The following is a 272,769-nucleotide window of genomic DNA, read 5'->3' on the forward strand; positions in this document are numbered from 1 at the left end:
GAAGATCTTCCGTCCGATGGTTCACTCGCCAAGCAGCTGCAACGGCTGGAGCTGAGCCAATCCGAAACCAGGACCCAGGAGCTCTTCCTGGTCTCCCACACAGATGCAGGGTCCCAAGTCTTTGTGCCATCCTCAACTGCCTGCTCAGGCCACAGGTAGGGAGCTGGATGGTAATTGGGGCTGCCAGGATTAGTACTGGAGCCCATATGGGATCCCAGCACATGCAAGTCAAGGACCTTAACCACTACGCTATCACACTGGGCCCCAGAAATATTTTAAGATAGGTTTAATATAGTAAGCTAAAATACATGAAAATATCTAAAAATGGATAGTACTGGCAATGGATGTTTCTTCTTATGTGACTGACGGGCAGTAAATTGCAATCACTGAAACAGGGGCACAGAAAGATGACCAGGCTGGGGCAATGTGAGGGGTAGGGCAGAAACTGTGAATTGGGTTTTGGGCATGCTGAAAATAAGGTCCATTTGAGATTCAAAAATAAGGTAGTGGGCAGCAGTTGGAAACAAATGCTATAGGTGAGGTCTTGGTTGATGACACACATTTGTGACTCACCTGCAAATGCTAATTTTATGTCATGGTATATAAGTGTGTAATGATGAGAGGAGAGGCCCAAACTCAGACCCAAGGGTTGATAACAAATAGCCAGAAACAAGAGTAAGAACACTTAAAGGAGAAAGGGAAACAGCAGCACATGAGGGGTTAAAAGGAGGCCAGGGAAAGGGTGTGTACAGAAAACAAGCTGCCAAGTTGTTCTGATTGCTGCTTGAAGTTGTGTCAAATTGCAGCTACAATCAACCATCATGAGATTGAGCAACAGAGACATCATTAGTAACTTCAATAAAAGAAGTTTCTGTGTACTGGTGGAAGCAGAAGCCTACTTAGAGTAATCTGAGCAGTGAACAGGAGGTGAGAAAGGTGAGACCTTTCTCTTCATACAAGTACTGAAGGATATTGTGAGTGTCTTTCAATTACGTGATATGAGAATGCAAATGGCAGTGATATAATAGAGGGAGAAAGAAGAGGAAATAGTAAGAAAGGAGACCCCTGAGAAGGTCAGAGGTAATTAGATCTAAATTGAAGAACTGGCTGACCATAGGAGAAAGGACACTTCACCAGATGCAATAAGAGAAGAGTAGGTGATGAGAGTAGCCCTGGATGGATCTGTGATAAGATTACAAGGAAGTATCTGTCTGATTGGTTCTACTTTCTCAATTGAATTTGGAGAGAGAGTACCAGCTAAACATGACAGTGATGAGCATGGGAATGAAAGCATAGTGATTCTATGAAACAGAGATGGGAAACTGAGCTTACAAGAGCAACATGGTGTGATGGTTGGATAGTGTTGACAGCTCACTTTACTTGCCAAGTGGCACCATGACATTCAGTACTTCACATCCTGTGTTGTAAATCAATCCAAGTTGATCTCTGAAAGAAATTGATCCACATTAATCAGATAATGTTTTACATCCTGGACTTAGATTATAATTACTCCTGATCTCCTAAAAGTAGAGTCTGTAGCATGCGTGATTTTATTTTTATTAGAGATGATAACCCAAGGAAAAGCAGCCAGGACAAGGATAATGGAATAAAGGAGAGAAAACTAAAGTGAGGGTAATATGTTGGTTGCCATAATGTAAAACTGACTGCTAGATTCAAAAACTGTACTCTTTTTCAAAAAAACAAAATATTTATTTTCTTTTGAAAGGCAGATTTTATTGAAAGATAAGGAGAGATAGAAGGAGAAGGTCTTAGGTTACTCCCCAAATAGCCAAAACAGCCAGTGGTGTGTTGCTCCAAATCTTGGAGACAGGAGCTTTTTCTGGGTCTCTCACACATTTAATTCATAGGCTGTGATCTATTAGGATCAAAGGTTCATCCTTTGAACTCCAGCTTCGCGGTGCCTGGTGCCGGTCACCAGAAGGGTCCAGAAGGGTTGCCATAGAGATCCTGAGATAGGAGGAGATCAGTCTAAGGCAGAGCAAGAAAAGCGCATTCAATTTAGGCTTATGAAAACTTTGTCAGAGTCTCTGCAGGGTTGGTTGTCTATTTCATTTATGTACAGCAAATTTCTCTTATATACAGCACATTTAAAAATGATCAAATCATTGAAACTATAGGAATTTATCATTCTTAATAATTTGTTTCAGGCCTAGAGTAAAGGCTCAATTGACTAATCCTTCCCTTCAAATGCCAGAATCCCATACAGACATTGGTCCATGTCCTGGATGCTTCACTTCAATCCAGCTCCCTGCTTATGGCCTGGAAATTAAGAGGAGGATGGCCCCAGGCCTTGGAACCCTAATCCCATGTGGGAGACCTGTAGGAGCCTCCTGGCTCCTGATTTCAGATTGGCTCAGCTCAGCTGTTACAGACATTTTGGGCATGAGCTTACAGATGGAAGATTCTGTCTCTCATTCTATCTGTTCTAACTGAGGATCTGCCTTTCCAACAAAAATAAATAAATGTTTGAAAAACAAAACAAGAAGAATCAAAATGGTGGAATAGGGTAAGAACATGTATAAACAAATGGAGAATCATTAGCTAGGGAGAAGCAGACAGGGCACATTCCAAGAAATAAAAAAGGACAGACCGACAGCAGAAGGGTACCTGGAGATTGACAGACATGGGAAAGCAGTTGAGACAATGGTGTGATATTGCAGTGACAAGATACCCCAGTGACAGGATACTCAGCAGGCAGTGATCTGAGCTCCACCGGTGGCCAGAGCTATACCAGAACTCGGGTGGGAAGAGGAATTTACCAGGAGCTCAGCAGGTGAACCCAGGCAAAGAACTACCCATTCAGCTGATTTTTTTGATTTGACCAAGAGCAGAGAAAGCAGCAGTATGTCCTAAACAGGTGGTGCAGGAACAGGGTGGATTTCAAAGCCGAGAGCCCCAACAGAGCCAAATTGAGTGCCATTTTGTGTAGGCAGGCAAAGGCTATGGGGCAGGACTGTACCTGCACTAAGCAGGGAATGAACTCATTTGTGGCTCAGTGCATGGCACCAACGAGGAATCCTACAGGATTCACCTAAAATGCATCTGGGTAGGCCCCAGACCTAACAGCCAGCAGATCCAGTGCTTCACCAGTGGCACATTAGGTTCACAGTGTGGCAAAGACTGGAGGGACAATAGTGAGCTACAAATGCACTGAGCTGGGCACAAACATCCAGTAGGTTCCAGCAAAACAGCACCACCAACAACATAGCTATATAGTATACCTGGTGTTTCCCTAATCCTAAGAAATCTTCAAGCTGGGAGTGGGAGAAAAGTTGTACAGACAACAGTTCAGCCTCAGCACGGGATCACAGGAAGTGGAGAGTGTTGAGCCAGGAGCTGGGGCTACAGACACTTTGGTGGAAGTTTAACAGACAGGCAGTGTGAGAACAGGGTGGATTTCATTGCCCAGTCAGCCCCCTAGAGCTGAATTGGGCGCCATTTTGCGTAAGGAGGCAAAGGCAAGGGAAAGGACTGAGCATACGCTGAGCTGGGAGTGAACTCATTTCTGACTCAGTGAACTGCAGCAACGTGGCATTCTACAGGCTCCACCCAAGACAGGTCTGGGTAGCCCTCAGATCTGACAGCCAGCAGATCAAGAACTCTAGTAGTGGTACGTCAGGCGCCATTTTGCACACTGTGGCAATAACTTTAGGACAGCAGGGACAACAGTGAATTGCACATGTGCTGAGCTTACAAGAACTTGCTGAGTTCCATGGATTGCACTGGTCCCACAGGAAAATAATACTGACTGTGGCATTGTATGGGTCAAAATAGTTCCGTGTGGTACCCAGACCTAACGTCCAACAGGTTCCGACAAGATCAGCGCCACCAACAACCTAACTATATAGGACACCTGGTGTCTCTCTAATCCTGGGATCTGCTCCAACCAGAAGTGGGAGAAAGGTTGCAGAGACAATGGTGCAGCCTCAGCACGGTATCACAGGAGGTAGAGAGTGGTGAGCCAAGAGCTGGGGCTGTGGAGACGTTGAAAATCTGACATAAGAACCCAAACCAGGAATTCGCTGGAGGTTGTGGCACAAGTGACTATAAGCAAAAACTTGTGTACCAATTGCAATAAGTAAAATCACATTGTAGACCTGTGGGTGGCACAGCTTAGAAACCTGCCCCAAGGAGAATACTCTGCTAACCAGAAGTACAATGATCAAGAGCAAAAGAAGAGACAAAGGCACAATGAATAATACTGAAAACTCCCCTGCAAAGGAGCAAAACCCTATGTCAACCTCAGAGTTAACTGAGGAAGACATTGAGAAAATGGGGGACACAGAATCCATAAGACTCATTTTAAAGCTTCTGATCAAAAATGAGAAGCTCATGCAGGAGTTCAAAGATTTTAAGGAAGTAACAAAGCAAATCAAGGTTGACTTATCAGAAATTAAGAACACAGTAGAGCAAATTAAAAGTACAGTGGAGAGTCTGCAAAATAGAATGAAGCAAGCAGAAGAAACAATCTCAGAATTGGAAGGTATTTCCTCTCATCAGGGGAAAGGAAACAAAAAGCTGGATCAGGCCAAAAAAAGTATTCAAGAATTGAAAGACACTATTAAGACACCAAATTTAAGAGTTATGGGAGTCCCAGAAGGTGCAGAAAGAGAAGCTGAGTTTGTGAATGTATTTAATGAAACAATAAAGGAAAATTTCCCTAATCTAGAGAAAGAATTGGGAAACAAGATCCAGGAGGGGCACAGAACTCCCAACAGGCTTGATCAAAAGCGATCTTCACCAAGACACATGATTATCAAGCTCTCTTCAGTTGAACAGCAGGAAAAGATCCTTAAATGTGCACGTGAAAAAAAAAAACAACTGATGTATAAAGGAATGCCAATTAAACTCACAGGAGATTTCTCACAGGAAACTCTACAGGCAAGAAGAGAATGGAGTGACATATTCCAGATTCTAAAAGAATTACATATCCAGCAAAGCTTTCTTTTGTCTTTGAAAATGAAATAAAATTCTTCCACAGTAAAGAAAAGTTAAAAGAATTTGCTTCTTCTAAACCTGCCCTACAAATGATACTTCAAGATGTTCTCTTGACAGAGAAGAGGAATAGCACCAAACAAAACCAAAGGCAAACAGGAAGAACATCCCAGTAAAATGACAACAGAAGACTAAATCAATGAACAACCCATTCCTAAAAGGACAGGACCAAAGTACCATCCATACATATTAAACTCTGAATGTAAATGGCTTAAGCTCAACCAAACATCATAGATTAGTAGACTGGATTAAAAAACAAAACCCATTAGTTTATTGTCTGGAGGAGACACACTTCACCAACAAAGATCAGCGGAAACTATATCACATGGGTTTTGTTGTTTTCTGTTGGTTTCATCTCTTCAAAACATTTTCTTCTGATTAAATCGTTCAATGACTTGTAGATCATGCAGTGGCATCATTTTCTTCAAGAAGGTTCTTGATTTTCATTTCTTCAGTTACACGTTAGTCATTTAATAGCACGTTATTTAACTTCTTGGTGTTGTGAATTTCTTTTTTCTCCCTGATGTTGATTTTGTTTTGGGGCTCTTCATTTAAGGGGATGTATAGTAGCTCTCTAATGAAGACTGTCATATCTAGTAACATGTCATTTAACGTCATGGCATTGTAAATTTCTTCTTTCTATTGTTGATTTTGTATTATGATTTTTCATTTAAGGGGATGTATAGTAGCTATCTAGTGGAGACTGTCATATCTAGTAACATGTCATTTAACTTCATGGCATTGTAAATTTCTTCTTTTCTTTCTATTGTTGATTTTGTATTATAATTTTTCATTTAAGGGGATGTACAGTAGCTGTGAAATGGAGACTAACATCCAGATGTGAGAATGCAGTGTAGTATGTATTTCTGCTTGCAGACAAAGGTGGACTTACATTGAAATTGTTTACTTTATCTTGACAATATGATTCTGGACTCTCTGCCATTGTTCATGCACGCAATGATGGACATATGACTGTGTATGAAAAACTATATTTTATTAATGATATAGAGGAACTAGGTGGGGGGAGGGCTTTGGGGTGGGGATAAGGGAATATGGAACTGTATCATCAAGTGCTAATAATAATAATAAAATGTAAAAAAAAGAGCCCATCAGCAAAAAAAATTATTATCTTTAAAAGGTAGAAGCACCTCATGGGTAATGAGTGCTGGCTTTTTTTTAAAGGTAGAGTCACAGAGATAAGTAGAGACACAGAGAAAAATCTTTCATTTGCTGGTTCACTCCCTAAACGGCTGCAAAGCCGGGAGCTGGGAGCAATAGGGGCACAGGGCCCCCAAGTCCTTGAACAACCCTCTACTGCTTTCCCAGGTCCTAAGCAGGGAGCTGGATGTGAAGTGAAGCATCCATGACACAGACTGATGCCCATATTGGATGTAAGTAGTAGTACAGATGGAGAATTAATCAACTCCAGTGCCAGCCCTGTGCCTTTTGTTTGTTTCTTTGTTTTGTTTTTAATCATAAAGCATTTCTGTCCTTCCATCTAGAGCTCATTGCTTTCCAGAGGGGAATTTATTGGAAATTACCCTCTCTGATTTTATGTAGCAATGCAACCAACATGGTGCCGGAGGATGAGTTCAAGTTAGGAGAAATGGCATCATATATAGCTGGAATTTATGATTCTGCCCTCTGCTCCTCCATCTAGCTTGGCACCTTTCCTAAATAGGAGGAACTACCTACAATCAGCAAGAGGTATCAAGACACCTCCTCACATTTTCCAGTTAGCATGACAGCTCTCGCAGAATCAACCAGACAATGTCATGTTTCAGATAAATGCTGGAGTAGGCACTACATCAACCCAAACCCTTTTGTAAGGTCCCACTTTTTTCTGCAGACCATCATTAGGTGAGTTCAGAACTTTAATACATTTGTAATGTAATGCAGATTGTAGAAATGCTCTCCTTGCATAGCTTGATTTTATAAAGTGTGGCTCACTTATAAGGTCAACAGGGTAGCAAAGATAGATTGGATGATAGGTCAGAAGAAAGTACTACTAATCTACACTCCCACCAACAGTGAAGTAGGGTACCCTTCTCTTCACATCCGTGCCAGCAGGTGTTGTTAGTAGAGTCTAAATGTAAGCCAATCTCCTCGGAGTTAGGTGGACCTCAATGTGGTTTTTATTTGTATTTCCCTGTTAGCTAGGAAGCCTGAGTATTTTCCATGTCTGCTCGTCATTCGAATTTGTTATTTTGAAAAATACCTTTCAGGGTTGTTTGTTTTGCTGTTGTTGGGTTTCTGACACTTTTTGTAAATCCTGAATATTAGTGCCTTCTCTGTTATGAGGTGTGCAAAGATTTTTTTTCCCCATTTGGTTGGTTGCTTCTTTGTTGATCATTTCCTTTGCTGCATAGAAGCTTCTAAGTTTTATGTAGTTCCATTTATGTATTTTGGCTTCGACTGTTGGTGCTTTTGGAGACTTTCCTAAGGAGTGTAGGCTAGTACAGCCACTATGGAAGTCAGAATGGAAAGTGCTAAGACAACTGAAAAAATGATCTACCACATGAGGCTGCCTTCCCACTTCAGGGAATATATTCAAAGGAAATGAATTCTGCAAATGAGAAAGGGACCTATAACCCTATGTTTACAATACCACAATCTACGACAGTGAAGACATGGAAATAACCCAGATGCCCTTCAAAAGAGGAATGGATGAAGAAACTGTGGTATGTCTACTCTCTGGGATACTACTGAGCCACTAGAAAGAATGAAATTTTACCACTTGTAGCAAAATGGTCCCATCTAGACTACCATGCTCAATGCAATAAGTCAGTCCCAAAAAGTCAAATATATATTCTCTCTGAAATAAGGCAGCCTCCATGTAAAATATAAAATCAGTAGATATATGGGTAAACATGTAAGTACATTTATTCATTTAGAGGAACTGTATACAATGGAAACTAGCATACCGAGAAGTGATGATGCATTGCAGTATGCATCTTTACTCCCCAGTGAAAGATGGACTCCCAATGAAACTATTAAATGTATTTTGATAAGATGCTAGACAATAGCATGCTGGACTTTCTGCCATTGTGTATACCTACAATGTGATAATACACTTAAATAGCCAAATGATGGACTTGTGACTGTTACTGAAGGACTATGCTATTGTAATAATATAGGGGAAAATGAGGGGAGAGGACAAGAGGAAGGGGAAATCCCTGAGCCTATGCAACTGTATTATGAAAAGTAATTTTTTTTAAAAAAGAAAAGTAATAAGATGCAAAGATTATTAAAAGATTGAAAAAGATATCATAAGGGGAAAATTTAAGAAAATGAAGCTTACAGACTCTGGAAATTAAAATAGGGATTTTGTGATGGTTCTCTAGCATCTAAAGGGTTTTCACACAGAGAATGATTTGTATAAGTGATATCCTTACTAGTTTTATATGAACACAGCAGGAGAATATAGTGTCATGACTGAAAGCTTACCAAGAACTCTCAAATGCATTACCTTATTTAAATGTTTTGATACTGATTTTACATTTGTTTTAAAGATAAACTGAGAGAAAGAAAGAGAGAGAGAGAGAGAGAGAGAGAGAGAGAGAGAGAGAGAGAGAGAGAGATCTTCTACTTGTTGGTTCACTTCCCAAGTAGCTGTAAATAAGCCAGATTAAAACCAAGCATATGGAACTCCATCTGGCTCTTGAACCATCACTGAATGTCTCCCACATTACTTATTTATAAGTCCTGAGATCTGAACCGGGCACTCTGATATGAAAACATGTAAAAACACTAGGAAAAACAGAAATAGTAGTCATAGAAGTCAGAGAAAGGATTATTGAAAACAAATATTTCCAATGCTCTAGCTTTTAATCATCAAGGAAGATACAAGGTGATATGGGTCCATACCATCACCTGACATGTGGGTAACATGGCAAACTTCCCAATTTAGTGGAAAGTATTATGAAAGTTATTAGAATAAATTGGGGACATTTTCATCAAGAGCCTACAATCAGCATATCAGTAGGCAGAGTTGGGAGATTATGAAGCATAGACTTCAGGCATACATGCTTAATAACAAGAGATATCACAGCAGCTCACAAATCAAATCAAAATCTTACACGAAAATGTAGTTCTACAAAGCTGTCTATACAGTCTGATGTCTCAGCTTGTTATGGCATGTGTATGCCCATTCCAATGTTCTTTCCAAATAAATCTAATAAACTCTTTCACTGTATGCTTTTGAGTTGGCAGCACATGTTACAAGAATCTAGTGAATAATCAATGAGATATATATCAAAGTGAAGTTAAAATGGAAAATATGTATTTATGGCAACTGCAGATCATCAAAGAAAATAAACACAAAGTTTTTAAGAACACTGAAGTTAGGAACACTGAATACAGTATAGAGCATGAAGAAAATGCAAGAGAAAATGGATGACATGAAAAGAAACACTGGAGAACATAGAACTTGGAAGATTATTTAGAAGAACAGAGCTTTATTCAGACTATAATATTTTAAAAATTATTCATAAGGAAAGGCCATCAAATCTGTATGGCTTAGCTCACATAACCAGAAATGAACACTTGCTTAAGAAGTTAGAAAGACTGATTATGTAACGTGAATGAATATGTACTTTTATATTTATTTCTTTCCAATCAACTATTTTAAATTGTCTACTTCAGAAAGAGAAACAGAGAGGAAATTTCCTCATTCCTAAACAAGGCTAGGCTGGGCTGGGCCAAAGTTAGAAGGTAGAAACTCGAACTAGGTTTCTCATGTGGGTGGTAGGAATGTAATTCCTTGAGACATGACCACTGTTTCCAGGGGTCTGTACAGCAGTGCTCTCAGGAACCTGATCTAGGTGCAGGAGTGTTGCAGTACAGAAAGTGGGCAACCTTGTTTCTTTCTTTCTTTTTTTTTTAAAGATTTATTTATTTCTATTGGAAAGTCAGATATACAGAGAGTTGGAGAGACAGAGAGCAAGGTCTTCCATCAATGATGATCCACTCCCCAAGTGGCCAAAACGGCCGGTGCTGCACCGATCCAAAGCCAGGAGCCAGGAACTTCCTCCAGGTATCCCACGCGGGTGCAGGGTCCCAAGGCTTTGGACCATCCTCGACTGCTTTCCCAGGCAACAAGCAGGGAGCTGGATGGGAAGCGGGGCTGCCGGGATTAGAACCAGCGTCCATATGGGATCCCAGTGCATTTAGGGTGAGGACTTTAGCCACTAGACCACGCTGCCGGCCCGGCAGCCTTGTTTCTTGACAACTAGGGCAAATATTTTCCCCCTATCTACTTTGAAATTAAAGTATTATTATCTGTGCTGGTGCTATTAATCCCTTCCTCTTTGAGATTATCCATTCAGCTAGCAGAGCACTCGTTACGTGCCACTATCCTATATTAAAGGAAATATACATATATACACTGGAAATACAGGATATACAAAACAGAAATATTCTCTTCATAGCAGTTATTTCATTGTGTTTATAGCAGGTGGGAGGAGATAGATAAACAAAAGAAAGAAGCTAAAATGTAACAGTAAATGATAATATATTATTCAAGACTAAATACCTTATATCAGATAATAAGTAGTAAAGCAAGGAATAAAGATAAAACTGTGGCAGAATGAATGAAAAATAACATTTGTTGTTCAGAATAAAACATTGGGTTAAGGAAAACAAGATTGATTGCTTTAAAAATATATATTTAGTACAAAATGTATAGAAAAGAGAATTAAAGGAAATATACATATATAACTATTAAAGTGCTTATTTTTAACTAGTTATCTTTTTGGATCATGAAATTAGGAATTCTTTATATTTTGTTGTTTAGTTTTTCTGGGATTAGGAATAGCATGCATTACTTTTATAAATTAGAAATAAGATTTCAAGTTACTTTGCTAAATGTATGTATGCTTTCCATCTCTACTAAACAGAAGGGATTAGATGTAGAAAAGCACTAATTTCTAGAGAGATGAAACACAACCTACCTGAAATGCCCTATATCACTGGCTGTGGTATGGATGTTGTTTGTACTCCCATATTTCATCTGCTGAGTGGTTGGTGTTCAGTGTGGCAATGTTGGGAGGTAAAACCTTTTGGGGCAGTGCCTTGTGAAAGGCCCTTCAGTCCATTGGGTGTGTGCAGTCTAAAGAAAGCAAGGTATTTCTCATGGAACCGTGATTGGTTGTTTAAGAGCCTGAGTCTAGCCCAGGCTGCCTCTCTGGCTTTTTGAGTTCACAAGTTTTCCTTTCCACCCACAGATTCTCCTGTCATGTTCTGTGGAGACTTCATAGCAACTTACACCACAGTGTAAGTGTAAGACTTCCAACCTCTGAAATCATGGGCCAAAACAAATGTTACGTTGAGTAACATATTTTGTTATAGGAATACTAAACCTACTTCACTCTCTAATATCAGTACATTTTATTCTGTTAAGACACTGTCAATTTTTTAAAATGCTGTCAATTTTTGAGTTGTAGATCAAACCAAATTCCATTCATTTCTATTTACTTATTTATTTACTAATTGACCACTTGAAAAATGGTCATCTGTTTACTTGTTTGTATGTAGTAGCTGCCCTTAGAAATGCAGGCAGTGGATAAGAACACAGGTTCCAGACGCTGGTGAGGTTTGAATTCTACCTTGCCACTGCTCACTATTGATTAGCAAACTTGTCCAATTTTTCTGTGCCTCTGTCTTCATTCAGAAAATGAGGATGTATATCACTCAGCTCAAAAATGATTGTGAAGATAAAGGAGATCATCCATTTATAGAACTCCAAAGAGTGCTTGGTATGCTAATCATTACTAATCGAAGTTTGACACTGACAGAAGGCAGGCCACATTTTTCTGTTTCTTCATGTTCCCAGTTCTGCTCAGTGCAGTGCTAAGAATGTATCCTACCTACCCTCTTGATACCCCCTAGGACTTAACCTGTCCAGGGCAGTGAGATTAAGAGTGAGGGGACAAAATACCAAGCAGTTTTACATGTTATCTTTGTAATCTTTTCTGTCATTCTCTGAGATAGAGAGGAGATAGGGAAGACAAAGCTCTGAGAATTTAAACAACTTGCCCAATATTATCCAGCTGTTAAGTGTAAATTAAACCCATGTCTATACAGCTCTTTTCATCAGACTCTGTGTTGGAAACAAACATGCATAAAGGGCTGAGTGAATCTGAGAAGACTCTGGAGTTGTGTTTGGAGTTCCTCCTGTGTTTATTTATCATTGCATTCCCAGAACCTAGCACAATGCCTACTTCAGAGAAAGAGCTCCATAAATATTTATTATCAAATGAATGAATAAACAAAAAACAGTAGGACAAAGGACTACATCGTGGAATCTAAATGGGCAAAATGACCTCTCAAAAAAGCATTTTCAGCCTTGATAGTCTCATGAATTGTGTATATTAGATTTATTATAAATGATTCTATTCAGCATCTAGAGAAAGTGGAAGAAGTGTAATTCTTTACATATTTCCTGTAGGTGCAAATTCAGCCCAACTGGTTCACCATCACCTGTGGTTTTGTTTTTGTAAAATGAAGAAGCAATAAGTCTCCAGCTGTGCAACTGTGAGCTTCATCTGTTTGGCTGAGTGTTCACTTGGAAGAGGCAAAGGAATTCAAATCAATCTGTGTGGCGCATCCTAAGCATATTGTTTTCTTTTTCATTCAGGGCACTTTAGGAAAACATTTTTGGTTGTATTTTAGATGATTGAAACTCCTACCACCCTTATCCAGGCCTGAGCTGGGAAACCTCTACAAAGACTCCTGGTGGGACAATTACAGATGCTTCCTTTGATTCAAATCAGTCTCTAACTTCCTCTTTAAGATAAATGCAAAAAAAAAAAAAAAGACTATCTGCTTGCCATAAAATGGATTTGTTTGTAATAAAATGTCAACATGATAAAAACACATTATTACATCTGCAGGGAACAATGGAAAGCTGTTGCAAAAATCAGCTGTAAAAATAATTTTCATCTTGAAGACAAACAGCAGATAGTTGAGGAATGAGCCAACATGTATCTGTGTAAGGGAAGTTTATGTCCCACTGGTGCTTTTAAAACATTTCTGAATTTATAAACATGCTTTTGTGCATGATTTTAGAGTATAAAAAATATGTACACTACAGAGGCATAATGCCATTTTGGTTTATATGATTATGTTCACTCAAACATATATCTTTAATCTTATAATTAATTTTGAAATAGGAGTTTGATTTGGTATAGTCACATACCTGTAAAACTGTAAATACTGTGAAATGAGAATAGCAGAAATATTTATAGGATGAATGCTGGCCATGCCTGATTTTGACTTTTTTTTTAATCAGTTAATGCACAACAGTGAAACTGAAACCTTTCTCAGTGCTTGAATTTCAGCCTTTCCACAAATAAGGAAATTACTAATGTTTGATACTGTTATTCCTTTCATTGTGACACATGACTGAGGTGTGTATAACATCACATTCATCCAACATAATTTCTTTCCTTTGTTTCTTGTTGACAAGAGTGTAGAGAAGAATATGAAGCATTTAGTAAGCCTTAAGTTTTATTTTATTAAGATAAAAATCTTTTTTCTCATATACTTTCTTGGAATAAAGATGAGATTTTACTGTAAAAATGGCCTACCACCCTTTCAAATTTTATAGCATAAGGAGAATCATGACAAATTTTCAGCCACCAATACATAAACATACACTCACACAGACATGCATGCTGATGATTGCCTGGTCACTGCATGTTTGCATCCTGCGCAGACACTTTAAACAATGAAAAAACAGGTCATATTGAAAGTGATATAAATGAAGCACAATTCATAATCTGCATAGCATTCTTTTTTTTTTTTTTTTGTGGACAAAGTTCATTTAAATAGCCTGTTGATAGCTCTTCACCCAAGTCAGCTAAGAGTTGACTCCTCTGTCAGTACAGTTCTGCCGTCACAAACATTGAGTGCCTATATCCTAAATCCTGAGAAAGATTTATTTCATGTTCACAGGCCTGGGAGTTGACTGCAGCTCCGCTGTCCTCTCTGAGTTCTTTGTGTGGCTATTGAAGGAAAGCTGTTGTGCTAGTAGAAGTTAGAAGCACAGAATACACCCAAATCATACTGGTGCATCTGGAACCTCGGCAAGAATGTGATGTACATGACATCTGTTCACATTTCATGGATTAAAGAGAGTCATAGGACCAAGTCCCTTGCTAATGAGTAAAGTGAATTACTCCCATGGAATAAGGGAGGAAGAGATGGATGACTAAATAGTAGTTGAAAAATTGCATATCCATTGTGAATAACGGATTAAAAAGACAAACCGCCAAGTCAACAGGACTAAATACCATAATAGCATTATACACTCAAGTAGGATTTTAAAATTTCTTTGGAAAGTTACTTAGAAGAACTGATTGTGAATAAAAGCTTAGAGGAAAAATCTAATATATTAATTAAACCTGAGAAATTATAAAACAAAAGCAGATTCATTTCTCTTTAGGGACTTCATAGTAGGGGCTTACTACTGTAATTTGATTTTTCATTACACCTTCTAAGTGCCCATTTCTGAAGAACGGACATTATCATTTGCCTTTATATAAAATAGATAAGCCTAGCAAAAAAAATCATTGAATGACTAAGTGAATACATGCCTACGTAATGCAGAATATGCTCTTCATTTTGTTTCTTCCACAATGCTGAAAGTGTTTCTGTTCTCTATGATGAGAGAACTAACATAGCCAAGGATACTTCAAAATCTTTGTGGGAACATAGAATGAAAAGATTAACAGATTTATAATTTTGAAATTCATACAGTGTTTTCACAATACACATTTTCCATACCTCTTGAAGACGGTTCAAATGCAAAGATTTAAAAAATTTAGTGCCAAAATGAACATATTTTAGTTACCCTGTCCATGAACTTATTGAAGTATCTTTATATATATTTTCTTTTCTCCTCTCTGCTTTAAAAAAACCTGAAACTTTTTACTTTTTCTTCCCTCAAGCAGATAATTTAATTTTTTTCTCATTCTAAAATCATTTATTTATAATTCAAAATTATTATTTATCCAAGTACAAAAGTAATGTAATTTTAAATTAACAGAGTTGAATAGTCTTGGTTTAAGATGTAGTGAAGGTAAGTTATGAAGCTGTATATATGTGTGTTTATGTGTATGTGTGTGTGAGTGTGTGAGAGAGAGAGCGAGAGAGATCATTGGATATTCCCTATTTGTTTACTATATTACTGATGCAAATCAGTTCTTAAATTGAGTTCTTTCTACATTTATTTCTTTTGTGATTTGCTTACTGAGAAAACCTTCAGAGACGGACATTATGTAGTTATGAGACTGACAGGAGGACTATTACTATGCTGGCACAGTACAAAAGATTTCTAATAGGTTGTATAATGTAATGTCTTCAAAGAAGCAGCAGACAACAATCTAAAGAAATGTGAAAGCTGATTATAATTTAAACAAATGAAAATGGAAATAGTGGAATGAAAACTGGCATCTATTACCACTCAGTACATACAACAAACATTTCAGTTTCTATAAAATTATTGCTAGACTCACTTGGCTCAATTGCATATATTTTCATGATTTAAACTTCATTCTGAAGTCATGGAGCATTTTAAAATGAAGCTCATGCAAGCTCAAGAAGCTTATGTACTGTTGTAAGTCATCCAGAAATAACAGATATTATCTTTTCAATTCCCTTTACTTCCACAAACCATGCATTTTCAATTCTATAGCTGGTTTTAGATAAAATAAATATGTGACAGGAGTAGAAAATATCATTTTAATGTAGTTACACAAAAGGAAAACATAATTTGGTTGTGATTTTTACCAATGCAAATCATCTTACCACAGAAAATGTAGCTGTGCAAGACAAAGCTCTTGAGAACTTGGCTGTGTGTGACTTCTTAGTCAAGTATTTGTGGTCGTGATTTTGTTTTCTTTTTCCTTGAAATGTGATAGCAATGTAGAGACCGAATGAATTGTCCAAAAATCACACATCAAAGCCAGCTTGTCTTGTAAAATATCATGTTTGTGATCAACATTAAGACTATTTGTGATGAATTATCAGTAGATTATAATATGGGATAATAGAAACATTGTGAAAAAAATAAGAAAGTTATTAAAAACAGTTAACATTTGAAGCCTCAAAATTCTTTGCTTAATGCTTAGAAATATTTTGAAATGCAATAAAATGGAATTACTTGTGTTTGATAATTGACTCTATTCAAGTTTCATTAAATATAAATCCAGATAAGATTCATGATCCAAAGCTACAATGTAGAATTCCCAGCAGTGAAAAAGTGAGAACATTCAGATTCTTGAAGGGACTTATTTTTAATTTATATTTGAAAAATGTTCCTAACAGATGGGAAAAAGCAAGAGTCTATTCATAAAACATCTGGCTCATGTTCATGAAAATGTCCATTTATTGAACAAAAAATAAGGTATTGAATGTACTTTTAACCAAATGAGGAATTAATTTCTCCAGTTTGTAAAAGCTATTCATTCCCTTTACCAACATTCTAAACATCACTTTATGTGGCACCATGAAGCCAGCTTCATCTTTACACCAAGTGTTTATGGCACTCCCTTCTGTAAATAAGTCGTGATCTTTTTCAGAGTTGATAAATGGTAAATCCAGGCCATATTGGAGCTTATTTGTTGTGACGAAAAATTTGCCAGAGTGTGGCTTCCTGGAGTTTTCTAGGGTGAATTCAAATTTTGTAGAATTAATGTTTAACTGGCAGGGTTGAAAAATAGGTTGTTTAGCGCTTCAGACATTGGAGAGATCAAGAGCAGAAAATGGGAAAGTATTAAGAGTGAAGAACTCTGCTAGCTCTGTCTTCAGACCAGAGAGGGTATACCTAAGAAGCTGTGGAACTTGACTGGACAATAAGATGCTGGACTCTATGTTTGGTATACGCTTGCAATGGGGGAATCTCAACTGAACTTGAGCTGTGGTTATGCAACAAGGTGGAGGAATCCACCATGGTGGGAGGGTTTGGGGAGGGGTGGGAGAACCCAAGTATCTATGTAACTGTGTCACATAATACAATGTAATTAATGAAGTTAAATAATAAATAATTAAAAAAAAAGAGTGAAGAACAGATTTAATTGGTCAACTAAGAGGCATACAAAGGGGCAAGAAGTTTATGGCAGGAATCTCTATCAACATTACCAAGCATCTTTCTAGTGATAATTCAAAATTGAAAACTGAACTTGCTTTTAAGGAGCAGTGTGCAATGCTGTAACTTCAGTAGTGCTTGTTGAAAACCTTAATTCGAACTCAGAAACATCTTCCTTACCTTCCAGGTTCATTTTACTGAGAAAATATCACGTTTTAGGTTTCGTTTTGTGGGAATCAAAAAGATGCCATATGAATTTATAACGGGAAGATGAAGAGCACAAAAGTGTCTAACCACACTCTTTAATCAATGTTTCCAAAGATATATCATATTTATTGAAAATAGGCAGTAAAAATAAAAGTAACTTCTTTCCAATATAACTGAAGGGAGTTTGGTGAAAAGATTACAATGAGGTGTCATTTAGTACCTGAGTTAAAAAGTACATAACTTGTTTTTATATTTTATATTTAAAACTTATATGAACAAATGTTTGCCTATTTCACAATAAACATTTACAAAATAATTCCAGCATTGAATCCAATAATGCATCAGAAATATCATTCACTTGGACCAAGTGGGACTTATCCCTGGCATGCAGGGATGGTTCAACATACACAAATTGGCCCAGCATGATGGCCTAGCAGCTAAAGCCCTTGCCTTGAATGCACCAGGATCCCATATGGGCACTGGTTCTAATCCCGGCAGCTGCCCTTCCCATTCAGCTCCCAGCTTGTGGGCTGGGAAAGCAGTCAAGGACGGCCCAAAGCCTTGGGACCCTGCACCCCCTCATAGGATACCTGGAGGAAGTTCCTGGCTCCTGGCTTTGGATTGGCGTATCACTGGCCTGTTGCAGTCACTTAGGGAGTGAATCATTGGATGGAAGATCTTCTTCTCTGTCTCCCCTCCTCTCTGTGTATCTAACTTTGAAATAAAAATAAATAATTATTTTACAAAACATAAATCAATGAATGCATTACTTCACCTAGACAAGCTAAATAATAATAATAATAATAATAACAACAATCTACATGATAATCTTAATAGATGCACAGAAAGCATTTGGTAAAATGTGACATGCTTTTCATGCTCCATGTATATGACCTCCTGTTAAGAGATTGTCAGGATCACTCTTGATTCCCCCTATATGTCTTTGCAGTTTAACTATCATCTAATGCTGATTCGAGTCTGTTGCCTATGAGTTACCAGTTACGATCCTGGTAGGTTTTATTTCACGTCTTCCTCACTCATTCTAGGGAGATGGAAGATTTCTCTGCTCTCCCGCCCCATTCCGGAATAACATAGGGTATTAAAAGTATATTAGGTTTTACAGTTCTTTGATGTAGATGATAAGCAGTCTAACTCACATTGATTGTTGGTTCATTGGTTACTTCACAATATCTTATTGCATGTGAGATAGGCTGTTTGAGGTTGAGATAATATTACATTTTACAGGTACTATTTTTCATATTGACATCATTTCATCTTAAATTAAGGCAAACATGTGTTATCTAACCTTTTGGGATTGGCTCATTTCCCTTAGCATTATGGTTTCCAGCTGGGCCCATTTGGCCACAAAGAACTGCATTTTGTTTTTTTTAATAGCTGAGTAGTATTCAAAGGAGTAAATGAACCATAGTTTTCTTATCCAGTCTTCTGTTGATGGACATTTCGGTTGCTTCCACGTTTTTGCAATTACTGATTGTGCTGCTATGAACATAGGGGTGCATGTTGGTTTCTCATTAAACAGGTGTTTTTGGATATATTCCTAGGAGTGCTATTGCTGGATCATATGGTATGCAGATTTTGAGTTGTTTGAGTGTTCTCCATACTGATTTCCATAGAGGCTGTACCAGCCTGCAGCCCCACCAGCAGTGGAGTAGGGTTCCCTTTTCCCCGCATCCTCGCCAGCAAGTGTTGTTGGTGTTTTTTTGTATGTGGGCCAATCTTATTGGCATTAGGTGGTACCTCAATGATGTCTTAATTTGGATTTCCCTTATTGCCAGTAAATTTGAGCACTTTTTTATATGTTTATTTGCCATTTGGGTTTGCTCCTTTGTGAACTGTCTGCCTGTTTCCTGTGCCCATTTCTTGAGTGGCTTGTTTGTTTTGGTATTTTGGCTGTTTTGTAGTTCTTTGTATATTCTGGAGATTAGCCTTCTATCACCTACATAGTGCGCAAAGATCTTCTCCCATTCTGTGGGCTGCTTTTTTACTTTATTGACTGTTTCCCTTGCTGTACAGAACCTTGTTAGTTTGATGAAGACCCATTTGTTTATTTTAGTCTTGATTGCTATTGCTTTTGGTGTCCTTTTTAGGAAGTTAGGACCTACCCCTAGATCTTGCAGGGTATTTCCAACATTTTCTTCCAAAAGTTTGAAGGTTTCTGGATGTATATTTAGGTCTTTTATCCATTTAGATTTGATCTTAGTGTATGGTGAGAGATGTGGGTCTATCTTTTTGTTTCTGCAGGCTATCAACCAGTTGTCCCAACAGCATTTATTGAACAGACCTTCCCATTTGCCAGGATTGTCGTTTGTCCTTTTGTCAAAGATTATTTGGCTGTATCTGTTTGGGGTCCCTTCTGGTGTTTCTATTCTGCTCCATTGATCCTCCTCTCTATCTTTGTGCCAGTACCAGGCTGTTTTGATAACCACTGCCCTATAGTATGTCCAGAGGTCTGAAACTGTGATTCCCCCTGTTAACTTCCTGTTCTTCAGGATGGTTCTAGCTGTTCGTGGTTTTTTGTGTTTCCAGATGAACCTTTGTATCATTGTTTCCATTTCAATGAAGAATGTTTTGGGCAATTTGATTGGGATTATGTTGAATGTATATATTGTTTTTGGTAGTATAGACATTTTAATGATATTGATTTTACCTATCCAGGAGCATGGGATGTTACTCCATCTTTTGAGGTCTTGTCAATCTCTTTTTTAAGTAGTTTATAGTTTTCTTCAAAAAGGTCTCCTACATTTTTGGTTAGATTTATTCCTAGATACTTCATACTTTTCTCTGTTATTTTGAATGGTATCTTGCTGGCTAGATCTTTTTCCATCTTGGGGCTGTTTGCATATACTATGACTGTTGATTCTTGTTGTTCTCATTGTCTCTGACGAATTTTATCATTAATTTTTAAATTCCTTGTCTGGTAGAACTTCCATGTCTTCATCTCACATCTCCGAAATAGCTATTGGCTTTTAGTATTTTTTTGGTGGGGTGCTGAATCATTACTTTTTCTGATACCTCTACCCATTGTGTTATTGTTTCTTGTTGATTTGTGGGATTTATTCTCTGATTTGTTTATCCACAGTTTCTGGTGTCAGTGCATTCGTATGGAGTAGGTGTGAGTCTGCTACTGTTTTTTGATTTGCATACGGAAGAGAAGTTCTCTGAGTTCTATTGGGGACGTTTGATGAGGGTGGGGGGTAGGGTAGCTTTGTTAACCCCTGGATGTATATAACCCTTTTTAGCTGGGTTTCTCTAAGGTCTGTTGGCTATGGTGTCGTCCTGTGTGCGTCTTCAGGGGTAGGGCGTAGTAGCAGCACTTTGTAGCTTCAGGACTCCGTGTCTCTGGTCTGAGTGGATTTGGGAGATCCCCATGCGCCCCTCAGGCCTTTGAGGACGTATGTGTCAGGCTGCTAGAAGCTCTAGCTATGGGCATCGGCACCTCCGCCCTATAAGGCCTTCAGCCCCCCACTACAGTTTTTCTCTACAGCGTCTGCTGGGGATTCTTTTCCCTGGTGCCCCCACCATTGTGATAGATTAAGGCGCACTCAGCCCAGCTCCTGTGTTCACTGGGGCCCTTGGTGCCCGCACGTTTCTGATGTTAGCGCAGTTGCAATTTCAGGGAGCGCTCCGCCCAGCCCTTGTGATGGCCAGGGCCCTGGGCACCCACACGTTGTGTATGCCGGTGTCGCCAAGGGGTTTCCTGGAACAGTTCGCCTGTCCCCTATGCTGATGGGGACTTCAGGTGTCAGTACAACTTAGGAGCCTGCAGGTGTAGAACAGTGAGGCCCTGTCCTGACGCGAAATCCAGGCTACAGTGCGCTGAGGAGTCTCCAAGCGCTATCCTGTAGAGATTGTGGGCTAGCCTGCAGGTGTGGAGTAGCGGGGCACAAGAGTATTCAAGGCACTCTTGGTGTGTCCCCAGCGCACGGGACTGCAGGGCGTGGAGGATTCTAGGCACTCTCTCAGTGCGCCTCCTGCACGTGGGTCCGCAGGGCGCCACCTCCAAGGCCCAGAGGATTCAAGGCGCACTCTCAGTGTGTCCCCAATGGGCACGGGACTGCAGGGCATGGAGGATTCTAGGCACTCTCTCAGTGCGTCCCCTGCATGTGGGTCCACAGGGCACGGAGTGTTCAAGGCGCTCTCTCTATGTGTCCCCAGTGCACAGGACCTCTGTGCGCCCCCTCCAAGGCACAGCTTCAGCAGTTTCAAGGCAGTTTCAAGGCACTTGCCCTGTGGCCTCAGTCGCTGGAAACTCCGCTGGGAGGGGTGGGAAGAGGGACACCAAGGAGGCTTGGGCTTTGTGTGTGCCCCTTGGGGGTGAGCTCCAGGAGCTGCTGACCCACTGCCACCCCTACCAGGCTCACCCACACCTCAGGCTCTTCTGTAGTCTGCCTCTGCCACTGGTGAGGACCCTTGCCAGTTATGATCCCTCCAATCGTCTGTATCCTCTGGGTCGGCTATGTCTCCTGTAGGCTGCTTGGAAATGTGACTCACCAAGTCTGGAGCGGGTTGCTGTCTTCCCTGCCTTTTGTTTGTTTTTTTGTTGTTTTCTGGTTGCCCTTCCGAGTTGTGTGGATCTTTTTGTCTCCACACTGTCCAGGGAACGTCACACACCTCTCCCTGCAGTTCTTCGCTGCTCCAGTTACACTTCTGTTGCCGTCTATCCCTCTCTCACTGTGATCTGCCTCACATCCATCCTCCTATGTCGGCCATCTTGCCCTCTCTCCCCCTAACTTGTTTTTAAACTATTGCAAGAGTACAAGTTTTCTTAAGAAGTTAAAAACCTTGATGGCATTGCTTATGGGATAAAGGCTTTTGTATTCAGTATGTTAGGTATTAAACCATTCTTGAGACTTGATTTCCATTCTGAATAGTTAGCACTTATTTTATGAGGAAATATTCTCCTAATGATTTTCTTTCAGTAAAACAAATAATGGTTAACTAAACAAGTCATATTAAAAGATGCAGATTTTATTAAAGTGAATTCAAATTAGAACAATAAATGAATATGTCCAAGTTTATCTTACCATTGTTTCCAAAAAATATTTGAGAAATTCAACAGATTTAAAGATACATTAAAAAGAGAGGAAGGTACTTAAGGTGATTCTTTTCCACTCCTTGTGAGGAAATTTTAAAGCCCTTTTTTTGAGAATGTAGGTGAAGATAATTTGCCCATTATTTATCTTAGAAATCTCCCTGTGTGTTCAATTTCTTACTATATGCATAGCAATTGTTAGTGTTTCTCTAATCTATGCCAGTAGCCAAGTGTGCCTGAAATTCCACACAAGTAATCCATGTGGATCCCAAATATGGCAATACCATGGCATCCTCATGCCCTGGCAAAGGTGACCATCTGTCAAACTTGCAGGAAGGCTTTCAGTATATTGTGTACTCCTTATCTGGTATTCCTCAGAAGCAGGGTATACTTCCTGGTGAAGATGATGACTTAAAGAGGAAAATAAAAGTGTGTGTGTTGAAGGGAGGAAATTTCCTCCAATCTTTGGGAAATTGGAAGAACTTCGCTGATAAGGTAAGAGTTACCAAAATAATCCAAGAAAGAAGAAAGGTGTTCTAGAATAAGTCTCATGGTTCCTGAAGGGTAATGGCTCTTGAGAGCTTGTGGATGTTATCCCCTGATGATGCTCAGCCCAAAGGTTTTGAGTTCTACATTGTAAGGAACCATAAAAGAACAGAACAAGACTACCACTTATCCAGTTATCAGTAGGCGGAGAAAACCAAAACTCCTTGTTCTTAAAGTGTTGAGGTTCATAACAGCAGAGGGCGCCAACTGGGTAAGCCACACTGCGAGTTGGAACTGAGTATGGGCCACTGAGATTCTTCAGGGAATAGAAAAGGAAGAACATTGTAAAATCTGGAGGGAAAATTCAAATCCTGCAATCTCTATTTGTTTTCAAAATTAGCAAGACCAGAGGAAAGATGCAGCATTTTACAGTAAAGATTTTTACCTGATAATATTTTTGTTGATTAGATAGGTATTAGACGATGAACTAACCTTCCATTTAGGGGATATAAAATATATTGTCTTGATGTATTATCATTTTAAGTTTTGCCAGGCAAGACTTAACAACATTTTGTCAAGAATCTTTCTATCTTTATTTATGTGTTAAGCTGCTTTATAATTTTACTTTGTATGTTGCTTCTATCATTTTTGGTATTTGAGGTATAATAATAAAATATGTTAAATTAAAAAAAAAAGATTTTTACCTGATTTAGGATTTTGTTTTTGTAGGGAATATTATCTTTTTGTAGTCCATACACATAAATTACATCTGGCCAAAAATAGTAATAGAATAAGAGAGTGATTAGTTTCATGTAAAAGACGCGGTGTGATTTCCCATTGAACTTGACTGTGAAAACAATGTCCCTTCCTTCCTTTATTCATTCATCAAGTGTTTAAGAGAAAAGTTCCATATGGTCATTCTTAGTGGGGCAAGAAGTTGTTATAAAGTGTGACCAATAAGTGCATAAGCATAGAAGATTATTAATTACTTACATTTAGCAGGTCATATTAAATTAAGAGTGTTGGTCTTCTAGCTCTGCCAGTGGGGAAGAGTGAAATTATCTTGGGTTCTCCAAGAATCAGTCAAGGTATTTGCTACACATGTTTAGTAACACAAAATAAGAGGCGGTGAGAAACCCAACCATGGTCATTGAAGAATTAGTGTTTTCTTACTCTTAGGTTTTTTATAGTCACTCTAAATTAAGAACTTTCCTAGAAAGGGACAATTACACAAAAGAGATACAGCCACAGCTTAATGGAATGCCAAGTGAACAGTTAACTGTGAGCAGTCATGTCATTAGGAAATTCTTTACGAAATATGAAAGTGGAAAAATATGGACATAATTATAATGATGTATGATTTTAAAAGCTAAGATGGATTTTAATTATTAAATAGCATACTATTGAAACATTTATTGAGTACCAGTGTTTTGGGAATTAAAAAAAAACAGGATAAAAATCCATGCTTTTACACATTTATTCAAAAAATAAAGAAAAAAATGCCATGGGCCAAATACAAGGATAAGCACATAGCACATATAGTTCTAGAATAGGGGTAATTTAGGGGCTTGGGCAGTAATTAGGTAGAAGCCTTTTGTACTGTCTGTTATGCTAGAGGCTGGTGCAGTGGCCCAACAGGCTAATCTTCCTAGCAGTGCTAGCATCCCTTATGGGCACTGGTTTTAGTCAGGCTACTTCACTTCCAACCCAGCTCCCTGCTTATGGTCTGGGAAGGTATCAGAGGATGGCTAAGGACCTTGGGCCTGGGCACCTATGTGGGACATTCAAAAGAGGCCCTGGCTTCAGATGGGCTTAGCTCTGGCTTTTGCAGCTTTTTGGTGAGTGAGCCAGTAAATGGAAGACTTCTCTTTCTCTTCTCTGTGTAGATCTTCCTTTCAAATAAAATAAATCTTCATTCAAAGATTTGCCTGAGACTTTGTCCATTTATTATTCACTCATATAGTATTCACAAATATATTAAGTGCCTATTATATTAATAACAGCTGCCCTCTAGGAATTGATACTTAAATGGTAGACCAGGCACAAAAATAGTTGACTCCAGTGAAAGATCGAATTAAATACAGGGCAGGCAGAATTATATAACAGGGTGTTCGTGTGTGTGGCGGGATGGAGGAGTGGACTCATAGAGGTGAATTTTGAAAGATGTAGAGGAATCTGTTAGGCATATTGTGATCAGGACTACTGAGAATTGTCACAGACAATGACAATTGAAGTACTGAAGATGTGACACTTTTTAAATGTTCCTTGTACTATCAAAAACTTTCTCTGGTTCCTTTTCCTTGTATAGATCCCCAAATTTAGGATGACATTGTCAAGAAATTACTTCCATTTTTGGCCATCGACAATGATATACTAAGTGGGTTTTGTACAAAGGCATATATATTGATGATTGAAAAACCTATACTTTGATTCTGGACCTCTTCCTTGAAGTTCATGCTTTCATATTCAACCTCCTACTTAGTATGTCCTTTTGGTTTTTCTGTTAAGCACTTAAATTTTGTTTTCCATCCACAACTGATTTCATATGTTTTTTACGCTTCAGCGGATGGCACCTTCCTTCACCTAGTTGTATGAACTAAAAATCTAAGCCTTGGCTTATTCTTTTTTGGCTATTCTTATAGTTCTCATCCAATCATCAGCAGTTCCTCTGGGTGTACATGCCTCGGTTCAGAGTCGCCTGAGTATAAGTACTACTAGCACTGGTCTACTGCAATAGCCTCTGAATTAGCTACTTTGTTTTGATTATACCTTTTTTTTTTAAATAAAAGCTTTTTAAACATTTATTTGTTTTTACTGGAAAGTCAGATATACAGAGAGGAGGAGAGACAGATAGGAAGATCTTCCATTTACTGGTTTACACTCCAGGTGGCCGCAATGGCCAGAGGTATGCTGATCCAAAGCCAGGAGCCAGGAGCTTCTTCAAGGTGTCTACACCGGTGCAGGGTCCCAAGGCTTTGGGCTGTCCTTAATTGCTTTCCCAGGCCTCAATCAGGGAGCTGGATGGGAGGCGGGACTGCTGGGATTAGATCCTGGTGTGTGCAAGGCAAGGACTTTAGCCAGTAGGCTACCACGCCTGGCCCCGCAAAATCAAAGTTTTAAACAGCCAGTCCAGAATAATTTTGCTGCAGGAATTCTAATTGCAGATTTCTGTATTTCTCTTCTTGTACATACTGCACTGGGCATACTGAGCTTTTTCGCTATTTCCCCAGTAGGGCATTTGTACCGCGTCAGGACTATATTGCAGATATTTTAATGTGACTTCTTCCTTCAACTAATTCTCAAATGCTGCATCATCCTTAGAGAGATGCTCTGGCAACCTATGCAATATGTATAATACCCGTCCTACTTTCATCCCTGTGTCCATTGATTCTGTTTCACTTCACTTCATAGCTTTTACACTAACATTACATTGTATTATGTATTTGCTCAACTGTTTTCTTCCTAGCTCTTACACTGGAACATAACAAAGACTTTCCTTTATTTAATTCTAGTCAGGCTCCTCTGAACCCAATTACATCTCATTCTTGGGCATATCTTGAAAAGTCCAGTTTTAGCAGGAATTCAGCTAAGTCAGTTAGCCAGAATTCTCCACACTTGATATTTGATCACCTTGATATTTAATGAGATTTTTAATACTTCACCGTACTCTAGATAACATCTGATCATCTTGGCTTGCCTTTAGCAAGAATCCTGTTAGGTCAGTTTAACAACCACGTACTCCATCCTCTTAGTGGATTTATACCCCTTACACATCCCTCAGCTATTCATGCATATGAATCCCGGATTTTTTTCTGTATCTGGAGTGGAGTCCCTTCTCTGTCTCTCCTACTGCAAAACCCCATTCCAGTGGATGCTTTATCCATACCCATACCAGACATTAATGTTGTAACTGTTAAATAAGACCGATCCTATCATGCTTTTATTTTTTTTTCACTATTATCCTCCATTCCTAGAATAGTGTCATGCATGCACTCAGTAGGGATTCAATGTTTCTTTATTTTAAAAATAAATGCATTTAGAACAAAGAATCAAAAAGAATTTGGGAGCCTTTCATTGACCAGACAACTAGACACCTTTAAAAATTCCACAATAATTTAAAAACAGAGGACAGAAAGTCTGTTATGGATGTTTGAGAAAACTATTAACAAAACTTAATTCCTTAGAATCAGAATCTTGGAGTTACTATTCTTCAGAGAGCAGCTAGTCAAAGCGCAAATTCCAATTAAAAATAAATTGAGTTCTCCAAGCATTTAAAAGGCCTTTATTATTGGAAGGAGAACTATTTTACTGTTTATAGAACATTTGGAACTTTCAAAATTACCTAATTTATCTTGCTTGTATTAATTAATCATGTCAAGGCTTTGTAGTTACTGTTAACAGAATTGAGTCAACAGCTAACGCATTAACACCCACTTGAGGTCATTGAAAGTTTATGTTAAAAGGCTTCAAAAAACATGTATACGGTATAGTTTTGTCAAGGGCTGTTTTCATTCCAGGGGACAGCCATCACAGAGATGATAATCAATTCAAGGTGACATTGGTATCTCCTTACCCAAACCTTACAAGTTTAAAAGTATTCAACACAGACAGCCACTGAATCCATGCCAGAGGGAAAATAATTGATTTAAGTGATCAAAAAGTATTTTTTGAGCTTTCTCCAGGCAAGCTGTCAACACACACATGAAAGTAAGATTCTAAAAGTGCTGTCAGATTCATAATGTTTGTACAGCAAAGCAAACAACTTTTGTTATTCCAGTTAATATATCTGCTTACAAAGGAAGTCTGATCCAAAATGTTTTATTTTTTTTCTGATATGCTGAAAATTACAATGTTAACTAATGCTGAAGTAATCTACAAATTTACTTAACCACAAAATAAAAATGGATTATCTTAACACTTGTAACCAGAGTACCTACTAAAAATAACTTCTCAAAATTTATACATTTGGTTTTATATATTGTCACATGTATTATGTCTGGTTACAGATGGCAAATTAACTTATTGTGTCACAATGCCAGCCATCTGGATTGTTTTGTATTCTAAATATGATTTACATAGTACAGCATATATTTTATAGTATATAAATGTATTATATATAATCATGTATAATGATATAAATATATAATATACAATAATATATTTAAAATTCATATTTATATAAATAGATTTTACCAGTATCTCTTAGGACCACAAACAGTTATTGAACCAAGTTTGGTATATTCAATAGGTAAAATGACCAATATTTTCAACAAATGCCATCTTTAAAAAATGAGAAGAAATCAGTATAGATTAAGAGACAGAAGAGCTATAATATTTTAACAAAATGCAAAAGGAAAAGCGAGGCCATATTTTTGAGACCAGGGAAATTGTACAAGAAATGAGTATTTCATAATAATAAAGAATTGTTTATTTCTTAGAAATTATAGGAGTGTGCTTAATCTTAAAAAATGTCATTTTCTGTTCGATCTATGCACTGAATTCTTAGTGAAGCAATTTTCTGGTTATCAGCTTTAAAATATTCCTGCAGGTAACTTGAAATATGCAGAGATAAGATGATGCAAGGTGACAGTGCTGTTAATTATAGTGGCTAGGGTTATTTACAGAACTCTACTGTAGTGTATGTTTAAATTTTTCTACAAAAATTTAAAACAGTGAACTTTGTATTTCATGTAAGACACATAACATCAATTTTTATTTTGAGCTTGAGACCAATAACAGAAACTTATCTTATTATGTTCTGTAGTTTCTGGTTGTGTGTCTTCACTTGATTCCACTAAATAAGATGTACAATTATGATTTGTATTTGCTAATGTGAATGTTTACAGTGAAATTGTGTTATTCCCTGTATTCTTGTTGCTTGATTTTCTGAGCAAACTTTTCAAAACTTTCACAAGGAAATAGTTCTAGAATTATACACAGATTGCAGTATGCTGCATTGCAGTGTGCTCATTGCAATGCAGGTAGTATTTGAAAATCTGTTTTTGTGCATTTGTGTATGTGGATAATGCACAAATATAAATACAAATACAAATGTATGCATTTGTGACAACAGAGTTGATAAGTGTCATATAAACTATATAGAAAAGGCTCAGTGGGGACTTTAAAGAGAAACATGTAATCAAAAAGTTGATCTATCAAGGCAGCAGATTAAGCCATTGCCTGTGATGCCAGCTTAGAGCCCAGCTTAGAGTCCTGAGTTTGCCACTTTCAATTCAACTCTTTTCAAATGTGCCTGGAAAAGCAAAGGAAGATGACCCAAGTGCCTGGATCCCTGTCACCCATGTGGGAGACCTGGATGGAGTTCCAGGTGCACCTTACTTTGCCTTGGCATGGCTCTGGTTGTTGTGATTATTTGGGCAGTATATGAGTGAATAAAAAAACTTTCTCTGTCTCTCCCTCTCTCTCTGTAATTCTGTCTTTCAAATAAAAATAAAAAAATCAGTAAGTGCAAATGGGCACAGAATAACGCACTTCTTAAAAAAAAAAGAAAAAGAAACAGATTTACTTTCTTGAAAATCTGAATTACAGGAAAAGAGAGAGACATGGATTTGTTGTGGGGGAAAGAGAGAATGAGGGAGAGAGAGAGACACAGAGAGAGAGATCCACTGGATCACTCTCCAAATAGCTGTAATGGCCAACCCTGAGACAGGTCGAAGCACTTCATCTGGTTCTACTGCTTGGGTGTGCCCTTAAAGGATATTGGTGCTCAGGAGGTAGCTTTACCCACTGTGCCACAGCACTGAATCCAGGGAAGCATTTCTTAAAAAAGATTGATCATGTTAATGGAACATCAGAATACCATTTCTATTTGTTTCTATAAAAGTAATTACAAAAGGGCTGACACAGCTGAGTAGGATAAGCCTCTGCCTGCCAATAGGAGTGCTGGTTTGAGTCCCAACTGCTCCACTTCCAATCCAGCTCCTTGCTAATGGACTGGGAAAGCAGTGGAGGACGGCTCAATTGCTTTGGAAATTGCACACATGGGGAAGACTGCTTTGGACTGGCCCAGAAGCTTCTATTTTCCTGGTGGCCATGTAAGGAGTAAAGTAATGGATTGAAATTCTCGCTCTTTTTCTAGCCTTACCTTTCGAAGAAAGATAAATATATCTTTTAAAAAAAGATATGAGGAGTATATGGCCCAAAGTGTAGAAAGCAGTGGTTACAGATCAATAGTAAATTTATAGAAATATTATTTTCTGGGTTTAGAATGTTTGTAGTTAAAACTTTTGTTGATGGTTGTTTTTGCATTTCAAGTAAATTTCATTTGTAAAAATAATTTTGTATTTTCTTTTCCTAAGAATGTTTTCTACATTTTATAAATTTCAGATGAATCTACTCAAATTCCTATAATTTGTAGGTACTATTGTTGGAGCTTAGTGAAAAAAATAGAAAAAAAAATCCCTCTCTTTTTTGAAGCTTACATTCTCCTTGGGAGAGAGACAAAACAAAAGCATAACAGACAAGTAAATTAATACATATCTTAGAAGCTTAGTGGTGTGTGGATAAAATTAAGCAGAGCCAGGGAGGTAGACAGTGCTGGGCAGGGAGTATGAGTGAGAGAATATAGCAATCAAAACTGATTCTATTTGCAGGCCCTGTGCGGTGGCCTACCTGTTGATCCTCGCCTTGAGTGCTCCAGGATCCCATATAGGCACCGGTTCTAATCCCTGCAGCCCCGATTCCCATCCAGCTCCATGCTTGTGGCCTGGGAGGGCAGTCAGGAACGGCCCAAAGCCTGCAACTGCGTGGGTGACCCAGAAGAGCTCTTGGCTCCTGGCTTCAGATCAGCTCAGCTCCAGCCATTGCAGGCACTTGGGGAGTGAATCATCAGATGGAGGATCTTCTTCTCTGTCTTTCCTCTCTCTATATATCTGACTTTGCAATAAAAATAAATAAATCTTAAAAAAAAGATTCTATTTGAGAGACAAAGAGAACAGACAGAGGGGTCCCATGTAGCAGATCACTCCCCAGATGCTGAAGCCGAGCATTCACTCTGTCCACAGCTTTCCTGTGGCTGGAGCGGATCTGACTGCTTGAACCATCATCTGCATGTATAGGCAACTGGAATCAGAAGTGGACAAGGTGTGTGGTTACTCAGTTTTCATCCACCACACCAAATCCTCACCTGTAAAATACAGTTGTGAATAGCGTCATCAAGGCCAGTCTCACTGAGAATGTGACTAAGGATCAAGACCTAAAGGAACTGAGTATTGACAACACGGATGGGATTTAGTGCAGTACGCTAGTTTAATGTCGCCCTATATCAATCTCCTATTTAGGCCTCATATTTTTGTATTGTGCTGCCAAAGTGAACATTCAGACCTCATATTATAATATTTAAATTAAATAGTTCCAACAATCCAGTAGGAGGGGGCAGGAGCAACATTTGGGCTGCTGTAAAGGACTGAAGAGCTGCTGGCAGGACCCCAAACATCATCGCAAGACAATAAGGTAGGAACTGCCAGAACACCATTGGCACTCCCTCAGGGGACATCTCCCGTAAGGAGATCTAGCCTCACTGCCAGGCTTTGCAATGCTGAGTGAGGTGAGGCAGATGCTGAACCCTGCACAAGCGCACAAGCATCATCCTTTACTATTTTTCCTGCCACAGGGCTTTCAATATTTCTTCTAAATAAAATTGAAGAGAACAACAGCAAAAACAAAATTTAAAGTATATTACTATGTACTTTTCCAGAAATAATGAAAATATGAGAATGGAACTATGAATGTAAAAACTTAAAATATATGATAGCACTATTTGGGAGGGGAGGGTGATAAAGGGAGCCATGATACAGCAAAGAGAAAAAGACTAGTTAGCACTAGGTACAAATTCTGGTGCTGAAACTTAGCCTTTAGGCTTAGGAAAATCAGAAAGGAAAAACCAGGTTTAGCATCTATTAATGGGGATAATAAGTTTCTTTTATAACAAGTAAATGACATAATTGTGTTTAAATGAACTTTTAAAATAAAAAACAATCTATTTGTTTTTATTGGAAAGGGAGATGTACATAGAGAAGGAGATACAGAGAGAAAGCTCTTCATGCACTGTTCACTCCCCAAGTGGCCACAATGTTCAGAGCTGATCTGATCCAGGGCCAGGAGCCAGGAGCTTCTCATGGGTCTCCCACATGGGTTCAGGGTACCAAGGCTTTGGGCCATCCTTTGCTGCTTTTCCAGGCCACAATCAGGGAACTGGACAAGAAGTGGAGCAGCCAAGACATGAACCAGAGCTCATATGGGATCCCCAGGCATGCAAGGTGAGGATTTACCCACTGGGCCACTGTGCCAGGCCTTAAATGAACTTTTTAACCAGCAAACTATTATATACATTTGGAATAAAGTTACAAGGAAATCTATTTAAAAATCATCATTATGAAGTGAATAATAATTCAACTTGTAATTATTAATGAATAGTTAAGATAGTGTAAAAAAAAAGACTTTAATTATCTCAGTGTATGGTCACTTTTTACATAGCTTCAAGAAACCAATTGGCTTAACCAGAGACTATTCAATATCTTTTAAAGGGATGTTAGAATAAGAAAGAGAAATAGCTCAGGAATTTTGTATCCACCTGAAGAACACTGAAGGTCAGCAGTGACCCTTAACCACAAAGTTCATCACTAAAAACAACTGGTGGGCCCAGGGTGATAGCCTAGTAGCTAAAGTCCTCACCTTGCATGTGCCAGGATCCCATATGGACGCTGGCAGCCCCACTTCCCATCCAGCTCTCTGCATGTGGCCTGGGAAGGCAGCCGGGGATGGGCCAAAGTCTTGGGACCCTGCACCCCCACATGGGAGACCTGGAAGAAGCTTCTGGTTTCTAGCTTTGGATTGGCTCAGCTCTGGCCATTGCGGCCGCTTGCAAAGTGAATCAATGGAGGGATCTTCCTCTCTGTCTCTCCTCCTGTTTGTATATCTGACTTGCCAATAAAAATAAATAGACCTTCAAAGAAAAACTGGCTATCTTCTCCATATTGACAGCCAGATAGTGTGATTCTTAAATGGCACTTCTTGTCAGCAAGAAAGACGAGCCGAAGAATGAACAAAAATAGCCTCTGTTTAACAGGTGTGATATCTAAAATTTATAAGCTGTGCTCATCTCTCATCAGATTGTCTTGGTGTCTAACCAAGAATGAACATATGATAGTTGTGTATTTATTACTTCTCAGAAAGGAAAACATCTTTTACAGCCTATTTGTTCTGTTCAATACTTCTTTTTTTTTTTTTTAATTTAAGTGGGTAAGACCATTGTCTGTCCTGCCAGACAGGCCCCCAGCCATATCTTTTGTGTGGATTGGTGTGTGGCATTTTTCCCCCTGTATCTGGGGCCAGGGGAGAAACAAAAGGAGAAGCCCCACCAAGCCTCCCAGCCGTCCCAGGTCCCTGATGTGAGGCATGCTCCGAGGGTCCTGCTCAAGCAGTTTTGATAGTTCAACAGTTCTGAATTGCTGCCAATCTCGCCGTTCTAGTCGCAATGAAATCTATTCAGAATCCACTGGCTGACATAGTCTCTTCATGGTTGGGGTTCTGAGATCAGCAGTTCAGATGGAAGGATCTCCAAAGAAACTTTGTTGGAGGTGATGCCAGACCTGATTCTTGTGTGTGCATGCCAGTACAGGGTCTGGCACAGTCTGTCACCTCAATCAGCTTATGCACAGGCTGGGTCAGTTCTGTTTCCAGTCCTGTATTCTAGGTGAACCAATGGTTGTTGCAGTCCAGCCTGATCCTACCCAATTTATACTCGGCCTTCACATAAATCCGCAAACCAGGGAAAGCTGCATCCTGGCTGGGGGGACTCCCCATAACTGCTATCAGGCCTGCCCTCTACCCTAGTTCCCATGCTTGCCACCATGTACTTTAGACTTGTTCAGTCTGTCCCACATCCCATTTAGCTCTCAAACATGTTAATGGGCATTGAAGCCTAGTTCAACCCAACCAACTCTACTATCCAGGCCACACAAATACTGGCGGGTGCCTTTCTGTCTAGCCCCCCCTGCCCCTGTCCTGGTTTTCGTGCTATCCAGTGGGAGTGATAACCCAAGAGGGAGGTGTCCACTATTTCTCTACTAGGCTACTCTCACTCTCAGATTATGCACTCTCCAGGTGGTTTGGGAGTTTTACTGACATATTTAGCCCCCAGTGCCAGCCTCTGCCAGCTGATGCTGTGGCAAAGCCCAATCAACCCTCACCCACGCTAATTTTTGCTTGCACCATGTGGCAGCAGTGGCCATGGCCTGAGTCCCAAGCAATTGGGGTCTGGCCTGGCTCTGGCACATCCCCACAGCAGCCACACTGCAGGGGGCTCCTTTCGCCCCCAACCCCACAGCTAAACAATGCCCAGACTCTTCCTGCAGCAAGAAGTTAGCAGCAGGGCAGAGCCAGGGCCTTAATCCAGTTCCTAAGCTTCCCTCATGGTGTACTTACCCTGAGGGAAGAGATCTCTCGGGCCTGGAGAAAGCCTAGGACTTGGTCACTGCCTGTGGACAGTGACTTTGGCCTAAGTCCCTAGTATTTGATCCGGCCTGGCTGGGGCACCCCCCACAGCCGCCACACTGCAGGGAGCAGCCTTTGCCCCAATCCCACGGCAGAACCTCACTACTTTTCTTGATACATAAACGTTGCAACAGACTTCAAGTTTGAGGAATGTGACTTGCAACTCCACTGGTCTGTACAGTGGTGAAAATATTTTGCTAATTCTTACTAATTATCCTCAAATAGCGAATAATCTTAAACTAATCTTTAAAATTCTATACCATTGAGAAATAAAAACGTTACACAACCAGATATAATGTGTTATTTTGAAATGTATATATATTAGAATGGCTACGTTTATCCAATAATAGGCAAAAAATACACCTTAGCCTACATTTATTTATTATTTGTGATGAGAAGGAAAAAAAATTAAGACCTGAAAGATAGGACAACATTAAAGAAAGGGATAATATAAAATGAAGAAAAGGGAAGAGGGAATAGAGAATCACTTTACCAAGTTCTGTCTTTAATACTGTGCCTAGTGGGTTGTGCTTCTCATTTCCTCTTACCATTTTTTAAGTTAGCACTGTCTTTAATTGGTGTCCTTATACTGTCTTGGCTCTTCACAATTCCTTTGTTACTCCTGAGCAAAGGTATTTTAAATATCTATGGAACAGTGGAATTAAAAAGCAATTTTATTTTGATGTCCAAAATGTTGAAATCCATGAATGGATTTTGTAATATGTCTTTTCAGGGGCTTTATGAAGAGCTCTTGTGCACACGGATTTCACAATAAACATCTTTTAATTCTATTTTCAGAAAGAGAGAGAGAGAGGGACCCAATCTGCTGATTCATTCCCCAAATTTCCACAATGGCCAGAGCTGGGCCAGGGCCAAGAGAGGAGCTGGGAACACAGTCCACGTCTCCGTGTGAGTGGCAGGGACCCAAGAGCCTGAGGCCCGAAGATACGTCCCAGGGCCTGCAACGGGGGAGTGGGGCGTGGCTGCTAGGCTATGGCGCATCTGTCCCTCTAGGCACATTTTGGCGCACCTTGTTTTTGACTTCCTGTACACGCTAAATGTCCCCTTCTATTTTACTATTTCCCCCTGTGCAGCTCTGTCACACACCATTTCCTCGCGATCTGTCTATGGGCATGTATTGGATACTGTGGGCAGACGCTGATTGACAGAAACTGCTTATCATTACAAGGAGAGCACTGAACTAGAGAAATAGGCAGAGGACAAAAGAGCACCAGCGTGGATCTGGGCACTTCAAGAACTGGCTCTGGGATAGCCATGACCCCAGGAGCCGGCCCCAGGGCGCTTTTCCCACTGCCCTTTGATCCAGGCCAGAGTTCTGCCTTCCAGCCCACACCCAGGTTTTGAGTTCTGGGGCCTGTTTCTCTCAAATTCGACCTCCACCTCTTTCCATACCCTCAGATCCGGCCCGGGTCTCACTCCCAGCACTCCCACACCCTATAGCGTTCCCTTAGAGAGCGCCACTCCCCCGCCTCCCATCCTCACCCACGGGTGCCCTGCACCTTGCCACCCTCGAGGGACTCGCAGCACCTGGCTGGGCCCCGCCCTCTCTCCCGTCAGCGCTTCAAGCCCCCGGCCCGGCCGCTGCCGCCTCCGTGTCGGGCTCCAGCACAGGCGTCTGTCAGGCCTCTCCCGCCCGCCGCGCCCCCGCCCGGGACCCCCGGCCGCCCGCGCCAGCACCCCTCGGCGCCTGCGGCCCGCCCCCCGCGGGTCCCGCTGCACTGTGGGTAGGCGGCGGCGGCAGCGTCCGGGCTGAGGGGCCGCGGCGGAGCGAGGCCGCGCGCGCGCCGAAGATGGCTGAGAAGCAGAAGCACGACGGGCGGGTGAAGATCGGCCACTACGTCCTCGGGGACACGCTGGGCGTCGGCACCTTCGGCAAAGTGAAGAGTTGAGTAGGCGCCGCCGCCGCGCAGGGCTGCGGGGTGGCTGGGCCGAGCCGAGCGGGCGCAGGGCCCCGCGGCAGGTGGCTCGGCTCCGGGGCGCTGGCAGCCTGGGCCCCCCGAGAGCGGCGGGGTCGCGGCCTCCAGGCGGGGCGTGGGCCGAACACACGGGCGTCCTGGGCGCCAGGTCCAGCGCCCATCGTGAGGGCGGGTTTCGGGGCTAGGCGCTTTCCTGCTAGGGTCCCTTTCTGCACAACCGCGAGGTTGGACCAGATCCCTCAAGTGCCCTTCGGCTGGGACACCGTATGGGGAGGGCTGGGCAGTAATGCGGGTTGCTCATAGATACTGAGTTGTCGTTTGGTGCCAGGTGCCCTTTTAGAGGCGTTACCTGAGATCTTGTTTAATCCTTACAGCGACCTGGGCCAGCTGTTATCCTCACCGTACAGGCGAACAAACTGGAACCCCTAAGGCTCCATCCAGTAAGGTCACCCTGGAATTGGCAGACCGGGATGAAAACTAAGATGTCCTCTCTTCTGGTCTTGCCAGAGGTGCCTGCCTGCCTTCCTCAGATTCTGTGATGTTCCAGGACTCCGGGTTGGCTGAATCCACAGCTCAGTGGACGCCCAGTGGGTGGGCGTGGGTGGGCGTGGGGAATGCCGGAATGTGGCTGGATTAGACCTAGAGGGGCTGGAGGTTGCTTGCTAGTGAGTGCCCTGCTCCAGGAAGGCGCCTGGATATGAGGGGGAGGAAAAGGGTACTTGTCAGAGGAGGGCTGAGGTCAGAACTATGACCACATTTTTTGCTGAGATCTACTTTTTTGGAGGTGGATTTCTACTTTAGGTATACAAAACCAAGCCGCTTTAGGAATTGTATGCTTCTTATTACTAAAGTAATTGTGAACTAGTAAGGAGAACTAGTTAGGCATTGCACTTGTTTTTTTGGGGGGCAGTGGTAGGTGGAAACACACACACATAGTTTTTCTATCTGCTATTTCATTTCCTCACTGTCTGCCACAGCCAGGCCTGGGCCAGGCCAAATTTTGGGTTTCCCAAGTGGGTGGATGAGGCCCAAGTACTTGAGCCATCTTGCTCATTAGCAGGACGCTGGATCTGAAGTCCAGGGACTGGGACTGTGATCCCACTCAGTCCCAAGTGGTGGATTAACCAGCTAAGCCCTCTTTGTTTTCTATTTTGTTAATAAGAGTTACCTGGGGTTCAGTCAACATAACTTTTCTCCAGAACTAGAGCCAATTTATTAAACGTACTTTGTTTTTGCAAATCCAAAATTGTAAATGCAGTGTTAGTTTTTTTTCTTTGCTGTGTTTCCTTTTTTCCTTCTTTGCTGAAGAACGCTGAGTCGGTTGGAGATTATACTCTGGCATCTCTATTTCATTGTGAAATTTTTGTAACCATGAATAGAAGAGATCTTGTAGCAAGATCAGCCTGAAATTTCCTCTGCATATTTGACCTGATCGCCATTCACTTGTTCAGAGGATACTGAGAATATGGAGCAGTAGGCACAGAGGAAGGTTGTGGGGGTTCAGGTAGGACAAAATCAGATCTTTTATGGGGCTTCCATTCTAATGGGGGAAGAGAACGATCGAGAATATAAGCAAGAGTACTTCAAACAGTTCATGAAAAATGCAATTAGGAGATGTTTTGCTGCAAAACAATTTTGAAATGCTGGCAGAGCCTTTTCTTTTCATGAATGTCTTAAAAACCTCTGTGCGCATTATTTAGAAAAAATTTGTACCAAATTAAACTTGTCAGATTACTTTCTTTTGTACATAATGTGAGTTTATTGCTGTTGGGAAAAATGAATGAGGGAAGAAAGGGAGTTTTAAGAGACTTAGAGTTTTCAATAAAGGTATTCAGACGAGGCGTCATGGATATTTGTTTAAAGATTTAAAAACTTGTAAAAGTCTTTGTAAAAGGCTATGAAGTCTTAGATTAATTTTGAAAGGTCAGTAGAATGAGGGAAGCTTTAGAAATCTGGGAAGACCCTGGGATTGGATTAATGCCTGCAATGTAGCTTAATATTTAGTATTATTGCTGGGGACCATTGTGTTACGACACTGTGTAGTTAACTAAAGCGAACGTGCCTTTGCTAGTCCGACATGTAAACTCTCGGAGTTATATAACCCAACACTAGATCCTTTCAAGTTGGGCTGCAAGTTTTTGTTCCTGTAAATTCTTTCAGTGTAATTTTAGTGTAGGGTAGAATACCCATCAGATCAATCAGCCCTTTGTCAAAGGACGATTTCATTCTCTTTTGTCTCTACTTTTGAGCTGCTTCCAGGCCCTGGCTTCTTAAAATATAAACAGAAGGAGCTTAGAATTATGAAAGGGTTTTTCCTGGAGAGATCTTTTCCAATGAGCAACCAGTAGGACATGTTTCCTGACACAGATTCTCCCTGAAGTGACAGTTTTTTTTTTTAATCTAAGCTGAGAGTATAATTGTTGATCTAATAATAACTACAAAAATTGCTACAATCTAAAGCTACTCATTTAATTTTCAAAGGACAGGTGAGACAAAAACATACATTGGAAAAAAAATTTATTGAGGCATGTTTTGGTTACCAAAATTCTGCCTATTGGTGCAACAGGGTATGCGCCCACTGAGACACCCTCATCCCATGTCAGAAAACAGCTGCTCTGTTTCCCATCCAGATCTCTGCTAATGCTCCTGGGAAAGCAGCTGAGGATGGCCCAAGGCATGAGGCTCAGCCATGTACGGGCGAGACCTGGATGGAGCGCTGGCTTTGGTTGGACTCAGCACTGGCTATTGTGGACATCCTAAATGTGACCTAGAAGATGGAAGATCTCTGTCTCTCCCATCATTCCGCCTTTCAAATAAATAAAATCTTTAGAGAGAAGTATCCATTCTCAGTATAGGATACAACCTTCTTGTAGGTTTACCAAATGCTGCAGCAGCACCTGGAGATCCTTTTTTGATCATTTTGGAATACACTGTAGGATCCCTCCTACTGTTTACAGTTGCTCCCATCTTCAATCTTAGCCCAGAAAAGCAGTGATTAGTTTGCCTTGGACACTTTTGTCAGTGTGGAATCTGTCTGTCATGACTGACAGATGACATAAATTTCATGTAATGGTGCTTTTAGATTTTACCTAATCTAGTGTGTGTCATTAATTTTTTCTTCTTATTGTTGAATAATACCCTGTTTTATAAATATGCCACATTTTGCCAGTGCATTCCCAGTTGGACACTATTTTATGTTCAGACTCTCATAAATAAGGCCATGGCTAATATTTACATATGAGTTTGTGTGATCTTGGGTAGACACCTAGGAGTGGAATTATTGGGTTATATCAGTCTTAGATTTACTTTTTTTGCAAAACTACTGAGCTGTTTTTCAAAATGTTTGTATTATTTTATAGTTTCTTATCTCCATATGTTCACCAATATTTTTATTGATTGTATGACTTACTATAATTATCAGATTGAATGTGAGATGATATTACATTGAGATTTAATTTTGCAACTCCCTAATGGCAAATGATACAGAATATCTTTTCATGTGCTTGTTAGACAGCCATATATTGGAGTACTTCAAAGAAGTTTGTGTAAAATAGAATTAAAAGATAAGTTTATGTTGGTGCAAAGAACCTTGAAAATCATGTATGTTTCTTTGAGGAAATGTCTATTTCTATCTTTTGCTCATTTTTTGATTGGGTTGTATGATGATCTGAAATGGTCTCCTCTGAGACATGCTGGAATTTGATTCATAGTTTAACAACATTGAGAGTTGGTGGGCCTTAAAAAGGTAATTAGGACACTTTGCTTGGCGAGTAGGTTAGTTACTGCAGCATGTGGTTATAAGGTGAGGCGGACTAAGGCTATTTTGTCTCTTTGGCACTCCATCTTCTACCTTCTTCCAAGAGAACAAGCTGCATGAGGCCGTCAGCAGAAGCCCAGTAGGTGCTGCGGCATGCTGTGGGTCTCTCTAGCCTCCACAACCCAGCCACAAAGCAAACTTCTTTTCTGTATATATTACACAGGCTTAGGCATTCTGTTACAGTAACAGGAAACAGATTAAGCTTAGCTGGCTGTTTGCCATCTTATTAGTTGAATCATTGGTTGAATCGCTGTCCTGCAGTGATGGACTTGGTGCACAGAGCCTGATTAAAGACACATGTGGACTACCGCCTTGGTGAGATAGCCAAAGTTAATTAACAGAGTCGGGTTTTTAAAAGGAGGTCGTCAGGTAGGCACCCAGGAAAGGGGGGGTTTAAGCCATTTACATCCTCAACAGCAAGATACAGTTCCCAAAATGCAGCTTGTTCCTCAAGCAGTTTCTTTATCTCAACCTGTGAACCAGGAAGTTTCCTGTTCATTCATCTGCTTCTCAATCGCTCCTGGTGCCTTCAGTAGGGGGATTCAACTGGCTGTTGCCTCCCACAATAGCAAAGATTCTGAATATCCTTCTACAAAAGGGCTTTTTTTAAATGCTAAATGCAAGTTCTTTATGCTATCATTGAAGCATGAGATTTTTAAATTTTCACGAGTTTTAATTTATCATGTTTTTTCTTCCTATGAACTGTGCCTTTGATGTTGCAAGAAATCTTTGCCTGGACCAATTTTTTGTGTACTTATTTACTTATTTCTGTTTTGGCTACCACTTAAGTTAATGGCACATTGTGAGTTAATTCTTAGATTCTTATATGTGAGTTGTGGATTCCAAGTTGTATCAGCATCATTTGTATCAGAAGCACATGCATTTTTTTTTTAAAAAAGATTTTATTTATTTTTTAAAACAAAAAGTCAGATATACAGAGAGAGGAGGAGAGACAGAAGAAAAGATCTTCCATCTGCTGATTCACTCCCCAAGCAGCTGCAATGGCTAGAGCTGAGCTAATCCAAAGCCAGGAGTCAGGAGGGTCCTAAGGTTTGGGGTCCTCTTTGACTGCTTTTCCAGGCCATAGGCAGAGAGCTGGATGGGAAGCTGGGACACCAGAATTAGACCTGGCACCCAAATGAGATCCAGGTGCACACAGATGAAGACTTTAGCTGCTGGGCTACTACCCTGGGCCCAAGCATATTGCATTTTTAAAAAGATTTATTTTCACTGGAAAGGCAGGTTTGCAGAGAGGAGAGGCAGATCTTTCATCCACTAGTTCACTCCCCAGTTAGCCGAAATGCCTGGAGCTGAGCTGATCTGAAGCTGGGAGCCAGAAGCTTCTTCTGGGTCTGCCACGTGGGTGCAGGGTCCCAGACTTTGGGCCGTACTCTGCTGCTTTCCCAAGCCACAGGCAGGGAGCTGGATGGGAAGTGGAGCAGCCAGGTCACCAACCAGCACCTGTATGGGATTCCTAGTGGAAGCAAGGTGAGGATTTGGTCGCTGAACCATCTCCCCAGGTCCAGCACATGCATTTTTAATTGTGAAAGATTTAGACTTTTGAAAATTAATTTCTGCTAAGAAATTTGATGAGTGATTTAATTTTATATGGCTGTAAAAGCATGGAAATGAAGATGAGACATTTTAGGTGCTTTCTCTATTGGGCGTTAGGCTAATTGAAAATTTAACTTCAGTTGTTAATGTATCAATTTATGGATCAGAGTTAGGCATAATAAGTAGAGATTGAAAATGTCATCAAATTGGCTGTCAAAGCTCTATATGAGAATCTTCGTATTTGCTACTAAGTAATTAAAGCCTCATTGAAAAGGTTTGAACTTGTATTTTCTCCTTCATTGAAGCATAGTATTGTATTGCCTGGATAGTACTTATGCAAACAGATTACAGGGGCTGATGAAGTCTAAAGGTGATGCTTACATCCTCTTACATTTTTACAAAATATATTGACTGTTTTAGGTTCTTACTCTTTCTGCATATTGTAGAACTGTTAGTTGAAACCTTTTGTAATTAGACTTGTCTCTTCAAACTTATTTCAAAGTGATAGAAATTCTAGAAACAAATATCTGTTATTTGTGTTATGCCAAGCCTGGTTGAAAAAGAATATAATGGAAAATCTTTTATTTAAAACCCTGCATTTTCAGGATAAGAACTAGTAAAAACAGCTTATGAAATACTGTTTCTTTGGATGAATTGTACAACAAGGACTCTGTGTATCTACATTAGTTTGTTTCCAGCCAGCAAAGTCTGTTAAGCGAAATCAGAATTTTCATGTTTGATAGTTATTTGGCTCACAGAATTATATTTCAAGAAATTAAGTAAAAATTTTACTTGTTCGTATTTTTTTAGGTTATAGGGAGGAAAGCAAATGGAAGATATTTTTTAATATCTTTGTTGTTTAACAAGAATTGTGAGCAGTTTTTTGAAATGCAAATACTGAGTCTTAAATCATGAATTTCATGGACCTGTCTGGTCAGTGGATTGTGCCTTTGGTTCTTCTTTTTGATTGCTTATTGAGATGCATTTCTCTAGGACAGTGTGGAGGCCCTGGGCAATGTAACCACTCTGGGTGGTTTTCTTCTTCTCCTATAGGAGAATGCTAGAACATACAATCTGTAGGATCACTTACGACTTTATCATTAAAATGACAGGTTTTAATATTAATTTCAAGAAGAGCAGATGTATTTCATTGCTCATCTTGATATAGTAAAAAATTGAATTACTGAATCCAGAGGTGAAATGAAAACTCACTGGAACATTTTAGTGATAAAAGCTGCAAGTTGTTTAATTATATTGTAATCAGTATTTTATATGTGCACCTAATGATTTACTCTCCAGAGTAACCGTTTCGGGTTGGTACTGTCTACAACTAGCCAACTAAAACTTGAGAAGCTTGGCCTAGCATTGTGGCATAGAGGGCAACGCAGCTTCCTGGGACACTGACATCTCATGTGGTTGCCAGTTCGAGTCTCAGCTTTTCCGCCTCTGATCTAGTTCCCAGCTAACTCACCTGGGAATACAGCAGAAGAGGAGGGCCCAAGAGGCGCCCCAGTCAGTACTCAATGGAAAGTAACAGCAGACGTATCCCCTGGCCCCTGGATTTGGCCTGGCATAGTCCTGGTCATTGGGGCCGTTTTGCGGAGTGAACCAGTTGATGGTAGTACACGCTCTCTCTCTCTCTCTCATCATCTCTGTCTCTCTCTGTTTCCCAAAGTGGCAAACAAATGATTACATTCAAGATCATCCTACCCCTTGCCTGTGCTATATCATATTAAGTCAGAATGCCTGGTATGCTGTCATGTGAGTTTTAAGCTAGCAAGAATATAATTTTCTTGTTTTCAGATAACTTATTAAGAATTGAGAAAATATGATTTATATGTTTTTGTCCCTCATTTGAAGATGACACATTCATTTGAATCTCCATATATGAAGTATTAAAATTTACATTGTATGTTTCCGATGTATGCCTCCAGGCACCTCATTTCTTACATTACAGGTGAACTGAATTTTAGCAGTCTAAATGCAGTTTTTTCTTCTTTTTTTTTTTTTTTTTAGAAATTTCAGATATTTCTGATTATGTTTATATGGAAATAGCCTTGACCATAGATTAAAAGTAACTTTAATAATCAGACAAAAAAGAGAGAATCTGTAAACTCTTTCAATGTCCTGAAAGAACATTGGTTTGTGAAGGCATTATGTCTAGATTTTAATAATATCTCCTTTCTAGTTATATGATCTGTGGGAGGAGCATTAAACTTCTCAGAGTCTCTGTTTCCCTCTTTGTAAAATGGCAGTGATAACACTTGTTCCATCTATTTTCTAGAATATGAGTTAAATATTTGTATATACTTACATTTAGACATAGTTATAATTTAAATATTTCTGAACTAAAATGAAGAAAAGACAGACTGGTTTTGAAAGATAAAGTGCAGTGCAGGTAGATGGCAGGGTTGTGGAGATAAGAAAATGTGTGGAACTTCTGGGTGAAATTTCGTGACTGTATGACAGAGTGCTTGCTGTGTTTCAAAATGACTTCATTTCTGACACCAACTTGAGGCAGAGCCAGAGCTGTAATAATTTGTTCCTTCTTTGCTTGCCTGAGTTGAAGAAGGTTTTAATGATGGCTTTGTTTGTACTATATTATAATTATTATTTATATTGCAATATTCTTTTGGCTAAGTCATTACAGTTGCTCATTAGTATCCGTACAGTTCCAGAACCCTCCAAGGATACCAAAGTCTGCAAATGCTCTAATTTCTTATATAAAATGAGATGATATTTGAATATAATCTACACACATCCTTTTGTATGCAATATGTATGCAGTATTCTTTAGGGGAAAATGACAAGGAAAATTGTATGTGTTTGGACACAAATCATTTTGTTGGAATATTGTAATCTGAGGTTGTTTAAATCCTTAGATACAAACTTGTGGATATGAAGGGCCAAGTCTGCTGGATTAGTGATTGAATAAAAACAATTCAATTGTGCCTCTCAGATAATCAGTTAAACCAAGATATAGTATTTAATTTTTTTCTGATTTCTACATCACTTATACAATTTTTGACTTGAATAATTTAGTATTTAATTCCTGAATGGACTTTGTTCAGTCTTCATTGACACTCAAAGTCTTTTCCAACAGGAAAAAATGTAATAAATAAAGGTAATAAATAGGCAACATGATCTACAGGTACTCTCTGGCAAGAACACTGGATCTGAAAGATCTCAGTCTTGGCTCTGTTTGAGGTCATCTGTGTGATCCTATGGCAGATGCACTTGATCTGTGAAAAGTGAATCACACTGTATGTTTTCTTACACTGCTGTGAGAAGTGCATGTGTAAGTGCATGTACTTCTGAGAAAAGATAGTCAAGAGTATTTCTGTACTTTCGTGTACTTATGTACAAGGGTTCCCTGCACCGTTTGGGTGACACGTGGAATTAAAAGAGAAATTTATTTTGTAGCAGAATGTTTTTCATAATATGCATTTTCCATGAATGTTTTTGAAGATCTTTTGCATAAACTTATTAGCTGAACCTAAGACTGACTGACTAGTGTCCTGGTTCTAAAAGCAGAAATTTATTTGATGAGGGAGAGTTGACTATCTTTTTTAATCTATTTTTCTCAGGTCTTTTTCTTTTGTCAGTGAGTGTTTAGAATTCTCTCATTCTGTAGACACTGCTTTTTTTTTTTTACACAGTATTATACGCTTTTCCAAGGCATCCATTCAAACCCATAATCTAAGCAATTAGCATATATTCCAAATCTTGTGATAGTGATCACAAGAGCATGGTATAATGAGTACATCTTCCATGCATTTGCATTTCAATGCTCTGTAATTCAGTTAGGTGATGTAACAGTTGTACTGTGAAAAGTCTTCAAAAAGCCTGGGAGAGTGAAGGGGCAGCAGCAGGTGGTTTATATGTCTAGTTCACATTAAAGGTATATTCTACTTACAGTAGAACTAAGATTAATGAAGTTAAGTGCTTTTAAGGATGGAGAACACACTCTTGAACTAAAAAAAAAAAAAAGAATAAATTAGAAAAGAAGCCTTTCTAGCATGCTGTCCCTTAACATCTCTGGATAGGTTAGAAATGCTTTTCGTTTGTTCAGGTGTTTGTAGTTTGTGCAGCAGTGACCTCAGTTCCCTGGACTTTCTCCCTGTCCCTGCTGACACAGCACTGCTTGAACTGGTGTATGTGTTTTGGGTAGAAATGTGCCCAAATCTTTGCACTTCTTGTGTTTGGTTCTGTTAGCTTTCCTGATGACATCTAGTGATGATAGTATCAATCAACTTGTTCTTTTGAGGTTTCTGTGCTTTCCTTGACATAGAGACAATAATTAAGAAATTATTTAATTTTCTATGTAAGAAATATAATTTAAGAGAAAATGTGTAACTGTGTAATGGGTGGCACAAGACCCTTAAACGTATTGTGTTATAAAAATGAGACCAGATCTGTCTGGTATATTTATTTGATGGAAAGGCCAGAGAAGGTACTTTGAATCAGGTTTAAATTTTTATCTGTTATTTAAGTGAGTGAAACGCATATGCAAAGCAATGTGTTGATTTTGGAAAGTGGTGAACTGTTTTATTTTTAGTATGGTGTTATTAAGGAAAGAATTTCAGGCTTTTCTTATCTCTGCTAATAATAGAAACCTTCTTCACCTCTTCAAGGGAAGAGGATTCTTAAGTGTTGTTTTATGTTTGGTGGTGTTTGCCTCTGCTTCAGTTTATGGTATTTGTTTTGGTGGTGTCGTGGTTTTTACAGCATGAGTAATTTTTTAAATATATTCTTTGATTTTTCCAAACTTTTTATGAGATTAACAATAATTATAATACGAAAGATGCAAGTTTACCTCTTGCTGTAAATGTTAATGTATTAATTAGCTTTTTCAAAGTATTTTTCTTGATACTTTATGTTAAATACTGTTAAAAATGGTGAGCAGTATATCTTGCTAAACATCTCTGTCAGTTATAAATTATTTAAACATAAAGCAGTTAAATTTGGCTGTCATTGTAAATGAAATTTAAAAAATTATCTTTTTAAAATTCATGCTTGGAAGATACTGCATAAATAAATTTCATTTTCTTTTAAAATGTGACAGGGTAGAGATTAGTGCTATGTGGCATTTCATAACTGCTTCCATTTCTTCTAATTTTGATGAAATAATATAACTTGAGTGTATCAGGTACTTGTTATATTTATTCATGTTTGATTTTTAGCAAAAATATTTTTTACTAGTGTTAATGTGGCAGTAGATCCTACAACAGCGGATTTGCCAATTTAAAATGAGGTAGCAAGTACTTGTCATAAAATTTGCTGAAATGATTCTTGTTTCACATTTGAAACAAAGCTTCTCATGGATTTGCATTTCAGTGCTCTATAATTCTGTTAGGTCATGTAACAATTGTACTGTGAGAAGTCTTCAAAAGTTAATAGAAAGTGTGTGTCATGAAAACATTGGGCATAGTCTTGTCATTTTGGTGCCACCAAAGGCAAAGAAGGAAGCTCCTACTGCTCCCAAAGCCAAGGCCTGAGTCAAAGCAAGGTTTTCAAGGCCAAGAAGACAGTGCTGACAGCTGTGCACAGCCACAGAAAAAAAGATCTGCACATCACTCTCATTGGGCAGCTCAAGCCACTGCTCAAAGGCAGCTCAGATATCCTCTGAGAAGTGCCTTTAGGAGAACGAGGCTTGACCCTATACCATCACCAGCTTCCTCCTGACTGCTGAGTCAGTCATGAGGCAGATAGATGACATCACATTCGTGTTCATTTATGGATATGGAGGCTAACAAGCAGCAGACCAAACATGCCCTGAAGGAATTCTGTGACATTGATGGGGCCAAAGTCAGTAACCTGATCGGATCTGATGGAGAAAATAAAAAATATGTTGGACTGGCTCCTGATTATGATGCTTTGGATGAATGACAAAATTGTTTTCATCTAAACAGGCCAGCAGGCTAATTCTGAGTATTTCTTCCACCATTAACAAACAAATAAAAATATGTGCATAGGTTTCAATGATTTTTGCAGTAAAATAAACTTAGTTTTTGCTTGAACTTTTTGAAGTCCCTTTGTATACTGTAAAAGAACTTTTACTTCAATATTATGTTTTGTATTTGCTTTGTGGATAAGATGAAGAAATATGCTGCCAAACAAATGTTGCCAAAGAAGTTGGCTATCATCAGAAAGGGAATACTGCACTCTTGAATATATTTAGACTTCCATTAATTATTTCTTTTTTAAAAAGATTTATTTATTTTTATTGGAAAGTCAGATATGCATAGAGGAGGAGAGACAGAGAGGAAGATCTTCCGATGATTTACTCCCCAAATGAGCACAGCGGCTGGTGCTGCGCCGATCCAAAGCCAGGAGCCAGGAACTTCCTCCAGGTCTCCCACACGGGTGCAGGATCCCAAAGCATTGGGCCGTCCTCAACTGCTTTCCCAGGCCACAGGCAGGGAGCTGGATGGGAAGTGGAGCTGCCGGGATTAGAACCGGTGCCCATATGGGATCCCAGTGCATTCAGGGTGAGGACTTTAGCTGCTAGGCCACGGCTGCCGGGCCCTATTAATTATTTCTTGTGAATGCAGATAATTCACAAGAATTCTTATTTGCGATAATTCTTATTTGGGATGACCCAAAACTAGATAATTAATAGATACATCACAGATTTAGAATTTAAAATTATGCTGATTGTTTGGATTGCTATGTGAAAGCCAAGAAGGTAAAATTCAATAGGGAAAAATGACAAATGTAGTTCCTAGGTTAAAATCAAAGCTGAAAGAGGTGCATAAAGGAGTACAATAGTTGACAGTAACCTGTGAAATGTTGGATTTTAGGGGATCACAAGCTTAACAAGTCTGTTTTATGAATGCTTGAATATAAAGACTTCTCCTATGTGGAAAACAGTAGTACAGAGGCCATATTAGTTGGTAGCTTTAGATGTAGTGCAGTTTTGCTATATGTTAGATTAGGCCAAACTTTTAATGCTATGTTCATTTTTTGGTACCACAATTTGGTAAAATGGTAACCAATTATAACTTACTCATAGAATTACCTTTATAATGAGGGAAACAAAAAATTCACGTGTGAATTTTGGCAGAGGAAATCTTTATTCTTTATTCTTTACAGTATGAAAAGCAGTTTTAGATGTGTTAGCTGCTTATAAATAAAGCGTCATCTCAAAAAGGTATTACCGTAATAAATTGTACTTTGGACAATAGAATTCTGTTGATGAATACCTCAAAAAGAAACCATAATCTAGAATAATAACACTTTTTATTAAAAAAGCTAACTTAGCAGTGGTACAATTATGGTCCTGTGCTAAATTAATGGTATTTATTATTAACACATTTAATTAGATAGCGATTATTTCATTATTGATCAGTATTTTTGACTGCTGCTGGTTTGCAGTTAGATTGAATGATTGGTATAGATAATCTATAAAGTTTTTTAGATTTACTTATTCTTTTTTCGTTTAATTAAAAGGCAGAGTTAGAGAGAGAGAGTGTGTGTGTCATGAGTACAAAAAGCTAAGCAGGCAGTAAGTGGCTAAGAGAGAGGAGAATTAAGTAGAATCCTGTGGGGAACAATGGTTGAAGTTTATAGCTTATTAGGGGGAGATTTTGGTAAACAGTTGACTTTTTAATTGCAACCCTCTAAACATTAAAATCCTTCTTAGAATTGGCTTAATTGCAGACTGATTAAGGTTATCTGCTTCTTATCTTCCTTATGTTATTAGAACTTTTAAAAAAATATGTTCATGATTGAACAGTTTGACATACAACTAAAATATATAAAGTAAGAAAATTCCAGAACTAAAAAATGTAGAAATTGAATTCAAACTTCTTAGATTGTTTTATAACAGTTTAGATTCCATTGAAGAGAAGATGAGAGAATGGGAAGGTAGGTCAGAGGAAAATATCTAGATTGAGGCATAGAGATGCAAAATCAAAGTATAAAGAAAATATCAGACTTTCTACTTGTCCCTGCTGTGGGAGGAAAAAATCTATATTTTTTAAAAGAGATTTATTTATTTGAAAGGCCGGGTATGCAGAGAGAGGAAGGGAAGGGGAAAGGTGAGATAAAGAGTGAGAGAACTCTTCCATCTTCTGGTTTACTCATCAGTGATTGTTACTGACAGTGTTGGACCTGACAAAAGCCAGAAGCCAGGAATTCCATTTACATCCCCCATGTGGATGGAAGGGGCCCAAGCATTTGAGCCATCCTCTACTACTGTCCCAGAGACAGTAGTAAGAAGTTGAATTAGAAGCACAGTAGCTGGGACACAAACCAGGCAATCAAATATGAGGGTTGGGCATCCCAAGTGGTGGATTAACCTGGTGTACCATACTGGTTCCCTCTGCCTTCTTTTAATACAGTTTTCCTGGATATATATAAAAATAAGCCTAATTTCTTAGTTCCTGTACCAAAGAACCTTATTTACTGTGAAATGACTTATGGCATCTGTAATTAGGGCCCCAAATGTGCATATACTCCAAGACATTATATTATTATTGTTTCAAAATTTCCTTCTTTCTTTCCTCTTTCCCTCCCTCTTTTTCTCTCCTGTCTCTCTTCCTTCTTCCCTTTCCATCCCTCCCCTCCCCTCCTTTCTTTTCCCTTCCCTCCCCTCCCTTCCCCTCCCTTCCTCTATTCTCCCCTCCTCTCCCTTCTTCTTCGGTCCTCATTTTAAACCAACGAGTAACTTGTAGGGAACAATCAGTTTTTATGGAGAGCTTCCTTGAAGTAATCTCTTTAAATTCTAGCATTCCTGGTAGGTGGCTTAGATGCTTCGGGACATAGTTGCCATATAATAGGGTTCCTGTTTGAGGTTTACGTGTGTCAGAATACACTGTGACCATTCTTGTGGACATCACATGGAGTGCTATCCTGTGATGAGGGGCCTATGTAGTAGCAGTTCAATGTTTTCAAGGACTGACACTGAACATTTATTAATGCCAGACTGAGTTTCTGAGTTAAGGTTAAGTACAACTAATTTTAGTTTATTACTGTTTGTGTCAGTGAATATGAACATTCTTTTGAATCCAAGACTACTGATAGTCATTCAGACAAGGTGTTACAGAGAGGGGGAGTGGTTTAAAAGTGAAATGTAAAGAGAGGTAATGCCAGAGGAGTTTCCAAAGCTGATCTAACATTTCAAGCCACAGACTGAGAAGCTTAAGCTTTATTTATTTTAGACACGAGAAGGGCTGGCACCATGGTTCCACAGGCTAATACTCTACCTCAAGGTGCCAGCATCCATTTATGGGTGCCTATTCATGTCCTGGCTGTTCCACTTCCCACTTCCACTACCTGCTTGTGGCTTGGGAAGGCAGCAAACGCTGGCCCAAGACTTGGGGACCCTGCACCCTGGTGGGAAACCCAGAGAAGATTCCTGGCTCCTGGCTTCAGATCAGCTCAGCTCTGGCTTTTGTGGCCACTTGGGCAGTCAACCAGCAGATGGAGGATTTTTCTTTTGTCTCTCATTCTCTGTGACCAATTCCAATAAGAAGCAATAAATCCTTAAAAAATAAAAATAGAAAAATAAGCAAAAGCAAACTATTTCTAGGTCCATAATTATAAAACTGTTAAAAAGCAGTTTGTTTTGCCTGAGACTTGTCTGTACTCCATAGAGTAATCATGTGAAGATGGGGAAAATTGCTAAGAGAGAAATAGCTAGAGGAAAACAAGTCTGTTACCTTCAAAGGAACAGTGAGTGAACTTCTCAATGGAAACAGTGAAAACAAGTAAACCATGTGTTGATAAGTTCAGACAGGAGAGAGCATCAGGCTGCTAGCTTGCAGTGTTATGTGCAGCAGAGAATACTTCTAAAATAACATAAAATACATTTTAACATACCTTGGGAGAATTTGTCACCAATGGGCTCACAAAAAAGGGAACAGCGAGAATAATTCTTCAGGAAGGAGATCCCAGATGGAAGGAGGACATGCCAAAAGACATAAACATCAGAAATGATAAATACAAATGTAAAGATACAGACTATACAAAATAATCCCATTGTAGGAAGTTTTAAATACATGTAGAAATGAAATTAATAAATAACAGAAAATGTATGAGTGAAGAAAAACAGCTGGGGTTTTGATATTCCTTTTCTAGAAAATGTAAAGGCATGAACTTATTAGACCATAGTAATTCAAGAATGCATGCTGTAATTCCTGGGGTGCCCATTAAAAGGAAACTAGAGATAAAAATCATTCAATGTTTCTTGACTTGATTCGGGAAGAACTCTAAATTACTTCACAACTCCGAGAGATTATGAAACATACAGTTGTATTCATTGAATATATTTAAAAGCTTAGTTCGAAGTAATTAATGGGAAAGAAAGGGAGGCATTTGAAAATAGCAAAGACAGGAAGGTGAACAAGGAGATGGGAGAATCATGTGGAATAAGAGAAACACAGAAATAAATAGAACCAGAGGCCCTAGCTGGACAGACAGGAGAGATGCCACAATTGAGAACTGTGAGTTGAGTGCTTTGTCTGTCCTGCAGAAGGCTCCATAGTTTATCCATGAAGAGACAGAAAACATTAAGAGAAAAAGAAAGTGTTTGTAAGAACAAAGAGATCCCATCTGCTGGCTCATATCTACAGCAGTTGAGGGTGGGGCAGGTTGAAGCCAGGAGCTGGGAATTCACGCCAGCTCTTGCATGTTAGTGGCAGGGACCAAAGTGCCCAAGTCATCACTACTGCCTCCCAGGATGCATGTTAGCAAGTAGCTGGAATGTGAGTGCAGCTAGGGGTCAGAGCCAGGCCTGTATGAGATATTAACCCCTACACTCAATATCTGTCCTGGTACTTTCTGAATGTTCTTTCGTGTACTTCAGTGTATTTTTGCAAACTGACCGTACCCTTGTCAACACTATTTTAAAGACACATAAAACTGTCAGTTTCTCAGAAACTGTCTGTGTCTCTCATCACTTACTGTTTTTGCTCCTTGCCTCCACCCAGAGTAACCACTATCCATGAGTAGTTCCAGCTGTTTTTAAACTTTTTATGGAAACAGAATCATATTTATCTGGTATCTTTTACTTGCAGTTTTGCTCATAAAATGGATCTATGCCATTGCATGTAATTATAATTTGTTTATTTTCATTATTACATAGTACATTGTCTATCATTGTTATTAATTTTATTGGTTGCATTTTGATACTTTTTATATTTTAAAAACTATGAATGTCACTTTAAATTCTTGCACACTTAATGCTATTTATATCATTTTACTGTTTCATAAAATATTTAAAATCACATGTAAATGTTTTCTAGATATTGCTTTTTCTACTTTCACATTTCACTTTGTCATTAGTCGAACTGCATTTTTAATCATTTTCCCTGGTTTTCCAGGGTACCATGTTCATTTTCATGTAAGCTGTTTAAAATCAAATTTTTTGAAGTCTATGAATGATGGTATAACATGGATCCCATAGTAGTACATTATAGACACAAATTCATTTCCTTTGTATTCTAAAGTTATGAACTTCATAATATAGTAATGTAATGTACTCATTTTAAAGTGATCTGTAAAAGCTTTATTTGAGATGAAACTATGTAAAAATTAAATCATTCTTTCAAAATAATTACCATATCACCATATCGTTGCTAAATTTTCCAGATTATATCAAACATATCTAGGCATATGTGTTGTATGTTTGTAGTTTATTTTAATAGGAAAGACATGATAACTCGAATTTAAAAAGAATCCCTTTTTTTTCTGATTTGGAACTTTTGAGTTAAAAAAAGCCATCAGATTATGCTTGGGACTGTGCATTACTTTAACAACAGAACTTTATTGTTTTGCTCTTTTTAGGCCAGTTATTGTTTCAAGTGTGTTTTCTAGGCGCTATAGGGCTCCTCAAACTCTTTAAGAATTGACAAGAGAGCCATTTTCCCCCTCTGAAAGTTGCTTTGGTAATACCAAGGCACAGCTTTGAGTCAAAGCTCTAATATTAATGTCATGTATGAATTTTAGGTAAGCTTGTTAAACTATGTGACCCTCAGTTTCATCCTCTATGAGAGTTCTTTGAGGGTTTAAATAGAAAATTTTATGTAAAGGTATTAATGTATATGTACACACAGATGAAAATGGTATGTGTTATTCATGGCTGTGTACATGTAGATCATCCACATGCATCCTAAGGCACCCCAAGGTCATGGGAAGTAGGTTTTGCAATAATCCCTTGTGTAAAATGTTTAACATGCATACATGAAAAGGTTCCCAAAAATTCATGAAAAATGCATATTATGAAAAGCTGTGCATTGATTTCAACCCCTTTTACATCAAAATACACATTTAAAGATTTGTTCTGTTGTAAGAGTTATAGAGAAGAGACTAGAGAGGGAGAGAGGGGGAGAAAGAAAGAGAGGGAGAGATGGAGAGATGAATACAAGGAGAGAGGGAGGGAGGAAAGGAGACAGAGAATCTTCCATTTGCTGGTTCACTTTTTCAAGCAGCCACAACAGCCTAGGCTGGGCCAGGCAAAAAGCCAGGAGCCTGGGTTTCCATCCTGTCTGTCACATGGGTGTACAGGCCCAAGTCATCTGCTGCTTTCCGGGTGCATTGACAGAGAGGTGGGTTGCAAGTGCACCAGCTGGGACTGGAACCTTTTCCAATATGGGCTACTTGCATTGTTGGCACTGGTTGAACCTGGTTTGCTGCGATACTAACCTCAAAATAAGGATCTTTTAATTCCGTTTTCCATGAACTTTTGAAGTACCCTTGCATGTACATAGTGTCTGGTATAAAATGGATGCTCATTGTTATTACCACTATCTGTCTTTCCAAACTATCTTTATTTCTGCTGATATCATCACTACCTTTTCTGAAATTACTTTGGCTCCTATTCCCAAGAACCTTTCGCGCCTTTCATCATGCCTTTAGGAGTACTCTCACAGTCCACTGTTTTTGACTTCCCATTTATTAGATCTTTACTGCTTAAGATTTATATCCACGAAACAGTCACATTGAGAACTTACAAGTATCTCTAGCACCTGACAACCTTTTGTTATGCCTTTCTGTTAGTTACATATAAATGAGTGGAATAGCCAGGTCATGTAGTATATGTATATGTTCAGTTATAGTGATTACTATACGTTGTATTCCTATTTATTTTATTCCTAAGGATTTTGAATGTTTGCCTCCATACTAGCATTATTGTAAATGTCTATATAGTCTCATCAATACCTTATATTGTCTTTTTATTGTAGTTATTCAAGTTAGGTATGTTGTATTATATTGCATTATGCTTTTTATGTACACTTCTCTGGTACTAATAAAGTCAAGTATCTTTTAATGTTTATTGACTGTCTAGATCTCCTTTTGTTCCAGATTTGTTATGTGAGATATATGGTTTCTTCTGTAATACCTGTACTTTAAATAAATAGTTTGTAATTCTGGTATGGGCGGTGGTTCTTCTCTGAATCAATACTTTCGTATTTTTGTAAGCTCCTGGAATGCAATACTCCATACGATTCCTGGGACTTCAAAGTTATAGATAATGTTTCTCCTTTGATAGATAATTGTTGATTTGGCTTAGGCATAGAGTAATAGCATGCCCAATTTGCTTATTCTTAGATTTATAGATTCTAAGGAAGCAGCACGAGGTACAATATGTAGCCTTCACTGTATCCCAAGTATTGTTAGGTTTGCATGTCATTTGTTTAGTAAATATCAGTTCCTGAACGGTAGTTAAATGTCAGGCACATTTAGTTTTAGAAGCTGAGAATCAAAAATAAATGAGACACCAACTCTTCTCTGAATGATCTGATCTGTGTAAGGCAGAGAAACTGAGAGTACATTTGAGGGTCATTTAATTTAGGTAGTTGAGTTGCTGGAATGAGTTGGGAATAGGGTTAGGAAATGCTTAGCGAAAGAAGTGGTATTTAGGTGAATTTTGAAGGACAAGTGAGAACTACACAGTGAAGCATTGTGAATTTGGGGTATGGGTGCTTCATTTACTTAAAAACAATCATTTATTCTATTGAATAAAACTTCAGTGAGGTAGACTGAATACTCACCAAAAGTATACATGTGTTGGCTCTGGAAATGAGAGAAAGCGTAATCCTTATGGGGAATTCTATGTATCTTTAAATGACTTGAGTATAACATATTAGAAATATTGAAGGATGAAATAATGAAAGGTGATTCTGGAAGATAGGCTGTGTCCTGCCTATGTAATTCATAAGTGTTACATGTGCACCTGTAAAATTCTATGAAGTATCCCAGTATTTCATAAATCATTCTAACTACCTTCATATCAGTTTTCTAAGTACATAAGAATCTGGGAACAAATGGTGGTTTCCAGTTTCTCAATGTCAATGACACATAGTTCTGTGTGGTATAATTTGTTTTGACTATGAAAATTTCTAGCCAACAGCATCCTAGGATATTATTGAATATTCCTTTGACTTTTGTTTAAATCTTACTGCTGTAATATTTGGTGAGTTATGGACACTGACCAAAAGCAATTTGCAGTGGAAAAAAAGTGTTTCCCGTCCTTGGGTCTACTGAAAAGGTGATCATGGAGCTGACTGTAGACAGATAACTATTCTGTCTCAGACACTACAGCTTCATCTTTGCTCATTCTTCATCCTTCCTTTTCCCAGAATTATTCCTTATTCCTTAAACCTAGGACCAGTTTCAGGGCCCTGCCTTAAGACTATTGGAACCTTGTAACTAGAACAGCCAGGAATTCCACTGTTAATTAGAAGGTTATGTCATTAAACTTGGAATTCTATGTGTCGTTACTCCCAGGTCCCTTGGGTAATTATCATTGCCTGTGGTATTTAAATTCTGTAAAATCTTTAATAGAAAAGTAGTGTTTTAGATATTATGAGCTAAATCTTTTGGGTAGCAATGAAATGCAATGTATTAAAATTACCAAGTATCTGAGCTTTAGAATCAAACTTGGATTTAAGTACTCCATTGCTAGTCATTTAAATTTTACTAATTTATTTGAAATGCCGAGAGAGGGGGAGAGAGAGAGAGAGAGAGCGCGCGAGAACTTAGTCCTCAGATGCCTGCAACAGTTGGGCCAAGCCAAAGCCAGGCCAAAGCCAGGACCCAGGGATTTAGTCCAGACGTCCTGTGTAGGTAGCATGGATGCAAATACTTGACCCTTTACCTGCCGCCACACAAGATGTGCATTAGCAGGAAACTGGAATTGGGATCAGGCTGGAGCTCAGGCCCAGGTGCTCCAATGTGGGGTGTGGGTTTTCCACATGGCATTATAGCAATTAGTACAAATACTCATCTTTGCTAACCATTCTTGTGTTGTCTAAGCTTCAGTTTCTTGTCAATACAATTTCTTGGGGTTTATTATAAAGTTAAAACAATGTACATAAAATGTTGAGCATGTATTCATAAGGATAGATGTGTTCCTACAGTTGTCCTTCACTTACTGATGTTAGTGTCTTGAACATTTTAAAATAATCCTCATTTCCTGAAATTTGTCACTGATTCTGGGAGAGGTCTGAATTATTCTTGTAGACACATTGTAAAATGACAATATCTCTTTCTTTGTTATCTCTCTTATGCCTGCATTGGGAGACATTCCTGAAGGATTTAGTGTCCATTTTTGCAGCTTATGTTTTCTTTTTTTGTTTTTTTAAGGTTTGTTTATATTTGTTGCAAAGTCAGATATACAGAGAGGAAGAGAGACAGAGAGGAAGATCTTGTGTTCAGATGATTCACTTCCCAAGTGGCTGCAATGGCCGGAGCTGAGCCGATCCGAAGCCAGGAGCCAGTAGCTTCTTCTGGGTCTCCCACTTGGGTGCCGAGTCCCAAGGCTTTGGGCTGTCCTCAACTGCTTTCCCAGGCCATCAGCAGGGAGCTGGATGGGAAGTGGGACTGCTCGGATCAGAACCGGTGCCCATACGGGATCCCGGTGCATTCAAGGTGAGGACTTTAGCTGCTAGGCTACCATGCAGGGGCCACAGCCTGTTTTAAGCCAAATTATTTCAAATGTACTCTAAAGAAACTTTCCTCAGCTATGTTCAGTTATATATTGCTATGTAGGAATTGTGTAGGTTAATAAATTCCTGAGAGCATAACACTATAATGCCTCAATTCCAATGAGAAAGAATCTCTTCCAGCATCAGGAAAGTTGCTTGCAAGCATGTTTTTGTTTTTTTTTTAATTTTATTTTATTTTTAATTAATTACATTGCATTATGTGACACAGTTTTATAGGTACTGGGATTCCCTCCACCCCTCCCCAAACCTTCCCCTCATGGTGGATTCCTCCACCTTGTTGCATTACCACAGTTCAAGATCAGTTGAGATTCTTTCATTGTGAGCATATACCAAGCATAGAGTCCAGCATCTTATTTTTCAGACAAATTCAACGGCTTGTTGGGGAGACCATCTCTGGTCTGAAGGTAGAGCTGGCAGAGTATCATCCCTATCAATTAAAAGCCCTGACATAACATCAGCAACAATTTATAATGTTATGGAATTAATTGACATAGTATTGAATAACCAACATGTTAAAAAAAATGCGAGTTCTTTACTACATCCTGTGACTCCTTGGTTGACATTTCAATTTTACTCTATACATGACCGGGTTCTACACACCTTAAAATGGCTATAGATTACTTACTATTCAGCTGTCTCGTGTCTATTTTCATTATAGTATTTAGCATTATATAGCGTTAAAGCATAATTTTGCTGAACTTGGCTTTTTTTTTTTTCGGGTAGTCTAGACTGGCTTATAACTCTAACAGGACATATGTCAACAGTTTAGGTGCAGAACAGTTTTAGGAGGGGTGTGCAGACAAATCTTCAGTACCCTAGTGAGGAGTAACCAATCTTTGTGTCCCACCTGGTAGGGTAAGTGTATCCACGCTGACCGTTTCCTGTCTGATTCCAAGCATGTTTTTGTAAAGGCTGAGGACTAAAGCTTAGGAAACACCACATTCATGCAGATTCAGTGAAGTCTAGTAAGTATGTGTTAAGCCTCCTTAATCTAAAAGAATCCAAAGTCTAAAATGCTCAGAAATTCAAACATTTTGAGGATTATACAGTGTATTTTGGCTTTTGGATTTTTTTGGTTAGTGATGTTTGACTAGTGAAGTCTACAGGGATATCCCCAAATTGAAAAAAAAAAAAAATGAAAACCTCTGAAATCTGAAATGCTGTTGATCCTGATCAAACATTTTGGATAAGGCATATTCAACCTGTAGGTATGTTCTTCTTGTGGCCTAAAGTGCTCCTCTCTGACAATTCAAATCATTCGGCAAAATTTTTGCAGCATTTTGTAGCATTTTGGCATTTTGGCAACTCTTTGTTTAAGTCTATCACGTAATGGATTATAATTTGAACCTATAGTATTGGTTCATTTTTAAAATATTCTAAATTATGTGATATATTGAAATTGAAGGAGTATGATGGGAGTTAATATGCAATAATAAGTAATGTATGCCTAGACAGAAGTTTCAGACTAGGCTTTATTAGGTGAAAGGGTCTGCTTGTGGTGGAAAAACCTGCATGTCATTTGGGAATGATGTTCAGCTGGTTTTTTAATGTTGGACATCTGAAAAATTATGTTCTTTGTGTAGATTGATGGTGTATTGACAGTATGTGACATAACTGAAGTTCTGCATTTTGTTTAATCAAGAAAATGTGTCAGACCTGGAAAATATATCCAGAAAATGACAGCCCAGCTCATCTAGAGGCAGAACTAGCTTACACGATTTATTCCCCTTGCTGTGGCATTTTTCTTGGGGATGTAATCAAACAGTCTTAGAGTTGGAAGGGGAGTTAGGTTTAATCTAGTCCAGCATTTTACTCAGTGCAGGAATTTGTGTTACGTTGGAGAATTTGTCTTATCGACGTCCTGGTAAATTCCTGAGCTCCCTGTTTGAGTCTTCCTTCTGCAGTTCAGGTCCCTGACTCTGGAGACAGCCTGCCTGATTTTAATCCCTGACCCTGACACTCATTAACTGAAGGATGTGGAAAAATTCTTTTTTTTTAATTTTAATTTTTAAATTCTATGATACAATTCCATAGGCTCTGAGATTTCCCTTGATGTGGACAAATTGTTCATTTTTCCATGCGTCCTTTTGCTTAGTCTTACTAGCAGCTGTGTCCCTGACAATAAACCACAAGGGACCAGACCACCTGACTCATCTTGTAATGAGGGAAGAAATGAGAACCAAGTAAATGCCAGTGTTATATACTCTAAAAGTACATTTAGAGTATAGTAACTCTTAAAAAAAACCACCTTCTTCCTTGGCCAGAGTGGTGCAAAAGGCAGTAGAGAGAAGAGGCTTCATAGAAGCCTCTGAAAGTGTTGTGCCATAATGTGGGATCCTCAATTTTTTTAGAAAAGAATTTAGATGTATTCCAAAAAAAGAAAGACAGTAGAAGCCCTCCCCCCACCGAATTGTAACTATCTGAGGTGGTGTGGATATTGAATCACTTGATTATGCAAACGTGCTAATCATTTCACACTGCATAATGCATGTCCAAACATCACGTTGCTTTAATACCCATTGACGGGTACCAGAGCCAAATGGGATGGGGGACAGACGGGTCTTCTGCTACACATACTGGCAAACCAGGGAAGGGGGTGGGCCTGATGGGGGTTAATGTGGGTCGCCCCGACTAGGCTGCAGCTCCCACTGGTTGATGTAAGGGCCGAACCAGACTGGACTGCAACACCCATTGGTTCCAGTGCAACTCGGGACTGAAAACAGAACCAACCCAGCAGTTGCAACCACCAGCTGATCGGGGTGATGGACTGTGCCGGGCCCTGTGCTTGCTAGAACATACAAAAAACTAATCTGGGAATACCTCAAAGTATCTTTGGAGATCTCCCCAATCGAACTGCTGGACTCAGAACTCTAACCAAGGAAAGACAGAAGACAGAACGGGACAGTCATTCATCTCAGCTATATGTTGGCAGCAAATTATGGGGCAAACGGAGACTTTATGATGGACCATATCAATCAGTGGACGACCTCATCGAGCGAAACTGGCAGCAATTCATAACTAGAGAACTATTAACACCACTTGGGCACATATCTCGGAGCATGCCCCATATCCGGGACTTGGGGTTGGCGGGAAACCGTGTGGAGCTTCTCCCTCAATGTCCTCCTTTACCTCAGATGCAGGATGGAAACAATATGGGCATAATGGCATTGCCCACTTTCCTATCCCCCTGAACCTTTTTTTTCCTTTTTTCTTTTTTTTTTCTTTTTCCTTTAACTGTAATTAACTATGTAAAGATTGTCAACAACAATACAATAATAAAAAAAATTTAAAAAAAAATACACATATTTTTAAAGGAAAAATAAATATGTAGTTTTTAGTTGTCAACTATAAAAAGTTGAAAACATAAAAATAAAATAAAATTTAAAAATTATGAGAATTTGTTTACAATGAGGAAATAGATATTCAGCTATTAGGAACAGATTTTGCGGGGCTGGCACCATGGTGTATCAGGCTAGGCCTCCACCGGGTCACTGGTATCCTGTGTGGGCACCAGGTCGTGTCTTGGTTGCTTTACTTCTGATCCAGCTCCCTGCTTGTGGTCTAGGAGAGCAGTGGTGAAGGCTGAACTCCTCGGGACCCTGAACCCCTACGGGAAGCCTGGTGGAAGCTCTTGCCTCCTGACTTGAGACCAACTCAGTTCTAGCTGCTGTGGCCGTTTGGGCAGTGAGTCAGCAGATGGAGGGTCTCTGTCTCTCCTCCTCTCTGTGTAACACTGGCTTTCAAATAATAATACAATTGTTCTTTTTAAAAAAAAACCCAGATTTTGTGCTCTATAATTAATATCCCATAAACAAGCTTCACGATAGATCAGAATCTGAACATATTAATGTAAATTTCATAATGTAAATATAGCTGTGTTTTTTGATAAGGGACGGCTGTGAATTGGGAAATGAGGTGGTCAGGGTAGGTGCTGATAATTCAGATGACTGACTCTAAGTTCAGGAACAACTAAACAACTGCAATTTGGTGTCTGAATTTTTGACTTTGGATTTGTATGCAGCCTGAAAATGCTGTTCATGAGAACAGAAGTTCCAGGGAGTCTCTCCTGGTCCATGGTGAATGCGCTTGTCCCCTAGAGGATAAAGCCTGTCTCCTGAAGTGGTCCCAGAGACCCCAAAGGAATGTCAGAGATATCAGTTTGACTATATTGTAAGTTAAGGTATAGCAGCCAAATGCTGAAGAATCAGTGATCAATCATCCAGTCATTATTACATGATACTTGGGCCAAATAGAAGTGGGGCAGAAAGTAAATTTTAATATAAAGCACCCAATGGATTCTGCTGCTTCCTCAGCTGAAGAAGCCTGCGGTGAGACCATTGCACATATAAGATATAACTTTAGCCAAAAAGTGATATTACTGAAATATGAAGAGAAAACAATGAACTGTTTTTTGATAGCATTTTAATGAATAAAATTAGGGGAAGGTCTTCGATGCAGAGGGAAAGGTGCTGCTTGGCAGCACTGTGTCCTGTACTGAAGTGCCTGGGTTTGAGTTATTTCCAGCTTCCTGCTAGCACACACCTGGAGATGGAGCAGCTGATGGCTCAAGTACCTAGCTCCCTACTACCCATGGCAAATCCAGGCTGAGTTCTGGGTTCCTGGTTTTGGCCTGGCCCAACCTGCTGTGCTGGTATTTGGAGAATGAACCACTGTCAGATAAGAGATCTTTCTTTTCTTTTGAACAAAATGAAAAGAAATAAGTTTTTTTAAAAATGATTTTTATCAGTAATTTCTAATTTGCTTCTAGTACAATGTAAATAAATCAGTCCTGTTCCTTCTGTAATTTATTTCCACCAACTTATACATGCTTTTCCAGCAGAATAGGAAATTCGAAGTAAATTCCAAGTAGTTTGAATTCTGAAGAATTCTAAACAGTGTGTTACTTAGACCCAACTGCCAGTGACAAGAGGAATGGCTTAAACAAGACAGTACCATTTTGTGCTTGTGTAAAATCTGAGCAGGTAATACAGAGTATTGACATTCTTGATGGTGTGAACAACTGTACAGCTCTCTGCGGCTATTTCTTACTGCCTAAGCATGACCTAGGGCTTCAAAATGATGGTTTTGAAATGGAGGAGAGGATGAAGGAAATGCTGCCAAGACATTTCTGCTTACGTGCATTTAGCCAAAACCTTTGTACACCGAGATGTCTGCTTACAAGAGAAGGATGTAAGTGAACTATACCCTGGGTAACCTTACAATAGATGTTGTTTGAGAGTCATGCCTGAGAAAGAAAGATGTAGTAGAAAACAATAAATAACCAGCAGTATGACAATTGACAACTACTTTGTTCACCACCTATTTCTCAAGAATAAGGTGTGTGTAATTAGCACAGAACTTAACTATGATAGGCATTCATTAAGTAGTTGTTCAACAAGTGAATTTCCTTATGGCTGCTGGAAAGATTGGTATTGACATTGTAAATCATGGCAAGTTTGTCCAGTCTCAGTGGTTTTGTGGTGGTCTTTCTCATCTACTCTTTGTAGATGAGATAAAGTTTCCCGGACAGTCTTCAGACAGATAGAATACAGTACAAAATTTAAATTAGCCCTTTTATTGCTGCTGGTTTTTTTTTTTTTTTTTGGCCCCCACTAAGACTTAGAAGCCTGTTAAGAATCTCTGCTTCTTGTGTGTTTGACCAACACAGTCCTGGCACATTCACTTAGCAAGTATTTTTATATTGACTCTTTGGGAATAAAACTGATGACATTTAAGCTTTTCTGGTCATTTTCCTTCATTTTCTTATAGGAAGTTTTATGTTAACACACATAACAAAAATTATTGGTCTTAAGATGTTTTATTACCAGAACTTTAGGAACATTCATTAGCTTTCAGGTAGAATATGATTATGACAAATGCTTCAGATTTCATTAATTATGGTTAAGGACTTACACACTTCCATGCAGAAGAAGCTAGTATGCTTCAACAAAAGTAAGGGGAAATTATTTAAAAAGTAAGGGAATTATGAATACATTTGACTGCTTGGATATCAAATAGCTTAATAACATGCTTAATCCTTCCAAGGGAAAATATCATCTTTTCCATTGTTTCAGAGAAAGTTTTCTTCATATGTAAAGATAACTGAGCTAGTTATTGGATCACATTTTATAGACTAATACTTTGTATTGTTTTCTGAGTGAATTCACTCACATTTTTATTTCCTTGTTTTCCAGATTAACCACGGGACATTAAAAACCAAACACCTTTTGTTTGGCTGATAGATTCCAGGGTGTTCTTTGGTCTGGAATGATCATATGTGTTCTAAATAGGCAGCAATGTTGCTATTAAATGGGAAAAGAGGAATTTAATTCTTCCTCCTCATTAAATTGAACAGAGAATCCCAGTGCTAGTTACTGTCACTGAGGTTGACAGGGAAATGGGGAGAGTTCAAATGTATTACTCATCTAAGCAAGGACTTGGGCATTCCCCATTCTCTAAAGGGAAGTCATGTAAGAAACAAGGAACCATTTAGATCCTTTACATTGAATAGGAAATTTCTGAAATCAGTAGTGGTTGTTTTGTTTTGTCTTTGAGCTGAGAAAGCAAACTTTGCAATCTTACTGGTGACTTTGCTTTTTCCCAAAGAAATAAAAAGGGAGTTTGCTAAAAAGAATCAAAAGAAAAAGTCGTTCTTGAGGAAATAAGGGAGAGGGGACTGAGAAATGTGTTCAGTAATGGAGGGATTTTTAATCTGAGTAGTATTAAAGGGTATCTCTTAAATCCACACCGTGTACTCTAATCCATATTGTAAATCTGTGTATATGAACAAAAGAAAAATCTTCATCTCATTTCATGTGGCATGTACATATTAAGTGTATCTGCATGTGAAATATTGCTCATATACTTCCAGGGAGCTACTGATGAATACAACAGTCTTGTTCTCAAAGTCCTACAAGCTTAGGGCTTCTATGACTAAAATATAGTTTCTGGCTTCAAGGACTACTTCTAGTAGAAAAGGAGATGGTGAAAAGGAAAAACTTTAGTTCTATGTACTAAATGATAGAAAAGTGGTACATGTGACTAAGGATTAGGGTATAATGGAAAAAATACAAATAAATTATTATTTTGATATGACAACATTGTTTTCCTTTTTTTTCTTTAGTTGGAGAACATCAATTGACAGGCCATAAAGTGGCAGTTAAAATCTTAAATAGACAGAAGATTCGCAGTTTAGATGTTGTTGGAAAAATAAAGCGAGAAATTCAAAACTTAAAACTCTTTCGCCATCCTCATATTATCAAACTGTAAGTATTTGGATATTATAATATAAAAGAGAGCCACTTTAAAATATTTTAAGAGTTTTGTGAATAATTATATTTAATTTATCATTTATGAAATGTATTTTTAAATATATTCAGTAAGTGCCGATATACTAAGCCATCCTACTATTCTTTCTAGCTCCTCTTGGTTTAGAATTAAAAGACATTGTTTGAAATTTGGTAGTGTTTTTGGGTGATGAATGCAACCTTCAAAATGGAATTTTTAGTATTTAATGTGATGTTGTTAAGCTCATTCTTGTAAATTTTCTGTAGTTACTTTTTCATGAATATATCAGGTTTTCTTTTATAAAATGTAAAGAATAATTGCTGAAGGTTTCTTTCAGGTGGTACATTGCTTGTAGAAGTGCAGGTGACACTATAATTACCAACAGTGGGATTTCTGGGAAAACATGAAAAAAATTTAACTTATAACTTAAAAAGATAACTAAATACTAAAAGGTAAATATTAAAAGGTATACTAACGATAACTAAATACTAAAAGGTAAATGATTTCAATTCATTTAATTCTATGACAAATAAAATTGACTGGACACAGAAAATTTAGACAGTAAGTATTGAGTAACATTTATCTATCATATAGTTATTGCAGTTTAACATTTATTATGACAATGTAATGTGCTAGACATTGAAAATTGTGTTTCTAATCTTCAGACTTGGACACAGCTTTGTAAAATAAATATTAATCTTATTATTGAATAGTTTAATAGCATTACTTAGTGTCCGAAATTTTACTGAATATTTTACATAAATAATTTTGTATTATCCTCATGATAGGCATTTAAAATAGTCTTATTTTATAAACCGCATAGTTCAAAGTCACAGACTTGGCAATTAAATTCACATGTGAGTCCAAATGCCAAAACTCCAGTATTTCTCAAAACTTTCAGTTATATAAAATATAAAAACATATTTGCTGATCCTTCAATTGTGTTTAATAAAATGATTCATTAAAATCAGACCGTAAGCCAAAACATTGCCAGCAAGCCATCTTTGAGTTTCACAGTTAGTGTGGAACAGCTTGATAACCCCGTGAAATCTTATTATTTGACAACATCTAGCTGCGGTAGGCAGAATAATTGACCCCACTTCTCCACACGTCTATTTCCTAATGTCAGAACTTGAGACTATGTTAAATTTCTTTTTTTAAAAGATTTATTATTATTGGAAAGCCGGATATACAGAGAGGAGGAGAGACAGAGAGGAAGATCTTCCATCCAATGATTCACTCGTCAAGTGAGCCGCAACGGGCCGGTGCACGCCAGTCCGAAGCCGGGAACCAGGAACCTCTTCCAGGTCTCCCACACGGGTGCAGGGTCCCAAAGCTTTGGGCTGTCCTCAACTGCTTTCCCAGGCCACAAGCAGGGAGCTGGATGGGAAGTGGAGCTGCCGGGATTAGAACTGGCACCCATATGGGATCCCAGTGCGTTCAAGGCAAGGACTTTAGCTGCTAGGCCATGCCGCCGGGCCCGAGACTATGTTAAATTTCACAGCAAAGGGGAATTAAAATTGTAGATGAAATTAAGGCTGCTGATCAACTGTCTTTAAAAAAAAAAAAAGATTGATTATCCTAGATTTTCTGGGTGTGCCCACTGCAAACAGTGAATCTTAAAAATTATGAATTTGTGTTTCCAGATGAACCTTTGGATCATTGTTTCCAGTTCCATGAAGAATGTTTTTGGCAATTTGATTGGAATTGCGTTGAATGTATATATTGCCTTTGGCAATATAGACATTTTAATGATATTGATTTTACCTATCCAGGAGCATGGGATGTTACTCCATCTTTCGAGGTCTTGTTCAATTTCTTTTTTAAGTGGTTTGTAGTTTTCCTCAAATAGGTCTCTTACATTTTTGGTTAGGTTAATTCCCAGATACTTCATACTTTTCTCTGTTATTTTGAATGGTATTTTGCTGGTTAGATCATTTTCCAACTTGGGGCTGTTTGCATACACTATAGCTGTTGATTTTTGTTCATTAATTTTGTACCCTGCCACTCTACCAAACTCTCGTACAAGTTCTAGCAGTCTCTGTATTGAGTCTCTTGGCTCTTCTACATAAAGAATCATATCATCTGCGTATAGTGAGAGCTTGACTTCTTCATTTCCCATTTGGATTCCTTTGATTTCTTTTTCTTGTCTTATGGCCTCAGCAAGTACCTCTAGGACTATGTTGAATAGCAGTGGAGAAAGTGGACATCCCTGTCTTGTTCCAGATCTCAGTGGGAAGGGTTCCAGTTTTTCTCCATTCAGTATGATGCTGGCATTGGGTTTTTCATATATTGCTTTGATTGTGTTGTGGATTTTTTCATCTATGCCTACCTTGGTTAGGGTTACCATCCTGAAGAACAGGAAGTTAACAGGGGGAATCACAGTTCCAGACCTCTGGACATACTATAGGGCAGTGGTTATCAAAACAGCCTGGTACTGGCACAAAGATAGAGAGGAAGATCAATGGAGCAGAATAGAAACACCAGACGGGAACCCACACAGATACAGCCAAATAATCTTTGACAAAAGGACAAACGATAATCCTGGCAAATGGGAAGGTCTGTTCAATAAATGCTGTTGGGACAACTGGTTGATAGCCTGTAGAAACAAAAAGATAGACCCACATCTCTCACCATACACCAAGATCAAATCTAAATGGATAACAGATCTAAACCTACATCCAGAAACCTTCAAACTTTTGGAAGAAAATGTTGGAAATACCCTGCAAGATCTAGGGGTAGGTCCCTACTTCCTAAAAAGGACTCCAAAAGCAATAGAAATCAAGACCAGAATAAACAAATGGGACCTCATCAAACTAAGAAGCTTCTGTACAGCAAAGGAAACAATCAGTAAAGTAAAAAAGCAGCCCACAGAATGGGAGAAGATCTTTGCACACTACATAGGTGATAGAAGGCTAATCTCCAGAATATACAAAGAACTACAAAACAGCCAAAATACCAAAACAAACAAGCCACTCAAGAAATGGGCACGGGAAATGGGCAGACACTTCACAAAGGAACAAACCCAAATGGCAAATAAACATATGAAAAAATGCTCAAGTTCCCTGGCAATAAGGGAAATCCAAATTAAAACATCAATGAGGTACCACCTAACGCCAGTAAGACTGGCCCACATGAATAAAAGCACCAACAACACTTGTTGGCAAGGTTGCGGGGAAAAGGGAACCCTCCTCCACTGCTGGTGGGGCTGCAGGCCGGTATAGCCTCTATGGAAATCAATATGGAGAACATTCAAACAACTCAAAATCTGTATACCATATGATCCAGCAATAGCACTTCTAGGAATATATCCAGAACACTTGTTTTATGAGAAACCAACATGCACCCCTATGTTCATAGCAGCACAATCAGTAATTGCAAAAAGATGGAAGCAGCCAAAATGCCCATCAGCAGAGGATTGGATAAGAAAGCTATGGTTCATCTACTCCATGGAATACTACTCAGCTATTAAAAAAAAACAAAATGCAGTTCTTTGTGGCCAGATGGGCCAGCTGGAAACCATAATGCTAAGGGAAATGAGCCAATCCCAAAAGGTTAAATACCACATGTTTGCTTTAATTTAAGATGATATGATGTTATGTATAACATGTTATGTATGTTATATGTTGTGTATAAACTAAAATTGAAATGTCAATGAGGTGGTCACAGAAGGTGGTTAAGAACTCGCATTTACTTTTAACATATTGGTTACTCATTACTATGTCAATTAATTCCATAATGATGTAAATTTTTGCTGATGGTATGTTGGAGCTTTTAATTGATCGGGATGATACTCTGCTGGCTCTGTCTTCAGACCAGAGAGGGTATACCTAAGAAGCCGTTGAACTTGACTGGACAATAAGATGTTGGACTCTATGTTTGGTATATGCTTGCAATGGGGGAATCTCAACTGAACTTGAACTGTGGTTATGCAACAAGGTGGAGGAATCCACCATGGGGGGAGGGCTTGGGGAGGGGAGGGGAGAATCCAAGTACCTATGAAACTGTGTCACATAATACAATGTAATTAATGAATTAAAAATAATAGATAAAAAAAATTATGAATTGTCTGATATGTGAATTGTACCACCTGTGAGCTCAGTGACTCCTATTTCCCCCTCTTTCTTTAAAACGCCTTACAGTGCTTTGAGGATGAGCTGTGTCAGCACTGTTACAATGCATAGTGCTTCCCTGAAAACTGGTTGCAGCTTTCCTGAGAGCTCCAGTTAATGGAAACACCTTATGTCTGATGTTGATTCTATGCTCAAAATGATTTCATTTCATCACCCAGTGACTTTTATTTTGTACCGATGTTATTACCTAGTCTTTATTTAATTTATTTTTTAGGGAGATTTGTTTATGTTTTTGTTGTTATTTTGTTTTTTAAAGTATTTTATGATTCAGTTCCATAGGCGCTGGGATTTCCCTATCTCCCTCCTCAAATCCCTTCCCCCACAATGATTTCTCTCTGTATTATTACAGTAGTATAGTCCTTCACAAACAGTTCTGTCATTCTGCTATATAAGTGTATCCTGACCTTGTAGGTATGGACAATGGTAGAAATCCATCATCCTAGTGTCAAGATGTGTTTGTCAGTTTCATTGAGAGTCTGTCTTTGATTTGGAGAGAGATGCATACTGCATTGTATCTTCACATCTGGATATGATAGTCTCTAGTACACAGTTACTATACATCCTATTAAATGTAGAGCCATAAAACAAAATCAACAACAGGAGGAAATATAGGAAATTTACAACAACACAAATTTAAGCAGCATGCTACTGAATGACGAATGTGTCACAAAACAATGAAAAAGAAAATAAAAAATCTTCTTGAAGAAAACAACGCACCCAGTGACTTCTAAGGGAAATCGCTGCCTGTCCCCTGACTCAGTGGCCATTTACACGGGAAATGGGATAGCTGAATGGCCAACCTGCACATATCATAAACCAAAGTGAGAAATACGAAACAGGTCTCCATGTTTGCCTTATTCTTGACCTGTTGGCTTTAGAATGGTCACTGTAATGGAAATGTTGCCCTTTTTGGATATGAGTCCTAGAATCTCTTTGGTTCTTAAAAACTGATCAGTTTTGTAATCAAACAGTTGCAAGTGTCACAAAGATTTAAAGTATTAATTTTAAAGGTACATTTATCAATCTCTTCTTGATTCAAAGTCTATATTTAAAATATTTAATTTTTGTTTGGCTAATTTTCTCATTCTGACTCACAATTATTTAATTTTTTCCTATTTTACTTTTGTGAAGGAGTTAAAGAACACTCACAGAATTGGTCAGAAGTGATTTGTTAGGTGAATTTAGTGTTCAAAGTCCCCATCTTCCAGCTTTGAATGTAGTAATCCATTCAGCCACATCGCCTCTTAACCTGTGGCTGTAACTTTGGAAATGATTACCTATTCTTGTTACAAACAAAACTTTTTGCTTCTACTAGTGACCTAAGCATTAGTAACTTAAAAAGAAAAGAGACCTGATCTTTTGTATGGCTCTCTTTTATGCAGTATTAGAATAACTGCCAAGAATAACTTCCTTCTTGCAAAATGTGCCTCTGGAATTAACAAAAAATCTTGAACCCTACTAAATAACACTAAATCTAGAACACTAAAATGAAAAAATAGGTTTTCAAGGAAAATTCCAAATTTCCAGGTGTCTCTCCGACATTTGTCTGTCCTTTCCTATTTCCCAGGATTGTACCCTCTCTGCTTCAATTTGGCAAATACTTCTCCACCTCTTTAAACCTGTCCTTACCCTGTTTGGCCATCTTGAGACTCCTCACATACTGTAACTTCTTCCTGAATGCCTCCTGAATCATCCTGTTTTTCCTCTGCTCTTACTTACTGGTCACCATCTTTTCTTGTTTACAGTTTAACTATTGCCTTGCTTGGAAAGCTTTCCTCACTTCTTCCCCTCTTTAGCATGTCCATTACAATTGACCTTTTTGTTGTTGACCCTTAGATGGGAGTACCTCTGGGAAACTACCTCACTGTCTCATAATGGATTATATCCAGCCTCTGTGCTCTCAGAACACCTTGTCTTCACTTTTTCCAGAACGCGTAAGAGTTTGTTATAATTACCCAATTTCTTCATGGTAACCTCTATATGATTGGATTTCTTAGAAACAGGAGCTGTGTATTTTGTTTCTTTATTAACTTTGCCAAATTGTTGGAAACCCACTCTCAGACATGTACTGTTCTACACATTGGGTTGCAGTAGTGAAAAATTGGCAGATTCTCTATGGTGTTGATGTTCAGGAATATAGAGAGTTAGTAAATGATTGAGATTATTTACATAGTAATAAGGACTGTGAGGAGATGAGACATGGTGCTGTCATAGAGTGTGACTATAAAGCAAGAAGTTTTAGTGTGGATTCAGTTGTGATGAAAGCCTCACTGAGAATGTAGATTTTGAACCAAGATCCAAAGGATGATAAAAGTAACAGCCATGTGTTTGAAGAACTGGAAGTAGTGTTTTCTTTCTTTCTTTTTTAAATATTTAGTATTGTTGACAAAGTTGAGAGGGATGCAAACTCATGTGGGTTTCCGAGTAGGGTTGAAGGAGAGTCAAAATATGGAGAAAAGGAGGTGGGACAAAAGTTTCTTCTTGTGTCCACATGGTGTGGTAAGGGTAGGGAATCATTCATTGCTGTCAAGCTACATCAGCACTGGGGATAGAGGACAGTCATTTGATGATGCCTTAGAGATCTTGATATGGTAAAGAGTGTTGCCAGGTTGTTACTTGAGTGTTTTTGATAGTTCTGAGACGTCAATACTTTCATTGCACTAGGGTTGAGAAAATTTTTCCAAGGTCTGTAGGCTAACCAGGTTCACCTCAGTGCATCACAGCTCAGGAACATATTGCAAAGGTTGGCCAGGAAAGTGGTCCAACCTGTTCTGATTTCTGTCCTCTGACAAGGCACTCAACATCCTCTGCTGGCCTAGATAAGCTGGCTGTCATGTCCACTGTGTGTGTCTGGGCATTCTGTCCACTGTGCAAGCATCAGCAGCTAAGCAGATCCCATCCCAAAACATGCATCCCAAGGATGGATCACATAGTCTGCATTTTCCCTATGGCTGGAGTTTAAGTCCAGCAGTATAATTGGGAATTTCCCCAAGAAACCTTGTCTAGTGTGACTCCAGACCGAAGTGTTGAGTGCATCAGCCACTGCAGGTTTAGGTTCAGTTTTTCACCTGAACCAGCCAACACACATACCAGTTGATGCAGCTGCTCTGGTCAGTTTTGCCTACAGCCCCATAGCTCACATTGACTTGATGTGTGCTGTGGCCTAGCCCAGCCTGCCACAGGCCTGGTCCTCATGCACATGAGCGGGTTCCACAGCCTAGTTGGGGTTGCCATTAGTAAGCCCTGCCAAGCTTGGCACTAGCCCTGGCTTTTGCATGTCCTGTGGCCAAGCCCCATCAGTTCCAAATCCGATCTGCCTCTCGTGCATAGGTGCTGCAGCTTAGCTCAGCTAGACTTGCCCCCAGACCTGGTCCACACATATTTGTGTGTGTGTTGTTGCCTTGACCAGCCTTGCCTGCTCTCAGTCCTGACTGTTATGCTCACCAGTAGGAGCTGCAGTCCAGCAGAGGAGTGCCCATAGTTCCTCTACCAGGCTCACCCTCAGCCCCAGATCTTGCTCTTGCTAGGGTGTACTGCGGTTTACCCTGACATGACTCACATTTAGTCCTGGCACTTGCCAGTGGGTGTTGTGGCCTTACTCATCTGGCCTGCACCCATTCTGGTTCCTATGCATTACAGTGGGTGTAGCAGTGTATCCTAGCATGACCTGCCCCCAGGGTAGCCCAACACCAGTCTCAGCCCTCATGGTCACCCATGGATGCAACATCTCAGCAAGGGAATCCCTGAAGTTTCCTTAATAAGCTTGCTCCCTGGACCATGCCTTGCACCTGACAGCAGGTTTTGTGGCTCAGTCTGCAATGAACCGCTCCCAGTCTCATTATTTACTGGTGGATGCTGTAGCACAGCTCAGCCTTGCCCATTCCCAGCTCTCATGTGAATTGTTGGGTAATGTTGTCCCACCTGGACACATACTGACTCTTTCTCATGCCAGTGTGTTCTGTGGACTGGTGTAGCCTGACCTGCCCCCCAGACCTGGCTTGTACATATGCTGATGGATGCTATAGCCCACTATGGCCTGGCCTGCCCCCACCTCTGACTCTCATGTTCATGAGTGGGAACTGAAGTCTAGCAGGTCAGTTCTTCCAATTCTCCAACTAGGCTTGATCCCAGCTGTGGATCTTGCTTGTGCAGACTGGTGCTGCAGCCCAGCCTAACGTGATCATCCCTTGTCCTGACACTTGCTAGTGCATACCGCAGCCCTCATGACTGGTCTACACCCATTCTTTTTTCACCCATGTGTGCTAAAGCCTACCCCAGCCTGGCTTTTTGCCAGATTCAGCTCTCATGTGAACTAGTGGGTGCTGCATCCTAACCACAGCTGTCCCACACCCATTCTAACTCTTATAAGCATCTATGGGTGCTGGAGCCTAGTCCATTCTGGCTGTCCTAAGTCTCAGCTCTCGTGTTCATCAATGGGAGCTGCAGCCTAGCAGGATATTCCCCAAAGTTCTGCTATGATGCCCATTTACAGCCCCAGATCTTGCACATACTGCTTCAACCCAACCTGGCATGGCCTACTCACCGTCTCACCAGGCACTTTTGATCATGGGTGTTGCAGCTGACCTGACCCCAGACCTAGCCCACACACATGCAGATGAATGCTGCAACCTTGTCTGGCCTGGCACACTCCCCGCCTGTGTGTTCCTCAGTGGCAGCTGTGGCCTTGCAGGGGAGTTCCTCAAGTACCCCTACCAGGTCCACTTTCAGCTCTGAATCTCAAACATGTTGGCAGGTACTATTGCCCTGCTTGGAATAATCTGCCCTCATCCTGGCCGTTACATGTGCCTATGAGTTCTGCAACCTGGCACGGCTTTCCACTTCCCACCCCCCAACTCCAGCTCCCGTGAGTTCTGTGGTCTAGCTTGGCTTAGCCTGTCAACATCCTCAGCTCTCCTTGCAAACTGGTGCATGCTGCTGTTCCACAGAGGCAAACCCACAAATTCCCTACAGAATCTGTTCCCAGATCTGGTTTTGTCTTGTTTTTGTGGGTGCTGTAGCCCAGCCTGATCTGGACTACCATGCACTCCAGCAAGCATGCACTTGCAGGTGGGTACTGCAGCCTAGTGCAGCCAGCTAAGTCCCATAACTACAGCTTTTGTATGTGCCAGTGGGTATTGGGCAATGCTATTTACCCAGATCCAAATCTCCCATGTGGATAGGTTCCGGGGCCTGACTCAGATTTGCCCTTTAGTTTATCCCCTCTAAACCATTCTCTTTCTCTCTCTCTCTCTCTCAGCTCCTTCACTTATCCATGAGTGCAGTGACTCTGTCTGAGCAAGACCCCAGAAGCTATTCCCCTCCTGTCAAACTTGCCCTCCGCTGCTTACACTCCCAACACATCCCCAGAGCTCCAGTCCCTGGCAATCCGCAGCCCCCCCTGCCAGGGAGCTGGGGTGGTGTGTCCTGGACTCACATATCATCACCACATATCTTAAACAAAATGGGCAATGATACTGGCACACTTGCATAGTTAATACAGATTTGACATTAACCAGGCTCAGAATGCCTGCCGGATATTGACTGCTTTTTTTCCAGCTTTGTAACACTTGCCTAGGTACAAGGGTACCTAAAACAGTTTCCTACAGCTGGGAGTGGAAGCAATGTTTTCAAAGCAGGCTGAAGAACAACCCCAAAGTGAAGGCTTTGCTGAAACATTTGTATTTTGTTCTTTTTTTAAGTAACATTTAAAAAATTTATCTACTTATTTTATTATTCCATGATACAGTTCCCTAGGCTTCAGGATTTCCCTTCCCTCCTACCCAAATCCCCCCCAACTAATTTCCCCATGTCACTACAATAGTATAGTTCTTCACAATCAATAAGTTCATCACTCTGTAAAGCAACATTTTTAAAACATTTTATTGCAATGCAGTATTATACCAAGAAATGCAAGTAAATATTTCAATGAATTTTTCATTCTTTGTTCACATTTATAACAATTTTCAAATTAAGAACAACAAAATACTAGTATCCACTGTGTTCTCAGTATTCCCTCCCTTTCTTTTTTTTCTTTTTTCTTTTCTTTTCTTTTTTTTTTTTTTTTTTTTTGATTTATTTATTGGAAAGGCAGATATACAGAGAGAAAGAGAGACAGAGAGGAAGCTGTTCCATCCAAAGATTCACTTCCCAAGTGGCCACAATGGCCAGAGCTGCACTGATCTGAAGCCAGGAGCCAGGAGCTTCCTCTGGGTCTCCCACATGGGTGCAGGGTCCCAAGGCTTCGGGCCATCATCAACTGCTTTTCCAGGCCACAAGCAGGGAGCTGGATGGGAAGCTGGCCTGCTGGGATTATAACTGGCTCCCATATGGGATCCTGGCATGTTCAAGGTGAGGACTTTAGCTATTAGGCTATCACACCAGGCCTTCTTTTTCATTTTTTAGAAAAATATGGGAAATAATATTCTATTGTCAGTTACATAGTATAATTCAAGGAACTGGTATCTATATACTGCATAGTAAATGATCTATAATTACAAACAAATGCTATGACATACACTGAGTTTTTACATTCTCTCTTTATATCTGTTAACTACCTCAGTTAAGATAACATGTGTTATTTGTGTTTAAGTGTCTGACTTCTTTCACTTAGCATAATCATATCCATTTGCATCCATTTTGTGTGTGTGTGTGGCCAGTGTCACAGTTTCCTCCTTTTCAATGGCTGAATAATATTCTACAATGTATGTATTCTGTATTTCTTCTTTTAGTGATTAGGTGATGGATATCCAGGTTGATTCCATCTTAACTGTTCTGAATTGAGCTGTTGTTATATGGAAATGTACAAAGCTCTTTCTTCTACTTCCTTTATTTCTTTTGGAGATATTCCCAGAGGACAGCTGGGTCACAGCTCAAGTTTTATTTTTTGGGGGAATCTCCATAGTTTCTTCTATAATGATTGTACCACTTTACATTCCCACTCATAGTTTATCAGGCTAACTGTATATCCTCACCAGCATTTGTTATTTTTTAAATTTTTGCATGATAGCCGTTTTTAACTGAAGTAATACCTCATTGTGGCTTTTGTTTGCATGTTCCTATGGCTAGAGATTTTGAGCATTTGCGTGTGTGTGTGTGTGTGTGTGTGTGTGTGTGTGTGTGTGTTTGTTGACCATTTGTACTACATATTATAAAAAATGCCTGTTCACGTCTTTTGCCCATTTCTTAATTGAATTGTGTGTATTATTATTGTTGACTTTCTCGAACTTCTAAAATTCTGGCAGTTCTCTTTTATCACATGCATGGTTCTTCCAATCCTGTCAGATGTCTCTTCTAGATCTTGGAAGAATGTCCTTGATATTTTGAATGGGCTCACACTAAAACTATAAATTACTTTAATTTTATGGGTATCTTACTGATAGTACTTCTTCTACACCATGAGCCAGGAAGTATTTTTCCCATTTTTATTGTGCATTCTAATTTATCTTTCATGTTTTGTTGTAGAAATTTTTATTGTAGAAATCTTTTGCATCTTTGGTGAATTTTTTTTCAAGATATTTACATTTTTGTTAAGTTATTGTGAAAGGAACTCATAATTTGTTTCTTAGCCAGAATATCGTTGTTGTATAAGTATGATGCTGGTATGATGATTAATTAGTCCATTGATAAAAGTGTGATGTTGAAGTCCTACATTATTATTTTATTTCTCCCTTTATGTCCATTCATATTTGTTTTATATTACTGGGTGCCCTAACATTGAGTGCATATTCATTTACTGTAGTTACATTTCTTGTTGAATTGACCCCTCAATCATATGGTGACCATTTTTATGTCTTGTTACAGTCATCTTAAAGTCTGCTTTTTTCTGATACAAGTATAGTGTAACTGCTCACTTTACGTTTACATTTATGTGGAACTTTTTTTTATTCTTTTACTTTCATGAAATGTGTTTCTTAATATACAGCATTGTAGTTGGTCCTTTTTTCATTCAGCCGATTTGTATCTTTTAATTGGAATATTTACAATTTATTATGTTGCATTCAAGTTTATTATTGGTAAATAATGATTTGGTCCTGCCATTTTCCCACAAATATTCTTATTGTTTCTTTTGAGTCTTTTTTTTTTAAAACTAGGGGATCTTCTACCTTCGCAATCTTCCGTGGTGCTGATTGGTTCTATTTCTGTGGTTAGTACATCCTTAATTTTCATTGAAAAAGATAGGTGGATGGTGGCAAATTCAGTTGTTACTTGCTGTGTAAGGTCTTTATTTCACCTTTGTTTATGAATGAAAGCTTCACTGGATGAAGTGTACTGGGTTGACAGATTTTTGTTTTGTTCTGTTTTTTTTGGGAGGGGGTGGGGGGACTTTGACTGTATCTCTGTTCTTTTATGGCCTGTAGAGTGTCTGTTAGAAACCTGTCAGTCTGATCAGGTTCCTTTAAGAGTGGTTTGGTGTTTTTCTCTCTTGTAGATCTTAGGATATATTATCTTTTTGTTTTACTTTTGAAAATATGACTATAACGTGGCTTGGTGAGGAGAAACTTTTGTTTTTGTTTGGGGTTCTGTGTACCATATTTGAATCTTCATGTTTCTCCAAATAGGGGAAATTTTTATTTATTTTTTTTTTTGCCCAAATTAGTTTCTTAAGCCACTTTTACATACCTTTAGTTACTCCTAAGACTTATTTGTTGGTTATTTGATGCTGTTGCATATCCCAAACACTGTTCTTATCTTTAATTTTTTCCATTTATCAAAAGATCTGTCTTACAGGTGGAATGATTTTTCTTCTGCCTCGCTAAGCTTGTTATTAAAGTTTTTGCTATATATCTTCTTTTTTTTTTTTAAGATTTTATTATTATTGGAAAGCCGGATATACAGGGAGGAGGAGAGATAGAGAGGAAGATCTTCCGTCCGATGATTCACTCCCCAAGTGAGCCGCAACGGGCCGGTACTACGCCGATCCGATGCCGGGAACCAGGAACCTCCTCCAGGTCTCCCACGTGGGTGCAGGGTCCCAAGGCTTTGGGCCATCCTCGACTGCTTTCCCAGGCCACAAGCAGGGAGCTGGATGGGAAGTGGAGCTGCCAGGATTAGAACCGACGCCCATTTGGGATCCCGGGGCGTTCAAGGCGAGGAATTTAGCCGCTAGGCCACGCCACCGGGCCCGCTATATATCTTCTTAATTTCATTTACTGAATGCTTCATATCTAATATTTGATTTTCCCTCAATATCTCTCTTTACAGAATTTCTTATCCATGATTACATATTTCATTTGTTTCTCTGTGTTTTTGAGTGATATTACAATTATTCTTTTGAGTTCTGTTTCAGGCATTTCATCTGTCTTCCCTTCTTAGCCATCTAATATTAATGTATCATTCTTGTTCTTTGTTGTGTCATACCACCTTCCTTGTTCATTTGTCTTGTGTTTCTGATGTTGAGTTTTGCACATTTTTGGAATCTTTTGTTTCTGTGTCCTCTACAAGATATTTTGTTTTTGAATAAAGGCTGTATTCTTGGATATGTACCTCTGGGGATTGGTGCAGTGCCTAATATTTGTTGTTGAGCTCCAGGACAGTGTGATAGGTAGGGTCAGGGATCTTTGGCAGAAGTTTATGAGTCGAACAAGAGTCCAAAGTGCATCCCAAGACAGGTGTGCTTTTGCTACTTTGGATATAGTCAGTGAAGAAAAGGATATGTTGGAAGTGGCCGGTGAGTTCAGTATCCCAGCTTCTCTGTACGACTGTGAATCAGCATTCACAGCCCAGAGTGAGTTCCCAGTGCCAGTGCACCTTAGTCACCCAGGCACGGGCAGTATCCAGAGCATCAGTCCACCATGCGGTGCTTGCCCTGATCCCTCCACAAGGTTGGCCTCAGGAAGCCCTGAATCTCTGCAGTCAGACCCGGCGGGTAAACAGGAATCAAGCTGTAATGCAAGACCCTCTTAGCCCTGGGGTCTATTCCCAGAGCTGCTACCGTCATGGGGTTCATGGAGTCTACTGTTTGGAATTCAAGTTTTCTTTCTGCAGTCCCAGTAGCAGCAGTACAGGAGCTGCCCACTATTTCCTAGCTCTGTCTGCACTATGACAATTTGAGTCTGGTGCTTTGGTGGGGAGAGGGAAGGAAGGAAATACGGCTTTCCTTTATGGAACAAAGTAGTTACCCGGAACCATGCCACTTCACAAGCTGAGTTCAGTGCCAGTGAAAACCATGGAATACTCTCTCAAATCTTCCAGTGATGTGGGTCACAGCAGCCTCCTATCGGCTAACTCTAGCTGGATGATGTTTCCAAACCAGCAGCTAGCCATGTAGACACAGGACTTGCTGGCAGAGTGGCAACCAGTGGTGTTACCTCTCTCCTAGTTGCTTCACAGTCTCTTATTTTTTGTCTGTTTACACTGGAGACTTTCTCAATCAGTCCCTGGGAAATGTGGTCCTGCCTTTCCTTTTCTGGTATTTGTTTTTGACTGTTCAGCCATCTTGAGTCTTAATTGGCTGGTTTCAAAAGTGTGCTTTGTTCTAAATGGGAAGCTTATGGAGAATTGGAGGAGTGACACAATAGGACCTTAGTGTAAAGTGGGTAGAGAGGCCAAAGTGGAAGAAGAGATGCCATTTAGGGAGATATTCTATCACCTAGCTGAAAGATCATGATGGAAGAACCAAAGTGATTCTGTATTTGTGTTAATATGGTAGTCAGTAAACACATGTGACTAAATTTACATTATTGGGTCTGAGTATGGCAAAGAAGGTTAAGTAGGCTAGTGCTGGCATCCCATATTAGAGTAAGGTTTGAGCCCCTCTTCGCTTCTGATCCAGTTCCCAATATTACATTTGGCAAGGCAGTGGAAGACTGCCTGTTGCTGGGGCCTCTGCCATCCATGTGGAAACCAAATGGAGTTTACAGGCTTCTGATCTTGGTTTGACCCAGCCCTGCTTTTTCTTATGTGTACTGGTGAACTACTGGCTGGAAAATATCTTAGTAATGTCTCTCTGTCACCTTCTTCCATTCATTTCTCATTCTCTATCACTCTGCTTTGCAAATAAATAAAACTAAATAAACATTATCCTCTACCTGTAGCTCTGGCATGCAATATACATGCGGGTTTTAGTCCTGCTGCTTCACTTCCCATCCAGCTCTCTGCTTATGAGCTAGGAAAGCAGCAGAGGATGGCGCAAGCCCTTGGGCATTGCACCCACATGTGACACCTGGAAGAAGCTCCTGGCTGCCAGCTTTGGATGAGTTAAACTCTGGCTATTGTAACTATTTGGGGAGTGAAACAGCAGCTGGAAAATCTCTATGTCTCCCTTGTTGTGTGTCGCCAACTCTCCCTGTAACTTGGACTTTCAAGTAAAATAAATATTCTTTGAAAAATATTAAAAACTTAGTTCTTTGATCAAACTAGCCATATTTCAAATGTGTAATCACTCATGTGATGAATGACGACTATATTGGACAGAGTAGTCATGAAGCATTTCTATCGTTGAAAGTTCTGTTTGACAGAGGTAGTTCACAGAGAAAGAAATTGAAGGATTTGTTAGTATTTTGGAAGTATAAGTAATGAAATTCTGATGAACCAGGCAGGAAAAAGAAAAGAAGTGAGAAATCTTTTTTTTTCTGCTTGAGCAATTGCAATTTTGGGTTTCAGTGTGAACACTTAGATGGCGATTTGTTGCCATTTTTTGAAATGAAACCAATGGAGGAGAAACATGAGGCATATATGATTGTTAGAATACTGTTGCAGTTTTTAAAGTGAGAATCCAACTAGACATCTAAATGGAGGTACCATATGTCATCTTTTCTCTCCAACATCTGATGTAATAGTCAGTGTGTGATAATTTCTTTTAGCATAAATAAAGAGGTGGAACTTGAAGCAAGAGAGCGAGAATGAATGTATGAGAAGTACGGGAAATTGGGAGTAGTGCAGTTTATCTGATGTTCAGTGTATGTGTAGGGAATAAAGGAGGACAGGACCAGAAAAGTAGATTGTTGATCCGTTCCTTTAAGCATTGGGAACATATTAATATAAAAAAGACAGCAACAACAAAGTACTTCTTATTGTGAAGTTTCCACCTGTGAGTGTGTGTGTGTAGGCAGTGGAAGGGGGCAGTGGGGAAATAAACACTCAACCTCATGTTAGTTAAATGTATATTAAATAGTGAAGAAGTGAGGAATATGCCAATGTGATATCTACAGGAGGAATGTTGTATCTAGATGAAAGAGTAAAGGTTCTGAATTGGAATTTCCTGCATTCTGGAGACCAAGAAGTAGAGTGATCTGGCAGGCCTGGATTAAGAGATGAGCTCTTTCATGATCTAGAGTCATATTGTGCAGGGTATGTAGACCATTGCAAGGGCTTTGACTTTTACCCATGAAGGTTTTCATTAAGAGTACGGTATATCTTGACTTACATTTAGATTGTAGCTGAGGAAGTGTTGAAATATGGAAACTAGTTAGAAGTCAGCTAATATAATTTGAATGAAAGATGGTGAGCAGAACATAGTGTGGAAACTTTGAGAAGTGATCATATTCTGTATACATTGTCAAGGTAGAGGCAGCAACATTTGCGAACATGTTTAGATAGTGGGAGAAGTCACAGATGAATCCATTGTATCTGGTCTGGGCAAATAAAAAGACAGAATTGCCAGTTACTGAAGTGGGCAAGATTGTAGGAACAGATTGGAGGTAGGATGCTGACAGGTGGTATCAAGAATATTATTTTGGTTTTATGAAATTGAGATGCATGTTAGCCATCCAAATGGAGTTGTAAGTTGAATGTTGACTGTCTAAGTGTGAAGTTCAGGGAAGAGGTATAAGATAGAGAGATAAATTTGGAAGTCATTACCATGTGAACTTTATTTAAAATATTTAAAGCACTGTGGCTGGATGATGTCACAAAGGAAGTTAGTATAAACTAAAAGAAATCCAAGGCTTGAGCTTTAGGGAATTATGGTTTTGATGTCTGAGGGGTGGGGGAATTCAGCAAAGAAGAATTAGGAAAACTAGGAGATTCTGGTATCCGGAAGAATCAAACAAAGAAAGTATTTTAAGAAAAAATGATTATCAACTATTTCTTTTACTGTTTAGCAGTGAGTAAGGTGAGAGCAGAAATTATTAGTAGATTTGGCGGTGTGGAGGTTGCTGTTGTCTTTGGAAAGAACAAGTTCATTGAAATGGTGAGGATAAAATCTGATAGGAGGAGCTGAAGAGAGAATATGAGATTAAGAAAAGGAGAAGGTACTGTTCATAAAAGGAAAAACGTAGGAGTGGTATCTAGAAAGCAATGTGGGTTTTATGGGTTTATTTAAGATGTATCTTGAAGGCAGTGAGGAGGAAGTTGATGTAGGAGAAAGAGGGGTTGATTTAGGAGCCTAGACCTTCAGTAGACATGGATGGGAAGCCAGTGGAAAATGGGAAGACTTAGTCCCTGTAAGTGTGAGATCATGGTGAAATTGGTTGTGTGTGGTTATAGAAAAGATGGTTGGAAATGAGAATGTCTGCAATTTAGAATCCATGTAATAAACAGATTATCTTTGGATATTATTTATACCCAAAATGATGACAAGGATAACCAGTGGGACAAACAGTATTAAGTGAGAAAGAGGGCTAGATGGCAAGGAGATTGGTGATCTCATGTTGGTATTGCTGTCTAATGGACTACGCTTAAGAGATGGTGGGATTTTTGAGGGAAGAGGTTTCATGTAAGAATTGCTTTGAGATCATAGTTATAACTAGAGTATGTAAATTAGCCAGAATTTAAACATTCATTAAATGTGAATTAATAAATCTATGCTATAGTTAGAAGTGGCTGCTATCTTAGGCTACTAGTAAACCAGACAGAGGTGCATTCAAATGTATGTCCTTGGCTGGATAAACACAACATCCTATAAGTCTTCCAACTGAAAAAAAAAGTAGTGTATTATTTTCCTAAAAGGATGGATTGGAAAAATTAAGGCTATTGTAAGTGTGATAAGAGAAACCAACTGACTTTGTAAACAAAATAATGCAAGGAAAAATTCTCTATAGGTTATCTGTTGCTACAAAACATTTAGCTTATTTCTGCAATATTGCTATTATTGCTTGCTGTGAACATTGTGTATGTGCGTGTGGGTGTGTGTGTGCGCATGTAGATGTAGCAAGATTTTCTTTTTGGCATAGACCACTGATGGAACTGCTGAGTCACAGTATATGTGAGTGTGCAGTTTTAGGAGATAATGTTGTGTTTCAAAGAGGGATTAACTGAGGGTTTATATATTCTTTGTCATTTGCAGAACACCATATTCATTCCTTTTTAATGAAATCTCGCTTATTAATTGCCCATTTTTATTGAGTTGATGCTTTTCTTGATATATAGAAAAGAGGTCAATATTTTCAATAGTATCTTGACAAGAGTGTGCAGGATCGTCAATATGTTCATGGAAAATGTGTGCCACTAAAAAGCTACCTATATATTTCATAACTCTTGAACCAAAGTAAATTTATCTTTTAATTCTATTTTCAGTGAACTTTTTGAATTTTTTATGTTTGAAAAGAAAATGCTACCCACACAATATATGTATGAATGTAATTAAAATTGTGTAAAAGAAACACCAGGAAGTGATGAACAGGGCATTCAGCACCATGGCTGCCATGCAGAGGGAGAAGCAGCGGGACTGTAGGGGCTGATACACTATCTCTGCGGGGAAATTGAAGATTTTGTCAAGGTCACAGCATGTGGTCTGGGTTATGGATTCATAGGTGTCTATTCTACCATTGAAAACTGTATTTAACTAAAGAAAAGACCATTCATGACCAGTGAGGCCATGGATCATCAGCCAATGGTAATGAGTACTATATTTTTATGTGAGTTCTAAATAAAGAAAAATGTTATTACATGTATGTAGCTATATTAGTAATATTTTAACACCCCAAAAGATATGAGCACCAAAAGGGGTATTTGTGAATGTCGTTTTTTTTCTTTTTCTTTCTTTTTTTGCTACTGACATTAGAGCTATTTCTTTTTCCTAGCTTTTTATGCTGTTTATATGGATAGTACCTGAAAGTGCATGGCAATTTAACAACTGGGGAACACTTGGAATTTGTCTGTGTAGTAAAATTCTTTTCTTAATTAGAAATAATGATTCTCAAAATTTTCTAAACCTTGTTAGTTTACGTTGTTGCTGTATCCAGAGAATAATGCTGACAAATGTGAGTGATTGTGATTGAATACTTCGTAATACTTCAATGCAGTTATTTTAGAGGGCACAAGAGGTTTGACTTTCTCTGATCAGGTTTAAAAAATAGTCCTAGAATTTGTCTTTCCATTAAATTCCTAATATGAGCTGTTTTCCTAAGACTTCTAAAAGTCATTTGCCTTTGTCCTCATGCTGTTAAAAGTTTATTGCTGGGCCCGGCATCATGGCCTAGCGGCTGAGTCCTTGCCTTGAGCGCACCAGGATACCATATGGGCGTCGGTTCTAATCCCGGCAGATCCACTTCCCATCCAGCTCCCTGCCTGTGGCCTGGGAAAGCAGTCCAGGACAGCCCAAAGCCTGGGGACCCTGCACCCGCATGGGAGACCTGGAAGAGGTTCCTGGCTCCTGGCTTCGGATCGGTGCAGAACCGGCCGTTGCGGCTCACTTGGGGAGTGAATCATTGGACAGAAGATCTTCCTCTCTGTCTCTCCTCCTCTATGTATATCTGATTTTGTAATAATAAATAAATAAATCTTTATAAAAAAGTTTATTGCTTTAAGTTAAACTGTAATTTTGCTACATTTTTTCAGTTTCAGATTAATGTGATTTCACTCCAAGCTGGTTGCATTATTTAAAAGCGCTAATTCATACATTTATTTAACTACCATGTTCCTGGCTCTTTGCTCATTGCATAATTATTAACAGGATTGTCAAAATAGTGAAACATATAATTAAAAACTGAGGTGTGAGCTCTTAAGTTCAGTGAAGAACACTCTGAGGCTCACAGTGATCTGTGGACACAAAGGGGGCATCTGATCTTGGAAGTGGCTGTTAAGCTGAAATCTATAACATGATTAATGACCAGTGGAGGGTTGAGTACAGGTCTAGATTAGGATTCAGGTCAGTAGAAACAAGTTATACAAAGAACTTCAACAGAAGGAAGTACAGCAATACGAAAAGCTCAAAAAAGTAAAGGTACTTTAGTGGTGGAAATCAAAGCAGGACAGAACTGCAGGGCCATCAATAGAAACCCCTGAAGAGGCCTCTGAAGGTCATGTTGGATCTTAAGAGGGAATGTTTAGTGTTCCTATTTCTGTTTAGACTAGAAAATTCACAGAAGAATGACTCAACATTGAACTCATGAAGTACACTAGAAATTGGTACTAAGTAAATACTAAGTATCTTCAGTGTCTCGAATAGTGTGACTACCTAGCCAGATAGGCCTTTAGTGTGGGTTAGTGGCTGCTGTGGTATAGATACTGTCTCTTGAAGATACATGTCATACTTGGGAGAATCAGCAGATAAACTTATTAGAATGTCATCAGTTTGTGGTTCATCTACTCTATAGAATAATAGCTATGAAAAAGAATGAAATTTCTATTGTTTGCATCCAAATGGGCCCACCTCGAGACCATTATGCTAAGGGAAATGAGTTAATCCTAAAAGGACAGATACCATGTTTGCTCTAATACAACTTCCATCAAAAATACACAACAACAACAAAGGAGAACACACACACACACGTAACCCCACATGGAAGGATGTATGGATAGAGGGGATATCAATGGGTGGGGAGGAGTTCGGGAGGGAGATGGGAAATCCCAGAGCCTATGGAACTCTATCATAAAACAACAATTAAAAATATTTTATAAAGAATCTCATCAGTTTTTTTTTTGTTTTATACTCCATCTAGGATGTAGGAAGCACAAAAGTGATTGAGAATTTTTAGCACGTCGGATCAACCTGTAGTGAGATAACCATGGGAGCTTTGCCTTACACTATTCCATCTCCAGTTTTATACCTAAGGCAGCTTTTATGAAATTAGTTCTAGCTTTCTCAAATAAAATTACCCTTTTCTACACATTTATTTTATGTAAAGTAGAATATCATTTGACTCATTTGCCTTCCTTTCAAAAATTAAAGATTACTTTTAGAAATAGTTCTTTGAAAATCTATAGTCATTTTCATTACTATGGCATAAAGTTTTATTTTTTCAAGTATTTAACATATATAATATATTCTCTCTTAAAATGTATAGTGGATAATGATGTCACCAACTTCCTGTCCAATTTTCCTTTCCATTTATTTGCTTATATGAAAGAGAGCGAGATCAAGCGAGTGAGCCAGACAGAGAAAGAGATGAACAGATCTTTCACCTGCTGATTTACTCTATAGACGCTCACGGCATGTTGAGGCAGGGCTAGGCCAAAGCCAGGATGAGGAGCTCCGTCTGGGTTTCCCGCAGAGCTATTAGGGACTCTGGTACTTCGAGGAATATCAAGAACTGAGTCGTAAGTGCAGTAGTTGGGGCTTGTAAGCAGCACTCAGATCATGGGTGTTGAGTATTCCAAGCATTAGCTTATCTCACTGCATCACAAATCATGCCCCTCTACTCCATCTTCATTGGGAAAAGTAACCCAGCCTGCTGGCTGTCATCACTTTCCTTTTGTGCACTGAAATAGGTGGACAAGTTTCCAAAAGATTGCTGTATTTCTGACACACCCTATGGCAAGATGAATTGTCTGGAGAGTGATAGCAGCACCTAATTATGCCTCTGACTTGGCATTTTTAAACTATGAAAAATTGTATGGTTCATCTAGCGGACCCAAATAGTGGCTTAGTAGTTATTCCTTGTACTCAATCTGATGATAGGTAATCTATTTTAAAAAGTGGAGCAGTTGGGTTGGCATTGTGGTGCAGTGGGCTAAGCAACCATCTGAGACATCAAAAGTGCAGCAATTATTCTAGTATATGAATGTTAGATGCAACTTGCAAGTAGACATTTATATTTCATTCACCTTCAAAGTTGTAAAAATTGATTTGATAAACATGCATAAATGGAAAGAAGTTGTTAGAGATTTTTGGGAAAATTTATTTTGTCAAATAAAATTATAGTTGTTTCTGATTTTTCAGTATGACCAGGTTTGTGGCACTAGAAATATACACACACACCCTTTAACACAAGAACACTTGTTTTATCTTTTATTAAAAATGTTTCTAATGTGTGCAAAGTGTCCCATTGACAAGAGTCAATGTATGCTTTTATCTGCCTCTCCAAGTAAATTCCAAACACTGTATTTTTAATCATGAACTGTTCACATTGAATGAGGAAAAGCTGAAAGCATTTCTTGTCTAGTCTGGAACAAGACAGGATGTCCACTCTCAGCACTCTTATTCAATATAGTACTGGAAATATTAGCAAAAGCAGTTAGACAAAGTAAATAAAGATCATCAAAATTGGAAAGTAGGAAGACAGGATATGTATGATGTTGAACATGAAAAACCCTATAAATATTTACAAAAAAGCTGTGAGGATTGATAAATCATTTCAGTAAAGTTTTAGGGGCCAAAATCAATATTTGAAAAGATTAATATTCTTATCACTAGCAATGATCTCTATGAAAGACAAATCAGAAAATAAATGACATTCACAATAGCTGCAAAATCAAATGATTATGAATAAATATAAACATAGTAATCAGAGATCTCTACAATGAAAATGAAATGATTAGAGACATCATCAAAAAATTGAAATATATTCTTGCTAATGGACTTGAAGGCTTAACATCCTTAAATGCTTATATTACCTAAAAAAAATCTATAGATTCAGTATAATCACTGTCAAAAAATGTCAATGGAATTTTTTATACCTTTAGTAAAAGGGATCCCCAAATTTATGTGCAATCTCAAATTAACATAGAGGGGAAATAAATCAGGCTGAAAGCATTATAAAAACGTGATTGTGGAGCACATTACAAAGCTGTAGTAATTAAAACTGCATAAATTTGCATGAAAACCAACATACAGGTCAGAACAGAATATTGAGCCTAGAAGATCATCCATGTACATGACTGATTTTTGACAGATGTGTGAAGAACAGACATTGAAGAAAAAATAATCTTTTCAATAAGTGATGCTGACAAACTGGTTATGTGTATGTGGAATGAAGTTAGAAACCTGTCTCTCATATATGCAAAGATGAACTCAAGATAGATCAAAGATGAAAAGGTAACACCCAAAAGCATGCGATTACTAGAAGAGGAAACACTTAAAGGCATTGGTATAGGTGGTGATTTCTTAGACGAGAACCCAAAAGCACAGGCGAGAAAGGCAAATTAGACAAATAGTATTCTGTCAGCCTTAAAGGCTTCTGCACATCAAAAGATCAAATCAGCAGAGTGAAGAAACATTGAAGAGAATAGGAGAAAATATTTACAACCTTCTTATCTGACAAATGATTGAAGTATGTCAGTAACTGAAAAAACTCAACAATAAAAATGTGATCAATCCAGTTAATAATTAAGCAAAATAGGAGAGATAGAAAAAGATGGCCGACTGCAGAGAGCTGGTGTAGGGTGGAGTAGGGAAGGAGGGGAGCCGATCCAGCAGAGAAACAGGCCAGGAGGCGCGAAACTGTAGGGAGAAGAGCGAGAAGGTCACTGGAGTTCACTAAAGCAAGAAGATCTACACAGCGTGAAGGAACAGCCGCAAAAAGTAGGAAAGAAAATACAGCACTCCGCGAGAAACCTGGTGAGTCACGATCCCAGGCAGGGGGAAGGCGGCAGAGGCTCAACCGCCCCAGGGAAAACAGAGGCGGCTGGAAGGATAGGCGCCCACACCGACAGGGGCACCAGTCCCCTGGAAGGCAGGAGCCCCCAGAGGAGGCTACTGGACTGATCATTGGGTGCATTATCCCTGCAGAAGTGGAGGAAAAGCTGGGGAGATTTCCCAGAGGCTTGCCTACCCGCTGCTCAGCGGCTCTGGGAGAGTGCAGAGGGAACAGGAGCAGCACTGTGGGACTGGGGCTCAGAGATCCCCATATCGGCTCCGAGCTGTGGACTGGCTGCGGGAGAGTCAGTGGATCCTGTTGCTGGACTCGCCCTGAGCCCCAGAGGCTGGGCAACGCTCGACAGGGCCTCACGTCCTGGGCAGAGGAGCAGACTAGTGGGGGCACGTTTCACCTAAAGGGCTCTGTGCCTCTCAGAGATCCGCTTCCATCCTTGAGAGAGTGCAGCTGAGGAAGTGGCTTCTTCAGGGCGGAGTCCCCAGCTGGGCTCAGCTAGAGAGGCCAGACCTTAGCGGGCTCAGCTGAACTGGCCGGACAGGTTTTCCCAGCAGGAGCCCGCTCGGAAAGACCTGCCTGTGGTGTTGCAGCCCTCAGCGGAGCAGCGCTTCCGAGTTTGGCACTGGGGCCGCGGAGATCTCCAGCCCAGCACAGGCCGGGGTTGGGGATTTTAGGCTCCGAGCAGCAGGAGCCCTTGCTGTGCTAACCTCAAGCCCTGAAGGAGAGTCTCGGCTCAGCACTGAGGCAGAGACCCCCGCTGTATTAGCCTTGTGACCCAAAGCCCAGGCGCGGCTCGGCAGAGTGAATCTGTAGGGAACTGCCTTTGAGAGGGAGCCACAGGGGAAGGGGCCTGGCACTAGGGCTGGCCCACAAAGCCTCCTGACCCAACTCGGGGCTGTGATCTACAGACCCTGAAAGCAGCTGGTGACTCAGGCAGTAAGCCCTGCGGGGCTCAGCCGGAGACCCCAAACCAGAGCCGGCTCAGCTGAATCACCGCTAAAATCTCAAAACAACAAGAAGTAAAAACACAATGAGGAGAAGTATCAGAAAAAGCAATGACCCAGAGGAAAGATCAAGCACTCCCTCCCAATACAACCAAAAACTAATCCCAATATCTGAGATGCAAGATGAAGACATAGAGGAACTATCAGATAAGGACTTTAAGAAGCTAATGATGAAATTCGTCAGAGAGAGTGAAAAGCGCTGGGAAGAGTCTAAGGCATTCGAAAACCATATCACTGCAGAAATAAATCAAGTCAAAAAGGGAATCCTTGATATAGAGAACAAAATTGAAAGCCTAACCAACAGAATGAACACAGCAGAAGACAGAATATCAGAATTGGAAGACAATCAGAATGAAAGGCAGCAGCTCATCAAACAGTTGGAGACAAATCTAGAGAAAGCCAATAGGTCCATACAGGAAATGAAAGACAACCTCAAAAAATCAAATATTAGAATAATAGGCCTTCCCGAAGGAGTGGAAAAGGAGACAGGCTTGCAACGAGTGCTCAATGAGATAATACAGGAGAACTTCCAGAATACTGGAAATATAAATCTAGCACAAATCCAGGAAGGACAAAGAACCCCCAGTAGATACGACCCAAACAAATCGTCTCCCAGACATGTGGTCCTCAAGCTACCTTCAAGTGAATACAAGGAAACCATTCTAAGACAAGTAAGAAAAAAGGATAAGATTACTTTCAGGGGAAGGGAAATCAGGATCACAGCCGACCTATCAGAAGAAACGCTCCAAGCAAGGAGAGAATGGGGTAAAACCTATCAAATCCTGAAACAAAACAACTGCCAACCAAGAATAATGTACCCAGCAAAGCTCTCATTTATATTTGAGAATGAAATCAAATACTTCAACAGTAAAGAGAAACTCGAAGAATACATCAACACGAAACCAGCTCTGGAAAATCTCCTCAGGAAGGTGCTAAACCCAGAAAGAAAAAATACAAACCAAAATCAAAGATGGCAAATGGGAAGACCTCCCCACTAAAATCCATACAAGAAAAGTCAACCAATCAAAAACTCTAATAGTCGCAAATACACACTTGCACACTTACACTCATGGCAGCCCAAAACCAATTCCTCTCAATATTATCTCTAAACACAAATGGCTTAAACTCACCAATCATAAGGCATAGATTAACGGAATGGATCATCAAACAGCACCCAACTATATGTTGCCTACAAGAGACACATCTAACCAGAAAATCCTGTAAGAAATTTAAAGTGAAAGGATGGAAAAAGACATTTCATGCCAATGGACGAGAAAAAAAGGCTGGTGTAGCTGTTCTAATCTCAGATGACCTAGACTTCAAGCTGACAGACATCAAAAAGGACAGAGAAGGACATTATATATTGGTGAAGGGACTGATCCATCAAGAAGTAATTACAATCGTGAACATATATGCACCTAATTCCAATGCGCCTAGCTACGTGAAGCAACTACTTACAGACTTAAGGGGAGACATAGATACACACACAATAATAGTGGGCGATCTTAACACCCCGCTAACAACTATAGACAGATCAACAAAACAAAAACTCAACAAAGAAACAACAGAGCTCGTACAAACATTAGAACAACTGGACTTGGTAGACATTTATAGAATTTTTTATCCTAAGACCACAGATTATACATTTTTTTCAGCAGTACATGGCACCTTCTCCAGGATCGACCACATGATAGGTCACAAAGCAAATCTAAATAACTTCAAAAAGATAGAAATCATACCATGTACCCTCTCAGACCACCACGGAATGAAACTGGAAATCAGCAATTCAAAATGCCCAAGGAAATATAGAAACTCTTGGAGGTTGAACAATATGCTATTGAACGAACAATGGGTCAGGGAAGAAATTAAAGATGAGATCAAAAAATTTATGGAAACCAATGAAAACTCTGATACAACATTCCAAAACTTGTGGGACACTGCCAAAGCAGTGCTACGGGGTAAACTCATCGCAATTGGAGCTCATGTCAAGGCCCAAGAGAGGCGCCAAATACAGGAACTAACCACACACCTCCAGGAATTGGAAAAGCAGCAGCAGATGAGCCCCACACACAACAGGAAACAAGAAATCATCAAAACAAGGGAGGAAATCAACCAGATAGAAATAAAAAAAACCATACACAAAATCAACAAATCAAAAAGCTGGTTTTTTGAAAAGATAAACAAAATAGACACCCCGCTGGCCCGACTGACAAAGAATAAACAAGAGAAAGCAAGAATTAACAGCATCAAAGATGAAAAAGGCAACATAACAACAGACATTACAACCATTAAGAACATAATCAGAAATTACTACAAAGCATTGTACTCCAACAAATCAGAAGACCACCAAGAAATGGAAAAGTTCTTAGACTCACACAACCTGCCAAAACTTAGCCCAGAGGCAACAATCAACCTGAACAAACCCATAACTGAAGCAGAGATTGAATCAGTGATTAAAGACTTCCCAACAAAGAAAAGCCCAGGCCCAGACGGCTTCACTCCAGAATTCTACAAAACATTCCGAACAGAACTAACCCCAATCCTCTACAAACTCTTCAAAACTATAGAAAAGGAAGCAACCCTTCCAAACTCATTCTATGAAGCCAACATTACCTTAATCCCAAAACCGGGCAGAGATCCTACAGAGAAGGAAAACTACAGACCTATCTCTTTGATGAACATTGATGCTAAGATTCTCAACAAAATCCTAGCCAACAGAATTCAAAAACACATCAGACAGATCATTCATCCAGATCAAGTAGGATTCATCCCTGGAATGCAGGGATGGTTCAACATTCGGAAATCCATAAATGTGATACACCACATCCAAAAACTGAAAAACAAGAATCACATGATAGTATCAATAGATGCAGAAAAAGCTTTCGACAAAATCCAGCACAACTTCCTGCTAAAGACCCTAACCAAGGTAGGCATAGATGGAAAAATCCACAACATAATCAAAGCAATATATGCAAAACCCAATGCCAGCATCATACTGAATGGAGAAAAACTGGAACCCTTCCCACTGAGATCTGGAACAAGACAGGGATGTCCGCTTTCTCCGCTGCTATTCAACATAGTTCTAGAGGTACTCGCTGAGGCCATAAGACAAGAAAAAGAAATCAAAGGAATCCAAATGGGAAATGAAGAAGTCAAGCTTTCACTATATGCAGATGACATGATTCTTTATATGGAAGAGCCAAAAGGCTCAACACAGAGACTACTAGAACTTATACGAGAGTTCGGTAGAGTGGCAGGGTACAAAATTAATGAACAAAAATCAACAGCCATAGTGTATGCTAACAGCCCCAAGTTGGAAAAAGATCTAACCAGCAAGATACCATTCAAAGTAACAAAGGAAAGCATGAAGTATCTGGGAATTAACCTAACCAAAAATGTAAGAGACCTATTTGAGGAAAACTACAAACTACTTAAAAAAGAAATTGAACAAGATCTAGAAAGATGGAGTAACATCCCATGCTCCTGGATAGGTAAAATCAATATCATTAAAATGTCTATACTGCCAAAGGCAATATATACATTCAACGCAATCCCAATCAAATTGCCCAAAACATTCTTCACAGATCTGGAAACAATGATTCAAAGGTTCATCTGGAAACACAAAAAACCACGAATAGCTAGAACCATTCTCAAGAACAGGAAGTTAGCAGGGGGAATCACAGTCCCAGACCTCTGGACATACTATAGGGCAGTGGTTATCAAAACAGCCTGGTACTGGCAAAAAAATAGAGAGGAAGATCAATGGAGCAGAATAGAAACACCAGATGGGAACCCACACAAATACAGCCAAATAATCTTTGACAAAAAGACAACGACAACCCAGGCAAATGGGAAGGTCTGTTCAATAAATGCTGTTGGGACAACTGGTTGATAGCCTGCAGAAACAAAAAGATAGACCCACATCTCTCACCATATACTAAGATCAAATCCAAATGGATAAAAGATTTAAACCTACATCCAGAAACCTTCAAACTTTTGGAAGAAAATGTTGGAAACACACTGGAACACTTAGGGGTAGGCCCTCACTTCCTAAAAAAGACTCCAAATGCAGTAGAAATCAAGACCAAAATAAACAAGTGGGACCTCATCAAACTAAGAAGCTTCTGTACAGCTAGAGAAACAATCAACAAAGTAAAAAGGCAACCCACAGAATGGGAGAAGATCTTCGCACACGACTTAGGTGATAGAGGGCTGATCTCCAGAATATACAAAGAGCTACAAAACAACCAAAATGTCAAAACAAACAAGCCACTCAAGAAATGGGCACGGGAAATGGGCAAACACTTCACAAAGGAACAAACCCAAATGGCAAATAAACATATGAAAAAATGCTCAAGTTCCCTGGCAATAAGGGAAATCCAAATTAAAACATCAATGAGGTACCACCTAACGCCAGTAAGACTGGCCCACATGAATAAAAGCACCAACAACACTTGTTGGCGAGGTTGCGGGGAAAAGGGAACCCTACTCCACTGCTGGTGGGGCTGCAAGTTGGTACAGCCTCTATGGAAATCAGTATGGAGAACATTCAAACAACTCAAATACAACATACCGTATGACCCAGCAATAGCACTCCTAAGAATATATCCAGAACACTTGTTCTATGAGAAACCAACATGCACTCCTATGTTCATAGCAGCACAATCAGTAATTGCAAAAACATGGAAGCAGCCAAAATGCCCATCAACAGAGGATTGGATAAGAAAGCTATGGTTCATCTACTCCATGGAATACTACTCAGCTATTAAAAAAAACAAAATGCAGTTCTTTGTGGCCAAATGGGCCAAACTGGAAACCATAATGCTAAGGGAAATGAACCAATCCCAAAAGGTTAAATACCACATGTTTGCCTTAATTTGATATGATGTTATGTATAACAAGTTATGTTATGAATGTTATATGTTGTGTATAAACCAAAATTGAAATGTCAATGAGGTGGTCACAGAAGGTGGATAAGAAATCGCATTTACTTTTACCATATTGGTTACTCATTACTATGTCAATTAATTCCATAATGATGTAAATTTTTGCTGATGGTATGTTGGAACTTTTAATTGATCGGGATGATACTCTGCTGGCTCTGTCTTCAGACCAGAGAGGGTATACCTAAGAAGCCGTTGAACTTGACTAGACAATAAGATGCTGGACTCTATGTTTGGTATATGCTTGCAATGGGGGAATCTCAACTGAACTTGAACTGTGGTTATGCAACAAGGTGGAGGAATCCACCATGGTGGGAGGGTTTGGGGAGGGGTGGGGAGAATCCCAGTACCTATGAAACTGTGTCACATAATACAATGTAATTAATGAATTTAAAATAAAATTAAAAAAAAAATAGGTAAAACTTAAAAAAAAAAATAATTAAGCAAAATATTTGAATAGACAGTTGTGAAAAAGACAGATGGCCATCAAATATATGAAAAAAATGCTCAAGTCTCTAGAAATCAGCAAATTGCAATTCAAAACCACAATGAGACATCCCCTTTAATTAGAATCATTGTTGCCCAAAAGTGGAATAAGAAGTGCCAGTGAAAATGTGGGGAAAAGGGGTTCTTGTGTGCTGTTGGTAGCAATGAAAGTTAGTGCAGCCACTGCGCAAGACAGTATGGCAGCTTCCTGATAAGCCAGAAATTGAGCTGCTGTGTGATCCAGCAATCCCACTACTAGTGCACCCTAAAAACATGAAATCATTGTATGAAAGAGATGTCTGCATTGCTATGTTTACAACACTGTTTAGAGTCGCCAAAAACATGACATCAGCTAGTATGTTCATTATCAAATAATTGCTCTCACAAAATATGGTGTGTACAGAAGGGAATATCATTCAGCTATGGAAAAGAATTAAATCCTGTCATTTACAACAAAATGGAATAAGCTGGAGGAAATCACCTTGAGTGAAAGATGCCAGATACAGAAAGACAATGGATTTTCCATTGCATGTATGCTAAATATGTAAGAAATAATTCAACCTGAACACAGAATATTGAATATCTACAGGATAAGCAAAATGAAGCATTTTTTGATAAGAAGATAAGGGAAGCTGGGTATGATTCATTAATTGTTACTAATAAGAAATATTCATGAGGGAAATGGAGAGTCTGTAATATTACTTTAGAAGTTTTGTTTTGTAAATTTAAAAATATTTTGAAATGTCAAAGAAAAACATCTGTAGTATAATTGGTCAATATGTCTAATTAATTACTTTTAACATATATCTTCTACTTTTCCATCTTTTCTTATATTTTATCTGCTGAACAAAATGGTCATTTATCTACTTTCTGAATTTTGTTGATTGCATTTCTGTGATAACACTTTACATACCCAAGAACATTTTTTGTGTTTAAATATGTGATAATTCATCTTCAACTAAAAACAAATTGTTTAAATGGAAATATTAATGTTTAACACAGTTGATGAATGAAAGATTTTAAAAATTATATAAACATGAACAAAATCATCCGAAGGAAAGCCCACACACTCCTGGAAACAGATAACTTGTAATGCTCTATGTTATTACTCTGTGGTTAATGTGAAATATTATGTAATTTGCTTCTGCTTTAAAACATTGTAAAGCTCTAGCATAATATTACACGAGAACAGATATACTGGGTTAATTTTGACTAAAATAGCATTCCAAATTCACCTTTCTTTCATTTCCACAAAAGCTATCAGGTAATCAGCACTCCAACGGATTTCTTTATGGTAATGGAATATGTGTCTGGAGGTGAATTATTTGATTACATCTGTAAGCATGGACGAGTAAGTAGTACTGTCTTGCTACTTAAACATTAATCCTTTAAGCTAAAAAGGAGAAAGGAAGATAGCAAACCCACAAAAATTATCTTGAGTCTCCACTGCCTTTGTAATAATGCCCAGTTAAACATACAGAATTTTGAGTATATCTTTGGGGGCCCAATAAAGCCACTGCCGGTGACACTGGCATCCTGTATGAGTGACAGCTCATGTCCTGGCTGCTTCACCTCCAGCCAAGCGTTCTGCAGAAGATGTGAGAAAAGCAGTACAAGGTGGCTGATGAAAAAGAGATGCAGACACAGCTCCTGGCTCCTGGTTTCAGTCTGGTCCAGCGATGGCCAGTGACGCCATAGGGGTGGATGAGCCAGTGGATGGGAAATCTCAATCCCTCTGTCTCTACCTCCTTTGTGACTCTTTCAAATAAATAATTTTTTGAAGTATGCGTTTTGAAATATAGATTTTAGGAAATACTAAAATTGCCTGCATGCTTAGACTTTTCAGAATCTGTTCCCTAAAATCAGATGAAGCTCACAGTATTTCCTTTACTTAGTGTTTTCACAATAACTTGCATTTTAGTTTTATTTTACTGTTGAATTACTGTACATATTTAATAACATTCACTGAAATATAATCATTATTGCCAAGAGGCAAAGAAAAGCTCTGTTGATAGGCACATTGAGCTTTGGCAAGTTTTTCTCTGGTTGATTTTGTCTGATTTGTTGTGAATTTACAACATGATTTTATTTAGCTTATTTATATTAGACTGATTGTGACACTGAAACTCTTGCTAGGCAGTTCCAGAGATTTCTAATGGCGCTGCATTCCACTTGGTAGGTTGAAGAGCTGGAAGCCAGGCGGCTCTTCCAGCAGATCCTGTCTGCTGTGGATTACTGTCACAGGCATATGGTTGTCCATCGAGACCTGAAACCAGAGAACGTGCTTTTGGATGCACACATGAATGCCAAGATAGCTGATTTTGGTATGTATCTCAAAATTTGTCAAAAAATATGTTGACTGCTTTTAAACTGTGTCAGTTATGAATGCTAAAAAGCTAGGTAGTTTAATTTCAACCTTGGAAATTCTGTGCCATAAAAATGGATTGGTTACAGTCTCCATGCTAGTCTGTTCTGTTTATTTAAATTGCAGCCTTTTACTAATGCGTGTTCAGGGAGGCAGCAGGTTGAGTACTAGCATCCCTGCTACTCTCGCGGGAGATCAAGACCAAGCTGGCAGCCCCTGGCCTGGGCTTGGCTCAGTCCAACAGTTGCTGGTATTTGAAGAGTGAACTGAGATGAGAGCTCTGTTTCTCTCTTTTTCTGTGTTTGATTTTCAAATAAGTTTAAAAAAATAGATTTATTTTGGGAAAGGTAGAGAATAGGACTTTACATCAAGGATACATTAAGATAGGAAATATTACATTAATACCTCACACTTTCTTGGGTAAACATAGCTAGAGAGAGTGGTGAGTACTTGGTACCCTGGCCTAAGCCCAGGCTTGATGTCCTCCTGCCTGTCAGAGTGCCGGGCTACTCTGCTTCCAATCTAGTTTCCTGTAGTGGTATTACTGCAGCTTCGTCTTTGTTTCCATAGATGACTTGAATTGAGCTTTCCAAAATCAGAACTTTTTGAAAAATAAACATGATCTGGAGTTGTCAGCTTTCTTGTGAAAGATTGTAAAAAACACTTTTGAATCTATAGTACAGGAAAATAAGTCTGCTTTAACTATAGGTATAAGTAAAATTATGATGATTTTGTTTTTGAAAATTGACATGATTTATTACAGCTGTGAGGTTTTTTTTTTTAGAAAAGGAGTGTTTTCGATAATACTTGTGATATGCTTCAGGATTTTGTGTTGTATTTTGTGTGGGTTTTTTTTTTTTTTTGGTTTGCTTTTGTGGTAGTGTGAGCACTCTGAGAACAGTCTCTTTTTAGTCTAGCAATACTTTGTTTTTCTTTTTTTTTTTTTAAAGATTTATTCATTTTATTACAGCCAGATATACACAGAGGAGAGACAGAGAGGAAGATCTTCCGTCCGATGATTCACTCCCCAAGTGAGCCGCAATGGGCCGATGCACGCCGATCCGAAGCTGGGAACCTGGAACCTCTTCCGGGTCTCCCACGCGGGTGCAGTGTCCCAATGCATTGGGCCGTCCTCGACTGCTTTCCCAGGCCACAAGCAGGGAGCTGGATGGGAAGTGGAGCTGCCGGGATTAGAACCGGCGCCCATATGGGATCCCGGGGCTTTCAAGGCGAGGACTTTAGCCGCTAGGCCACGCCGCCGGGCCCTGTTTTTCTTTTTTTTCCAAAATATATTATATGGAACGTTTTAGGACTTAAGTATTTTCTTCACATATTTATCTCCATTTGCTTCTAAAAATATCTAACACCAGATAAACATTACTTGTATTTTTAGGATTGTCAAACATGATGTCAGATGGGGAATTTCTTCGGACTAGTTGTGGATCTCCAAATTACGCTGCACCTGAAGTCATCTCAGGCAGGTAATCACATCTTAATACAGTGTAAGTTGTTTTGTAAATTTTGTGTCCATTCTGATAGCATTGATTTGTAACATATTCACCTTGGTCTTTGAGATTTTTTTAACATGACATAAGCAAGTTTTTCATTTATTTTTTGATTGTTTAAAAGGCAGTGGCATGTTAAAAATTTTAAGTGTCTCACTTTAGATGTAATGGATGTGTTACTGAACTTTTTCCATTAAGACGACTAAAATGGATCTGTATTTCACATGGTTCTTTCATTTTAAAAAAGCATAGGTTAAGAGTAAACAAGTTCTCAGCTTAAGCAAATACCATCAGCCTTTTTATACTGTTTTATTTGTGCAGAATATGAAGTTATTTTATAGTTTGACTTTGGAAGAATATTATTTTGGAGGGACAATATTATTGTTTTTTGAAATCGAAGTGCGCAAGTGGAGATTACCTGTGTAACTTGCTCACTGGTACGTTAGAAACCGTTTTTGACCCTCTAGGGGTGGAGTGAAGTCTTGCTGGAGTGACCAGATTCTCATTAAAAAGCCAATGGGGTCGTCTCGCACTGTGGCACAGTGGGTTAAGCCACCACTTACAACATTTGCTTCCCCTGTGGGCGCTGGTCCAAGTCCCAGCTGTTCCACCTGCTCTTCAGTAACCTGCTGTGTGCCTGACCTCGGTGCTTGGTCCCTGTTGGCCACACGGGAGATCTGGGTGGAGTTCTGCGCTCCTAGTGTTGGTCTGGTCCTGTGCTTCCTACTGGGGACGGTTGTAGAATGAACCAGCAGACATAAGCTCTCTACCTACTGTCTGTGTATGTGTTGGCCTGTTAGTCTATGCTTTGTTTTCTGCCTTTCAAATAAAATGAAAATGATTTTTAAAGTTAATACTGTGTGAATAACTATCACTAGTGGCAATTGAAGGAGTGTCTTATTTCATTCAGGTCCACTCAGTCATCAGATTTATGGGATTTTGTTATAGCAGTCCAAATGAACTAAGACATTCCTGCAGAGTCCGGTGAGGTAGTCTAGTGGCTAAAGTCCTCGCCTTGCACGCACTGGGATTCCATATGGGCACTGGTTCTAATCCCAGCTGACCTGCTTCCCACCCGGCTCCCTGACTGTGGCCCTTGGAAAGCAGTAGAGGATAGCCCAAAGCCTTGGAACCCTGTACCTGCATGGGAGAGCCGGAAGAGGCTACGGGTTCCTGGCTTCAGATTGGCATAGCTCCAGCTATTGTGGCCACTTGGGAAGTAAATCATCAAACGAAAGATCTCCCCGTCTGTTTCTCCTCCTCTCTGTATATCTGACTTTCCAATAATAATTACAATAAAAAAACAACATTCCTGGTTCGGGCCTTGGGATTCGGGGGCAAGTGCCGCTCCTCACGGTGTGGCGGCTGTGGGGGGTGCCCCTGCCGGGTCGGACCCAATGCTAGGGGCTCACGCCAAAGACACTGCCTTGCGGCAGTGAACGAGTCCTTGGCCTCCCCCAGGGCGGCCAGTGCACCATGTGGTGCCAGACTTTGGCTGCTGGCCGCACGGCCAGGGAGCTCTGGGGTATTGGTTGTGTGAATCGCTGCTTAGGTAGCTACTTGAGTCAAGGACGCTAAGTCACACTGTCTAAGGCAGAGGCCAGGACAAGTGAGGGACTGAGATAAGCTGAGTCAGAGCAACCACTGGCAGGCGCATGATCTACGGCTAGGAACAGGCCCAGTTGGGAGGCATGGGGACACCTTAACTGGGTTGAGGTTCCCACCAAGGGGTGCGTGTGCTGGAATGGGGGCTGCATTCATCTAGGAAATAGTTGTAGTCACCCGAGGCACTAGTGTGGGCTTGGATTGGATGCACCAGGCCAGTTCAGATCCTAACACCATCTGGTGTCATGAAGAACCAGAGGATAGATGTGGGACTGATTAGGCTGGGTCTCAATCCCCTCTTGAGCCATGCGTGAGCTGTATGTGGGTATGGACGAGCCATGGCCGGGCTGAAACATCCAACAACAAGAACCAGAATGGGGTGAAAGCCAGCCAGGACTGGGTAGGGTTGGCTCAAGGACCCCCTGGCATGCGCAAAATCTGCCATTGGGAGGGGTTCTGATGGAGGAGCCTGGGCAACTCCTCTGGCAGGACACAGTCCCTGCAGGTTAGCGCAAGAAGCATGATAGGAAACAGCCCAGAATAGGCCATGGAAAGTTTCCCACTGGCACACATTCAGCATGGGTCAGGAGCAGACCAGGCTGAATCAGTTCATGTCACCCACTGGCAAATCCGATCACCAGAACAGAGTGTGGGATGAGCCGGGTTTGGTCGCGACAAAACAAGTACACATTATGGAATGCCAGGGCGTGGTTGCCTGTACTGGATATGAATGCAGCATCCAACCAGCACACGTGAGATCCAGGAAGGGAGGGGCAGAACCGGCAGGGGGATTAAGAGGCTGGTCCCCTCGCTGGACAGCTACTCCCACTGGAGAGCGTGGGCTGGGATAGAGACAGACCAGACTAAGCAAGGCTACATCACCTGTGCGCTGCATGTGGATTAGACCAGGGAAAAGCCAGGCTGGGCTGATTATTCCTGCTGGCGCAAGCATAAATTAGAGTGGGTGAGGGATGTATGGGCATAGCCGCAGAAGCTGGCACTGGGGACTAATTCTGTCAAGTCAAATCACAGAACCACATAAAGAGTGCATAAACCGGGACAGAGAGACCTGGGAGGGACAAAGTGGGTTCCCCCTTCTTGGGTCACTATTCCCGTGGGAGGGCATGAAAACTAGGATGGGAGCTGGGATGGCTAGATAGAGAGGCACTCAACAACACCCTTGAGGGCTGGATGGTTGAGTTGGTTAGATAGAACTAAGCTTTAATACCCATTGACAAGTACAAGAGCCAAATGGGATGGGGGACAGACTGGTCTTCTGCTACACATACTGGCAAACCAGGGTAGGGGGCGGGCCTGGTGGGGGTTATTGTGGGTCACCCCAACTAGGCTGCAGCTCCCACTGGTTGATGTAAGGGCTGAACCAGACTGGACTGCAACACCCATTGGTTCCAGTGCAACTCGGGACCGAAAACAGAACCAACCCAGCAATTGCAACCACCAGCTGATCGGGGTGATGGACTTTGCCGGGCCCTGTGCTTGCTAGAACATACAAGAAACTAGTCTGAGAATACCTCAAAGTTTCTTTGGAGATCTCCCCAATCGAACTGCTGGACACAGAACTCTAACCAAGAAAAGACAGAGGACAGAGCAGATCAATCATTCATCTCAGCTATATGTTGGCAGCGAAATATGGGGCAAACGGAGACTTTATAATGGACCATATCAATCAGTGGACTACCTCATCGAGCGAAACTGGCAGCAATTCATAACCGGAGAACTATTAACACCACTCGAGCACATATCTCAGAGCATGCCCCACATCCGGGACTCGGGGTGGGCGGGAAACCGGGTGGGGCTTCTCCCTCAATATCCCCCTTTACCTCAGATACATAATGGAAACAATATGGACATAATAGTATTACCCACTTCCCTATCCCCCTGAACCTTCTTTTTTCTTTTTCTTTCTTTAACTGTAATTAATTATGTAAAGATTGTCAACAACAATACAATAAAATAGATTAAAAAAAAACATTCCTGCAGATACTACTTATGGAACTTTTCCAATTTTTTTTTCTCCTATACAATTTTGTCAACTTTCCTCTCAAAGACCAAGCATAGAAAAAGTTACATTTATTCATTAGCAAGTTACAGTTAAATGACTATGAGAAATCAAAATCGATATTCTCTTGGAAAAATCTGATTATCAGGTAGTCAAGCCAATAGACTGGCTAGTTTCTGTGTAGGAACAGCCATTGTGGGGATGGCAGACTTCATCCCAGTTCTGCTGAGTAAGTGTGAGCTTATACTGAATCTGCACTACACCCAGAGATGCTTGCCTTGCAGGTTCATGTTGCCTTTTGTCTTTGTAGATTGTATGCGGGTCCCGAGGTGGACATCTGGAGCTGCGGTGTGATCTTGTATGCCCTCCTTTGTGGCACTCTCCCATTTGATGATGAGCATGTTCCTACATTGTTTAAGAAGATTCGAGGAGGTGTTTTTTATATCCCAGAATATCTCAACCGCTCTGTTGCCACTCTTCTGATGCATATGCTGCAGGTAGACCCCCTGAAACGAGCAACTATCAAAGACATAAGGTGATTGATTATCCTTTTAGCACCTGTTGTAGTAGTAATAGCGACGGTAGTTGAATGTTTGCTGTATAATCTCACTGGCACATCCATTTCCGTGCTCTAGCCACAGTGAACTTGTCTTTTTTTTGCTCAAACCTGACATAGTCTTTATGCCCGTCTCTGTTGATGATATTTTGGGTATTAGGGCCTTTGTCCACTCAGGCCTTTGAAGTTCTGCTCACATGCCATGTCCCTAGCAAAGTCAATTCTGATTCCTCAGGCAACGTGACGCGCTTCTGCTTTTGTGTTGTCAACATCCAATCCCTGCTTTTTAAATTGCATTTCTTAGTGTATCCTCATACTTTCTCTAATTCTGACTTCATTGGGTTATAGTGAATGGCTTGTATATGTGTAGTGTTCTAAGACCTAGGAATACAGTGTACACTCATAGAGTATTTGAAGAAATTGCAGAAGAAAAGTAGTTTGAGGTTTATACGTTTTACATATAGTGAATACAAAATTGAGGAAGTTTGCTAAGATGTTGAAGACAGCAGCTGCTAGTGGGTTTAGAGTGAAGGGTTTCTTGTCCTTTGAGCTTTGCAAAGTGCGGTTGCTGGTGCTGCGGTGAATGTGGCCTTTGCGAAACACACCCTTAGCAGAATGATTCATTGCCTTCCAGTAATGACTTAGCATGGCATGTTTCTTAGAGATTTTCTGCTCTTAGCTATGATTTTTTCCCACTTTTTTTTTAAACCCTTCCCTTTGTGTTCATAAGCCAGCCTAACTGTTTCTGAGACATCTAGCTCTGGGATACGCGCTTGCTAGCTGTGACAACTTCACCTGACTGCCGCAGATCTCTTGAAAGCAAGGGCTGGCTATTCTTTCTGCGTGTTTGTATCATTTTCTTCCCCAAGTCTTCCTTCAGTATTCCAGGCCTCATGCATATAAATGTAAAAGTGTAAATTAGTCACCAGATTCACTATGTAAATGAGTTTAGCAGGAAAAGAATCACACAAAGTTCACAGTTATTTAATATAGATAGTTACTTTAATTAGTTTCTTTCTTGGAGAGAAAATTAGACATGCTTATATGCTTATACCGGCTTGATAATATATAAATTTGTAATAATTCTTCTTCAATAATTCTTCTGTTACTTTAAAATAGATGTTTGTGTATTTCTGTGTTATGACAGGAAAAGGTAAATGGGCCTACTAGGGTAATTTCTTTTATAAGAAGTAAACCAATGGGTTTCAGAAAATACATCATCATGTTTACTTGTCAATTTAATCATTTTAGTTTACTCATTCCTCAAAAAAGTTGATTGAGCGTCTATGTGATGTTCTGTGTTAACTGTTGGGGATGTAGGGATAAAAACGACTGACACTGGGGCTAGCATTGTAGCACTGCAAGGTAAGCCTCCCTTTGCAATGCCAGCACTCTACAGGTTCCGTTCATGTCCCAGCTGTTCCACTGCCAATCCAGCTCCCTGCTAATGCACCTGGGAAATGGAGGAAGATGCTCCACGTCCTTGGGTCTCATCCCACACAAGACTCCCAAATGGAGTTCCCGCATGCTGTTTTTGGCCTGGCCTGGTTCAGCTCTTGCCAATGGTTGTCTGAGAAATGAACCAGTGGATGGAAGATTGCCCTCTCTATCTGCATCTCCCTCTCTGACTCTGCTCTTCAAATCAAATCTTCAAAAACAAACAATAAGACATTGTCCTCATAGAAATCCGATCTTTGTATTTTCCCACGTCTCTTCAAATTAGTAATAGTACTAATGCTATTGTGGCTAATGTAGGCATCAACTTTCTGAGTATAAATTCTGATTTTCTTCTCTATTCACTATGAGTTTATTACTTAATATGTGTTTTGTTTCGTAAAATGGACTTGTTGGGAAGTTTATACAAGATTAGAAACAAATCTGTAACAGAAATTATGAATATTCAGCTTTATATAATTAAACCATATATTAATCATTTGGAAAACAGTGTCTTATTGAATTTGAAGACTTTCCAAATAGTGACATATTTCACTATATGGTAGTATCAAGAATCATACTGTTATCTATATTACCATGTCAGAAAGTATTTAATGATTAGAAAGCTGTCAGATTGGTGGAGACACATGCACTTTGCTATGAAAATAGCAATTTTTGCTTGAATTGCTGAAAGTTATTGTTAGCAACAAGTATTGCTACTTGTTTTCCTTAAAGTGTTAGAGTAACTTTGTTTTGAGGAAAGGTCAGCCAGATATCCAGTTCTGAACAAGGATAGTTTTCTAGGGTAGAGTGTGTTTATTTGTTTTCATTTTTAAATAATATTTTTAATACTAGTTACACAGTTGAGAGGGATGCACACCCATGTGGTTCCCCAGTTAGGGTGGGATGGGCCAAGGAATGGAGAAAGGTGAGTGGGACAAATGTTTCATTTTTCTTCTCCTGTGTCTGCAGCTGGGGGAAGGGGAGGGGATCACTCCTTGCTGTCAATCTACTTCAGCACCTGGGGATGGGCACAGCCATTTGGTGATGCCTTAGAGACCCCAGTGTGGGGAAGAAGGTCCAAGGGTGTTACTTGAGTGGCTTTGATGGTTCTGAGACATCATTTGCTTCATCACACCAGGGTTAAGATAATCTTTTCAAGGTCAGTTGGCTGAGCAAGTCCACCTCAGTTCATCTACCTCAGCAACATGTTGCAAAGCTTGACCAAGAAAGTGATCCAACTTGTTCTGCTTTCCAACCTCTGCCAAGGCACTCGGTGTCCTCTGCTGGCCTAGAAGACCTGGCTGTCTTGTCCCCTGTGTGGATCTGGGTATTCTGTCCACTATGCAAATATCAGCAACTAAGGAGGCCCTATCCCTACACATGTAATCCATGTATTGGACATGTATTGGACCACATATTAGTGTGATTTTCCCCATAGCCAGGGTTTGAATCCAGCCATCTAGTTGAGGAGTCCCACAAGAAACTTCACCATGCTGACCTTAGTCACAGCCTTTGCATGTGCCTGTGGGTCTTGCAGCCTGGCCTATCTCGGGCCGCCCCTGGTCTTGCCAGTTCTGGCTCATGCCAGTGTCAGGTGGATTCCACAGTCCTGCCTACCTCACTCTGCACCACCCCCAGTTCTCCCCACAAACAAAACTGTGGGTGCTGAAGTCCCACAGAGGTATGCCCATAGAATCTTCCCCCTAGATGTGGTTCTCTTGCCTTGTGTTGGGTGCTGCAGCCCAGCCTGATGTGACCCATATCCTGCCCCAACACTCGTGGGCAGGTACTATGGCCACGCCCAATCAGGCATACCGCTAGCTCCAGCTTTTACATGTGCCAGGGGGTGTCAACTGATGCTTTTTAGCCCACCCATGTCACCCAGGTGAGCAGTGCCTTGGCCTGACCAAGATAGGCCCTCTGGTTTCCCCTTTCTTTTTTTTTTATGTTCTTTTAACATTTTACTTATTATTATTACCATTTTATGATACAGCTTTTTCTTTTTAAATTTTACTTCTTATTATTATGATTATTATCATTTTATGATGCAGCTCCACAGTCCCTGGGATTTCCCTTACCCACTATAGTAATAACAAAGGGGAACTCAGTGAGGGGAGAGTGGTTTTCCCTTTCTAAGCCACTTTGTCTCCGCTCCCTCTCCTGCCTGTGAGTGCAGTGGCCTGATCCATAGGAGATGCCAGAAGTCATCCTTCCCTTGTGAAACATGCCCTCAGCTGCTCCCACTCCAATACATCCCCAGACCTCTTTCCCTGGACAATCTGAAGTCCCCTACCTGGAGGCCTCTGGGGACTGTCCCAGCCCAGCATTTCCTGCCCTCCTCACATATATTTGAAAATTATAGAATATGCAACTATGCTGGCACACTGGTATCTTTAACAGAAATTTGGCATTAACCAGGTCCAGAATTCTTGCCAGCTATTGGCTGTTTTTCTCCCAGCAGTGTAGCACTTGCCTAGTTGCCTACAACTGGGACAGGGTAGGATTTAATTAACTTGCTTAAGATCATGTAGCCAGTGAGTGGCAGACCTAGGATTAGAGACCAGGTCTCTTCTGATTCTATTAGGTTGTATTGTTTCATGTTTGACATTTTTGGAACTTGCGAAATCATGTTCTTATTGTGGTGTTTTTCCTTAGAGAACATGAGTGGTTTAAGCAAGACTTGCCCACTTACTTATTTCCTGAAGACCCCTCCTATGATGCTAATGTCATTGATGATGAGGCTGTGAAGGAAGTATGTGAAAAGTTCGAGTGTACAGAATCTGAAGTTATGAACAGTTTATATAGCGGGGACCCTCAAGACCAGCTTGTGGTGGCTTACCATCTTATCATTGACAATCGGAGAATAATGAACCAAGCCAGTGAATTCTACCTCGCCTCCAGTCCTCCAGCCGGTTCTTTTATGGATGACAATGCCATGCATATCCCCCCAGGACTGAAACCTCATCCAGAAAGGATGCCCCCTCTCATAGCAGACAGCCCCAAGGCGAAGTGTCCGCTGGATGCACTAAATACAACGAAGCCCAAATCGTTAGCTGTGAAAAAAGCCAAATGGCATCTTGGAATCCGTAGTCAGAGCAAGCCATATGACATCATGGCCGAAGTGTACCGAGCAATGAAGCAGCTGGACTTCGAATGGAAGGTAGGAAATTGTAGTGTGTTAGGTCAGTTGGAATCCATTTTCCTATATAATAAGCTGTTCTGAGCCACGGAATATAGAGATTAAGGGATTTTGATTTAAATACAGGTTTAATGGTCTTGATACTTTTTGATAGATCTTATTCTTTCCAGTAACATACCATATTCATTCCAAACACTCCACACAAAACAAACCCCTATCAAGTGCTTTTGATGTTGGAAACTTACATATTTTTTTTTTTTTTTTTTTTGGACAGTGAATCTTCTTATTTTATTTGTCCTTGAACTTTTCTTTTTTTTTTTTTTTAAATATTCATTTATTCATTAATTACATTGCATTACATGACACAATTTCATAGGTACTGGGATTCCCCCCCCTTCACCCCAAACCCTTCCCCCATCATGAATTCCTTCACCTTGATGCATAACCACAGCTCAAGTTCCGTTGAGATTCCCTAATTAAAAGTTTACACCATACAGAGTCCAGCATCCCACTTGTCCAGTTCAAGTTCAACCGCCTCTTAGGGAGGCCCTCTCAGGTTTGTAGGCAGAGCCAGCAGAGCGTCACCTCGATCAATTAGAAGCACCAACATATCATCAGCAACAGTCCAGGTATGATGAGGCTGGTGCAGAGTCCACTGATTGACATAGTCCGTCTTAGGGTTTCCCCTTGTCCAGTTTTCCGCTGCAAGCATAAAGCTGAGGTGGTTGATTCATCTACTCCGTTTTCCATCTTTTTTTGATTAATGCTTTGATTCCTCCATTTTGTTCAGGGGAATCCCCCTAAAAAAAACTTTGAGGCATTCCCAGTCCAGGCTCCTACATGTACTACTAGTAAGCACAGTGCCCGCCACCGTCCATCACTCCGATCAGCTGATGGTTACATATTTTGAATTAAGATACAGCATTCTCATCCAAGAAACAGAGAATAGTTAATTTGAACTAATCTGTGAGAACAGCTCACCTGTCCGAGCAGCAGTGCAAGTGAAACCTTCCATAACAGTCTGGTTTTGCTTTTGATGGGCCTGGTTGTGGAGCCTTTTCTTTTTTCCTTCCTTTTTGGGGGGGAGGTGAGTGGAGGGAGATTATGACAAATAAAATATATATTCAGTTAGCAAGAAGTATTTTCCAAGTTAAGAAATTCTTATTTGTCTGATGCTTTTAAATCCTTAGTTATGACACATTTCCTTACTTTTAGACCACATTTTTTAAAATATAAAAATGTGTGTTTAACTTACATTCAGTTCTTGAATATATTCAAAGGAAGGCAGTTTAGGACCACAGACCTTTATTTTTTTGTTTTTTTAAGGGTTGATTTATTTTTAGTAGAAGCTCAGTTTTACAGAGAGAAGGAGATACAGAAAGAAAAATCTTCTATCTGCTGGTTTACTCCCTAAGTGGCCAGGTCTCCCATGCAGGTGCAGGGTCCCAAGGCTTTGGGCCGTCCTCTACTGGCTTCCCAAGCCACAAGCAGGGAGCTGGAAGGGAGGTAGAATAGCAGGGATATAAACTGATGCCCAAATGGGATCCTGGCACAGGCAAGGCAAGAACTTTAGGCACTAGGCTACCCCACCAGGCTCTTAACCTTTAATTTTAAAGGAAGAAGAAAAACATTCAGATTTATCATGTAAATATTTATTTGTCAGGCTTGAATAAATCAAGTATTTTCCTTTCATTATTTGTGCATGACATAAATACATGAGACAATCTTTTCTTAACACCATTTAATAACAGATCTCCCCTTTCTGAAGTAGTTTTGTCTAAAGAGATGTTAACAACTTTAAATTCCTTAATGAAGAGCTAATTTGATAGATATTTTTAAAGCCTGCAATCTTTACCTTTGAGTTATAGTTTTATTATTTTTAAAAGACAAATAATGTCTTCCTCGTAGGATGATTGTGATACTTGACTTTTATGTTAGTACTTTGTATTCCTTTTAGATCATGTTTATATCATTTAATCTTTGGAGTCCATTCTGAATTTTAATTTCCGTACATAACCAGTCCTGTTAGTGGAGATGAAATAATACCTGCAGAGGCCAAGAAGTAATTCATAAATTTTTTCCTGACTCATCTTCTCAACTGTTTGTAACATTTGCAGTAAGAAAGGAGACAAGTTCCAGTTTGCTTATTGTTTTCCCGCTTTAGGTAGTGAACGCATACCATCTTCGTGTAAGAAGGAAAAATCCGGTGACTGGTAATTATGTGAAAATGAGCTTACAGCTTTATCTGGTTGACAACAGAAGCTATCTTTTGGACTTTAAAAGTATCGATGGTAATGTATCTATGTATGTTTTTCATTTTTATTTTCCACGTTACAGTTTTTACATATAGGCGTTTCTCCCTCCCTGTTTCCTCCTCCCACCATTTCCCCCCAAATTATGACAGTAGCATTGTCCCTTAGTAACGGTGGTTACAAGTTCCACTTTCTGCTACTGAAGTGTAACATGGCATTGTAAGTATAGGCAAAGGTAGAAAAGCTGGAATCATGCTGTGAAGGTGTGTTTAAATGTTTCACCGGAAGTCCTGCTTTTATTTGAGAGTGGAGATATGTACTATAATGTGTCTTTACTTCCTGGTTTGCTAGGCTACAGACACAAACTATTAAGCAGGTAAAACTTGGTACTGCTTGAGATATTCAAGTCATCTCAAAGACGTGGTGGGTAGATCTTTACTGTGTTGAAGTAGTTTAGACTCATCCAAAATTTCATTCAAACAGTACTAGTTTACTGATATGGTAGAACACGGTAAGTTGCCAAGGATATGCTTTCTTCAAATGTGGGGAAATTAGTTTGATTTTAGTATGAATACCAAATATCTCATCTAGAAGGATTTAGGGTACATATTTTGAGTGGAAATATTTGGACTGATTAATGATAAATTAGCAGGAAAGAGCTGTTGTCATCTCATTTCCTAAAACACTGCACATGACATTTATGAGTAGGCTGCTTTTGTTGTATGTTTATGCGATCTGAATGTGCAGTCAGAGGGGGTGTGGACAAATAGAACTTTCATATGAGCTGTTGTTTTGTGCTTTTCAGATGAGGTAGTAGAGCAGAGGTCTGGTTCCTCGACACCGCAGCGTTCCGGCTCTGCCGCCGGCTTGCACAGGCCAAGGTCAAGTTTTGATTCCACCACCACAGAGAGTCATTCACTTTCTGGCTCCCTCACTGGCTCTCTGACGGGGAGCACTTTGTCTTCAGTTTCACCTCGCCTGGGCAGTCACACCATGGATTTTTTTGAAATGTGTGCCAGTCTGATTACTACGTTAGCCCGTTGATGATCTGTTTCTATCTGCACTGTGAAAAATCATATGTAGTTTTTAAATTATTATCTTGCTTCTGGATGTCACATATCTGCGATACTGATTGAGAGAAATGAATATTTCCAGGGATACTCATCCGAGTTACAGGAAAAAAAAGTCTGACATCTTATTTACCTATCTCTGTAATTCTAATGTTTTTACTGTGATAAATTCACATTGGCAGTGTCTTTAATTGTTGGACATCAATGAAGATCACTATTTTACAGTTGTGGATTCACTGCAGATATACACACCTCTCTGAGGAACTCTCTCACCACAAGAGTGGTTTGAAATACCTCCCTGCTTCACTGTTTAATGTAGGTTAATCACATTTGATTCCTAAAATTCAGTAGGCTGTAAACAGTGTGTATGTAATCCAAGCTTTCCTGTACAAGGTTTCAAAAATTAAAGAGCCACTAGTTAGATGTGATTTAAATGCTGAATTGTTAAATGTCTGCTACCTTTCCTCCCAAGCCCCTAATTTCAGAAGCCAAGTTCTGACAGTTTTTGCAAATGCTGCCTGCTGCTCACCAGAAGGGCTGTGGTCCTGTAACAGGTAAACCACGGTTTCCAGGTCCCTTACAATGAGCCGTACGCTTCGGGACTTTATCTTGTGATTTCCTTGAACAGTATGTTTTTCCTAAGGGCGTTCAGGGTTTGAGTTGGTATTGGAACAGAACATCTGGAAGTGCAACAATGTCTGTCTTTTCCATAAAATGCGATTTTAAAATATGCCTCCTAAACCTATCCTTCTCAAATTATTTTTTGGCTTCATTTGTCTTTGTACATGATAAAGAATAAAACAGCAGTGGACAATTACATGAAACAAAGCAACATATCAAGGATCCCTTAAAAGGAAAGTCTTACTTTTAATCTTTTGTGTGGAGGAGGTAGAGAGTAAAGGGAGAGGGAGCTGAGTTGAGTGTCTTATATTTCCCATGCAAATTCTTGATTTGAAATTTAAGTTTTATATTAAGGTCACCTCCTTTACCTACCTAAGTAACTGCCATTTTTTTTGTTTGTTTTGTTTTTTAGCCTCGGTGGCCCATTGACTTAACTTTTAAATGTTTTTTCAGTACCTTTGTGGTTGCTAACCATTCAATTTGAAAACACCTTTCCGAACCCAAGGGCTTTTATGTACTTCTAAAGCCTCTAGTCCATGACCTTCACTGTTGAACCTGATATGGCAGAGAAGCCTTAAACATTAAGAAAAACTTCTCTCTTGAATAAATATATGTATTGTTTACATATGTAAATATATATATCCACATACTAGTGCTTTTAAGAAAAAATAACCAAACCTTTTTATTTTGGTGATTTGATTTGTGCAGGTAGTTTTAAAATGAAAACTATATATGGCAGAATAGATAGTAACTCATTTATTATATTTTATTTTAGAAGATATTTAATTTTAAATTATGCATAATTTATCTAAATTATATTTATTCATTTATTGTATTTAATATGTTGTAATTTGTAATTCCTTTCACCTGACTTACCCTAGACTATATGAAGCTCTTGAAAACAAAGAAAGCAAGAAACAACACTGCCTTGACAAATTTCTCTTTGCCAAAAATAGGTTATTTTCTACCAAAAGAACCAAATGTTAGAAAACATTTTTCCTATGCTTTTGGGAGAAAAGAATGTCTATCTTGAAATGTTTTTTAAGTCCAGGTTTGCATTGTATCACATACTATTCTTAGATATTTTAAACAATGTTATTAAAAAACCTTTGAGTTGGACTTGTTAATGTCAAAATAAAAGGGATCCTTGTTCACCAATCTGGGAAATGGGGTGGACTGAAGCTTTAATTCTGAAGTTTAACCTTTGAAAGATCGCCATCTGGTGGTAGCAGCAGGTGGTTGCTTTACCTCGTCTTTTTAGGAGATAGGTAATCCTGCATTGGTCTGATATGCAGCCTGCAGATGGCGTCATTTCGGCTTCTTCAAATGTGTGCAGACCTCTGTTGCGAGAAATGGAGCCATTCAGTCCTGGCCTGATTATGGCTGGCATGACCAGACAGACACAAGGAACCAGAATCTTTATCTCCAGTAGCAAAATTCACAATTTAGAAGGCAGAGAATGGTTGCTAAATAATCCAGTGGCTTTTTAGATTTCTTCGTCTAATAAGCCTGAAAATACAAACTTGTTCATATAAAATTTATTTGGATATTTATTACCAAGTATGTTTTGAAAGTTTAAAATTTACTATTTTCGCCTCTTTTTTTTGCCAGAATTTGCGAACATCTGCAGATTGGTAGTTGTTCAGTTTTAGGAGAACCAAAGGTTGCAGGAATTTTTTCATTTGTAAATGAAAACAAAGTTCTGTGACTCTAGGTGGTCTAATGACAAGTTTGTGGAGCAGGAGCCCATCAGAGTTTCCTGCAGAGAAGACTGTGCTGGAGAGGTTTGCCATTGGGCTCTAGAGAGGGCTTTAGCAATGTCATAAGAATGGACTCCAAGTGGTTCTAGAATAGCATGTCTCAAAGTACATTCTCTGCTGAAGAAAAAGATCTTATGGAGCACGTTTGGAAAGTATTACATGTTACTGTCCTCCCTTGAGGTGACAGTGGATAGGCTAAAGACTGATGAGTCCTTCCATGAAAAGGAAGCCATGCAACTTTAATACTGCCTAGCTCTTTAAAAAAAAAAAAAGATATCCCTTTTGAAAGTCAGATTTACAGAGAGGAGAGACAGAGAGAAAGATCTTCCATCTGCTGGTTCACTCCCCCAGTGGCCACAATGGCCAGAGCTGAGGCAATCCAAAGCCAGGAGCTTCTAGGTTTCCCTCGCGGATGCAGTGTCCCAAAGCTTTGGGCCATCCTTTACTGCTTTCCCAGGCCACTACAGGGAGCTGGAAGGGAAGTGAACAGCAGGGACATGAATCAGCACCCATAAAGGTTCCCGGCGCACGCAAGGCTACTACTGTGCCAGGGCCAGATTGGCTATTTCAAGCAAGTTATCCCATGATTTAAAAAGGGAGAAGAAGAAGAAATTTAGAGAATACTTTAAGGAAAAAAATCATTCTAGCTTAGAATTTGGGTAATTCAGTCATAAATTAAGATAACATTTCTTTTCCTCTTTTCATGCTTGGGGAAAAGCTAATTCAAAATCAATCAATTTTACTTGCAGAAATGTTATTCTTGGGTCAGTGCTGGACTAAATAGAATGTTTCTGTGTCTGCAACTTGTTTTATGGAGCCTTGGCATTCTTAATAAGGTTGTAGCATTTCTTGGGTACAACAGTCATTCTTTTTGTACTTATGGGTGACCGAAAACCTTTAAACAAGATTTCTTCTTAAAAAAGACGAGTGACTCATTCTGATGGCTCTACGCATAGACTTGCCATCATTAATCCTACTTGGAAAATGTGGAGTCTGGCCCGACATGGTAGCTTAGCAGATAAAGTCCTCCCTTTGCACACCACGGAATCCCATATAGGCACCAGTGTCCCGGCAGCCCTGCTTCCCATCCAGCTCCCTGCTTGTGGCCTGGGAAAGCAGTCAAGGACTGCCCAAAGGCTTGGGACCCTGCACTCATGTAGGAGACCCGGAAGAGACTCCAAGATCCTGGCTTCGGATCATCACAGCTCCGGCTATTGCAACTGCTTGCAGAGTGAATCAACAGATAGAAGATCTTCCTCTTTCTCTCCTCTCTGTATATCTGACTTTCCAATAAGCATAAAATAAATCTTGAAAGAAAATGTGGAGTCATTTTCTGAGTGCTTTTGTATGACACTATATTTAGATGTAAGTCCATTATATTTAGATCTTTAAGTGTAAGAACAGACACTGTCTGAAACATGCAGATAGCCAACCATTTAAAATTGAGTTTGTGTTTTGATTAACAAACCTAGTGTTTTCATTCCTTACTACCAGTCAGCTATAAAGAGAATCCAGGAACCAAAATTAATCAGGAATAATATTTCGATGTCACATAATTTGCTATACATAGCACACAATTATCTTTTTTTTTTCTGCAAATAGATTTGCTTTCTGTTATTCCCTAAACAGTTTGTATGCAGGGAATATAAGTTGGTTGTTTGGATTAAATGAAATATAATTTAAAAAATTATAAATAGCTGCTACAGACTTTTGGACTCTTGATTGTAGCATTGACTGTAGTATTTACTAATGTGCAGCATACTGAGTTCATGTAGGCATTGCCTCTTCCATTTCTAAAATGTGAAAGCCCATCACAAACATCAGATCCTTGTCTCTTTACTGGTTGATAATTTAAATCCCATTAAAGACTGTGAAAACTCAATATCGAAATGCTAGACATACTCATAGATTTGTCTTTGTTTTCAAGACTCAGACCTTTTCGGCCTCACCTTTCCACACCTGGTCCTCGTGTTTACTCTGACCTTTAAAGTCGAAATGTAATTTATTCTAATCCTCCCTCAGAGGCTTTGATACAACTCCAAGGGAGGAGGATGCGCAGGCAGCAGGTGAGTGGCATCAGTTTGGCAGGCCTCATTGTTGTAACTCCTAAAATGGGAGGAATATCAAAAGATCCCTAAGGTAACTTTGAGCTTTTAAGTTCTGTCTTTTCTGCGTTTTTATATGATTTGTGTTAGTATTCTCTTTTTTATATACTTAGAGTTTTTATACGAAGATGGTGAGCTATTTCAGTCCGGTGAGGCATTTTAAAGATGTATACTTGAATATTTTTATAGAGATGCCCCCTCAAATACAAAATGCAAAATCATACCATCCTGGTATAAAGCAAAGTATTAACTAATGTAGTGATAGAAGTGTTCCAGGCACTTTATACCTTCAAATCCGCAGTCCTCTGTATGCTCTGCTGACTTACTTCTACAGAAACCTCATGAGGTAGCCAGAAAGATTATTCTTTACCATTTTCTATATGAGACAAAAAAAGGACCAGTACGATTTAAAGCCATGCTAGAAATCCGGCAGTAGTCTCTTTTCCTTGAATACACTTTTCTTCTAGGGAAGAATGGTTTAAATTACCAAGAGTGGAATAGTTGAAAACCAAATGCAAATCTATTGCTCCCAAGTCCAACAGCAACATAAAATGACATTAATTAATTCAATATTTTGTAGTTTAATTATTGAAACCAATTATATGACTAGCTGGGTATGATTGTTAAAAATTGTGACTTACTATTTTACAACTGCTTCTGAGTATTGAGGGTGCTTAAAAATGCTGAAAAAATGATAGGATGTGATTTTATAATTTTGTTATGTGGGGTTTTTTTTGAGCACAAACCTTTTTTCAAAAAGGAAACTACCCTCAGCCTCTATCTGTGACCTGAATCAGGCTTATCTAAATGCCATGTAGATTGGTCACCTTTCTGGATGTAGGCGTATTCGATGACACAACACTGTTTTCATGGTATTTCTAGACACAGTCTACGGTTATGGTGCATTTGATGTCATTGCACGGAAATAGCATGAAAACCAGGATAGACAGTCTAGACTGAATTGAGTTTTAACTAAACTTCTTCAGCCATAAACTGATAAAAATCAGGCCAGGTCCAGAAGTTAACAGACTTAGGCCTGTATTAATAATTTTGCCAGCCAATGTTAACGTTTGCTGCCAGCCTTGCATAGCAATGCCAGTTTGCAATCATGAATGTGTGTGAGACTTTTGGTAACTATGGTTTATACTTAAAGCTTAGATTTTATGGAATTAGCTCATGATTGGACAAGCAGGGTAGGTAAATTTCAATTTAAAGTGCAATTAATGAAACATTAGAGCACTCTACCCAGGAAATGTAGGATATCATAGCATGAAAAAATTTTGAACACACATAGAATTTTGACAAGGTTTGTACTGTATTTTTGTTTGTTTTTAAGATTCAAGGTGTGCTACTTTGTGTTAATCTAAAATTTCAAGGAGGAACAGAAACATTCTCAGCAAGCACAATTGCATGGTTAACTTTTCCTTTGCTATTTCCAGCATGCGTTTTTCTTAGTTAAAATTGCATTTTAGGTACGTTTTATTATCAAGAAAAAAAGGCCATTTTTCTATGTAAACAACATTTTCCTAAAGTGAAAAAGGGAAATAGATCAACCCTTCTATAGAAAGAAACCCTTCTGTAGAAACCTTTTATAGAAACAAAAGCAAAAAGCACAAAAATTTGTGCCTTCTGTTGTAAATTATAGCAACAGCAGTAAAATCATCTCTCATCTCTGAACTCTGTTACCTTTCTAATTTTTAGCTCTGCCTTCCATAAGTGATGTTGTTTGCTTCTTTCAGTTTGTTTCTAAGTTCCTTTGGCCTAACCACGTGCTATCATTGCCTTTTTATTCATTAAATGTACTTTTTATTCCTTTCTGTTGGTTCACTTTAGTCACTTTGATAAACGCTTGGCTATACTCTCATGTTTTAAAAATGATTGTCCCAGATAGCAGTCTTTATATTTCAACACTTTATATTTCAACACAAACTAGGAAGTTTGTGAAGGCAAGAATGCAGAAGTACAGACAAAATCTAATTTGAATCTGATTCTCCATTTGGCTACTGTAGCAGTGCGAGTCATGTCCCTCGTTTAGTTTTCTCGTCTGCAACATGTGGATTGTAACCTACCTCACAGCTCTGTGGGAGAAACTGACAGAAGGCCCTTGTCTAAATGGAGGATTATATAACCCCATATTTAATGTAAACTCATTGTGTTTTTAAAAATAGGAATCTTTTATGACAACGGGAAGAGGATCTCGATGGTGGGTAACTTTTATGTGGTAGTAACAGAGGGTGAGCATGTGTCTGATCACTGTTTTGCAAATCATGGTGTTCTTCAATGACTATTTAAATTTCTTGAAACAATAAATATTTAATAGAAATTGTTTTTTCTTGCAACAAATATTCAAAACTTCTTAAAAGTTGGCTGAAGCTGCCTTACTGTATCAAAACACAGCTTTCTCTCAAGACTTTTCACAAACATCTATGATCGTACGATGTTGAGTGTTTGTTGTGAAATTGTTATGGAACTGTGAACTCTAAGGATAGTATCTTGATGTTTTAGGAAGAATGGTTGTGTTCTTTACAATGTATATTTAAATATTACATGATGGATTTAAAGTGCCAACAAATAAAACTGAAAATTGAGTCATTTAGTTACATTTGTAAGAATAAAATAATACAGGTTTGGATAGTAATGATTCAGATCTTCTCAAGAAATCCTGCATTCATTCCTAGCCAGTCTTATAAACATCAACACTCTATTGGCTGACACATTAACTTATTGGAGCACTTGATTACGTTTCTGTTTAAAAATGTTTAAAAACTTTTGAAATTTGGACCACTTTCTATAATTGGTTTTGGGGGTAAGGGGAACCTTATAGAGTTCCAGTACATTTCTGCTTTAAGAACTTTAGATTCAAATTTCAGTTTTGTTTGTTAAGCATCTCTTGTGTTAAGTGATAAGTGGGAAGGATTTGTCTTCCATTCATCATATGAAGATGTCTTCTTGAATTACATGGCATTTCATAGTTGTAGATTTTCCCTCAATTAAGGTTTGCACTGTATGAAACTCAAAGGCAACAAATACCCACACACACAAAAACCAGTGTGTCAGACAATGTACTTTTTCACAAAATCAAATTAAAAACAATGATTGATTTGAAAGCTATTCTTGTTTGTTTAGTCATTTAACTAGTATTCTGCATGTCAATTAACAGTTACAGAGCAAGATATAGAAAAAGATTGCTTATGACTCATTGGAGATGTGACATTATCTTTGTTTTGTCTTTGTTGAATACAGTTTTAACTTTAACCGTTGTACTAGTTTCCTATTATTGCCCTAACAAATTACTACAGATTTAAAAGCATATTTGTTATCTTACAATTCAAAAATCCAGTAGTTTTAGCTAGTTCTACTTAAATAGCAGCACAAACTTCTCTTAAAGTTTTTATTAATGTTTAATAATTATACATTTTATGGAGTACAATGTGATATTTCAAACATAGAGCATGTACAGTTCCAATCAGGGTGGTTAGAACTTCCTTTTCTTTATCATTATTTTCTGTCAGGAGTCTTTCAATGTACCTTCTGCCTCTTCAGATGTGTTTCTGTAAATTATACACATGCAGTTGTAATGTGGGACACTACAAGTGACTCTTCCCATCTGTGCTTCAGTCCTGGTTACCCAGCCTCTCTCTCTGGATAGTTTCAGTCACCCTTCTGAGCCTCTAGTTATCACTATTCAATATTCAAATAGACTTGTTTATCCCTCACATATGCCAGAGAGAGAGGCATTTGTCTTTGTTTCTCACTTATTTCATTGAACAAATGTCTTCTGTTTCTATCCATTTTGCTGTGGGTAACATCATTTCATTATTTTTAAAAAGTTTTGTTCATTGCTACTTGAAAGTCAGAGCTACCTGAGGAAGAGAAAGACCTTCCATATCCTGGTTCGCCCCCCACAAATGACTGTAATGGCCAGAACTAAGCCAGTCCAAAACTGGGAGCCAGGAGCTTCTTATGCATCTCCCACCTGGGCACATCTGCTGCTTCCCCAGGCTATAAGCAAGGAGCTGGATCCGAAGTGGAACAGCCAGGACATGCACCAGTGACCCTACCATGTAAGATGCCAGTGCTGCAGGTTCAAGATTAGCTTGCTACACTGCTGTGCCAGCCCGTATTATTTTTTTATGGCTGAGTATTCCATTTTGTATATATAGGACTTTTTATTTACTCATTTGTTGATGACACCTGGGCTTATTCCCAATCTTGGCTATCATAAATAGTGTTGTGGTAAACGTGAGAGTGTAGGTAGTTCTTTGCTATAATGAATTTATTATGGATATATACTCAGTGGTGATATCTGAGTGGTGAGTACTTTGACACTTCCATTAGAAAATAATGTCACAATCTAAAGAATGAGACTCCACACTTGAAGGGCCAACTTACCCTGCTTAAAGAACTGGTCAACATTCTCAATTTTTTAAGAATTTAAAAATATTGAATGCACATGTAGAATGTATGCAGTCTAGATCATTTGAAACGTTATTTACAGCTCAGATTTTTAATTATATTCTTATATACATGAAAATATAACTTGAATTATATTTGAATAAATATTCAGGCATAGATGAAATAATGACAATTTTGTTTTTCTTTTTTTGGCAAAGGATGTTTTGAAGTGATACAGTGCATGCATGTGTTATTTTGATGATTAAATACACTTAGGCACTTCTTACAGTATAGTGTGAAAACAGGAAAAAATGGTTCTTAACCAGCTGTTCCCAAACGAAGCTGACATTGCAAGTAGCATCCATCTGATTTTATTTTGTGATTAAATCAAGATGGTGCTTGTCCCTTGATTTATAAAAAGGCTGCCATAGATATTTTAAGGTTATATCTTTAGTTTGAGCACTTGAAATTCTAGCTATAATATTGATTGTTCAGAATTCAAATATGCCATACTTAAATGCATATCTAAAAATTCCAAACACTTTTGTACTAATATTAGAAACAAGCTAATCATTGCACAATTGATGTGCCATAAGGTGTGGTTTCTAACTTTGGATGTGGCTCCTTCGGCAAGAGTTTCATTGCTAACACACACCCAGTTTCACTTTCTGAACTGGCTTGAAACAGATACTGAAAAAGACACTAAAACCTGTATCAAAATATGAAGAGTTTGTCCTGCTTTCTTCTAAGTTCTGAAGCAGAGTTTCCACAGATGTATCTCATTTTCATGCCTAAGCTAAAACCCATGTGTGGCAGGACAGATTTGAGGGCAAATACAGCCCCTACCATTTGATCTTGATCTTCCTAAGGTGACCAATCTGGAGTCCTGAGAAGAAGGATAAATATAAGAAAAAAATTTTGAAATTTAGTCCAATGAACACTGAGTATAATTCTGAAGAATTTCTTAACAAATTTAGTAATTTTATGTTCTTTATATTTTAAAAAATATTAATATTCATTTATTTTCATAGTAAAGTCAGATTTACAGAGAGGAGATACAGAAAGAAAGATCCTCCATCTGCTGGCTCACTGCCCATGTGGCCACAAGGGCCGGAGCTGATCCGATCTGAAGCCAGGAGCCAGGAGCTTTTTCCAGGTCTCAAGATCTTGTGCCATCCTCTGCTGGGAAGTGGAGCAGCCAGGATATAAACTGGCGCCAGTATGGGATCCCAGCACATACAAGGTGAGGACTTTAGCCACTAGGCTAAATACACTCTGTACAGAAGCTAAGGTACAGAGGTGATCCAATGATAGACGCTTCTATATAATTCTTATAGACTAGGCCGTGCATGACTACTTCTGTATAAATTAAGTAGCCTTCCCTTGAGACTAATAAATGTAATAATAAATATTTAGAACCCATAATTTAAAGATAAAACTACTCACTTGAAATCTAGGTGTTCAGTGAGCACATATCCATCTGTACAAATAAAAACAGTTACTGATTTTAGAATTACAGAGACAGAGCTTTAAGTTTTTTTAAAATAATGATTTAAAATTTATGACCATTGAGTTAATAAACTTACATCTGCCTTTAGAATTGCGACATATCACTAGATTCTGTTCAGTGATATCTATGACCTCCAGTTCTTCCCCGTGAGTTACTGGCAAATCAAATACTCCATTTCTTGAGTTACTGGAACACACTCTTGCTTTGTTGATGACAATAATCTCTTTGTCATACTGAAATTAGAAATTACTAATCGGATCATGCTTACGGAGTTGCTATCTTCAGTGTAATAAAACTAACAGGATGTAATGTAGTAACTTCAAACTAAACTCAAATGGTAGATGTTAAAAAGTTAGAAAATCTTCAATAAGTAGAAAATGGGGAAGCCATTTAAGAAAATAATGTTAAAATTCCACAAGCTCACATTTGTTTAGTATGATTAGATTTTCATAGCATCTTCACATCTATCATCGAATTGTATAGGAATGGATCCTGTGGGATGAGAAGTCTCCAGTATGAGTATAAATTTCAGTATGGTGGATTGTGTATTAACTACTACAATACTACTTGCATTTCTAAACCCAGGAAAGGAGGAAAAAAAATGAAACTCTTTTTTTCTTTGTAGTGCCTTAAATATTCTTCCATACCTATAATTTCTAGATGCACACCTTTCCACTCGTCATCTCTATAGAGTAAATATATATATTCACGTGTATATAAAATTATATGTGTTTTAAAGTAGCAGAAATTGAATATGTAGGGAAAATTTTTACCTTTTTGTATTCAAAGGTAGGCATTTGTGGGGGAAAGAAATGAGAAATTTTATTTCTGACCTCATCAGAGCTTCTGTGTGTGATAAACTAGCCAGCCTGTGCATACACAGGTAGCATCATGTTTAATGTATCGAATGACATCTGTTTGACAAGAACAAAACCAATTCCAATATATGCACCTTGAATTACAGGTATTTATCTCACCAGATTAAGATGACAAAAAAAAATCTATCCCCAGACTAGTGTGTTTATGATTGCTGTCCCTATTTACAAATTTTATAAGAAGAGTACCTCTTTTTGCTCTCAGAATTTGAATGATAAATGTGGGTGATCGCACTATTCCAAAATGAGATCTCATCGATAAGAGATTTTCTTTTACCCAAAAAGGGAATAGTTTACTAAGTGGTTGTCTTCCCCTTCCTAGGCCAGTTTATTGTGAAACCAACATAATGTCTTAAAATACAAATATGATTGAGTCACAATTCCATTTAAAGAGTTTTCACTGCTTTCAAGGTAAGATCTGTACTTCTTAGCTTTGTGTTCATGATTTCTTGTATACTATTGTTCCCTTTCTTGAAGTCTCATCCAGCTATATAGTACCCTTGAATACATCACAAGTCTTTCATATTTCCATGGCACAGAAATTAAACATCTCACAGAAATATTTTTATCATGGCTATGTATAATTTACTGTTTTACCTATTTTTAAAAGTTTCTAAAAGATTTATATTATTTTTATTTGACAGGCAGATTTTACAGACAGAGAAGGGGGATAGAAACAGAGGCATTGCATCCAATAGTTCACTCTCTAAATGGTTCCAATGGCTGAACGTGGGTCCACCTGAAGCCAGGAACCTGGAGCTTCTTTCAGTTCTCTCGTGTAGGTACAAGGGTCCAAAGACTTGAGCCATCATCCACTGTTTTCCCATGGCATCAGCAGCGAGCTGGATTGGAAGTATAGTTGGGACACAAACTGGCACCCTTATGGGAAACCAGAGGCTGAGTCTATTATGCCATGGTGCTTACCCCATCAAATTTTTATATAATTTAAAAGGAGTAAGTTCTTGGTTTGTCAATTATAAATTCAGAAAGGATCATTTGAACTTTAAAATAATGGAAAAAATGATCTGTGGAACCTGAACTATAGAATAACATGTCATAAAGAGTTTCCTGTGCTGCTTGATTCATTCTTTGCTTTATTGAGCCCATCATTCATTCACTGAAAACTATGAGTCTGTTTTAGTGTCAGGACCTAAGGGGTAAAATAGAATGAGATACGGTTTTACTCTGCTGGAGAACATAATAGTTTAGCTTAGGATACAAACATGTGCTGTAATACAGATGATCAGTGTTACCCAAAGTACAGGGATCACAGATACATAAAATGTGCTAAGGGAGTCACTTCAACTGGAGCAGGTGGGAAAGACTAGTGCTATATAAACGAAATCTTAAAAACATTTTCTTAGGTAGAGGAAATAGCATACACATTGGCATGTTAGTATAGAAATGCATCAGGAAAAGCCAAAATACATTCTCAGCTTTTCATTGAAACATCATAAAAGATCTAAGCAATATAATACAGACTTTTTAAACATGGAGGTTCCCAGCTGTTAACATTGTAAATTTTTACATTAAGAACAGAACATACCTCAAATTTTTCTCGAAAAAGTTTCTCTTCTCTTTCTATTCTGTTCTTTTCTAAATTTTGCTTCTTGATTCTGAAGAAATTTCTTGGAAAAAAACTAAAAAAAAATATGCAGGTAGGGATAAGTATACTCTAGCAAAATTTTAAGTTTCCAAGTCCGCAAAATCATTTCATTTCAAAATGTATGTAATTTTATATAAGATCATGCATTTATGATTATATCTATATGCATACACATGTAAGTATATATATATATACCATACACATACATAGATCTCCACTACAGTATATTGCATAATCAACTGAACAAATCAAGAAATATCCATTACTTTTCCCCATAATTTTAAAGTACTATTGATAGCAACATAACTTAGGAATGAATGGTAGAGATTACGCATGGGATTCAGGAAATGCAGTAGTGTAGGATGCATAACTTCTAATATTTTAGAGCCTAGCAGGGGAAGTGGCTAGTAACAATTAGAGATATAATAATTACATTTACATTTCAAATTGTTAGGATTTTGAATGTTTCTAACACAAAGAAATAATGTAAATGCTGTCAGGAACCCTGATCTGATCATTACAGCTTGTACACATGTATTGAAATATCACGCTGAGCCCCATGAAAATGTGCACTTATTATGTGTCAATTACTATAAATGTGTATTAATCAGATGGGTTAAACAATCTAAGATAAATAGGCAGCTTCTGTAAATCAGCAAAATTAACATTTTTTGTGAAACCAGAGGGGGACCCAAAGACTTGGGCTACCTTCCACTGCTTCCCCAGACACATGAACAGTGGAATAGACAGGACTTGAACTGGTGCCCGTGCACCAGCTCCAAGTCCTGTCAGTTTTATTCTGAAGGGTCTCCTGCATGTTTCTTTCTTTCCATGATTATAGCTGCTGTTATACTTCTAGACTACTGCAACTTCTTGCCTGAAACACCACCTTCCTCTTGGCTCTCCTTGCTTGAATCTATTCCATGCCTGTCTCCAGGGTCATCTTCCTAAAGCTTAAAATTGCTACTGTCTTGCTTAAAACATTGCCATCTTCCTTCTGCCTTCAGGAAAAGCCTAAATTCCTAGCAGTGCACAAGTGATATTTTATAATCGTGCCCTGATCTCCCCTTCTAGCCTGTATACATATGTTTCCCAAGACATGTGACTTTATTACACATAAATCTGCTTCGGTCATTATACAGAATGGGCTATCCTTCCCCAATCTCTCTGAAACAACCATCATCTCTGATTAATGGACAAAATTCTGTCTTTCCCTCTCTCTCTAAATATACTTTTCAAATGAAAACAAATCTTTTTTTAAAAAAGTAATACTACTCTATGAATTTGTTGTAAGAAATTTTAAAAAGCAATAAAGGATTGTCTCCCCTCTCTACCATCGTTCATTCCTGCAATGTCAGGATACACTTAAACAGCAGAAAGATGAACCTATGACTGTTTGTGGGGGGAATCAGTGGGAGGGACCTTTGCAGATTTCAAGAGCAGTATTCACAAAGTGTTCACAGACCAGTGACTGCTTAGAAGAGGGTTTTTCCTATTCATGAACTAAACAAAGCACCTCAGATTCTGAGCCATAGCTTAGCAGTTATGCAGACCAAAGCAGAGAGTATTATGTGACACCTGAGTGGGTAAACACATCATCTGCCCAAATAGCCAACTGAGAACTTCAACAACAGGAAGGGTGAGAATCCACACAACATGTTTTGTAAACTTTGAAACTAGTTATAGTCAAGTTTATATTGCACAACAGGAGAATTATTCTCACTATTATGACAACAAGTTTCTCTTAAAGTTTCATTAAACTTAAAATTGGTGCCTTAGGCTCCAATTTACGATACAAAAAAAAAATCAAAATAAGACTGTTTTCCATTGAATGATAAAGGCTAGCTTGAAGTCTTTTCTCATTGCCCACTTACCAAGAGCAAGGAGAATGATGAAGAAAGTAACCGTTGTAGTGTTCAACATTTTATTCTCTCTTTTAAATAATGGCCTACTTATTTGAAAAACAAAGTGACATGGAGAGACAAGGAGAAGGAGGGAAGCAAAATGGAGAGAAGGAGATTTGATCTGTCTGGTGGGTCACTCCCCAAATGATCACAACATCCAGCAATAGATTAGGCCACATCCAGGAGCCAGGAATTCCATCCTGGTTTCTGATATGAGAGGTAGGAACTTAAGCTCTTAGCCATCATCTCCTGGTGTTCCAAGTGCATTAGCAAGGAGCTGAATCAGAAGCAGAGAAGGGACTCAAACTGGCAGTTCACCATGGGCGGCAGGTGTACCAAGAAGCATCTTAACCCAGGACACTGCAAATCTAGCGCTATTGTCTCATTTGATCGTCACACCTGCACTAAGACAAAGATTATCATTTTGTAGATGAAGAACCAAACAATGAGATTTGATGATCTGACAAAGGTATAAATTGTACCAGATAAACTGTATTGTAAATACACCCGTGTTCCTACCTTTCTGACTCTCCAGCACTGTTTTTCCCTTTTTTCCCCTTTGATATAAAAAATTGGGGCTTCCACGTTTTATGTTTATCTTCATCTCTGTGGGAAAAAATATTTTGATCAGGTTAATTAAGTACCAACTTTTAAACAATTAGAGCATATTCATTTGTTTCTGGGTAGTTACGTTTTTATCAAAAGCGTATTTAAGGTCTTCTAGAATATATTTTGATAATCCTTGGCAAGGCTATATGGTAAATATTTTAATATTTGCCAGCTAATCATCTCTTTGGTGAATATTCAACTCAACCATTGCAACTTGATTTACAAGGGCAGGCAGCAGGCAACATTAGAAATGCATGCCACAGGTTGCTGACCCTGATCTATTGGAATTCAAATTTGAAATCAGAAGCTTGAGATCAACCTATTACAAGCAAACTTCATCTCTTTCTGAATCTTCCTGTTTTTCCCTCTAATGCTCCAATAATAACACTAAACTTCACCTTGAAACAAACTAAGCCAACCAAACTGGCATTACTGATTCTGGCACCAAAGGATGCAGGGAAGGAAAAGGCTATTGCAGAAAGAACCCATACTTTCAGAGTTCCTGTATGTCAGGTCTTCTGCTAGTCATTTTACATAAGTTAATTGATCCGGTTTTCATAAGTACAACAACACTTCTTTAGTCATTTGTAAAATTTTTACAAAGAAGGAACTGGATGATCAGAAGCCAGATAAGTTATCATGGTTACAGAAATAGTAACATTGAGTACATGTGTGTCTGAATCCAAATCTATGATCTCTCACCTTCCCTGCTGCTTGAAAACATCTTTAATGGCAAGGCAAAGACATTGAGTTGTCCACCATTAATATGAGGGGAAAAAAGGCCTTCCTCTGGAATCAGCTGGATGTCTGTGCTGTATGTTTGTCTCTATACCTTACCAGTTCTTCACAGGACAAACATGGATATATGTCTGAAGAGCTATCATGTGGTCACAAACAGACCATGAAATGTTAAGGAATCAGCATTGAATTACTACTAAAGATTAAATTAGTGAGGAGTTTTAAAGAAGTCTTATAGGAATTGTCTAAAGATCTCTAATTCATCTCTTCTCAACTTCTGTTGCCTTGGAAGCCTAGCATGAGGAGCTTGGCAATTACTTCCTTTCTAGCTATTCCACAGCCACAAGTTTACGCTTTCCACTTCAAGTTCCTAGAAGGTGGATCCAGATTTATATTGCACATGTATCAGTCACAAGTGTAACCCAGGGCTAGGTGTATAGTGAGTTCAGGAGTGACATATACATGAACTAATTTGAAAGGAGCTATGGTTGTTAAGGGAAGAAATTGGGCAAATTCTTGCTTGAAAGTTTGTCTTCACCAATTATAAATCAGTACATCCTGAGTATTTAAATAACTTTAAAGAGACAGAGAGGAAACAAAAACAGAAAAGATACAAAATGGCATAATTTAACCTTTATAAAAAGTTTCCAGGTTCCCTTCTAAGCATTTTTCCAAGGACTTTAAAAAATGAGTTATGATCATACTATACACATAATTTTGTATTCTGCTATTTTTTTCATTTATTATCATGTAAACATTTTTCTGTTACTGATAACTGCTGACTATATATTTAATATATGAGGGTACTTAAGAAAGTTTATGGAAAATGTGATTATTTTCCTACAAATCCTCTGAAATGCATGCATAACATTTTCTGGTATGCATTTTCTATGAAATGTTTGAACACTCGTCATATGTACAGACTTCAAAATCATTTTATAGCAAAATAAACCAATATATTTAATTCCATTTTTTTCTGTGAACATTTTAAAGTATCTGTGTATATTTAACTGGTGATATTGAGTAACACATTTAAATAATCACTGTATATTTGGATATTTAGATTATTTTGAATATCTTTTTCTAAAAAAATTCTAATGAGATAGATATTTTTGTTTATACATTTCCAGTATCTTTTAATGTTTTCATTAGAGCTAATTACTTGAAGCAGAATTACTAAGAAAAGCATTTTTATATATATTATCAACTTTATGAAAGTTCATATGAATTTATACCTATGTAAGCCATGTGAACATCATGGCCAATTCTTGGCTTCTCTGTCTGTTCTAGCCTTTCTAGGGATCTAAACAGAGTTCTAGCATGATGGGTATGTGTCACTGCCGTGTGGTTCAAAGATGACATATGATAGATTCCATGGGTACATTCTGCTAGAGACTGAAGCTATTACTGTATCCTTCTTGGAATTCTTATTTTTCCTTTTCTTTCTGGATAAGATAAAATGAAAAACATAGGACGGACTCATCTTGAGATAATTTAATCCAGAGTTTTTTAGACAATTGCTCAACCTGATATTCAATAAAATATAATAAGCAAACTAGCCACACCACATTGTCTCAAATATTGTCTTTTCCCTCTGATTCTGGCTTCTGCTACTTTCTGTCAATATTCCAAATGCCTTTCATAATTTATTGCTCTGAAGACAAAGTCTAGAAATTTTTCACTATCCCATGAAAAAGAAACGTGTTAGACTTTTATGGGGCTATGTGATTTGGAAGGTACAATATTTTCACAAAATACTCATAAAATATTCCTTACAAGTCTGCCATGCCTTAAATAACGTATTAGCAGCAAGGTAATAGAGATGATGAGGGTATGATTCCTATCAGAGAATATCTCACAATTTAACAAAAACCCCTGAAGTTCTTCATTTGTTGCATTACACTAGAATACATTTTCATCATTTCTCACCTGATTGATTGTAACACTGTTTTAACAGATGACTAGTACCTGTATGAAGATTCATACTGTGCTATGTCTTAACACATTTCTACAGTGAGAGTAAGAGCTGTCTGTAGTACTGGGACAGCTCTTCCATATCAACTGAAATCAGAACACTGAGCAGTAGGCAATTATGAGCAGTATACAAGTGTGCCTTGAGGGAAAATGCTATGATCAGCACCCAGTCATCTGCAAGATTGAACCAAGGTTAAGTACAAGGCAGGAGTTTAGGCAGACTGTCACACTGGATTTCTTAAAAACATCATAGACATAAATAAGTAAATTTTAAAAACAATTTAAAAATTATGCATAAAAGTATATATACTTATATGTAAATATATTAAAATTATATATATATGCACATCTATATATAGGTGTAAAAATACAATTTTCACCTTATAGGCTGCCTAAACAAGACCTGATGAATGAGAATGAATAGAAAAGTTGAAGGCTTAAAAATTTATACAGGAGACATATTAACTAAAGGAAAGGTGCAGAAGGTACATCAATATCAGGAAAGTTTGACTTTAATACAGATAATATCACTAGGAGATACAGTGTGTAGTAAACAGAATGAACTGTAAGTCCAGTCCCTTGGATTCGAATACAAATTCTACCATTTCCTAGCAGTGTGAATTTCAATAAGTAACTTAACTTCTATGTCTTAATCTGTTGCCTATAAAATTGTATAATTCTGATAGTATCTATCTTGCAAAATTGGTGTGAAGATTTAATGAATACAAATTGAAAGAGTAAGATACTGACCAACCCACAGTAAAAGCTATTATTATTGCTCTATTTTATTGATAGTAATAGGGTTAGAGATAGCTACAGCATTCCTACATCTAGAGAAGTTAGTTTTAATTTTCTTTGCAATTAATAAAAGAACATCAGCATAAAAAGCAAAAGAAAAATAGAACCTCTGATCTGCCATTTTTACGTGAGACTTCCACTCATTTTAGTTATTGATGGAGAAAGTATCTAAAATTTATAAATATAGATAATGTTTGAACAAGAGAATTAACAATATTCTATTTAAAAGACATATACTGATCCTTGTATTACACAAATAAATACATCCATCACTTCTCAGATGTGTAGAGGTACTGTTATCAGCTACTCTCTTAGACCATAAGAGAGAAGTTAAGGCAGAAGTTACTATTGGTTAGAGCAGAGATCCTGAAAATAGACCTTCATATGTATGGAAACATGATAATACAACGATCGTACTACAGATCAATGGGAACAGTAAGGGACTACTCATAAATCACACAAGGACATTTATCCATGTGGGAGAAAATGTAGCTGTATCTCTACTTCTCTATAAATATTAGTCACCAGATAGATCTAAGGATTAAACATAAAAGGCAAAGATTTAAAGTTTTTAGATTGAAATATCAATGAGGTGGTCACAGAAGGTGGTTAAGAACTCGCATTTACTTTTACCATATTGGTTACTCATTACTATGTCAATTAATTCCATAATGATGTAAATTTTTGCTGATAGTATGTTGGAGCTTTTAATTGATCAGGATGATACTCTGCTGGCTCTGTCTTCAGACCAGAGAGGGTATACCTAAGAAGCCGTTGAACTTGACTGGACAATAAGATGCTGGACCCTATGTTTGGTATATGCTTGCAATGGGGGAATCTCAACTGAACTTGAACTGTGGTTATGCAACAAGGTGGAGGAATCCACCATGGTGGGAGGGTTTGGGGAGGGTTGGGGAGAATCCAAGTACCTATGAAAGTGTGTCACATAATACAATGTAATTAATGAATTAAGAATAATAAATAAAAAAATTAAGAAAAATGGAAGTGACTCTAGTAGATTCGGATGTGCCTAATTATAGCAATGCTAGAAAATTAATATAATATCTTTCTAATTTCACACAATATATTTATACACCTATTTGAAAATAAAATATTTAAGCTGTAAAAACAAAAAAACATAAGTCACACAACCAGAGCCCCCAAAATGCCAGTGTCTTTTGGGATGCCTACCGTGGTTAAGTCATCTGTGCTATTCCTTCTCGCTTTTGAGTGAAGGAGACAGCTCAAATTCATTTTTCATTCCTTCTCCAAGCATGCAGAGACACAGCTTTCTATTTTGTTTGTGTTTTAGAAAGTTTATAAAGGGAAAAATTTCCTGTATTACATACATACAATTTTAAGAGCAAAGAATGGCTTTCTGACTATGTTTTACAAAGCATCAGGAAAAGATTGGGTTACCAGCAGAGGGAATTAGCAGGGTAAATTGACTTACTTTGTCTCTTTTTCACTCACGTCCACGTCATCATAGATAATAACTTCCTGAGATCTAAACTCTAGAGTCAAAATAGGATCAAAACAGTTTATTACCAGGTACGTTTTATAGTGTTTTTAGTTTTCAAATTATACATAATTATCTAATTTTCCAGATGCATCCTCAAGCTTATTAAAATTTGGTTACAGAATACAGATACAGTGGATAGCTCAAAGAGGAAAAATTCAACACTTGGGGAAGAAATTTAACAAAGAAACTTAAAAAAAAATAGGTGTACTTGTATCTCAGAAATGTATTTGTATTTGTATCAATTTGACTTTCAATTTGATTTCATGAAGAGTATCAGAAAAATACGATGCTAGAACTGTTTTTAGATTAGGCTCCCACCATTCTAGATCTGGTAAAAGATGTTATACTGCTAGAATAGAAATAAGTCATTTCATAAATCCCAGGGGAAAAAATCCATCTGATAAAACATTGATGCTGAATTTTTTTCTATAATCTTTTATTGTAAACTGTTGGTAACTGCTCTTTAGTAATACTGCATAATATTTAATCTTGCTTATTATGGTAATATTAATTAGATATTTTCATGTAAGGATATATTTATTCTTTAACAGTCTACAGAAAATTCCTTTTCATTTAAACAAGTTTGAGAGCTTCTGAAATAATTATTCCTAATTATTATTCAAATAGCTGTAATTATCCATTATTTTATTTAATATGTTAAATATAGGAGAAACTACATGTTCAGTTTCCATTTACCTGAAATGCTTGACATAGTTGTTGATACATAATGAGGTATCTTAGGGACAGAACCCAAGTCTGGATCAGAATTTATTTAGATTTCACATGTACCTTAAACACTGTCTGAAGGTAATATTTTACAATTATTTTTAGTGTACCTATGTTTAAACTCCAATCATGATGTAAGATTAGGAGTGCAGCAATATATTTTTTTTTTTGGTTATTTGTCAAGCTGAAAAATATGTTACTATTCTAGGTGATTTCTTTTTAAACACAGACCAAAGATATGTTGGGAGATCTGTCATTTTACCATACGTATGTATGTATGTGTGTATATATATACAATCTTTAATGAGTTCAGCAATTCATGTTTTGAATCTACATTTGAATTGTCAAGCAGAATGAAACCAAAGTCATCATGTCACTAGAATCCAAGCAAAAACCAACAAACCACATGTCCCTCCTTTCTGAAAAATTCAACTTTCTAAGCATGTGTTAAAAGCATACTATGGTCAGGTTCGTGCCAACTTCTGCACTACCATCTTATTGACAAAGCAAACAATATTATGATGACCTATCGTTGACTTAAGTAGTATAGTCTGTGCAATATGATCATGTTCAACTTATGATTTAATTAGGGTGATAGGGGAATCAAAGTTTTATATACATACGAGGGATTGTACAAAAATGTACAAGTTGCATGGTCAGATTTAAGCACAAATTCGAATCAGTTGTGAATGAATGTAAGTACTGGAGCAACCTTAAAAGGGGTGACATCTTTTTCTCCAAAATTTTTAGAGGCAAACATCTACCTCATGGCCTGCTATATTGTAGGTGCTTCAGAAATGTCTCACATCTTTCCTAAGTCAGAAGTACTGTTGTGTACAATATCATCTTTGCTTTCGATGCTCCACTTGTCACTAAATGTAGACGTGAAGCAAGCATTATCACTCCCTTTCCCTGCTCTTGAATGTACCATTGTTGATTACTTTTGGTCAACAATAAGTATCACTTACCTAAATTAGGCAGCGAAATGGAAAATGCACTGCTGATTGATAAAACACACACAAAAAAGGTCAGCCATGTTGAGAAAAGGGAGCTGATACATCTCAAATAACATATTGATGAAGTGGTGTTCTAATGCAGGTGCTTCTAGGCAAAGAGGTAGTGCAAACTTCTGCAGCTTCATCCTGATTAGAAAGCCCAAGCCTTCTAAATTCATCCTCACTAACTTCCTGTACCCCACTTCCTAACTGTACAACCTCACAGTGCCGGTGCAGTGTGGTCCTCACGCATAGAATCCTGCCTGCTAAGCTTCCAAGACGTCATCTGAATGGATGTGACTGGCAAGAGAGAACAACCTAATGATATCTTAATGACAACTCTCCACAGACACTGCTCTCTGCCTTGATTACGTAAGCCAAAGTTTGGCTTAAAGGGAGAATTCTGTCAGACAGAAATGCAAGGCAGCAGGCTGCCAAGAGTGATAAGACATTTGATTTAGCAAGATTGTTTGGTCCCTTTCAAATTTCACAGTTAAAGAGATCACACAGAAGGATCAGATGTATCAGGAGAACACCCATGCATTTTAAGCATTTAAATTGATTGAAGAATTTATTCTCAATTCTGCCCTACATGTATTCTGAAGTCCTCACCATGGACCAGGCCCATGTGCCAATTTATGAAATGTCCTACATTTTTTGTCCGGCAGTAGTTTGAAGTTCAGTGAGGGAGATCAACACTAAAGCATGCCAGTGAAAGGAGCATAATAAAGGAATGCACACAGGAACAGCACTGGGGGGGACAATCTGAACACTTAGGTAGCCATAGTTTCTTCTTCAAACGAACATCCGTGCCTATCTTACTGCAAGGACTGGATAAGCTGACCTCAGTGGATGTGCCTGGGACAGGCATGCAGCATAAAGATCCCTACTGATTCTGTCTGTAGGACCATACTAGATGCTGCCAGCAGCATGGCATGGAGGTGGCAAAGAGGAAACATAGGTCATTGCATTCAGACACAGCTGACTCTGACCCTCGGTGTTGCTGTTTGGCTGTTATGTGACTTTGGAAGTCATATACATTTTCAAGGCATAACTTTTGTTTTCACCCGTGAAATGGAGAAACAAATTTATAACTCAGTGGATTGTTGTAAGGATCACAACAATTTAAGTACTGAACATAAATACTGGGAGTTCCTTAACAGAATGCCTGGTTAGCATGTAAACATAGCTGCTGTAGGAGCTCTGATTTGGGGAAGGCTTTCTTAATACTAGTTCCTTTGCTCTCATTATCCTTGGGTCCAGGTAGTGGTAGCTCCAGTTTAAATATTTAAATGGAGGCCACAAACAACATCTGACATAATCTCCTTCTGCTAGATGACTATCCATTCAACAGATCTTAATTGAGTGTTAATTATGTCTCAAAATCCTGCTCTCACAAAATGTTGACCTGTTGCTGCATATCAAAGAGAGAATTCTAAAGGAGACTGGAAGTTCTATTTCATTGTATGCAGGAAGAAAGTAGGACCTTTGCGTGCAAAAAAGTAAACAATTTATTCACAATTCCACTCCGAATAATATGAGAACTTAAATTGCAATTCAGAACCTGGGAGCCTGGCATCTTCAAACTGCTGGCAAATTTGGAGCTGCCCAGACTGGAAGATAACCTAGATTATCTGTATGGAGGGTCATGTCCAAATCCAAGACTTTGAGATATAAGAAATCTCTGGCAGTGTAACTTATCTCCCTTCCCTGCACATCACTGCTTTTCTAGGAGATAACAATGGACTTGAAGGAATAAGAAAGCACTCAGGGAAATAATCGATCATGCCATGTTTAGTTATGTAAACAGATGTCATTGATGCCAAGGATGAAGAGAACAGTCTCTGCTCTGGACTTTGGTGAAAACATTCCTTTTAACCTTTATTTACAGCTTTTTCCTTATTATTATTTTGCAAAAGCTATGTGCTACTTTCTCAATAGTATCTTTGAATGTGATTCATTCAGAAATTTGCAAGGAAGAGGTAGGCAATAATCAAAGGCTTGGGTTTCAATTCTAGTACCCTCTTCACTGTTTCTGAGAGTTGGATAAAGAATACCAAACTGTGTGTCTACTGGGTTGGCTTTGTTACTTCCCTGCTAGCAAAAGAGCAAAGAGACTTTTTACCTTATGTTTTCCTTTGTCTTGACTTTCTTCACCTTAAATCTTTTCTTTTCTTTCTGAAAGAAGTGCTGCAGTCTTTTAAGTGTTTCTTTTCCATCTAAACTAAGAGGAATCACAAACTATGAATCATGTGGTACTGGGTAGTACCTATATCCTATAGCTAGAAAGCTGCTGTGTTAACGTGCCAACAGCTAGAGTTTTCTTCTTTAGGGCATGCTACAAGGTCTCACATAGCAGTCATCTCTAATGCCAGTAACTGTCAGTACAAACTTTCATCCACCCAAGTTATTCTCTACTTTTGCAGACTTGATGGAACAAAGTCCTTTAGAGAAGATAATCCAGGGAAACAGAGTTTACAAACGTTTAGACATATAGTATAGGAATTCCTGGCTCATGAAATTCAGCATACTGCATTTCAACTTACTGACTGATAGAGCAATGGTCATTACATTTGCTTCCCAGATGACAATTAAGATGCTTCTAGATTTCATTTTAGAGGAAGCAAGAGGCAGTGACGTATGATCCCACCTAGCATGTCCTGTCCGGGATGTCCCTTTCCCTTTATCCTTTAAATATCCTGCTTTTGACCTTTGCCTTCTTCCTTTTCATCTTGTATTCTTAGTAATTAAACTTACAAATATAGCCATTAGAACAAATATTATCCTTTAAATAATGAATTGCTAGACATTAATGTCCAGCTCTCAGTCATGCAAAGGCATAGCTAAGTAATAGCCATTGATTTGCTCTTGGAAAAGCAACTGCAGAATTGAAACAAGTTTTATTGGCACTTACTTCTCTTTTCTCATTATGTCCTAACACAATATCAAAGTCCTCTTTCCCGGGAAATGGCTATTTTTGCAAATGAGAAAGCAGTGTAATTTAAAATTTATAGCTTATGATTGTACATAATCCCAAGCATCCTATATATCACCAGATAGTATTGCAATAGCTTATCACCACTGTTATGTAAGTCTTCCCTAAGGGATGGTAAATGGGGTAAGAGAGTCAGTCATTCTCAAAGCTTGATTTTATGGACTAACAAGAAACACCATAAGCTGGAAATTCAAGGAAGAAACTCACTCTATAGTTGAGCTGTTGTCATTTGTTTTGTAGATATCTTCATATATTTTATTATTTTCTTCTGAAATAAAAATGATTTTAATTATTAAAATACAACAGATAAGCCTGATATTTAACAACACTATTTACCTACTAGGCACTAGCATCTTGACTTTTTATTCTTTGAAGTCATTTTTACTGAAATTTATGCACATTTCCACAAGAGTACAATAAAAATAATTAAACCATTATAAAGCGATATACATCTGAAAATTAACTATCACTTCTAACTCGTAGCATCAAAACTGATGATTTAGTCAAAAAAAGTTGATTTATCAATACAGTGTTTTCCCCATCCTTTCTTTTTGCTATATTTAGTACATATCAGCCAGGATCTATGAAACATTAGACCTTGTTCTGAATGCTGAAAACAATGGAAAACCAGCTGCATCTCAAATAATCCTTCCTGTTACAGTCAGCTCTGTTCAGCCCAGCACATGAGCTTAACACACAGAGCTATGCTTTCATTTCACCCTGGTGACAGAATCTAATGAAAGTAACTTTGGATTAAACTTGATCTAACAACATAAAAATATTAGAACATTCACTTAATTTCTGTGCCTTAAAATATTGGTTAATTATCTCCAAGGTATTCCTCTATATTAAATTCTGGGATTTTAAAAAATATTTGTTTATGTTTATCAGAAAGACATATTTACAGAGAGAAGAGAGACAGAGAAAAAGATCTTCGGTTCAATGGTTCACTTTCCAAGTGGCTTCAATGACTGGAGCTGAGCCGATCCAGTGCCAGAAACCAGGAGTCTCTTCCAGGTCTTCCATGTGGGCACAGGGTCCCAAGGCTTAGGCCATCCTTTACTGTATTCCCAGGCCACAAGCAGGGAGCTGAATGGGAAGTGGAACATCTGGGATATGAACCAGTGCTTATATGGAATTCTGGTATGTGCAAGGTGAGGATTTATAGGAGGGACAAAACTAATCTGAACAATATTTGATAGCCCCTTTTCATTACTTTGTCTTTTTTTTAAAAGATGTTTTGTTATTAATTGACAAAATTATATATATATTTATAATGTATTACATGAAGCTTTGACAATTATACCTAATTGTGAATGACTCAACATGTTATTGCAAACATGTTATCACAAATGGTGTTTTTTTTTTTTTAGAAGAACCTTCAAGATAGGGGTATGTATTTGACACAGTGGTTAAAATCATACTTGAGATGCTCGCTCCCAATATCAGTACAATAATTCAAGTACTGGCTCCACTTCTAGTTACAGCTTCCTGGGCAGTATCAGAATATGGCTCAAGTCATTGAGTCCTACCAACCACATGAGAGATCCAGATTGAGTGATTGAGTTTTTGACCTGTGGCTAAACTCTAGTTACTGAGACTCTCAGCGAGTGAACCAGCAGGTATCTCTTCCTCTTTCTCTTTTCCCTCTTCCTCCTTTCAAATAAAAATGAATTGTTATTTAAAAGGTGATAAAATCATTACAGAAAATTTCTTCTAAACCATCTAGGTACCCATACTATGGCATAGTGAGTTTAGCTGCTGCCTGCAGCATCAATATCCTCTAGGGGCACCAGCCGAAGTAATAGACCTGCAAAAGCAGAAGATGACCCAAGTGCTTGGGACCTGTTACCCACATGGGAGACCCGTAGGAAGCTCTTGTTCTCCTTGTTTCCCCATGGCCCAGCCAGGTGCCATTTTGCCATTTGGGGAGGTGAACCAGCACATGGAAGATCTCTGTTTTTCCTTCTCTGTAACTAGGACCTTCAAATAAATTAAAAATCTGTTATATAAAAGTCTACTGTCTCAGCAATTTTCATGTGTACAACTCATTGTTACCAACTGTAATCACACGTTTTATAATAGATCCCCTCAACTTATTCCTCTTGTGTAACTGAAATTGTGTTATCTTTTTACCAGTGTCTCCCTGTCATACATTGTATATAGTGTCTTTTATTCATACATTAAATATTTTTAATGTTTCACATGTGCCTGGCATTATGTTAATGACTGGAGAGAAAAGGTGGTAACAGTTTAGAGCGACTAGAGACACATGCATGCATAAAGGAGCTAACAGTGTGGATGGGCGATAGATATTCATTGAAGAATCACATCAACGAGAGCTGTGAAATACAAGTCCATGCACCATGAGATTGTATTCCCTGATGCGATAATAATCAAGCTGATATCAAGACAAAGAGTAACCATGCCAGTTGGCAAGGGGCCTGGGGGAGGAAAGAACATTCCAGGAATTTCTACATGGAGGTACCTGCACAGGAGCCTGGCAGATTGCAGAAGCTGGAAGGTCAGCAGAACTGACTCTCCAAGATGAAGACTGAGGGCAGTGCGATTCAGGCCCTCAATGTGAAGGTCAAGCAGTATTTTATATATACTTTAAATTATTTTTATTTACTTTAAGGCTTTTATTTATATGCTTTTCACTATTTTTACTTATACGAATATAGTTATTTTTATTTATTTAAAGTCAGAGACCAAGAGATACATACAGAGAGGTTGCCCATTCTTGCAATTGCCAGAAACCCAAATCTCAATTCCTGTCTCCCAAAGTACCAGGGACTTGACCACTTCGGTTATTGTCTGCTGCCATCCAGGGTGTGCAGTGGTAGAAAGCCGGCTGTGAGGGGGAGTGGAGACTAGAGCCCAGGCATTCTCACATGGGACTCAGGCTTTCCAAGAGGCATGTAGTGCATTATGCCAAACACCCATCCAAAATCAAGCAGTTTGAGAACAGTCCTGTCATCAGACTTGCACTATGAAGAGATTGCCAAGGAAGTGCTTGACCAGGAAAGTGTTCCTTACCATGTGAATGTCCTTGTCTTCAGATTCTAAGAGTTTTGTTTGCACATATCATGGTACCACTTTTTCATCTCACCATCATGCCAACCATACATTCCAGCATCAAACATATGTATAATAAATGACATCACTCCTCAGCCACACACCCACTCTGTAATTCCTGCTGACATGCTCAGAAATGTATTCATGTACTTACCCATATCTGAACTGAAGGATTTAGAAAAGCCTGATTTTGGTCTATGGGAAAGAAGATACACAGACCCATTATTAACCTGGTAGACCTCCTGGACATGAACATGTTCATCTTGCAGCAAGGGCCTTACCGTTCTCCTCTGGAGCACTCGACATCATCATACGTGTCCTCTGCAATGGGACTTGTCAAAAAGACCCCTGGCTCTGGAGGTTCCGTAGCCAGCTCCACAGCATGCACATAGCCACCTGGAAGGAAAGCACAGACCCTCCCTGGAGATCATCTGTCAGCTTCTGTATAAACGCATTTTACACACATCTGTGGCATGGACGTGGAAACAGGAAAAGGCAGATGACATGAGCAAAAACTAAAATATCATCCTGCTGCTGGTAATCCTCACGCAACCTGCAGTATTTTTCAGAGCCTTAGTTGTGAAGCCTGAAGGATTTGGGGACAAAGACAATAACATGTACTCTGGGGTGGCTGTTAGGCCAGTCGTTATGCTGCTACTTCGAAGACTTTCCAGAGTGCCTGATTTTGCTCTTACTTCCATCTTCAGTCCAACCTTCTGCTAATGTATGCCCTGGGAAGCAGCTCCATCCTCGATGGAGACCTAGACTGAGTTCCAGGCTTGTGGCTTTGCCTTATTTCAGCCCTGGATGTTGAGGGTCCATTCGGGGAGTACACCTTGCAGATAAAAGATCAATATTTTATTCTCTCTCCCTTTCAAATAAAAAGAAAAAATATACAGAATTAAAAATTTTAAGATCGCATACATTATTATGTTATTGTGAAAAAGATTAAATACATTTATACAATCTGTGCCGTTTCCCTGATAAAGCAGTAACTGTTTGATGGCTCCGCTTTTAATCTCTGACCTCAAATTTTGACGCTGTCTAAGGTCCACGCTTAGGGCTTCTTTCTAGATGACCTTACCTAGTTATATGGCATTTTTTGCTTAAAGCTAACATTCTTGGATAGGTTGAGCACATGTTAATATGTATTATCAGATAATGTTGGAATTAGACAGAAGATCATGTACTAGGCTTAAAATGCATAAGGCTTCTCTGCACAGGTAGTTAGGCTACTAAATGCAAGTGTTGGCTTATTTCATAAACTCATCATAACTATAAAGCTGTTTCTTCTTTATCAGTTGGCATTGTTAATATTTTTAGGACACAGATGAAAACTGCTTTCCAACAAGAATTATTGATTACAACTAAGAGGTAATATACCAGAGAAGTAAACAATAAGCAATTATATGGTACTAGTAGGTGAGTGAAAAATAGTGTTGTATCCTTTAACAAGAAATCACTTAAGATGTAGGTTTGAAACTCTCTCCCTGAATGTCTGTTCCCAGAGGTATAAGGCCTTGCACTCTCTAGAGAAATTGAGAGTAAATTTCTCCAGCATAAAATGGACATGCTAAACAAACAGTTGTTTAAGTCTTAGTTTGAAGCATTTGAAAAAACAAAACAATTTTTAATCTTTCTTTTTGGCTGAAGCAAATGTAAATTTACAGCTTCATTTTGATCACAGATGACTCTCAAATTTACATCTCGCTGTAGACATTACTCATGAATTACAGATACCCTGTCAACCTTCACACCATTTCCATTTGGATGTCTAAACATGTTGTGTTCCATAACAAACTCTTGCTTTCTCATTGCAAGTTTGCTGTTCCTCAAGTTTGTCCTCTCTCAGGCCCCAAACTTTGGACACATCCTTGTTTCTCTTTCCTCTCAAATTTCCCCTCCAATCCACAGCCATCTGTTAGCACTACTGAAACATTATCTGGAGTCTAAACATATCTCTCAGCTGCTCTGTGATGTGTCCTTCCTCCAAGCTACTACTGTCTTTTGCCCAAATGATTACAGTAATCTCCCAAAAAACCTGCTTGATTTACCCTACTTTCTATTTTCAAATCAGTCATCAGATCAATCTATTAAGTGCAATCAAACCAAGCCTTTTTGGTGCTGAGAATTTTAGATGGTCATTAAAAATCAATTTTCAAGAAATGCCCAAATTTCTGAAGCGGACTCTATAGCCCCTTGCAGTCTCTGGGCCCTATCTTTCAGTCACTTTACCACACTGGCCTCCTTGCTGCTCCACTCACACCACAGGCTCCTGCCTCAGGGCTTCTGCCCTTCATTTTGCCTCTCCTTGCAACAGTCTAGCCAAGATACACAGATACCTCTTTTCTTCATCTACATTAGGTCTGCAAGGTCATCCATGTGCATCTTTAAAGTACAGCTCTAGCTACCAATCAAATCTAATTTTCTTATTTTAAAATAGCATTTATCACTGCTTTTTAATAATATGCAGCCACATAGTAATATTTTATTGTTCATGTATTTGTTGTATTTCTCTGCAGATTGGAATATAATTTACACAGGGATAGGGATTCTTGTGCATTTTGTTTATTACCTGAAACTAAAAGCATGGAAATATTTTTTGAATACAGAATGAATATATTATGTTTGTATTTTAGCCAGTATATTTAGTGTTTACCAATATGTTAAATTTTTTATACTTACCATCTACTATTTTATGGCACATTTTATTTCACTTTATCCTTCCTGTTACATATTTAAGAGTTCTACTTTTTATTCTATTTTTCTCCTTCCTATTTTTTTTTGGAAGGAAAATATGTTCTATCTTTTGAGTTACTGAATTGTTTTAAAATTTAACCTATTTTATGTAGGAAGAGTATACATTTTGAAAATAAACAGCACATTTTTCCAAATTAAACAATTTCATGAACATGGAACAAAACATAGCATAGCCAGTGTCTGGGATCCCCCATTTTGAACTCTCTAGTCACCATCTGCCCCTTCCCCAACACTACAGGGTAGCCACCGTTTGACTTCCATTACTAGAGGTAAAGTCTGATCTTTGTGACCCTTATCCTTAACTGAGTTATTTACTGTGTATTTTTTGACGTTGCTTACTTTAGCATTGTGTTTGTGAGACCGATTCATATTTTTGCATATATTTATAATTAATTCATTCATATGACAACCTCTTTCTCTGTGTGAATAAGCTACAATTTATTTATCCATTGTACTTCTGATAGGCATTTTGAGCAGTTTCAGTTTCAGGCTATTACAAAGCAATTTTGCCATGAACATCTTGTGTATGTTTTTGGTAAACTGAAGAATGCATTTATATTAGTTTTATACATAGACATGGAGCTTTAGGTTGTAGGATATGTATATATCTGATTTTAATATTACAATTTTCCAAAATGATTATTGTAATTATAATCCCACAAAATGTGAGTTGCTCCATATCTTCACAAATATCTGATATTTTCAGAATTTTGTGTTTTTGCTATTTTCATGGTCAGTTGGAGATACTGCTTGAAGGTATCACTTGTATTTCTCTAATAGTTCATAACATTGACCCTTTGTCATATCTTTGCCTTTTAGGCATCTTGCTGTTGCATTGCCTGTTCAAATATTTTCTCCATTTCACAATATATTTTCATTTTTATGACTGGTTTCTAGTTCACATTTTCCTATTACAAAACAGATTTTGAAGGATGGATAGAACACCAGGGAGTAGAGAGTGGAAGTAAAGGCATTCCAGTTTGAGGAACAAGACTGAGGAACACCACACAGCATGTAAGTACATGAACTGTCAACGGCTGAAGTGACATCAGGGAGTCGTGTAGCACCAGGCAAGACCAACTAGGTTGAAGATTTTAAGGGGCCTTGAGTCCATCTTGGGATTCGTAAGGGTCACACAGTACTAGACTGCACTGGATATCCACTTTGTCTATGTCTAGCCACATTTTTTCCATCTAACAGCTGTTCTTTTTCCTTGGAATTTTCCAATCTGATGACATGTAGTTTAGACACAATTTATTCTAATCCCAGTTTCAGAGGTAAATTTATGGCAGGGATTGAGCCAGTAAGAACATTATATTCGTTATCTTTAATGATTGGTTTAGGGATAGCATATGACCCATTTAAAGCCATTAAGACTCAGATCTTAGTCTTACACCTTTTTTTTTAATATAAGATAAAAAGTGGTAGTCCTCCCTTAGGGTTTTTGTTTTGTTTATTTATTTATTTATTTTTTTCAAATTTATTTATGGGGATAGGTTGTAAGCCTGTCACTGCTTAGTCCCCTACCACCTCCACAAGGAAAGAATTTGTTTTCAGATGGAAGCAGAATTAGAGACAGAAAAATGAGGTTTTGTGAAAATGTGTCTTTGAATGTTGTCATGACTAATCTGTGTGCTAGCCGATCTTTTCCTTTGCTGAACATCTTATGATTCATTTAGTGTTGCCTACAATCAAGAGCTTTGATCAATAGGTAAGTAAAATGCAATCTACAAGATATCTTCAAAGGATATCTTACTATGCTGTTTCATTAGTGTGTCAAAGATGACACAAAGTGTTTCAAAGTGTTACAAAGATGACAGGAACCAGTAGGAATTTAAAATTATTTTTAAAAAGCTGTGTGCCCCTCTCATACACTGTCTTTCAGATTTGGTCCTTAAAACCACTGTGGGATCTGTAGTATGTTTCATTTTTATAAAGGAAAAAATTGAGTTGGAGGAATATGAAGCTACTTATTACAGAGCCTAGATCTGAATTCAAGTTTTCTGCTTCAGGCCCGGCGCCATGGCCTAGCGGCTAAAGTCCTCACCTTGAACGCGCTAGGATCCCATATGGGCGCCGGTTCTAATCCAGGCAGCTCCACTTCCTATCCAGTTCCCTGCTTGTGGCCTGGGAATGCAGTTGAGGATGGCCCAAAGCCTTGGGAACCTGCACCCACGTGGGAGACCCAGAAAGAGCTCCTGGATCCTGGCTTTGGATCGGCACAGCATGGGCCGTTGTGCTCACTTGGGGAGAGAATCATTGGATGGAAGATCTTCCTCTCCTCTCTTTCTCTCTGTATATCTGGCTTTGTAATAAAAATAAATAAATCTTTAAAAAAAAGTTTTCTGCTTCTAATTCCAAAACCTTAAACTATTGCATAACTGTCTCACTTTGACAAATTACTTGGTACATAATAAATATTCAATAAATGCAAGAGTTCTTAAAATGGATTAAAATCATGACCACACTTAGTTTTAAAACAGTTTGGTAATGTTAGAGAGTATGAGGAAGAATTAAACTTACCTTGTCCTAGTGAATACGCGGGCAGCTTTGGGGCCTGAGAGAAGGCCCTTATGTGGTTGACCTCAGCCTCAGCTTCCTGCTGCCCGGCCAGCATGCTGCTTCTGTCTTCATGGACTCTGATCATCTGGATTTTTCCAGATGCATCTACCTAAACATACATGACAAAGCATGTAGCATGGTGCTTTGACATGTCCGGTTCTTTGCGCATCCTGTGATCTTCATTCATTCATTTCTCATGGATAACAATTCTTTATTTCTCACTTAAACCTGTTCTATTAGATTCTGTTTTCTGCGGGCATGAACCATATCCTTCATTTACCTCTGAACTGGTGGTTTTACCTGGCACATAGGCTTTCCTGTGAGGGACAGGCGGGCTACTGTGCAGTGCCAACCACAGGGGGCACTTTATATATCCTGTCTCCCTTAATCATTACAACACTTTGTGAAAAAAGTATCATCGTATCGTCAGTCCTCTTGATAAAGAGCTTATTGAGGTAAATAGCTTGCCTCTGTTGCTACTTGTAGTTCTCCATCAAGGCAGGGCTCGATCCCAGAGCCCTGTGGTTTTAGTCACTGAGGGATGGATGTGGATATTCCTTTCTCCTTGCCTTCCTGTGGCCTGACGTTTCATCTTTCTGCCCAGCGTTTTTTGGTTCCTTTTTCATCCACCACTACTCAAGGCAAGACAGTCTGAATTCTCAAAGTAAAGACAGGTGATGTACAGGGTGATCATGAAGATGAAATACACATTTTGATTAGGATAGCAAGTGATTAGTGGTATTCACAGCAGTAATGCTGATACTATCTTAAGAGGAAAAAAATAGATAGTTTAGTACTCTTGCCTACAACAAAGCTAAGGAAAAATCTTAAAAAAACATGTTTTATAAAACTATTTTATAGCGGAATAGACATAGATGGATGAGATATCAGAACATGAAAGCAAAGGAATAGGATTGTTGAAGTGTTAGAAATCTTTTAACGTGGCATGAAGGCTACTGCAGAGGGAGGAGCTTAAGCAAAATGGGAAGAAAGATTAGACATGAACCTAACAAGATAGAGCAGAGCTGCATTATAAGGGGGTTCTGGAGGCAAAGCAGAGTTTGGGCTTTGTTTCTTAGTTTTGGGAAACCTGTCATGGGAGAAAACATCCATATTTACATTTCAGGAAGATGTAGACAATTTGACAGAAAGAGACATGTGGAAAGAGAAGAATTAGAAGCATTTGGGCCATCAAATGTTTTCTAATCATCAAAAGAACCAGAGATATTGCCATTTCTCCTACTAAACCAAGTGGACAGAAGACTGACACTATCTAATACATGCAAAGGTACCTGGGAAAAGCTAATGCAATAAGCAGATATAAAGCATGCAATAGCCTCACTTTTTGGTAAGATCTTGGACAAACTATGTGGAGAAAAAGAAGAGGGGACACTGCTTAACTCACATGGCCAAGAATGACATTTTTAAATAGGGAGAGATAAGACAGCAATGAAATTAACATTTTACACAAAAACAGTGACTGCCATGCTTGGACATTGTCCTCTAATGAAGCAGTAGCCTGATTCTCTTAGAACTGTCTTTTAGGGTATTCAATCACAATGCGTTAACTATCTACAGATTTGTTTCTATTCTCAAACGGCACTATGTGGCTAAACCACTCCCATCACTCACCTAAAATATGCCAAGCAACTTGTAACAGTCTCAAAATCTCAAGCAAGCTTACTCCATAGAAATGAAAAGGACTTCATGGCGCATCCTGACCCTCTGCTTGGCTCCTGTTATATAGGTAGGACTGGAGCAATGCAGATGCCTGCTTCTTCCTGTCCGGTACCTTTCATCCTGGTCTTCTGTTCCTTTTCTCAGATATTCCGATCAACCCCTCCTGATCACCATCCTTAGCACTCACTAAGGGCATTGCTCTCATCTTCTGGACTTGACACTGATGCTGCTTGATTCTGCTGCCCTGGCACTGCACCCTTCTTTTCCTCTGTTCTTTGACTTATGCTACTCCATGATACTGTGGAAACACTCATGTTGGTTTAGCTGGCCCACCCAACAGTTCAGGACTACAGTGCCAACATTGCTGCTTGTTTTAAGCAGCTCTGTATATGGCACTGGTACACTTTGATACCAAAATACAGACACATCCTAAACAAATACCTAGGATATTTTGAACCTCGTAGGAACCCTGGTGGTTACTATTGCTTATGTCTGCCACCATACTACTTAAAGAAAATAGTGTCCATTGGAGACAAACAAGTAACACTCACAGTGTTTAATATTAATTACAGTAGCAACAGCACTTTTTGTTTTTATGGTAGCTGATGGTTATTGAAGCTTTTATGCAAACTATTTCCTCTTTTCCAAAACAAGACAGAATGGGGATGAAGTCATATAGATGTTGTTTATTCTAGTTTTACAGAAGAGGTGGTGGAGTTCAGAGATGGAGTCACTCTTTTAAGTGGGGCTTTGAGGCACAAGACATAAGGAAATCCTCACTCCATGACTTGCAAGTGCGGGAACAAATTTTTGGATTTATTGGATCCGCCTAATTTCGTATAAGGGTAATCTCCAAATTCATGTTAATTGAGAGATAGCACCTCTGGGAGGTAATTTGGGTCATATTGGATCTGTCTTCAGGAATGGACTCTTCATGAATTAATGATCAGCAAGGGAGTAGCTTTGATATAGAAACCAGCTCTCTTGCTTTACTAGGCGAGTCTCACCACATGCTGCCTTCTGCTATGCTGTGAAGCAGTGAGAAAACCTTTAACAGATGCTATCCTCCAGAACCATAAGCCAAGTATACTTCCGTTCCTTTTAGGTATTCTGTTTTAGAAGAAGAGAAAAGGAAGTAACACAGATGGCACTTGACCAGTGAGTGCTTCTTTTGTGCTTGTATCCTGGGTTCCCTGTTGACCTGCTCTAGACCCTGTCCTGTTTCCATGCTGTCATTCTGGGATAATAAACGGAAATTCAGCCTGGAGCTTAGGGTTTTGTCTTGTCCATTGAGGATACCTGACACCCTCCATAACTTCTGACTCTGTGCCCGTGTAACTCAGCAGGTCTTAAACTCTAGGAATCACCCTGAGGAACTGATTCTGTTCTAGGTTTGAACTGTATGTTTCTCCAGCAGCCTGGAACTCAACTACCTTTAAAGGATGGGTTGAAGGCAGATCTTTCTCAGATTTGGGAGGTTCCAATTTGTATGGCTCTTTTTCCTTCATGTTTTTGTCTTCGTATTCATGTTCAAGGCTGAAATGTAAAGAGAAATTGGGGGAAAATATATCAGAACATTTATATTGCAGTGTTCAATTCTAAATAGAATGAATGAGAAAAATGAGTTTAAACTATATGTATGTAAATAGTTTAAACATATATATATATATATATATATATGTGTGTGTGTTTTTAAGATAAAGGGACTAGAATTAGATCAATCATATAGACAGCTTTCCTAGGTTCTGCCTAATCCAACTAATTCCAGATATCAATTCTTGCTTAAACTCTCCTAACTCCCCATTGTCTGTTGGGATAAAGCTTAAGGCTCTTGTAACATGGATCCTAGCTTTTATTCTAATTCCATCTTGTTCTTTGTTCTTTTCCTCTGCGTATGTTCACGTAACACCAGCATTAATACAGTTGCTGGCATTACAATAAGCTTGATAGTCCTAAAATCTTTCAATTACCACATTCATAGAGAAGGTTGAAAAAGATGACCCTCCAAGAAAACATAAGTAGGTGATGTGAACATTTCATATGAGTTTCCTGTTTGAGTCCTAGCTGCTTCACTTCCAATCCATTTCTCTGCTAATGCCCTGGGAAAAGCAGTGGAAGATGGCCTAATTGTGTATTTTTTCTGCTGCTAACCCATGTGGGAGAGCTGACTGACGCTCTTGGTTCCTGGCTTTGCCCTGTTCCAGCCCTAGCTACTGCAGACAACTGGGGAATGAGCCAGCAGATAGAAGACTTTTTTTGTCTCTCCTTCTGTGGGTGTGTGTGAGTGTGCATGTCTAGTTCCCTATCTCTGTGTATCTTTCAAAATAAATAAATCTCAAAGAAATAAAATGTCATCTATGTAGATCTAAATGGACCATGCAGATTCTTCTCCAGACAATGCAATGTAAGAATGATTCACATAGCACTTACACTGAATAACCTATAGATAATTTAAGTAAAAAGGGAAGATTTATGGAGGTTACATGCAAAAAAAATGACACCATTTCATAAAATACATGGGGCTTGAGCATCCATTGGATTTCGGTATTTCTGGGGAGGCCTTTCTTTGAGGATACTAAAGGGTAACTGTTGGGGTAAGTAAAATACAATATTAAGGGTAATTTCACCTGTTTTTTTAAGGTATGGCTACTAGAAATGTTTTAAATCACATACACACTTTGCATCCTATTTCCATCAGAAAGAGCTGGTCTAAATATTAATTAAGGAGCTCAGGCCCTTGTGGATCCAGCTCTGCATACTTCTCTACCTTATTTCTACTGAAAACACTGTACACTTTGAGCTCAAGCAATAGACAGCTTGCTTGAGATTGTTGCTTCCTGGGCCTTTCTAGTTAACATTCCGTTTGCTCCCACTTTTTCCTGTGCCAGGAACACATATTCTGCCATTTTTACTGACCAAACCCATACTTCAGGGAAGCATTCTTGAAATCTCAAGACTAACTTTTGTTTGTTTTTAAGCCTCACCTCTGTGTTTTCACACAATGCATAGCAGGAATTGTATTAGATTATAATTTCCCATTGAGTTGACCATTTCCCCTACAAATCACCTTCCCTACTCCCAGCAATCAAATCCCATATCCATCTGTGATCAATGACAGAATTCTGTTCATTTTCATGCTCCTGAATCCAGCAATATTTGAATAGGACAAAGGCTCAATGAATACTGAACTAGTTTTTCTTTTCACATGTACACAGCATGATGCTTGGTACTACAGAACAAATTATTAGGATCATGAATTTAGCACTGATGGGAACACAAGGAGCCACAGATAATCTGCACAGCTGAAGCAAATTATTACTCTGCAATTCAGAATTTCCTGGTTTTCAAATTCAACCAGACATCCTGATAGTTGCTTCTCTAGTACCCACTGACCTTGTTTCTTCAAATGCATTAGAAAGAACTTAAGAGATAAAGGAGAGTCAGAAGAAGCTAGTAGGAGCTTGCTGTGTTCCAGGGCCCTGCTCTGGATCCAGGAAGAACAGAGCTCTGGAAAACACTGTGAACAGTAAAATATTACACCCCCTCCCCAAAAGGCGCTCTAGGCATTGGAGGCATAAAAGAAAATGGCATGTTAGCAAGCAAGCTTTGTATTGTGATATCAATGCATACATGTGTGTACTACACAGCAGAGCCACAGGCAATGAACTGGCTACTTTTCTGGAAGTAGGAGAATCAAGCCAAGTTTCTTACAAGAGGGTTTTTGTTTTTTTTTTTTTGTTGTTGTTGTTGGATCAGAGCTTGCTAGGCTGTTAAGTTGGAGTGAATTGATAAATTACACATGCAAAGGCAAAGACATTTGAAATAGCCTGGAGAGTGGATTCCTGGTATGTATTGGATACACAGGGCCTGCTGCATTAGTGAAGTGTGGACTAGAGTGAAACCAGGTCAGGTGGAAAAGCCGGGCACCATCACCAAGCACTTTCCATGCACCAGCCACCCTGTATGGTGATGGGGAAACTGAACCAAATCAGTCACTGGAGACTTAGCTGTCCATTCAGGAAACCAGTTTCGCTGTTGAAGGGCTCATGGTTGGAATTTTTTTTTTTTAAGATGAAACTTACCTGCAACTTTCATGGAGAAAACTCTTCCTAGGCTGAAAGAAAAGAGAAAAGCCACAGTTTTTTTTTTATAAATAATCATAATCAAACTGTGTGGTTTGACTATATATCATGGGGGACTACACTAAAAGTTGAGGAGGGTCATATTTCAATACGGAGTTAAGGCCAACACTGACAGCAGGAAAATCTAAGAGTCATTGCCCATGAAGCTAGACATCATTCTCCAAACAAACATTTCTGAAATAGTGGTGCTTGTCTCAGGAAATGCATTTTTTGACTCAGAAAAGATATTTTTTCTCTGCACACCTTTCTAGAAATGTATTCATAGAATAAAAAACTTCTGAATCATATGAGGAAATATGAATTTGTGACATGTAAAAAATGTCAGAGGAGACAACACCTACAGGCAAGTATGCAACTAAATCTGGAAATTTTCCCTTGCCCACTCTTCATGAATGTATTCTCTGATGAAAACCCAGCTCTTCCATGATTTGGCTTCCCTACAGATAGGTGCTAGCGATTACAATATAATCTCATATTTATCCAGTCAACATGTTTCTGATGTCATCAATTAGCTGGAATCTAGCCACAAACCCTAAATGAAATACAAGTTTACTAAGCATCTAAAATCCATCCATATTTTTCAGGCGTAAAAGTTTATATACTCTTCTGTGGGAAGAGTTCTGTCCTACATCACTTAAACATGCAGTAAATGAGATGTTGTACCAGCATCATTATAAGTAACATGGACCTTTTTTTTTACATGTTTACAGGTTATATGATCTCAGCTGTGATGTTGTCATTTATAAGATGGGAATAGTGACAGCAGCTCACAGGCAGCTCTGGGCAATAAGGGATATCACGTATTCACAAGTGTCTGGTATGCAATAGGTTCTAGGTATATGCTTGAGCACAAGAAAGATTCATTGCTAGATACAAAGAGGTTGACATTAGGAAGAAATAATCATCAGAAAGGAGAAGACTGACAGAAAAGAGATTTGTAGTGTGGCTTTCTGTGAAGACAAGTTCTTTCACATGAGCCCAACAGGAACTATGTCCACCCAGTTCTTTATAATCAAGAATGTATCCAAGTCATCAGGAAATGATAAGAGAGATGCTATTCACTTCGCCTAAAAAAATATAGATATGACTACAAAACATCTGATTAAAAGTTGTAAAATTGAAAATACTTTGCTGTTATTTTATTTGAATGGAATAAATTTCAGCCATCTGGAGAGTTCCTTTTTTGTCAAACACTTTTTTGTCAAACACTGCATAAAGCAGACAGAAATGAGTTTATTGCATTAGAAAAATCAAAGAAAAAACCAGAGAGCACTTCCATAGCAGGTACTGTTACTAGCCTAAATTTTAGGGTAAAAACAAATTTCATGTACAAGCTTTATTGCTAGGAAGTAGTGATGGTTTCATCCCTTCTCCTTCCCTGTCCTTCTTAACCAATGGAACTCTATGGAGATGTCCACTCTGATGAAAGAACATGATTCAATTTCTAATTTGTATGCCTGGTAAGTCCATGTGGAGTTAGCTGGCCACAAGAAGCAAGCTGCTGAGGTTCTGGAAAAGACAGAGAAGTGTGAGGAAGGGGCCAGGAGAGACCCTAACCTGAGCATGGGCTCCCACAGTAAGTGGTAGTGGGACCTGCATGCAAAGAGGCAAGGGGAGCTTGCCTTCCTGCTCTCAGGTTCCTCCAGCTTCCCACAAACTCTAGGCATTAATACATATTCTGCTGGTCATGAATGGAAGCTGTTCAGGGACCAGAGCCACTGAAATTCTCTCAGCAGACCCATTCAGGCTAACTTGTCAGAATAGCACTGAGTCTGAAGGTGACTTCAAGGTGGAGCACATTAGTGGAGACTGGTGATGCGACAGGGATTGGAAAAAGCCCAGTGCCCTGTGGAGATAGATGAGAACTCAGGGCAGAGAAGTCTTTGGCAGGATGTTGGATGACAGAGCGGCAGGGAAAGGAAGGACTTGATCGCTTAAACCACTTTTCTGTCCTCTCAGCAAAAAACCTCGGAATGCTACCTTCTAGGGACCAAAACCTGCTTCTAGGTCCAATCTTAAACAACAATGTCTGTCTGTTCTCACTCTATTTTATCATGGCCATGCATTTGAGGAATTTATGTACCTTGTGAAAAATTAAAATTGCTCACTTTATTGCCCTCCAACCTTAAAGTTCTAAAATGTCACTTGACATTGTGACTGGTCTTGCTCTCAGTCAGGTACCAGGCACCTCTAAGGCAGAAGAGCATCTGTCCCTGTAGCTGAGCCCATGAGGTCATCTGATATGACTATTGCAAAGACGGCAGGGGATGGGGACAGAGATGGACAGCAGCCTTTCTGAAAGGCACGAAACCACCCAAATCTGACAAGTGACATGGAGCCAGGGCAGGAGGGGAATGAGAATGCCTAGGGAGGAGACTCAGGCTCCCTTAGTCTCTTTGCCACATTTCCTTGAAGTCCAACTTAGGGAAGGTTCGTGCAACAAAAGGGAATATAAAATCCTCTTTAAGGAGATGTATAGTAACTACATAATGGAGGCTATCACATCCAAATGTGAGGATACAATACAGTATGCGTCTCTACTTCCAGACCAAAGATGGACTCCCAATGAAACTGTTAAATATATCTTGACAATAGGATCCTGGACTCTGCCATTGTCCATGCCCGCAATGATGGACATATGACTGTTTATGAAGAACTATATTATGGTCATAATATAGGGGGAACTCAGTGTGGGGGAGGGACTTGGGAAAGGGTAAGGGAATCCCAGGACCTATGGAACTGTATCATAAAATAATAATAATAATAAAGAAGTAAAATAAATAAATAAATAAATCTTAAAAAAAATAACAGATCAGAAACCTAACAGATTGTTCCATATCAACTCCCAGCAGCAAGTCATTAGGAAAATGTCCAGTCATGGCTTCTTAAAGCAGGAATGCCAATAGCAAATATGTATGCCCTCAGAACATATTTAACCTAGGATAGCATTTCAAGTGGAAGCAACTCCAAATTTTCTTGCCATTTGATTGTGCATCACTGATTCCTTCTGTATCAGAGATAATTTTCTAAAGGTTTGTGCCTAGAGATTGCATGTTGGTCTGGGTGTGTAGTTATACAAACTGAAAGTAAACTGAGTCATGATTTGCAGGTACAAGGCCTGGTCTCTGCTGTCACAGCCTAGACCTTTGACTGCCATTCCAGATCAGCCATGCTAATGAAAGTGTGTGTACAAATTAATACTTCTTAGTAACATGCATAAGAAAATCCAAGTAGAGAGAAGAACATTCTACACTAAATGTACCTGGTAAAAAAAAAAGAGTAGCACCTTAACTGACACTGAAAAAAGAAATAACATGAGATGAGACCCCCTCCACAGTATGGTAGGCACTATACGTGGTGCTTATGGGCTTTGATATAATTTTTGAAGAAATTCAACATCACAAGAATTGGTTCTCTAATGTAATGTGCTTCTATTCTCACATCTGCAGTAACCACAGAAATAGACTTCCTATTTTCTTGTAGAACACTGTATTTTAAGTAAGACACATGTAAGGCTCAAAAGAGGGCAGTGGCTGTTCCCAGCTCTTCCTAACAATCTGTCCATCAGTATTTATCTTCATTCTCAGAAGATGTGGATGTTGCATTATTCCTAGTTTTTTAGGTGAGGAAACAGATACAAGATTACATATTCCATGGCTGTGATTAGGCCAGAAGTGATTCACTATGGGTCGTAATCTAATTACTACTTCATTGCTTTCAAAGTTGTATCTTGTACTAAAGAAGCTCAGAAAGCATGCCTTGGAGGATAGGGTTGTTTCTTTCAACAAACAGCATATACAAATTTGTCTTCTGCCAAATACCTCTTGTTTAGGAAAGGGTCAGTTACTAAAAGTCCGTTGGCACTGGCTGCCCCAAGTAGGGGTTGGAAATAGCATAGAGTCATCTCCTCCCATCATACCACACATTATCTTTCTTTAATAAGAACCATGCTGGAGTCTGGAAAAGCCTCAGAAATAGAAGAAAAGCAAAAAGGAAAAAAATCCCTTTCTTTCCTCATGAAAGGAGCTAGAATTATTGTACCAGAATTATCTTGTACACTTGAGTGACTCAGGTTTACCATGTTGGTGTAGAGATAGGAAACAATACCTGTTGCAATTCTTCAAGTGTAACTTCATATGTTTCTAAAAAACAAATAAACACATAAAACAATTATTTTAAGGTGGCTTATCTATCCATTTCTTAGTACCTGGCATTATGAAACACCATGAATTCAGTTTTCTTAGCTTTGGCAACATCAGCTCACCCAAGGCTCATGGAATTAGGAAGTTTTGGGGTTACTCATTATGGTTTTAATTCCTGTGGGGATTTCTTGAATGGAATTTATAGTCAATGAAAATGCATTAAAACATTTTTAATTTCCTGTTTTAATAATACTACACAGTTCTTGTGTAAGAGACAGGAGTGAGATTTTCTTAGGAGCAATGAGAATGCAAACCGGAATGGACAGGATAGGCAAGGGGACTGACAAAAGCCTAAATCTCACTGAGATAAATGGCCCTCCCCTTGTACCAAAGTGTTTCGCTTCATCAGAATTTCACTTAAATCCCACCTGAAAAGAGCAGCCCATCAACTGAGGCATCATTTATCCTCTGATGGTTTATGGATTTTTTTTTTTTTATGACATGAGGCTAACCTAAGTGATTAACAAATTTGAGGAATGGTGAAAATGCAATTCAAGTTCAAATGTTACCACTTAATTCTCAAGCATTTCAGAGCAACATGTGATTGTTGACACCCATAACTAAAATTTAGCATGGATGTTCATAAAACTTGGGTAATCCCACACTTTGTTTTTTGAACAAAATCTTTTTATTCTGTTATTTCTTCCTTTAAGCTTTGCCTAGCTATTTCTATTTTATAAATGTGTTTGTGACATAATTAGCTTCCTATCCATTAATGATATGGGCTTGTGTTTCAACTCTAAAAATGATAATCTCCTTCATTCCACATTTATTTATCTGTCTTAATCTTCCTAAGAACTAACAAATCATCATCTCATTTACTTCAGGCAAGCTTGGGGGTAAAAAGTAGGAGTATCTATTCTCTTAGAGAAGATGACATCACAACTCAGAAATGTTTACTGTCATTGATACGAAACACATACATATCTAATTAATGTAGCATTCATAATATTGATAATGCCAGTGATAAAATGGAGGCTCTTCAAGGGTAAGTTTTGCCATTTAAACTTATTCAGCAGGGGGCAGACATTTGGGTTAATGGTTAAGCCACAAGTTGGCATGCTCTTGGAAAGCTCTCCTCCTCTTCTGGGTGCTAAGGTTCACATTCCATTTCCAGGTTCCTGCTAATGTGGAGCCTGGGAAGCAGCAGGAGATGACTCAAGTACCAGAGTTGCTGCTACACACGTTACAGACCTGAACTGAGTTCCCAGCTCCAAACTTCACTGAATCCACTCATGGTCACTGTGGGTATTCGAGGGGAGTAAACCAGTGGATTGGAGGTCTCTGTGTGACTCTTGCTTTATATCAAGTGAATTAACAATAACAATAAAATAATTATAATAATTTACCCCAGTGTAAAAATACCAAAGTGTAGAACATACCAGTATAGAAATACCAGTGTAGAAGTGCCAAAGGTCACTTCCCAAGATGTCACAAAGTTAGGACTGATAACAGGAGGCTGTGACCCACATCTGCACGCATTTTGTACATAGCTGTGTAACTTTGTCTCCTATGAATAGCTTTAACATGGCACAAAAAGGACACGTATTAGAGGTGGTGCTCAGTCATTCTCTAGCTACTGGATTCACAGCAATGGCCATAGCTTGGAGAGCCTCTTTTATCTGAAAAATATCGACTCACTGTGTGTCTTTGGAAAAATTACATTTTTTACACCAGGAGATGAGGTGATTGCTACACATAGTATAAAAATCACACACACACACACACACACACACACACACACACACACAAACTGAGTTACAGGCATGATGGCTTAGTTGACTAATTCTCCACCTGCAAGTGTTAGCATGGATGCCAGTTCATGTCCTGGCTGCTCTACTCCCCACCCAGCTCCCTGTTTATGGCTTGGGAAGAGTAGGATGGCCCAAAGCCTTGGGACAGTATACCCGTGTGGGAGACATGGAAAAAGCTCCCAGGCCCTGGCTTTAAATTGGCTAAACTTCAGCCATTGTGGCCACTTAGGGACTGAACCAGTGGATGAAAGATCTTTCACTCTGTCTCTACTTCTCTCTGTAAATCTGCTTTTCCAATAAAAATAGGTAAGTCATTTAGAAAACACATTGCTTCATGCAATCTTCATGATGATCTCTACTAATATTCCAATTTCACTGCTGAGCAAATAGAAACCCAAAGAAGTGAAGTAACTTGTTCAAAGTCACTCAGGTGCAAAATGGTTTCCAAACTTCCTCCTATGAATCATCTTTTAAGCAAAATATCAAGTAGGGTAAAACAGAAAAACAGAGGGGTTCTAAGAATTGTTTTAGAAACCTTCACAAAATCTCAGGGTTTATGGAAGTCTGAAAGCACGGGTGCTTCTGAACAGAAGTTGGCAGAGCTCTGGGCACATCTGAATATGCCTACGAAGCATCACGTTCTATACGTTCTATACTACAAACCTCACAAAGGCTCCCAGGGGATGGTCTTCCCTGCTTCCTTGGCATTCACTGCTGCGCTGAATCTAAGGACGAAATAAAGTGCTGGCGACATCAGAAGATAACCTCCCTTCTTGCCGCCCTTACAAAGGTGCCATTTAGATTCCTCACTCTTAGGGGGCAAAGTACACAGCGGAGAGCCACACTGAATTAGCATTTGTTCAAGGTGTGAGGCAGATGATTTATTATTATAATTTTTACCTAGGGACATCCAACTGTTCCAACCGCATTTTATGAAAAGGCCATCTATCCTCTGCTAAATTGCTCTTGCATCTCTACAACATTAAAAAAATCAGTTGGCTGTATTTTGTACAACTCCACTCTGAGCTCTGTCAGGTTTCACTGTTCTAAGTTTCTCTGATAGCACCCCACAGTCTTGACCACTATGATGTGAGACTGATAATTGAATAAATATACCTTTATTTTTTTCAAGTTTGTTTTTAGCTAATCATATTTCCTTGGTGTTTCCATATGCATTTTGTGATAATTATGTCTGTACTTAGAGTGATCTATGAAAGGCTTTGCTCGGATTTTTACAGGAATTAAGTCTGTATACCACTGGGGGAGAACTGACATTTTTTTCTGTTAATTCTTTTGGAAAATAAACATAGTATATCCACTCATTTACATTTTCTTTATGTAATCATCTTCAGCGTGAAGACTTACATAAATGCTCCATTACACTCAAGTCGAAGTCTACTGTAAAAGTTACTCTGTGTGTGTGTTTACTGTCAATGTGCTAATTGATAGTACATAAAGTAGTCATCTTTCTTTGTTTTGGATATGTATTTATTTTGCATTCTACAATGTTGCAGGATCCATTTATTCATTTATTGGTTTTGGCAGAAGTGTTTTTCATTTTTCTTCCTGTGTATTAGTATTATTTTGGTAAATTCCTGGAAATGTCTACCTAGACAATCATGTTACTGTGAACAGGTTTTTTTTTTTCCAGCTGTTGAAACTTTTGTATCTTTTGCTTGCCTTATTTACTGACTAGAATATCTAGCACAATGTTCAATGAAAGTGCTAATGATGGGGGAGGAGGGAGGAAAGCATTCAGTGTTTCCCCATCATTATCATGTTTTATTGCATGTGGTGTGAAAAGGTTATCAAGTTGAGGTAGTTCTTCCAGGAGTTCTTATTGTTGGGGATTGAATTTTCTCAAATGCTTTTTCTGCATTGATTGCACAATTGTCTCTCTTTAGCCTGTCGGTATGTTGATTTGCATTGATTTTTGAACACTCAACCAGATTTCCAGTTCTGGAATTAACCATACTTGTCATGGCATAAAATCTTTTTATCTTGCTGAATCTACTTGCCACTATTTTGCCAAGGATTTTATGATTATAAAGGATATTGATCTCATTTTTTCTCTTGTACTGACTTGGGTTTCAATATCAGGAAAATGTAAGATTCATAAAATAAATTAAAAAGTGTTCAAACGTCTTTCATTGTTCTGGAAGAGATAATATAATTGCTAATTCTTTTCATGTTTTATGAAATTTTCTAAGAAAATAACCCGGACTGAAAAATTATTGGGAAGGGGTAGGATTTTTTAACTAGACAGTTAATTTTTCCTGAGTCACAGAGCTTTTCAAACTAATTTCAGTATATGATGTAGTTCATGCTTTCTGGCAAAGTATCTACTTTTATGTTAATTTGAAGTACACAGTGCATTGCTGTTAGTTATAGTGATCACACTGCAGTGAATTTTTGAACTTATTTCTCCTAACTGAAGTTGTGTGTCTCCTGACCAGCATCTTCCCTGCTCCCCCAGCCACTAGTTCTGGTAACTCCTATTTTACTCTCAGTTTCCATGATTTTGGCTTTTTAGATTCTAATATAAATGAGAATAAGATAGAATTTATTTTTCTGTGCTTGGTCTGATTTACTTAATATTCTCAACAATTGCTTTCACAAATGACAGGACTGTCTTCTTTTTAAAGATAAATAGTATTTGTGACTATGTATCACTTTCTGTATTCATTCATCCACTGATGGACTCTTAGGTTGACTTATTTATTGGCCCTCGAAAATAATGTTTGCAACAAACTTGGGGAAATGGACAACTCTTGAGCACACTGATTTCATATTCTTTACATATTATAGTAGTGAAATTACTGGATCATATAGCAGTTCTAATTTTAATTTCTTTCATGGAATTTGCCTACAGTTTTAAGTTATGGTCAAGTGCACATACACTCATACATATACACAACCCTAGGCTTTTTCCCCACATACTTCAATTTTTTTAAATTTCAAAAGTTATATATTTTATATTGAATACTGTATGTCATCGTTGTGCAGGGGCCATGCTAATCTACTCTATAGTGTTCCAGTTTTAGTATACATGCTGCTGAAGCAAGCACTATATTGGATAATGCAACAATTTTTATTTCAAATAGTTTTACCCTTTAACCTTAATGTGAAAGATGCAAATAGTTTAGAAAACATCATTATAATATTTGGATATTCTAAATCTGACAGTGTATTTACTTTTACTACTAAAATTTAACTAAAGAGTTCTATACTTTCATATTACTGATACCCTAGCCTTTCATCGTGAAAAACTCCCTTCAGAACTTCTTATAAGGCAGGCATGTGATGATGAGCCTCCTCATCAGAGACACACAGCTTCCTTCAGGAAAGTTCTCTTGATTGGTACCTTGTCCCTTGGTAATTTTCATTTCATTCCCTGTTCTCCTAGTCTAAGATGTTTCTGTTGAGGAATCCATTGTTTACCTTAATGTGCCTCCCTTACAAGTGATTTGCATTTTCTTTTGCTGTTTTAAAAATTCCATTTTTGACAACTTAATTTTGACAACTTGATTTTTGATATTTTGATAGTCTTGCTGTTCTCTTGCTTGGATTGAATCTGGTTGGAGACCTCTGGCCTTCTTTCACCTTACCTTTCCCCAGATATGCAATGGAGAACACCAGAGAGCTGACTGTCTTATTCTGTTTTGAGCCCTGATGTCCTTGCTTAGTCAAGCATTTGCTTTAGCATCTATTTATCATCTTACAGAGATTTTATTCGTACATATCAGGAGAAAAATAAAAAAGTGTGTATCTTTCCATCTTTCCAGAAGCATAGTTAAACTTGACTTTTGTTTAAAAGTTTATTTCCATCTACTTGACAGGAAGAGAGAAACAGCTAGTGAGTGGGATCTTCACCCACTAGCTAAGGGCTGGGCCAAATTGTAGCAAGGAGCCTAAATATGCTGCCTTTCAGGCTGCACAGTATCAGGAAGTTGTACCAGAAATAGAATACCTGGAACTGAACCAGGTTTTCTGACATGAGATCTAGTATGCCAGTGGCACTTTAACCCATTACACCATCATGCCTGCTCCCATGATGCCAGTTTGTCTTTTTGCCTTTTGAATGCATATAGACATAGTCAAAACTTAAACTCAAAGTTGTGGCCCAGAAAGGACAAATGCAGGCCATGGTCCCACTTTCTATTTTAAACCCTCAATCTCACTCTATGCTGGGAGAGACCTTGTAAATGTTGAAATCTGAACCATGCCACAACCTGCATAGTTCTCCCTAAGCTCCCCTTGTTCTAGGAAGAAGAGAAGAGACCTAAAAAGGATCTCAAGGTGCTAAATACAAGGGTTTGGATCCTGGGGGACTCATGTGGTCCAAAGAGAAAAGGTCAAGGCTCTGACTGGAGCTTGACCCTGTGATCCCCTAACCTCCCACAGCCAGGTAGCTGGAATTTGAATGAAGTGAGATCCACAGCCTTTCTCTTCAAACAGTGGTCTGTAGATTACAGCATCAGCGTAATATTTTGGAAACACAGAATCTCAGACCTCACATGAAGTTACTGAACCAGCACCTACATTTTTAAAAAAGCCTTATGAAATATTTCATTTCTAATTTTAAAGATCATTATTCATTTATTTGAAAGTCATCATTACATACAGAGCAAGAGAAAGATCAATCATTCATTTGCTAGTTCACTTCCCAAATGGATACAATAGCTTAGTCTGGGCGGGGCAGAAGCCAGGAGCTCAGATCTCAACCCTGGCCTCTCACATTGATGTCAGGATTGCACGTACTTCAGGAGCACCTGATGCCTCCTAGGATGGATACTGACAGGAAGCCAGAATCAGAAGCAGAGCCAAGACTTAAGCCCACATACTCCTGCAGGCATCTAAATGGAGTCTTAACTGCTACACTTGCTCAGAATCTGCACTTTCAAGAGATTCTCAGGTGATGAGTATGAACTGTGGGTTCTGAGAAGCCTTGCTCTACAGAGGTTCAAAGACCATGATCACAGGGCAGCATCACTTTCTGGACACACGGGGGCAGGAGCTGCTTTCCTAATGGGTGATGTTTGATAAACCAGTTGGACTTTGCCCAATCTAAGGACAGGTAGAGTTTCTTATAGTTTTCCAACCCCTATTTCCAGGAAGAGAGGAGGAAAATTTCAATAGGTTCTAATGGTTAGCTCATGAACTTCCTAAATGTGTATTCCCATACAACGATGCTCCTTCGCAGAACCTTGAGCCTTTTGTCTTTACAGTAAAGAATGTTGACCAAAAGACCTCTTTTTAAATCTTCTTCCAGGAAATTCAAACTCCTTCAAATGGGCAGCAGTATAAAACTGTGGGAAGAGCATAGATTTTGAGGCTAACTGAACCCATGTCATGTTATACAGCTCCACCCAGAGTTACTTGCATGGTCCTAAGCATACAGCTCAGTCTCTGATCTTCAGCTTTCTGTAGTTAACAGTGGGATAATGAAACCACTCTATCACCACGGATATACACAGAGGATCTAACGCAGACCTACAGCCTGTAACACAGGCTCAATTCATCTTAATGCTCGCTTCAACACTAGTATTTATGCCTTTTATATGGAACTGGATGATTTTAGAGGCAGAACAAAGACTTTATGATCTTGAAAAAAAAGTTTCATTAGTCCCTGCTTCTTCATCTTTTTATTTGAGAGATCTAACCCTTCACTCCCAAAGAAAGGTCTGCGCATTGTCAGCAAAACCAGAGGCAGGAAAGAGGAAGACTTAGCCCTGCACTAGTGATAGTACCTATTAAATAAATTCTTTTATTCTATTCAGACCTAACATAGGGTCCTATTTCTTCTGGTCTGTTATCACCTTCTACATATAACCATACAACCTGGGGATTTTATGAAAGACCTCACAAGACAAGAGATGAAGTTTCTACGCAGAGAGAAAGAAGAAAAATGAATCACCATATCCTGATTTTTGCTGCCACTTATCTACAATTGGCAAAGCTACTAAGTCAATTGGTGAAGGAGAGAGACCAGTTAGAGAGAAGGCAGTAATAGGACTCATGAAATAAGACTGATGCCAGACTGAAACTATTTCTATTTTAAAGAGATTAGAGAAGGAAAAAAAGAAATGAGTTGGTACAGCAGAGGGGCTCTGAATTTTTAAACTTACAGCTAGCCAGAGGGAAAATACCACTTTTGACACATTTTCATTCCACACAGGGTTACACTATTAATTGGCTTAGCAGACTTACCATCAGCAATTTCTTCTGCAGTGCACAGGTTAATGGAGTTGCTAGAGTGTCTCAGATATGAAATTGTCCCCTCATAACTATGTGGTTCTTCAAAGTCAGCACTGAGTAGCATAGAGGAAAAAAAAAGGTTACTGCAAACACTTATTTAAACATAATTTAAAGCTTTTTGTATTGTACCCTTGTGAGAGAAGTCATCTAAGCATGTCTAGCCAATTTGGTGACCTAAGTAGATATAGAAACTATCAAGGGACTGAGTATATAATGAAGCAAAGAATTAGACAAAGATTGCATAGCTCACAAAAAAATAAATACTGTCAAATCTCCAGATGCCAAACATAAGAGAAGAAACTCACAGTGAAAGACACAAATGAGAGCTGTAATCAAGGGACTCAAAGGGAAATTGAGAACACATAAAGAGAAATGTTAATGACTGGACAGCAGGGAATTTAATGTATGAGTGAGAAGGTAAATCTATGGCACTTGCCTCACTGTAATGGGCAGCTAGAAGTAAGCCATTGGCAGAAAGTTCAGAACCATAAAAGGCAGCCTTATCTGGAAAACAAGCCCTCAGCCATTTCTGTCTGATGTCCCATGGGATGCACATAGAAGCTTACTATCCAAATTCTCTTCATAAGGGGAAATCTGAAATCACTTATAAACATGATACCACAACCTATGGCACAGTTGGCTTCCAGAGGAAATAACTTCCACTCAAAACAAGCTGATGATAAAAAAAAAAAAAAAAAACTGGAAATTACACGAAGAGATGTGATATCACGAGACAGAAGATGTAATGAATGGGATAATTACGTAATGAATCAACAATAAAAGTGAATTGAGTGTGTGGCGGCTGTGGGGGGTGCCCCTGCCGGGTCGGGCCCAATGCTGGGGGCTCACGCCAAAGACACTGCCACAAGGCAGTGAACGAGTCCTCGGCCTCCCCCAGGACCCAAGAGAGCTCTTTCCTCAGGGTAAGTGTGCCATGAGGGAACTTGGCAACTGGGTTAAAATTCCTAGCTCCGCCCAGCTGCTAATATCTTGCGGCTAGGTGAGTTTGGGAGGGGTGCGGGCCTTGGAGACAGGGGCAAGTGACGCTCCTCACAGTGTGGCCAGGGAGCTCTGGGGTATTGGTTGTCTGAATCACTTTTTAGGTAGCTCCAGGTTGATCCCACTGTGCTTCAGGGATCTCAGTCAATCCTTAACATTCCCAATGGCGGTAACTCTTCCTTTGAAGAAATTTGTAATGGAACAGAATGTACTGGGCAGGACTGAGCAAACCTTAGCCTACAAGCAAAACTAAAAACCAGCATGGAGCACAGTTCATGTGGAGCCATGCTCTGGCACCTATTGGGCTATTTGAATAAAGGACACTAAGCCACACAGTCTAAGGCAGAGGCCAGGACAAGTGAGGGACTGAGACAAGCTGAGTCAGAGCAACCACTGGCAGGCGCATGATCTACGGCTAGGAACAGGCCCAGTTGGGGAGGTAAGGGGACACCTTAACTGGGTTGAGGTTCCCACCAAGGGGCGCGTGTGCTGGAATCGGGTTGCGTTCTATCTAGGAAACAGTTGCAAACTCCCGAGGCACTAGTGTGGACTAGGATTGGATGCACCAGGCCAGGCCAGACCTCAACATCATCTGGTGTCATGGAGAACCAGGGTGGATGTGGGACTGGCTAGGATGGGTCTCAACCCCTTACTGAGCCATGTGTGAGCTGTACGTGGGTATGGACAAGCCATGGCTGGGCTGAAACATCCAACAACAAGAACCAGAATGGGGTGAAAGCAAGCCAGGAAAAGCCACTGTTCCTGCTAGGACAGGAGGTGAACTGAATAGGGCTGGCTCAATGACCCACTGGTATGTGCAAAATCTGGCATTGGGAGAGGTTCTGATGGAGGAGCCTGGGCAACTCCTCTGGCAGGACACAGTCCCTGCAGGTAAGCACAAGAAGCATGATAGGAAACAGCCCAGAATAGGCCATGGAAAGTTTCCCCCTGGCATACATCTGGCATAGGTCAGGGGCAGACCAGGCTGAGTCGGTTCATGTCATACACTGGTAAATCCGAACACCAGAACAGAGTGTGGGTCGAGCCGGGACTGGTCGCGAACAAAACCAGTGTACTCTATGGAACACTATGGTGAGGTTGCCTGTACTGGATTTGACTGCAGCACCCAACCAGCACACATGAGATCCAGAAAGGGAGGGGCAGAGCCGGCGTGGGGATTAAGGGGCTGGTCCCCTCGCCAGACAGCTACTCCCACTGGAGAGCGTGGGCTGGGAAGGGGGTCAGACCAGACTAAGCAAGGCGGCAACACCTGTGCGCAGCACGTGGACTAGATCGGGGAAAAGCCAGGCTGGGCAGATTATTCCTGCTGATGCAAGCGTAAATTAGAGTGGGTGAGGGATGTTTGGGCCTAGCCACAGCATCAACTGGCGGAAGTTGGCACTGGGGACTAATTCTGTCAAGTCAAATCACAGAACCACCTAAAGAGTGCATAAACCGGGACTGAGAGAGACCTGGGAGGGAAATAGTGGGTTCCCCCCTCTTGGGTCACTACTCTCGCGGTAGGGCATGAAAACTAAGACGGGGGCTGGGGTGGCTAGACAGAGAGGCACTCAACAACATCCGTGAGGGCTGGAGAGTTGAGTTGGTTAGATGGAACTAAGCTTTAATACTCACTGACAAGTACAAGAGCCAAATAGGATGTGGGACAGACTGGACTAGTCTGCTATACATACTGGCAAACCAGGGTAGGGGGCGGGCCTGGTGGGGGTTATTGTGGGTCGCCCCGACTAGGCTGTAGCTCTCAGTGGTTGATGCGGGGGCCGAGTGTGTGCTGGGCAGAACCAGGCTGGACTGCAACACCCATTGGTTCCAGTGGAAATCAGGACTGAAAACAGAACCAACCCAGCAATTGCAACCACCAGCTGATTGGGGTGATGGACTGTGCCGGGCCCTGTGCTTGCTAGAACATACAAGAATTTGGTCTGGGAATACCTCAAAGTTTCTTTGGAGATCTCCCCAATCGAACTGCTGGACTCAGAACCCTAGCCAAGAAAGACAGAGGACAGAGCAAGTCAATCAACCATCTCAGCTATATGTTGGCAGCGAAATACTGGGCAAATGAAGACTCTATGATGGACTGTGTCAATCAGTGGACGACCTCACTGAGTGAAACTGGCAGCGATTCATAACTGGAGAACTATTAAAACCATTTGAACAAGGATCTCAGAGCATACCCCACATCCGGGACTTGGGGTGGGTGGGAAACTGGGTGGGGCTTCTCCATCAATACCCCCCTTTACCTCAGATACATGATGGAAACAATATGGACATAATACTATTACCCACTTCCCTATACCCCCTGAACCTTTTTTTTTTTTTTACCGTAATTAACTATGTAAATATTGTCAACAAAAATACAATAAAAAAATTTTAAAAAAAGTGAATTGAAAATAAGGATGTGTTAAAAGTGAATAAAAAATACTGTTGTTGTTGATGATGTGGCTGTTCTAACTCATACCAGTTGTTGACCTCATTTCAAGGCTTCTCACTTATGGTAATGTATAGTGATGGAGGACTGGCGTCTATCATATACAGACGTGGGGGTACAATGGAACATGCATCCCTGCATCCAGTCGAAAGATGGATCTCCAATGAAACTGTTGTACATGTGTAGAACCAATAATTGAAAAAACTTAGAAGCAACCAGAATGTCCACCAGCAGAAGACTGGATAAGAAAGCTATGGTTCATTTACTCCATGGAATACTACTCAGCTATTAAAAAAAATGCAATGCAGTTCTGGGCCCGGCGGCGTGGCCTAGCGGCTAAAGTCCTCGCCTTGAAAGCCCCGGGATCCCATATGGGCGCCGGTTCTAATCCCGGCAGCTCCACTTCCCATCCAGCTCCCTGCTTGTAGCCTGGGAAAGCAGTTGAGGACGGCCCAATGCATTGAGACACTGCACCCGCGTGGGAGACCCGGAAGAGATTCCTGGTTCCCGGCTTCGGATCGGCGCGCACCGGCCCGTTGCGGCTCACTTGGGGAGTGAATCATCGGACGGAAGATCTTCCTCTCTGTCTCTCCTCCTCTGTGTATATCTGGCTGTAATAAAATGAATAAAATCTTAAAAAAAAAAATGCAATGCAGTTCTTTGTGGCCAAATGCGCCCAAATGGAAACCATTATCTTAAGGGAAATGAGCCAATCCCAAAAGATTAGGTAATACATGTTTGCCTTAATTTAAGATGAAATGATGTCAATCTGAAAAACAGTACCTGTAAACTATAATATTATTTCAACACCAAACAGCCTGTATCTCATGCAATAAGATATTGTGAAGTAATCAATGAAACAACAATCAATGTGAGTCAGACTGCTTATGATCCACATCAAAGAATTGTAAAACCTAATATACTTTTAATATCCTATGCTACTTGGAAATGGGGCGGGAGAGCAGAGAGATCTTCCATTTCCTTAGAATGTGTGAGGAAGGTGTGAAGTATAACCTATCAGGAATATAACAGATAACTTATAGACAACAGACTCAAATCAGCATTAGACAATAGTAAAACTATAAAGACATACAGGAGGAATCAAAAGCAATCCTGACAACCTCTTAACAGGAGGTCATATGCACAAAGTAGGGGGGGACCCCAGAGTGGAGCAGGTGGACAGGAGGAGGCTTGTATCCCAACCCTGGAGACTCCTGGATACTCACCAAATACTATCAGTATGGGCACCAAGGACTACATCCCAGCTGCCAAGGAGACCACGGGGAATTGGAGTGCCTTCAGAGGCCAAGAACTCAGAAGTCATCCACCCCCCATTTGGATCTACCACATGGGATGGAAGAAGCCCAAATACTTCCTGGTAGGATCCAAGGTCATTGGAATGACAGCCTGGAGCCCTGAGCAGTCCTCAGAAACAGGACAGTAAGCTTCCTTAGGGACTAGGGAGAGGAGCTTTCTCTGGTGCTTACTAGTTCCAACTTTGGATCCCCACCCTCTCTTGCAATGACCAACAGGGTCACTCCGGAGCCCCCCACCCCAAAACACACACACACACACACACACACACGAATAGATAGAGAACAACAAGGAAAGCTTAGAACCAGACAGGAAATGGTCAGCGTGGACTCACAGATACTTTACTAGGTAGGACACGAAGATTAGTTACTCCTCACTAAGGTATTGAAGATTTTTCTGCACACCCCTCCTAAAACTGTTCTGCACCTAAACTGTTGACATATGCCTTGTAAGAGTTATAAACCAGTTTAGACTATCCTAAAATCTGCCAAGTTCAACAAAATTATGCGTCAACATAAACTGCTAAATACTATAACGAAAATAGACATGAGACAGCTGAATAGTACCCTATAGCCATTTTAAGGTGTGTAGTAGCCGGTTCTGTGTATAAACTAAAATTGAAATATTAATGAAGTAGTCACAGGATGTGGTTAAGAAGTTGCATTTTTTATATTTGTTACTCAATACATGTCAATTAATTCCATAATGTTGTAAATCGTTGTTGATGTTAAAAAAAAGTCAATAAAAAATACATTGGTAAAGAAGCAAGAGGCTGCAAAAAAGAAGCTAAACACAGAAATCATAAACGATTGTCTTTTTAAGCTTTTTTTTTAATTATTGGAAAGGCAGGTATACACAGAGAAGGAGATACAGAGAGAAAGGTCTGCTGTCCAATCCCGAATGGCAGCAACCTGCTGCAGCTGAACCAATCTGAAGCCAGGAGCTTCCTCTGGGTCTTCCCCACAGATGCAGGGTCCCAAGGCCTTGGGCTAGATTCTACTGCTTTCCCAGGCCACAAGGTAGGAGCTGGATAGGAAGTGAAGCAGCCAGGGCCAAGCACAGTGGCCTAGCAGCTAAAGTCCTTGCCTTGAACGCACCAGGATACCATATGGGCGTCGGTTCTAATCCCGGCAGCTCCACTTCACATCCAGCTCCCTGCCTGTGGCCTGAGAAAGCAGTCGAGGACGGCCCAAAGCTTTGGGACCCTGTACCCGCGTGGGAGACCCGGAAGAGGTTCCTGGTTCCCGGCTTTGGATTGGAACAGCACCGGCCATTGCGGTCACTTGGGGAGTGAATCATCGGACGGAAGTTCTTCCCTCTGTCTCTCCTCTCTGTATATCTGACTTTGTAATAAAAATAAATAAATCTTTAAAAAAAAAGAATAACAGGGGCCCGGCGGCGTGGCCTAGCGGCTAAAGTCCTCACCTTGAACACGCCGGGATCCCATATGGGCGCCGGTTCTGGTCCCAGCGGCTCTACTTCCCATCCAGCTCCCTGCTTGTGGCCTGGGAGGGCAGTTGAGGACGGCCCAATGCATTGGGACACTGCACCCGCGTGGGAGACCTGGAAGAGGTTCCAGGTTCCTGGCTTCGGATCAGCGTGCACCGGCCCATTGCGGCTCACTTGGGGAGTGAGTCGTCTGACGGAGGATCTTCCTCTCTGTCTCTCCTCCTCTGTGTATATCTGGCTGTAATAAAATGAATAAATCTTTAAAAAAAAGAATAACAGGAGATTAAGTTATGAAATAATATAGGAGACAGAGGAAGATGACAATGGGAATTATTCTTAGGGTTTTGTAATAGGTATAGAATAATTTTTTTAATAAGTAAAGAGTGTGTGAGAGAGAGTGCTCAGCTGTTGGTTCAAGTGTCTGCAACATATGTGGTTAGGCCAGTTGGAAGCCAGAGGCTGGGAATCCTATATAATTTGCATGTGGATGGTGGAGTCCAATCACTTGGACAGCATTAGCTGCCTCCCAGCAACTGCCGCAGCAGGAAGCCAGAGTTAAAATCTGGAGGCACATATCAATCCCACACATGGGTTTCTTATCTGCTAGGCTAACGCACCTGTCTTAGGATAGAGATTTCTTATTTTATTTCTTTCTTATCCTTTTTAATTTTCATTAAAATTTGTTTAACATCATACCCTTGTAGATGTAAAAAGTTAACTGTAATCACCAAAATAATAAAAATAGAGTATTAATTCCTCAACTGATAGAAAGGGAATACGCAGTGAGGAAGCCGAAATAGTTTTTTAAAAAAAGGGATTAAAGTAAGGAAAACACAAATAAACAGATCATGTAGTAAATATAAATGGGAAAGGTCCAAATAGAGCATGAGTTGCAGTATACATTGATTAATATACTCTTAAACAATGAAAAATATCTAAGTAGTTTTTTTAGTCCTAAGTCTCTTTCAGTCAAGACTTCTTTATTTATTTTAAAGGCAGAGTGAGAAAGAGCAAAAGATTGAAATTCTACCCACTGGTTCATTCTCCAAATGGCTGCAGTGGCCAGAGCTGAGCTGGTCCAAAGCCAGAAGTCAAGAATTTCTTCCAGGTCTCCTGTAAGACATCAAAGACCACCTTCTGTTGCTTTCCCGGTGTGTTAGCAGGGAGCTGGGCTCAGAAGTGGAGCAGCAGGGACTCAGCAAACATATGTGATACTGGTATCATTGGTGGTGGTTTTATCTGCTATTCCACGGAACCTGTCCTAGAGTGGATATTTCTAAATACAGTGAATATTAATAAAATGCAATGGACAAATAAAAAAATTCCAGATACATGGATGGAAACAGGAATGCAGAGTAAGAGAAATGCAAACCACATATTGCCAAAAGATGACTGATATGAATATATTAACACTAGATAATATATTGAGATTATGATAAAGAAAACAAGAAGAAGCGTGCACACACACACACACACACACAGATAAAGATAAGAAAGGAGGCATGAGTTTGGTATTTGGTCAACTGATAAGTCACTGGTTGTGACACTCACATCACATATCATAACACCTGGGTTCAGTCCCAGCTTTGCTACCAATTCCAGTTTTCTGCTTAATGAAGACCCTGGGATATAGCAGATAATGTCCCGAGTAATTGGGTCCCACGTGGGAAATATGTATTGAGTTCTGAGCTCCCAGCTGTGGCCTGGTCTGATCCCAGCTGTATGGGGGAGTGGGCTGGCAAATATAAAATCCTAACCTCATAGTAAACAGGGAGATAGAAATTAAAATCATAAAAATCTATTACAGATGAACAACAATCCCAGTTTATTTCATTCAGGTTAACAACAATCCTGGTATAAAAATAACACCTCACTTGGCAGGGCAATAGAGAAACAGGAAATGTGTATATTTGTTTGAATATTTGAATTGGCACAACCATTCTAGGGGATAATTTCTCAGTATCTAGTCACTCTGATTTTAATTGATATTAAATTTGCCTCTAAGAGAATAGTCTTGAAAACCTTGCTTATATCCACATGGAAGCACAGGCTAATTGTTGCAGTATATTTGAAATGATGGAAATAAGACAACTTGCATGTTCTTAAGCAAGAAAACCTGAGAATACTTCCAAAATTTTGAGGAAATCGATTTAAAAAACGAGTTTATTTTGGTACAAAAGCATTTATATCAATATATAGTTCTACCATAATAAAAATTTTTGTGATCTTTCTGAATACGTCCCTTATGCAAGAATTTCTAAATTTTTTTCATCAAAATAAATTTATTTTTAAATTTCATTTTCTGGGCCCAGCACCATAATGTAGTGGCAAAAGTCCTTGCCTTGTGTGCACCAGGACCCCATATGCTCACCAGTTCATATCCCGGTTACTTCACTTCCCATTGAGCTCCCTGCCTGTGGCCTGGGAGGGCAGTGGAGGATGGCCCAGGGCCTTGGAACCCTGCACCTGTGTGGAGGGCCTGAAAGAGTCACCTGACTCCTGGCTTCAGATCAGCTCAGCTCTGGTCATTGCAGTCACTTGGGGGAGTGAATCAGTGGATGGATGATCTTTCTCTTTGTCTCTCCTTCCTCTGCCTTTCCAATTAAAAAGAAATAAATCTTTATAAAAAAATCTCGTTTTCCACAAACTTTTGAAGTGACATCCAACACAAAAAAAGATGAGCTACATAATTGTAATGAACATATATTAACATAAATAAAGTAGGAAAACATCTTGGTAAAGAGAAAAACAAGCAGAAGATGTAAAATGTCATTTAAACGCAAATTTAAAACACCGTATATAGAATACACTGAATGCATACACTCCTAAATTCATAATAGGAGTTACCTGAGGGATGGGAGAAAGGGAAATGAAGCCATTGAGTAAAACAAAGGGACTTCAACAGTATCCATCGTAAATGGGAATGAACAAGTATAGAGCAATAAATACAGAGAAACAATCTCCCACAATCCTCCTACCATAGCACAACCAGAATTCAGCCTTCTGGTGTTTTTCTGATTTTTCCCATTTATGTGTACATTTATATTGTGACTAAAACTTTTGGATTTCTCTCTTTTCTTCCCACCCAACTATTATTATTTCCTAACTATATGCCACTATATCGTTTTCCCTCCTTTCACAATTTAGGATATTTTTTAGTTTTCATTTTGCATATTCTTCATACTATTTTTGAAGATCTCTAAATAGCTCATTTGTCTGAAAGGGGGAATTTATAAATTCTAATGCATCCATGGCTTCCCTTCCTATTTTTCTGCTCCCCCAACACGAAGTAATCAAGAGAAACCTTCATAAATTATAGGCTATGCCATGTATCTCATGCTCCGATGGCCTAACAATCTCATCTTGTCCATGGTAAATTAACTTTATTAATAAGAAACAATCTGTGGAAAAGCTGCAAGAATATGTCTAATCAATTTCTTGGATTGCTTTGCTCAAAAATGAGTAAGTATTTTACTTTAGAAGACTTTAAAGAAAGAATTTCAACCAAGTTTTTTTTAATGCATCTTCCAGATCAATTTTCTTTACAGAGAGGCAGTTCCAGCATTAATGTTAAAAGGAAAAATCGAGATTGTAGTTGTGTTTAATCATTTCTTTGCTGCCAGAAAAATGTCTTATCTTTTTTCTTGGTCCATTTAAGCTGGATCTGAGCTCCACCTTGATTTTATACTGTATGGATCAATAAAAAGATCTTGAATTGCAGGAAGGAAATGACTGTGAAACATATCTACGCTTCAGTTTCTTTATTTCCACATTTATGAAAAAAAATGTCTCTTTCCAGGACAATAAGTGGTATTGATGGCAAACCGATAATATCCAGACCCAGAATGTAGGGTCATGCATTGAAGGAACTGATAAATGGCATTGGGTTAGGGTAAAATAACGTTTTTTTCCTCTAACAACCTGTTAGAACTTCTGTATTCTACATGGTAGACAGTAATTGAAGATGAACAATCAAAAGGACAGTATATCAGAAAGGCCAGTGGGAGACTAGCTTTAGAAAAACAGATGTGGGGTTGAGTCTCAGCTCCTCCTTCACTATGACCTTGAACAGGTAACTTGTCCCAATTCCCTTTATCCTTTCACACTCTTCTATGAGGATGAGAGATGCACTGTGTTTAACATTAGGTATCACTACTTACACTACAATTGCTACTGTTACAATATCTGTAACTATTTCCACACTCCTAACAAGTGCTTACTTGTAGAATTTACACTTCAATTTCTAATGCCGTGTGTGATTTTAGTTCCTTTTACATTTGAGGATTTTTTTTCCTTATGTTCAGCTGAAGAGAGCTTGATTATCATATGTCGTGGTGAAATTGGCTTTTGATCAACACTGTTGGAAGCTCTGTGATCCTCTTATATATTGCTTTCCAATTTTCTCTCCAGATTAGGGAAGTTTTCATTTATTATTTCATTGAATACACCTTTAAACTCAGCTTCTCTTTCTGCACCTTCTAGAATTCCTCTAACTCTTACGTTGGGTCTTTTAATTGTATCTTTTAAATCTTGGATACTATATATATATATATTTTTTTTTTTAGCGTGGCTCAGCTCTGCTTCCAGCTTTTTGTTTGTTTTTCTCTGATGGCAGGAAATATCTTCCAATTCTGATATTCTTTCTTCTGCTTCATTCATTCTATTTTTAGACTCTCCACTCTACTTTTAGTTTGCTTCACTGTACCCTTAATTTCTGAAATACCAGCTTTCATTTGATTCACTTCCTGTGTGACATATTCCTTAAATTCCTTGAACTCCTGTATTATGTGCTTCTCATTGTTGATCAGAAGCTTTATAATGTGTTTGAATTCTGTGTCCCTCATTTTCTCAATGTCTTCCTCAGTTAACTCTGAGATTGGTAGAGGCTTTTGCTCCTTTGCCGGAGAGTCTTTCGTAACATTCATAGTGTCTATTTCTTCTTTTACCTTTTGTCATTGCAATTCTGGTTGGCAGATTCTTCTCCTTAGTTTCTAAGATGTATTATCTACAGATCAAGTTGATTTTTATGTTCAGTGTCCATAATTAGGAAGACACCAGCTGTCCTAAATAACTGATTTGTTAGTGGCGCTGATCAGCTGTCCTCCATTCAGTCTAACAGTGCCTGGTTCTGTGAAAATGGTATCAGAGCTGTACTGATTTAACGTATGCACAGTTTACTGCTGCTCCTCCTGATCTCCGAGTGCTTGTTCCTCTGTGCAATATAGTGCCTGGTGGGGCACTGATACAGATTCAGGGCTGTCAACTGTCAGAAATGGGACCACACAGACCCTGCAGGATACGGGGTTGGCACTGCTTTCCCTGTGGGCTCAGCTCAGTGCAATCAGCTAAAAGTGAGCCTACTCCAGGCCATCCTTTGTAATCCATACTCTTTGCCCCACTACACAAGATGGCACCTGGCATGGCACTGCTGGACCACTGGAGCTGCTGGCTTTCAGTTCTAGGGAACACGCAGACCCTGCAAGATGTGAAGCTGGTGCTGCCCTCCACATGGAATCAGAAACAAACCCACTGTTGGCCATCCACTAAACTCCACACTAATTGCCCCACCACACAAGAGGGCACCCAGTCTACGAGCTATGAGTCCCATCCTGCCATTGGCCCGCCCCCTGAAGCCTACAGTTCTTTCTCTGCTTTGTTTCTGGGCCAAACTATTCAGCTAGATTGGCAGGTCTCAGACTGCATTCACCTCCTGAGCTCTCTGCATGAACCCAAACCTCCCACCTGGCTGCCATAAGAGCTAAGCTGTGGCCACCTCTGGACCCGCAGCTGTCATTGGTGTCAGGATTGCCACTTGCCAGCTGCTGGTGGGTTTTTTTGTTCACTGCAACACTACCAAAATAGATTTTATCATTCTTTCTGTTTTCAGAAGAGGAAACTTAAACCCCACCCAAACTCAAAGAGTCATAACATGTAGAGGGAAGACCATAAGTCCAGTATTTGACTCCACATTCTCAATCACTAAATATCATCTCCTCCAATGGATGTCCCAGTGAAAAACAAACAGAACATGAGTAGCCCAGACTATAACAGAAGTCATTGAAAAAGGTAGCCATGAGAGTATACAGAAGAGAGGAGCTCCCCCTCCCCAGATGGCTGACCAACTATGACACAAGTCACAGTAAGAGAAGAGCATGGCTATGGAAGATACGAAAGTAAGGGGTTGAGATTTCTCATTCTGATAAGTCATATACTCCTAGTGTCACACATGTTAATTTTATATGTTTTCTCCAATTTAATCCTTTTAGTAGCTCTATGGCACCATTCACAGATGATCAAATATCTTATAATAATACTGTTCTTAAGTAGCAGCATATGTTCAGGAAACCAGATTTTTTGATTCCTAATGCTTTCCTTTTCTCTACAAGCCACTTCACATCCAAAGGAATACTAAACATAATGAAATAAAAGATGAAGGCGAAGGAACTTATGGGTGGTTTTGGGGTGACATTTTTTGAAACTTTGTTAGCCTGTGCTGGTGGCTCCATGCCCCAGTTCTTCTATAGGGTAGACACTGATATGGAGAACATGTGATGGAGAAGCTACAGTACTCCTTTGTGCCTGGCATTATAACCTGTAAAATAAAATGTTACTGTTTCACCTGTAATCTGAGGTTATGAAGGAACCAGAGGAACCATGTATTAATTTGGAATGATTTTTTTAAAAAAAGTTTTTTGCCTTTTACTAACACAACCTTGTGGTTAGACTGTTAATTAACTGATGGCTACTTTAAAATCATGAAATGAAGTGGTGCCTGCTTTTGATGATTTTATAATTCAGGCAGGGAGGTGACATTTAAGATAAAGAAAGAATAACAAAAATAAGCTGAATTTGAGTCTCAGCCTGGAAACCAGCTAAGTCTATTCTGCTAGTCAACCAATATTCAATGAGTCACTATTACATCTACATGGTTCATCCCGCATACACACCCCAGCGTGACATATTCTGTCCACATCGAGTTGCCTCTAGTTGCTGAACATACCTGTCTCTATACATTGTATGTAGCATCTCTCTGCTTATAATATCCTTACAACCAATGTCCTTTCACAGACTCTCATATTACTTCAAAATACTGATACAGGGCTGAAATTGCTGCACATGGAGTCTGGTTGTTGCCTGCAACAACCCTGGTTTGAGTCATGGGTGCTCTACTTCCAATCCGTCTCAGTACTAATGTGCCTAGAAAAGTACCAGAAAATGACCCAAATCATTTGGCCGCAGCCACCTACATGGGACACCTAGCTGGAGTTTCAAACTTTTGGATTCAGCCTGGCTGTTATGGCCATCTAGGCAGTGACCCAGTGGATGGAAGATGTCAGTCTCTCTGTCTCCATTTCTCTCTCCCTCTCTTCCTTTCTCTCTCTTAAACTCCACCTTTTAAATAAAATATATAAATCTTTAAAAGGTAAAATCTGATGCTGATTATTTTTTCTGTCACTTCTGCAATCTATTCTCCACTTAGTAGCCAGATGATGCCTTTAAAAATAGAGTAAAATTTTTTTATCAATATGGCTTTCGACTCTACAGAAGCCCCCTGTTGTTTAAATAATAATAATTTATAGTATAATTATTAAATGCCTCATGCTTATGATCGCAATCTTGTCTACCTCTCTGAGGTCATCCTCTATTATTCTCTTCCTTATTCATCACAATCTAAACACACTGGCACCCTTTTGTTTTGCAAGGATACTATGTTCTCTCCTACCATGAGGACATTGCAAGTACTCTGCCTGCTGCTGGTAATGCTTTCTATGTAGTCAGTCATGAGGTCTCCCTTTGTGTGCTCTTTAACAAGTTCTTTTCCAATAGCTTTCCTTTCTATTTCCAGATACCCAAACAGGCTGCCTTATGCCCTTGCTAATGGTAATAGCTGTAGTCTGAAATAGTATTTTATCACTTTATAAATATATTTCTGTATCTAGCTCTGGGATCTTGTATATTCTTGGCCCTAGGTGATGTCTGACACACCATAAGCTCACAGTTAACTACTAGTTTTATTTCCTCAGGTCATGCTCTGATGCTCACAGAAGGACTATTAGATGGACAGGTAAATGATTACATTTTATTGAATACTTCCTCTTTCCTAGGCACTGGTCTCAAAGGTAAAAATCTAATAATATACAAAGTCTTTGAACTCAGGATCTCAGAGTCTAGAATAATAAGAAAATAAGAAGGTTGAGTAGATGTTATCTATTGAAGCATTAATAATTACAATAAGAATAAAATAGGATTATGTCTGAACTAAACTTGTCTTTGGAAAGAACAGAAAATACAAGTTATTATCTTGGAAGTTAACTTTAATCAAATATTAAGATATTACATGATATAATATCATTACTCATGCATTTATCTTTCTTACCAACTGAAATGAATATTTCATGGGGGTAGTGAGTTTGTTTCATTGCTTACTGACCATCAGTATGTAGAACAATGGCTGGCACATAATTGGAACTGATATGAATGAATGAGTGAATGAAAGAAAACAGGGATCTTGCTTTACATGGAAGAGTCTGGCAGAGGACCACTCCATACACAGAAAAAAGTATTTCTGCTTGGACACTGTATTAGATATGCAAATGAATGCAAAATGTAAGAACAATCTTGAAATGCTTTCTGTAGTTACATAAAAGTCCACAGAAGATGATAGTATTCTATCCCTCTATCTTCCCATCATTCTGTTTTTCTGTCATTCCATTGGTCTATCATTTACTCAGTCATTAAATAATCATTACTTGTATGTGTGCTGTATGATAGGTTCAGGGAAAGCACAAGTGAAAGACATAAATGATCCTTCTCTCATAAAGTTTGCGGGTTGATGAATATCTTCAAAAATTCTTTAGGGTAGAAAATTTCTGACTGAGATACAGAGTGTAACTAAAATCTTACAATACAGTACTGAGTTCACATCGTGAATAATCCCTAAGTAACCTTATAGTTTTTGGACAAATCATGAAAATCTGTGGTCCTTGGTTTTTAATCTACAAAATAAGAACATTAATGTTACTCTCCTAAGAAGATCATGGACTATAATTCTAACAGATGTTAAAGGGCTAGTCAATGTCCAGTTTGTGTCCATACTCAGATAATAATTTCCACTCCATCTTATTGAATATAACCATATTTAAAACTAGTCTTCAATGAAGGGAGTATTTGATCTGGCACTAAAATGTTCTCCTCCCATATCCCAGTACCTGGAATTAAAGCCCTGACCCAGCTTCCTATTTCAGTTTCCTACTAATGCACTTCTTGGGAGACAGTGAAAATAACTCACCTCACTGAGTTCCTCCTACCTACTTGGGAGATAGACTGAATTCTCAGCTCCTGATTGCAGCCTGTTTCAAGTCAACTGCTGTGTGTGCTTGAGGAATTGATCAATAGCTAGAAGCTTTCTATGTCTTTCCTTCTGCCTCTGTTTTTATGCCTCTCAAGATATATATATATATATATATATATATATATATATATATATATATCTGACCCTAATATATAAGACCCTAAGTCTGCAACTTGTGATTGTCTGATTTCTTCTTCAACAATGACTTTCTTCATGTTATTGTTTGTCACTGACAGGAAGAAAAACTAGGCTCCACCCCCTTGCCTGGCCTATTTTGCATAAATATTTCTGCACACAGAAAATGAAATGCTGAGGTAGGTGTTCAACACTTTACATGAGAATATCCAGACATGAACTACAGAGCAAGGCTGGAGTCCATTGAACTTTGCCCTTTCTTGCCACACCAGAAGAGCCCATTGAACTCTTCAGTAGAGCAGCCTGGGCTGGAGGCTGAGAGGCTGTGTCCTGGAGCCAGGCTGACCAAGTCAAGCTCTGGTGCTGATGATCCAGCTACAGTGTTCTGAACTACTTAACTTTACTCTGTGTAGTCAGAGTGTCCACAGATCACTCCATGGGGGCTGTGGTTATAGGATTTAGAATGTGAGAGTAGGACCAAGCAGGGTAGCCTAGCGGTCAATGTCCTTCCTTGCCTTGCATGCACCAGGATCCCCTATGGGCACCAGTTCTAATCCCAATGGTCCCACTTCCCATCCAGCTCCCTGCTTGTGGCCTGGGAAAGCAGTTGAGAACGGCCCAAAGCCTTGGGACCCTGCATCCACATGGGAGACCTGGAAGAGGCTCTAGACCCCTGATGTCGAATTGGAGCAGCTCCGGCCATTGGGACTGCTTGGGGAATGAATTAATGGATGGAAGATCTTCCTCTCTGTATATCTGACTTTCCAATAAAAATAAAATAAATCTTTTTTAAAAAGTAAAATGTGATGGTGTATGTCAGTGCAAAGCACAAAGCTATGTCCACAGAAGGTGTCCAATAAATAGAAACTCTGTGCAAATTTTTGAAGGAAGAATATTTGAAAACATATAAGATGAGAAAATATTATTAGTAAAACCAATATCCCTTTAAATAAGTAGCCATGTTGTTTCCCCTGAAGTTTGATTAGAAATGGACAGTAAGAGGTTACTACTGGAGGGGCTCACCTAGAAGCCACCTGAATGTTCTGGATCAAAAACTCTATAGAACATAGTTTTCCCAAAATTCCCTGTCTTCATTTCCCTACAGAGTGATTCAATTTAGCATACTCTGATTTCTGTACCTTCAAAAAATAGCCAAGAAGAGGTTATTTTGTTTTGAGTCAGTCATATTATACATATACCTGTCTAAATTACCAGGCATACAGCACTGGGGAAGAACACTATGGCTGTAATTTTAAAACTAGTCTGAAGATATTCTATTATATAAGCACATAAGCACAATGACAGGCTTTTGTTTGCTGCTGATATGAAAGAGAAAAAAAAACTGCTGAAGACCTTTAAGGAAAATCTTATTTTGGCCTTATACTGAGTGCCGGTTATTTGGCAAACATTTCACATGTGTTAAAATATTCAACACAATGGAAACAGCAAATAACTTAGAAGCTATCCTATCTTCCTCTCTTTTTCTCACATCTCAAGCCTGTTCTCTGAGCGGCAGTTGCTGGTCTTTTTCCAAATTAAATTTCAAGTCCAGGTCAGGTTACTTAACCTTGCAATGGCTACATTTCCTCCACTATAAAACAGAATAAATCACTGGCTTCTTGGTCTTGCAGTAAATGGAATCTCATCTCTGTATTTAGAATAGACATTGTGAGAATGGGCTGCTATTTTTGTTGTTGTTATTGATGTTGCTATGGTTTCCCTGCTTTCTTCCCGATTCCTATTTTCCTGTGTAATTTATTATTTGCACAGCTTCCAGAATGATCATAAAATAAATGCTAGCTTATTTCACTTCTTAGTTTTAAACTCTGATAGTTTTTTGATGCACTTAGCATAAACTCCAAATTCTTTCCATGACATTTATAATTCGCTGCTACCCTTCCTCTGACTGTGTATGGGCATAGTCTTCTCCTGCCTAGTTCCCTGGACCTATGGGAATTTACAGCAGTCATTTCTGCTCCAGTATAGGCCTTCCTGTCTGAACCAAACCTGTATTAAACAGTTCTCAACCCAAACGTCACCATTTTGGAAGATTTGGAGTCACCATAAAATTGATTTCATTTCTAACCCCCTAGTGATTACTCTAATTCAATTTTTTTCATGGCATTTACTGCTATTCAAATAAAGTCTACAAATGCACTTATTTGGCCATACTGGAGGAGATGTTACCGTTATTTTACTTGAATGCCTGTACCCCCCTGGAAGGAATTTGTGTTTCTCACAGTGTATGGGGTAAAAATATGAGACCTACAAATACATAACTATATTGTACTACAAGAATGAGACAAGAATGAGGCCATTCAGAAAATTTATGAGAAGGTTTGTGTTAGCTTTTATTGGCTATCATCAAAATGAAAAAACATAGGGATGAATATTTGACACAATGATTAAGATGTTGCTTAGGGCACCAACATTTTGTACAGACAAGCGTAGGTATGAGACCCATTTCTGTTCTTTATTCCAGCTTCCTGCTGAGGTACACCTGGGAGATAGCAGGGACAGCTCAAGGTGAGTCCTTAACCCCATGTGGGAAGTCTGGATTGATGGCTGGGTTCCTAGTTTCAGCCTGGCTCAGCTCAGGTTGTTGTGGTTATTTGGGAAGATAAAAATTGTATGTGGAAGACATGTCTGTTTATCTGTCTTTTTCTGTCTGTGTTTTTGCCTTTAAAGCAAATAAAAATAGACAATTTTTTATTATTATGTAAAGATTTATTCATTTTAAAGGCTGAGGAACATAGAAAAGGAGAGAAAGACAGAGAATCTCTATCCACTGGTTCATTCTCTGTGTGGTCTCAATGGCCAGATGTTGCTGAGTCAAAGGCAGGAGGTCTCCCCCAGGAAGGGCGGGCTCAGGAACTTGTTCCATTCTCTACTACCTTCCCAGGTAATTAGCCATTTAGCCAGCTTGGTTTGCATGAAAGAATGATTGCAAGAAATAATCTCCAAAGAGACATTTCATTGTTGGAAACCAAAGTGATATTAATATTTCTGAGATATTAATATTAATTAATATTTCTGAGATACAAGAGGTAGGAGACCAAGGGTTAAATAAACCAAGAATTTGAGCTTCTGTGGACTCTGTTCATACATTTTATTTTACTTGGCCTTCAGGATAACACAATAAAGTAAGTGCAATTATTGTGTTCATTTTACAGATGACCTGGATCAGAACCTTGAGCTGTTAACTGATGTGTTATAGGTATGGAGGAAAGGTTTGAACCAAGATTAATTAGGCTGAAAGAGCTGCACTTGTTTCACTGTGCAATGTTGCTTCTCAGATATATCAAATGCAGAAACCTAGAAATTAAAAGATGGCTCTTTTAGGTGCACTGGGTTCATTACAAACTGATTACTCTATTCCACTATAGAAATAGAGTTGGAATACAGTATCTCTTCTTTAATTAATCTTGGCTGAAAGCAATGAGGTTTTTAATTTAGAGAGGACTCTCCCTTGCACATTTTAAGAGCTGTCATATAATGAAAGGATAAAGGTAATATTTGGATTAATGAATAGTGAATTTAGGACAGGTGGTTAGAAGTTTTTAGTTGTGCAGTCATCTTTGTTTCCAATTCATTTGATGAGCTTTAAAACAAATGCATAAGCAAATAAATATGTCTCTGTGTAAGTGCATGTAAGGCATATTGTCTGCTTTGTATACTGTGTTATTCTCCACTTGATCTCAGCCAAAAGGTCAAGCAGCGATGTATACTGTGTTATTCTCAATGTGTCTAAAAAATGTATAATTGTTTGACAGGGTAAAAGTCACAAAATCAGTCAAGATAAATTGATAGCCTTGGATAACACAGACAACTCCAGAAGAAAAAAACTTGTAAGTACAGCTTTTATTCAAATAGCTGTCAGGGAAATAAAAATAAAAATCACATTGAGCTTCCACCTAACTTCAGTGAGATGGGCCTACATTCAGAACTCTAATAACAGCACCTGTGGTTGAAAAAAAGGTTCCTACACTATTGGCTGGAATGTAGACTAGTACAATAACTACTGAAGTCAGTATGGAGAAAGCTATGACAACTGCAAGTTCATCCCACTTCTAGGAATTTATCCAAAATAAATGAAATCTACATATGAGAAAGTAACCTGAAGCCTTATATTTATAGCAGCACAATCTGCAATAACAAACATATGGAAACAACCTAGAGGACTGTCCAAAAAGGAATGGATAAAGAAATTGTGATACATCTGCTCCATCGAATACTATTCAGCCATTAAAAAGAATGAAATTCTAACATTTGCAACATAATGGTCTCAATGGAGACTATTGTGCTCAGTGAAATAAGCCAATCTCAAAAGGACAAATACCATATATCCTCTCTGATCTAAGGCAACCTCTATGAAAAATACAAGGTTAACAGATATATAGGTAAACATGCATATACCTATATTGCCATAGAAGAGCTGTATAGTGAAGACTAGGATACTAAGAAGTAAAGATACATTGCTGTGTGCACCTCTACTGAATGAAAATACTGCCAATGAGACTGTTCAATGTACCCTTTACAATATGATATACCATTTTCTACTGCTGCTGATACCTACAATACCATGATACACTTACATAGCATAATGTTAGACTTGTATCTGTGGCCGAAGGTCCATGCTAATGTCATGATACAGGAGACAATAGTTGGAGTAGGGAATGGGGAAGGAGGAAAGGGAAGTAGAGGTGGGAAATCCATATATCTACAAAATCATGTCATGTCATGGAAAACAATAATTTAAAGAAATTAGAATACTTGTCATATAGTTCAGGCACAATAAATATGTGTTGGATGAAATACGTCAACTCCAAAGAGAAACCTAGTCTTTCCCAGTATTGAGCTCCTCATCAATATATTTTTGAAGCCTAACAGTCCGGACATAGGTCTTTGTTCTTCTATGAGAATGCATAATCACTAAGTAAGCATTACTGAGCATTTTCTAGATGCCAAACACTTCATTAAACATTTACAGAGATAACAAGAGACCATTTACAACCTTTGCTTCATTTCATCCTCACTGCAATGGAATGAATTAGGGACTATTGATGCCTCTTTTATAAAAGCAGATACTGAAGTTTACAGAGGTTCAGGCATTTGTCCAAGGCCTTAAGTCATAGGGCTTAAATCCAAACCCCAGGCCTTCATCAATTCTGTTGCATGGTGTAGGAACTTCAGGTAATCACCTGGTCCCTGTGTAGGAACAAGGTACTACATGTTTGACTTCCAAAATAATGTTTGCATTATACATAACTACAATGAATTAGAAAATGTATTTCCCACAAAGTGCCAGTTTCCATGGAAGTGTTACCTAAGACTGTTGCACATAATTATAATTTATTTGTACATACAAATCTATTGACAAGGTCCAGATTATATTATGGCACTAAATATACTTCAGGATTCAACCCCAACTTTCATTTTTCCAAAATGGAATACTTTCCTTCTGTTTATTTTCTCATATTTATTATTCCTTCCATACTTTCAATCATGTTCTGTCTCTTTCTGTAATGTCCATTAGTTCACTGATTTATTTGTCCATCCATCTCTCTAACCCTCCATCCCTCCACTGCGGTGCATCATTGTGTCAGCATTATGCTTCTTTCTGGCAATAACACCCTGCCTTAATTCACCATACAGCATAACAAAGGAGCAAATGAGAAACCCAGTCTAATTCCTACTGATCTTATAATGCTACAGCTACAGTTATTTTACCTTCCAGGATGTTACTCTCAAGAACCATAATCTCCATCTCTGTTGATTTCCACTTTCATAGTACTATGGCTCTTACTGTAATTTATATTCAATGAAATCCTAGTTCAGAAGAGGTGTGTATTTTAGAGCCAGGATGAAAGGACAAAATAGTCAAACTTACCTTCTTAAATTCATTAAATGATACCACACTAGAGACTAATCACTGTCTCCCTTCAGGTATAACCACAGCCAGTTTGTCCCTCATGTTGTAAGAAATTGTTAAAATGGCAAATAAACCATCTTTGTGTAGATTTATATTGCCTGATAAATGCTATGCAGTTAGAAATTGTAATCATAGTGCACTCATTCTCAGACTAAGGTATTCACAATAGGACAGCATCAAGGCTGAGTCAGAGTTCAGCAAAAATACATTTTTCAATCTGATGTTCACAGCTGTATGTTCTTTTCTTTCAGTCATATATGTACACAAAATATGCCCCCAGTGACCTACCCAGTGCTGTCATTTTACTTTCAAACAGACTATTGTACTAGAAGTTATGGGAGTACATGAATTATGTCTAGCATCATGCAGCTTCTTGCTGAACAAGAGTATATCACCAACTCCTTGGGGCAAAAGATCCTCTGACGTCATTTTTATTTGTTCTCACCATTTCATTCCTGTACTTTCTATATTCCTACTCTAGTTCACAATTGACTTCCACAAATTAGACATGTTTCTTCACACTTCTTGGCTCTGCATTTGGTGTGCCATCCCATGATATCCAACAAACACTCATCTTTAATGCTTGTTTTAAATGTCTCCTCTTTAGTGATGTGTTATTGGTGCCCCTAAACTTTACCCCATCCTGGCTCCCTGCTCTCCACTCCCATAGGCTTGGCAAATAGGACATTAGCAAATGTGACACCAAAAGTTTGAAAGGTGCTTCTGCAGTTAAACTTGTCTCTTTTTGCCTTCTGTGACTGCTAGAAAAACATTCCTGGGTTGCCTTGCTGGAGGATGAGCGAATGATGCAAGTCATTTCGAACCAAGGCAATCCTAGATCAGCTAACTGCAAGTTAATCCCTGGATATATGAGCGACCACATTCCACTTTAGGGTAACTGTCCAGATGGTCCATAGATGACTACAAACATATGAGCAAGCTTAGGAGACTCCAGCCCCACAGCTGTATCCCTCAAACTCCAATCACACACTGTTGACTTCTTGTGTTGTTCCTCAAGTTGCATGAATGCAGCCACAGAAAACAGATGCTCTGTTAAAGACTTCCCTAATCATTCAAAGGAGTGATTGCTTCCTCACGAATGCAACCTCTGAGTCTTGAACCTTCTTTTATTACAAAAGTCAACAGATTTTACTATGATAAACATTTGATAAGTGAACCAGTAACATGATTATTTGTGAGCTTTGATCTCTTTCTAAAGCTAACCTTCTTGAGGATAGGAACATCTTTGTGAGGCAGACCATACATAGAGTCAAAGAGTTCGGGCATGTCTAGAATGGGATCATGACTTGGAGAGTAGAAAACTTTGAGTTCAAATGTCAAGCTGTGAAGGTCAGAAGCAACAACCTTAAAATCTTTGTGAGGCCACCAAATGAGGAAATCCATTTAAAGTAGCCAGTTCAACACGTGCCACATTGCAGGGCTCAGTGAATATATTATTTGGTTGAATGAATTAATGAAATTTTCCTTTCATGGAAAAATTTTTACAATGAATTCATCAAAACTGGGATATCCTTAATCCAGTTGTCAAATCTTAACATCACAGATGTTCATTTTTAGCCTTTAATTCGATTAATGACTAAGGAGACTGATGTTCCAACTTTCTGAAACTAACCACGTAGTAAAACAGAAAATGTACCTTAGAGGACTATCCTTATGAACTAATGTTCTCCCAGCTGTTAAATGCAAGTTATTTATCTTTCATTTAAACAAAAGTTGCAATTTGTTGCGTATGAAATATTTGTCCTGTGAGAACCTACACAAGAGAGATACACCTGGCTTGTAATGACTACCAGATCCTGAGCAGATTAAATAGGCTGGTTGATGAGTGACTTTCCTACACAATGAAGCAACGTGTACTCACCTCTCTGGAGGCCAGGAGCCTTCTTTCACAGCCACTGTAAAAACAAGAGACAGAGTGAACAGGGGGCATTGGCAGAAGGCTGGCTAAAGCGAATGATGAATATGGGATGACTGAGACCCTGAGACAAGTGTGGGATGACAGCTTCCATGTGTCCCTGGCATCTGTATTCAACCACGGCATACTGTTATCTTCCAGTTCCTGCTCGTTCCACTTGCCCATGCTTTATGGAGGTTATTTGTGGATAGAATCTCTCGCACTACACTTTGACCACCTTAAGGACTGTTACCTTAGTTGTTCAGCAAACAGAATACCCAAATTTAAATACCTGGTGAGTTGGAGAGCTAGGATCTGCAAAATTCATTTTATTACAAAAAGCTTTGTGCTATGTTCTCTAATAACCAATTCCCTTTCACAGTGGTGGTTTGAATCCTGAACTATTTAATATTGGTAAAAATGGGACTTAGTATTCTCTGATATGAAGGTGGCTACATTATCAGCTATACTTAAAAGAGCTCTGCCTCTGTAGAGTGTTCTTTCAAGATAAGAACTTGTAACCATGGTCCACAAGTTGTGGTTCAGGCACTATTAACAGCAGCATCCCCTGCAGTTAGTTAAAAGGCAAAATTGTTGGCTTCCAGCCCATATCAACTAAGTTAGAACCTGAGAATGTGACTCAATGATCTGTATTTTAATCACTCCTCTAGGTAGGTATAATGCATGTTCAAGTTTAAGAATCACTGAGTAGGAAAAATTCAACCACAAGGTCTCCTGAAACAGTTGAATGAACAATCAAAGATTGCTTTAGCTCTCTCAGTGTACCATCTGCTGGCACTGAGAGTCACAGTCACACTGCTTAGCACAGTGCTACATAGCACCCCAAAGTGTGTGTTCACCTCGTAGTTCGTTAGTGTGAACATCAGCAAAGACGTTTAAGATATCAGTAAGATCAGACTGCAACAGGAGCAGTGAGGGATAGGAAGGTGTTTAAACAGCACAAAAAGAAAAAAATGTAATAGCAAATGGCTTCCCCAAATGCTTCAGTTCCTGGAAAGGACCAGAGACATCATGGGCAGGGGATTTCAAGTCATTACTGACGGCAGACAGGGGAGGCATGAGGTCAGCCTGGGAAGAATCGTAGGTCAAGTTCATATTGACCTTTTCCCTTTTCAGCCCACCCTTCCTTCTCCTGCCTGGATCGTATCAAGTGCACAGGTTTTACAGGAAACATAAAGGCTCTCGGCCTCCCTGCTCAGTGACTTGACCTTTTCTTCCTCTTGGACAGATTCCCAGTGATCAAACGCAGCATTCCTGGGGGAAGCTGGCTTGCCCAGGAGTGATAAGGAGCCCTTCCATGCAGGTTTGTCATTCATGGGCCAGCTGCCATGGCCTCTGCGTGAGACAAGCAGTGATGGACATCCAGTGCTCTAGAAGACTCACCTGGGAGTCCTGGCAGAAAGCAAGGGACATGGGGGATGCAGGCATGTTGAGCTGATGCATTTCCCTTACCTTCAGTTGGGATCTTGGAAAGAGAGGCTGCCTGCCTCTGGAAAACCAAAAGGCTCACCACAGGGGGCTTCAGAGGCTTTGGGGGAGGAGGACCCAGGGACTCCATTGAAGGCAGCGGCTTTTTGGGGGGCAGTCCATGATGCCTGACATTTGGCTGTTTTTCTGAGCAGAGACAGAAAAAAAATGTGATTATTATCTCCATTCCCAGCAAATTGAGAGGAACTGGTTTTCTTGCACTACTAGTCTCATTCCCCTTCACACTCTTCTCCAGCCAGCAACCAGAGCTCCCTGATCCAGACACAGACCCGCTCGTATCCCTCTTTCTGTTGCCTGGGACTTTCTTAGAATGATACCTTCATGCTAACATCTAACATCCCACTTCCCTGATCTTCAGCCCCAATCTCTTAGCCTGAAAAAGCTTTCATAGCTTCAAGACTTGGTTCATGCCATTCTTGATTCTCAAGGCTGTGTTCCAGTGAAACCTCTCTTAAGAAATTTTTCTTGATTTTTTTTAAACCAAAATCAAGGCCAGAATTAAGCATTCCTCATCTGGTCTTTTTATTGCACATTCTTAAAATCTCTACATCAAATTGAGGAAACTGATCTAGCTTCCCAATGTATATGGCCAGGGACTGTGTATAATGGATCTCTGAGCCTTAAGCATAGAAGAGGGACTATGACTAATTGCCCAAAGAATTTTAAAACATGTACAACTTTCAGATAATATGGGAACTATATAAAGGAAAAAGAATTCACATCTGCTTCCAGAGCACACAGATAATTCAAGAATGAGCAAATGCTGGGCAGCTGTGAATTTTGTGCCTGAGGCTTATGAGGACAGTCTCAATTTTTCAACTTTTCTCCTTCTGTGCTCATAAATGTAACTTCAACAGAAATTCCATTATCATATGTAAAAATAATATTTCTTACTCTGAAAATACCACCTAATATGATATGACCCAAGTGCTTTGATTTTTTCTTAAATTTACATAATACAGTAGGTGACTTCATGGGCCCTCCATACTAAAACTTTAGAAGTGGACATATCTCTGTGAGCTGTCCTTCCGCTGTCACTATGAGTTGGGGCTAAGGTAACGGGGAGCTTCTTTTCTGCCCAGTAAGCTCTATACCCATAAATTTGGGGCCAAAATTCCTCTTAATCTTTTAGGCTGTAACTAGAAGTCACAATGTTGTAAGTGTAAGTTTTACCAAACTACACAGAAGCACAGGAAAGTGAACCACCACTACTAATTAGGCTCGCAGTTTTTACCAGTTATTGTGTGAAAAGGCTTACATGGAATATTTCAATAGTCAATCTGGTAGCAATCTGTCCTTCTTTGCTCTTTCCCATCCGTCTTTCTTCCCTGTCATTTTTTTCCTTCCTTACCATCCCTGCATCTATAACTAATATTCCAGGCATTGCTCTAGGAACGGGGGATAAACTCAATCATAAGAACAGACACAGTTCTTCCTTTCAAGAATTTTCATTCTAGTAAGAGGATATGAATGACAACCAAGTTAACAAATAAATAAGACCATGACAGAGATCTATCAGTTTTGTCAAGAAGTGTAAACTGTTGATGTTCATATAAGGCTGCTCTTAGAAAATGTCATTTGATCTTAAATATAGCTAAAGAAATGCATTTCCATGAAGGAATAGTGAGTGTAAAATCTTGAGGTCTGATAAAGTCTGAATAGCAAGAAACCTGGTGCATTGACTATGAGTAAATGTGCTTACCAGTAGAGGTAGGAGATAATTTAAAGACAGCAATATGAAGGGCTATGGAGATCTTATATGTAGCTTATGTTCTTTTTTAGGTACAAAGAAAAATTATAGATGAGATTCATATGCAGCAGATCCATCCATTGATTCAATCAAAACATATTTTGCAGGCTTACTCAATCTAGACTTGCTTTCCTTGGTGCAAAGGATATGGTAGTAAAGGGAACAGGTTTTATCCTCATGTAACTTATACTTTAGTGAGGCAAGTAAAAAAACATGACAGTATACTAGATAGAGATGTGTGATCTTAAAAAAATCAAGGCAATATAAGAAGATAGTAATGAGAGGGGAGTAGGGATTTTACACAGAGATTACTCAACAAGATGCATTCAGCATGTGACACCTATGCAGAGACTTTGATGAATAATATAAGATGCCAAAGACCTGGAAGAGAAGTTTCAGGAAGGATGAAAATGTACAAAGTTCTAGAGTAAACCCAACGTGGTATATTTAAGGAATAGCAGAGTCTTGTGATAGATTGAGGGCAAGAGAATTAGGCCAGGCTAAATTTGCATGAACCTTATAAGAATATTGAAGTTGACTGTGAGAAAGACAAGGATGAGATCTGATTTAAGGTTGAGAAGACCAGTCCACCTGCTGGGAAAATGAAATATAATTAGATAAGAATGTGGGAGCAGAGATACTAATTGGTCTACTGGAGTTGTCCAGATGAGAGTTGTTGATGGTGTGGAAAAGAACTGTAGGAAGTGGATGATGTTGAGAAATTGGTAGAACCAGGATCTTGCTGAGGGGTTACATGCAAAGAATGAGTTAGCGGGAAGAAAACAGCATGGCTCCTACTTTTTGATATGATAAACTGGGAGAATAGTTGTCCTGTTGAATTAAGATTGAGGAGATTGAATATATCTGATTTCCTGGAGAACAGTGGAAGCTTTAAGAATTCATGTACACTGTCCAAGTTCATATAGTTTGGATGAAGCACAGATAAGATTCAAAGCCAAGACTAACCAAACTGTCTTGCAATGCAATTATGGAAGGTTCATCACATTAACCAAGTCCACAATTAAAATTTAGCAGATACGCCTAAAATTCCATGCTGGAGTTTGGAGAAAACATCATTGGTATCACATATATGACCACCCAAGTAAACAAACTTTAAATCAGAAAAGTACATTCCTCCAGTGACCATAGGGATTCCATGTCTTACCTGGGGCCTGGCTAGCAAGCTCATACTCATAAACAGATGGACAGGTGGTAGTGTTCCCCAGGCTCCTTGTAGAACTGGGATTTTCCTGGTTCTTCCCGCCAGGTTGAGAAAGTGAAAAAGCAGGTTCTCCAAAGTCAGCAAGTGTTTTTGTCTGGGCTATCAAATGCTTCTGGGAGTGGAGCGTATGGGGTCCTTTCGTTTTCATCCTTATCTGAGGTTCCTTTGGAGTAAGTTCCATGGCTTTTTGCCTTGCTGCATAAAAGGCTTTACTTCCACAACTGGAAAGAGGAAAAGAGGATGCCATCTCACTTTTCTGTGATGAAACCTTCTCCCAGTTTCGGAGTTTATCTCTGAAGCTACTGGCCACCATTGCTTTCTTCTCATCAGTTAAACCAGCACTCAGTTTTTCCAAATCTAGCAACACAGAAACCTTCTGGGAGTTTCCTGCTGAACACACTGTACACTTTCCCAGAGGTTCTGGGTTATTCACATCCTTCGGAATTTCACTCATCTTGGTTAACAGAATTTGTTGGGGTTTGAGAGTCTGGGAATCCCCACTGGAATAAGACGGTGACAGTTCTTTGTGGTTGTCTGAGAAGAGATTTCCATTAGTCAAGACCTCAGTTGGCTGTGTACTTCTTTCATTCTTTTGAGAAGTACCTGCTGGGAATTGAGTAGGTCTCAGCAGAGATGGAGCATCACAATTTTGAAATTTGGCCTGAAGTTCCTTGAAGTTGTTTATCCTTTCCTAAAGAATGAAAGGAAAAGGAGTATTTCATTATTACAGGGGGAAAAAAAGCTGACTCCACAGGATGTGTTAAAGGGTTAGTGTACTGCAATTGCTAACCCACTGGGCATTCTTAGTCACTAATGCTATTGGGTATGTGAAGTGGAATAAAAGCAAATCACTCCTCTTTAAAATACTGCAAATATATTGAATTTTCTCACAACATACACAGAACACTTACACTTATCCTCAACAGTTGCTGAGAAACCGAATGACAAAAACTTTTGATGGCTTTTCCAAGCTTCATAAAGGACACTTGATAAAGCTGGGGACAGTTAGCTCAGAAGATGGTAGCCAATATCACTACATGTTGATCAAACAGGGGCATTTATAACTTTCCTGGAAAACTTGTACTATCCAGCATTCTCATTTTGGTTATGTATTCTTATTCCATAAGCTGTACTAGACTTAAGCTACTTGTTAACTTGTTTCTTACACTGCAAGCCCTCCTCTCCCTCAAGACCACCACTGGGGTTGACAGGCAGAGCTAGTGTCTTCCTGTTCCCTTGGTGTTTCCCTGGGCTATTCCTATCTTGGCAGTTGAACAAAACATTCTGAAATGAAGAAAAACAAACAAACAAGCTAGGTAGTCCCATGTTCAAATTGCAAGTGCTGTATTATCTAAACAAACTCTGGGAAACCTCATCACACCTCTAAGTGCAGTTGTATCACAAAAATAAGCTGCCAAGTGGCTGCATTAGGGTCACTACATAGAATGTATCAATCATATTGCCTGACAAAGAGATGGTTCATGATAAATACAGGCTACAAGGTACTAGATGATACTCTTGCCTTTTTAGCTCCCCTTGAGAAATTAGATCCTTCCTTTTAAATTGATCTGAAGCCCAGTACATGAAAGTTAGAATGGCACCTCAAGCCTTCAGGCTGCAGAAATGATGTACCTAGCACTGTACAGTGATGTGGTTGGTGGTCCAGCCAGGCAAATTGAGGCCACACTGCTGTTCAAAACTGTTTCTGTGCTTTTCTCTTCTGTGCCACTACAGCCCCCTTAGTTTTGTAAGAGGTTCTTCTCACACAAGAGGTGAGAGGACATTTAACAGCACTATTTCAAAAAAGTGAGAAGTTCAGTTCTGTCCTGGTCATGCGACATATTTTAATTTCTTGTACACAGACTATCTCCATGAGATTGGTTTCTAACTCTACCAGCTGAAAGAATGTAGGGTGACCTTTTTCTCATTGTTTATAGTTGACCCACAGCTGTACGCTGAGGTTTAGGTAGCGAAGGGAATTGAATAGGAAGCATGAGCCAGGTGTCTGGGAACACACACACTCTCTCTCTCTCTCTCTCTCTCTCTCTCTCTCTCTCTCTCTCTCTCACACACACACACACACAGTATACATCTGCAGCTCACTCTACAAATTGCTTATGCTTTAACCAACAGATAAGTTAATCCAAGGAGGCTTGTTTCTTCCTGTGTGGTGGAAGTAAGCATAGGGCATGGAGATGTGGGTGTGAAATCCAAAAACCCAGTTTAGCTATTGTCTAGTTAGATGCCTTGGGTGATCTTCTTCACTTCTAAACTATGTTTCCTAACTTACACTTCTCACGGTAGGTCAGAGTTCCTTCAGAATCAATGAAACAGCAGATGTGCATCCCTCAAATTTTAATTGCTGTAAAACTCACATAACAAAACGTTTTATTATAACCATTTTGAATGTATAGTTCAGTATAATGTAGATTCATAATGTTGAATAATCAACTCCAGAACTCTTCTTTTACAAAAGAAAACTGCTTATAACCACATGTCTCTTTGAATTTTGCTACTCTAGGGACTCCATGTAAGCAGTGTCAGGCAGCATTTGTCTTGTGACTGGCTTGTTCCGCTCAGCAGAAAGGCCACAGTTTTATCCCTGTTACAGCATGTGTTAAAACGCCTTCCTCTTTAAAGCTGAATAATATGCATTGTAGGTATTTAACACATTCTGCTAATGCATTCAGCTGTTGATGGACAGTTGAGTTGCTTCTGCATTTTAACTGTTTTGAATGATGCTACTATGAATAGAGGTGTGCAAATACCCGACACCCTGATTTCAATTCATTTGAGCTTGTTCCAAGAAATGGAATTGCTAGATCCTTTGGTAATTCTATTTTTAGTGCTTTGAGAAAATTTCATACTGTTTTCCATGGCAACTATCATTTTGCATTTTTACTACTCGATGCACATGGGTTCCAATGTCACCACATCCTCCTCTACATTTAGTTTTTTACAATAGCCATCACAATGATTGTGAATGTAAGTGGTTTATATATTTAAAGAAATGTAATGATTCTTTCTAGATCTTATTATCTGAAACCACATAAATTCCAAAGTTACTGCTTTATAGGTTTAAGTCTCTGTAAGATTAATTAAACAAAGAGTATATGGGAAAGGGAAGCATGGATTGTTTATGTCCAAAATCAAGCAGTTGTGTGAAAATCACTGCATCAAGAGGAAGTAAATCTAACTCAACATGGCTCATCCCTCTTTCACTGCATGTCAAGTGTATGTTTTCTAGGCAAAACTCCTTTTTACAGTGTTGAGTTCTGAACTTATAAATCATATTCTTACATTAAGAGAGACGTAAGTCAAGCAAATACACAAGAAATACTAGAGACAGATGCTACATCTCATAAAGCAGTCATGCAATGGTGACTGGGTGCCTACAACTGATTTCCAGAGCTATGGCAGATACATAATGCCTTCCTCTGGGATCATTTATGAACCAAATTAGAGTTTAGCCTGAATGGTCTCTAAGGGCTCTTCTAACGCTAACCTGTAGATTTTGTTTTCTGTGCTTTTGATAGGAAATTAGTATGATGTATTTTTAAACTAGCCCCCACATAGTGGTAGTTCAGGCTACAGGGTATGAGACAAAGTGCAAGAGGATGCGTTGGGAGGTAGCCAAGGGGGCTCCAGGATGAAACCCTGCTCTCCTCTTCTGGAACCACAGTCTGTCTTCAAATCCTATGGAGCTTCAATTTCATCAGCATCAGAGGTGGCCCTTTCATGCCGTTGCCACTGCTTTCCTATCTTCCTCATATCTTATTTGCAATCACCACCTTAGTGTCTCAGTTGTACCTGTAAGTACCTTAAGAAGCCAGGGCTCAGCCTTTCAGGCGATGACTCCTGAGTCTGCTGGTAAAGAAACTGTTCCTAATCCTTCACTCAGTCTCTGGTGTCTGCTTGAGGGAAGTGGAGGTTTCCCACCTCAGTTTATTGTAACAATTTTTCTACCTAGAAACTAGAAAATTACTGCTTACCAAAATCCAACATGTATCACTTCCAGATATTTATTAGTGGCCTACTGTGTGCAATGAAATAGGGTTACAAAGTCAAAGAAGTCCCTGAGTTGTTGGCATTCACAAGAGCTAAGAAATTCATCATTACTGAACATTTATTTATTTTATTGGAAAGGCAGGTTTACAGAGAGAAGGAGAGACAGAAATATCTTCTGTCTGCTGCTTTACTCCCAAAGTGGCTGTGACAGCCGGAGCTGAGTCAATCTGAAGCCAGGAGCCAGAAATCTCTTCTGGGTCTCCCATGTGGGTACAGGGTCCTAAGGTTTTGAGCCCTAATCTACTGCTTTCCCAGGTCACAAGCAGGGAGCTGAATGAAAAGTGGAGCAACTGAGACATGAACCAGTCCCTATATGGGATCCCACTGCACACAAGGCAAGGAGTTAACCACTAGGCCACTAGGCTACTAGGCCAAAGCCAAGCAATTCCTCATTACTGAAATCCCAATGTTAGGAGGCAAAGTTGAAGAAAGTAGGCTTCTGAGGGTACTCAAGCCTAGTGTTCAGAGTGGCACAAGCTACTGATGAGCGTACCCCTATTTAGCTACATACAATTTCTAACCAGTCCCCTCCACTCTTCCTACACCTTCTTGTGTCCTGACTGGCTCATCAACCCTTCTGAGCAAACAGTCCCTCCACATGGAGCCAGGAATACTCGGAACTCTGTTTGCCAGGTGCTGCTTCAGGTGGAATTCTGCCATGCAGAGATGCCCCTGGGAGACACAGAGACATAGGAATGTAGACACTGTTGAGGGAGGAGAGCTTCTTTTAGGGAACAGCAATAGTAGAATTTCCCATGCTATGCAGTGGAGAACACAAACAAGGTGTTCCCATCAGAATAATCTCCTGTAGATACTGAACTTCTCCCTTAGCTGATAACATACAAGTAGCTCTCCAGTCTTGGAAATTTCCAGAATAACCTAGAATAAATCTTTTTATTCAAAGTGGTAATAGATTTGGCACCAAAAAACCCCTGATACACCCATTCTAACTATTCTTTATAGCACTTGTTAAAACCCAGCATATTGCAGATCTCCTTCACTTGAAAAAGGAACTCTTCTGAATAGGTGCTCTGTTCATATTCCAGTATTTGTTCACTGCTTAGTGTCAGTGGCTGGAAGTATACTTGGTACACTTTGGATGCTCAGAACAAATTTGGCAAAAACGTGACTCCTGGATTCATGAGACTTCCAGGATCTCTGTAAGACAGAGACAGCATCTTACTTATCTTGGTGTCACCACTGTTAGCTGTATGGCTCACAAAATGTACAGTGAATAAATGAATAGTGAAATTACAAATGCCAGCAGATCCATATAACACATGACACTAACTGCAGAACTTCCCTTGCATATTTGTTAAGGCAGTTTAAAATGCCCATAGAAATAAACCATTGAATTAATCACTAAGATGTCAGATGACAGTCCTGAAAATAGTTCTGGAAAACAGCCTGGGTACTTCTGATCTGGATTGGGCAAGCTTCAGATGCTTCATCTAGGCAGCACAGGCCAAAAGAGTCACAGAGATATTGTGGAAACAACCCAAGATAAAAAAAAAAAAAAAAAAAAAAACAGTGGTGTCTGCTAAACAGAGGGGTTTATCTTTTGATATGGAAACCAAGGAGGCAGCAGGAACTAATCTGGAAAAACAAAGGCAATCCTGTGTCAAAAAAACAGGGAGCAGGTACAAGCCAGAAACTTGGTTCTTTAGGTGTGGCCCTTCTTTCACATGAGGGGATTTCATATGAGTGGATTAATAAAATAATACTTTTAAAAAGACTCAACAGATTTCTCTCCTTTTTGTTTTATATGCATAGTGAATAGTAACAAACATAGGCCAATACCTACATGATATCACTGCATGCCAGGCACTGGTTTAGCATTTCCTACATGCTTAAACCCAGTATATATCCAGCATACACACAAGGATATTGAGGAACTAACACCTAAGTCTCATCCAAGATCACAGCACCAAAGGGTGGAACCTAAGTAATCTGGTTTCAAAGCCTGAGTTCTGTCTTGTACTCCTCCACCCCAAACATTTGCTTTGAGAGGCCAGAAACTCTTTGAGCTTACATTTTTTAAGTGACATGCTAATGGCTGATCATATGAACATAAACGTTGTTTTATTAGTTTCTCTGCTGATTTCAGAGAATTGATAATTGTATTATTTCTATTCTCCTCATCCATTTCACCAGCTCTTACCCTGCTATGTCAGCTAACCTCCACATTAACCTTACAAGGAAGATGGTGTTACCATTTCACTCTATAGGTGGGCTAGAGGTAACAGATAAACAGAGAGTAAGTCATTTTCTCCAGTTTACATGCTTGGAAGTGGTATTGGAATTTGCATCCAAGCCTTTGTAACTTCAGGAATGCTTTTAACTATTCTATTAATAAATCTTATGTACAAATTTAGCTCTACTTTATGACTCTTCTGCTACTTCATGGCCCATTTTGTGGATGTCACATTTATTTTAGAAATTTTGTAACAAGAAACAACATTACAACACAGTGGGTTAAGCCATCACTTGCAATGCTGGCCTTCAAATCATAATGCCAGTTCAAATTCCAACTGTTGTGCTTCCAATCTAGCTTCCCGATAGCGTACTTGGGAAAGCAGCACATGATATCCCATGGATTGTGCTCCCGCTGCCCACATGAACAACTAGCATGGAGTTCTTTGTTCTTGGCTTTTGTTTGATGCAGAACCGGCTGGGGTGGCTTTTTGGGGGAGCAAACCAAAGAGATGCCAGTGATTGACGTTCAGTCTCTCTCGACCCCACTCCTTATCTGTTTCCTCCCTTCCTACTTCCCTCTACCTCTTCCTCAACTATTCTACCTTCAGAATAAATTAAATTTTTAAAAATTATTCTTTAAATTTGATTTACATTTTTTACTAATGTAAAGAGAACAACTTTATGTAGTTCATAAATATAATGCCAAGAATGTAATGATACTTTGCTTCCTCTGTCTCTCCATCCCATTTCTTTTCGTTTTTAATTTTTAGTGGTATGTTTGAGACAGTTACAGAGAGCCAGGGAGAGACAGAGACACTGAGAGATTTTTTCCTCTGCTGGTTCACTCTCCACATGGCCACACAGTCATGCTGGGCCAGGCTGAAGCCAGGAAATTCTCCTGCGTCTCCCCAGCACTTAGGCATCTTCTGCTGCTTTCCAGGGCAGGTTAGCAGAGTTGGATCAAAACTGGAGCAGCCCTTGTGGAATGTTGTTATTGCAGGAAGTACTTAGCCAGCTACTCCATTAACACCAGCTCTTCTTTTTAATTTTTGTGATTATATTTTTAATTTATTTCATGATCAAGGGCTTAATGCTCCGTAAAAAAATTTCAACAAGTAGAAAGACCATTGTTCAGAAAGATTATAGGCAACAACTATAAATGGTAATTAGGTGCAAAGATGCTAATTTCACTTATCTATATTAAAATATATTATATTCTCTCTGTATATTACAAATTGGAGAAAACATGTGATATTTGTCTTTTGGGGTCTGGCTTATTTTACTAAGTTACTAATGATCTCCTGTTTCATCCATTTCATTATGAAAGTCAGGATTTAATTCTTTATATGACTGAGTAGTATTCCATCATGTCTCTCTCCTTCTCTCTCTGTTTATGTGTGTGTTTACATACATACATACAACATATTCTTCATCCAGTATGCAGCTGATGGACATCTAGTATTGTTCCATGTCATACCTATTGTGAATTGAACTGATATAAAATATAGGGGTACAGGTAACTCTTCCATGTCCTTATTTCCTTTTGGTATATTCCTAGTATTTGGATGGCTGAGTCTCAAGGAAGATCTATTTTTAATTTTTTGAGGAATCATTATGTTGTCCTCCATTATGGTTGTACAGAAATAACAGGCCTGACATGAGGGACTCCATGTTGAGCTGGATTTCATCGCAAGTGAAATTCCCATCTTAGGAGTTTCATCTCTGACCTGTGAGACTAACCTGGTCGAGAAAGCCACTTCCTGCTTGACAAGCACACTCAAACCCCTGGCTAGGCTATTCAAGCATGACTGGGAGAAAAATGAGTTTCACCTGATACAGCAACAAAGGCTTGCAGAGTTAGTGATTAGTAATTTTTTATCCCTGAGATAGTTGTGCATTAGCTCAGTGTATTAGCTCAGTCCCCCTGAACCCCTCCTGGTTTGTTATTTTTTTGCCTTTATAATCACTGCTGTTCTGTAGTTCAGGGGCCAGAGGTCTTTAGGGCATGAGTCCATTCTCCATTGCTGGCAATAAAGGACTTTGACATTCTAATCAGTGTGTGGTGCTCCAGTTTACATTTTGACCAACAATGTTTTAGGGTACTTTTTCCTTCACTTTCTCACCAGCATTTGTTAGTTTTTGGTTTTGGATAATAGTCACTGTAACTAGGGTGAAGCAATATCTCATTGTGATTTGTGATTCTGAGCACACACACACACATGCCACAAAATGTAACTGTAATTGTTCTATTGAAATAAAAACAAAAACTTTCCAGAAACTAATTTACATTTGTCCATCTAGTTTTTTGCTATTTATACTGAGATGAGAAAATTATTGTAGTTATTAAAATCTTTAAGTAAGCTATATAAGTTTATTGTGACCATGTATCTTGAGTTTTCAAGATAGTTTTCATTTAATATATAAGGTGATATAAAAAAATCAAATAACAAAATTTTAAAAATCGAATTCAATGATATTTACCTTCAGAATAAAATTACAAGTGGGAAAAAAAATCAGGCTCTGATCTCTGGTTTCTAGCACATTGTAGAGTGCTAGACTCTTCCTGGTTTCCTCTATGCCATGGCTCGCTGGGCTGACATCCATCACACCCCACTGGAAACTGAATAGTGGCTCAGGGTATGAAAGTCCTCAGAAAAATACAGACAGCTAGATCTAAGAGGAGAAACTCCTGTTTTGAGACTTTGACGCTGGGAGAAAGCAACTCAACCCAAGTCTCCCATATGACTGACAGTGCCCAGCTGCTTGACGTACCACCTGCTGTACCGCAGGAATGCACATTAGTGGGAGGCAGGAACTAAGAGCAGACAGAAACTAAAACCAGGCACTTGGATAGGAAGGGTAGCAACTCAGCAGATATCTTAGCTGTTATACCAAGTACCTGCCTCTTAACTCATACTTCTTCAGTGCAATGTTAATAAATTTTTGAATTTTGCGAATCATAGAATATTGTCTTCCTTGGGAAGAAACAAAGGCATGATGAATGACTTTGGTTTATCACAAATCTGCACACTCCTTTGTTAGTAAATGAATGCAGCAGTCTTGAGGCATAGCTAAACTCTAAATTCAAAGTGCAAAGGCAGCAGGATTAAAGAAATCGAGTCCAGAAAGAAAAGTAGTGATAGCTGTCAAATCCTAACTAGGATAGAACGAAAGGAAAGCCAATGGAAATTATCATCTGAATTACCCTCCACAAATAAAAGGGCTCTGGTTCAAGCTATGCTACCACAATAAACCTTAATAATGTTGCAACAGGCTGTATTCCTGGCACCAGGACCCAGGTGCTCTAGGAGGGGTTAAGAACAACAGTAGGTCCGTATCATTTGAAATACTGCTCCTGTACACTCTGTGTAGGAGTTTCTAAATAGACACAGGCTGGAAGGTTTAAAAACTTCTGCTATGAATACATGAAAACCACTCATTGTACCCCATCACCACTCTCTCATTACCCGTTAGTTCAAACAGTTATTTTGATCTTCATAATAAGTACAAATAACAGTCCCAGCCATAATAGACATCTGACCTTGATCAAGGTAAATGTCCTGTGTTTGTAAATCGGGGCTAATATTTGCAGTGCTCACTCACTCACTCCATGGAGCTACTGTAAGGCTTGGGTCAAGGGCTACAAAGCCTGGGGGGGTGTCTGACTCTTGGGCTGTGCTCCTAGTAAGACTCTACCCATCAAGTTGCAAACACATGTGCCAGATGCTAAAGAAGAAGCCAAATAGCTCTTGCAGTGCCACCAGCAGAATGCATCCTTCTCCTGCCAGGACACTGCCCATTGCAGACACAGACAACCTGATGAATCCCATGATCCCAATACAAAAACTGTACCTCTACCATCACACACCCTTACATTAGCACTAAAGATGACTGGGCCTTCAATCCTAAATAGTAGGCAACAGTGAATCAATGACTCGCCTTCACCTAAAACATCAGTACATCCTTGATAACAGCGATCGTCATCAGGGAGCCACACTGGTTCTATCACACACAGCTTACCCTGCACAGACATCCAGGGTTGAATTCATGTCTCAACCCTTCCCCACCTCCCCTGCATTTCCTCTGAGCTCTCTGGAAACTCTATCATTAATCAGAAAAAGTCTCCCCATCACCAGTCTCCTCTGTGAACATGCTCCTCTAAGCACCTTTTTTCAAAATATGTATTCTGATTTGAAAGCCAAACTTGTTGAAAGAGGAGAGAGGAAAGATGAGAGAATATTCTGTTTACTGGTTTACTTACTAAATGACAGCAATGGCTAGAGCTGGAACAGGCTGAAAACAGCAGCCAGGAGCTTCTTCTAGATATTCCATGTGGGTGCAGAGATTCAAGAACTTGGGCTGTCCTCCACTGCTTTGCAAGACCATTGATAGGAAGCTGGTTCAACAGTGGAGCCACTGGGATTCAAACTTTTACTCATATGGGATGTGGTGCAACAGATGAAGGCTTACTGTACTACGACATGGTATTTCCCAATCCCACACACATTTTGCTCTGACTGGTATCTCTTCTGAGGATGCAAACCCCTGATGCTGTGTATGACTTTTTGTTCTGCACTCATCTCCTGATCCAAGAGGTGAGATACAGGGTTTTCTTAACTCCTCGTTTCTGGTTCAAGATAATTTCTCCCTTCTTTGAAACACCAACTCCTACACAGAGTGTGCCAAACAAAAACTATGGTGTCTTACTGAGGCCGTCTGCAATATTCCTGGCCACATTCCTTCATTTATTTAAGATTTTAGCAGTAGGCTCACCTCTTTCCAATGCCAGTAGGACCTATATAATCTTTCCAACTTTCTTGCCTCCTTGGACACAAACTGTCTTGACTTTACCCATTCAAATACCCCAACTCTAGCAATTCTCTGGCCTCATGGACTTCAATACTTTTTCTCTGCTTATACTCCCCTCATGTCTTCATTTTCTTGTACGAGAAAATCTTCAAAAAAATTCATGCAACGTGCAGATTATTTTAAAAATCCATCATTAGTTTTGACATAAACTTACACCAAATAAATTTTACTTTAAATTCAATTTTTCCAAAAACCCTTTTGAAGTTTCTTTATAGGTTTCAGGAACAATTACTAAAATGACCCTCTGGGAAATATATCAACTCTCCTCCTTCATTTCTGTTTCATTTCCTGTGCCTCAATAAAAGACATAATAAAGTATCAAGAACTATTTCTGGTTAACTTTCTTCCTATTCTTAATTTGTACCTGAGGCAGGATTAAATCCCAGGTGGCTTTTTCCTACCTTGCTGTGTGTAGGAGCTGAAATTATCTACTGGAGGAGGAACTTGCAGTAACTTGGAGGTCAAGTTTTGGAATTAAGATTTTATTCAGTGGTCACTGGTGATCCTGAAAAAGTTATGGACTGGGGAACGATGCACTGGGTAACCTCTATTTCTCCAAGTCTCATCCAAAGCCCTCTTCTCCTCCACCAGCTAATCTTCTGGAATAGGTCACTGCTTATTTCTAGCTAGATGTTATTACATCCTAATTTATCATTGATGGAGGCCATGCAGTAGGTGTGTATAACACGAAGGTGTGAAGAGAACAGCTCCCTGACTGGCAGGGCCCGGGGAGCTACCAGCTGCTTAGCAGGGCTAAGTGGATTCATCTCTGACCACCTTGACGCAGTTTTCACTCCCCCTCGCATGGACTCTCAACCACCCCACTATGTAATCTATTGAGGCATTGTCTGCCCCTGTGAGATGGCTTTTACAACCAACATGAGCTTAAGAGTTAATGTTACTGAGGATGTCCTGGTGAGTGGGCCTTTAACTACACAAAGGAGTATAATTAAGTCTGTGCTGTTTACCCATTGCCATAAAATCTGGCCCAGATATTCATCATGCTTTCTGGGGAATGGCTTGATAAGAGGAACCCTAAAAGTTATCCTGTTACTGTGACCCTAAAGGTCATTCTGCTATGACAAAGAATATAGTTACTATGACCCTAAAGGCCATACTGCTATGACGAAGAATATAGCTACTGTAACCCTGAAGCCTATCCTGCTAAGGCAAAAAATATAGTTACTGTGGTCTTAAAGGTTAGCCTGTCCTTGCAATTCTTTAGAATATAGAAAATGTAGCTGTTTTAGTTGTTTTCATAAATTTTTAGCTAGAGGAAATATAGGGTGATTTCACTAACATCATAAAGAGATATTTTTGATTATTATTTGATCACTTATGAAGTTGTAGAGCCTGCAGTTGTAGAGGAATGTAATGTTTATAACTTTTTGTTTTAGATCTTCATGTTTTTTCTCTCTTGATGTATTTCTCCCATTTAGTGATAGATAAGTTGTAGAACAAGAATTGTATTAGGAGTGTATTACTGCATAAGATGTGTTGTCTACTGAAAAACTCTTGGTTGCAACGTTGGAATGGATAATGCCTTGCCTAATACTGAAACAATTTGTAGAATTGTCTTTGGAAACACTCGCTCATCCATTGTAGAGTTGAAACTTAAATAGAGTAACTTAGCTCATTGCTAACTGCAATTCTTTCCGCCGTTTTTACCCTTGCTTTACTTGTTTGGTTAACAAACTGTGAGCTTACAGACCTATGGCCAACTAATGTCAATAATCCTGATCCCCATAGAACAAGGCCCCAGACCTTTTAACTCATACAAGATAGGGGTCTGGTTGATACAGATGGCGCCTAGGTTATAGCCCAGACCTGAGAGCAGATGAAGACTGGCAAGCCAAGATAAGCAAGGAATGTGGAATCCTTCCTCAATCATTTCTCAAGAAGTTGTAAATTGTGCCCCCCTGAAGCTATGTTAATATGCCCCTAAGAAAAAACTTTGTACTGCTTCTGTATAAATAAAGCAGACAGCTTTCTCGCTTGGTCCACTACGATCAAGGAATCTGGTGGTCCGTCTCCTTCTTTCTCTCTTCACGCCTCATCCACGCACCCTTCCCGAGTTCCGAACCTCGGCTGGAGCTGGACTCCGGCATATCATTTTTGCTCATTAGTTTGTATCCTCAAATAAGTTTCATCTTTTTCATGGCACAAATATATCTTTTTCTTTGCTGTATTTTCAGCTGATGACTAAAATCAGTTATACTGAACAATTCAAAAGGCCAGAGAGCATCACTGAATGAAGGCAGTATTAAACAATTAGCCACCCAAAATTCCATGTATGTTATCAATAAGATTACAGTGAAATGAATTCATTTGGCCTAGTTCTTCTAGAGAATTCTTCCCTAAGGAAATGAGATTACCATACAGGTGGGTTTTCATTGGAGAAAGGGGACTATGAAGACACTGGAGGCTAAAGGAAGACATAAACAATAGTACAGAGATGGACAGACATAATATTTTCAAGTGAAGAGATTTGAGGAGCCAAATATAGAGTGAGGAGGGTAGGAGCAAGCAGGCAATTTCTCTTCCTCAAGGCCATTCTTACTGAGGATGTCTAATCACCTGAAGAGGCAATAAAGAATCTCTGTTTCCTGTGTATGGTGATTATAAACAGATTCTCTGGCGCAGAAAGCTTTTGTTGGATTAATGTTATATCATATTGCCTCCTTCTGGTCTATGTCTGCCTATGTTCCTCTCTTCCTGAAGGATGTTCAGTACATCCATCGCCAATTATAGAGCCATCAGAACTTTCATCCAAGAATCCCAAGGTGGATTTGGCACAGCACATCTCTCCAGAGTTCCACATGAAAGTAGTGGTCAGCCCATCTTAGAGTCCTGCCTCCTCGTTTTCCTGTTCACCACTACTCACTTATTGATTTTTGGAAAATCACTAAGATTCCTTCAGACTTCATTTTGGCAGATACAAAGCAATAATAGTGTAGGCTTCCAATCATGCAAGTTCTTGGGTCAGATATATTTTGGCATTGAAAAATGTTCTGGTTTAGGAAAGTGCTGGATTATAAAGTCTGTATCTATAAACCCTAGTGTGTTCTGAGGCAGCATGCTGCAATCAAAGATGTTAACCTTTCTGTAATAGGACATATTCATGCTCATCTGATGTGCAATAGAGATTATAAATTGTCTCATGTTGGTTAAAGTAGGTTTTAAAGTAAAAGAAAAAATCTTTAAAAGTTGGTGATTTTTTTCAGGAAACATTAGATATTGGAATTGTGGGGACAGGATCATGGATTTGTTCCTATCCATTTCCTAGGAATATTTTAAAACTTAGTGTCGAAGGAAGGAAGGAAGGAAGGAAGAAAGGAAGGAAGGAAGGAAGGAAGGAAACAAGGAAGGAAGGAAGGAAGGAGAGGGGAGAGAAAGGTAAGGAAAGAGGGAACAGGGAAGGAAGGAAAGGAAGGAAGGAAGGAAGGAATAGAGAGAAAAAGAAAGTCCTATCTCGTGGCATAAAGGCAGCTGCATGATTAACCTCTAAACCAACAGGGAAACTTCTACTTAGATTTTTTTGTAATTGTTTGCTAACTAGTAATCCAGTCTCACCCAAGCATTCTTCAGGGTTCTACTGGCTCAGTTCAGATCATGTGATGCCATTTATGAAAAACTGGCAATGTTTCATAGTTGCAACAACGAAGGTATGTGTTTCTCTACCATTACACTTGTTGCAGCCACACAGTCCTGCACCTCTTCTAACATGAAGCAGGGTTTGACTATACCAGTAAATAGGCCAAGGAACAGCGTTCACCTAGCATCTGGGATATCTGTGTTAGATATTTACTATCCAAATTCTGCTCATCATTCTAGGCAGAGTTCAGATGCTTCCAGTGATCAGCTTATTCAGAACTTAACTTGTCCCTTTCAGATAACTTCTAGCAATGAATATCAATTCTAGCTGTACACGGGGTTTCTAAGCCTGCCCCAGTGAAATACAATGTCACTGGAAGCCTGCCCCCATGAAATGCAATATCATGAGATTCCACATTTTATGAATCACCTTGAAGTATTACTTTGAAACCACTTCAGGACCTGGACCAAGAAAGAGATTCAGGGATACATTTGACAGCTTTTAATCTGTAATCTCTTATAGTCTCATGCCCCTACTTTTCTTGTCCTACTATAAGTACTCAAAGTAGATAGATGCTTTATCTTGCCCATGTTCTATGGACATTGCTAGGGTAGGTAGAGAAGCATTTATGTCTTTTGTAGAAACCACAGGTTCAAGCATGAGTGACTCTTAGTACACAACAAATATTTTTCTTTTTTTTATTATGTTTTATTTTACTATTAGTAGGAGTCCTCCATATTGTCTACCCACTAGCTGCCAACCCCAAGCTCTAGCTTAGGGCAATTAGAGCAGGTCTCTACAGGGTTCCCAGCTCCCCAGGGCTTCCAGGGTGCACCTTTGCTACTGGTAGGTCTTGCCCTCTCCACTTCCTCCTGACCTGCCCCACCCGACTCTGGCTCCCCAGCTGCCCTCACTCCCGGGGCGAATCCTCTCCCTCATTCGGGTTGCTGACCTCCACCCAAAGCCCCTGTTCTACAGAGCTCGGTCCACACTGTGATGACACCCACGTCCACGAGCACTTGGCTCTGGCTTGCATGGGCCGCTAGGACAACATTACAACTGAGAGGGAGTGAAATGCAGTATGCTGGAACCGGGAAGTAGCAGTACTGGACGCAGCTACGCAGAGCAGGAAGCCGGTGCCATCGTCACAGCAACAAGAGTACTGTTAACAAACGGGGCTTTCGGGGCAGACGCGGCCGGGGTTGCACAGACGAGGCAAGTCCTCGGACCATCTCCATGACACTGCCACCAACAGCAATGGCAGCCCACAGGGCCCTTCCGGTCCAAAGTCAGTATCAAATCTGGACTCGGCTCAGCGGGGCGACTCCTCTTGAACAGGGGTGCCACCCAACAAGAGACGCAGTTGCGATATTAATTCTGGTAAACCAGAGGCCACTACCCCACAAGAGGAAAACCCTCCCTCCTCTGTCCGCCGAACCTTTAGGGCTGATTAAAACCCTACTTGGACCCCTCACCGCCTTGCAGCGGTGGTCTTGGCATGCTTGGTCCTCGTTCTCGGGTCCGGCCTGGCTGGGCCGCTCCCCAATCCAGAAAACAGTATTATTATTTCAACCCCAAACAGCCTGTATCTCATGCAATAAGACGTTGTGAAGTAACCAATGAACCAACAATCGATATGAGTCAGATTGCTTATGATCTACATTAAGAAATGTAAAACCTAATAAATTTGTAAGGCCCTATGATACTTGGATATGGGGAGGGAGAGCAGAGAAATCTTACACCACCCCAGTAGGTGTGAGGAAGACGGGAGAAAGCTTACCCAGCAGGATCATAACTGGTAACTCAGAGACAGCAGACTCGAGTCAGCATTAGACAATAGCAAAACTACAAAGACATGTGGGGGGAATCAGGAGCAATCCTAACAACCTCTTAACAGGAGGTCATACGCATAGAGCAGGGGGGCGACCCCAGAGTGGAAAAGGGGGACAGGAGGAGGCTTTTATCCCAACCCTGAAGACTCCCGGAGCCTCACCAAGGACTTTCAGTACGACCACCAAGGACTACATCCCTACTGCCAAGGAGACCATGGGGGAAAAGGAGTGCCTTCAGAGGCCAAGAACTCTGAGGTCACCCATCCCCATTTGGACCTACAATGTGGGATGGAAGAAGCCCGATTCCTGCCTTGCAGGATCCAGGGTCATCAGAACGACAACCAGGATCCCTGAGCGGTCCGCAGAAACAGAAGAACAGTAAACTTCCTTCGGAACTAGAGAGAGGATCTTTCTCTGGCCCTTGCCTGTTTCCAACTTTGGGTCCCCACCCTCTTTTGTAAGGACCATCAGGATTGCTCCAGAAACCCCTCATAAGAAACAAACATATGAACAAACAAACTAGAATAGACAGAGAACAACTAGGAATGCTTAGAAACAGAAAGGAAGCTGTCAGCCCAGCCAGGATGCACTTATAACTCACTGGGTGGGACACAAAGATCAGTTACTCCTCTCTGGGGTGATAAAGATTTCTCTGCACACCCCTCCCAAAAACATTCACCTAAACTGTTGACATTGGTCCTGTTAAAGTTATAGAGTTAGACTACCCAAAAAACAACCAGGTTTAGCAAAATCATGCTTCAATGCTATAAAATGCTAAATACTAACATTGAAATAGACAAGAGACAGCTGAATAGCAATCTATAGCCATTTTAAGGTATATGGAACATGGTTGAATATAAACCAAAATTGAAATGTCTATGAGGAAGTCACAGGTTTCGGTCAAGAACCTGCATTTCCCTAGTAACATATTGGTTAATCAATACCACGTCAATTAATGCCATAATGTTGTAAATGGTTGTAAATATTATGTTGGGTTTTTTACTTGATTGGGATGATACTCTGCTGGTTCTACCTTCAGACCAGAGATGGTCTCACCAAGAAGCCATGGAACTTACCAGGACAATAAGATGCTGGACTTTATGATTGGTCAAAACCTCCAATGAAAGAATCTCAACTGAATTTGAACTATGGAAATGCAACAAGGAGGAGCAATCCGCTGGGGGGGGGGGTTGGGGAGGGGCGGGGGGGAATTCCAATGCATAAAAAAAATGTATCACATAATGCAATGAAATTAATAAATAAATTAATTAAGTTAAAAAAAAACCCTACTCTTTCTTCCAGGCCACTACCTCCCGTGCGGACTCCGGCCCAGCCGGGCTGTGGGCGCCCCGGCTCTGGGAACGCAGAGGGCACCGAGCCGCAGGGAGCACGCCCCTCAGCTGCCCACGCACCCCGCGCCAGGAGGCCGCGGCCCACCAGCCAGCGACCCCGGACCGGCCACCCTGCTCTGCCTCGTGTGCCCTCCACACCTGGCAACAAATATTTTTCAAACTAACACTGAATGAAGTGAACGGATAGGTGTCAGGAGTGATGACCTTGAATGAAGATGCTGGTTTTTTTCTTTTTAAGCTTTCTTAGACACCTGTAAATGAATCGCATTCCAATGATGCATCTAAAATGCAATCATGTCAGTCTGTTCTTTAAAACCCTTCAGTGGCACTCAGTGATCTTTAGGATAAATAATACCCCTTACCTGGATACCTAAGATGCTCTCTATTCTGCCCCCAGTGACATCACCTGCTTCATTCCCTACTACTCACAGCTTTCTCTAACTCAGCCCTCTAATAAGACTGCACTTGCCTTTGCACATAGGTTCATGCTATTCCCTCTGCCTAGATTGTCCTTCTGCATATATTTTTCTGGCCAAATATTGTTATATTCTGAGATTTGACAGAACTATCAGTCCCTTCCAGAAGCCTCTTCCTGGGTTGAGCTGATAGTAGCGGTTTCAAGGTTTTATAGCAGCCTTTGCTTGTCTCTGTTTCCGGTTAGCTAATCTTACTAGGGAAATCTATGCCTGTACCTGCTCCACTCACACTCTCAGGCCCTCAGATACATGGGCAGGATTGCATTTTGTTGTTGTTGTTGTTTTTGGGATTCTAAAAGGCTTCAGTCACTCTGCCCAAGCACACAGAGTAAGTAGATAGATAGCATACACTTTTTTTAATCAACCTGAACTACTTAGAAAACATTTATGCATTTATGCATTTGTGTATGCATTTATGGAGATAGATGAAAATGAGAAGTAATTCTGGATAAACTAAATGAAAGATGTCTTAAAATTCTTATGCTATGTCTTTTTATGTGATTCCATTTCTCAGTATTGCAGGCATATAGCACATGTGTATACTACCTTACTTTTGTACTGCTTACAAGAGACTTCTGAGGTGTGCTATTCAAGAAGAGAAACACACACACACACACACACGCACACACTAGAGATTGCTGCAGCTTACTCAGGCCACATATCTACTGAGTGGTTGAACTGCATTTGGAACCCAGCAATGATGCCAAAGCTTGCCATGCAAGTGAACGCTGCGCTGCAAAAGGCCTCTTCTGCCATGACAAGATGCCACTCCTTCCTCAGATTCACCCAACAATTGTTTGTTGCATGCCTACTCTGTAAAACACACATGAACAAGACACATGTGTGTTTCCCTGCCAGTGTTCCTACTCTTATTGGGTAGATGGACACATCATCAAAAGCTAACAGCAACCCCTTGTGACTTCAGGGAGGGTCCAGTACCAGAGACAGAGGAGGAAAACCTGGTCGGGTTTGGGAAGGAAGGAGGATTTCCAGGAAAAGGTGAGGTAGGAGAGAACAAATGGGTTGTTGGAGTTATAAAAGACTATGGGCATTATAGGTCAAGGAAGCAGCATTTAAATGACCTGAACCCTGAAAGGGCTGGCCAGCTGTGAGTTTGCAGAACAGGGAGTCTGGTTTAATAGAGAGATGAGGCAGGGTGAGAAATGGGGTTAGATCTCATTCCATCGTTAAAACAGAACTTGCCAACATGAAACGCGCATTCCTACGCTTCAGGAGGCCTTCACAAAGGACAGCAATGATTCAATGACAGTGATGATGATTTAATCACATTGACCACATGATTGAAACATGACAGAGTGAAACCCAGATTCCCTCAGTCACGACGCGGGCTTACACAGAAACTGTCAAGCAAAGTGAAGAACTAAGCAGCACCTGTTGATTACAAAGTTCATTGTTAGGAAGTCAGTCAATGAGTTGAGGCAGTGAGTTTCATGTTGATTGTAGGTTCCAAAAGGCTGTCTAACTACATTTTGTGATGGGGCAACAGCTTTAGAGGGGAAATTGGGCCACAGATACTAAGATCAAATTGCAGATTGCAGCATAGGGACTCAAATTAACAGTTTGGGCACTAGAACCTCAAATCAGAATTTATGATTTCCAGAAATAGACCAGATCCTCAAATCACCCAATTTCCAGCTGTACCTTTCCAATTACCTACCCCACATTCATTTGACTTTGCAACCTGGAGCAAGTCAGGGAAACTTTTCTCCCAACCGCCTGCCAGGGAGTTGGAAAAACTGACCACAGAGCATCCTTATTGGAAAGGTTTCTTACTCTCCATGCTGCCCCCTAATAACCCAGACAAGACAGCCACTCATACCCTTGGGTTTATGGCAGTTTTATATAAAGGCAGTTTACTGGATGCTAGAAAAAGAAGAATTGAATAACCTCTTTGAGCCATGTTAGTACTTTCACCTTCAGCATATGGTATAAATTCCTCAGCCAATGTGACCATTTTAGCCTCTTAATTTGTTTTTTTATACTGGAATCCCAGCTGTATGAACAAACAGGGAAAGAAATCAAAGACATCATTCTCCAGGCAACTGGGTTGGATTTTACAGGTGTTAGATGTTTTCGTTTTAGGCAAAAGAAAGCAGCTGCAGTTTGATTTTCTTTTTAATAACCCCCTTTCCAATAATAAGCAAGGACAATCGTTTTCAAGACCCAGGAGCCAATTATCTTTTCATCATGATTATCATAATCATATTGTATCGTATCATCCCCCTATCAACAAATGAGCTTGTATCTATGCAACCATTGCTTCTTTTTCATCCAATAAGCTGGCAAAGCATATATTTTCATCTCCATTCTATAGATAAGGAGATAGAGGCATTTTAACTTAAGGATTAAATAGCCTGTTGTGGACTGTAACGTCAGGTAATCTTTTAGACTGTGGCTTTTTCATTTTTAGTTAGGTATCTCAGGACTTCACTTTCCTGTTTTCTGTTTCAATAAAGACAGCAATAATAGCATTTATTATGTGTCTAATGAACTTAGACAGTCCCAGTTTAATTCTTATCACAGTGCCTGGTAGAGAGTGCATTTTCTAGACAGTCTCAGTTGTTGTTTTTGATGTTGTCACAGTTTGTATCATTATTAAGAGGCAAGTTTTGACTGAATAATGATGTCTAATTCTAAAGCTCAAGATATTTTTCTGACACCACATTGTGTTAGGCTATTTTCAGAGATTGTTTGATTTACTCTTCTACTAGGTTGTGACAGAGAAGTGATCAAGTTCATTTCGCTGTTGAGGATGCTTGCCTGAGCTAGAAGAGCTATTAAATTGCTGAGGAAAGCTATGATCTTGATGCCTCGGCCTTTTTTTTTTTTTTAACACACTAGCACAGCCATAATTTTGGGCTCAAAGTGGTTGAAGCAGGCAGGCCAAGGTGCTTTGAGAGGCCCTTTACTAGAGAATTTCTTGCTAACTGAGAACTGAAGTTTGAATAGTCATCATGCTTTTTAAAAACATATTCTGCCAAACCACTCATTAAACTTCTTTACTCAAGGAACTATCTAAGTTGGAGTTTCCTGTGAGAAAAGTTTATAACATCAGTGAGTTTACCCACTGTACCTGACAAAGACTCCTAGTATTGACCTCTGATTTCTTTCTCCTTGGCAAAGTGGCCAACTGTTCGTGTTTGGAGGTTGGGGGAGCAACAACACATTCTGAGACCTAGTTGTGTCCTGGAAAAGAGGTGTTGGTGGTCCTCAGCAGGTTACCACGTCCTAATGACTTTTGACAGAAATGAAGTAGCAGACATTGTGGCACAGTGGGTCAAGCCACCACCTGTGACACTAGCATGCCAGTAACCAGTTCAAATCACCTGTTCCATTTTTGATCCAGTTCCATACTAATGTACCTGGGTTGGCAGGGGGTGATGATCCATGCGCTTGAGTCCCTGCTACCCACATGTGCAATCCAGACTGAGTTCTGTCATCTAGCTGGGTTTGAGGGTGGCCACATTACATGTTCTCTCAGCTTGTGACAAAGAGAGGATTATTTACAACACAAATTTAGCTAATGCTCAATGCTCGGCAAATTCTGGCTTTCCCACCTCTACAGCACTATCTCAGATCTCTATTTCCCTATTTACTGATGAGTAAATTGGGGACACAATTACTCAAATCCAGGAGTTAAGCCAGGTGTTAACAGCGGTTCTGGGCTTAGCACAAGGAATGTCACAATATAATGTTTTGATGGACTGTTGTGCTATGGATAAAGAGAGTTATGATGAGGAAGAGGAAGAAAATGGGGAAGAGGAGGAAGTGGAGAAGTAAAGGGACAACCATGATCATCATGGTCATGACCATCATCATCATTTGAAAAGGATTGTGTGATGGGGAGCACAGCTTCAATAAACATTTACACTTAAAATTGACTTCAGGATTTCAGAGGAACAAAGCTATTAATCAGGTCTGATAAGGGGCATTTCAGTTTCTAATAACAGAAACTTTCACTTTTGGCTTCCCTCTACTATGTTCAGTAACATGAATTCCCATGAGCTTCCTTTCACTTTCACTCCAATCTCCCCTTTCAGTTCTACAGTTTTGAAATTATCCTGTGCCGTTACTTTCTTTGTCCAATGCCTCTCTGTCTCAACTCGGCCTCAGACTAGCCAATTTTGCTGCTCTGCATAGGCTCAATCCACCTGTGCGTCTCCTACTTCCTCCTGAAGGCTCCTGTATATCAATAAAATTTGGAAAATACCAAGACAGATGTTAGCAAGAAAAAAAATTGAGAAAGGTAACCAGTTGCAGAGATGGCTGTAAATTGTTCTTCTGGGTGCTAGGTCAGATTTTTGTTAAAGACACAAGCTTGGAGCAAACAGCCAAAGTAACTGATAGAAACGATGAGGAAGACTCTACTGCCTAAAATGTATGACTTACCAGAACATTAAGATGTCTGTGTTTAGACAAGATGAAGTAATAAAACTTTAATGTCATGTGATGCTGGCAACAAAGAAAACAAAATTACAGATAGTTGCCTAGCCTTGAGAGGAAACAAATGGGAACTGGGAGTGCAATGATCAAATATTCTGACTGCCAGGTTGTATGAGTTTTGGAGTCCTAAGAACGAGGTGTAAGCTTTTCAGTCACTGACACACAATGTCGGAGTCAAACAACCCAAGACTGGCATGTCTACTAGGCCAGACTGAAATTTTGGAGAACTGCTTAGTTTTCTAAAAGGGCAATCTGCTCATCTGTAAAATGGGATGATTTCTGACTTTGAAAATTTGGGGTGAGAATTAGAAATCCTAGAGTCCACCTTGACAGTGAATGGAGAAGAAGCTATAAACTCATGATCAGGTTGAACAAACACACGAGGAAATTGTTAACACAATCTTGAACAACAATATCAAAATGATTACTCACAGAACTTAACATGGAAGTCAGTGAAAACCTTGACCAGATTAGGATATAAAATCTGCTTTGTATTTCTGGAAATACTATTGAAAATATAATGAATTGTATTTGTCTCACACAGGTGCTTATGAACATCAAACAAAATTAAACATGGTGGCAATTTGAATAAGGTAAAATGCAACAAAGACTCAAGACATTATCTTTACATAAGAACAGATTTAACAGGCCTCACACCAAAAGAACATTCTGCATGGAAAAAGTTCACTCAGAATTGGCCTTTTGAAGAATGTGTGCAATCAGCATTGGCTTTGAGCATCTAGCACAGCATCCATCATACGGTGAGTAGGCAACCAAAAGTAGTTATCAGATTTGTGAATGGTTGAATCCAAGCAGTGGGCGAGGCTAGAAGCAGGACCTTCATGGCTAGGATTCTGTGACATTCTTTCTCAACCTGAAAGTACTACTCTAGTCTCATAGCAAGTGAGGAGGAGAAAGAGTTCATTTGGTATCCACCGTATCCTTCCCTTCTGAATACTGTTTACCCCAAAGCCTTGCCCAGTGTAGAAAGGAACTTGGAACTTGGACCTTGGAGATGGGATGCTCATTGCAATGCAGTGCAATAAGAGGGAAGCTGGAAGAAGGCAGAGTCTCCAAGAAGCAAAGAGGGAACAGAAGCCACACTGTAGCAAAGATGCCATGCTGCTGACTTTGAGGATTTGGGGAAAAGCCACAGGCTGATGAATGCAGCTGGTCAGGAGGCCGAAAAAGGCCAGGAAACAGATTTTTGACTGGAGTTTGCAGGGGAAAAAAGCTTAAATCTGTGTTGCTTTATTATTCTGAGTGCACAGTAATTTATTACAGGTCCGCAGCATACAAACCCATGGACTTTGACAGAGAATTTTTGCATAGAATGGGCGGAAAGGCAGGAGTACATTACAGTAGGTGGGAGAATCCCAAACCTTGATGTTTTAAAATGAAATCCCTAGCATGGTCCACACATGATAGATTCCCAATGTAAGCTGAAGGTCGACTCAAGATCATTCAGGGAGCACAATCTGGTGACATCACCATTTCTACACATGCCTTAATAATACCACAGCAGGGGAGATAAAAACAGAAATTCACACCTCCTTGCAGGTGCCCAGAACTTCACTTCCACTTGCAACCCGTTGTCAAAAATTGTCACATGATGTCAATTTAATGATGTGAAAAGCTGGGAATGTAAGGACAACAAAAAAGAATGTTTGGTAAACAATAACTAGTTTTGGCTATGGTATTATCAGGGTATCCTAGGAAGTCTTCTATGAGGAAATCCTTTTAATCTGGGGGCTGCAAAACTAACATGAAGAGGCAGGGAACCTGCAAAAGGGTCAACTGCTGGCACCTTTAAGGAGTAAGAGGGAAGTCATAAATTACGAAAGACAGATGTATGTTTCATCTTGGTAAGTATATTTTCTCTCAGATAGCTTCTACTTAACAATTCATAGTAATGTAACATGTATCTGCCCAAATACGGTAAGCTGCAAATACACAAAAATTGCAGTTTTATAGATTAAATTTCTGTTTTAGATAAAACTATCTGTTCATTTGGTAACAAGTACCAACTAATTGTGTTTTCCCCATATATTGGACAATAGTATTACACGTTTTGGCAACTAGCAAACAACTTTTTATATTTGTCTTTCCCTTTAAAAAATGTCCCCAACCTTGAGGCAGGTCAAGAGAATATTTGAGTCAAGTAGATTTCACCAGTGCAATTTCATGACTGCCAATATTTCTAATTCATATGAGTTTAGTAATTTTAAACAGATGTTAAAGCCAATGAAAGTATGTAATCAATTCTAGATAGAATGACAACTTGAAAACATATTCATATGTTTATTTGCCATTTGGGTTTGTTCCTATGTGAAGTGTTTGCCCAGTTCCCGTGCCCATTTCTTGAGTGGTTTGTTTGTTTTGACGTTTTGGTTGTTTTGTAGTTCTTTGTATATTCTGGAGATCAGCCCTCTATCACCTATGTCGTGTGCGAAGATCTTCTCCCATTCTGTGGGTTGCCTTTTTACTTTGTTGATTGTTTCTCTAGCTGTACAGAAGCTTCTTAGTTTGATGAGGTCCCAACTGTTTATTTTGGTCTTGATTTCTACTGCATTTGGAGTCTTTTTTAGGAAGTGAGGGCCTACCCCTAAGTGTTGCAGTGTGTTTCCAACATTTTCTTCCAACAGTTTGAAGGTTTCTGGATGTAGGTTTAGATCTGTTATCCATTTAGATCTGATCTTAGTGTATGGTGAGAGATGTGGATCTATCTTTTTGTTTCTGCAGGCTATCAACCAGTTGTCCCAACAGCATTTATTGAACAGACCTTCCCATTTGCCTGGATTGTCAAAGATTATTTGGCTGTATCTGTGTGGGTTTCCTTCTGGTGTTTCTATTCTGCTCCATTGATCTTCCTCTCTATCTTTGTGCCAGTACCACGCTGTTTTGATAACCACTACCCTATAGTATGTCCAGAGGTCCGGAACTGTGATTCTCCCTGCTAACTTCCTGTTCTTCAGGATGGTTCTAGCTATCCGTGGTTTTTTGTGCTTCCAGATGAACCTTTGGATCATTGTTTCCAGTTCCATGAAGAATGTTTTGGGCAATTTGATTGGGATTGCGTTGAATGTATATATTGCTTTTGGCAGTATAGACATTTTAATGATATTGATTTTACCTATCCAGGAGCATGGGATGTTACTCCATCTTTTGAGGTCTTGTGCAATTTCTTTTTTAAGTAGTTTGTAGTTTTCTTCAAATAAGTCTCCTACATTTTTGGTTAGATTTATTCCCAGATATTTCATACTTTTCTCTGTTATTTTGAATGGTATCTTGCTGGTTAAGTCTTTTTCCATCTTGGGGATGCTTGCATACACTATGGCTGTTGATTTTTGTTCATTAATTTTGTACCCTGCCACTCTACCAAACTCTCGTACAAGTTCTAGCAGTCTCTGTATTGAGTCTCTTGGCTCTTCTACATAAAGAATCATATCATCTGCGTATAGTGAGAGTTTGACTTCTTCGTTTCCCATTTGGATTCCTCTGATTTCTTTTTCTTGTCTTATGGCCTCAGCAAGTACCTCTAGAACTATGTCGAATAGTAGTGGAGAAAGTGGACATCCCTGTCTTGTTCCAGATCTCAGTGGGAAGGGTTCCAACTTTTCTCCATTCAGTATGATGCTGGCATTGGGTTTTTCATATATGGCTTTAATTATGTTGTGGATTTTTCCATCTATGCCTACCTTGGTTAGGGTTTTTAGCAGGAAGTGGTGTTGGATTTTGTCGAAAGCTTTTTCTGCATCTATTGATACTATCATGCTCAAGTTCACTGGCAATAAGGTAAATCCAAATTAAAACATCAATGAGGTACCACCTGACGCCAGTAAGACTGCCCACATGAATAAAAGCACCAACAACACTTGTTGGCGAGGTTGCGGGAAAAAGGGATCCCTACTCCACTGCTGGTGGGGCTGCAGGCTGGTACAGCCTCTATGGAAATCAGTATGGAGAATTTTCAAACAACTCAAATTCAACATACCGTATGATCCAGCAATAGCACTCCTAGGAATTTACCCAGAACAATTGTTTTATGAGAAACCAACATGCACTCCTATGTTCATAGCAGCACAATCAGTAATTGCAAAAACATGGAAGCAACCAAAATGCCCATCAACAGAGGACTGGATAAGAAAGCTATGGTTCATCTACTCCATGGAATACTACTCAGCTATTGAAAAAAACAAAATGCAGTTCTTTGTGGCCAAATGGGCCAAACTGGAAACCATCATGCTAAGGGAAATGAGCCAATCCCAAAAGGTTAAATACCACATGTTTGCCTTAATTTAAGATGATATGATGTTATGTATAACATGTTATGTTATGAATGTTATATGTTGTGTATAAACTAAAATTGAAGTGTAGGTGAGGTGGTCACAGAAGGTGGCTGGGAACTCGCATTTACTTTTAACATGTTGGTTACTCATTACTATGTCAATTAATTCCACAGTGATGTAAATTTTTGCTGATGGTATGTTGGAGCTTTTAATTGACTGGGATGATACTCTGCTGGCTCTGTCTTCAGACCAGAGAGGGTCTCCCTAAGAAGCCGTTGAACTTGACTGGACAATAAGATGCTGGACTCTATGTTTGGTATACGCTTGCAATGGGGGAATCTCAACTGAACTTGAACTGTGGTTATGCAACAAGGTGGAGGAATCCACCATGGTGGGAGGGTTTGGGGAGGGGTGGGAGAACCCAAGCACCTATGTAACTGTGTCACATAATACAATGTAATTAATGAATAAAAAAAAATAAAACACACAAATCAGAAAAAAAAAAAAGAAAACATATTCAAACCTTTAAAGTAACAGTGTGAGAGTAAAGCAAACTCAATCTTCATACCTTCCCACTCCAGGCATTTGTATATTGCTTGGTAACTTGCAAATTACTACTTCCTCATAGATGATCTTATCTGACTGTTGAGCCACCATGGAAGAAGGCAAATGATGTAACCTCAATTCAATTTGCAGATGAGGAAACCCAGCCTAAAAATGTTAAGCAGTTTGCCCATATTTGTGTACAGCTAGGAAAGGAGTCTGGGTTTTAGTATTTCAGTTTGTGCTCTTCTAGGAATACATGTTTCCTTCTGTTTATATTTCATCCCCCCATTATCATATGTTTCTTTCAGGCCCTTCATTTCCATAAATTCTATCATTCTGTAGCATAGAAATTTTAGGATGGATTTTTTTTTTTGTAATAGCTATAACTGATCTAAATTCTATGTGTTAGGTATGTGCTAAGATCTTCACACATAATGCACATTTTAAATCTACAAAAATACCAAAGCAAGAAGATGAGACTGGCTGTTATTATTGTAATTTCATAGACAAAGAAGCTGAAGCTTGTAGGGATTGAAGTATCTTCTCCAAGGGAACACAGCTAAGCTAGTCTGTGCACCCAGCAGAGAGAACATGGAGCGCAGTTTCAACCACCCTCGGCAGTGCACCTATTGCTAGTCCAGTCAGGGCATCCTTGGACTCCAGCTGTTACTGTTCCTTGCCTTTCTTCAGATTTCAGCTTGAGATATTTTGTGAATCTCTTTCTACTCCAGCCCTCCTTTATGTTTGGGATACAATCTCCTCTTCCATGATATTTAAATGTTATATGTTTCCCTATCATTGTCTGCTTCCTAGTGGGCTGTGCAATTTTTTGGTGGATATTATCCTTAACAATAACAGCTGCTAATATTTTTGAAGCACTTAGACGCAGCAAGTATAAGTCAAAGCATCCTTTTTATATTAATCTAGGTAATCTAGCACTAGCGTAGGCATTATCATTAAGTCAGGAGATTCCCTCCACTGAGAGCCTCAGAGAGGTTGAGCAACTTACTGAAAAACACACAACCAGTAAGTAGAGGAACTGAGATTCAATCTAGAAGCTGAGCAGGGGTGGGGAATGTCTAGTCATGACACCAACATTGGTAAGACAGGATGGCATCTTGCTGGAGCAAACGGCTCAGTGCAAGTTATGGACACAGCTGAGAGTTCTAGGGGTTCAAGCTGAAGCTGCACTCCTTGGGACATCCCTTAATTTTCAGAGTCTCCATAAAAAGGTAAAAAAACAATATCTGGTATTAAAATCATTCATAGGATGAACATAAAACATCCTTGTTGAGGATCTAATTCTCCCAGCCAGGCAGGTAGGAAAAATTAAAGACTCATTCATGACTCTGGCAGTGATATCCTATGTGACTTTGGTCACATCTTCAGAATCTTCATTTGGAAAATGACAGGTTGAATCAGAGTCTTCAGTTGCCACTTTGAGTGTTGATTTTCAAAGGTTTTGTACCTGGTCTCAAAGAAGAATTCCTTGCTCTTGGAAAAGTTTCAAAATATTACTGATTTAGTGGTATCCCCCCCCCCTTTTTTTTTGGAAATAAATCAAGTTCACTTTGAATCAAATTTAAGATAAGAATTTACAGCTTAACATCTCCAGGTTTATGCCTGTTTCTGTGGGTAATGAACTCAAAATGTAGTGTGATATTCTGGGTTGAGCATCTACAGCTTTCTGTCCAATGTCTTGCTCAAATCCTAGCTCTGTGGTTTTTAAGTCATGAGCCTTGAGAATATATAACTCTGAAGAATCTATTTCCTCATTTGTAAAATAGGGATAATACTATTCTTAGGGAATTTATAAGGTTTCAATGGGATAATTCATCTACTTGAAGAGACTGGCAGAAAACATTATACTGAAAATTATACTGAAAAAAATATTTTCCCTTCCTGGGCCATCAGATTAACAAAATATTCACTAAGCATGGCACTACAGCAAGTACCCAGAGAGAATTCAGAGCACACAACTAGTTAGCATATCTGCAAATTCACTTGTTTCTGAGCATTATGGAACCAGGCTTTGGCATCCTTTGTCTATGACATGGAAATCAGAGTAAGGCAGAAAAACACATACCAAATTCGTCATAGGGGACCCGCCCTCCAGCTCCAAGGGACATTTCTTGTGCTAGGCACTTTTAAGGTGTCATATTACTATTAAAGCTCCTGTTAGTAAATAACAAGACCAAGGCTTACAGACATAAAATGATTTTCCTAATGGCACACAGACAAGAACAGTAGAGATTGGATTCAGACAGAGGACACAAATGCAGTAATGGTTCCTCCCTGATTCAAACTGTAAAAAGACTTCTGCACTGGAACTCTGTGTTGTTAAAAATATGAACACAGTCTATTTTTGGATGATAATATTTGTTTACCTTATTTTTGTGTTAGATGATATTTTTAAGGATGTGGATGTGGCTTTCCCCTTTTAATCCTGAAGTTTAACTGATAATGCTTTGTGTTTGTAAGGGGACTTTCAACTTGTCTCCCTGGGGGAGGGATAAGGGAGGAAGAGAGAAAGTAAGAGAGAAATAAAAGGGAGGGAAGGAGAAAGTGAATATCATTATATTCTTAGAATTCTGTCTGTGAACCACATTAAATCTATTCTGTTTGCACTAGTATCACACTAACAGGAAAAATAAAGTAAAACTAAAGAATATGTCCCTTTTTTTCTCTTGTCTAAGATTGAACACTGATCTTTAAAACTATTGATTAATTTACTAAAGGCGGGCAGGTGGAGAGCTAGAAAGTGGTTTCAATTCTAATGTCAGCCCTGCTACACATTTTGGATTGGGGAATTCTTTTATCAGCAACTCTAATGATAAGTTTAGTATTCTACTTTGTTGTTTTCATAGTACATTCAAATGTATTATTCTGTATAGTCTTTATGGACAAAATTATCAAGTAAGCATCAAAAGAAAGAGATAAGAAAACTGAAGCTCAGACAAAGTAAGTTTTATCTAAAGCCAAAGGTGAGTGGATGGCTGACACCATCTCAAAATCAGGTTTATTGATTTATATATTTTTAGAATCTGCATCCAATACACTGGTCATTATCATCAAGGAAAGAAGCCCAGCTTTTGAGAACAGAGTATGGAACCAAACAGATTTAGCTTTGAATTTGGATTCTTTCCTACCTATACAAACAAGAATATAGCGGCAATAAAAAAATAGTGAAAAGTAGTAAGTAACACAATACTAAGTCAATGAGGTTATTCCTGAGACTCATGATTTGTAGATTAATTTAGTGGATCCAACAAGATGCTGATTATTTTGATTAATATTTAAAAATATTCTCACAGGGTTTATTATTTTAGATTATACCACCATGACAAACAAAACCAGTCAGTGAACTGGGAAGAACATTGACTATGGTCCCAAGATCATTTATGTCCATTTCCCATGCTGAACAGCAATAAACAATTCTCAGATTTCTTCTCTGAATAGCTAAGCACAGCTGATGCTGTTGGTGAGCCAAAATAGTAATGTGATACAAAACACCTCCCAGGTTGGCAGGGAAGGCACTGTCCCAGTGTTACCACCAGCTCTCTTAACTAATCTGCAGAGAAGATCTGCCATAGCAAAAAGCCACGCACTGTGCACACAGCAGCATTGCATTGCCTGAGTTCTGGAGACCAGCTCCTTCTGGGGGTTGTGGGGGGTTGATATGGCATATGGACATCTCATGGGATCTCACCCACTGAACCAAATACCAATCCCCGAAGAAGCTTCGAGCTCCATTTTTTCACAAACTAATATTGTCTTGATTATATCACCTGAACCCTAATTTCAAATATCCAAATCATTCATCCCCTCAAATACATCATGGCTAAAAGCAACACTTAATTTCCTCTCAGGCATGCTCCGTGTTAAGCTCTCAGGAAAGACCAACTTCACCGTCTTAGATATTCAGGTTTTACATATTTCGATCATTGACAATTCCTCATCTTTCAGTTTTTTGTTCAATACATCAGTATTTTCTATTGATGCTACTTATAATATAGAAATGCCCTTTGACTTATAATGTGGTTATAATAAAGCCATCCTGGGTTGAAAATATCAGAGCCAAAAGCCCATTGAACACACCTAACCAATCAGACATCACAGCTTCACAGCATACATGTGTATGCACACACATCCATTGTTTCCCCCACCACTAACATATTAAGGCATACAAAGGCAGGGGATGTTGACTGATTTCATGATGCATCTGTAATACCTAAAACAGGGCCCAACCACACAAAACAAGTATTTAATAAATACCAGTGTACAAATGAGCACAATGGTTTTCCTTAATTACACAAAATCCTCCTTTTAAGATGAGAAGCCATTTATATTTGTCTGCCTCTCTCCAGGAATAAAAAGCTATGGAATCACATGATGTCACCTCTTGAAAATATTATGAGCTGACCAATATGCATTTTCTTCTATATTGACCAGTAGTCTGCCTGTTCTGTTGTGCTCTTTCTTGCAATGCCTGGCTTTTGATTGGAACTCTGCTGGTTATTAACAAGGCAAGCTTATTTCCAGTGCTACTAAGTACCAGGTTCTTGTACTGAGCAAGTGGTAACATTTGGTCATCAGTTTCCTCACTTAGCTGAATTGAATTAATGGATATCACTGAAGATTCTGCCCATTAAAGAGGGCAAGGTAGATGATGTGTGTGTCTTTTGACTCTAGCACGTGCAAACTTGGTCTGGTACATTTCCATGGCAAATTCCTCAACAGTTGCTAAATAGTGAAGTGTAATCAGAAGTAGGGGAGCAGCATATGAAGGAGAGAGACAGGAGCAGAACTGGGGTATTCCTTGCCCACATCTTTCCAAACTCAGCTCCTGGATTTGGAGAGATGTGTATGGAACAGACAACAGCTGGGGCAGGTTGTTTGTCTGATTTAAAGCTAAACATCTGGGTGGTCACACACACACTCCTCAGGAGAAAATGAACTGACTATGAAAGAATAAAGGTGGCTTATGAGCAAGCCATACACATGTGTACACACACAGAAGAGAAGCACTCCAGGGAGGACCAGAAGAGAGAACTGGAGGAGAGTGGGCAGTGAGGGGGAGAAAGCTCCAGGTGTGCCAAGCAGCATTGACCCCTGCTTGGAAGGAAACACCACTAACCTGGCACTGGGCACTTCTCTGTACACCATCTTATCTTTCAAATACCTTCAGTCATTTCACAAACTCACTATTCTAGTGGTAATCTTACATTCCAGGTGAGGAACCCAGAGCCCAGGAGAACACACACATGGGTTCCAGATGACAAGCATTAACAGTGAGCAGGATCCAAACTCTAGCCACAGCTAGCACTGCATAGCAACCATCAGATCCTTTGCTTCAAGCTCTCCCCTCTGTTCAGACCGTGGCCAGACACAGTGCAGGTGGACAAGTCAACACCCACAGGCATAGGCAGACCATGGACACTCACAGGAGACCGCTGGGGGAACAAGCTAGAAACAGCTCCCCCTGAGACAGCCACCATCCCTCAGCCTTTGGACCCCTCACACTGGGGTGGGGTTGATTGGGAGGACGACTACTAGACTCAGGCAACCACTCCTTACTCTCAACTGCCCTAGGCAAAGCCAGTGAGAGCTGAGGAGCGCTGAGAGACTCCAGCCTCACATTCCTTTGGCGCACCACACTTAGGTAGCCTCTCTCATTGCTTTCCCATTAGGAGGAACGCCTTACCCTCTCCCTCAAGGGCAGGAAAGGACACAGAGGAAGCTGACATCCAAACCAAACACAAGCAACTTACCTCTTCCATTGCTCTTGTGCAAGGCAGAGTTTGGAACAGAAACGCTGTTTCCCAGAGCAGGATCCTGAAGCCAGCAGCAGCCTGTGCTCCTCCGCCTCTGCTGGCCAGAAAGGCTTCACTTCCCTCAGCCTTGAACACACCTGAGCTCCCAGGCTCCACCTGCCCCACCTGGGCTGAGGCTCCACCCCCACCCTGGCCTGGACCCCAGCCAACCTCTATCCTCCAAGCTTGGTGGACACCAAGCACCTGCAACCTCCTCCTCCTCCCAGGGAGGCCTCTGTCCACAGAGCCACACACTCCAGGCTGTCCCAGCAAGCAGCTCTTCCAACTGTCCCAGGACTGATCAGACAGTCATGCCACTCCTGGGAACTGCACTTGGTTAAGCCTGCTGGAGGCTGGGGGAGTTGCTGGGAAGTGAAAACAGCTCCCTCCCTGTGAGCAGGGAAAGCTGGGGCTTGAACAGTGTAATCTCCTTTAGTCTCAGGCCCCAGCTGACTCCTTCCTGTAGTCGGTTACTTTGCTTCACAAGATGCTTCTTTCTGGCCAGGGGACCCAAAGGCAGAAAAGGCAGAGGTAGGGGACAGTGGCAGCTCCGGGGACAGAGACCTGTTTTGGAGGAGGAAATCTTTAATGTTTCCATGCATTATGACACTCAGCTCCTACAGTAACCATTCGTGTGTGTGTGTGTGTGTGTGTGTGTGTGTGTGTGTGTGTCTGCTCTGTTACTTTCAGTTTCAAAGAGAAGGAAAAAGCTGCTTAGAGAAGTTGTATACCCTGTCCAGCCGCGTAGGTAATGAAAAGGAAAATCAGGGATTACATCCAGATCTCGCTAACTCGAATGTGACTGTTTTTCTGGAGGGTTTGGTTTCTCTCTCTCTCTCTCTCTCTCTCTCTCTCTCTCTCTCTCTCTCTCTCTCTCTCTCTCTCGTTTTGTGGCAGACCCTGAGGTGAACACCTGAACCTTGGTTGCCACTTGCTGCCTTGCAACTGTGCTGAGTCTGAAGCATTGAGCCCTGTCCTAGGCAGCCCGTGTGCTTTTTCTTGCTTTGTTCAGGCCAAGATCTTTAAGTGAACAGTTTCTCCTGCTCTAAGCAGGGGAGAGGAGGCAGGAGCAAAAGTGAGGCAGTCCCACTGGAGGCCCACAACCTCTTTTTTTTTTTTTTAAGATTTTATTATTATTATTGGAAAGCCGGACATACAGAGAGGAGGAGAGACAGAGAGAAAGATCTTCCATCCGATGATTCACTCCCCAAGTGAGCCTCAACGGGCCGGTGCGCACCGATCCGAAGCCGGGAACCAGGAACCTCTCCCGGGTCTCCCACGCGGGTGCAGGGTCCCCATCCTCGACTGCTTTCCCAGGCCACAAGCAGGGAGCTGGATGGGAAGTGGAGCTGCTGGGATTAGAACCGGCGCCCATATGGGATCCTGGGGCGTTCAAGGCGAGGACTTTAGCCGCTAGGCCACGCCGCCGGGCCCGGAGGCCCACAACCTCTTACAGGTAGTGGCTGAGAAGCCACCACACTACAGGCTTCAGGACCCCAGCAAGATGCCCAGTCAGCTATGCTTCTAGTTCAGGATCTGGGAGTCTGAACTTCAAGCAGGCCTTTTATCTCAGTATATTTAAGACCTTACTAGTTAAGGACTCACAGTATGATAACCTTTGATACCGTGATTCCACACATGTATACACACACACACACACGCTAAAATACAAACTTCTCAAAGCAGTATGCTGTTGATATTTCCTATTCTTGTCTGAGCCATATTATGCCATTTAATCAAATACTGGCCGGCACAGCCCTCCACTGAGTGAGCAATACTGCTGTGAGGACTCACTCAGAGAGAGAAGCCCATTTCTCAAAGCTAAGGGGACTGGGCACCACTCTATTGCTTATGCTTGCCTCTGCCAGTATAAGTAAACCATATGGGAGAACAGATCCTCTGGAGAACATGGAGCCCTCTGAGCCCCAGCTCAATTTTAGGTTGTACAAATCCTTCTGCTCTTAATGCAGGGCTCCCCCTAGTGGCTCCAGCCCAATCTACCTTGGCAGAGGGGATGGAGTAGGGCAGTGGAGCTTCCACCTCCATCAGCAAGGGCTGGGAGGTTTGTACCTATTGGATTGGTTCTGAACAAGTTGCAGCAGTGCATCTTAAGAAGTTTTCATTTCTTCAAAATAGTTTTTTTTTCTCATTAAATTCCTCACTGACTGAGGTCATACAGTAGCATTATTATCTTCAAGAAGGTTCTTGGTTTTCTTATTTCTTTAGCGACATATTAGTCATTCAGTAGCATGTTATTTAATTTGACTTCATGGCATTATAAGTTTCTGTTTTTCTTCTTGTTGATTTTGTCTTTTGCCTTTTCATTTAAGGGGATAAATAGTAACTGTTTAGTGGAGACTTTCATATCCAGATGTGAGGATACAATACAGTATGCATCTCTACTTCCAGATCAAAGTTGAACTCCTAATGAAATTGTTATAATAGCTTGATAATAGGATGCTGGACTCTTTGCCATTGTCCATGCCTGCAATGGTGGACTTATGACTATTTGTGAAAAAATAGGTTATTGTGGTAATATGGGGGAAATCAGTGGGAGGAGGAAGGGATTTAGGAAGGGGGTAAGGGAAATCCCAGAGCCTATGGAACTATATAAATATATGCAATATATTTATATATAGTTTATATACAAATATCTGTATATTTTATATATAAACTATATAATAATAATAATATTTGCTTCTAAAAGAAAGAGGTAGCAAACACTAACCATGGTAGCTGCTCACAGTGGAGACTATTTTAGCAGTTGGCTAAGAGCTATTGCTCCCAGCATCATGTCCCCCCATCCTCTCCTTATGATCTCCTAAGTGCTAAATTCAGTTTTACCACCAGTAGCTTGCCTTGAGAAAGCCAACTACCCCCAGGGATGCAGCTTCTTTGACTTCACAGCTAAGAGGGCTGGAGGTGTTGACTTAAAGCCTGGTGACCGTTGGCAGGTATCTTGGTAGTGTTTCGCACTATGCAGATGCCTCTGAAATCATGTCTGTTCTTCATTTGCCCATCCCCCTCCATCAGTGGTGTCTAAATGCATATGCTGCACTCCAGTGTGCAATGGCACTAGTAGTATTTGTTTCTTTTACACTGGTCCTAATTTGAGCCTCCGTTCATGAGTTGCAGGTCTTTTGATCTGGTTTGGTGGATGGAGAACTCACACATGCCTGTTGGGAAGGTGGCTGCAGGAGAGGTATGGAGAGGTGTGTGCATGTGAAGCTTGGGGTTTCACTCAAGTTTAACCAGATCTCACTACATCTTCAGATTAAATCATTCAATCCAACAATGGAGTGTGCGATCCTAAACCAAGGTGCTTTGGTGACCTGCCACTAGCTTTAGGCCAGGGTGACTCTGGATGTGAGGTCCACTCCACCTGACTGAGCACCTGCAGATCTTACCACACCACCCAGGGGAGTCCTGGTGATGATCCTCCTTGTCCAAGTCAGCAAACAGAGGCACACACAAAGCCTAGGTCAGTTCTACAGGGTAGCATAGCTTGAGGAGCAGAGATTCTAACCCAGGCTCGCTGGTTCCAGAACCCACACTTGCAACCATTTTCCATTTGCTAGACTTCAGAGAAAAACTGCATTGAATGATGAATCCATTGACTCTGAGACTTTGGGTGAGAGAATGCATGGCAGATACTTAGGGTGAAGGTAGTCCTGAAACTTTCTTAACATTTCTTGTCTGCTAAAACCCCAGCTTCATTTAGCTGTTCATGGCAGTGGGGACGTTGTGTGATATACTCCAATGAGGTCCCATCTATCTTCCAAGTTCTGATCAAAGGGAATGAATGTTCTTAGCATATTCTGTGTGTTTCCAAACCTTACTTTGAGTCTCAGAGGCTGCTTGAAGCTTTTTCAGTGTTTCCTAACATATTCCAATGTTTCATTTCTTGGCAAACATATTGCTTAGAGTTGACATCATGAGTTACGGTTTATAGCAGAGTACCCTGGTGTAAAAAAAGGAATGTTTCCAAAGAAGTCTGAAAACAGGTCATGTGCCTTTACCTGTTACCGGTGTAGGCTTTGAGTCCCGTGTGTTTCATAGTGACAAAGCTGCAGTCTGCAGATTGATTGTCAGAGAGAGGAGGTGCTGTGGGAGAAACCTATTATTAATATTAAAGCTATTATTGGTTATATTAATCATTTCTTGGGATTTCCAGCATAATGTGTAATTTATTTATGTATAATTTATATCTTGGTGATTTCAAAAGGGAGAGAATGAAGAGGAAAGGAAGTGAAATTCAATGAGAGCCTATTGTGTTACAAGCTCCATAGCTGGCTTGTTTCCTCCAAATAAGAAATGTTATCCCTGTTCACAAGTGAAGAGAATGAGGCTCAGGGCAGTGAAGGTCAATGCTTCGGCCATGGACAGAGTGCAGGTCTGATTCTTCCCTGGAGCTCTACCCTCTGCTAGTGCACTACTCTTCCCTCCATTCCATACCAGACCCGAAAGGTCTTATGGGGACATGTAGAAGGCAGGCAAGAAAACTGGAGTAAAACAGGATGCCTGAAAATGGAGGAAATTGCCTTGTTGGGGTCAGGAAGTGGGCAGGGAGGAAGAGAAGGGGAATCAATGCAGAAATCTGGGATGGCTAGCTTAGACGATGCATTTTTGCAGAGAAGCACTTAACAATCAAATAATCAAGTATCTAGAATTATCTTGAAGATTTGTGGGCTAAGGGAAAGACTCAAATCCAGTCCCTAAAATCTCTCTAATTCAGCTTGTTTCTTTCACCTTGAAGGAACCTCACATCTTCACTTTGTGTTTATCTAAATAAACATCTTAACAGCATGTAATAATTTAGTGAGAGTTTTTAAAAAGGTGCTAAACAAATACGACCCAGGCAAGGTGCTTTTCTTTGGACATTCTTGAAATGAGACTCTCAGGATCTACTTTGTGCCAGGTGCTGTAAGTGGATCTGGGAATACAGCAGCCATTAGGTTCTTGTAAGGAAGACTGTCTTCCACCGCTAGTGCAAATTGCATTATGTATGCATCACTCAGATGAATTATTAAGATGTTTCCTGATATGCTTGTCTTGTTGAGATCAAAGAAGAGCATTCCCCAGTGGAAAGGAGATGGGGCTTGCATAGAAACAGGAAATCATTTCCCATAGCAGTCAGTCCCAGAACCCATTTCCCATAAACATGGGGCCTTGGGCAGAAAATTCAGTTGAGGGAGTTTGTTCTCTGTCTCTTTTGTTTGTTCTGCTCTTTATGGTGAAGTCACACCATGCCAGTGCTTACAATCTGGAAAGGAGAATTCTGGGGTTTTCCATCATACCAGTGAGTCAAGTGATAATATAATCTATTTGTGCTCCTGCTACAAAATATCTTAGGCTGGTAATTTATAACCAGCATATATTTACTTACAGATTTATTTTGAAAGAGTTACAGAGAGATGCAACAAGAGAGATCTTTCATTTGCTGGTTTATTCCCCAAGTGACTGCAAGACCAGGACTGGACGAAGCCAAAATCAGGAGCCTGGAGCTTCCTCTGGATCTCCCACACAAGCCACAGGAACCCAAACACACAAGCTATCTTCCATTGCTTTTCCATCACCATTATCAGGGCCCTGGACCGGAAGTGGAACGTCCAGGAAATAAACTGTCACCCATAATGGTTGCCGGTGTCACAGGGAGCAGTACCACCCATTACACCGAAATGCTGGCCCTGTAACAAGCATATGTATTTATGGAGGCTGGGAAGCCTGCCATCAAGGTTTTGGTAGCTTTAGCATCTAATGGAAGCCCAGTCTCTGTTTTCCAGCTGGTGCCTTGAGGGCTGCATCCTGTGGAGGAGATGATTCTGTATTCTTCCGTGACTGATCACAGAAGGGCAAGAAGAGCCATACTTGTTCCCTTCAGCCCACTTATAAGGCCCTGACTCCACCTTTGAAGAGGAACTCTCAGGGCCTTATTTGCTTTTAAAAATAGTGTGTGACATTGCAAATCGTTGTGGCTTATCCTCTCCCAAGCCCATGTGGAAATCTAGTGGCAGTGTTGCATGGTGGGACCTCATAGGAGGTATTTGAGTCATGCGGACAGAGCGCTGATAAATGGATGAGTCCTTTGTACCCTGGAGTGGGTTAGCTATTATGGAAACAAAGCCCTTTTTGTTCTCTTTCACAGCACCCACCTGCCCATCCACATTTACACAGCATTCTGCCATGCTAATAGGCAGCTTGGGGTCTTCACTAGAGATCACCTTCCAAATTTGGACTTTTCAGCCTCTGGAAACCATAATCATAATCAGCCTGTGCTCTTGATAAATTAACAAGGCTTGGGTATTATGCTATAGCCTTAGAAAAGACACCAGGGTGGGGACTGAGTTTCAGCATGAGTATGGAGAGAACACAAACGCTGAAGCCATGGCGATTAGTATGTGACTTAGAGTGGCTTATTCGTATCTGAGAGTTAGGACTGCTTCCCTTTGTGGAGTCAAGGATGCATGACTGCTCTCCTCTGTGGCCAGAAGCACACCCTTCTGTTTCTAACTACTCCCCCTGAGTGACATGCTTTGGCTTTACAGACTTGAGACACTTGTGGGCATTCCTGGGAGCCTGGGGCCAGAGGGCCTCTGACCTTGGCTCCCAGAAAGGGGGTGGAAGACCCATTCTGAAGAGTCATAAACTCCATGTTTGATATTAATTTTGTATATTTTTATTATAAATATTGTCTCCTTGCTAGAACCTGCTGGCAGTTTGGTATAGGGGAAATCTGGACTTAATCTGGATGGAACCTGTGGGGTGCCAAGTTGGTATTATTTTTCCAGTGGAACCAGGGCAATGCACTGACTTCATTCCTGGCTTAGTGTGTGCGCAGCTCACTGTTGTCCAGCTCCCACAGGGCTTTTGTTACTGAACTCAAAATGGTACCTGACATGGGTTCTGGGCTGTGAAATCCACCCTGTCCCCACACTCATCCGAAAGGTGTCCACCTCTCTGCTTCCATTCATGATCAGGTTTTTAAAAATCAGTGGGACCTGCAGTTCTACCAGTTGATTCACCTCCTGTATCCTTGGTGATTTCTCCTTCCCACCTGAACTCCAGTGGGGCTCCAATAGCCACAGTTCATGCAGCACTGCTCTGCTGTCTCTGCTGCATCCCCATGTCCATGGGTCTCCATTGGCCTGCTGACTCTTATTTCCCTGGATTTCACCCCCTCTGCTTCACCTATTATAATAGTCTTCATCTATTTTAATGCATCCTCAACCTGTTTCAACATCTTGCTCTCCCTGGATGAGTGCTAAAGAGAAGGAGAGCAGGCCTGGTACAGAGACATATCAGGCCAATCTTCCCTCTGTGGTACTGGCATTCAGTACAGGCTTTGGTTACAGTTCTGGTTGTTCCAGTTCTGATCCAGCTCCAATCTTATAGCCTGGGACAGTGGCAGGGGATGGCCCATGGCCTTGGGCCCCTGCAGCCACACAGGAGACCTGAAGAAAGATCCTGTCTCCAGCTTCAGGCAAGCCCAGCTTTGGCCATCATGACCATTTGGCGAATGATCCAGGAAATGTATGATCTCTCTGTGTGTGACTCTTTCAAATAAAATAAATAAATCTTTATAAAGATAGAGAGAAAGTGAAGTTCTCTGAGGTCAGTCTAGCTACAGGGGTGATTAAGGGCTGATAAGTCTAGAGGAGGGGGTTTTCCTATCCCTAAGGCTTGGGTGTGGCTTAAGTGTATATCCAAGTGTTCATGACTTGAAACAAGTCTCTACTCTGAAGAATTAAGAGAGCAGGAATTTAACCTGACATTGGTGTTTGGAGATGGGATCTGACTAGGAAGAGACTAGATCATCAGGGCAAAGCCACTCAGGTGGAATTTGTTGGCTCTGTAAAAAGAGGGAGAGAGCATAGAGAACACAGTCAACGGCACTCAGGCTCCCTGTTTCTTGCGAGGTGATTCCCTGTGTACCTGGGTCCCACCAGCAGCAAAATCATCATCAGATGCAGTCCCTCATCCTCGAACCAGACCATGGCCAGAGCAAATTTGTCTTTCTTAAAACAGACTCAGCCTCAGCTATTTTGTACTAGTAATGAGAAAAGACTAATACACCTTCGCTGCAGACTCAGACATGTGAAATAGAGCTACCCCTTCTCACAATCTATGGCTGTGTAGTTGGTGTTGCACTTGGTGTTGACCAAATTCCATTCCTATTCTTTTCATTGGCTATATAAGGGTAATGCACATACCTTCCTTGAGATTAGACTTAGCATGTAGCTAAATTCTGACCACACTACTGACCTAAATCCCAAGCACACCAGACCAGGACAGGTAGATTAACACTAGACTTTTCTTTGCAGGTGGACATGGCCCACTTGGTTAAGAAGAGCCTAGGGTCAAAGCTTTCTAGATAGATCCAGTGTTTGGTGAGAATAGTAAAGAGAGAGATAAGAGAAGATCTTTGCTGGGAGGATCTCATTTGTAAACAGATAAATTGAAGACCACACAACTGCGACAGGTATTGTCGTGCCATGGGTTAAGTGGTTGCTCGTAATGATCTCGTGATGATGGCTGGACTTGAGTCCTGTCTCTGCTTCCAATCCAGCAGCACAATTCCCTGCTAGAGCTCCTTGAAGGCAATAGATCATGGCCAACCATCTGTGGCCAACTTTAAGTAAATAGGAGACCTCAACAAAGAAGAAAGATGTGGAGTGGATGTTTTGCACAGTGGTTAGTGTATCATTTGGCATATCCATATCCCATATGAACCTGTATGCCTCAGAGTTCTGGCTCTACTAGGGATGCTAGGCCACAGCATCTAAGACAAAGGCCAAGACAGGTGAGGGACTATGCCAAGCTGGGTCAGAGTAACCACTGGCATGCATGCAATCTATGGCTAGACCCAGTTGGAGAGCTAAGACGACATCCTAGTTGGGTTGAGGTTCCCACTGGTGAGTGTGGGGGCCAGAGTAGGGGCTGCATTCTGGTCTGGACAAGGCTGCAGTTTCCCTTGGCACAAGTGTGGACTGGGACTGGACACACCAAGCCAGGCTAAAATCTAGCACCATCTGGTGCTCTGGAGGACCAGGGTAGATGTAGGACGGACTAGGCTATGTCTCTGCCCCTACTGAACCATGTGTGAGCAGTGTCTGGGTATGGATGAGCCTTGATGGGCTGAAACAAACATCCAACAGTAAGAACCAGAATTGGTTGAAGGCCATCAGGAAAGGCCACTGTTTCTGTTAGGAGAGGAGGTGGACTAAGTAGGGCTGGCTCATGGACCCACCAGTATGTACGAGATCTGGCATTGGGAGAGGTTCTGATGGAGGAGCCTGGGCAACTCCTCTGGCAGGGCACAGACCCTGCAGGTGAGCTCAAGAACCACAATAGGAACCAGCCCAGACTAGGCCAGGGAAAGGTACCCACTGGCATATATTTAGCACAGGTTTGGGGCAGACCAGGCTAAACCAGTTCACATCAACTGCTGGCAAATACGAGCACCAGAACAGAGTGTGGGTTGGGCCAGGTTCAGTCGCAACACATACCAGTACACATTACAGCTGGGACTGGATGCCTGCTGGGCTAGGCTGGACTCACCAGTGTCAGCTGGAAGTGGGGGTGGGCCGGGCCAGACTGGGTCAGTCTACAATACCCACTGGCAAATGCTTGAGGTGAGGAGGGTCCATGCCAGACTGGGCCACAGCACCCAACCAGAACATGTAGGAACCAGGGAGGGAATTGGTAAAGCTGGTAGGGGGAATGTGGAGAGCTCCCCTGCTGTAACACCACCACCACTGGTAAGTGTGAGATGGGATGGGAGCAGACCAGACCGGGCAGGGCTACAACTTGGGCCCGGCGGCGTGGCCCAGCGGCTAAAGTCCTTGCCTTGAAAGCCCTGGGATCCCATATGGGTGCCGGTTCTAATCCCAGCAGCTCCACTTCCCATCCAGCTCCCTGCTTGTGGCCTGGGAAAGCAGTCGAGGACGGCCCAAAGCTTTGGGACCCTGCACCCACGTGGGAGACCCGGAAGAGGTTCCTGGTTCCCGGCATCGGATTGGCGCGTACCGGCCCGTTGCGGCTCACTTGGGGAGTGAAACATCAGATGGAAGATCTTCCTCTCTGTCTCTCCTCCTCTCTGTATATCCGGCTTTCCAATAACAATAAAAAAAATCTGTGAACCTCATGTGAGGCAGATCAGGGAAGAGCCAGGCTTGGTTGACTGTTCCTACTGGTGCACGCATAAATTAGAATGGGTGAGGGCTGATTGGGCTTTGTGACGGCATCAGTTGGCAGATGCTGACACTGAGAGCTAATTCTGTCAAGTAAAACTGCAGAACCACATGGAAAGTACATGATCCAGGAGTGGCCCAGGAGGGAAATAGTGGGCACCTCCCTCTTGGGTTTTCACTCCCACTGGAGAGCATGAAAACCAGGACAGGGGCAGGAGTAGCTAGACAGAAAGGCACCCGCCAGTATGTGCGTGGGCTGGATGGTGGGGCTGGTTGGGTTGAACTGGGCTTCAATGCCCATTGATATGTAGGAGAGCTGAATGGGATGTGGGACAGATTAATCAAGTCTGTGGTACATAGAGGCAAGCATGGAAACCAGGGTAGGGGGCAGGCCTGTTGGGGGTTATTGGGAGTCACCCCAACTGGGCTGCAGCTCCCACTGGTTTGTGTTAGAGCCAAGTGTGAAGTGGACAGAATCAGGCTTGACTGCAACACCCATTGGTTTGTGCAGAGGACAGGTCTGGAAACAGAACTGACCCAGCAATTGCAACCACCAGCATATGCATAAGCTGATTGGGGGACGGACTGTGATGGCCCCTGCACTGGCAAGCACACACAAAAATCTGGTCTGGGATCACCTCAAACAAAGTTTCTTTGGGGATCTCCATAATCAAACTCTCAGACTCAGAATCCCAACCATGAAGAGAAGTGCAAGTCCCATGGTCTGCCATGGAGTACAAGTGTCAAAGCTGAGTCTCCTCAGAGGCTCTGACAGAGCAGTGGACAGCCTATCCAGGTGCACATGGAGGATATGGCAGACCATTGGAACCTGCAGAGGACACCTGGTACCACAACAGAGGACGAAGGACAAAACAAATCAATCAATTACCCCAGCTATGTCCTGACAATGAAAATCTGGGCAAATGGAGACTCTAAGTTGGACCAAGTCAACCAGTGGATTCCGCAGCAATTTCATTGTGCTTGGAATGGCGAGAATGGCAGCAATTTAGAACTGTTGAATTATCAAAACCACTTGAGCAGGACCCTCGGAGCATGCCCCAGATTGGAGACCTGGGATGGGTGGGAGGCTGGGTGGGGCTTCTCCCTTTATCTCCCCTTTTACCCCAGAAATAGGGAAAGAAAAACAATAATGTGGAGACAATAGTCTTACCCACTTTCCTGTAGCCCTTGACCCTTTGTGCCCTAATCAACGATGTAAAGATTGTCAAAATAAAGCAATTAAAAAAAAAAAAGAGTTCTGGCTCTACTTCTAATTCCAGCTTTTTGCAAATGTGTACCCTGGGTGGCAGCAAGTGTGGCCCAAGTACATAGGACCCATGTAGGACCCATGTGGGAGACCCAGATGGAGTTTCTGACTTTCTACTTGAGCCTGACTCAATTCTGGCTGTTTTGGGCACTTGGTAAGTGAGCCAAAATTAGAAAATCTTTCTCTTTCTCTTTATCTCTCCCTGACTTCACTGCTCTATCTTTTCCACTTCACTGCTCTGTCTTTCAAAATATGTAAATGAAACTTTAAGAAGAAGAAGAAGAAAAAGAAATCAGTGGGGGAAAGTGCTGAGTATATGATTTTTGACCAATCCTGACTCAATTGCTTACTAGGTATATCTATGACTAAATGACCAGTGTCTTTGACCTCAATATCCTAATTTGTGAAATGGAACTAGTGGACTTGAGTGGTTAAGACTGTGAAATGATAGACAATATGTAAAAGGTCATGCTCAGAGTTGGTATATGGTAGGCTCCTGGCAGGATGTTTTCTTCTTGACAGAGAAGGTAGCAATTATATCCGTCCAGAGCATGCAGCGGGAAAGGGGTAATTTTTGTCCTTAAATGCGGTCATTGGGGCCAAGCAGAAGAAAAGACAGTTTCTACCGAGACTTGCCTTCAACAATCAGGTCTCCCACATAGGCCCTTTAAAGGGATAGGTGTGTAAAAAGACACTGAGTTCTAGTTGCTGAAGTTGCTGTCGCTGGGGTTTGTACATCCTTTTCTGCCTTGATGTCTGCTTTTCCTGCTTACTTACTTAATTTTCAGAGTGCCCAGCAAGCAGCCTAGGCTACAAGCTGCCAAAAGGTGCTACAACAGCTCGCAGGGAGGTGGGGATTGGCCAAATCTCAGTCATCCACCTCTGAATGGGGTGGTTCTTTGGGACAGGCCATGTGGTCTTTGCAAGATGAGCAGCTTTTGTCAAAGAAGGACAGCAGTTTGTGTGTTAATGAGACCTTGCTTACCTCTGTCACCTAGAGTGGAAGCAGAATGTTCCCTGGAGCTGAGCTCTAGTGGCACAATCTGTATGACATTAGCTAGGGGGATCTGACTGTAGCAGCACTCACTCAGAGCCATTTATTACTGCAGCATTCAATCACTTCTGCAAACATTTGATCCTCACAGGCATTTAGTGGAGGAGGCAGGATTCAGCTTAAATCCCCATTTTACAGATAACAAAGCAGCAGTGGGGAAAAGACTGGATGAGGGCTGCAGTGTGAGCGGGGACGGGTGAGGGGTCAAGAGTGCTAGATTGGCAGGAGTGCTGCAGACATGTGCCTTTGGACTGGGGAGCTTTATGCTCTGTGTGGTCACTCAGTGTAGCAGGCTCATCCCTCACTTTTGGCTCCCACCTTTACCCTGCCGATGTCCACATCTGTGCCTCTAACCCCTCATTTATTAAAAAACATTTGTCTAATTTCCACAAAGGCCAGGTGAGGCCAGGTCATGCACACTCTCCTCACCCCATCCTCTCTCTCCTGACCCAGTTTGTAGCCTGGTTAAAGTCCTGGGCTCTTATCAAACAGGTGAATCACTGTCTTAGTACTCATACCTCAAGCACTTCTGTTGAACATGATCAAGAATCCAGGGAAACCCTGCACTTCAGACCCAGTCACGCATGCATGTATTCAACAAATACTTGCTGAACACCTGGGCAGGATTTTGAGTTAGACACACTTTTGTGCACACTGAGGACTTCATGGGGACCACATGGGTGTCTGTAGACCACTCAAGCCAACAAAGGCAGAATTTCACTAAGGATTCATCCCCTAAACTTAATCTGGCACCAGGCTGGTTTCCTTTGTGGGTGCTCCTGACTTCACTTCCTTTACTCGTCAGATGCAGTCGCTGTGCCTCAGTCACCAACAGCCATGTCTGGGCCTGGTTCAATGTCCTATGGCACAGCCTTCTGCCATTGCAATTCCCCTCTGATTCTCTAAGGCTTACAGGAACAAGGGTAAACTCTCAGGGCATACAAGGCTGTCAGGTTTGGCCTCCAGACTCTGGGCAGCCTTGCCCCCATCTTTGCTTCTTGCATCTGCCACACTGCGATGCTTCCGGTGCTGCCTCTTGACTCTCGGTGTTTGCACATCCCAAAGTCTACAAGTGGGATCTGTACCTATGCATGCCTTTCATCCACCTGTGCCTGTCTTCTTAACTCTGAGGATGCCCCTGCATGGAGACTTTCCCATCCATGGCAGGTGGATGACTTACTTATCGTGTGTCCTCTTGGTTTCTCTATCACTCATCTTGTAACCCAGCCATGAATGAAAAACTGGCATTGCTTAGATCCATATAATGACCTCCTAAAGTCCTTCACATTCTCCAGCCTCTCTGATCGTTTCTGAGGATCATTAAAAGTAGTTCTTGGGCCAACCTGCCAGGCTGTCAGCTGGAGTCATGGCAAGGTACTCATTCTGGCCTTCTTTTTCTGGCTTCAATTTCTCTTTGCAATGTCTGGGCAGCCTGTCAGAGGAGTCCCGCTTGTACTGCCACCGATGGCACCCAGCTTGACTACAGCTTGTCCTGCATCAGACAAGGTGCAAATAATTTCAAATGCACAAACTTACTATGTGCTCACAGCAGCTGAGAAGGTGGTACTAACTCCTCTTTCAGCAAGGAGAAAGCTGGGATTCAGAAAAGTGAAAGTTCCAGATCAAGTTGCCACTCTGGGAAGCAGGGCAGCTTGGCGGACTCTCTGGTTGGCCTCACCCAAACCACATTCTTTTGACTCCAATGTATGGGCCACGCACAGAGCATCTGGGCCCCAGCTCAGCCCACCACCTGCCTTTCTTTCTTCTGTCCCTGAGTCTACTTTCCCCAGATGAGTAGGCCTTAAAGCTTTCAAGGGTGGACATTGTTTTTCCTTCATTTTCACCAACTGCATCCAGTTCAGTGGAAGGCCTACAATAAACATAAAGTCATATAATCAGTTGCAGGAGAGATGTTCAGTTATATTATTGTCCTGCTCCACTTTGGAGTTGAGCTTCTTCTCCAAAGCTATGGCCTTATTTACAAGCAAGCTCAGAAGGGCTGAAATGCCTTGAGAGACATGTGGGGCTAGAAGGCAGCTTGCACTGTCCTCTTCACTGTAGCAGGATTGGCCACCTCCGGCCACTTTTCTTTCCAAATGTCTGGCTTCTATACTTTTGGTTATTGAACCATGGCAACACAATAATGCTCCAGGCAGCCCTGAAGAGACCATCCAGCCATATGCTGGCCTCACGCACCACCGAGCATTTCAGCAGCCAGCCTAATAGCCCGGATCTTCCACTTGAGCAACAAATGGGCATCTTTTCCTCACCTTGTAAATTGCACTGGGCTATGGGACTTTCTGTGAATAGGCTTCACTTCGGCTAAGGTCACAAATTAAACCCAAAGGGTGAACCAATAATGAGTTCTTCACTAATGTCCTAGTGGACTCAGACAACTGCATCAGCCTTTGGAATCCTACCAGTGTTCTGCTTGGATGATGTAGCTTCAACCTGACATCACCCCCGTCTGTTGGTGACACAGCTGCCACTCAGGATCTGTACCTGGGTGAAGCCAAATAAGGGCATAGGAGCAAGGGGAGTCCAGCAAGGAAAAGCGAATAGCATTAGCAAAAGGCTATTTTGAGTCAGTAAAGGAAACAAAAAATGAAGAGAAGAGCCATGGATGCATCTTTGAGCGCAAAATGTTCAGATGCTCTTTAGTAGGTAAACCTGTTTTTCTATTCCACTGTTGACTTTGTTATCAAACCAACTATTCTCAGGTGGTGCTGGATAGGGACAAGAGCTGATGGATTGGTTAGGATTCAATTAGGAAAACAGAAACTGCTGTTGATATTAGAAAGAGGAACTTAAACACAGAGACTCAGTCACACCACGGGAGAGCTGTGTAGAAACTCAGAGATTAACAACCAGTGAGAACCACTAGGCTTGAGGGACAAAGGGAAGACAGAAGTCCATCACTCTGAAGCTAGAAACCTAACAGCAGAGAAATAGCCACCTCCATGCATGCTTCTGGGGCTTCTGGAACAAGGAAGTACAAGTCCTTCTGTCTCTTGGCTGCCTTCCAGTGGTCAGGCCAGGTGCTGCAGGAGCCTGGAATCTGCAGCTTGAAGGGATCAGAGAGGCCTGCACAGAGGAGAGCAGGCCAGGAGCAGGGAAGGGTGCCTGGGACAAGCTCTGCTAGACAAGACACAATTGAGAAAAATGCTACAATGACAAGAGTCAGTACTAGACAAGACTTGTCTATTGTTTTCTTAAACACACTAGATCAAAAAGAAAGAGCAACCTAGAGCTTTAGGGGAAGGGGTTAGGAAAGTGTCTAGGAGATGAGATGACCTGAGAAGTGAAGCGTGAAGCTGGGAAATGAAGCCATTTCAGAAGAGGCTGTGACACAAGCATGCATACTGCCTCTGCACAGAGCCAGGCATCCATGGGCCTAGGGAACATAGCACATTTGTGAGCCACACGGCAGGCTATGTGGGGACTGTGGGGAAGAGTTCAGAAGTGCCTGTAGGCCTGGCGAGTTCTGTTCGGGCCAGGACAGAGGATGTTGCCAGCAGCCTCTTCATTGAAGAGAGGGCTGCAACCCCACCACCTGCTTCCTCTCCTACCCTGTTCTTCCTCCTATTGGATTAAACAAACGAGATGCTCTGCATCTTGACTCTTTAGCTTGTATTTTCACACCAGGTTCCAAGATGCTTCTGTAATGCTCTATAGACAATTGCCTTCAGATCTGAAGATACGTTGTTTAACAAGACGAATCTTTGCTCTGGAGGACAGGTTCTTTTTATTATTATAATTAAATCTTACCAGGGCTGGAAAGCACATCAGAAGCCTACTGTGGTCAATTAAACAGCTCCACTTTTTGTTTTGGGGGTGGTGTGTTAAAATTGCACTTTTACAGGCTCAATTGGCTTCTCCTCTATCAGCGCTGGCATTTCATATGGGCTTCTCTTTGTGTTCCGGCTGCTCTGCTTTCCAGCTCACTGATTATGGCCTGGGAGAGAGGTGAAGGATGGCCCAAAGCTTTGGGTCCCTGCACCCGTGTGGAAGAAACAAAGAAGGCTCCTGGCTTCAGATAAGATCATCTCTGGCCAGAGTGGAAATTTGGGGAATGAACTAGCGGATGGAAGATCTTTCTCACTCTGTCTTTTCTTCTCTCTGTAAATCTACCTTTTCAGTAAATAAATAAAACTCCTTAAAAAAACCAAACAAATAAATCCCTGTGCTTAAATCCCACATGGGAACACGTGCTCTTGACTTCAGCTTCTGGCCAATGCAGAATCTGGTAAGGCAGCATGATGGGTCCTGTCTCCTAGATGTCATCTCTATCGGGGATCACTACTTGAGCTCCTGGCTTCTGGTTGCAGGTGTTTGGGGGAGTGGGCCAGTTGACAGGAGGGCTCTCCTACTCTGTTTCTCTGCTGAACAAGTAACATAATAGAATTTTTAAAAGACTAAGGTATAACTAACATGATTTGAGTGCAAACAGTCACTGGAAGATGAAGACCCCTTATCCAGGTGATTGCTGAGAACAGCCTCACCTGGTCCTTGTGCATTGCACCCACGTGTGACTGGAATGGCAGGCAAAGCCAACCCCTCCCTCCTATTTGTCTTACTCCTTGCACTTTCCAAAACCATTCCACAAAATCAAAGCAGAGTACAAAGAAATCAAGAGAGGGAAGGAAAACACAAGAGCCAGAAAGTAATTTATCCTTAAGAGACGAATTTTTCAAAGCACTGCACCATCAAGAGAGACGGGAAGTCAATATCTGAGCATATTTCAAGAAGTCAATACCTGAAGATTTTTAGGAAACTTGTTGTCAGATGCTGTTTAGTTGAAAACTATGATTTCCAGTTAATGTCTAGATGCCTGCAAGGTTGAGTGGCCCTTTACATGATCACAAAACAATCTCCACCATCCACCCCTGCAACTTGTTCACTAGTCAAGGGGAAATAACTTATACCAATGGCAGCCACTTTTCTGTAGCTTATCTATCAGCAGTTTTCACAACCTCCCCTTTCTTGTCGCCTAAACACATCTTTTTCAAAAGTAGAAACATGTTTTTTCTCTCCTTCTTCTACCAGACTGTGTGACATAGGAGGATTTGACCTCACACTTAGGCCTACAGGTGCATCCTGATTGGCTCTTCATCATACTCTCCAGCTCAACAAAGTGATTAGTTCAGGGTTTAGCATATGATAGGAGCTAATCCAATATAGAATTATTTTTTTAAAGATTTTCTTACTTTTCATTGGAAAGGCAGATTTTATGGAGAGAAGGAGAGACAGGGAGAAAGATTTCCGTCTGTTGGTTCACTCCCAAAGTGGACGTAATGGCTAGAGCTAAACCTATGTGGATCCAGGAGCCAGGAGTTTCTTCTAGGTCTCCTATGCAGGTGCAGGGTCCCAAGGATTTGAGACATGCTTTACTGCCTCCCCAAGTCATAAGCAGAGAGCAGGATGGCAAGTAAAGCAGCCAAGACATGAACAGGTACCCATATAGGATGCCAATATTTGCAGGCACAGGATTAACCAATTAAGCCATCAGGCTGGACCCTAGAATGTTTTCCTAGAATATTGGGATGGAATCTTGTCTCATTTTCAAAGCCAACTAGGAAGACCTACAGTATAAGCTACTAACAGCTATCTTTGAGCTTTCAGGGAGTTCATCTGAGAGTGAAGCTTACCTGGCATGAAGAAGGGTATTCTATGAGTTGCAGGATGGATCAAAGCAGCTCTAAATCACCACATACACTTGGGGTTTCTAGCCTAGGAGTTGATGTACAACCCCTTTGGGTTTCCCAGTTGGAGCTGAGCCTTCTCCTCCTGTGCATGTAAGAACCAGGATGATTACAACAGAAATCCTGACTCAGAAGGAAAGCTTTGCCTGTGTGAAACATGACTGTTTTATCCAACCAACATTCGTAGTGCCCTGACCTCACACCGAATGTGTTCGCCGACACTGCTTCATTGAATACTCGTGTGAATCCGTGTTTAAAAGAGGGAGCAGTGGCGCAGAGGTGAGCTGCTGGCCGTGACCGCGTAATCGAGCCAGACTGCTGTGATAGATCTCAGCATCACAGCATTAGTGAGTGTACTTGTTGCTCATGTCACAGTGGGTGGGAATCTCATAGGTGAGTGTCCAATCAGTGACAATTGTGGGTGGATTCCGTTTACTTCCCTTGTATGACACCTGCATTTTGGAATACTGCATTTCCATCACTGTAGATGCAGAGACAGTGCTTACATGGCAAACCAAAAAAAAAAAAAAAAAAAAAAAAAGGATGTTTTCAGGGTGACCTGGAAGTGTAGCATTCTTTGGTGTCCGTTGGATAAACTCAGTCACAGGACCCTCAGGGAATTTCAGTCTTCCATGTGCCCAGAGGAAGCGGGAGGGCATCCCAGCATCCTGCCTACCGCTACTTGGATGTATCATCCCCTCCCATGGCCCTCTTATTTTTCCCCCTTTCTGTTTCTGATTCCTCCCAGCCCAGCATTCTCATTGAACCCACCTCCTCAGTGAGTGCTCATCATGTTACATAAAGACCAATTTGGATTCCTTTCCTCCTTCTTTTTCTTTGTCTTAAAGATGTATTGATTTTCATTGGATAGGCAGATTTACAGAGAGAAGAAGAGATAGAGAGAAAGATTTCCTGCCTGCTGGTTCCCTCCCTGAGTGGCCCAAATGGCTGGAGATGAGCTGATTCAAAATCAGGAACCAGGAGCTTCTTCTGGGCCTCCTACGCAGGTGCAGTGTCCCAAGGCTTTGGACCATCCTCGGCTGCTTTCCCAGGCCACAAGCAGGGAGCTTGATGGGAAGTGTAGCAGCTGGGACATGAATTGGTACCCTTACGGGATGCCTGCACTTTAAGGTGGAAGATCAGCTAGTTGAGCTAACTTGCAGGCCCCTAGGCAGTGTCTTCATTTATTTATTTATTTATTTATTTATTTATTTATTTATTTTAAATTAATATTTAGCATTATGTGACAGTTTCATAGGCTTTGGGAATCCCCCCACCCCTCCCCCACCCCTCCCCCCTGGTGGATTCCTCCACCTTGATGCAGCATTACAGTTCAAATTCAATCAAGATTCTTTCCTTGCAAACATATATTAAGCATGGAGTCCAGCTACTTATTGTCCAGATGGGTTGAACAGTTTCTTGGGGAGACCATTTCTGGTCCGAAGTCAGAGCTGGTATAATATCATCACAGTCAATTAAGAGTCCCAATATAACATCAACTGCAATTTGCAATATTATGGAATTGACATGGTTTTGAGTAACCAGCAGTGTCTTCTTAAGAAACAACACTCTCCACCTGACATTTGAGAGAACTACAGGGAAAGGTTCATTTCATAACACAGATGAGGAATTGGTCATTTACTTATCCTCAAAGAAGATGCACTTTCCAAGGAGAAGTACTCTATAATATGGACATGAGTGGAAGATCAAATTTCCTTGTATACTTAAGGCAGAAAAAAAACACTATTCAAATAAGGGGTCTGTGGCTTTTCGTCTTTTCATGAGCCTGTAATCCTGCTGAATAACCACCAGGAGGAGCGCTAGGCCCGTCCCTGCACAGGCAACTATTTTTAGAAGCAGCTTCTTGCCTCCAGAAAGAAACTAAAGAAATAAAAGCCTTCAGTGCTTTTTTTTTTTTTTCTGAAGCGGACCAACTTATAAATTATTTGTGAGTCCAATAAAAGGCAATTATCAACATTTCCGACTATTTCAAGAGTAATATATTCTGTGTTAGAAAAAGATTTCATTCATTCCATGGCTATGATTCAGACAATGGGAAATCGGGAGCAACTGCAACCAAAGGGAAAAAAAGGTTGTAATCCTGTCCACAGCTCTGGCTTTAAACCAAGTCAGGGGATGCAAGCTGTGGCCCTGGTGAGCAAGGGATCTTTCCTGTGGGTGGTGGAATTTGATGGGCTAACAGGAGGCAGCTGGAAGGGGTGTGTGTGTGTGTGTGTGTGTGTGTGTGTGTGTGTGTGTGAGACACACAGACACACACACAGAGAACCAGGGAGGAGGGTAAGAGAAACCTCTTTCAAAGAACTGGGTGATGAGCAGATGGCACCATTGAGGGATTTGAGGTGGTGCTGTTTCCGACTTGGTCAGTTGGAGCCCAGAGGAGATCCTGCTTTGATGAGCAAAGCTGTAATTTTCAAAGGGTCCTTTCTGTCTACTGTGTGTCCACCATGCTCTGAGTAAGCAGTAGTGGCATGGTGCAAGGTGAAGTGTAGACCTCAGCTCTGGAAATGGAGCGCAAGTGTCACCTCTGTGAGGCATAAAGGCGAGACCTTTGGCCCAGGACTTAACCACTCTGGTCTGTAGTTTTCATAATATCTGCTTTCTGGGGTACACGCAGATGGAAGGAGACCTCACCCAAGTACCTGACTCATCACAGGTTAGTGAGCATCCCATTCTTTTACTCTTAATTTTGTTAATTTCCTTTTATTGGAGATGCAGAGAGAGACACAGATGCAAAAACAGCAGCTGATTCGGTGGCAAAGAGGTATAAGCCACTGCTTATGAAATCCATTCTATGTAAGAGAACTGATCTGAGTACCACTTATTCCACTTCCAATCCAACTTCTTTCTAATGTGTCTGGGCAAGCGGCAGGATTTAATCCAAATACTCAAGCACCAGACACTCGTATGGGAGACACTCCCAACTTTGGTCTGTCTTAGACCTGGCTATTGCAGCTATTTGGAGAGTGAGCCAGCAGATGGAAAGTTTCTGTCTCAGCCTCTCTCTGTATTGCTCTGCATTTAAAATAAATACAGAACATATTTTAAAAATAGAGTTCTGTTTTTGCTAGTTCACTTCTCAAATGTTTATAATAAACAGGACTGGTCCTTGTTGCAGCTAGGAACCCAGAATTCCATCTGAGTCACCTACAGGAGAGGCAGACACCAAAGGCATGGCCATGTGACATGGGGACTTCCCAACCTATGCCCTGTGCCAGCCTTGCCACCTCACCACTTACCTGCTTTGATGAGATCTCCTGCTTTCCTAAAGGTGACTGCCAACAAAACTGAAGTGAGTTGGGTTTGCATCGTCACAGATTCTGAGCCTGCATTAATAACCATTTATTTTGAAGCTGTGGCAGGAATAAGGAGTGGGGGACTGTGAGATCATCTGGGTAGACAGTTTTCTCTGTGGTTTCCTTGGCTCCAAAGAGAAGCCAAATTTGTGGCAGGTCTGTGGGACTTTGGGAGGCTTTGTATGGGTTTGTGCAAGTTTATACACTTCTTCTTCAGAGAACATGCTGCTTACCTGAGCGAAGACATGCTCTATCTCAACAACAGGGACAGAACAGCAGAGACAGGAATGAATGCACACACCCAAGCTCTCCACCAGCTGCTTGGGCTCCACAGGACCTAGAGCAGAGCAGGGCAAGGTTGCTGAGGAAGCTGAGAGCTCCCAGTGGGAGCAAGGAACTGCATGTCTGTCACCCTCATAGTCCCTCTGTGGGAATTTAGTCCCTGATGCAATGATGTATAGAGGGGGCTAGGTCATGACACTTGAGTCCCCATAAGTTGCACTGGTGCCCTTCTGAAAGAGACCTCAGAGGGACTCCCACCCCCTTCCACCATCAGAACACAGAGCACAGGAAGTAAGCCATCTGAGGCCTGGGACACAGGTCCTCCCCTCCACACCTCTCCCTGTAGCAGTGGATGCCTTGGTCATGGACTTCCAGTTGTGGATCCTGTGGGAATGAGTTGCTTGTTAAAGCCACCCAGACTGTGGGACTCTGGAGTCACAACAGCCCAGACATCTGAGACTGTGAGGATCCAGGGAACGAGGCCGTGCAAATTCCAGGCGTGGGAAGGAAGGTGGGCTGCATGGACTCTGGAGGCTGAGAGGAAGCTGAGGATCCTAGAAGGAAAGCCGTCTGTGTCAAAAGGTGTGTCATCGCACCACATGGAAACCCAGGGCCAATGCAGCCTCCGCAGAGCTGACCTTGACCTGACCCCTTCTACAGGCTGATCTCTCTGAGTGGCCAGGTTTAAGGCTAGTAGCACATGTTCATTCTCACTGGTCCTTGGAGCCTGCTTCTTGCACCCTCAACCCTTTTCAGTTTCTCCCCATTCCCTGGCAGAATGACTGTTTCCTGCAGGCTGCAGCACTGAGGCCTCACAGTTTGTGTGGTCGCTCTCAGGACCTGCACTCACCCAGCAGTATGCTCCCTGTGGGCTTCTGTGATCTTCTCTCTTCCCCTGTCCCTTTGAGCCTCAGGTCAGCGATGGTTTCCTGCTCTTCCCAGGCTCTGGCTGCCCTGCTCCCCCTTCTCATGTCAATCCACTCTGCCTTGCACATACCCTCAATGAGAATCTGGCACTACAACCCCCTTCTGAACCATCAGGGGTGAATTCTGTTTTTCACGAGGACCCTGAACTATATGTCATCTCTCAGTGTATATTTATTTATTTTTTTTATCTTGTTTTTAAAAGGAGCTTATCACAATGGGCAAAGCATGAAACCAGTGAAGCTGAAAGTAGAAACAAACAAACAAACAAACAAACAAAGATCAGGGACAAAGGCATAAATTAGAACCAAAGATGAAACAGCCAACTGTGACCGCTCCTCTCTGTGTCGGCAGGCTACAAACACAGCCCCTCGCGTTCTAGATGCCCTGCGACAGAGTGCAGCATCTATTACGTTCAGAGCCTATAAAATACAAATAAACCAATTACCTTGCTCAAACACAGCTGTGTGGCGACTGCAGCTCTGCTTCCTCTTCGTTGTGATGGAGAGACCTAGAGAGTTGGCACTGGGAAGGGCAAGGGTGAGGGTGGGGCCGCCGCACAGACACCCTTGGCAATTAGGGAGAAGGGGTGTCCTGTGAGTCTATGAATAGGAGTCACACTGTGGCCAGAGCTCCTCGTCTAGGGGCCTGGATTCAGGTTCAGTCCAGCAACTGGGTTGCTGAGAGTCTGAGTCTCAATGAGTCTGCTGCCAGCACAGCTGCACCCCAACCCACACCCACCCCCACTTCTCTTTCTGCCAACAACTTACTTCCTTAAATGTATTTCGTCTCCCTCACAGCTTCTGGCCCTTGAGTTTACGCACTGACTGAATTTTGTTTGCACATAATATCAGTAAACCTGAGGTCTCTGTACTTCCTCAAAGTCTTTCTCTGGGCATTCAACCAGCCTCACACTCCACTGCTAGCAACTAGATTCTTCTGATACCAGAGTCCTTCCGAAAGCTCTTAGCAAAATATGAGTAATGACAAAGCTATACCTGGCTTGTAAATAAGTTTTGCACTAAAATCAAGCTACATCTTTCCATAAAATTTTTCATGCAACTGCCTTCATATTGTGCATGTCAGGTTCCCTAGAGTGAGAAGTAGAACTTTGCATCCTTGGGCACATCACGGCTGACCTTGGCCAGAGATCCACACCTAGAGCAATCAGGCTGCTAACCAGGGTGGGCAGAGTCCCATGCTAAGCACTGCCCTTTTGCAGCTGCTGTTTGCTTTCCTTCAGAAGAGGAACCCTGGTCTAGACTGCCTGCTCTAGTGGGTAAGGAACACATTGTTCTTGCTGAAGAGATTGCGGTTGAGTCTAGAATGTCAGATAATTCCAGAACATTTTGAAGCTCCTGGATCCTCAGGATTTCCCTGGGAGACTCTGTCACAGCTCAGTCCTCTCTAAGAAATGCCTGTTGAGCTACTCTTCCCTGATAGCAGAGAGAATGCGACCTGGGCCAAGTAGCATGCGTTTCACTGTGGTGAAGCCATTAGACCCCTGGCCCTCCCAAGAGTGGAGCATGGCTGCAACACAGATGCTGGGCACACCTGCAGTGAACTGGCTCAGGATGAGAGCAGGTCAGTGAAGGATGGCGACGCTGGCAGATTCCAAGGAAGCATGACTGAGATGGCCCACAGGCTCAGGTGAGCTCCCTTACAGTGGAAGAAAAGTGTCAGAGGAGACCCTTTGCCCAAGGCATTCAGCAGGGGTCAGTGAGCACAGAACTGGAGTTCTCCGTGTGACCTGGAGAGATTGCTTGATCGGTAAACTTGTGTCTATAAACATAACATGCAGAAAATAAGATCAACCTCTTGGAGTTGAAGCCACAATTGCTTGATAAGGTGGCTGCTAAACACTTAGAGACGAAGCTGTCAAAAGCTGATCGTATAATGATGATCATTGGCAGAGCTGCTGCCCTGTTTTCTGATGCTTGTGGCAAGACCTGGGCTCTCAGTGACTTGAAAGGTTTAGGGAATTTCAAACCAGCATAGGACACTGGGCTCCCTCCGCCAAGGCAGCCCTAGCATGAGAGAGCAAACAGGACTGAAGAATAGAGGCCGAGGCTGTGGACTTCATACCACTCCATTGGCCGTGGGCTAAATAATCTATAGAAAGACCCACATCTGAAAATAATAATGATGAATAAACTGGCTAGAAAAAAAAAAAAAACAAAACAGAATAGCCCTCTCCAGGGGTTAGAGAGCACTGCCCTGCGCGGAAACCCCAGGATGACTCAGCTCAGCCCAGCACAGCCCTACATGCCATGCTGGAAGCAGGCAGGCAAGGTTGACCTTGTGTTTGGGTCACTGTCCCTCCAGGCACCCCCTTTGCCAGTGTCAGAGAGCCTTTGTTCAAGCGTGGGTATGAGGCAGGAATCACTAGACTCTTAACTCTGGGGAGGGCTGCAGGCGGCAGGCAGCTGGACACTTCTCTTTCTCTGCCTCCCAAGAGGGAAGACACTGATCCGTTCCAGGCCGAGAGAGGCCATGTTCCCAGCAAGGAGGGAGGCAGCCTCTGCTCAGCCTGGCTGCCAGGTGCAGGGTTGAATTATCTCACAAGAGCAATTGATGTCTACCTTGGCTGGAGTCACGGAGGTTGTAAAAAAATCACTTCCCCCGAGGCACTCCAGCACCCAATTTGGAGATGAGTGGGGATTTACATGATTCCACAGAATGTTTCTTGCCAGCGTCAGGGCTCAGTCAGTCGTGAAGGAGGAATCGGTGAGCAAAGCTTAGCGGCTGTGCTTGAGCCTCATTCTTGTCCCGGGGCAAGAGGGAACAGAGGCCAAAAGGGCTGAAGCGGTGTGGGGGCGGGAGAAATAAATGATGTTCCAGGATGGGGTGCATCTGTCTCACTGGGACTTGGGGTGGGGGTGGGGGGCTCTGTCTGCTGATGCCAGGAGGGATGCATACAGAAAAATCGCCTGAGTGAAACCCACAATAAAAGAGACACTCAATTTAGTGAATATTTATCATGGGCTAGGTACTCTGTGAAGTCATGGACATAAATTGGTGTCATCAGGCAAGCGACTGCCCTTTCTTTGTGAAGCAGGTATTTTTGTCTTTACCGTATGGGTGGGGAAGTTGAGGCACAGGGAAGTTAAGTGCTACTTCCAAGGGGACACAGCCAGAAGAACATCCCTCACCTAACTTGGAGCGGCCCTCCCCCGGGGGACACTCCGACAGTTGGATCTGGAATTTGTACCTGGGTGAGTTTATTTCCAAGGGCATATCATGCGATCTGACAGCAAAGGCAGCCAGTGTATTTATTTCACACTTACAGACCAGGCAGTACCTCACTAGAAACCTGTCAGCGGATAACTGGGAGCTGGGAAAAGCTGGTACCTGCTGGAGCAGTGCCATCCGAGGATTCATACCAGCCCGCTTGTCAGGTGTGGGATGTTAAGCAGGTCATTTGCCTCGATGAGCCTTGGTTTCTTCATCTGTTCTAGGAACTCAGTGTGATTGGCAATGAAATGGCTTTGCCATGTGGATTAGGCTCCAAAGGGGTTGACATTGCCTCTGTTTTAGTTATTGATTTTGGTGTAACTGGCCAATCCTAAATGGTGTGTCTTAAATGGAAACAGCCATTCGTTTTGCTCACAAAGCTGCTGTGTGGTCAAGACTTGGTAGAAACATCTTGTGTCTTCCCTGGACAGTGGGCGGCGGCTTTCATCTGGAGACCGTGTTCCTGGAGAGCGCACCCTCATGGCTGCAAAGTGCTCATCAGGTGCTTCCCGTATGGTGTTGCCACAGCGTAGCTTGGGCTTCTTCACAATATGGAAGCTTGATACGAAGTCTTGGTATCCAAGAGGCAGGAACAGAAGCTGTTGGTCTGACAAGGTTTGAGTCTAGAATGGGACCGTGTCATTTCTGCTGTGTTTTCTTGGCTAGAAGCCTCAGGGACCAGGTTCAACAGGAGGGAAGACAAATGGGAGCTTGGGTACTATGTTATAAAAGTGCTGGGCAATGCTTGTCCTCCAGCCATGTATCTGTGCACTTATTTGGCATGCCAACTGTGTTTACCACCCCTGACACCCTCCCCCAAAGTACATTCCATTATGGTGCTAGGGTCAATCCCAAGGCCTAGGATTCTGTCACCTAGTAAGTTCAGTATGTCAGTGAGGCTCCTTAGGTTATAATTCCTTCGACAATATTCTTCTGTGATAAAAAATCTTGTGGAGTTAAGATGTAAGTCTTCTGCTAAAGTACATGGCAAACCCCCCTCTTCCCCTCCCTGGCTGCTGATCTGCAGTTTCCACTTCTGTACTTTCAGTTACTGGAAGTCCAAAAATATTAAATGGAAAACTCCAGAAATGAGTAATTCAAACTTTCTAATAATTTTGTTATACTATATTGCCACAATTATCCTATTTTATTAGTTACTCTTGTCTGTTTCCATCCCTAATTTGTAAATTAAGTGTCATCATGTGCATATCTCTATGGGAAAAAGCATATACAGAATTTGGGATGATCTGCACTTTAGGCGCCGGTGATGCATATTAGAACATACGCCCTTCAGGTGGGAGAGAATTGCTGCACAATGGTGGGACAGACACACTCAAGCCATTCAAGTTGCAGCACTCAACAGAGGCTGGGCTGTGGGTCAGAGCATATGAGGAGTCCTTGCAGCAGCCCATGGCTCTGGATTAAGCGTGAGATTTGCCTATCACTGGTCCAGGTTCAAACTTAGACCTGTTCAGCCAAGTGCATACACCAGCTCTCCAGAATACAGGAATTGGTCAGAATCATACTTATCTTTCAGAATACATGCTAGATGCAAGACTGAAAATATACAAAAAGAATTTGAAAACTGTAAAAGAAACAATGGGTGCATGAACATTTGTGTGTGTGTGTGTGTGTGTGCATGTTTTGTGAATACCATGGGCTGTTCCTTGGTCAACGCTCCAGTTAAAGTAGGACAGGGACTCTCTTTGCCCTGGGGCTGGTGACAATGAAGCCTTGGTCAGAGAGTCAGAAGTTGGGAAATGGAGCCAGCAGCCAGATCTACACTACAGGTCATGCTCCTGCTCAGTGTGTGTGTGTGTGTGTGTGTGTGTGTGTGTGTGTGTGTAAGAGAGAAAGAGAGAGAACCTCTGCTCTGTGGTCATCTAATTTCATACACATAGGGTTAAACCCAGCGCAGATTTGGTGCTCAAAGGACTCCTAGCGAGGATCATCAAGTTGAGCCACATGGCAGTCAAGGGTCAGTGTGGTGGGGGTGGCAGCATGATTGTTTCTGCTTCTGAGAGCCGGAGATGAAGCAGGAGGAACACAGCTCATTCCATGGTTGCAGAAGGCATTGAGACAACACATGTTGAAAGCTCACTTCAAATCACCTGGTGAAGAAGCAGTGTGGAGCAGATGTTGCTGAATCAGGAAGGGTAGAACGTGGGACATGGCTCCCGCCTCATCATCTGCTGTGAGCTCTGAGTAAATCACAAGCACGACACCTCATCAGGGCTGGCTGGAGAAAGTGCTTGGCTATGGGAGTTGCTGTCATTAATAATTTTAATTTTAGCCATAACAGCCTTAATTACAGTTGACTAACAATCCTTGAAAGTTTCTGTAAGCTTAGAGACAAACAAATCCAAATGATCTGTACAAATGCCACTGGAAAATCATGTCCTACAAGAGCAAAGTATGCAAACATTCTTTGGCATGAAATACAAAAAGGAACAGAAATGGAGCCTCAGTGAGTCCAGTGTTCACATGCTGGCTAATGATGCAGGTAGAAGAGTGTTCAGTTTGCTTTGAACATGACACTCAGGGTTTACTAAGCAGTTCAAACTGGGGATGCAAACCAGATATGGTTTCAATTATTTTCCATTACTGCCCTTTCCTAAGTCCTATCCAAGTCTGTTTCACCATACCTCACTGGTAAGGCTTCAGCTTTTTGGTTACTGTCAGCAATGAGGGGAGTCTCAGTCCTCTATTTTAACCTCCTTGTGCTATCCTTAACTCTTTGTTGTCTCTACTTATTCCTTTATCTTGCGGGAGTAGCTCCAGCAAGACCCATGCCTTCAGAAGCCAGGAGAGAAGTAGACACTGGACTTTATCTTTCTTTTTATGTTCACAAACACCCTTCCCCAAAACTTTCTGCTGATGTCACTCCATATGAGGCTGTCCCTGGGATGCTGTCTTAGTTTCTGGAGTTCAGTTAACAGCAGATTAGAGACTGGAATGCTGTATCAGTCAGCAATCATCACAATAATGCTGCCTAACAAGTCTCCCTAAAGCCAGTAGTTTAAACCACGTGCTTTCTCCCAGAGGCAGGGTCAGCTGAACTGATCAGCACCAGTCTGCAGCAACTGTAGTGCCCACTGTTTGAATCTGGGTTTGACTGATCAGCTCTATTTTGAGCTGGGCTGGGCTGTTGTATGCATTGCCTTTCCAATGGGGCTGGAGAGCTGTCTGAGAGTGTATCCCTTTCATGGTGGTGACACAGACATAAAAAGGCATCCGTTTCATGCCCTTGGATCACCATGCCTAAAACGCGTGAAGGGAAATGACGAATCTCCTTGAAAATCTCTTTCTTTTCATTAGGGTAGATGGTCTCCCTGAGAAGTCTTCCGACAGATTGCTCTCTTATCTCACCAGCACATCTGGGTCTCATTTCTATCTCCAAATGAAATCTCTGGAAATGGAAAAGAGATGACCCTAGAAAAATGCTTATTGTGTGAATCAAGTTTATGGAATGAGGCATCTTTTTTAGGTTCCAACCTAACTTCTGGGGACAAGAAAATACATTTCCTACATTCAAGGTAATGAACTAAAATGAAATCAGCAGAGACTGAAGTGAAGGAGGGGCCAGCCTCTTATTTTGTTGTTGACTCAGCTATTTCAACATAATTTTGCAGTTTTATATAATGATAATATGATCAGAGTCTGAGGGCCAAACCAGAACTTCTCAGGCCTCAGGGTTCTTATTTTACACTCAATAAAACAAAATCAGTTGCCATAAGGAACTTAATAATTACAGCAGTATGCTATAATTAGCTATTAATAATAATTAGATATTACTAATGCTTAGATATTACCAGTGAAGTACTGGGCACTCTCTTACTGTTTTACATATATTAATTCATTAGTATGCATTGCCCAGGAAGATTAATGTGACCAATTGCCTCTGTGACCTGTGCTTCCTGATACTCCCACCCTCGTGGAATAGGCCCCTTCCACACTGATCCTGGATTTGGCCATTCAGCTTGCTGGAGCCAATGGCACATTAGCAAAGTGTGATGCAGGAATCACAGAAGCCTGTGCTGGGCCACTGACTAATCTAGTAGAGGCTCTGGGCGAAAACCTCGGTCATGTAGCTGAAACCTGGCACATTCTAACCCACTCATGCGTTCAGCTAAATGCAGTTCCATGGACAACTTTTCACAATGTCTGAAGAAATAACGAATTGGTTTTGTTTCTAGTCTTTGGGTTTAGAAAGTTTGTTAAATATATTAGAACTAGTAACAATTGGTACAATGAATGTGTGCAAATTCCTTGTGCAATTTACACAAAGAGCTTCTTTTCCTCACTGTTAGTGATTAACCCCCCAAAATTGAAGGGATGGTTATGAGTCCAAGATTTTATTCATTCATCTGAGCATATTGAGTGCTCTGTCCCAGGCAGGGCTTCTTGGTGCGGAGGTTTTTGCACTCCTGTCTTCACGATGTTTTTTAGTTGACTTGGGGATTCATTTGCTTTGTTACCTCTCTGAAAAGACTAGTAGTGCACCCCCAACTACAGCCTATATTTTCTTTATTACCTATGATATGTCTGTCCTCCATTGAATACTGACCCCAGTCTGCATGTAAGGTCAAACAAGGGACTACAAATACACAGGGAAGCAATACTAACCCCTCCCACTTTCTTCTTTTGCAATTTCCTCATCCTTGAACAGAGTATGATTTCCATCGAAAGCTCCAATAAGGATTAAAGTAAGAATATGAAGTATTCTCTCTATCTTCTCTTCTTCCTTTCTTCCTAGATTGGGCATCGTCAGCCAATTACAGGGCCATTTCAGTCGGAGGGTGGGTCATCACCATCCAGTCTGAATCCCTTCCTATCTTTAGGACTGTGACACTGATGGGGATTTTGAACTTGGCTTTACTGCATGTTCTGTGCATATACTGACTCCCTGATCCTTTGCAATAGAAGGCTGAGCCTGTGATCCTTGCTGCTCGGCACCTCGTCCACTGGGCTTTGCCAAAGGCTCTCACGTACATTATCTCAATTACTCTTTCCAGCAGGCCTGCAAAGCAGGAGTTCTTAGCCTCGTTTAACTGTCGAGATACCCAAGACTCTAAGAGCTGAAGTGACTTTTCAAGGTCACAGAGAAAATTAGCGGATGAGCTTGCCTGGAAACCCAGGTGCCCAACCTCCTGCCCGATGTTCCTGCCGGTTTCTTTTTACTGTTTCCTTCCAGCTCCTAATCCTTCACTGACCCTCATTGCTTCACAAAGATGCTTTCAAAATAAAACCCACAGCATTTTCAAGAAAGGGAGGCATGAACGGTTATTGTTTTTCTTGTGACTGTGTATGTAGGGAGCATTAACATTCATCCAGGAGCTGCTGAAATCTACTCAACTGGAACCGAGACTGGCAAGAAGGGGACTGACCAAATTTGTTTACAGTGGGCTAATCCGGCTCTGTCCCTCACGTCACACAGCCTGGCTTTATGAGCAAGGAGAAAGTCTAATTATAGACTGACAGCCTGGAGGTCTCATGGGAAGAGAAATGTTGAATAAAAGCATTATAAGAGATTTGAATGAGTTGGAGAATGTATGTTTGTTTCCTAGTCTCATAGTTGTAAGATGTGGATTTCAGCAGTGTTAGGCTTCAGGCTGGAGGAGGCAAAGCAAGCAGTCTCACCCTCAGGTGTGGATACCGAAGTCTACAGAGGTCAAGTGACCCTCCCAAGGTCAAACAATGCACTCAAACACAGGCTACAATACAAACTCAGATGGCTTAGTTGACTAATCCTGTGTCTGCAAGTACCAGCATACCATATGGGTGCTGGTTTATGTCTCAGCTGCTACACTTCCCACCCAGCTCCCTGCTGCTGGTCTGGGAAAGCAGTAGGGAATGGCCCAAAGCCTGAGGGACCTGCATCTAGATGGGAGAAAACCAAAAAATTCCAAAAGAGAAAGAACAACCACCATAATTTGCCTGTATATGTGTGTGAATTTAAGTCCACTCAACAAAAATGAACCAGGTATCATGTCTCTGTGTATATGTATGCACATATGATATGTGTGTCTATGTCACATATGACAATTAATGACAATTAAACCCATTATACCAAAGGGTAGTGAAGGCCTAAAATGGCAAAAAGAACTTGCGTGAAATTCCACACTTTGTAGTACTGTTGCAATTTTAAGTCAAGTGAATTGGGCTTTAGGTTTGCAATTTACCTATAACTGTATTGAACTTATGTGCCCACTGTGCACCAGCACTGCAATGAAACAATGTTTTATACATCAAGAAGCTTATGGTGCAGGAGAAGAGAAAGTGAACATTTCAGCCTGGTGCTGGGAAAAGCATGTGGTGGTGAGCTGGGGGAGATCTGACTAGGGGTGCTGCTTAGATCTACCCACAGGAGGTCATCACCAAAGCTGACTGAGTCTGAGTACTATGCTCAGTATTTTGCACACGGCATGCTCCCTGACTGCCTTCACCTGGGACAGATGAATTCAGTTCAGCTATGGGACACTAGTTGTCTTCCATGATTCTCATGTATCTTGTGTACAGAGGTCTTGGGCCAGGCACAGCCCTGCCTTCTACAAATTCACACACACACACACACACACACACACACACACACACAAATGTGAGACAAATGGCAAACTATCACATTGGTGGTAGAGGGCACTGTAGCCTGGCAGGAACAAGAGGGAGAGGGCCACCCTTCACCAAGCCATCAGTGGAAGCATTGCTGTGAATGTGCTCAGTTGCAAACAAGACTCTGGCTTTTCTTGTCACCACATTCCAGCACAGCCGTCCTGATAGACCACCCAGATCTCTCCAGAACTGCTCCTAATGCTGAATGTCTCCTTTGAGAAAGGGTCTTTAATTTCCACTCTAACGAGGCAGATTCTGACTACCTCTCATCCCACCCTCTTCAATGCAAATCTGAAGCTGTGTTCTAAAGTGGAGAGTGGTAGGCACGCATTAGCCCACCCATTGTAAAACCTCTGATTGAGACCAATTACTTAAACCAGCCCCACTTCATTTCCAGTCGAAAACCCACTGCTAATGTCTGTTGGCTGCAACGGGAGCTGATGAGGCAATCAGGAGGAAAAACAGATGTAATAGACGTGTCATCTTACAAAGGGCTGGGGGAGGACGCTGGGCAAGGCTAAGGATGGAGGATGCTCATTTACTGTCTGCAGACTTGGTGCCAGGTACGGTATAATTTTGTAGGCTTGTTCACTGAGGAGGAAGAATATTGTCCCCCAGCTGAACACACACACACATACGCACACACACATGCACACACACGTACATAACTACACATGCACACACATACCCACATGCACACAGACCTCAAACTGCCCTTGTCAAGGCAACTACAGGCGGAACTCAAAATTCAAAAAATTTATAGAAGTCTAATTTTTAATTTGATGATTTTGTAGGGTTCACAAAGGATATAATAAATATCTACAAATTTCCCACTCTGAAAACTTAAGTGCCTGTAAGTGAAAAAAAAATAGCCATACAGGAATGGAAGTTGCGGAAAGGTGGACTGGGAGTGCACTCTTTAAATTAGTAGCAGCAGCTGCACAACATGCACAGGTATGAAAATATTTCCTCACTTAATGTTTAATCCTATCCTGTTACACATGGATTATTTTTCTCATGTCACAGACATGGCTTAGTGGCATTTTCTGATACAACACTGTTCTTTTCAATCCAGCAAACTCCTTCCTTCTATAACTGACCTGCACAACGCCGACCTCCTCTGTGGCTGGGAGACAGGCAGGCCCAGTGCAGAGGCCCTGATGTGCAGCGCTTCTGAAGACTTCACAGCACAGACGGAGATTTCTCCCTGTGGGGCACTCTCAGGCAACGTAGGACCTGCTCCCTTGTAAAGCCATAAGTCACATGCTGATTTAGATGGTACAAAGTGCTTCCCTGAGACAGCCAATGCATTTTCAAAATGAATTTCCATCTTGTTGTCTGTTCTGCATGGTATTATATAACTATCTATCTTTGATAGCAGAATGCCACAATTAAGGTGAAATCCACAGATGCAAACCTAACAATTTTTTGGCATTTCCCATTCATCTTAGAATAGTTTGGCTGAAAGCAGATGGGTTTCTCACTCCCATAGCATTGCATGTGCATGTGAGCGTGCACTTCTGCACATACACACTCACACAGAGGTATGGAACAATCCCATTTAACACAGCACCTCTCTTTTGAGTTCATCCTGTGGCTAGCTCTCCACTTGTTTTCTTTACTGGCCCTCTATAAATTATATTCATTCACTGCAAAGGCAGAGTGGACTGATAGCTGGGCTTGGAGCTAGAAGACCAGCCCTTTGTCCCTCTATACTGCTCAGCAGTTGCAGGAATAGAAACAAAAGAACTGAAGCTTTCCAATTAGACAAGTTATAGATCCATGACTCCAGAACTCACCAGCTGTGTGACTTCAAGCAAATTGCTCAGGACTCTGAACTGCATATCCTCATCTTTGAATCCCCATTTGTGTGACTGGCCTTGCAAGATTGCTGTGGCATGTCAAGTGGCAGAAATTCTGCTTGCATGTCGTGGCCTCATTTTACACCTTATTCACTGAGTCTCATGATTCCCTTCAGCATAATGACATTTCTCTCACAAGGTTATTTTGAGGATTCAGTGAGAAAATGTGCCTGAAACAATTATGACATTGTCATCTATTTTAATGGACTCATTTGCTTATTCACTCAATCAATAATTATTTTATATTAAAGATTCAGTGCTTACTGATAGGGAGATATTATAACATTAGAATATTCGTTCTCCAGATATAGCCGAGTCCCTTAAAAAATATCTTATGGCCAAAATGTGTATCTCTAGATAGTAAGGAGATAGTTTGTAAACAGAGCCATCAAGCAAGGGTCAATGCTGGGCTTAAAATTTGAGAAGACACTGGGTTGAAGGTTAGGAGATACAGGGAAAGGGTAGTCCACTTGGAAGGTCCAATGAGAGCTAGGTCACTACAGTGCCCAAATGTGGGAAAAGTGAAGAGCAGCCTAAACTAATGTGGGAAATGGAGGGCGTGGCTGAAGAGGTTGCAAAATTGGATTGGAATTCATTGATAGATAGATTTTCAGTTTTTAAAAGAGCAAATTTACAGAGTGAAGGAGACAGCGAGGAAAGATTTTTCCACCTACTCATTCAGTTGTCAAATGGTTGTAATGGCCAGAGCTGAGCCCACCTGAAGCTAGGAGCCAGGATTTTTTTTCCAGGTCTCCCATGTCAGTGCAGGGTCCTGAGGCCTTTACCCATCCTCTGTTACTTTGCCAGTCCATAAACAGGAAGCTAAATCAGAAGCAGAGCAAGCAGGACATGATCTGATGCCCATATGGGAAACTGGGGCTACAGATGGAAGCCCAGACCACAATCATGGCACTAGCCCTGTGATTTGCACTTTTACTTCTATAGATGCTGGAGAATCCACTATAGCTCTCTGATTTGGGAAATGGTATTGTCAGAGCTATTTCTCTTGGTAGTGAACTTGATGAAGGTCTACTAGGACTCATTTCTGGGTGTATCAGAGAAATAGAAAAGGCCCTGACATAAACCAAAAGATGAGGCTAAGAAACTCATCACTATCACAGAGGGGTAGGACAGAGTGTGAGGGACTGTGTTGGGGGAAAGTGGGTACAAAGGGGTTAAAAGATTCAGGAGGGGCCTGGAACACTACATAGGCCATGGGTAAGGGGAGAAAACACAAAAGACATTTCGAGGTTGCCCTATTTGTAAAACAAAAGAATAAAGCTAGTTAGCAGGGTTCCCAGGATCAGAGAAAGGCAGACTAGCCTTGTGGGGAAGCCATGCTTACCAACCTATATGGTATCAACAGTTTGAGCCCCTTCATTCTTTGTGTGGATGCCATTTTGTATCATGTAAAATGTTTAGCAGCATCCCTAGCCTTTATCCTCAAGATGCCTCTAGCACAACACTCCAAGTACTGGTTATCAGTAGCATTTCTGGAGATTGCCATGTAACCCCTAAGAAGAGAACCCCCAAATGAGAACACCATGGTAGGGGAGGTCTGGTATCCATGAAGAAATGTGTGGAAATGATGAGAGGATGTGAGCTCCCACCCCACAGGACTCTATGCCAGGAGCTTTGACTGTGGGTGACACAAGGAAAGAGAGAGTTAGTGGAAATAGCTGAGCTCCTCCTGCATCACCTTGATCTGGTCCCAGTGTTCCAAGTAGGAGACCTCTCACATATTTGCAGAAGCATGATGGAACACCAACCATGGTTGGATTACTTGTAGAAAAGAGAGAGAAAGAAGCCTTTCAAGTTGGTTAGCAGTAGGGGAAAACGAAAGCCAAAAGGATCCAGGAATAAAAGTAGGGAGAGACAGGAAGAAGAAAGATACAGATATCCAAGAATTCAGTGCTTTCCTGGGCCCACAACTGATACTTGGCTTCTATCAAGTTTTGCTTCAAAATGAGGAAAGGGAGAGAGTACCAGCCAGATGCTTTTCTAGAATTTTCACATCCAAATCAGATACACTTTCCTCAGCATACGAATTGTTCATTAAATTTTCTTGTAATTTATTTGAGATTTGTAATGATATGATTGCTGGCCAATTCTGCTAACAAAAGAATCTGAATAATCCCGAGGATAGAGAGCCAGGCAAACACCCATCAGCAAGCTAGTTCCCTTCTCTGTGCCTCCATTCTTTCAACTGCAAGAGGCTGCTAATCATTTTCATATCACAGACTTATTATGAGAATTAAATAAGAAAGAGGAAATACCTTTCACAGGAGTTCAATTATGATCTGTATGTCTGCCTACCTATCCATCTGACAATCTCTATTTATATCATTTAATGTATGTCTGGACGATGATGCAGGTAACACCTTATCAGACCAGATGTGTAGCCTTTATTGGCATTATAATTCTATAGAGTGCTTCAAGAGATATCTATTTAAGACATCTGGTTTCCTCCAGGCACAGATATGCTTTATCTTAACGCCATACAATGTCTATCTAAGAAGTGGAATGTCCTTTGGATTATGCATATTTCACAGGCTCCAGATGTTTGGCAATATACAATAAAACCTTCATGTAATTGTTAGCATTTTCTACATTTTTCTCATGTTGTATGTCCAAGTTTGTGTATCCTTGTCTCAGTCTGGTTAGATTGAAGTTTGAAGTGCCACTTAACAGAACAAAGAATTATGGAACTCTATTTTCATTTCCCTTTCGCCTCCGTCTGAAAATGAGGTCTAGGTATTGACTGAATGGCTCCCCTTTGTTAGTCACATGGACACTGCTTTTAAAAAGTCTAAAGGGCAGTGTCTTGGTGATATGGGCCAATTATAGGAAGTTTGGTTAATCAATACCTTGATTAATAATTAACTATATTTGAGAACTGAGTGAATTCTCTGAGTTTTAAACTTTTGCTGGTTGTTTCAGATTCCATTCTATAGACATCATTTTCTCCAGCTCCCTGGGTAGACAGGGCAACCTACAGTGGTGGCTCCAGAATAAGATGTTGTTTGCGGCTTTCTTCACCTTGTCTTTGGTGACTTGTCAACTTGGGATAACTGCACAGGAGAAGGCGAACCAGTAAGTGGACCTTAAGTCTCTGCAAAATGTACATGTAGGAATCATCTGTTAGGGAACAAAGACATTTTATATAATATTATATATTATAAGCTATATAATATATTTTATATTAGTCCACCAGAGAACAGAAAGTAACTTTATAGTTACAGCATTACTACTCTAGTGAAGGAGGATAGGGCAATGAGAAAACATGCATCTGGAGTCAGACTGACCCAGGTGAAAAATCCCAGCTCTAACACTTAGGAACTAGGTAACGGACATCTTTACATGGATACTCTTAAATTATAATTCAGAGAAAATCACTGGATCTCTTTTATCCTCAGTTTTGCTGTTTACAAAATTAAAATGATAATACCTCTATGTAGGAGTTAATACAGATGAAGTAAGAGGTTCTCTGTTATAAATGACACTCAGCTTATGGTAGGCACTGAATAAATGATAACTCTCTTTGTGATGTTGGACAGCATCTGTAAAGTGGCGTCACAAGAACACTCATACCATACTTTGGGGGAAGTGTGTAAGTAGAAACATGAGCAAAATCATTTTGGTAAAGCAGGGTCCTTTGAGATGCTGGGCCAATTCACTATAAAGTTAAATTTAGCTTCTGTTGGCTGGGGGCAATAACCAAAAAAATCTGCATTTGTATGCTGAATTTTATCTATTCTATTTCCTTGAAACTCCCAACTTGGCTTCACATTGTTTATATCTTAGCATCAAGTGTGTTGTAATGCTTCAGCAACCCCTTATTTCACCTCTGGGTAATTGTAAAGTAGTCCCTGTAGCTCAAGCATCGACTATTTTAACCAGAATTATTTTAGTCAAATAGATGATTGTTAGATGATTCAATTTTGAATCATTATTGCTTTTTAAAGGCTAGCACAAGAGGGATTTTCTTCAAGCAACAGTTCAGAAGGAGGGAAAGCAATTTATAAGCAGTTAATTTGTCACTTTTATTTAAAGCAAATATAGTTTTAAAACATCAGAAATTTCAGCTCCAATAAGAAGAAGATAAAGGCAAGAGAGCAGTGGTAAAGGAAATCTCTGCCAAGATACTCTTAATTATAAAAACTTATCATTGTAATCCTTTTTGAAAATGAACAAAGAGTCTTGATGTTTGATGAACTTATCAAACAAGACAGACCAGTGAAGAGGCAAATTTCAAGTCAAGGAAAAAGAGAGCCAATTAAATACTTTACAAAGTGCTGAAGTAGGGAATCACAAGGTCCTTTCGTGCAATGGCAGTGTATTTGACACAGGCTTTGAAAATGGAAAACCACTGTTGAATTAACTAAGTTCACCGCCTCCTACTGGCATTCACCAGTTGTATGATCTCGTAAAAATTATTCAACTATGCTGAGCTCCATTTACCTTGCTTGTGAAATGGGAGGAAGTCACAAAAATTCTTACCTAGGAAGCATTCAATGAAAGCTGTTACCAGATGGTGTGTGATTATTGTTAGTTTTTGGCATTTTCATTCTCTTTGGTGATTGGCAATAATCAAACAGAAAAAAGTATAATATACCAATTGGCATGCATCTTCCAGGACAGTGAGGGACTTGTATCTTTATTTTTGGAAATAATACCCTTTTCAGCCCAAAATAAATCTCATATGAACCTTTTCATTGAAAATAGATTTATTTGCATTTTTAAAAATGTAGATTTATTTCCAAAGATACACCTTGCCATTTGCTTACTATAACGCTTTAGTAGAAAAATGCTATTTGCAAAAACATTGTAAAGCAGAGGTTATGAAAAGAAGCTTCACTCTTTAGCTTCAAAATAATGGATTTGTCTTATGTATTTTATATAAATTTATCTTTTAGTATTTTTGCTGCAGAGTTTTAAAAATTTGAAATTTAAAAAATATTAAGATTTACATCATCACTGAAAATATGGTGGTCCTTCATATTGGATACTCCATGTGCACATATTAATGTATATTTTTCAGTTGTTCGGTGTAGTTCTAAAACAGTTTAGTCAAAATGATTACTAATGGTTTCACCTCCTTGTGCTACAACTTATTGAGAAGGGTGTGTAATGTCCAACAAGTTTGTGGATTTGTTTTTCATTTCTGCTTCCTGGATTTTCAACTTCTGTTATTAAATTCACATACAAATGCAAAGATATATACAAACATTCATGATGGTGTTCTTTTTTGTTGTTGTTCTTTTTTTTAATTCATTAATTACATTGTATTATGTGACACAGTTTCATAGGTACTGGGATTCTCCCCACCCCACCCCAAACCCTCCCACCATGGTGGATTCCTCCACCTTGTTGCATAACCACAGTTCAAGTTCAGTTGAGATTCCCCCATTGCAAGCGTATACCAAACATAGAGTCCAGCATCTTATTGTCCAGTCAAGTTCAACGGCTTCTTAGGGAGACCCTCTCTGGTCTGAAGACAGAGCCAGCAGAGTATCATCCCGATCAATTAAAAGCTCCAACATACCATCAGCAAAAATTTACATCATTATGGAATTAATTGACATAGTAATGAGTAACCAATATGTTAAAAATAAATGCGAGTTCTTAACCACCTTCTGTGACCACCTCATTGACATTTCAATTTTAGTTTATACACAACATATAACATACATAACATAACATGTTATACATAACATCATATCATCTTAAATTAAGGCAAACATGTGGTATTTAACCTTTTGGGATTGGCTCATTTCTCTTAGCATTATGGTTTCCAGTTTGGCCCATTTGGCCATGAAGAACTGCATTTTGTTTTTTTCAATAGCTGAGTAGTATTCCATGGAGTAGATGAACCATAGCTTTCTTATCCAATCCTCTGCTGATGGGCATTTTGGCTGCTTCCATGATAGAGGGCTAATCTGCAGAATATACAAAGAGCTACAAAACAACCAAAATGTCCAAACAAACAAGCCACTCAATAAATGGGCATGGGAAATGGGCAGACACTTCACAAAGGAACAAACCCAAATGGCAAATAAACATATGAAAAAATGCTCAAGTTCACTGGCAATAAGGGAAATCCAAATTAAAACATCACTAAGGTACCACCTAACGCCAGTAAGACTGGCCACATGAATAAAAGCACCAACAACACTTGTTGGCGAGGTTGCAGGGAAAAGGGAACCCTGCTCCACTGCTGGTGGGGCTGCAGGCTGGTACAGCCTCTATGGAAATCAGTATGGAGAACATTCAAACAACTCAAAATCAACATACCATGTGATCCAGCAATAGCACTCCTAGGAATATATCCAGAACACTTGTTTTATGAGAAACCAGCATGCACTCCTATGTTCATAGCAGCACAATCAGTAATTGCAAAAACATGATGGTGTTCTTGATTAATTTGTCCCTTTACCATTATGAAAGTTTCCCTCTATACTTAACTGTTGTCTTTGTTTTAAAGTCTACTTTATCTGTTCTGAATTTGTAGTTCAGGTAGACATACATAAAGAAGTCTTGCCTTAAATAGCCTAAAAATCTCTGTCATTTAATTATGGTAATTGGAACATTTACATCTACAGCACTTATTGACAGGCTTGAGTTTAAATATGTCATCTTGTTGTTTGTTTTCTGCTGGTCCTATATCTTTGTTTCAGCTTTTTTTCTTTTTTGATCACTTTTATTTTAGAGCTGATACTTTCATAATTCAAAATTAATTGATAGCTTTTCTGCCTTAATTTTCAGTTGTTAATCTAAGATTTATAACGTATCAATGACATCACAAATTGCCTTCAAATAATTACCTCCCCTGCCTGAGTCCAGCTCCAGCTGAGTCCGGAACTCGGGAAGGGTGCGTGGATGAGGCATGAAGAAAGAAAGGAGATGGACCACCAGGATTCCTTAATCGTAGTGGACAAGGCGAGAAAGCTGTCCGCTTTATTTATACAGAAGCAGTACAAAGTTTTTTCTTAGGGGCATATTGACATAGCTTCCGGGGGGCACAATTTACAACTTCTTGAGAAATGATTGAGGAAGGATTCCATATTCCTTGCTTATCTTGGCTTGCCAGTCTTCATCTGCTCTCCTCAGGTCTGGACTATAACCTAGGCACCGCCTGTGTCAACCAGACCCCTATCTTGTATGAGTTAAAAGGTCTAGACCCTTGGTCTGTGGGGATCGGGGTTATTGACATTAGTTGGCCATTAGGTCTGTAAGCTCACACAGTTTGTTAAAGCAAGGGTAATAACGGCGGAAAGAATTGCAGTTAGCAATGAGCTAAGTTACTCTATTTAAGTTTCAACTCTACAATGGATGAGTGAGTGTTTCCAAAGACAATTCTACAAATTGTTTCAGTATTAGACAAGGCATTATCCATTCCAACGTTGCAACCAAGAGTTTCTCAGTAGACAACACATCTTATGCAGTAATACACTCCTAATACAATTCTTATTCAACTTATCTATCACTAAATGGGAGAAATACATCAAGAGAGAAAAAACATGAAGATCTAAGACAAAAAGTTATAAACACTACATTCCTCTACAACTGCAGGCTCTACAACTTCATAAGCGATCAAACAATAATCAAAAATATATCTTTATGATGTTAGTGAAATCACCCTGTATTTCCTCTAGCTAAAAATTTATGAAAACAACTAAAACAACTACATTTTCTATATTCTAAAGAATTGCAAGGACAGGCTAACCTTTAAGACCACAGTAACTATATTTTTTGCCTTAGCAGGATAGGCTTCAGGGTTACAGTAGCTATATTCTTCGTCATAGCAGGATGGCCTTTAGGGTCACAGTAACAGGATAACTTTTAGGGTTCCTCTTATCAAGCCATTCCCCAGAAACATGCTAAATATCTGGGCCAGATTTTATGGCAATGGGTAAACAGCACAGACTTAATTATACTCCTGTGTGTAGTTAAAGGCCCACTCACCAGGACATCCTCAGTAACATTAACTCTTAAGCTCACATTGGTTGTAAAAGCCATCTCACAGGGGCAGACAATGCCTCAATAGATTACAAAATTCTTAGTGGGGTGGTTGAGTGCCCATGCAAAGGGGAGTGAAAACTGCGTCAAGGTGGTCAGAGATGAATCCACTTAGCCCTGCTAAGCAGCTGGTAGCTCCCCGGGCCCTGCCAGTCAGGGAGCTGTTCTCTTCACACCTTCGTGTTATTCACACCTACTGCATGGACTCCATCACTCCCCCTTCTGACACATCATTTTTATTTTACCTAAATGATTTCCTTTGACATATCTTGTCATGCTAATGCTGTGGTGATGAATATTCATTTTCAGAGTTTAAGTTTACTCATTTTTTCTGCAGTGATTAATCTTCCTTTAATCATTTTATATTTTAAAGATTTATTTTATTTTTATTGTGAAGTCAGATATACAGAGAGGAGGAGAGACAGAGAGGAAGATCTTCCATCCGATGATTCACTCCCCAAGTGAGCGCAATGGTCAGTGCTATACCAATCCGAAGCTAGGAGCAAGGAACTTCTTCCAGGTTTCCCATGCGGTTGCAGGGTCCCAAGGCTTTTGAACCATCCTCAACTGCTTTCCCAGGCCACAAGCAGGGAGCTGGATGGGAAGTGGAGCTGCCGGGATTAGAACCGGCGCCCATATGGGATCCCGGTGCGCTCAAGGCGAGGACTTTAGCCACTAGGCCACGGCGCTGGGCCCATAATCTTCCTTTAAGATGTATACTACTATTATTATTATCCCTGAACAGAAGGCTGGAAAACAAAGTGATTTGATAGGTTCCGAGCCACTCCATTACCTAGTGGAACGGTAAGGCCTTTCCCATCCTGAGATTACTGTTGCTACCATTGCTGCCATGACCACATCCACAAACAGCAAAATGAAACAAAATGTTTCAAAAACAAGGACAGGTTTTGATAACCAAAACAAATATGTAGCCCATAGTTAAGAAACATGGAGGTTTTTGCTCACATTTTTTCAATTCAGGAATTGCATGGGTGGAAATGATAATAAGGGCCCCAAACAGAGAGATGGAGAACAACCTATATAAGCATGTAGAGGTCATTTTGACTTTTTCACCATATAGGCCATGCAGATGACAGACCTTCAAGAAGCCACAAACAGATCCTTCTTGTTAATTTCATTTCCTTATGGACATCAGAGTATTTGTACCAAAGGATCCTGCGCCAGGACCATGTGAATGTTTTGAACAGCATCCATATGACTGGGAATCACTATGTATGCAGACATTGCAAAGTTTTTTTAAAAAAAGATTTATTTTAATTTTATTGGAAAGTCAGATACAATGAGAAGAGACAGAGAGGAAGATCTTCTGTCCATTGATTCACTCCCCAGTGGTCACAATGGCCAGAGCTGTGTCCATCCAAAGCCAGGAGCCAGGAGCCTCTTCCACGTCTTCCACGCAAGTGCAGGATCCCAAGGCTTTAGGCCGTTTATTGACAGCTTTCCCAGACCACAAGCAGGGAGTTGGGTGGGAAGAGGGGCTGCTGGGATTAGAACCAGTGCCTATCTGGGATCCAGAGTGTGTAAGGTGAGGATTTTAGCCACTAGGCAAAATTTGAATGAATACAAACAACTGGTGTAGTGAATGTAACTCAAATGTGGTAATAGAGACATCTCTGCTTCCCAGAATAACTAATCATTAACAGTGTTTCCAGGGCATCCATTTGGGACATGTGATTGAATTCAATCTGAGTTTAAAACCTAAAGTCACTACTTAGTGGTTATTGAACTTGAAACAATTACTTAAATTCTCTAAGCTTGTCTTTTTCATCTAAAAAAGGAGATAATATACATCTCATAGAGTTCTTGTCAGGAGTTAGGAAAGTTCTCATAAAGTAATTATCATAGAACCTGACACACCATAGGACTTCGAGGAAAATAATTTTTATTATTTTGTTTTCCTCTTACAAGAAACCACTCAGAGTACATTGCAGAATGAGGGGGAAACAGTTATATAGCCTTTGAAATCAACAATCTCGGGTTTAATTCTGATATTCCTACTAACTACTCATATGACCTTCAGCAAATTTTCTCATCTCCCTATAAATTTGTTTTGCTCATGTATAAAATAGATATACCTACCCCACATGATACATAAGAAATTTTAATGAAATTCTATAGGATTAATGGAGATGGTATATTCATATAGAAATTTTGTTATTGAGTTTCCACTAAATGCCACATTCTGTGCTTAGTACTCATAGTACAGTGGTAAGTAACATGGTCATGACCACTACCTACCAGAACTTGCAGTCTGGAGATGGAAGTAAAGGGTGAAGCTTTACATAGAAATTACTATGCTAAGAGAGGGCAGGCAGGTCCAGGAGACAAACAGTAGGAAGGCCTGGATTGGAAGAAACTGTATTCTGCATATACTACAGAAGAACAGGCACATGTTATGAACTGGAAGTTTCGTATGGAATTCTCTGTGCTTCTGGTATGCAGCAGAAGAGTTTTTGCATTCATTCAATAAATATTCTAGGGATGCTGTGTACAGAGAGTAAACTAAATGTATCATGTTCTTACTCCCATGGAATGTATAATGTAGTGACAGAATCAACCAATAAACAGGGAATTTGAACATCTTATTACAAGAGTATATAGAATTTTAAAAAATATTTCTTTTTTATTTTATTATATTTTGGCAATCTTTACTTTGTTAATTAGGGTAAAACGGTACAAGGGCTATGGGAAAGTGGGTAAGACCACCACTTCCCTATTGTTTCCTTCATATATCCGAGGTAAAGGGAATATTGAGGGAGAAGCCCCACCCAGTCTCCCACCCACCTCAGGTCCCAGATGTAGGGCACTCTCCGAGATCCTTGGCCAAGTGGTTCCAATAGTTCACCAGTCATAAGTCACTGCCAATCTTGCAATTCCAGGCACGATGAGGCTGTTGCAGAGTTCACTGATTGACATAGTCCACCATAGAGTCTCCTCCTGTCCAGTATTTCACTGCCAACATATAGCTGAGGCGGTTGATTGACTTACTCCATCTTCCATCTTTTCTTGGTCAATGCTCTGATTCCTCCATTTCGATTGAGGGGATCCCCAAAGAAACTTTGAGGTGTTCCCAGACCAGATTCCTATATGTATTAGCGAGTACAGTGCCCGCCACAGTCCATCACCCCAATCAGCTGGTGGTTGCAACTGCTGGTCTGGTTCTATTCTCAGCCCCGACCTCCACCGGCAGTCCATCCTGGCTCTGCCCATCACACACTCGGCCCTCACCCAAACCAGCGGGAGCCACAACCCAGTCAGAGCGACCCACAATAACCCCTCCTTAGCGCAGTAGGCAGCACGTCAGTCTCAGAATCTGAAAATATTTCTTTTTTATTTGAAAGAGTTACGGAGAGTTTGTGTGTGTTATATTCACTGGTTCACTCACCAAATGGCCACAAGGGACAGAACTGGCCTGATCTAAAATCAGGAGCCTGGAGCATTCTCTGGGTCTCCCACATGAGTGTAGGGTCCCAAGGATTTGAGTCATCCTCCGCTGCTCTTCCAGGCCAGAAGCAGGGAGTTGAATCAGAAGTGGAGCAGCCAATACTCCATCTGTGCTCATACAGATGCCAATGCTAAGGGTAAAAGATTAGCTTGCCACTGCAATGGTGCAGTTTTCACATTCCTGAATGAGACTGGCTCAAGCTCACACAATTAGTGCCAATCAACCTTTAGTACAAGCTGAGCCCTTGAATTTTTTAAGATGACCCCAGGGCAACAAACAGGGTTAGGGTTCCTGACCTTGTAGCCTAACATTGGTAGCTAATTAGTTATTTTGTTTTCTAAATTGCTGATGTAGTCACATTTTGAGGGTCAAACCTCTGACTTGCAGTTTGTCTATTCAACTCTCAGTTTTAGCCTTTGCCCAAAATGCCATTTTTTCTGAATATTTATTTGTGAGAGAGATCCCACTCTATTATAAAGGCAGAGGGTATATGAATCACTGGTTGTTTGCCCTGTATAGAATACATTCAATACATTCTTGATGAAGATAAAAATGTGCACATATGACATTGAGAAAGGTTAAAGAAAGGTTAAAGTGGTATGTAGCTTTACATACATGATCTCACTGCATATTCAAAATACTCTTATAAGCTGTTCCCTCTGTTTCTCAGCTGTAAGAAAATTGAGAATCAGTGGGTGGCAGAAACTGAATTCAAATATAAATTTGGGGAACTCCAAGTGTCTTCCTGTTACATCACAGCTTCTTGAACTGCGTTGCTTGGTCTTGCAGAAGCTGCATGAGAAAAACAATGACATGTACTTCAAATACGTTTGAAATGTTTAGCTAATAAAATGCAAAACTTCTCAGGACCTTTTGATATTTCTAAGGGTGACATCTTGCATGCTGTTCACCCAGGTGTATTGACAGTGGAACTTTTCTTGTCTTCTTCCTGAGACATGATGCCTATGTCAGAAACTAGTACTCCAGAAAGTACAACATGAAAAACTCCACTGCAAATTTCTGACTTGTGATCATCCATCAGTGAAAAACCTAAAAGTTGGGTATAACAGCACAGCCATCTAGAGGCAAACACAGACTGGAATCAGAGACTCTTGGATCCCAGTACTCTGTATTCAAGGTCTCATTGATTGAAAAAGACAGAACATGCTCTAAAAGCAGTTGTCAATATGGTGGGAAAATAGGACATTTATTTATTTTCATGTTGTAAACTTCCTATTTTCCTCCTGTTGTTGATTTTGTTTTATGGATTTCCATTTAGCAATATAAATAATAACTGTGTAATAGAGACTATCATATCCCAAAGAAACTGTTAAATATATATTGACAATAGGATGCTGCACTGTCTGCCATCATTCATACCTAAATGTCAGGATATACTTAAATTACAGAATGATGGACTTAGGGCTATTTGTGAAGGACTACACGGCTGTAATAATATGGGGGTATCATTTGGTGGGAGGAGACTTGGGGAAAAGGGAAGGGAAGTCCCAGAGCCTATGAAACAGAATCCATAAAATGTATTTTTTAAAAAAGGAAAAAAATAGATGGAGACTCAGAATGATTGGTGGATGCTTAAAGAATTTGAAAATTAAGCAATTGGGACAGGTGATGTGGTGTAGTGGGTAAAGCTCCTATCAGTAAAGCTGGTATCCCAAATATATGCCAATGCATGTCTCAGCTATTCGATTTCCCATTTGACTCCTTGTTAATGACCTGGGAAAAGCTGTAAGTAGATGATCCAAGTACTTGGTCCTTGATATCCACATGGGTGTCCTGAATGAAGCCTCCATCTCCTGCTTTCTCAATTTGGTCCAGCATGAGCAGATGAAAGACTTTTCTTTGTCTCTCCCTGTCTCTCTGTAACTGATGTTTAAAATAAATAAATAATTCTTGAAAAACTGATGCAGTTCTTTCAGAAATCCACTTGGCAATATGTGTCACAAAGTTTCCCTTCAATCATTCCATTCTATAAGAAGTCTCCTCAGTAAATAACTTAGACTACAGACAAACTGGGGGCTCAATAGTCTAGTGAGGAGGGGTAGAACAATGTAATACCATTCTAAATCATTCACATTTTTTTCTCTCCTGCCAAGTGGAAAAACCAGAATAAAAAAATATAATTCGCAGTATGACCTCAGGATTTATATTTCTTAGGAATATAAAGTGCTCAGAGATAGATATTAAAAAAACACATTAGTGGTGTGGTAGGATTTAGGGTAATTTTTTTTCATTTACAATCTTTCCTATTTTCCTTTCATGAGAATGTATTACTTCCATAATCCTTGAAAAGTGAATTACATTAAAAAGTTCATTGGCATGATAAGATAAAATACTATTCATATTGATATTGGCTAAAAGGTTGGAGCCCTGTAATGACTTAATGCATGGTCCTGGGCTACTTTCTGTTCTTTGGCCTCACTGATGGAATTACTGCATGTGCCTCTGTCTAGACATCATGTCACAAAGCTTTTCAAACTGCAGCCACCCAGCACTGCTCCATCTAGGCTTTGGCTTCCATCCATTAATACTGTTTCCCCCATCCTGACAGCATAATGCAGCTTCTGTGGGCTTATAATGACATTGTCTTGACAATCCCGTAGAGAGATACACAAC

General features: G+C 40.2%; 2 protein-coding genes and 1 non-coding gene across 3 annotated transcripts; 1 reads left to right on the top strand and 2 right to left on the bottom strand.

Annotated features, from left to right (window-relative positions):
• The first annotated feature begins 36,040 nt into the window (after window positions 1–36,040).
• Window positions 36,041–111,673, top strand: PRKAA2 (protein kinase AMP-activated catalytic subunit alpha 2). Its single transcript, XM_058656334.1, has 9 exons — window positions 36,041–36,269; window positions 64,748–64,889; window positions 96,426–96,519; window positions 97,348–97,492; window positions 98,927–99,014; window positions 102,974–103,198; window positions 107,312–107,816; window positions 109,960–110,086; window positions 110,853–111,673. The coding sequence occupies exons 1-9, from the start codon at window positions 36,176–36,178 to the stop codon at window positions 111,089–111,091; spliced, it is 1,659 nt and encodes a 552-aa protein (XP_058512317.1). The 5' UTR covers window positions 36,041–36,175; the 3' UTR covers window positions 111,092–111,673.
• A 9,814-nt stretch (window positions 111,674–121,487) lies between these two features.
• On the bottom strand, window positions 121,488–224,526 carry FYB2 (FYN binding protein 2). Its single transcript, XM_058680832.1, has 18 exons — window positions 224,171–224,526; window positions 190,656–191,403; window positions 187,705–187,866; window positions 186,199–186,232; window positions 162,639–162,739; window positions 154,580–154,614; window positions 150,413–150,444; window positions 147,764–147,866; window positions 144,612–144,759; window positions 139,610–139,724; window positions 139,483–139,523; window positions 136,458–136,518; window positions 135,381–135,479; window positions 133,229–133,257; window positions 131,466–131,526; window positions 126,413–126,499; window positions 123,930–124,023; window positions 121,488–121,741 (listed from the first exon to the last, which is right to left on the bottom strand). Exons 1-18 carry the CDS (start codon window positions 224,177–224,179, stop codon window positions 121,538–121,540), a joined length of 2,163 nt encoding a protein of 720 aa, XP_058536815.1. The 5' UTR covers window positions 224,180–224,526; the 3' UTR covers window positions 121,488–121,537.
• LOC118758684 (U6 spliceosomal RNA) lies at window positions 159,389–159,496 on the bottom strand. The gene has a single exon (XR_004995782.1). It is a non-coding gene; the product is annotated as a U6 spliceosomal RNA (small nuclear RNA).
• Window positions 224,527–272,769: the final 48,243 nt, after the last annotated feature.

This window comes from Ochotona princeps, chromosome 2 (genome assembly GCF_030435755.1).
Source record: "Ochotona princeps isolate mOchPri1 chromosome 2, mOchPri1.hap1, whole genome shotgun sequence".
NCBI classification, from domain to species: Eukaryota; Metazoa; Chordata; class Mammalia; order Lagomorpha; family Ochotonidae; genus Ochotona; species Ochotona princeps.

Excerpts from the sequence above, each read along its gene's own strand:
- PRKAA2 (XM_058656334.1), top strand. The coding sequence starts at position 36,176 with ATGGCTGAGAAGCAGAAGCACGACGGGCGGGTGAAGATCGGCCACTAC. Across the intron at positions 64,890-96,425 it reads CATCCTCATATTATCAAACT|CTATCAGGTAATCAGCACTC; the intron begins GTAAGTATTTGG and ends TTTCCACAAAAG. Across the intron at positions 97,493-98,926 it reads TGCCAAGATAGCTGATTTTG|GATTGTCAAACATGATGTCA; the intron begins GTATGTATCTCA and ends TTGTATTTTTAG.
- FYB2 (XM_058680832.1), bottom strand. Across the intron at positions 154,615-162,638 it reads TGCAGAAGAAATTGCTGATG|AAACATATGAAGTTACACTT; the intron begins GTAAGTCTGCTA and ends TTTGTTTTTTAG. Across the intron at positions 131,527-133,228 it reads CATTTCGCTGCCTAATTTAG|AGTTTAGATCTCAGGAAGTT; the intron begins GTAAGTGATACT and ends TTTTGACTCTAG.